Consider the following 265,059-nt stretch of genomic DNA (forward strand, 5'->3'; position numbering starts at 1 on the left):
GCTGAACAAAAGTGAGACGGCGACAGCTCAGGAGCTATGTTCATGACGTCAGCAAGGCGGATGACTCACGAACCATAACAGCTGGACAAGAAATGCCTTCATAATATTGAACAGAACAAAAAAATACCGTTTGACGTGTATACTTATATGATGATGATAATGTTAGCCGTAGTAATGATGAAACAAATTGTTATGTATGCTTACCTTATTATGGATTGGTAGAATTCAGCGCCACTGCTATCACTATCAGGGCGTGCCATCATGTTAAAGACCCTTGTCCAACCTCCCCCATTAAAATCCAATTCACAGTACACCTTTGTGTATGGCAAGGAAGAGAAAAGAAATGAGGTAAGTGAGTGGTGACGACACATTAAGTTTTACTGTAGTTTTTGATCACTCTAAGTAGCATTTTCACACATATGTTACACATTTCTAAGTTTAATGCCGAGAGATCAACAAAAGTGTCTGTAATGGATACCTTTGTCGCTTCTTTGACATTCGGGTCAGGATAAATCCAATATTGACCGCTTTCACGAACGCCACAGGTGTATAGGTCCTTGCACGACTTCCCAGGCTGTGTGATGGTTCCCGGTTTAGTGTCATATATCAACAACCAGTCCTATAATCAGCAGTTAATATAAAAGTTACAAATGATTAGTTTGCCGTCATTTTGTATCCATCAAGGCTGGCAAGCATGGCGCATGCTTCCGTTTTTAGTTTAAAGTGAGTTCATGGATCGGTTTATCACTAAAACTTGCACTTGATAAAAAACCTTGACCACCATGATGTATCCTTAAACATAATTATAATCAAAATACAAATATGTTTACTATAATTATGACTTGCAACAAAAAACGAAACGTTTCATTTTATAGAAGTGCAGCTCATTAACAATATTGAGTGATAAATGATAAAAATTTGTCATATTGTTACTTAAATAACAACAAGCCATCTTATATGCTTATTATTATAAATTGAAAATCAAAAGGGAAAAATATATTTTGCATGCGGGCTTTATTAACGAATGATCAGGATAACCGACGAAATCAATCAAAATCTGATATAACATAGCGCTAGCAAAAGGCCTTTTATTAATATTCAATCGATTAGAAAACAATGCTTTATTTAGTATACTTACTTTGCCGTTGTATAATTGAATCTGACCCTTGGAAAATTGTAAGATGGTGTCAACGTTCGACGTACAGTTATTAGAACTGTCTTGACAGTTGCAACCACATGCCCGGTAGTTTTTGTTAAGAAAATAACGGACTTATTAATGAGAAATAGAGAACCATAATAATGTATTCGCTGTTGGAGAAATGAATACATTTGTATGAAATGTTACTGTATTTATGCTCGATTTTATCGTGTCATATGCAAGGCAAACCTTTTCCACAGTTGATCGTACTATACAAAGTCTAAACCGCGTAGAAACATTATTTAATTTTTGACTTAAAGAGAAAATTCCATCTGTCATGAAGCTAACCGTCTGTACGCGATAAGTATGTATAATGGTATTGGTCTGACTGAAATAAGAAAAGAACTGTCAAATTAACAGCAGTGCTGATTTACAGATATATAGAGAGAATTATTGTACTGTATACAATTGAATAATGTGTAGATTTGTTTAAATGCATGGCTGCTTTCGAATTATCACTAAGGCAATCGATCGGTCGTTGGGAACAAAATCATGGACATGAAATAGGGAAATGTTATCTCTGTTTAACTCACCATTGTAGTTGTTGACAGGCAAAGAGTTGCAAACCACAGCGAAACAAATCGTGCCTCCAGCATGTTCGTTTGCGCAGAGTGTAGTTAGGTTTAACGCAAATGAAAAGTCACACTTCTGTTGTTCCTACAAACCGCTGTGTTTATGGCTCTGGTTGCTTCGCCCACGTGGCTTTCCGTGACTGGCACCGTAGTCAGCATTAGTTGACTATTCCGCTCAAGATAGCGTGAAAGCAAACATATATTTATTAGAGAATGTTTCATACATTACAAGTATAAACTTTATATAGTGTGGTTGTACCTATTTCAGTAAATGAAATGAGTGTTTCGTCTAAAAGGTGTGTTCCAGAAGAGCGAAACTGCAGATTCTGCGACACTGAACTAATAAAAAAATCTGTCCAAAAGGCATGATAAGTGTCCAATACATCCAAATTCTGATTAGAACATTTCCATCCTTATAAGCATAGCGTCATCTTTGAGTAATTGGACACGTTGCTGCATTCGAATTACTGGTAAAATATGTACAAGTTATATTTTATCATAAAAAATACAGTACTTATATGGGTAAAATGTAAGTTCAATAAAAGCCCTAAATTCATACACCAATTCGAATGACCATGTGTGGTTTTGCAACAATTAACATTATCCAAGTCTGAGTTTAGGATTTCGATTAACTTACGTACATTTCACCTGTTTAAGTATGGTCATATTTTCGTACCATGTTTTAAGAGCCAATAGACCATAAACTGTAACTGTTTGACCACGCTCCATGGCTCCCGATTTTGATTATAATTGAATTTCCAAATTTGAAAAAGATAACTGAGTTTTGTAGGCAACACTGGTATTAATATCATGTTCGACAGTCTTGAATATATATTACATCCGGTCATATTGACATATGGACTGATCTTTGATCAGTTTATATCGTCAGCAACACGATTAATCAATACAGTTAAATTGATATGTAAGGCAAAAACTAGGACAGTGTCATTTACAATGTATTAGTTACAGGTCAGATACAATTATGAACTCATCAGATATGTAACTATATGTACTTTGTTTTCAATTGGTTAATATATAACCAATAACAAATGACAACTAATAATCGTACTGTTTAAGTTTTTAAACGAGCATTTAAAAGCTACAAACAGTAAGACCTTTTGAAATACAAAAAAATGAGCAGACGTGAATTAATGAATAGACAACATTGAAAAACAGGGGCGTCGATTTATTGAGCTGTTCAAATATGTCGTCAGCATTCCTCATTTAAACTACTAAGATGAAACTGGACCGTTTTAATGCCCATACTTCAATGACGAATATAATCTCTGTCTTGTCGATACGTTGTGATAAATAAAGATGAAATTAATCAACACTTGTCGAATCGCTGCATACTTTGTCCTCCATCCAGAGTGCGAATAATACCATAGATGTGTGATAAACCTTTTACGCCTATTATTGCTCTTTTTGAAGCTATGGACTTCAAACTTATTGTTTGTTCAGGTATATACTATGAAAAGTGTAAAGTAGTATTTTTCTTGGGAAAATCAACCTTCCTCAACTAAGGTGGAAATTCTTAAGTAGGTAACACGGTTTGATATCAACGACATTGATGACAGCATTCGGTTTATTAAGAAGGCACAGACTAGGATAATTCCCCCCCCCCCCCACCGTTTTGTGAAATCCAAACTTACCGGGACCAGAGATGCCAGTGCGACAATTTAAACCCCGTTGATCATATACTTTGTGGATTTCAGACTTTAAAGGGACAACGTCGGCCATTTTTTATGAATTTTGTTTGATACGAGACACTATTTATATTGTTTGACATGTTGAAAGATACTGAATGAATGGGTGACCATGCGTGTATTCGACCCAGGCTTTAGATAGATACACGAAACCATCGCGAAAATGAATTAATGGTCATGACCATTAATTCATTTTCGTGATGGTTTCGTTTATCGTGTGTAAGACCTTGGTCGAATATATGCATGGTCACCCATTCATTCAGTATCTTTCAACATATCAAACAATATAAATAGTGTCTCGCATCAAACAAAATTCATGCAAAAAATGGGCGACTTTGTCCCTTTACATGTAAAAATCTCTCAATATTGGTTTGGAGAGATTATTTTGTTGTTCGCTGTTAAAGAAGTCTAGTACTTCGTGTTGTATGAGGAGTTAGTTCGAGTTTAGGGTAAACTACCTATGATGCAAATCGACCATAAATTGATTTTGACATTTATATATCGTCTGTCAGTAAAGATGATCTATCTGTCAGTTCCTGGTCATCGCCATTGCATTTTTTCTTCATTGCACGTAACATCTAACGCTTGAATGTGGATTTAAAAGAATATTAGACCCAAAGAAAGAAGAGAGACAGGCAGGATTTTGACCAATAAAAAAATAGACTGACGGAAAGGTATTCTTTATCTGTCTCCATACGTTCTTCTTTCTTGCATATCCGTTGAGTTCTCTATACAAATGATAAGGACACAGACATTCGACCAGTCACACTTTAATCGTGTATGTAGGCGAAAAGGAAGGGAGATACTTCTTCAAATGGTTGATACTTGAGCAGGCAGGTAAACATGAAGACAAACGGATATATAAAAGGACAGTTACACAGGTAGACACGCGGGAATTCAGACAAACTGACAGGCAGAAAAAACATTCAATAAGCGAGCCGTGACGACACGTGACGTGTTCTTGCCAATCGCAAACGGGCATTTTGTGCATCACGTCGCCGACTATACCACCGTTCTCCCAAAACGGTGTACTTGACGTGGTGATTCAAATACTCAAGGACAATTTTATAGCCATTTTTAAAGGAATAAAGTAATTTGATTCGAGGAAATTTTGTTCTTCCTTTGTGTTTCCGGGAAGAAGGCAAAATCAGCATTCAGTTTAGCCACGCCGTTGCTGCTTATACAAGTTTCTTGTCGCTAGTATAGGTTTTGATAATTGAACAAATTGAGCTCTTAGGGTTTCTATCTGTTTAGGGTTTCTATCCGTTTTGAATTCTCAGACTTACGAGAGAAGTACAGGCGACAAATTCAAAATGCCACGGTGGAAAGAAATCTAGGATGTTTATTTTTGTAATCATTCAACTTTCAGCGACATGACCATTATTTACGAAATTCTGAATCAATATATACCCTGGCTTCAATAGATCACTGTTGGTTATACCCGGAGAAAGTACGATATGTGAGACACAATAATCGGACTGGTATCACGATATGATGTCTCCTAAGCTGTTACTGATATTATCGATTATGTACCAATATTGCGGTGGGAGGTTGGGGTGGGGATCAGATATAGTAGAAAAGGAAGGAGAGCCAGGTACAAAGGATGTACTTTAATGACTGACTGATTTACTCAGTTACCTACTGTTTTCTTATCAGCTTATTTACTCGCGCACACACATACTTTCACACTCATTCATTTTGTTCATTCACTTAGTAAATCTCTTGCCTAAAAATGAAACCTATCGTAAATTTTCGATTACTGTAGTATTGCAATACAAATCCTAAGGTTTACAATTAGGGAGCCGTCATTATTTACGGCCTTGGGGCTTAAGGAATCACAGGGGGGGGGGGGTCACTCGAAAAATTAAAAGCTAGAAGTGAGGTTGCTCGAAATGTTGAAAGAAGGAATGGGTTACTCAATATTTGGTGAAAATGAATTGAAACAGTTCTTAGATCGCATCATCTCACACATCACTTTCTCAACATTTTCCCTGCGAAAGGGGAGACCCACTCTCTTGCTCTCCCCATGGCGTGGTCCAACAATTTTACTTAGTAACAATACAAAATGAAAACGCCTCTCAGATTGCACCAGACTGCACTATTGTACACATTAATTTCTCAACTTTTCCATGCGAGAGAGGGGACAACTCCCTCTAATACTTTCCCCCTCAGCCTCCCATATGTTCTCCCCTTATACTTTAAAATTCTGCCCTGTCAATTATCCCAGTGAAAACGTCATTACACCCATACCAAAGTAAACAATGTATATACGGATACTGGTTATAGCATGATCATATCTACATTTTGTTTTGACTTTGATTATCATTTGTTGGTTTCATCTTTTTCAACTGTCATGAGATAACCGATGACAATCTAGCAATGTACAGCAGAATTTGAAAGATCTTCACTATATTGCTGTATTTTATAAATTTTACAAAAACATACATCGATATTTAACTATTCTAAGTGAGGATCAGTAAAAAATTCTGTGTTAGAGAGGGCGTTACTCAAATTCATCATAGTTGGCGGTTAGGGGGTACTCGAAATTTCAAGAGAGTGGGTGTTTCCGATGAAATTCCTCCGACCCCAGGCCGTAAATAATGACGGCTCCCTTAGATCCCAAATATTGTCAGTGAAAGATGATAGGCATTAAGTGTTCCTCCTCCAACCAACCAAAGTGCCTCTTTTAATATAAACTATTCATCAACTAAGAGTTCAAATAGCTGGACACATCTGCCAAAACCACAGCACTTTCAAAGCTCACTCTGTTAATGGTTATTTTTAGGCGAAAAAAAGTGGAGAGACGCCCTCCACGAAAATGTTATATTCGATGTTGAAATTACAAAAAGTGCACCAATCGGTCACACGGCGAATATAGATGTGTTTTGGAGATTATGGAAACTGCTGTCGCACGATTTAGCATAATCCTTTATCTAATGGCCGCAACATACAGAAATTCATCTCTTATTCTTGTGCACGTCGCCTCAAACTAGCCATCTCTGCCCTAATTTTCTCGTTCATATAGGAAAAAGTGCACCAGAATGTACTAGGAGTGGCAGAAAATGGAACATAAGGGAGCGTTCAGTTATTATGGCCGGGGGTGGGCCGGCGAATTCTTCCTGCGCATCAATCACAATAAATGAACCCCCCCTACCCATTGTACCAAAAAATTGATGACCCACCTTTCAAGATGATAAAAATGTCATGACCCCCCCCACATTGCTTGAGTACAGCTGCACACACAAACACCTTGGGGGGGGGGGTATGGAGCGATAAAATCCAAAAAAAGAGCTTAGATTTTTTCAAATGACCTTCCTTACAAACTCACATGATGTTAATGCTCAGATTTCCCCTTCTGACCTGCTATAATTTTGAAATTACCCCTCAAAGGGGTCGGACAGAAATAACAGGTGGATCGCAATACTTTTGCGCAAGCGTGTGTGTACAAATTTTAATATTTGGATTTATTAAAAATCAGCTGTTGATCATGTTGATTTACTATACATGGTAATGTATGAGAAAACTATGTAATCCTTTTTCAATGAAAAAATATATCTATGCATTTATAGATAATTGATAATTTACATAAATGTACTTAAATGAAATAGGGTTGTTATAACTGGCATGTAGACAAAACGTTTGACCTTAGAATTTCACCAAAAAATGTTCATCCACTATACATAGGAGTCAATGATAAAATTGTGAATAATTATTTTTTCCAATGAAAAACTTGGTATACTTGTGCATATACAGACGTTCAATAATTAACATAATTGTACTGAATTAGAATGTGATGGTATAAAGGTGCATCCTATTTCCTATATCCTATATCCTATATCCTATTGCATCCTATATAATCCTATTTCAATGCAAAACTATATCTATGCATTTATAGATATTTGATAATGTACATAAATGTACTTAAATGAAATAGGGTTGTTACAACTGACATGTAGACAAAACGTTTTACCTTAGAATTTCACCAACAATGTTCATCCACTATACATAGGAGTCAATGAAAAAATTGTGAATAATTTTTTTCCAATGAAAAACTTGGTATACTTGTGCATATACAGACGTTCAATAATTAACATAATTCTACTGAATTAGAATGTGATGGTATAAAGGTGCATATTATGTGTACAAGAAATCTGATTATGGAATTTCACTGAAAATGTTCATCCATTATACATGGGAGTCTTGAGGAAAGTATGAATAATTTTTTTAATACAAAATAGTTACACCTGTGTATTTATCTACTCTCGATTATTGATATTAATGTAAGTGAATAGATTAGGGTAAAAGCAAATGGATGTGTTCGCCAGAAATTGGATTTTGGAATTATACCAAAATGTAGATTCACTGTACAGGGGAGTCTATAAGGAAATATGAATAAGTTTTTACAATGCTAAACTAAATTAATTTGCGCTTTATAGGTGTTTGATAATTGATACAAATGTACTTGATTCAAATAGGATATTTAAAAGTTCAGATGTAGACAGCAATTATGATATTGGAATTTCACCTAAAAGTATTATTTAACTTTTCATGGTACTAGTAGTCTCAGTACAGGTAACTGTTAAACAATTTCCCTGACAAAACTTGCTATATCTCTAATATGTAAGTAATAGGAATTGTTCATCGCTCTCAGTGCAGTGAGCTTGATTTACAATAAGACAAGCCTCAGAGTTGTCAAGTCAAGATGTTCATGTGACAGATAATTATACTTTTGTTCAGATTTACAGTTGAATAACTTCAGAGAAGGAAATCATGCAACGAATCATTTTTATCTCCCAGAATATTTCTGAACACTGAAACTGCTCTTCGATGGGACGTATACTTATTGAAATTTAGTGACCCCCCCTTTGAGCTGTAAGAAAAATAGATGACCCCCCTTTGCAGGTTTCAAATTTGAGGTGACCCCCCCTTGATTTTGCCGGCCCACCCCCGGCCATAATAATTAAACGCTCCCTAATGTCTGTCACATTATACTCATGCACTGTATAGTTATTAACAGTGAAGCTATATTCAACATCTTGCTACGTGTTATAATTACTGCTAGATGTAGACATTCCTCACTTGTACAAATTTCATTTCGGTACTCATAGTTTGATGTTGTTAGCTCACAAAACAAAAACTCAAACAAAGTACGACGATAATCAACCATATTGTTTAATTGCAAACGAGACAAAAAGAAATGCAATATTATTTCATTTTGTTGTACAAGTTCATGACTCATTACGAGTGCACATAATCTCCGAACGTGGACGCGTCACTGATTGTTAATTTCTCTCTGACACGTTTTGAGCAAAATTATAACTCGTAAGATATGTCGCCTTGAGAAAGACAGAAGGTAAAGAGAAAATTTAACAGGTCGCTTGTATTTTTCCACTAAATCTTGTATTACTAGGTTTCAGTATTAATATATGGTAACAGATGCACAACTTTAGGTTTCAAATACTTGTTGCTAAGGAACATTTAACAGAACTTTTGTGGCTCACATGTCATTTTTCCTCAATTGTTATCCATGGGCCACTTGATTATTATTCTTGGTGGTATTTTATGAGTCGCTGTTGATACCTCCAGTTCAACTGTCGCTCTTAATTTTGTCTGGCTTTTCGAGGTAAGAGACTAATATGAATCTTTCTATGAATCTTATGAATGTTATAGTACATGTCCGTTGTGACATTGTCATGTCAATGATGTGGTACATTTCATACATCAATGTATCATTTTTGAATGTTACTGTATTCACCGTATATATAGCAGGATATATTCCTCTAAAACCGACGCCTTAGATATGCATATAAAAAATCTCTGCGTGTTCCTCGGTCTTCTGTAATAGTGTTTAGTGACTCGTCTGTCACCCACTTGGACGATGCTCACAAAGTTGTCAGCATTCACCAAGAAAGTCTCTTCTTGCTTGTTTCTTTTCTTGTAGTCATTCTAAGGAGTATGTCAAAGATCAAAATAAAATATTCCTTGATATGGATTTGTATATCCTGTATAATGGTGTTGATGATTCTTCATCTCATCGTACAACAAACGAAATTCGGCATCCCATTTGTACAAGGTGAGAATATCCACCATTGTAACTCCAAAATTGACTGTCCATGACATCAGTGCTTTTACATATTTCATTTCCCCTTTTCCCTTTCACGTATCAACAATAAAGGTTACATCTGGTCATCAATTTCTTCTTCATGCAATCAAATTCCATACTTGCCGATTGTAAGACTACTAAAACTATTTTTCACATCAGACTAGTCCCAACTCATAGTGCTGTAGTTTGGCATCTTGATGTGACTTGTAACTGTTTCATGTTAAGGAAATATATCATGTTATTTTTATTCCACACTTATTCTATTTGAAAAAAAAACCAAAGAAATAAAAATGACAGCGGGCTATGGCACAGCAAACCAATTTCCATAGGAACACATGAACTAACTTGTTCTGATCTGCAACCTTGATCTTCATATCGTGTTGTCGTTTTCGTAATATTGTGCTGGATTTTAGACCATGGAGGTTTCAAATCCTCTGACCTGAGTAATCGTACAGTTTTATGTAGAACGGCACTATGAGGAATGTATTAGCACAGCTGTCTATCCTGGTATATGTAGAATAACTGAGAAATATAATGATAATGTTTATGAGTAAGGTGAGCTGCGGCAGCTGTTATTTTGACCTCTGAAATTGAGTTCAATTTATGGATCAGAGACAATAGAAATTGAAATACATCACTTAAGGTATATTAAGTAGAAAAGATGATAAAAGACACAATACATGGATATAACAAAGACACCATCAAATACCTTCTAGGACATTAAAGCAATGTGTCTCCAGATTTATATTTAGCCATCTAAATTATTATATTAAATGTTGGCAGATACAGAATCGCTTTAGGTTGATAAGGTAACTATATAGAAATTTTATTAACTTCAATGTTAGTAGCCAGACTAAATGTCTCAACAGCAAGGAGGTTATCTCACTTATGGCCAAGACTAAAGAACTGAAACTATTGTCATTCATTTCACAAATCAATATGTTCGTAAGGATGGCCGCTACAGCTAACCCTAATTGCGTTAATTTGATTGGTAGTCTGGTGCAATCTGAAAGTAGCGCGATGCGTGGACGAGAAAAAACCTTTAATGATTCTAAAAAGCCGTTAGACGGGGATACATCGCTGTAAAAAAATTATCGGCTTTTCCCTACACGGGTGTGCGCTGTTGCCTTGGAACATTGCGGTTTCTATGACGATGCACTGCTGTTCACGAGTAACAGATGCTATAAGACATTTCGTTTCAATATAAACCGACATACAAAACAGTAAAACTAGTGTACAGTGCTGAAAAATGCTATTTTGTATTTTATTCCTGCCTGATGGTATCAATGTCAAATTGCTAGAAATCTGCCATAGATACAGTAGCAGTATTTAAGGCATGATCAAAATGTAAACTTCAAGTGCATACTGCCACTAAAAATCGTATTATTTGATTTTAAATGTTTCCAGTACTATGATTTTGTTTTTTTTTTTTTGCTTCATGTTTGGTCAACCATTCTATATTCAATAAACCAACTTTATAGACCAAACATTTAAGGGAACTATTAGCCATAGAATCAAACCTTTCAAAATATGAGGATTATGTAAAGTTAAGTACTCATTTTTCTATTTTTTACAAGTAACCGATGCAGTGATAAAGATTATATACTCTCCCTTACTATTCAATTGGAAGAACTGGTCTGACAGAACGTGTGCACTTATCTCTTTGACACGTTTGACCAAATTGCGAACGTTTGCGCACTTTGCGAGGATAATGAAAGGCGGATAACACTGCATGAAAACCCAATAATTCAGATAAATTCACATTAATGAGTTGCCTGTATTATAGTATAATACACGTGAATTCACATGAATCCACATGAATACAGGCTTGCTGAATACAAAAAATGGATTCTTGACTGTATTCATCTGTATATGCACTCTTTAGCTAAAATACAGGCAATAATCCATGTTAATACAGTAAGTATTATAGGGTTTTTACGCAGTGTAAGTAAAACAGGTTTATATTTCGTACTGTCTCTGACACTACAACTCAAACTGGCCAATCTGAAAACTTGGATATCAGTTCATTACATTCCACCGCTCTTCAAGGATGACGTCAGCTTTCAAACAAAGTAACTACAGATTTCATCGACGGCTTTATATATCTTTCCCCTCTAGGTCAAAAAGTTCAGACTCTCAAAGTCCTACTTTTCATGTCTGTTCTTTGTTTGAATTCATTTTAGAGAATTTGGAGCACGTGGTTTCACCGTCTTTGATTGTTGTACTTGGGCCTCAGCCCAAGTACATTTGTTTTCATTCCGTGGGAAAAAACTCTGTAAGGTATAACCATTTCTGGCTGAGACCAGGAGGGCAAAAATGTCTTGGCTTCATTTTTCTTGGCATAATAAATGGCGTAATGATGCTAACTTAATGGAAGTGCTGCTCTCAGCCAGTCATGAATAAGTGAGATGTGAATATAAATGCTTCTCTATCTGAGTTTTTGCCACAAAATCTTCTGAATATAATCAAAATGTGCATCGAAATGCAACAATTAATGCACCCTCCGTTTCCTAGGCGATGGCACGACCCTTGCTACACCCACTGGACGAGCCAAAGTGGGAGGGGTAATTTCAGTTTGGTTGAACAGGAGGGCTCGAGACCAGAATTTAACATTTAAACTTGAAACATGTTTAATCACTGACAAGATGTGGACTAGTGTTAATCAAGTGAAAGTGTGAAAAGGAAAGGTTTTATATCGCGGACACAATGAAAAACATTACGACTGGAAACTGTACCCCCAGTTGAGAATAGTAATGCCCACAGCCATGGAGAACACTTATCCTTGAGCTGAGAAAACCAGACCATCATTTCGAAATAGAGCTGCAGATTCGAGAAGCTCGTTCAAAATAGCTAGGTACACCCCATAAAGGGGTGGTTTCGAGTTTTGAGGGCAAATTTCGCCTCCTTCATATAGAATCGTACGTTTGTTTTTCCAGAGAACACACCATTTGACACAAAATTTGCATGTAAAGGGTCGCCAGTAAGTACGTGGTCAAATCTGGCATAAGAAACAATATGAAATGTTGGGTAAAGCCAGTCCAAAATAAACTGATTTGAACTTTTGTGTTTTGTAATTTATACCACTGCAGTAACATTACCTTTTTTTGACAACATCACACAATGTAATACGTTTTGAAACTGAATACTCCGACGTATTCTGTGTCTCCTTTGCTAAAAAATACGGTATGCCGATTACCATGTAAGGAGATGATGACGTCAAGACAGATTTGTAGTGCGTTTGGTCCTGGATGGTGCACGAAGTTTTGTCGAGGTAGCTTGTGTATTTATTTCCTAAATGGGAGAGATTAGGGTCGATCTAAACGAAGGCCGAAGAATGTTATGATACTCTAAGCGAGCTGAACTCTAACACGAATGGTTGGATAATTTGGAGGATGTCGAGAACCGGGGTCTAGAATGATCTCGTCTCATTAAGATTATTTGGCGGTCAGTATTGAATTTCAACTGCGTCACAAGTTTGCGAAATGAGTATTCCGTCGAACGGTCAACGAACGATGTTTTAGAAATCTGGAGACATGGCACATCGCATTTTTATTTTAGTATTTTATATTTTACAAAAGATTAAGGAAGCAATGATTTTGTCGAAAATTCTGAAAAAAATATAGGAAGATTTGATCGCGAACACATTTTCACTTGGGGTCAACTAGCCCTGCGTACGATGCTGTGTGTTCCGCTACAGCTAATCGCCCCGCTCACCACAGCCCTGCAAAGACCCGTACGTAGGGTCGGTGATTTCAAATCCATTTTGGGACTTCACGTAAAAAGCCAAATTACTGCCAAAATTCAGCGTTCTTGGGCCCAAGTCGTATCCCAGCCTACCTAAGCTACTCGATCGCTTCCAAAAATGACAGTCTTTTATTCACTTCTCGTAAATAACCGTCGATGTCGGCAACTCTATCTCGCTAGCCCTGAGTACGAATGCTGTGTGTTAGCTGTAGCACATAGCATCGTACGCAGGGCTAGGGGTCAACCGGATGCGCTATTTTGCGGGTTGCGGGTTGCGGGCATGAAAAAATGTGTGTTTTTTGATATCATTTTCGCCCTTCTCACACTTCAGATTAGTTCAACCGCCGATAAAAGCACAATTTTCAAAATCGTTTTCAACGCCGTTTCAAATAATTTTATTGTGGTGAACACGATTATAGTCCTAGGAAACTTTTCAAAGTCACGCTGGATCAAATGCTTGAAGGGGGCATACCGGCATGGAGCGACTATCATACTGCAGGTGCAAGTCATACGTTCATGATATTAGGAGATAAATTATTGAGAGCTGCAGAACACAAAATCATCCAAAATATTCCTATTAGATCGATTCCTGAAAATAAGGCAACGCACCGGCGTGTTTTTCCCACTGAAATTCTCGCGTAAAATGTTAGCAGAATGTCGTTCTCTGAGGTCGCGACCTCGCTTGAACCGAAACGGCAAAGTAAACTAAGTCCTTTGTTGTACGTCTTTTTCTTTTTAAAGATTTCATGAAAAATACACGACATTTACAATACACATCACTTCTACGCTTTTTTAAGTCAAATCTTTCCTTATGCATTGCATTTAACTAGGCATTGTTTAATTTTCTGTATGAGTTGCCCTGGAACCGAATTGTGAATGGATGCATTACAAAGAATTTACTTCCTATGGCCTGATACTAGAAATGTAACAATTTTCATTCCGCGATAAGTGGCGACATTTCCGAGGCGCGATTTTTTTTGTCAGTCTGGTATTACGTATATTTCTCACTCACATCCATGGCAAGAAAGAAAAGTGATTCAGATCCCTAATTATTTGTAATGGCCAGGCAGCTCGGAATAAATAAATTGGTCCTCGGAATCGCCGCTTTTAGTTTAGCAGACATGACGTATTTTCACCCATTTGGTTTGGTCTGTTATAGCATCTTTAGTCCAAAAAATCAAGTTTACAGCATTGATGTTTTCAACAGCCTTCAAATATACAGTATTACGTTAAAATACACCATATAGTAGTGTTTCATTAATTTTAACCATCTTGACCTGATGGTGAAATATGGACTTCGCAGGAAAAGGGATACTGTACGATAGACCTGATCATCATTATTGATAATAGACACATTCTAAAGGTTTTATTTCTTATATACTAAATGCCATATTACATATATTAGAAATCTAGCCATAATTCTAAAACCCGCAGCCCACAGCCCGCAACCCGCACTTTAGCAGGGTCGCAGCCATGTTGCCTCTGCACTCAAAACTAAAAAAATGTCGGATATGAACCTGAAAAATCGATGCAATTTCGTCAAAATTAGGCGAAATTTCAGCCTATAGAAAAATTTCATGTAGGTAAGGTAAATTTACTGAAATTTCATCGACAAATAATCCTGAGCTTGAACGTGACAGCTCGCCTTCTCCGGGAAGTCAAGTATCCAGCTGCCCATACACAGTTGCCCATATGGCCAGGTTTATGAGATTGTTTTCAAGCGAGCGAGCCAATAGAGCTAGAGGTCTGATTTTTGGTATATAGGAATAACTTAGCAATACAATTATTTTGACAAAATGTCACGTGACCTCAATGACCTTTGACCTCAAATAGATATATTTGTCCACAACTCATTAACCACAAGTGCTACACCCTTCATATTTGGTATGATGGGACACCTTATGACACCACATATTGTACCTCATTAATTAATTATGCGCATATCTAATTCTGAGCAAGCCAACAGAGCTGGATGTCCGATTTTGGTATATAGGGATAACTATAGGGTAGAAATCAAAATATGCCCATCTAAATATTAGACATCTACCATCGAGAACAAAAGAAATTTGCTGTAATTTGAATATTTAAGGAGTTTAAGCAATTTCCACTATAAATCCATAAATAAAGAACCCCTGCCTCAAACTCCACAAAAGTTGCTAGACATATTTTGCCGTTGTCATGCCATTGCTTCGTTTAATAACCAGTTAATCAAATGCCTAATTGACAGGAGGAAATTCAAGACCATATTTGAATAGTAGTATATATTGTCCTCAAAATTTCTCTATCACAGCCCAAGAACTCATTGCCTTCAGCAATACTGCCTTGTTTGATTGAAATCAAAAGTTGTGTTCCAATAATGCTATCAGAAGGACTTGTGGCGATGTTTAATTGTGGCTGATATTTCGGCACTGTAGTCTTTATGAAGGATTAAATTAAAAGAACTCTTTATGTATCCGATACATGTTACCCTTGCTTTATTCCATGCAGTACGATGACTGTGTTCGGGCAAACTCTCGCAGGGTAAACATACAAATTCGTTGGTGTGAATTTTGTTGTGGAATCTGTGGCTAATTTGTTTTTAGCATGGGTAAAGGACCAACCAAGACTATTAGATTGCAGTGGAGTATTGACGCAATACCACCTCAGTCAATTTTGTATATGTGTGATCACACATTGTGAGAAAATATCTTCGCTCTGACAAATACTACAAATCACAGAACAAAGTCCCGCGTAACGTTTGGTCGGCATCGGAGCCGCTCAGCTCGAATATTTCAAAACGGCCGCAGTCTTGCTAAATTAGCTCCTTGCTCCGCGCGGCAGGGCTATGTGTTGCCAGTTTTAAGCCTGCCCAACGGTACCACACAAACCCTGCCGGGCAGAGCCAATCAATTGAATTGAATCTCACTGATCTAAATTCCATTAGTTCTCAGAACATTGAACATCGACTCGGAGAAATTCGTTGAAATCAGTCGGCGATTGGTATGTCCAACGTACAATAGATATCGCAGTCATCTGGATCACATCCAAGCAATATAAAGTTGCCTTTCAAAAGCTGCGATCTGTCTTGAAAACTAGCCAAAATTACGACAGATGATACATGTCTTCTTCCATGTTCGTTCAGAATTCGATACTTCGGATTCTGTTCGCGACGCCTTGATTATACAGCGCTCACCATTTTCGGTTCTCCTCCATCCTCGACGTATCACACCCGCCAAAACTTTGGTACAATACCTCCGCGATAGACTCCAATCGCTTAGATCAGATAAATAGTCAGAATTTGGAAAATGATTGTAAAAATAAACAATGTATACACGTGTAATATACACACTTCATACGTGTGTAATATGAACTTGCCATTTAATAATCCCATTAATCACATTCTAAAATAGAGGATTATGTTACTGGCGTATTTACACAAAACTAACTATCAGAAATCGGCACGATAAGTCATCAGGGGTTCACCCAATAGCAAATACGGAGGGGTATATATCCCGGTATTCCATACAAGGGAGATTATTACCATTTTTACCAAATAATTTACTTCACATACAAATGCTAAGGCTAAACTCTTGCAGCGATTTGCTTTGAAAAGGTTACTCTATCAAGAATGATTTGATTTCTGACTCGATCTATTCTGACCCGAATGAGCACAAACACGTGATTACTTAATTTTCGAATTGATCAATGGTTCATTTAGAGGTTATAAACGGCAAGCGAGGGTATTTGGTTGCGGATATAAGACCTCTGGGGTAAAAATTAGCATATTTGGCGGGAAATAATCACCGAGCGAAGCGAGGTGATTATTTCACCCAAATATGCTAATTTTCACCCCAGAGGTCTTATATCCGCAACCAAATACCCGAGCGCACCGTTTATAACCTCATTATAATATGATGAAGTTAAAAACAAGTTGACAATTTCGTTATTTAGGGCCGAAGTTGGAACGAGAGTTCAGGAGCGCCCAGCCTCATACAAACTCTAAAAAAGAACGTTTCAGAACGCGCGCGCGTGCACAGTTGAATTCATAAACTACGGTTACGCAACACATCGCGCATCGATATCGCGATTACATATCGAACTTGAAGAATTTTACTTTAAAAAACGCTCACAAAACTTTAAAAAATTATGGTGTTGTTACACAGACTCCGCTGCTTACAGAAACTCTTCATATTTTGGTTCGTCAAGCTGCACTAGACTAAAATTTAACGATCAAAAACAATCTGAAGCCATAGACTTGTTCGACATTACGGCGCGCTGAGCTCTCAAGTTGGCGTTCGAAATTTGCGCGAGCTCAAAAATGTTACGCGGCGCGCAGGTCTTCTTGTTGAGAATATAAACCCCGCTCCAGCCAATCAGATTGCCGGATTCCAGCCAAGTATATTATAATTTTGCTTATTATGAGTTGCTTACAGGATATCACTGTGATGTACACTTTGCAGCACCGCATAGCCTACCTAAAGTAGCCCTCCTAAGTTTTCCGGGATCTGGCAATACCTGGGCAAGACATTTGCTAGAATTGGTCTCAGGAATCTACACTGGTTCTGCTAGCCACAAGAAATTACTTTACGAAGCGGGTAAGATTTTTTCCTACTTATTTCTACGAGATAATTTTAATGTAAAGGTAATGACTGTAGGAATAGGACGTGAGCTAAATGGACTAAATGGACTAAATGGACGTTGGCCGTTGGACTAAATGGTTTCTCACTTATGATGAAGACATAAAGTTTATAATATACGCAATTATACTTTACAAAATATCAACTAGTTTGACATGTCTAATCCCCCTTTCGTGAAGTCAAGGAAATTCACTCGTACAACCTTACAAAACACCATCGACAAAATCATCTATGGTCAAGAGGGAATGAAGAAATTAAAAAAAAATATGAAAATGAAGCACTCCACTCATTTTGTAGGAATCCTTACATGTGCCTTTCAAACGAACTTTTTCAAGGAAAGGAACATAAGCAGTAGTGTAACATTATGGTTTGTCGCCCATTCATTTTGCACAATGTAGGGTTTCTTGGCCAGATGGACAATGGTGACTCTGGTCGAGTCATTGCCGTGAAAACTCATCGTTACCAGCCAAACATGTCACAGAGATACCATGCCATCATTTTCCTGATAAGGAATCCATATGGAGCAATATCTGCCGAGTATAACAGACAACACTCAGGAAAAACATCTTTTGAACCATGGAGCGAGGAGATGGTCGGTCGTGAAGGTAAGAAACGAAATGAATTTTTAAACACATATTTTTCCGAAACTGTATTCCAAGGGTTATTCTTGTGAATGCCCCTCCAAGTCCTTCATAATTTCAATGCAAAATTATGAAAAATTTTGTTCCACTTTTCCGAGTCGATCGGAAATGACAAAATAGAATGTCATAGGGATTCCTTGTTCTTTCTGTCTATGTCTCTATCTGTTTTTCTTTACCAGAGCAAGGATAATGTTCTCAGTTTAATAGTTGAATTCAACTGCGGTTTCATAAATGCATTAGTCTTTTCAACTTCACAAAAATCTCTCTCTCTCTCTCTCTCTCTCTCTCTCTCTCTCTCTCTCCTCTCTCTCTCTCTCTCTCTCTCTCTCTCTCTCTCTCTCTCTCTCTCAGAGTTTGCTGTTTCAATCCGTACTCTACTCAAAAGCTGGTCAACTTTAGCATTGAAAACATTGAGCAACTATACAGAGCGCCCTCTACTGGTGGTTCACTACGAGGATTTAGTCGATCACACTGCTGAGCAAATGCATACTATACTGCGCTTCCTCAATGTCACTGTCAAAGAAGACAGATTTCTGTGTTTAAAAATGTCTTCGGAAGGTGAATTCCACAGGGACATGCCAACAGATGAAAGAAGACGACAGCATGACATTCTGAAGAGCCTCGGTTTGGATTTCGAGAGAAGAATCAAATATGCATCGAGTTTGCTTATAGCGAGAGGTTTTCCGCCAGTACACCCTTTTTAACTCTGGCGTTAGTATGCATAGTAAAGAATACAAACATCAGAAAACAGTGCTACATTACCTGTTCATGTAGCACGTCATGTTGAATGTTTTTGATAAACCACAAGCAAAAGTATGTAAAATAAATGTGTAAACAGGCTTCAAAATCTTTTCAACATGTCGGCTATTGTAAATTCTGTAACCTCAAACAAAAATACAAATTAACTATGTTCGTTTGAAGGTTAAACATTCAAACGAACATACACACGCGCGTAAGTTCTCTTGCCAACTTATATACCTATTGTACATATTGTTTTAGTACTGCAACATTGTAACAGCGGCACTACGGATCAATAACTTCCCCTACTATGTACTTCAGTGACAATGAGAAAGTGAGTAAACGATATTTTTTGGCCAATCGATTGACAGAGCGTTTCTATCAGTAAAACTACAGATGAATCATTGATCGCGTTATGACATATACATGCAACTTTTTTGCAAAGGGGGACTAAATGTAATAGGGTTTGACTGATCAACACTTGTCAAAGGAACCTATTTACAATTTATATTATCTTATGAGGTGTATTATTCACCATGAAGAGTGTCTGACAAACAAATGATTTTGACCAATACTTAGGATAAATATGGCAGTTTTCCTTGAGTACCTCATTCAATTCCCTTCATCGTTTTCTTATGAGGACATCATGGGAAAGGGATAAATTTAAGAAATGACAATGTATTTTACACGTACAGGATGTAACGCAATGTATTTTACATGCACAGAATGTAACGTGATGTCTTTCTAATAGTCTGTACGTATTATGCCATTCTACAGATCGAAGTTATCGTTGCTGTCTTACTTGGCAGTCGGAATTACTGCTGTGTGTGAACACAGTATGTCTCACATTAGATCTAGCTAGATTAATGGTATCATGATATAGCACTGTGATGGAGTGGTTCCTTCTAGAGATTACTCGTTTTGTCGTTATATTCATGTCTGTATTTCCATCTTGTAGGCTCCAAAAATACTCCGAATGCTAAATACAAACAATGTCACCATATCGTTTTTGTACGATACCCTTAATAATGAATTAGGCGTGTGACTTTTCACCCGAAGAGAATAAAATTGCAAATTTCGTTTATACTGTATTTTGTTTTGAAAATTAGTCCTCAGTATGAGTCCACTTACGTTCAGATATCGGACACCTAACTGATCGTTAAAGTCTTTGTTGATTAAGGAGTAAATTAGTGACTGGTAACACATGGTGACACAAACAAAAAGATATTAAATAACTTTTTTTACCTAGTCCTAAGGCTTGTATTCCAATTTGCATACGGTAACATATGTTTTATATATGATACTATTTTGTTGCAAACAATCATATGATACCTTGCGTCTGACTTTTCGTCACCGGGAAAAGTGTCCCCTTCCTTACTCTTTTCATTCAGCAATTGTTACACGAATGTTAAAGGTCACAATGCAGGGCTCGAAATTAACTTTTTACACTGGTAGTCCACTTGGACTACCATTTTCTGAAGTTGGTAGCCCAGTGACAATGGCTGGTAGTCCATGAATATTTTAGTTTAGGGATACTGTACTCGTCCGAGTATAAGCCTCGGTTCAGCAACACAAAATAGCAGTAAAACTAGGGGCTTCAACTCGAGAAACCCTATTTTAACACTTTCTATCACTTTCAAAATCGGCTTACACATCCAAAGAAATTTTAACTGAGTAAAGAAAAACAGAAAAAAATATTCTCATTATCTTTATGAACTGGCATGCCTTGTTACACCCGAGCCTCTCTATACAGAACGTAATACATTGATACTGATCGACAACCATGGATAAAAGACAGCGAAACTCAGCCAAGCTTAACTCATACAGTGTTTTACGTTACTATTTCAAATCAAACTGATGACACAATCTCTTGATAGAGAAGTGACAGTTTTGTTAAATATCAGCATCAAAACTCCAAAACTTGACAAAAGTACGTCTTGTATGCTGCCGACCAACAGCATAGTGTGAACTGGCATGCAAAGACTACACACGGAAAAGCAACTCCAAACGCTCGGCATCTTGTGAAAACAACAACATAACAATGAAAATTTTAACAGTCACCAGAAAAAACTCTTCACAGATGAAATGATAATTGCTTCAAAAAAAATGAAACTGCATGTTGACTGCATTTAGCTCGTCCCAAAGTGACGGACATCGCACGCCAAGTATTTCATGTCCCAGGCTTTGGTAGTCCGTGTGGGCTACCATTTCATTGACTTTGGTAGCCCCAGGGAAAAGTTGGTAGTCTGTGGACGCGGGACTACCGCTAATTTCGAGCCCTGCAATGAAGTATGCCCTAGTATCGATATCTGTCTGTGGTATGACGATGTTGATGATTCTCTATCTCACGGCAGAACAAAAACAAGACGGCAACACATTTGTGCAAGGTAGGAACAGTAAAATTGTTTGTTATATTCATGTCTGTATTTCCATCTTGTAGGCTCCAAAAATACTCCGAATGCTAAATACAAACAATGTCACCATATCATTTTTGTACGATACCCTTAGTAATGAATTAGGCGTGTGATTTTTCACCCGAAGAGAATAAAATTGCAAATTTCGTTTATACTGTATTTTGTTTTGAAAATTAGTCCTCAGTATGAGTCCACTTACGTTCAGATATCGGACACCTAACTGATCGTTAAAGTCTTTGTAGATTAAGGAGTAAATTAGTGACTGGTAACACATGGTGACACAAACAAAAAGATATTAAATAACTTTTTTACCTAGTCCTAAGGCTTGTATTCCAATTTGCATACGGTAACATATGTTTTATATATGATACTATTTTGTTGCAAACAATCATATGATACCTTGCGTCTGACTTTTCGTCACCGGGAAAAGTGTCTCCTTCCTTACTCTTTTCATTCAGCAATTGTTACACGAATGTTAAAGGTCACAATGAAGTATGCCCTAGTATCGATATCTTTCTGTGGTATGACGATGTTGATGATTCTCTATCTCACGGCAGAACAAAGACAAGGTGGCAACACATTTGTGCAAGGTAGGAACACTAAAATTGTTAGTACAAGCTTTACTTGGGAGAGGGGAGGCTGTGTCTTACATATTGCATGACCAATCGTAAGCAACTATAGAAATTGTTATGTCTTTCGCTTAACAAGCGTATGAATAAAATCATCAAAATAGTTCCTCACATTAGATCTAGCTAGATTAATGGTATCATGATATAGCACTGTGATTGGAGTGGTTTCTTCTAGAGATTGAACAATTATTTTAGCTACAGAGTTGATAGGAGGATCATCCCGATGAGATATGTAGTGGTGAAATAATTGCAATTTTCTGAATAAATAGTCCATTGTTGTGTTTTAGTCGATCGCGTCTCAACCAGTTATAGCTATTTACCCTTGGCATTACAGTAGTGAGATTCAACAGCCGGACTAAAAGTACAAGGTAACAGTCACCAATATTCACGAAAACGACAAAAAATCGATGTCATCTGTCAGATGTCATATTTGCATTAGTTGCTGTTAGAATGTTTGTTTTAACAATCGCTGCTTTGTGGACAGTATTTTCTACAAAGAAAAGAACAGCTTTTGCACAACCGAGAAATAGGTTTGTTTACGAGCTATTTCTGATTGTGTTAATCTCTGTTGTCACACGCGTCGCCTGTTGTAACATGAAGCTGTCGTGTAATTGTGATCAGTGTTAAACAGTCGAAGAACAGTCGACAGCTTAGAACATTCTCTTCTAGCCATAAATCACGTTTGTTCTCAGTGCAGATTTCACTAAAGACGAATAGCATAACATGTTTGACAAGTACAAATCGCACCTGAGAGTATTCGGTATCTCCGATTTGATGCAAACTTTCCCTGAAATATTCTTCTGATAAAATATTTTATACAGTCCCCATGCAGTATCGCTGAGGGAGACCCGTGTTTGCACATCTAGGTTTTTTAATACGCAATCCCGTGTTTTGCATTCATTTTACCTGTACATAAAGTTACCTCGAGAGGGAATCGTCCTCAAATAGCTCTTTCTTCTTCGAGTGTAATCTTCAATCTCGTTCTACACTTGCCACTTCAGCCTTTTTCACATTTAACGTGTAAGAAATATAAGAAGGGGCTGTGAGCTATGGCACGGCAGAGAAGTCTAGAGTTGTAAACAGTGAATGTATTTTCCAATATTGCTGCGTCTCAGATTATATCGTTACGTGTCATCTTTTTTGCATCCTTTCGTGTCTGTCATTCGAGCTTGTGAGCGCCTGAATATATATGATGATAATATAATAATTTAAAATGACAAAAGAGCACACCATCCTATTATTTGTGTGAGTAAACCAGGATGAGAAATTAATATTTTATCACAATGCATTTGCATCCTTTGGTTAATTGAAGCTCTATGTTGTACGACAATATGATGACGGTAAGTTGGAAATCAAATGATGTTTTATATGAGTGACGTCATATGCGGCGGTGTGACACCAGGTTTATGAGAGCTATAAGAGACTAGCGATGATTAAATCGATATATATCGTTAATTGTGTGATAATAAGAAATTATATTAGGGATCCGAAATGACATACAGCTAATGTTATTCAGAAAATATTACAATGTATAGGATATCTATTACACTGTCTAGTTTTATTTATTCCTTTCTTTATTTATTTATTTATTATTTACAAACGAACCAACAGGGCAAGTTCCTTTGAAATAAAATATAATACAAAGTATGTAACTAACATGCACAAAAGACGAACAGGACATTTCACATAAGCAAAATAGCAGAACCATGACAAGCAGACACAAAAACATCAACAAAATAATACAATTATTCAGTAAAAAACATCGTGCATAATGCTTGTCGGAAATCAGTTTAGTTATTAAAAATTTCTAAAGTTTGCATGTTGCAGATGGAGTTAAAATATATCTGAGATCTTGATGAAAAAGAGTGTTTCAAAATATTCGTACATGCTGACGTTGGTCTAAAAAGAACAGCATGACACAATGTAAATACACAATGTAAATAAAGCAGGGACGTTACAATCAATTTGTGCAAGCACATCTGGTACACTATAATAAAAGTGTAGGATTTTAAAAAGAAACACTTTGTCAATAACTTTTCGCCTCTTTCCAAGTGTATAGGAAGGCAAAATTTATAACATAAATTACAATGTGTATCCTTTAGATAAGCATGCGATGAGCGGATGCAAAGATATTTGATAAATTTAATTTGGACTCTAGTCTCCGTATTAAATATGATTAATGGGGCAGATTTTGTGAGCAATATAAGTATCCTTTATAACTCCAAGCATTTTAAAAGCCTTTGAAACCACGTGATTAACATGCATATTCTAGTGAAGTTTACTTGTTAAAAATACATCAAGGTCTTTTACAAAGTTTGTACGATTCAAGAATGTATGCGTACCTCATTTGTAAGGAAATATGTTGACATTTCGTTTAATCGTGAATGAAATAGATGCACCATTTTAAACATTTCAATGACAACCTGCATTTGCTTTTCGACTCAACAACCTGATTGATATCTTGTTGCAGTCTGACGCAATCAGAAATATCAGTAACGGACATAAATTACTGAGAATCGTCGGCATACAAGGATAAATTAGCATGGCTCAGACATTCAGATATATCATTGATGTAAAGTACAAAAACGAGCGGGCCTAAAATACACCCTTGGAGTACACCTGATGTTACATGTCCCCAGGATGACAGATCCCAATGAAAAGCTACCCTTTGTAATCTACAATTTAAATCAGAGGAGAACCAGGTTGATAGAGTACCACCTATGCCATATGACGGAAGTTTATGAATTAAGAAACGATTGTAAATTAAAGAAAACAAATAATTAGCAGAAAATGATAAAAAAGGATAGTGAAAAAGTGTGCCGGACGTTTTCAAGCAAGAAATCGCCAGCTGTTAGGCTATCCTTGACAAATCCCAATCTGAACAATTTGTTCAGCTTACTCAAAGTCGGTCAAAATGTGCCTGTCCTTCCAATTTCTTACATACCACTATAGGCCTGAGAACAAAAACGGTCGATCGGAAGTGCCATCTATCATTCGTGGAGTTGGGACAACGCAATTTTTTTGTGCAAAATACTATCATGAATGTCTGCCGTAAAGTCGTCCCAATGCATAATCATATAAATGCAAGGAAAGGCATCTTCATTGGCTTTAAATAAGGTCCTGTCGATCCAACGAGAAAAACTTGACTGTTTTCACAATGAAATTTTGGACCCGTTTTCTTCATTTTTGATTTGTCATGTAAAGCCATGAGATGCATGAGTCTGAAAAAAGAGATCTTAGGCTGGGACCGATGACCCTGTGTGTTTTTAGAGTGATTGGCTTATTCCTATTTGCACCAATATACTGTTGCCTGGTAACAGATTGGATTTCAGGACATGATGCCATTTCAGGTAACAGCTGCTCTGAGACAAATCTCTTTAACACAGGCTGACATGCAAAAGTAGGAAACCGATGTAAAGTGCTGCAAATAATTTTAGCTTTACACATAATAAAACATGAGTACGCCTTTACCGGATATTTGCAGACTTTGCACACATTTAGAATGCTTGCATGACTGATCTGCTTGGACTCACCTTGAAGTCAGTAAAGCGGTGAACTTTTCACCGACTTGTTTTTGTGAAAATCGTATTCTGCTGATGAAGTAATAGTGGCCAATAGCAGCCAATTTTTAAGTGCAAATATATTGTTTCGCCGTAGTAACACTCCAGCAACTACCAATTATATAATTAAAATATTCCTTTTATCTATTAAATTTCTTTCCGTGGGAAAACTTCACATGACGTCTGGCCTGGAAGTTGGTTCAAGTGTAATGCTGAATGTAAAATACTTACGGTGAATTGTTATTACTTAGAAAAATCACTGAATCAATGGCTGGAATGGTTTGACCTCTGACAAATGATACACGATATCGGGAAGTGCTTATGGTCATATAAGTCACAGTAACCTGGCCGCTATGAACAGAAGTGATGGATATGTTCATCAGCAAACAGTTATACACAACTCTGTCTGACTCGCCCGCTAACCACTAGATGATGTAAAAATTTGAATCGTAAAATTTGATGTGAGTTTTTTTAATGTGCGAATCGTTCAGCTGCACATAAAGAGAGGGCTTGATTTAATCACAATTTTCGCCCAAATAATCCCATTGTATACACTTATAAAAGACAAACCTGAATGAGATACAACGCTCAAAGTAACGCGTGATTATATAACTATCGAATTTATCAATTTCTTTTACTTTGTTACTTATTGTGAGTTGCTTGCAGGATATCACTGTGATGTACACTTTGCAGCACCGCATAGCCTACCTAAAGTAGCCCTTCTAAGTTTTCCGGGGTCTGGCAATACCTGGGCAAGACATTTGCTAGAATTGGTCTCAGGAATCTACACTGGTTCTGCTGGCCACAAGAAATTACTTTTCGAAGCGGGTAAGACTTACTTAAGTGTGCCTGCATGAGATGCTTTTTACATCGTAGTTAATCTGTGTTTGTAGCCGATTAATTATCTCCACACACCAGTTTTTAAATTAGCAAATATTGCAAGTTTTATGTTGGAGAAATATCGTCCATTCATAGTTTTCTCAAAGACTGCTTTGTCCAGTGAATCGATATTTTCTGAGAAATCCAAAAAGCTAATTTTATGTACACACATGCACATTTTACCTCTCAATTCAAGCAAAATGCATCTACACAACTCATCAAAAATATGTAAAAGTACAGATATAGCTTGTTTTGCAGGCGAACATGGTTAATAGTTTGACCAATAGACTTCCTTTATTATAATTTGGTATTTGTGAAAGAAACACTATACTGGCCACATCTTGGATTCTATATAGTTGCACAAAAAGGGTGATCCTTCCCAAAGGCATGCATGATATTTCATGACCCTTAAGAAATGCTTGTGAAAAATACCGACCCTCTAAAAACACCGGCCTTCTCCCCTATAATTTTTGTCAAGTCCCTGAAGTAATACTTCCATGCGCTCCTTAAGTACTATATTTGCATTTTGTTGTAGCACTGTATCAGTATCAGTATCAGTATCATAGTTTATTCGCTAATGTATGTTTTAAAAATAAAAATACACCAGAAATCTCGCTGGTTCGTGCTCTAAAACACGAAGATTACAATTAAAACATTTACAATATAAAAACAGGATCAACAAACACCGATAAGATACAACACTTAATATAAAAAGTTACGAACAGTCATCTTGCTAAAGGGTCCATCCCATTCAGTTGACGGACTGCTGAAGGGTTAAAACTTTTCCTATGACGTTCTGATTTTGCTGCAATAGAGCGGTAACGTTTCCCTGACTGCAAAAGCGAAAACTGACCAAAGGCAGGAAGGAAAGAATCGGATAGTATAGAATTTGTTTTCTTTTGCATCCTAGATCTGTAAAGGTCATTTAACTGAGGCAAATTTACACCAATAATGCGCTCGGCAGAATGTATCACTCTGTTTAATAGGCGACGATCCGCAACAGTTGAACTCCCGCATATGATTTGTCCCTCTGTATTTAGCATTATTATAGCATTATATAGCATATAGCATATAGCATTAGTATAGCACTATGATTTGTCGCTCATTCACTTTGCACAATGTAGGGTTTCTTGGCCAGATGGACAATGGTGACTCTGGTCGAGTCATTGCCGTGAAAACTCATCGTTACCAACCAAACATGTCACAGAGATACCATGCCATCATTTTCCTGATAAGGAACCCATATGGAGCAATATCTGCCGAGTATAACAGACAACACTCAGGAAAAACATCTTTTGAACCATGGAGCGAGGAGACCATCAGTCGTAAAGGTGGGAAACGAGATTAATGTCCAAATATAGACTCTCTTCGAAAATGTATCCCAGTATTGTACAGAAAAAATATACCCTTGGCCTCTAGCACTGTCAAAGAATCAATATGTAAGCAATGAACATTTATGATATTGCTTTTCTTAGTGAATTGGTATTTAAACGATCCGTTGTTCAAATTCTTGTAATTTGTCTGTATAGGGATGTTATTTTAATTGTAGTAGTTGAGACCATCAGACATATACAATAAAATTAAAACTGTGCCTGGAGGATGAACTAAAAATACAGAAAGCTGCTACCTGTCGGTAAAATCTAAAAAAAAATTCAAGATTTTAAAGACTTTTGCAGATTTTTTTAAGGCATCATGTGTTCTTATTTTTTTTTTATTTTGCAAACTAGTTTGAAGATTTTTTTCCCTAACTTTCTGCTCTGAAATTTTTTTTTTCTGTTTTTGATCACCCCCTCCCAAGATCTAATGGTCCGTCCCTATGCGATTACAATGATATAATTTATGTGTGTGATGTAAAGTAAATACCTACACCCGTGGCCACTTTACTGTAACAGTTGATTAAGTCAGTCTGGTGCGAGCAGAAAAAAATGTCTACAGAAAGGTGATAAAACGGTTACCCTACATGTATCAGACGTGATAATGATTTTACTATCGGCACCGCGTGGACACGATTATCCTGAAATTCCGATATAGAACTAAAACAAACCATATCGACTGGCACGCAATTGTTATGTAGGTCATTTCCCCCCCCACACTCATCATGACCTGAGTTCAATTAGTCTAGAACATTCTCAAGGTCACTGCCCTTAATGACCTCACAACCTTGAATTCAATTAGTCATGTTTGGAATGTTCTGGAAAGTTGATTAGTTGTGTAAGGGAGATAATTTTAGAACAGTAATTAGCATGTCAATAAAAGTTCTAGATTGTTCTTACATGCCTTTATAAAAGGGACGTGCACAGCTTCCAGTCAGACTTTTGGGATCGTGTCTCTTGTGTGTTACTAAACTCCAGCAGTAGTCATTCTCAAGACTTTTCAAGACCTTCACTGTCAACGCTGGATTTATACAGTGGACTTTGTGCAGCTTCAAGCCTGCAAGCCAAAGGACTGTTCATTCATCCGACTGACTGTTACAACTCTGAGACTGGAGCTTTGCCCTCCCAGCTGAGATAAGTAGTCTGTACACTTTTAAAGCTTGTACTCTATCCCTGACTTAGCAATTAGTTTTATTTTGTAATAAATTTTGTTTAAACGTTAACTGCTGAGTTCACCCTTTTGTTCGTTTTCTCTGCACGTAACAAATTGGGGGCTTGTCCGGGATACGAACATTTTGAGCCGTTTGACAACATTTTGCCAGCCTTTTTAAAACTACTGTATACTGTGACTCAGCGAAATTTAATCATGGCGGAATTTAAACCAGAGGAAATGGATGACCTTGATCAGGACACATTTGATTCCTCAGAAAAGACGACCTCATAACACTGGCCAATTTCCTTAAAGTAGAAGTCAAAAGATCTATGCGCAAGAGGGAAATACAGTACCGTATTGCCAAACATCTAGTTGATTTAGGCCAATTTGAGGAATCCACCCTGAAAGATTATGAGCCCGAGTCTACCTCTGAACTCAGAAAATTAGAATTAGAAATGCAGACAAATTTGGAGATCAAGAAACTAGAATTACAAATAGAAAAAGAAAAAATACAAATGCAGTTAGAAATGGAAGAAAGACAGAGAGAGAAAGATAGGCAGGAAAGATTAGAAATGAAACGTTTAGAGCTTGGACAGTCAGGAAAATCCTTCCCTTCACACGGTTTGACATCACTAAGCATTTCAGGTTAGTCCCCCCTTTCCAAGAAAAGGATGTTGATAAATATTTCCTTCATTTTGAGAAAATTGCTCAGAGTCTGAATTGGCCTAAGGAGTCCTGGTCTATGCTTTTGCAGAGTGCTTTGGTGGGTAAAGCCAGAGAAATTTACATTCAATTGTCAGTAGAGCAGGCTTCAGATTATGATTCTGTGAAGGAATTAATTCTCAAGGGCTATGAGTTGGTGCCTGAAGCTTACCGTCAGAAATTTAGGGATTGTGAGAAGGTGAAGGATCAAACTTATGTTGAATTTGCTCGAACAAAAGAACAACTGTTTGATCGTTGGTGTTCTTCTGAAAAGGTCAGTCAGAATTATGACAAATTACGACAACTTGTTTTGATTGAGGAATTTAAGAGGTGCATTCGGAGTGACATCAAGACGTTTATCAATGAACAAAAGGCAGATACATTGGAGGTTGCTGCACGTTTGGCCGATGATTACTCATTGACTCACAAATCTTCATTTCTCAGCAAACCATCCCAGTCCTTTTCCTACAGAAACAATGCAGGCAAATTTAACTCCTCCTTTTCATCCAAGAATTTTTCAAAGGAGAGTAGGAAATCAAATGAAAACAGTTCACAAAATTCAAGTAACACTTCCACATCATCAGATCCCAAGTCTCAATCTCCTTCTGACAAACAGTTCGGTACACTTTCTTGTAATTATTGCAAGAAAGACGGCCATTTAATGTCAGATTGTTTCAAATTGAAAAGAAAACGTGAAGGTCAAAGTGGTCAAAGTGGATCTAAGCCCACCGGCTTTATTTCTTCATCAACTCAATTAGAGTCTAATAATGTGTGCAACACATTTTCTGAGGTTAAATCCCTCTTATCCCCAATTAATGAGGTCAAGGTCAATTCTTCTCAAGATAGCATTATGGGTATTTTCGAACCATTTATTCATAATGGTTTTATATCACTTCTAGTGATTTCTCTTCCGCTACCCCTGTCAAAATTTTAAGAGATACCGGGGCTTCCCAGTCTCTTTTGTTGGCAGATACCCTGCCGTTTTCTGAAAAGTCATTTTCAGGTTCTAAAGTTCTTATTAAGGGGGTAGATTGTAATGACTACATTCCTGTTCCTCTCCATAATGTCTATTTGTCTTCGGACTTGTTTCTGGACCTGTGACTTTAGGTATTAGGCCTTTTTTGCCTTTGAAGGGATTCACCTTCTTCTTGGAAACGACCTTGCTGGGGACAAGGTCATTACTAATCCACTTGTGACTGATAATCCTAGTTTAGATCAGGATCCAGAGCCAATTGAACAAGAGATACCCGATTTATTTCCTTCATGTGCCATTACTCGAGCCATGTCAAAGAAAACTTCCGAGAATCAAATACTCTCAAAAATAATGTCACAGATGTTGACTTAAATGACACCTTTCTCAGTCAGGTGTTTGACACGGATCATTCCGTTATCCCTCGTGGATTTGAAACTTCCAGTAAAACTTCTGCTGACCAAAGTCAGACATTTTCTAGATCAAATCTCATTGCAGAACAACACAAAGACCCAGATATTTTGTCTTTGTTTGACAGGGTAGATGATGAAGGTAAAACTTCAGATAGCTCTGTTTCCTATTATACAAAGTCTGGTATTCTCATGCGTAAATGGAGACCTCCAGATGTTTTGGTTGATGACGATTGGGCTATAAAACATCAAATTGTGGTTCCAAAGCCCTACCGTGCTGAAATATTGCGCCTGGCCCATGAAACCCCTGGGCTGGTCACTTAGGAGTCAGGAAAACTTATCATAAAATTCTCAGTCACTTTTATTGGCCTAATCTCAGGCAGGATGTAGCACATTTCTGTAAAACTTGTCACACATGTCAAATGGTAGGAAAGCCAAATCAGACCATTCCAAAGGCCCCTTTACAGCCAATTCCTGCATTTCAAGAACCATTTAGTAGGATACTAATAGACTGTGTTGGGCCCCTACCAAAAACAAGATCAGGAAATGAGTACATGTTGACAATTATGTGTACATCAACTCGGTTCCCCGAAGCCATACCACTGAGAAATATAAAGACAAAGACTATAGTGAAAGCTTTAGTCAAATTTTTCACTTTATTTGGCCTCCCTAAATGTGTCCAGTCCGATCAAGGCTCCAACTTTATGTCTGGTATTTTTCAACAAGTAATGGATCAGCTAGGCATTAAACAGTATAGGTCATCCGCCTATCATCCAGAAAGTCAGGGTGCTCTTGAGCGATTTCATCAAACTTTGAAAAACATGATTAGGACCTACTGTTTTGACACAGAGAAGCAGTGGGATGAAGGAATTCATTTTCTGCTCTTTGCTGTTAGAGAGTCAATTCAAGAGTCTCTTGGTTTTAGCCCATTTGAGCTTGTATTTGGACATACAGTCCGTGGCCCACTTAAGCTCGTTAAAGAGAAATTCCTGTCTGACGACGATGATTGTCTGAATATTTTGCAATATGTGTCAGATTTTCGTACGAAAACTCTCTAAAGCATGTGAATTAGCCAGAGAAAATCTTGAGTCATCTCAGCAGTCAATGAAAATCAAATATGATAAAAGCACTCAAAACGGAAGTTTGAACCAGGTCAAAAAGTTCTTGTTCTACTTCCAATTCCTGGCAAACCACTCCATGCTCGTTACTTTGGGCCATATCTAATCGATAAGAAATTAAGTGATTTAAATTACATCATAATAACACCTGACAGGCGAAAACAAAAACAGCTATGTCACATAAATATGCTTAAGCCATATTTGGATAGGATAATCCTACTAAAACAAAGCCTGTCAGTACAGTCAGTTCTGGCCATTATGAAGATAGTGATACTGAAACTGACTTGAGTGAAAATACTCTAAACTCAAAGCTGGGCTCGGTCAAGCTTCAGAACTCAGAAATCCTGGAGAAGCTGGAGTCTACAAAGTTGGCACACCTCCAGCCAGAACACCAACAACAGCTGAAAGAACCAATCCATGAACATTTGTTCCAAGATGTTCAACGAGGACAAACATCATCTACCACAACGAAGATGTCTGCGACAGTAATCCAGTGGAACAACATCAGACGGACTGAATCCTGCGAAAGCGGAATATCTCCAGGAGGAAGCCAAGTATTTGCCGAACAATGACTTTATCGAACTCAGTAAAAATAACCGGACTTTGCCGTGCATACTTTATGCCAAATTCAGTGCCATTTCAAGTTTTCCAACAACAAATTGCAAGAAGATAGTCATGGGACATCCTGTTTGCTACTTTTCACACAAATTTAACAAATCCCAGAGAAACTACTCTACAATTGAAAAAGAGTGTTTATCTTTGATATTAGCTTTACAGCATTTTGAAGTTTATGTTACTTCTTCAAATCAGCCAATAGTGGTTTATATTGATCACAACCCTCTTGTATTTCTGCAGAAATTTAAAGGCAAAAATCAGAGATTGCTAAGATGGAGTTTAATGTTACAGGAGTTTAATCTTGACATTAGACATATCAAAGGCAGAGACAATTTAATTGCAGACTGTCTCTCTCGTATTTAGAGTTTATTGTTGTTCACTTTCAAGAAATTTATTGTTGTTCACTTCAAGAAACTTTACTTTAGAGTAAAACAAAATTTGAGTACTTAAATCCTTTTCAAGATTACATTTGTAAAAGAAAGATTTTTCTTTGAAAAATTTTCTTTTTTTTGAAGAGGGGGTGTGTTATGTAGGTCATTTCCCCCCCACACTCATCATGACCTGAGTTCAATTAGTCTAGAACATTCTCAAGGTCACTGCCCTTAATGACCTCACAACCTTGAATTCAATTAGTCATGTTTGGAATGTTCTGGAAAGTTGATTAGTTGTGTAAGAGAGATAATTTTAGAACAGTAATTAGCATGTCAATAAAAGTTCTAGATTGTTCTTACATGCCTTTATAAAAGGGACGTGCACAGCTTCCAGTCAGACTTTTGGGATCGTGTCTCTTGTGTGTACTAAACTCCAGCAGTAGTCATTCTCAAGACTTTTCAAGACCTTCACTGTCAACGCTGGATTTATACTGTGGACTTTGTGCAGCTTCAAGCCTGCAAGCCAAAGGACTGTTCATTCATCCGACTGACTGTTACAACTCTGAGACTGGAGCTTTGCCTCCCAGCTGAGATAAGTAGTCTGTACACTTTTAAAGCTTGTACTCTATCCCTGACTTAGCAATTAGTTTTATTTTGTAATAAATTTTGTTTAAACGTTAACTGCTGAGTTCACCCTTTTGTTCGTTTTCTCTGCACGTAACACAATTCATTGGAGAGTTTTGAGAGGGGGATAAAATACTGAAATGTGTAAAACACGATGTGTAGCAGTTATTATATTCATCAAAGGGAAGACATGACACGAAATTACAACAACAGATCATGTTTTACATTCTGCAATATTTTATTCCCCCTTCCAAATCTTTCCGGTATAGCCATATCAGTTTACTAAGTGTATAGGAGCTGCCTGTCCTGCTGAGTTTGGTGGATTCGTTAACAGTCTTCAGACAATGAAAACTAACTCTTTAATTAGACAAGCGCCAGGTCATACAACAAATTGCTCAATCAATTTGGTGTGCCAATTACTCAGACGTCAGCTGTAGCAGAACGTTATCTCAATCCTGACAGCGAGGTGCCGATAGGGACCTTAGATTTATTACGTTAACACCGACCGTCAGAGTTTTTCTTTCATACAAACAGAATCTCAGTTTGCATCAAATAGGCTTAAGGGTGATCGAGCCCCGTCCTGAAATTTTCCTGGAAAATTTGCCCCTGAATTTTTTTTGGGGGAAAGTGCAATTTTTTCGAATACACAGAGATGCTGATAAATCGCTAATATTTCCGGGGCGATTCCCAGCACGCGTGATTAAATTGGTGGTTTACTGTCTCTGTACTTAGACTGACCCTTCGCTGTTGTTAATATCGTTGATATGGTTTATTGCACTTTGGGTTAACTGAATGAAGTGTTACTTTTCCATTGCGCTGAATAAAATGTAGCTCTTTTGCGGTTTAAACGAATAATTAAACATCTTTGTGCGGGAAAATGCAAAAAAGAAGCGCGCGCACTCATGCACTGTGCATTTAGTCAAGTAACACAGTTAGAGTAGTCGCTTTCATTTGAACGCTGTCAGCTGTCGCAATTTGCCAAAAATGTCAGATAGTGAAAGTCCGCAGGAACGACGTCACGTCTAGCAGTCTATTTTGACATTTGTCAGGAAGCAGGCAGGGTAAGTATACCATTTTGTGGCAGGCCAAAAGAAAAAAGTCGTTCAACGTGACGTCAGGTCGCATGAATGCATCGCAGTGACTACGAACGTGTTCGATCTGATCGTTTAAGGTAGTATGCGCCTCGAAAGGAAAGACTTAAACTTTTGCTCAATCATTTCTAAATAACACTTTCAACTATTCTCTTTCCAAATCAACGATAAAAGTTAGGGGTCGCTAAGCAAAGTTTATAACTCGCGAAACAAATCACCCAGAATATGTGTCCTCGAGGCGCGTTCTACCTTAATGAAAGGCAGATCTCTTCTTGGAATAGTTGTTGGCCCTAAAAAGGCCGTTTGGTTTGTGAGCGATCAATATGATCACTGTGAATCAGAGCTTGGAGCCTCTTCTAAGTGTTCCAGTTAGGTACTGGCAAACTGAAACGTTGCTGAATTTTCGAAGCAGGCTTCTACTAATGCAGCAACAGTACCTGAAACATCTTCAAATATGTCCCTAAACTCGGTGTTTAACTGGGGTGGGGGAAGAAATAGCTGAAGAATTCTGGTGTTCCAATAGAGAACCAAGAAATCTGGTAGTAGTTGTTGTCGTGGTTAAAATTGTTGCTTATGTCGATATTAGTCATGTTGTTGTTGACCAATAAAATTCAACGTACATAAATTTTTTATGCTGTTGTTTCAAAAGTAATGTAGATGTCCTAAGAAACAAGGACGCAATCATTATTTGACCAAATGCAACTCTCTCCAAACGTACACTCTCTGCCGATAGGTAGAGAGTGTATGTTGGGAGAGAAATTTGAAATTTACTTGTCACTAACTCCTAATCAGAATTGAAAGGAACATGTTTATAATCATGAAGAAAAGATGACAGATCACAGTCATTAAGGTGTGATTTTGATAACTTTGCCAAAAATATTGAACTCGAAATGTTTTCTTTTTATTTGGTATTATCCCGTGACCACTGTACTGTTGATTGAGGGTGTCCGAGTAACTTGCTGCGTCATCATAGCTGGAAGCAATAGAACGCACGCTCTACGACGCGCGCGTCCACTGTACGGGGACGTGCTCACTGTAAAAATTACACCGTGGTTTTGATGGGAACCTATCTTCATATAACTTATTGCATGAATGCAGACGTTGTTAGCGATGATTGAATGATCTGAATGATCATTATATTATCTTCGAGTTGTAAATTTTAAATGTTTGAATGTTGATATATTTACAAAGTATCCTAACAAAATAATTTAAAAAGGACATATTTCTCATCAAATTGTGATTTTTCAAATTTCACATATGGGAGGGGGTGATGGTAAGCGATGTGGCATTGTAGCATTGTAAATAGGCTGATGCATATTATGTGCAATATCTGAACAATAATTTATGTGAAAATAAACAAAATTGTTGGATTGGAAATCTAAATAATTCTACAAAGTATGAATAAGGCGTGGTCATTACATTTAAGTTTGCAACAGCTTTAACTGTTGTTTTGGAAGGCCTGAGAAGTGATAATTTAAATTCTTATGCACATTTTCAGCGGAAAAAAGAGCTGAAACTTTCATTTATTATTCAATGTGGTTCACATGTAAATAAAACAAGTGCAGCATTTAAAGAAAGGAACTGAAAGAAATATATCGGGTTGGGCAACGCTTACGGGAGATTCATAATTTCTGTCATTCGAATGGGATAAAGTGGGTGTATTTCAAATCCTTCTAGCTGCCAAATTAATCTGGTGACATATTGATTTTTGTCGTAATCTCATCCTCACATATAATTCTTACTATCGGAGAAAAATAACGAAAATTGTTGGTAAAAAATGTAGTGGCTCATACGGCTTTTCAGCGTAAACAAAATTATATTGTTCTCGATAGTAGATGTATAATAATGTTCTCTATTTAAGTGTGAAAATGTCTTAGTCAGAAAAATTGTTTTTAAGAGTGGGGATTTGGATGAATGGTTCTGTCTGTGACTTCTGTCTGTGTCTTGGGGAGCCTTCAGTAATTACAGGAGGTGGATGGGCCGGGGGAATTGGGGAGGGTCACTTTTTAGAAAACTGTCCAAGGGGAGAGTCACTTTTTAAAAACCTAACTTTGGGAAAAGGGAAGCTTTAAACAGAAGATGATTTTAAGACCAAACTTTTGAATGTCCATTTGATATTCCCTCAATATGAAATTGCCGACGAAATACATTGATTCTTTTAAGTACATATACATTATCGACAAGCTTCGAAAGCAAAGAAGATGCAGTTGTATCCTGCATTAAACACTTTAACGTTAAAACGGATGAAAGACAAGAGAGCAAAATTAAACATATCGGATATATGGCAAAGTGTATATCAATTATCAAATGTCTATATGTGCTACACATATATTGTTAGTTTTATGTTTTATATTGGCAAAAAATGATCACAGTTCTCTCAAGACTACCATGTGTAGTGAATTAAGATTTCAGTGAAATTCCAAAATCCAATTTCTTGCACACACATCCATTTGTAACCACCCTAGTCTAATCAAGTACATTAATATGAATAATCAAGCGTACATAAATACACAGATTTATCTATTTTTTATATTAAAAATGTTATTCACAGTTTCCTCATAGAGTACCATATATAGTGAATCAATATTTTCGGTGAAATTCCAAATCCAATTTCTTTCACGCACACACACATTCATTTGTAACCACCCTAGTCTAAGGAAATGCATTAATATCAATAATCAAGCCTACAAAAATACACAGATTTACCGTTTTTGTATTTAAAATAATTATTCATAGTTCCATCATAGACTACTATGTATAGTAAATCAACATTTTCAATGAAATGAAAAAATCCAATTTCTTGTACACATATGTACTTTTACTTCCCACTTCAAGCAAAGCACCCTTATGTACTATCAAACATATATAAATGTACAGAGAGAGCTTGTTGTGTGTGGGAAAATTATCAATAGTTTGCCTGATAGACTCCCATGTATTATGACTTGATAATTTTGGGTGAAGCACTACATCAACCACTTCTTGCCGCCTAATAGTGGCGCAAAATATGGTGACGCTCCCTCAAATGCATGGCCCTTCAAATGTGCTGCTCGATAAATTGCAACCCTCCCTCCAAAACGCCAGCCCCCCCGTAAGTTTTGTACACAACTTACATAATTAAACTACTTGTTATGTAAATTAGCTGATACTGTTTTAGTTATTCCTGGGGAGAATACTTGCAGTCTATTAGGGAGGGTCAAGTTTTAGTTTGCCGGACAAGAGGGAAGGGTCAAATTTTAGACACACTTAGGATATGCAGTCCGGGTCAGCTCCAAAATTGGAGACTCATTATGATAATGTATTCCGGCATTCAGCCAATCATCGACCAGATTACATCATTAATAAAGTACAGGTCACGCTGGGTCACAAATTACCCACCAAGTGTGATCGGCAGTTTTGGGCCGCTTATTAAGCCCCTGTCTTGTGAATTTCGACGAATTTCGACAGTCAACATAATCCACGTGTTCTGCAGAAGGTCATGTCCAACAAGGAGTCCGATTAGTGAACAAATATTCGAAATATTGACGATTCATTTCTACCCCAGTTATCGATTTCGCTCAAGTACCGAGAATCATTTTGTGGATGTTCGTCATCTCTATTAGAAATACTGTTATAAAGGTTATTTGTGTAGGTACGCGTATAACATTTTGCAAGAAAGAAGAGCAATGTCAGAGCTTTAAAACGATACCCGTTTTGTGGTTGTCAAACGCAGACTAAAAATGGTACGCGATTTTGAAAATGTGTTGACAGAGTGGCCACACAACTGTTCCCCATACGGTAGAATTTGTATCGCTGCCATCTCTGATACAAATGGGGTTTCCTAACGATCTGTGTAGGTACACGATTTATATTTCGCAGGACTTCAAGCCAGAGTCTAGGAATCACAGCGATATATGGGGTTTGGTTGTCTTAGCCAGAATAAAACTGGTACGCGATTTTGAAATTGTGTTTTGACAGAGTGGCCACACAACTGTCGACACTATGACAGAATACGGCGCGGGAGTTCGACACAGTATGGCGTACGTAACGAAGGACGCATGTGGAGGTTGCCAGGAAATACAATTTTTACTGATGGCGCGCTGGCCGCTGATTGGCTAATGAGAGGGGGAAAATATTATGGTATAGCGTCTCCAATTTTGGAGCTGACCCGGACTGATATGGGAAGCGTCACAGTTTACTGTACAGGTGCGCACGGAATTCCCCCGGCCCATCCCCCCTGTAATTACTGAAGGCCCCCTTAGGCGTCTGCCTGCCTTATGTTGTGAGTTCGAACCCGATGAAAAACTTACTGTATTCTTTATTTAGCAATTGAATTCAACTAAGACTCAACTCGTGCAGTTAGCCCTTTTTCACTTCACTAAAAAACAAAATATCTCTCTCTCTCTCTCTCTCTCTCTCTCTCTCTCTCTCTCTCTCTCTCTCTCTCTCAGAGTTTGCTGTTTCGATCCGTAATCTACTCGACAGTTGGTCAAACTTAATGTTTAGAACATTGAGTAACTACACAGAGCGCCCTCTACTGGTGGTTCACTACGAGGATTTAGTTGATCACACTGCTGAGAAAATGCATACTCTACTGCGCTTCCTCAATTTCACTGTCAACGAAGACAGATTTCTGTGTTTAAAACTTTCTTTGGAAGGTGGATTCCACAGGGACATGAAAACAGATGAGAGAAGACGACAGCATGACATTTTGAAGAGCCTCGGTTTGGATTTCGAGGGAAGAATCAAATCAGCATCGAGATTGCTCAAGGCAAGAAGTTTTCGACCGGTACGCCCTTTTAAAGTCTAAAGTTAGCTCTCCTCGTAAAGAGTCGTATCCTGAGTTATCTTATTTAAATGCAACGATAAAATGTAGCTGGATAGAAATGAAATTGCACAGAAAGAACTACTTTGGTCCATCATGGCTTCATTGGAATTATTCATCCACAACATGCATTTTTACTTGACCCCTTATTCATGATAGATTACAAGACTGTTACAAGCAAGAGTGGTCTGCATCTTTACATGAACATCCACGATTACGCTCTTATGTTAATTTCAAATCAATGCTTGAGCCTGAATTATATCTATCAAATATTAAAATTTGGAAATTCAAATCTGACTTGGCAAAACTGCGTTGTTCAAGTCACAAATTAGAAATAGAGAAGGGGCGGCATTGTATTCCACCCATTCCATTACACTGTAGAGTGTGTTTATATTGCAAAACTCAAGGTATTAACATAGTCGAAGATGAGTGTCATTTTTTATTATTTTGTCCACTATATGACGGTGATAGGAAAGACTTGATACCACAAAAGTACTGCAATTATCCAACAAAAGAGAAATGTTTTTCATTGTTAATGTGTAAGAATTTACAAATACAATACCAATTATCTGTCTTTGTACACAAGTCCTTTAAAAGGAGAGAACTGTTTGTACAACAAATACAAGAGGTTTAGTTCTTTATGTTCTTTTTCTTCTGTTTCACTGTAAAACACTGTCTCTCTGAGTATACCAAGTACTGTAATGATTTAATATATGCGATGGGCTGAGGCCTTAGCATTTGCAATAAAGATTGATTGATTGATTACTTGACCCTACAATTTGATATCCGATCATTGAAAGTTGCTCCTGTTTTTGTAATCAACGCTTAGATACAATCAGCAACCAGATATGAACTGAATGGCCTCGCGTGCACATTTGTAAAGTACTTCTTGGGGTATTGGCTTTTATGAAGAAGGAAAATGTGTCAATAGATGACAAAATTTGTTCCCGAATTTCTCAAAATTAGAATAGTTGGACGATAAAATGTTTCAAAGTTATAATATGAATATAGAATGTAAAGTACAGCCGTGTGAGGGCGCTCCATATGCCCGGCTTAAAAAACAGAGCGCCCTCACACGACTGTACCTTACAGTCTACATGTATATATTGAACAGTGACACTGATTTTCATTGGCAATGAACAGTCAGAGGTTCTGTTCATAACTATTGAATGTTTGAAGTCGTGTGGTTGTATTGGTAAGAATGAGAGAAATACATTTTTAGTGAGGTCAAAGGTGAGGGGGTAACGCCAAAATTTGGCTGGTTTGGTTTTATACTGGTCTCCGGTGAATAAACAAACAGCAATGCCATAATATGTCATCATTAGAATTATGTGACAGAATCAGACATGATCTATGATGTTGAAATTCGAAATGTAGTACTATCAGTCACATGGTCTGCAAGGAGTGTGTACCGAATTTTGATTAATCATTATACATATTATAGTTGAAATCAAAGATTTCTCCTGGTTATGTGAGCTATTGTTGTGGTAATGAAATCAGAAATCAGCATGCAATATAGTCTACATGCAGTGAAAGCATTAATTTTCTGCTGGGTTTTAATTTTGCTATTTTGATTATCATTGATAAAACCACCTGCAGTAAATTCCAATGAAAATGAAACATAACAATAGCAACTCATGTACAGCTGACTATGGTGCACTTGTCAGGCGATGGTCCATGATTCTTGTTATTGCCTATATTGTCAAGTTCAATGCCTAATTTACGGAAACACGAACTCTGTCTAGTGTATTCGAAGCTCTGCGTACAGGTTGTGCACACGGCCTCTACCATGTGGTGTCCTGTGGACAGTGTGGTACAAGCCGTCGGCCTACCACCGTACCGCCGGGAAATGCGGACCTATTGTACGCAGGAGCTAGCCTACTGCTGCTGATTTAACATCAATGCCAACATGGAAATCTCATGAAAAATTTGTCATTGTTGGTTCTGTAGCTAATACAATCTTGAAAAGCAACTTAAAAGACACAGACTGTCAATACGTCGCCATAATATTATGCTGATCTCAGCGGAACCATGCCGGAATATAAATTCGCTGACACACACACAAGATTGAAAAGTGTCACTCTACATCTCATTCTCAGAGAAAAATGCATTGATCAAATATTATGACGCTTACCTTCGATAATCTAGCTGTTGGTTCGCTATGTCCAGAGTAACCCACACGATTCTTAAAGTCAAACGTCGACACGACGACATCAACAGTCAAAACTCAAGATTAGCGATCAGCGCGGCCGAGTGACTGAATTCAGAAATCACTTTGTGTAAAATGTTTTAGTATAGCGCCCTCAAACATACTTATTTAGCGTCCCATAGACTTCTACAGGCCACAAATTTTCTTTTACTCATAACTTGATAAATTGATAAAGCACAACCACCAAAAACTAATCAGTGCTTGCAAATTTGAAGAACAAATTGTGTGCGAAATGTGATCGGAATCTGCCAAGCCGTTTTGAGATATCGTGCTAACAGACAGACAGACACAGACACAGACACACACAGAGAAACGCCTGAACCATAACCTCGCTGCGCGCATGCGCACGCGAGGTAAAAACGCTCATTTTTTACCAACGTAAAGTTGGCGTCATCCTCATCCTCATCCTCAGCCTCAGGGGTCACGCGAAAAATGAGGATGAGGATGACGCTACAGCGTCAGCTTCACCGGCGTCAGATCCGATTATCCCGAATGCGTATGATGGAATGATAAGTGTAAAAACGACTTTAAAAATGTGCTCCAAGTTTCATATCACTGTAAATGTTAATCAAAACACAGTGGGGTATGTATTTCATAATATTTAGTAACCTCTCCTCTTAATATCCGTTTCTCACGATGTAGTTATAACGCAACATTCTTAGCCCTTAATTTCCTTAAAGTTCAAAGTTTGTATGTTAATACATTGACTTTCAGGCCTCAAGTCATAGTTATACCAGTTAATTGTTTTATATGTCCTCTGAATAATTAGGGCTTTCATATCGCCTCTCATGGTGGCGATTTTAAACACTGCGGACCAAATATACTTTTTTGCACCAATTTTGGAAAATCTTGACGCAAGAGTTGAGAGGATACCAACAAACACATCCACGGATCCATGGACTGAAAATTACGAACATTTCCAAAAAACTGGTCTGTATGAGACATTCTAACGATAAAATATTACTGCGAACCAGTTTTACGATTCAAAAGAAAGTTGAGAAAGAATGGAGTTGTTATTTTCTTAAGTTTTGGGCGAATTTTATCATTTATCCGTCATCGGGTAGCGCAACTTCGGCAATCTTCGGATACGACGCTGAAGCTGACGCTGAGTAGCGTCATTTTCAACGTCAGCTAGAAAGGTCACTGAGGCTGAGGATGAGGATGAGGATGACGCCAACTTTACGTTGGTCATTTTTTTCGTCCCGTTGTCATAACAAGCGCCCGCTATGGACTCAGAACGAGATTCGTGGCTGAGTAATTGTTTGCTACAGCATGTGCTTTAAGGTTCATTCGAATTTTATCTGGACCCGGCATATGTAAAGAATTGACAATGTATTGGAGGTACAATCACAATATCGATATGTGCCAAAAGAATCGAGTTTCCGAATGCCCTTCAAGCTTCGAAGTCGGTAAAATAACAAGAGACCAGCGAAAACTATTTTCACCTCACGACTTCTCATGCGTGAACTGATGTTATTCCAATTTATGTCAGTCTGTCAGTCTGGCTAGCTAGCTGGTTGTCATTTTCGTATCAGGTATCTAATGTTTGATGGGATTAGACTGAAATGATGCTCACAATTGCAGTTTTGCTATGACTAAAACGATCAAGGCAACTTTACCTGGCACGATAATGATTTGGACGTTATCACTCAAGAAAAGGTTGCTACTATGGAAGTCTATAAGAACACCATACTTTTTCATGAAGCTGAATTATCAAAGACGGAGAGGGAAATAAAGGAGTCTTCTACCATAACTGTTTACGTTTCTCATGGCAATTCGCACACGAGTTATTGTGGTACAGACCTCTATCTATAGGCACCATACCTCAAAATTTCTCCTGGGATCAGAATCAAACTTGGTTCATAGGGTTTTTTCTCGGTGGTCAAGACGTGATTGGCTTTTGGTGGACTTAGTATGTACTATAAATGCTAGTTTGTTTACTTTTCTTTGAAAAGTGATACCGTCATCTTTTATAAGTCCTCTTACACAGGAATGACACTTAGGATAGACGTCAATGTCAATGACTGTTCACGCCTATAACATTTCGTATATCATATAATTATCTTTCATCCTAGGATATAAATCTTGATCGAATGTCTAAACAAAAGGTGCTGAATAAATTGAAGATGCAATGGTATAACAACAGTTATACTTATTTATTTAGCATTGCCATATCAGCTTGTGAGTAAATTACATACTTAACAAACTTCCATAATTAGGGTAATAAGACAACAAAGCATTAGTAAAATTTATTCAGAATTTCTGTTCTACGCCAGCTTGTTGGGGTTTTCATATTCAACTGAAAGAATTGATGAGACTTTGTCATGTCTTAAAATAATATCAGAAAAAGACATATAATTTTCATATGAAATTAATTTTTACAATTGAGGGTTAAGAAACTACAGGACCTACCAAAGTTGATGTCTATGGATTACACACATATAATACTACTGAAAGAATCCATTTCGGCTTCTTACCAATATGTATATTTCATGATATTTCAATTGACTCTATACGTTACACTATGATTACTGATACGGGTTCACTTACCCGACAAAGTAAAATTATAAAGCGTTACATTACGGGATGGTACGTGATTCGAAACATTTAATTTATTTCGCAGAACAGAACATTTTCAAAGATAATAAATTTTGACATCTTGTTTGCATGTCGAATACACAGAAACAGGATAAGTAGTTCCCATTCGCTTTGCAATTTCTTGACTATATATATATATATATATATATATTATGAGGTTATTACGAAAATACCGCAAAGGATGCACGAGGAAATTGGCGCAGCGTATCGCCCGACGCGAAGCGGAGGGCGATGCGAGGCGCCAATGTCTCTACATTTCTGATGGGGCATCAAAATGTCGGAGTAGTGACCGTTTTCGTGCAATGTCAACAATTTTTCTTTCGATTTTATCGCGCCAGACGCGCGTCGGACGCGCTTCTGCAAGTTTTGGAGTGTGTGCACTACTACACATACGTACGTACAGAGCGCGCACGAGACTTGTTCTGGCACTCACCAAGGGGTCCCTTGAAACCGTTCTACAGTGAACGCGCAGATACAGCCGCAGGGAATGGGGCGCCTTGAAACCGTGCCGTACGGAACGGGCGCGAGTTCCGTACGGCTTTTTTAGCGCACGCTAAATTCTATTGTTCTCGATGGTAGATGTATAATAAATATATATATATATATATATATATTATATATATATATATATATATATATATATATATATATATATAATGTATACGTCAACACTACTTAGGCCAAAGTAATTAAATTTAAGCAATAACCCCGCCGCAGGAGGGTATACACGAGATTTTGGTACAATGCGCGACATATAGCACGAGCCGATAGGCGAGTGCTATACGGAGCGAATTGTACCAAAATCGAGTGTATACCCGACTGCGAAGGGGGTTATAGGTATTATATTATATCAGCTTGCGTGTATTTGTTGTCTTACTTGGGTATTTTCATCACTCTAAGCCCCAAATGCAGAAAACGGACGTCTGAGGGATCGAACGTCGGAAATTCTGCGCCGAGACCGAGCATTTTTATAAGTTGGGATTCCGTACAGGCACACAGTATCCTACGAGAAATACGCATTACGTCCATATCGACATTGCATTTTATTCGCATGCAACACAGAACGATACTTGTCAAAAAATACCTGCTGCACTCACACAGAAAATGGGTCAAGAGTTCAAATCAAAAGAAAAAAGTAAACAATTTTTTTCGTAAATTTACATAAGAACAATAGTCCTGGCTTTTTTGGCGTACTAAAAATAGATTTGTATGCGCTGCAAATTTCAACAAGCCTAACATACACAGATACATGTGCGTTGCAAATCCAATACAGCCTAACTATACATGTTCGTTGTTGCCTAACTATACATGTGCGTTGCAAATTCAATATGAATAATTGAATTTGCAACGCACATGTATATAGTCTCGCGTGCCAGACTCGAACCTGCATGCGACGCGAGCGGCGAAGCCGCGAGCAGCGGAGTAACCGCAGGTTACGAGGTCTGGCAAGAACCAACTGCTCAGGAATGTGATGACGTCAAAAGTGGGCTGTCTTCCTATGCTAATAAGTATAACTTTGGACCACAGCGTACAGACAGCCATAACGCATTTTCACTGTACTTGTCCACCACGTTTCACATATCTGCGGCTGAAAAAAACACTCAAGCAAAAATCTACGGCGAGAATTTATTTGTAAGGCCATTTACCACCAGCTCATCGGCAGTTGAATGGGGCCCAAAGTCTTAGCTTCGTTTGAACGGAGCAAAATGAAAAAGCAAACTCCATAGAGGATGTCGACGATCAACAAAATGCAATCGCAAGCATTGAAGCAAGGCCAGAGCAATCTTAAAATTAGAGATTGGCAAATTCACGGAAACATCGTCTCCTTCCAGATAATCTGTCATGGCTACCTCCTGCTTCGGTTTCAGGCTGTCCATCACCACTTTCTTCAACGGCATAGATCATTTTTGCAGATTTTTTTTCATCATGGTTACTGGGGATAGCGTAACCGTGATTTCATGAAGCCGTGCTTAATGTACTGTCTGAGGTCAACGTAAGGCAGTTTAAGCTTACTTTGAATGAAACATTTCTAGATGAATGACACAATCATTCAGTCAAATTCAAAAGGCTATTTTTAGACGCTCCACCTACATTCATGAATAAACAATAGATGTACTCTTTCATCATGCCGATTTTCGAAGCATTCTATTGGACAGTATATATAGCACGTCGGTTCTAGCCAGACCTCGTAACCTGCGGTTACTCGCTGCTCGCGGCTTTGCCGCTCGCGCCGCACGCAGGTTTCGAGGTCTGGCATGCAAGACTAACATGTATAGTTAGGCACCAACGCACATGTATAGTTAGGCTGTATTGAATTTGCAACGCACATGTATCTGTGTATAGTTAGGCTGTGTTGAATTTGCGACGCACATGTAGGCCTATAGTTAGGCTGTGTTGAAATTTGCAGCGCATACTTTGTTCTGTTCTGCAAATAGTATCAACAACGACAACAACAATAACAACAACAATAACAACAAATTTACTGAGTCCAAATATATGTTTATTTATCTTCTTATTTAAATATTTAATCATCATCATCGTCATCATCGGAGATTGAATCCCTGTGATCATACCCCAAACGTGCTGCTTCAGAGATGTCTTTCATCATCGATCCCAACTTATTTATATCAAGAGGTGACTTACAGACCCACACTTTATCTGTGTATCAAAATTCGGTCTTTGTCTTTGAAACAAAGGGGACTGTTCCGGTCTTTCTCGAGGGTCTATGGTTTAGATAAATACGTTCAAATGCATTTTTCGAAAATGCTGGTTTAGGGGCCCGTTTTAGCACTGCTATCAGTGCTAAAACAGTATTTTAGCATCGGTGGAATATGAGCTCTCGTCCAATCAGAATGTCGCATGGTAGCATGATATAATATAATCTTTGTTTTGCGTCCCACCCGCTTAGGCTTGCTGCAATCAAATTACATTGTGTTAATTTTCTTGTGTGTGTTTTTCAGCCGCTTAGACGCGTACCTTTTCCCATTTAGAGTGGACGCAAAACAAAGAATTTAATTACTTTGGCCTTATCATCAAACAGCCATGATTATTTACAATTGCAAGACCGGAAGACCTGACGACCATTTTCACAGCTCTAAGTCTACTGATAGCCACATCTTCTATATATTTACGCAAACATTTTTCATGTTGAACACAGTCGGGCATTAAACTCACCGATGACCGACTGTGCTCACTCTCAGCTGTTGCAAATCTCAAATGCAATCATGTGTATATCGCTATGCTTACCCGACCAGTTTCACAAATTCTTTAAAAAAATTGATAATGGGGACGCAACATTAATAAGATTACTGTTGACATATGCCTTACGCTATACTTGTTCGTCTTCTAAGAAAAGTATTATATATTTCGAGATCCGATCGATTTTATCTTGTTTACTCAGTTACCTCATGTAAGCATACCCTCAAATATTTATACATTTATCTTTAGCATAGAAGAGCTTGGAAAGAATAAATGATGTTTTGTTATCTTTGTCGGCAATTTGTGATTGTTTGGGTACTAAGAAGTTGGAAATCAACTCCCATCCCCCGGAAATCAACTCCCCTCCCCCGGAAATCAACTCCCTCCCCGGAAATCACTCCCCTCCCCCGGAAATCAACTCCCCTCCCCGGAAATCAACTCCCCTCCCCCGGAAATCAACTCCCATCCCCGGAAATCAACTCCCTTTTCCATCCCCCGGAAATCAATTCCCATCCCCCGGAAATCAACTCCCCTCCCCCGGAAATCAACTCCCATCCCCCGGAAATCAACTCCCCTCCCCCGGAAATCAACTCCCATCCCCCGGAAATCAACTCCCCTCCCCCGGAAATCAACTCCCATCCCCCGGAAATCAACTCCCATCCCCCGGAAATCAACTCCCATCCCCCGGAAATCAACTCCCATCCCCCGGAAATCAACTCCCATCCCCCGGAAATCAATTCCCATCCCCCGGAAATCAACTCGGAAATCAACTCCCCTCCCCCGGAAATCAACTCCCATCCCCGGAAATCAACTCCCCTCCCCTGGCTGGCTTAAGTGTTCAATTGTGCTTTAACTCAGTAGATTACTTTTCAGTGACTTGATCGGTAATGACATATTATGACATCATTCCACAATAATAAGACTAGCAAACAAGTAATATCAATTTGTCCTCATTCGTCTTTGATTAAATTCAAACATTCAGATGCCGTCTCTCAGGATGCCGCCTCGATTAGGTTTGAGTCGGTACAAGGGGACAAAATATGACAACAGCAGCGACAAAACACCACTCAATCTTACTTACACCATCCTATTCAAACTTACATGATATTCAAACTTTCGTCTTTATATTACTCCTATTTGTATGCCTGAAATAGACTTGGTGTCGAACGCCAGATTACATGTATCTTTAGTTAATGTTTAATATCCTTTTTGTTTGTTAGTAAGTTTGTTTGTTTGCTTTTTGTGTTGTAATTTCTACGTCGGTCGTTGACTAAGCGGGCCTCTGATGATATTAGATATTCTTTTGGGTCCGAAGCTGCAACCGATGAATCTTGTGAAGATCGTGGGATGAACGTCTAGCCTTTTTTTCTACCGTGGATGGATAGATCAGCTTGGGACGCAATCATCCCCAAGGCTACATGAAGGCTTCTTTATCAATGTATTCACTTCTTTGATGAGTTTGTGTGCGATAGAGTTTGTATACTTCTTGAATTCTATAGTGTATGGAAGGATGACTGTCGAAAAATCTTGTAACAACAAAGCTCGGATACAGAACCACTCTTTTTTCAGGGAAAGCCGTTATCGAAGTTTGCAATAAAGATTCAATCTTCCATTAAATCTTTCTTGACTCGTTTATTTTACTGTTTCAGAGCGAAAATTACCCTCAATTGATACGCTGTCGCCAAAATTAATGGTGTATTTTTTACGATATGTACATTACACGCACATCGGAATTCTTCAGCCACGTTGGATATCCACTTTGTATTAATGCTACTGTTACGAATCTGGCATAACAACAGTATCACCAAGACAATGCGATGCGGGTTTATGTGTCAGTACATTGCTAGGCCACCGACGACGAAAGCCGCACAGATACTTTAATAGAAAAGGCAGAGACCATCATCGATAAACACTTCAATGTTTCCATCGCATATAACTCGGATTGAGTAATTAAAACGGTCCCGAGTGCCCTTATAGGCCCTACTAATGTGCAGCGTACTCGGATGGCTTTATCTCATTGGTCGATTGTCACTATTCACAATCAACAGTGTAAATTTCTTCTAAACACACAAACAATATCGAAAATAGTGGACAGTTTTTAATTTCCAAGCATGCCGACAGATTCATACCAGGTCGCTCTTGTAAATCCTTCTCTCTGACTAGTTCAGATCCAAAAAAACGACCCGTTGTATTATTCGTCATGTACCACGGTAGGAACACCACAGATGGTAAGCTGCAAACTGGCTTGTTGAAGTATATGGCGACCGGAGAATATTTTACATTCATTCACTGTTGGTTGGGAGAGCAACAATTAGTGTAAACTAGGCATATAAGTTGTAATAATTCATAGTTTGATTGCGATATTTCAATCCAATTTTGTTAAAGCGTAGCGTACTTTGAACGATTTCTACGACATCATCGCCAACTGACTCAAAATTTACAGTATGCCTGATACCCCCTTTCCTTGTTTTGAATGCTATTTTCTCAAAATGAAATTGAAATATCTGTAAATCCACAACATCGACACCTCTTCATCCAAAATGTTATTTTTATAGCATTACTATTGAACGTTCTAATTTTTCTGACAGTTAACCTTTGACATTAGTCTTCTGGGAGGTGGTATTCAAAATTTCGCTAGTTTCTTTGCTATATGGTAGTTATGATTGTTAGCGTCGATAGTGCGTGTCAACTATAACTTACCAAAAAAGAAGGCAAAACACGTTTTTGCATGAATTATTACCGACTCGTCGATGGAGGGTCGTTGTAAAATAATCAAGCAATCTGAAGAATATACTATTTTCAACTTAACGCAAAGAAACGACACGGAGACAAAGGTTTGGCCGAAATCCACGGGCGATGGTACATTTCAGCGTCGTCACTACCTTTCCCCTGAGGCCTAGGCCACCCGCAGATTTGAGTGGCCTCAGCGGAGGGCAGCATGTTACCAGGGGATGCACGTACTGCCATGGCGTTGGACTCGAGGCGTCATAGCGGCCTAGAAGGCGGTATCGGGTCCCTCACATGATCCAACCGCACATCGGGCAACGTGGTACCAGGCACCCATTACATGCCCATGACAGTACCCCCCCTAATTATGACCAAACCGCAGGTATGAGTGGCTGCGGTGCCGAAGTGCCGCGCGGCCTCCCTCCCCTCCGGGCTGGCGGGACGAGCACGCGCCACTGGGTGAGTCTGGCACTATGGATGTCAAGCAGTGTTCGATCATAGTTCCTAATTAATTACATTTCAAGGGTTTGTATTCATGCTAAAATCCTGTATGCAAGCTTCGGGTCAAGTACATGGGCACAAGTCCAGTATCAGCTTCAGGCTGGGACTCAGGAATTCTCCATCGACGAGCAAGAAGATGGGTCCACAATAGAGTTCCCTGCTGTACCGTTGACATTCGTGTAGACGTTGAATCCTCCCGCTGCCTCATAAGGCACTTCTTACAGGTTGCAAGGTGACAGACATTTGGTCAGGTCCTTTCCAGATATGTATAACAGTTTGATTGTCAGTGTGGAACAGCGTGTGGCAACTGCATTAGTGGTGCCCCAAAATTAAACAATGAACAAGTATGAGCCCCCAGATGAACACGTGATGAGCCCCCAAATTAAGCGTCTATGAGGAGGGTACTTCTCTTTTCATTCAAAACTGGGGCCGTCAATGAGTGTGCTGGGTGATGGCCTTACCAGACAGTGAAGAGTTAATTACCAAGGTTGAGTGGTATTGATGATTATAGGGCTGTGAGTGTTGTGATTAGACTTGAAGTGAATCAGGAATCAATGACATAGGATGTCTACTTTTCTCAACTAAAATGCATCAGAACTTGAAAGTGGGGAAAAGTAAATTCTTCATTATCCTAATAAAATTCTCTTAAGGCCTTAAGACCTGTTCCTGAAATTTCCCTCAGATTGCTTATTGTTCATGCGTCACCCCATAAAAGGAGTTACCATGTTTAATGTTTGATTTATCGACATATACAAAAACAAACGAACGATCATAACTAATTTTAATATAACTCATCTTCGATAAAGAAACAAAGTGTTATTTTTTCCTCTCTGTCTGAAGGTACATGTATGTTTTTTGCGTAAATTGGAAATTCAGATATCGAGAACAATACCAAGGAAGAGCACAAAACGTCTGAAATATATTTAAAAGAAAAGAAAAATTCATGATTGTGTACACACACAGCCCGGGCACAGTCAACCCGTTTAGCCTCTCCGGCCGAACATACATTGATGACATCGCTGAATATGTGAAACGTGGCGGAGAGACAAAGGAACAGTTTCAATTACTATTGTGATTTGTTTTAGATTTTCCTATTTGTGAAAAAAAAAACGTTTTGCATATTAGGCAACGTTGTGTCGATGAGGTTGAAGCGCAACAAATCGAAAAAATGTGCCATGATAAAACACCACATACGCTTTTCGCTTTTCTAGATTGAATTGCGTTACCGGTCATCACTACGTGGTAAGCATATCGCGGCATAAGACTTTGAAAGAGTGACTGCTACAAACTTGCGAATTAATGAAGGATATATCAGCAACATTTTGTACAGTTATAATGGTGATTAGTTACTTTTTGACAATTAGTGATACAGGATGATACCGGGCTACCTAAAATCACAAAATCATCAGATTGGTTATTTGATAAAATGTGCTACAACTTGTCTATATTTCTGCATTAAAATTTGTCATTGAGCAGTAACAACTGGGAACAAATCCGCATGAACAGTCACGAATTAAACTGGTTTTTGTTAATGTTGGTATTCATTTCTGTTGCAAATTTCAATGCAGAGACTGGTTACTATGGTCACAACATACTTCTGAAAAATGAAAAATAACAACAAAATGTGGACATAATACGAACTATATTAAAAGTGGTGATTCAATATTAAGAACAACAGTACAGGGCACAAAGACCCAAAACTCTTTCCCTGTAATAACCAAACGTTTTCTAAAAATTAAGTTATAATTATCCTGACAAAATCGAATTGTATACTTTCCGATTTTTCTCTACTTTTAGTATGTCACTAGGTAGGATGACGTAATGAGCAGACGACCAACACTTCTGTCTAATCCTATAAATAACGAAGTCTAGATTGACGATAGCCAATGCAAGCAAGCCACTGTTCAGTGACTGAAGTCGTCGCTTAGTATACCTTGGTGCTACATCCGGTGCTGCATTCCTAATCAATAATTCTGTACCTTGCCAAAATCTTGTATTTTTATTAAATAGCAGCAACCAGCATGATTTTTAAAGTATCCATGTTACTTCAAATGCATGCCATTATAGCATATTAGGTATTGCCAGAGTTGAGTTAAACCCCTTATCTTACTGTATTTTAGCACCAGGACACATCTGAAATCGGGGACATTTTGAGGTTTTCACACACGTCTGCCAGTGTGTTTTGGTAGCCGGTCAATAGTATCTCAGTATCCTGTAGATGTAAAACTGCTGCCGTTCCTAACAAGTGAGTATCATCTAATTACCCGCAGACCATTTCCCCCTTAACACGTCTCGGATTATTCACTGTTATAGGGCATTGAATAGATTTCACCAAGGTTATATTTAGCTGTCAGGCACTCTGATTAACCTGCTTCCAGTGTTTCCGCATAAAAGAACTGTACCTCAGAATAAGTCCTATTAAAACATGTAAATGGTAAGAAGAGCGACAACTGAAAGCTATTTAAAGGTAGTGTGCACCCCGAAAATAAAAGAAACTTAAACAATTGCTCAAACTTTGAAAAAGCAACTTCCAAACGATCTCTCTCAAAATCGAGAAAAACATGAGGGGTCACCTTGCAAATTCCACTTCGCCTGGTCTTATGTAACATCATAGACCCTCGAAGGTCTCTGGTAATATCACATCATTGAATCTTGTCTGTTGCTGTTGTTGTATTGTGTTGGGACAACGTCGTTTTGTCAAAATTAAGACGTCTACTTTATATAATGACACTTGCAAGATTATCGTCAACTTACGCAGACATAGACTGAAAGATCCGTCGCTCTCTATGCTCCCCCGCTTACAGAGGGGGGGGGGCGTAGAGAGCGCCCGTGAGCGACGGTTCTTTCAGTCTAACGCAGACGCTACCGAAGGATAAATTGTTTAGAGATCAAAAGCTAACTTAAAAGTAGAGATCATGGTACGTTTTTTTACCATGTTGGCCATTAGATGTCAGATTATGTGACAATTCTTCTGTAATCTCGGTCAAGATGTATTGCCGTTACATAGTAGGTTTATGGAGTTGAAAACGACTCAGTTTTAGCAGGGACAATGCTGCTTTTAATCATGGACTGTCTTTGTTGTAGGTTATTGGTAGATTTCTCCTCGTTAACACAGCCGGTACAAAGACGGAACACCAAGGCTTATATTCAGACCCGATGTGTCCAACACTGACCTGGAATTTAAAGTGAACCTGCAAATGTATCAGGAATTGTGTAATCTCGAATTCTAGTGCCACAGGCATCATCAATCGTCCGTCGTCACCCATAGAATTTGCTCTTCTACTCTTCGACGGCTGTTCAGAAAAAAAAAACATATTTAGTTAAAACATTCAGCAAATTCCTACCTGTATTCATTGAACAAAATGAGAAACGTAACACAAAAAAAAGTTCGGGCAAAAATATTATATGTTTCAAATTCGGTATGCAGCGCTTTATGAATGCCCTCTCAAATTTGTCAATTGTGCGAATTTTTTGTTTATATTTTGTTCATTGTCTTTCAAAATTCGCTTTTCTAAAGCAAACATAGTCAGAGTGGACTCATACGATCGTAGAATTACCTCGTTTAGTTTTATTAATCGACAATAAAATTTCTTGGACAAATTTGATGGAGGAACTTTTGTTTTCTCCGCTACTAAGAGACTTTAAGCTTTACAGTTTGATATACTGCTTCTTAGGGTTCACCTTATTAAATCTTATAAATCTTGCATATGCAAATATTTTCACATTTTCCTAAATTTAGGAAATACATATACATCTTTCTCTGGAATTCTTCGTCCACAAGCAATCAAAGTGGAGATTCCTGGAGTTGACTTGCATTATTTATGTAGAAATGATGATGAGATTTCGGTAGACATTTTCTCATTTTCATCAAAACATCTTCATCTAAAATACTACGGAACTGACTTGCAGCTTTGAAAATTTGACACAAATAGTTTTGTCAAAAGTAGCAAATAATTTCCAAATGCATGTTTACTGAAGTGTAATGTCAATTATTATAGTCAATAATTCCTGTCAAATAGTCAACCCAACGCTAATGGTTAAGAGCTAATACCATGCGGGTACCTTTATATTTCAAGAACAACAGCTCACTCAACTTTTTATTGACGAAATCTGGAAATTATCACATTTAATCGAAAGCAAGTTTTTTTTCTCTTCATCTCTATCCATCACGTTTTGTACAGCAAGTCGTAAAATATTTCTCAAAGGGTTTTAAAATATTCCCAATATAACATTACAAAATTATATTGGCTTATTTTGGTATACAAACAATTAAATTTTAAAAATCTATGGCATCGTTATATGTGGCTTAGCTTGCTGCACGGAAGCTGATACCATAAATCCTTCTCTGTGCCCATATTGCCATTTCATGCAATACTGATTAGTTGCGATATCTGTTAGCATCAACTTGTTACTTGAACAACCTTTGATCATTTAAAACTACCCTTCCGAGTTCGTTATTGTCCACAAACGCGACAGTGTTCGCCAGAATTCAAAAGATGCCAATATCAAGCGTATATTCCAATGAGAGAGTAATTATCATTCCAATATTCTGTAATTTATTTGTACCGTCACAGTCTTGTTCAATTGAGACTCAAGAGTTTGTATCGACATGTTCGTGGTATTTTTTTTTTTTGAAACAGCAAAAAATATCCAGATGTGAAAAAGCGTTAAGACAGTTTTTTCATTGACGGTAGCTTTGTGATCTTATTAACTTTACCAGTGAAACGGTCTGCAAAGTGTTACTCCATAGGCCATGCATCTGTCCATGGAGGCTATGCATTTGCACCTACTGTAAATGTATGATTACTTGTCGGCGACAAGAATATCGACTCAAACACCGACTATCGCCATGAGTCCATGAAATACGCTGTCTTTCACGGATGTTTTTTGATTGTTTTTAAGATAGACTTCACCCGAGTTGGAGTGGCCATAACTCAACGTGTAGTCAACAGTGGCGAGACTTTTGTGTCAATGCTTACAAGGACATTCGCGTTCATATTCAAATGACATGCAAGTTTCAAGGCTTCCAGCCTCTGTTTCAAGTAGTATTGAAGATCTTGCAATGTAATCCGACCTCTCAGTGTGTGATGTGTCGTGGCTTTAACTTGATTCACACACCTCAGTGTCTACAGCTGAACAATTGTTTCGTTCTGGAAGGACAAGTATAGAGGCTGAATAAACATAGCAAAGGTGACCATTAATGTAAGTATATGTAACAGATAAGATGGTGTTTACCTGTCAATATAGTCCTTACTCCATTGAATACATCAAGAAATATTAGTCTAAAATATGTTAACAACTTCTCTGCAGGTATTTATGATTAAGTGGCTAAGTAGCTTTAGTAAATGCCATGTATACCAGGATCGCACACTTAATTGAGCTCCGCCTGTCCATTTTGGCAAGAAAGTGGCACTGCTGAATACTGTATATATGTAAACAAGGCCGTTTCTTTTCTTTCAATCACACAAAAAAATACGACAGTCACTCTGTCTTTTCAGTTTTGAAGACTGTGATCTTCCATGGAGCTACCTTTAAATATAAATATACTGTAATTCGAATTTGTACTTTAAAAGTTGTGACAATAGGACAATATTGAAGTAGTCATGCGCATTGAGTTTGTTGTTATGGGGTTCTTTGTATTTTTATCTGCTGTCCTCTAACTCTTTGAACTGATTATAGAGCGCTGCATTTTCTAATGTCATTTCGCAGTGCTTCGGATTAAAATGAGGCGGTTTACTATTTATAAGGGAAATTACTTTTATTTCTCCACGTCACCATCAGACCGCGAGATTGTGACCTACAGATTAGGCGATGAGGTAAGCCGTAATCTTGAAGGACTAACAGCCCTGACTGGTCAAGTAATCAGCGGTTGCAGTACATGTTTTATATAAAGACAGAGGATACCGTTGATAATAAGTGTATGTCCTCATTGGAAATGCCATGGATATCAAACGGAGGAATGAAGTTTATAGATGCCGTGTAACATTTGTAAGTTAAAATGATATTCTAAAATAAAGACCTCTACTTCGACGTCCGAATTCAAATTTACCCTATCGAAGAGCCTCTTATTGAGACCAAAATACTTTGCTTACCATTTAACTGTAGAAAAATCGTGCCTTGGTGATAATGAAAGATCTGACTTGGCATGAGCTTTGCTGAATTGAGTGCAACTAAAATCACCTCATTTATTTGCAGGTTTTGTAGAAGATACCAGGACTAAATCTAATTCTTGCCAGCTTATGGTAACCTCGGATTTATTTCATAGAAATGAAAAAGGTAATATATGTTTTGTGTCCTCGTAACAGACGGTTCGAAATGTTCTATATCACCGATGCATCTTTATATTGTATGCAAAACGGTTTTGATAAATAGTAAATCTGAAAGAAAATCAGGAAATAGACACTTCGGGAATGTGTGATTCCATTTACTTCTTATTAGTTATATCACAACAGTGCATGCACCAGAAGAGACTACACAGTTTGTGTTTCGTGTATTCTATCAGTGTGAGTGTATTCTATCAGTTTTTTTTCAGTCAATTTAATTTATAACATCTTTACCATTTACTTTCATGTTCCTAAATTTTGGAATTTCATTTTTCACACAAACATAACCCTTTCGAGAAGAAAACTAGAGTTAGCCTATAGAAGAATAGTTTGTGTTTTCTTTTTGCTCGATTTGAGTTGTATCAAACTTTGTAGTTTGATATCAAAGTACTGCTTAATGAGGGTTACAATTGAATAAAAAAATAATGTGATTCAAATTTCAGTTTATTATTATTATTATTATTATTATTATTATTATTACACTTTATCTAAAGAGGGTAATCTGATTACAGTAAAGTAATTGTAATTTCCATCAGAGCCCTCATGAAAAGAGAGGCAAAATACACAAACAAATCATCAAATAAACAAAAACATATGGAATAGACGAACAGAATATGTCGAAGACAAAAGAAAAACAGACTAGTCTAAGTCAGAGCCTTCATTATAGTATTTCATGAAAAGATAACCATGTAACGTCGACAAGGCTTCACGGATAGTTGGGGGAATGGAATTCCAGATTTTAGTAGCTCGATATACAAATGATCTTTGACCCATGCCTGTCCTAAACATTGGTGGGTAAAGGTTACCATGACTAGAACTACGAGTATTTAACCGATCCATTTCTAAGACAGGTTGGAATAGATCACTAATACAGCTTGGTGCGAGGCCATTTAAATCTTTGAAAGTCAAAACAGCAGTAAAGTATTCAATGCGTAAATCTATGGGCAACCAGTGCAAACTAACAAAAACCGTTCGAGAAGGGAAAGTTGTGTCAACTCCGAGAATTACCTTACCAGCCCTTTTCTGGAGTTTGTACAATCTTTGGAGATTGGTCTTAGACGTACTAGCCCAAACAATACAACAGTAGTCAATTACAGACAACAACAAAGCGTTATAAACTAGCAAAAGAACACTCCTTTGAGAAAAGGGGCGTAGTCGTCTTATAACACCAATTCTTGCAGACAGTGACAGATCGTAAGGTCTTGAAAGAAGATGCGTAGACTAGACCTAAATAAGTAATGTATTTCACTTTTCCTACGTCTTATATGTTTATAAGGAGCATTGAGATCATACAATCTTTATAATCCCTAACTGGCTTTCAGATCATGTGATATTTGAAATAATCAACAAGGCTACACATTATTTTAACATATATTGAAGTTCAGAATTCCTCCTATTTTATCACAATCGTAACACAACTTCTCATCACCAATCAACGAAAAAAGGTACGCAAAAAACTGTTAAATAAGTACATTTGTGTTTTTGTAACAAAACTCTTCAGAGAGAAATTCTCGCCGGTGAACTGTCAGTGAGTAGTTGCTGATTACAGCTGTCTGTCGTCTGTGGTATTGCGGAAAACGCCCGCGAATACATTGTTCGGTAGAACAAAGCCATTGAGAGCTCAGGGCAAATCATAGTCCTCCTTTTGAAATCTGTGATATTACGAATGAGGACATGTAACTTCTTAACAGTTCTCTAGACTCCCTTTACTGAACACTTTAATAGCAACCTCTTGACCACACATACCTGTTCTTCCTTGACTGGCCTTGGTCGCCAGGTTTTTCTCGGCAGCAGTTACTGGTCGGCCTAGCCATTGTATTCGCCTGACAAACGAACAGCCCACCAATCACGCTATAGTCAGCTTAAGTTTATTACTGCAATTTACTCTGTTTTACACTTAAACGCAAACAGTCTTGGAGCAAATTGATGTTAGTCCACAAACATACCCCGATGACATTGACATAACGATCTCTGCTATTTCCCTTGCAGGTGTGCGGTTTTCGTTGTCGGTGGTCTTGCCATGCGATCCCAAATTTAATACGCATTTTATTATTGATACTGATCTGTTATTGCATCGTCGTCACATTGCTGACGATATACAGCAGACTATCACCCATCAGACGTATTGATGACCGTCGCCTGAGGACATCTTCAAGTCGAACATTTTCTTGTCATTCGAACTGCAACGAAACTAACATTCAAGTAACACCAAAAATAGATATCACCAATGCAACGGTCTTGACCAAACACTCTAAGATTGTTGTAGAAACATCAAAAACATCAAAACCAAATGTGAAAACTGACGGCAGCAAACCTATAAACAAAAATTTACAATCTTCAAAACAGCTGATTAGGAAAACGTCTGAGAAATCGGAAAAGAATCAACAAGTATCGGCTATCGATGTGTATAAAAGCATTAAAGCAGACTGGACATTTAACGCGACGGCAGCTGAAGAATTAAGGTGCGTAATGTTTTTGGTCAACACAATAAAGATTTGAGTTGATATTTAAGCAATTAATCACATCCAGCGACGGTATTCCACAAGATTTTGACCAGTTCACGACATATGTGCACGAACGATAGCGAGTGCATATTTGATGAAACTGGTCAAAACCGAATGGTATACCACGTTGCTTCTTGATATTATATCATTATAATGAAATTGAAATTCTTGCGTGAACGTCAAAAAGGATTCTTCTTAGGTGAGTGCTTGTGTCTACTGCAACCCTGTTTTTTGCAAATATAGCGCGGTTATTTTCATGTCTCAACTAATCATATCGCAGTATTCACCCCAGTGATGTACTGGTATGATGTAATTTGCAATATTGCATAGAAATAAGCTGATATCAGACTATAGATCTAAGGTCATATTTTGTGGTAGACCATAGATTTGTGATAATATTGGCAATACAGTATAGTTTAATCGTGATATTTGGCTGGAGATGAAGGTGATATTCGGCATTAGAATATAGATTAATAGTAATAATCTGCTCAAAGTTGAAAATCATAAAGAAGTTTTCGCTTTTTGCCAAACAGCTTTAAGATTGTGTTCTAATTATGTTTATGTCGGCCACATCACATTTGGTGACCAAAGCTGCCACATTCGGTGAACATTTTCGTCGAGCAATCTAACAATTAATCTGTTTCAAGACTACGCTGTGAGACGTGACTATCGTCCCTTGCCATCCAACAGTCATCATTGTCACATGTGCACACATGCGTAGTGTATCAACACACTGAAACAATATTACACAATTAGGCGACAAATGAATGCAAAGAAATGTATGAACTATCATGGATTGTCTTTGTGTTTGAAGGTGTCTTCTTGAGAAAACATGCAAGACTTCAGAAATGTGTTTCACAAGTCAAGAGTCCGTTAAAATAAACGATAGTTTGAAGTACATGGCTGAAAATGGTTCCATATTGATAACGTCATCAATCCTTAATCGTTTACCCAAGGTAAGTCTATTTATTAATCTTTTGTTACTATAATTATGAAATGACCCAGGCCACAAAGCTAAGACAATCCCACAATTTGTGACAAATGAATAAGATAAGTTTAAGAAACAATGACGGATAAATTTTGCGTGATCGGCATGACCTGTCATAGGAGATTGGTATATTTTCGTCCCAAATTTTAATTTTTGTTTTCTCAGTAGAATAAACTTCAGGTCCTCAACTTCATATGACATTATCTTTCATAAAATGCCTATAACCTGATATACATAATGTAGACCAGTGCAGCAGCAGCAGCAACAACAACAACAACAACGACAAGAACAAGAGCAACAACAAGAACAAGAACAACAACAACAACAACAACAACAACAACAACAACAACAACAACAACAATAATAATAATAATAATAATAATAATAATAATAACAAAAAATAACGATATACAAGAATGAGAGAAGTTGCACACATCTTATCGTCTCTTCACTTCAAGAATTTTTGGACTAAAAAATGTGCCTCGTCCTCAAAATTACGTTTTTATGCTAAACCAACTGAGCTAATGGATCAGTATTAATAGTACAAGTTAGCTGATAATGCCCAAAACAATTACAGTGTAGAGACGATCAGATGCAGTTGTATTATTTTGCTTATCACTTTACACAGTCGGACGGACGGGCATTGCCGTTTTCTTTCAGGAATCCCCGTACACATGGAATATGTTCAAGAAGTGCAGTATTGTTGGCAGTAGTGGGATACTTTTGGGAAGCCAATGTGGAAAAGAGATCGATTCAGCGGATTTTATTGTCAGGTATAGAGCTATTTCTTTTCAATGTATTGAAAGACTTGTCGAGTAAATTTCACGAGAACAGTTTTGTTTATGTCAGATGGTGGCAGTATATCATTGTAGTGTACGTAAAAATGGGATTCCATTTAATTAGTAGGTGAATAAAGCTTGATTGCGTGTATGGATCGGTGTGAGTGAGTCATCACGGGGTGTGTGTGTGTGTGTGTGTGTGTGCGTGTTTGTGTGTGTGTGTGTGTGTTTGTGAGTATGTATGTATGTATGTATGTATGTATGTATGTATGTATGTATGTATGTATGTATGTATGTATGTATGTATGTATGTATGTATGTATGTATGTATGTATGTATGTATGTATGTATGTATGTATCTATCTATCTATCTATCTATCTATCTATCTATCTATCTATCTATCTATCTATCTATCGATGTGTATGCTTTTCCTCATTAAGCAGAGAACTGGTTTCCACTAGGTGGGGAGAGAATTTTTCATGTGAGGAAGGGAAACTAGTAAGCGAAAGGGTGTAGTTTTGAATTTTAGCAAAATACCCTAGGATAAGGTACTACATGGTAGTTATATGTGCATATAGAACAATCCTTTTACTATAATCTCACTTTTGACTGCTTATGTGAAGTTACATGAACAGCGCTATTTCGGCTTGTTTGCATATATACTTGCCCTTAAAACAACTACATATATTGGAGGCATTTTCAACTGATAACTTTCATTGATAGGTTTAACTTGGCCAAAACTCAAAACTTCACGGATGATGTTGGAGGGAAGACAAGTCTCGTCACGTGTAATCCAAGTGTTATACGACAAAAGTAAGTATATCAAACAGACCTTCTGCAAGACAATCGGGCGCGATCGATACCGTATGTTCATACCATATTTGAGATGCGACGACTTTAGAAGTGGAAGGCATGTCCAGCGAACTTTCGAGTAGCTAAAGCCCAAGCAATTCACTGCCAGCGAATTTGGTACCAGGGCACTACCAACCTAATGCCAGACGTGTGCAAGTGGTGATCGGTCGCTCGATTAGCGTAGTTAACGTCGCGGCTCCGGTCGAATGGCTCAATGCGGAAGTCGCACCTGGCGATAAATCTTGAAACTGCACCTAAATCTAAGTTCAACTGAATAAACACGGTATGAGCTACAGAAAAGCGATATAGAAGGCTAAAAATATCAAGTCGTTCGACGAACATCGAAACATTCCCTTTATCACATGAAAAATTCCTTAAATTATCGATCGGCAGCGAACCTGCATTGAAGGGCTAGCGAAGATATCAACTCTCACTCTGAGCTGTAGCCTGAACTCTGCAGTGCGACGCTGTGGATGTAGGCCTATAACGAAAGTCGAAAAATTAAGGCCGCTTTCAAATATAAGGTGGGTGGAGGACTGGAGGAATAGCGATGGAAATTTGTGGAAAATTTGTGGACTTTTTGGATTTATCAGTCTAAACCGCCGGACTTGAGTTTATACAACTCTGGCAGGGTAAATGGTACCAGCTGAAGAGCACAAGATGACAATCATGAGAGAATATGCAAATTGTGAATTCCTGGCTACATTTTACCAAAGTGTGAAAAACTGAGAAAAGTGATGACCTACCGATAAAATATTTTTTTTCAAAAGTACAAGACGTACATGACTTAGATGCTACTTATATAAATGTTTTACAAAATTGACAATAATGGAAGGTTAAAATATCCCATCAAAATGTTTTAATCTCGGACATTTTAGGTGTAATAATGACAAATTTGGTTAAAAAAATAAATGATTCCATTTAGTCACATTTTTTTTTATTTAAATTGGAGTCTTTACTGTTCAAATTTTACTTTTGTGTTATTGTACGATGAGATGAAAAACATTCAGTCAATACGATTGGAACTAATTTGAGATAATTGCATGGTGAAGTCATGTCGCCCTTGCCCATAAATAAACGTTAATGGTAAGCGCGTCACCCGTTATTTCTGTAGTATTTAGATGGCCAACACAGCCAGTGTATACCGTGTATTCATTGACAAATAACGTTCAGTCTTAACTCTAATTATCACAAATATTTAGACAAACGGGCTTTTTTGACTAACTGAATATTATAGAAATAACGGACGACGCGCTGACCATTAACGTTTATTTATGGGCGCGGGCTCGAGGAAAGCCAAAAATTAAAGGGCGAGGCTTGCCGAGCCCATTAATTTGGCTTTCCTCGAGCCCGCGCCCACAAATAATCGTTAATGGTCAGAGCGGAGTCTGTTTTTCCATTATATTATCAGCGAACTCAAGAAAACCGTCAAAATTTCCGAAAATTTCAGAAGCGAACGACAACTAGGCCCCAGAAACTGAGCAATACCTCGCACTGTCACGCGCGCTGTAAAAAGTTGGCAAATCCGGAGATGTTTTCGGAAGAAAAGTATCTCAACTTGACCTACAAAGGCTCCATTTTATTTTGTGATTGATTACGATTTACGTTTGAGCTGTAAAGTTACGATACTTTGAGTTGTTAATCTTATTATTCATATTCACGGGCATATAAACAAACCATTACTGTGTATTTGTGGTCACTCACGTGGTTCAGCTCGACCAATCAAAATGCTACGGGCAGGGCATGGTAATATAATATCTATCTATCTATCTAGAAAATTTGTATAGCGCCTAAAATCCAAAGTTAAACAATGCTCAGTGGCGCTTAGAGTTACAATAAAAATGCTCTCTGGAAGATGTAAGTTTTTAAGCGTCTTTTGAAAATGTTGACATTAGGAGAGGTTTTTATGTCCAGGGGCAAAGAGTTCCAAAGGACAGGAGCTGCTACAGAGAAGGAGCGGCGACCATAGGTAGTCAGATTCCATCTAGGTGTGTGCAGAAGGCATTTATCAGATGAACGAAGAACACGTGATGAGGCACATGGTGTTATTAAATTCCTGAGATATTGTGGAGCTTGTCCATGTAGGGCTTTGTAAGTAATCAGCAAAAGTTTGTATACAATGCGATGATGTACTGGAAGCCAGTGAAGTTGCATAAGTATGGGGGTAATGTGGTCGGATTTCCTGGTCTTTGTAACAATTCTAGCTGCTGTGTTTTGGGCACGTTGTAACCGCTGTAATTGTGTATCGGGCAAGCCATATAGTAGAGCATTGCAGTAGTCAAGCTTTGAAGATATAACGGCGTGGACGAGGGTGGCACAGGAATCTCTGGACAAGTACTTTCTGATACGACCAAATTTTGCGAATGAGGAAGTGAGTAGCACTGCAAGTGGCACATGTTGTTGAAATGTATGGTGTTCATCAAATATTACACCGATGTTCCTCGCAAATGAAATATAATATGTTTTTAAGCATGCTGTAGAGAGACACCAAGAAACTGTATTTGATTCATTGCATAGAAATATTGAAAAAAATTATCAGCAGTTGCAGCTCCTGTCCCGTTACAAGGCCAACTTGTTGCGTTCACGAAAATTTGATGTCATTCCTTTGGATGTTTTCGAGATAAAAGTCATAAAATGCAACAAGTCCCCCTTCGACTACCTCAAGAATTTTCGAATCCCCCTTGAATTCCTCAGCTCCCTAACGATTTTTTGAACGCAGCCTAAACAGAGTTTCCGTATAGTGACGAAAGTTTAAGGTAACTACGTGGGAGATATATGTCACTGCAAACATAAAGAAGTCTGTAAGACATTAACGACAGGAATCGGCATTCACGGGCTGACGCCAGCGGAGACCGGTCGAGGGTAAATGATTGTGATTACTGTGATTGTACGTCGCTATCGCAGTGAAACCTCGATCTCTGTCCGCCGATGGTCGACTTGCTTTGGCGTCGGGACTGCGCAAGACAATGATTGACAACTTTGGATGACCGAATCCGTATGTCTGATCTTTAAATATCGCATTGGGTGTATAAAACTGTCAACTTGATCGGATTGAAAAATGAAAGTGCCCTGTCAATTATTTGCATATCTCCAGGGTGACGAGCCTTTTTAGTGTCTAGCCTTTTCAATGTCTAAATGAAAGTAGTCCAAGGGAAAAAAACAGATCCCGAACATATTTTTGTAACCTGTAACAATAATTAAGATCAATCCAAATTAAACGAAGAGTAAATAGACTGCCTGTGTGATAATAAATGTATAATGCCATGAAATTTCTTTCAGTGTTTGATGTATTGATATTCGTGTTTTTCAGCTCGAAGTTGTACGGCTCCGCGAAATAAATACGTATAGGATGACGTCAATACCATGGAATTATATATAGTTATGTGTAATATTTAAGTTGTACTACCAATAAAATCGCAGTTTCTCGATATCCTCAAGAAGCATATCGAAAATTCTATTCTGCACCTTGTTTGTAGAACTCCAATATTTGTTAAATCCGATGCCATCGTTGATAATCGGATTCTTGATCTGGTTAAACTGCACATGTTAACAATAACACCTAACGTTGTACGTAATGCTATCTGATTGGTCAAGACGTGAAGATAAACAGTATACTATCAACTGCAGTTGAGAAACCTACAAGGTCTTACTTAAGAATACATCCTCTGTTAACGTCTCATTCCTTTACAATATAGAGTCATAATAATGCTACCGTAGCTATAAACGACCTCAAAAACGGGTATACAGGTCACTTTGACCAGGTCCGGTATATATGCACTAGTTATTGCTTATGAAAATGTGTCGCAAACTGGTCAAAATTCATGCTATAACCGTTGCTTGGTTTAGTATATTTCCCAAATACAGTGAATGTACATTAGCCTGATGATAAACAGGATTACAAATATCGGCAGTTTAAAATATTGATTAATTACAAGCCCATTGTTTTTGTTCCTTTTCAGGTATTTTGATATGTCGGAGAAAATGACGGAAAAATTCAGGCAAGATATGGTAACAGAATATGGAAACACAACTCTCTACATACAAGCTTTCCACCGTTTGCGTTGTGTCAACACTTCCTTCCGCTCCCAGGATGCGTTGGAATCTGCGCACATGAACGTGGTTTTCCCTCATCCAAGTCACTGGTCGTTAGCCAGTGAGTTCTGGCATGATCACGGGATAGAGAGTAATATTCTCTCAAGTGGTAAGCTTCATTTTCTGTTATCACATTAACAATTACACTAATTACAACGCTGTATTAAAGTGCAACAGCGCAGATTTTCTGTTCATTGTCACTCATTTTCCATAATCCCAAAAGCAACTCAACACATTCATCAGATGATTTCTTAATATTTCATAAACGTCATCCTTTCAATCTTTCTTTTTGTAAAATCTTCATTCGGATTTATTCTTCATGTTTAGAACCAAATCACTGCCACGGGTCGTACACCTATTGACTTTTCTACAATGTATCACTACATCTGCTATAGAATCGATCATGATGCAATGAACGGCACGTTTTGGATTTGCGGCTGAGATACCAAACATATGTAAACAATCCTGTACGCTTGCAAGCACTGACCGCACACGCGATATTAACCTCGAAATATCGTCTTGTCTTGTAAATGAATGAAAGTCAATGTCATGTACTAATTAAATTTTGTGAAGTCAGCTGCCATGTCTGTGTGATGGATATGTATGTCCATGCATTCACTCAACACGATGGCAGCTGTCTAGCAATACTGTATCGTATCGCAAAACAAACTGATTCGCATACCTTTATGTACACCTTCTGCGTACACCAACGTTCAGTTGAAACAAATCGGCCCACAGGAGTTCTTTTTTGTTGGCCATATCAAATCCCACTGTAAAATAAATCGATGTGCATACGGGAAATATAAGGGTGTATCTTTGTAGAACCTTTGAATGAAGTTGATCCATGCATGTTTTAATTTTAGCTGTAGACATGAAAAACTGACACATGATATCCCCCTGGTAGCCTTATTGGCGTGTATTGTCAAACAAACAGCTGCAGACGTTCATATATGTGTGTATAACATAGACTTGTGCCCTTGCATCAGGTTTGGAACGAATAAGTTTAAGCTGAAGCTGTGGGCATTGAAAAGTTAGAGCCAAATTGTCGCCTGGCTGCCATATAAGAGTGTATTTTCAAAAAAGCTTACATTACGTATGGCATAGACTAGTGTCCTCGGTCTATCTTTGAAAGAAATCGGTCCATTCAGGTTGTAGTTAAAATTCTAGACACAAAATATTGTTTCAAAGAGTTGCCTTGCACCAACAAAGAACTGTATTGTCAAACAAACCCATATACATGTGCATGGCATAAAATGTGTGCGTGTAAAACGTTTGAAACAAATCTGTTCCGGAAAAATCTGGGAAATTAATGTATAATAGGTTCAATTTCCCTGAAAAATTCACCATGTGGGTATTTGGGGTCGAAAAGACCAAATAAGATATCGATTTCACTGCCCCATGTTTCCATGGTAACCATTTTAGGGGTTGAAAATTACAGTTTTTCTAATATCTCATGAAAAGTTACTTTGATTAATATGAAAGTTATTTAGTTGGGGAGTTCGGGTAAGAGAACACAAAAAAACAGACTAATTTTAATGTTTCAAGTTGCCATGGTAACAATTTTGGGATTAGAAATGTGACTTTTTCCCTAATTCCTATTAAATAACTATTGATTGATGTAAAAAATTGATCATAAGGGTTTTTCTGATTAGCACGACAAAAATTCACACGATTTAAAGGTGAGATGTTTCCATGGCAACCATTCAGGAGTAAATATTACCAGTTTTTCAAAGATTCCATCTAAAATCCAGTAATCAACAGAAAGTGTTATGTCAAAGGGATATTTTGGGTTAGAAAGACTAAATATCCAGTGTAAAAATCCAGTAATCAACAGAAATATTATAAAAAACGGTTATTTTTGGTTAGAAAGATATCATATGATATCCAATTTTACTGCCCTGTGATTCCATAGTAACTTATTCATGTTTTAAAATTTCAATTTTTTTCACTGGTACATATTTATTATATGGATTCATAATTAACGACGTATTAATATTCATTTTTAAATCATTTATTTTGATTTCTTTGCCTCATTCCAGGAAGAATAATGAAGACAAATTATTTCTGATTGTTTAACTAAAGTAAAATTATGACCATGTAGTGGTGCATTATTTTTTGTGTGACCTGGCGTGACCCCATAAACTCTATGATTAGCTAGATCTCCCCTTTCCATGGTAGCAACGGCTAAATTTGAACATAGTGCCTGTATACCTTTAAACACTTTTTTAAAACCCAGCAGGCCAAGACAAGGGGGAAATATTACAAGTTAAATGTTTCGTGTTTAATACTGCCCTACTTGTAAAAAAAATTAAACTTACACCAACTCTCTTGCCCCTTTTTCTCACTTGTTCGAAGTCGTAGGAAACACTTATTGCAACAATTTACCCTAATATAAAGAATCGGCTGTCAATTAAACTGCGGTTGCTAACCAACCGGAGGTAAACAGTGAGACTAAACGTGCCCAGAAATATCGTTTTGGCGTGTGCCAACTCACTTATAGAAAACCGCAAAGACTAGTCGTTTTGGCGCGTGCCGGCTAATCGGCTAACAAAAACAGGAAACTGCAAAACCGAATAAAGCCATAAAGAAATGTGTGTCAACCTTGGGCCTATAGCACAATGGAATAGCCAGCATTATTGTAAAAGGTGATAGTCATATCAAACTATTGACATGAGGCAAAAATAATTAATTTTCCAACTTTCAGCTTGGTGAAAAATGCATTTATTAATTCGCCAAAGGCCTGTGGATTCGCTTATTTTGCACAAGTGCTACATGGACGTAGGAAAAAGTTCGGCTAACACCCTAACCTCTCGATTGTTGAATATAACTACGGTCCATGATGAGAGTTCTCGAATCAAAAACTGTAGCCGTGCTCAAATACAAATGTCTTCTCATTTAATTGTCATTGTTATACAAGAGTTAGCATTCCAAAGTCTGTCACCCTGTTTCTTTTATCAAAGTTTGGAGATAGGTGGCATTTCCGTCTGAATGACTGAATGACATGAAACGCAAAATTCCAAAGCATATTATCCGGCAATATGTACAGTAGAAATACTGTAAACGCTCCAGGTAAGTAAGCTTATACTCCACAAAATGGCAACAGGAGGCGTGAACTTTCTGAAAGGATTACCTAAACGTCCTACTGTTACCTTAGAGACTCACATGTGTTGTCCTGAAAATTATTTTCTGCAGTAATTCCAGTTTCTGTCAACTTGCACAACATTTTAAAGCTCAACGACTCGCACGAGACGAAGAAGTTCCAGGCGCACGTTCACGGCGCATATACGTACACTCAATTGCGCATGCTCATATTGTCAGCTGCACACGGCATAGACTCTCCACAGTCGCTAGCGCTGTGCCTTGTTTTGTGTGTGTGCGCCGCGAGCACGCGACTATTTTGTCCACCGAAGAACGTCCCCGGATCATATGTCCCGGGGACATTCACGAGATTTCGCGAGAACTGTATTCGGCGCATGCGGACAGCCATGTTTGATTTATGGCGTGCGTGTATCTGTAAGGTGTGTGCTGTGAATGATCCAGGGACATTTAGGACAACAAATGATCCAGGGACATTTAGCACAACAAATGATCCAGGGACATTTAGCACAACAAATGATCCAGGGACATCTAGCACTACAAGTGATCCAGGGACATTTAGCACTACAAATGATCCAGGGACATTTACCAATACAAATGATCCAGGGACATTTAGCACTACAAATGATCCAGGGACATTTAGCACTACAAATGATCCAGGGACATTTAGCACTACAAATGATCCAGGGACATTTACCACTACAAATGATCCAGGGACATTTACCAATACAAATGATCCTAGGACATTTACCACTTAAAATGATCCAGGGACATTCTTCTGTGAATGATCGTGGGACATTGCAGTAGACATTTACCAATACAAATGATCCAGGGACATTACATTTACCAATACAAATGATCCAGGGACATTTAGCACTACAAATGATCCAGGGACATTTACCAATACAAATGATCCAGGGACATTACATTTACCAATACAAATGATCCTAGGACATTTACCACTTAAAATGATCCAGGGACATTCTTCTGTGAATGATCCAGGGACATTGCGCCGAATACAGTTCTCGCGAAATCTCGTGAATGTCCCCGGGACATATGATCCGGGGACGTTTTTCGGCGGACAAAATAGTCACGTGCGTGTGCGCGCGCGCCCACGCAACGATGGGCCTGTCACGCTACGCTGTGCATGTGAGCTGCCAAACACAGCGACCTTCGGTTTTTGCACTTATATGAATATTGATAAGGGTAGTGACATAAAAAAACGCCTTTCTAACTGGGCGGAGAGAATATATACTAGCTGGTAGACCTATAGTATACGCTGTATGTTTTGATTTTTGATTTTTCATTTTATTTGGCTATGGTACTTGTCTTTTTTCTATTAACGGATTTGTGGTGTTCTATAAAGTATCCAGATCAGGCTGAAATCTGGCCGGTTGCTTGCAAGAACGTCCAGACCCTGGAATCGCGTCGCGATTCGCGTCGCGTCAATACCTGCTGGTATCGCTTAAACTGCTTAGTGTCACTTTTTCGACAAGCATTACCCCTTGGCTTAATGATATCCCCCCTCTCCGTACAGTATGATGCATAATTCGGCGCTGCACGTACGACAATTAGAAGTCACCCCTATTGACAAAATTAATATAAACAACACCTCTTTTTCAGAATTCCCACAGCTTCAATGAACTGTTATTAGATTTCTATATAATACTTATAGCCCCTAAACTTGTAATAATAATTAATATAAGTATTATATAGAAATAATAACGCGAATAATAATAGGTTCAATTTCCGTGAAAATTTCACCATAAGGGTATTTTGGGTCGAAAAGACCAAATATGATATCGATTTCACTGCCCCATGTTTCCATGGTAACCATTTTAGGGGTTGAAAATTTCAGTTTTTCTAATATCCCATGAAAAGTTACTTTAATTGATATGAAAATTATCTAGTGGGGGAGTTCGGGTCAGAGAACACAAAAACCAGACTTATTTAATGTTTCGAGTTGCCATGGTAACTATTTTGGGATTGAAAATGTTACTTTTTCCCTAATTCCTATTAAAGAACGATTGATTGATGTAAAAATTTGATCATAAGGGTTTTTCTGGTTTGCACACCAAAAAATATCACACTCATTTTAATGTGAGATGTTTCCATGGCAACCATTCAGGAGTAAAAATTACCAGTTTTTTAAAGATTTCACCTAAAATCCAGTAATCAACAGAATGTGTAATATCAAAGTGATATTTTGGGTTAGAAAGACCAAATATCCAGTGTAAAAATCCAGTAATCAACAGAAATATTATACCAAAGGGTTATTTTGGGTTAAAAAGACAAAATATGATATCAATTTTTACTGCCTGTGTTTTCCATAGTAACCTATTTGCATTTTAAAATTTCAATTTTTTTCCAAATTCCATTAAAAGTAATCCCAGTTACTATGCAAATGCTCTCCTTAGTGTATTTATCACAGCATGAACTCCATGTTCATTTTTGTTTTATGTTGCCTTGGTAACCATTTTGGAACCACATTTTTTAAAAAAACCATAGACCCTCGAGAGGATCTATGCTAAAACATAATTCACTGTTTTTTATTTATTTAATGGATTTCTAAGTAACAACTAAGAAATTTGTTCTATAATAATAATAATTGTAATTTCTTTGCCTTCATTCTAGGATGAATAGTAAACATAATGTATATTGGGGGCCATTCTGGTCAAAATTATATTTTCCGTTAATTTTAGTGTGTTAGAATTAATTTTATATAGACCAGAAATAATTTTTGAAGTATTTTTTATTTTGTTTAATGCAGTCATCCCAAATAGGCTAAGTGTTATATAGTACAGTACTAACTCATTATGCATCGAATTATGTTTATGCCTTCAAATTAATTTTATGTGCTTAAAATTAATTCTACTAGTATCTCAATTAATTTTATGAACCCAATTCCCCTTATCACCCAGTGTACCATTATTTATCACAGGCAGTTACAGTAGCGCACAGTTTTTTATTTAAAACATTATTCACTGGTGCTTATTTATTTTATATATTATAATGAACAACGTATTAATATTCATGTTATAATAATTTATTTTGATTTCTTTGCCTCATTCCAGGAAGAATAATGAAGACTGATTTAACTAAAGTAAAATTATGACCATGTAGTGGTGCATTATTTTTTGTGTGACCCGGCCTGGCCATAAACTTTATGATTAGCTAGATCTCACCTTTCCATGGTAGCAACGGCTAAATTTGAACATGGTGCCTGTATACCTTTAAACATTTTTTTAAACCCAGCAGGCCAAGACAAGGGGAAATATTACAAGTTAAATGTTTCATGTTTAATACTGCCCAGGGCTCGAAATTAACTTTTTTCCCTGGTAGTCCACTTGGGGCTACCATTTTCTGAAGTTGGTAGCCCAGTGACAGTGGATTGTAGCCCATGCATATTTTAGATCAGGGGTATTTTTTTCGTTAACCAGACAAAAAAAAGGCTATTTTTCAAGATTCTGCCTTTGAAGTGAATTTTCTAGTCTTTTGATGTGTATACTTGCACACCTTTAATACCCAAGGAAACAGGTATAATGGACGACAGTGGGACTCCAAAGTTTTGTGACCCATTAACAACCCGTTCAACCCTAAAGAGTTGTATGCAAATTTTAAAAGTCGCCATGACAACCTGACAACAACATGGCCTTTTCAGCACTAAGACATAGTGTAGCAGGGCTACAAATAGGCCATGTCCCTTCTGTCAGGAGGAGGCATAATTTCTGTGTCATTGTGATTGATACATTATTATCAAAATGCTACGAGAATGCGTTTTTATTGGCCATCGTTTCCTGTGTCTGTCATTCAAGTTAGTATGCCAGTTCAGATATTGAAACTTTTGTTGCAAAGTTCCACTGCACGGCCGGTTGTCTTCGTAATTTCCAGAACAAAGTCATATCATGGCAAATTTCTGTGCCCAGCCTGGTTTGACTGCATTTATCTAGCTCGTCCCAAAGTGACGGACGCATCTTTCAACCTTTCAGCTTGGTGAAAAACGCATTTATTCATTCGCCAAAGGCCTGTGGATTCGCATATTTTTGCACAAGTGCTACATGGACATAGGAAAAAGTTCGACTCACCCTAGCCCTCTCGATTGTTGAATAAAACCACGGTCCATGAGTTCTCGAAAACTGTAGTGTAGCATTCCAAAGTCTGTCACCCTGTTTTTTTCAAAGTTTGGAGAAGGGCGGCATTTCCATCTGAATGATTGAACGACGTGAAACGCAAAATTCTATCGCATATCTTTCGGCAATATGTACAGTACCGTCAGTAGAAATACTGTATACGCTGCAGTGCTGAGTTACGTAAGCTTATAAGCTTATACTCCACAAAATGCTACAGGCGGCGTGAACTTTCTGAAAGGATTTCCTAAACGTCCTTCTTGGTACCTTAGACACTCACATGTGATATCCTGAAAAGTATTCTCTGCAGTAATTCCAGTTTCTGTCAACATCCAACGACACGATAGCGCGAGATCGGAGACGTTCTAATGTCACGCCACGCACTCCCAATAGCGCATGCTCTGGGATTCGCGTCGCGTCTCTGAAGGGCGCGCGCGTGTTCCGACAGAGAAGAACGCGAATCGCAGGGTCTCTGCCAGATTACACTGCCAGGGCGAAAAATGCGAAATGCAGAAAAATGTTTATTCTGCAATGCCAATATGACGCTTACGAAGTAAGTCTGAATAAGTTTTAAATGATACAACAGAATGAATCCATTGTACATTGGTACATTGATACGTTTATGAAAGAATTAGTACAGGATACGTTATGTTAGAGTTGGGGTGGGGGTGGGGAATATTCGTTCGGTGGTCGCAGCATAGCAATTTCACTGCAGAGAGAGAGAGAGAGATTGTTAATTTATATCGGAAATCTTTTTCATAGTCTGACTTTTGATGGAAGAAAACTAAAAACAAAATTAAATTGAACCGATTGAACGTGTATCCGTAAAGTTCGCACAAAAGTTAAAAGTCTAGGCCTGCTGGTATCGCGTAAACTGCTTAGTGTCACTTTTCCGACAAGCATTTAATTACCCCTTGGCTTAATGATATCCCCCTCTCTCCGTACAGTATAATGCATAATTCTGCGCTGCACGTAAAACAATTGGAAGTCACCCCTATTGACAAAATTAAAATATACAACACTTCTTTTTCAGAATTCCTACACAGCTTCAATGAACTGTAATTAGATTTCTATATAATACTTATAGCCCCTAAACTTGTAATAATAATAATAATAACAAGGCAGTATTGCTGAAGGCAATGAGTACTTGGGCCGTGATAGAGTAATTTTGAGGACAATATATACTACTATTCAAATATGATCTTGAATTTCTTCCTGTCAATTAGGCATTTGATTAACTGGTTATTAAACGAAGCAATGGCATGACAACGGCAAAATATGTCTAGCAACTTTTGTGGAGTTTGAGGCAGGGGTTCTTTATTTATAGTGAAAATTGCTTAAACTCCTTAAATATTCAAATTACAGCAAATTTCTTTTGTTCTCGATGGTAGATGTCTAATATTTAGATGGGCATATTTAGATTTCTACCCTATAGTTATCCCTATATACCAAAAATCGGACATCCAACTCTATTGGCTTGCTCAGAATTAGATATGCGCATAATTAATGAGGTACAATATGTGGTGTCATAAAGGTGTCCCATCATACCAAATATGAAGGGTGTAGCACTTGTGGTTACTGAGTTGTGGACAAATATATCTATTTGAGGTCAAAGGTCATTGAGGTCACGTGACATTTTGTCAAAATAATTGTATTGCTAAGTTATTCCTATATACCAAAAATCAGACCTCTAGCTCTATTTGCTCGCTCGCTTGAAACAATCTCATAAACCTGGCCATATGGGCAACTGTGTATGGGCAGCTGGATACTTGACTTCCCGGAGAAGGCGAGCTGTCACGTTCAAGCTCAGGATTATTTGTCGATCAAATTTCAGTAAATTTACCTTACCTAGATGAAATTTTGTCTATAGGCTGAAATTTCGCCGAATTTTGACGAAATTGCATCGATTTTTCAGGTTCATATCCGACATTTTTGAGTTTTGAGTGCAGACAGAAATAAGTTTTGAGGCAACATGGCTGCGACCCCATGTTGACCCCGGTATCTGCTAAAGTGCGGGTTGCGGGCTGCGGGCTGCGGGTTTTTAGAATTATGGCTAGATTTCTAATATATGTAATATGGCATTTAGTATATAAGAAATAAAACCTTTAGAAGGTGTCTATTATCAATAATGATGATCAGGTCTATCGTACAGTATCCCTTTTCCTGCGAAGTCCATATTTCACCATCAGGTCAAGATGGTTAAAATTAATGAAACACTACTATATGGTGTATTTTAACGTAATACTGTATATTTGAAGGCTGTTGAAAACATCAATGCTGTAAACTTGATTTTTTGGACTAAAGATGCTATAACAGACCAAACCAAATGGGTGAAAATACGTCATGTTTCTGAAAAAAATCAAAATCTGCTAAACTAAAAGCGGCGATTCCGAGGACCAATTTATTTATTCCGAGCTGCCTGGCCATTACAAATAATTAGGGATCTGAATCACTTTTCTTTCTTGCCATGGATGTGAGTGAGAAATATACGTAATACCAGACTGACAAAAAAAATCGCGCCTCGGAAATGTCGCCACTTATCGCGGAATGAAAATTGTTACATTTCTAGTATCAGGCCATAGGAAGTAAATTCTCTGTAATGCATCCATTCACAATTCGGTTCCAGGGCAACTCATACAGAAAATTAAACAATGCCTAGTTAAATGCAATGCATAAGGAAAGATTTACTTAAAAAAGCGTAGAAGTGATGTGTATTGTAAATGTCGTGTATTTTTCATGAAATCTTTAAAAAGAAAAAGACGTACAACAAAGGACTTAGTTTACTTTGCCGTTTCGGTTCAAGCGAGGTCGCGACCTCAGAGAACGACATTCTGCTAACATTTTACGCGAGAATTTCAGTGGGAAAAACACGCCGGTGCGTTGCCTTATTTTCAGGAATCGATCTAATAGGAATATTTTTGGATGAGTTTGTGTTCTGCAGCTCTCAATAATTTATCTCCTAATATCATGAACGTATGACTTGCACCTGCAGTATGATAGTCGCTCCATGCCGGTATGCCCCCTTCAAGCATTTGATCCAGCGTGACTTTGAAAAGTTTCCTAGGACTATAATCGTGTTCACCACAATAAAATTATTTGAAACGGCGTTGAAAACGATTTTGAAAATTGTGCTTTTATCGGCGGTTGAACTAATCTGAAGTGTGAGAAGGGCGAAAATGATATCAAAAAACACACATTTTTTCATGCCCGCAACCCGCAACCCGCAAAATAGCGCATCCGGTTGACCCTGCCTAGCCCTGCGTACGATGCTATGTGCTACAGCTAACACGCATCGTACGCAGGGCTAGCGAGAGAGTTGCCGACATCGACGGTTATTTACGAGAAGTGAATAAAAGACTGTCATTTTTGGAAGCGATCGAGTAGCTGAGGTAGGCTGGATACGACTTGGGCCCAAGAACGCTGAATTTCGGCAGTAATTTGGCTTTTTAGTGAAGTCCCAAAATGGATTTGAAGTCACCGACCCTACGTACGGGTCTTTGCAGGGCTGTGGTGAGCGGGGCGATTAGCTGTAGCGGAACACACAGCATCGTACGCAGGGCTAGTTGACCCCAAGTGAAAATGTGTTCGCGATCAAATCTTCCTATATTTTTTTTCAGAATTTTCGACAAAATCATTGCTTCTTAAATCTTTTGTAAAATATAAAATACTAAAATAAAAATGCGATGTGCCATGTCTCCAGATTTCTAAAACACATCGTTCGTTGACCGTTTGACGGAATACTCATTTCGCAAACTTGTGACGCAGTTGAAATTCAATACTGACCGCCAAATAATCTTAATGAGACGAGATCATTCTAGACCCCGGTTCTAGACATCCTCCAAATTATCCAACCATTCGCGTTAGAGTTCAGCTCGCTTAGAGTATCATAACATTCTTCGGCCTTCGTTTAGATCGACCCTAATCTCTCCCATTTAGGAAATAAATACACAAGCTACCTCGACAAAACTTCGTGCACCATCCAGGACCAAACGCACTACAAATCTGTCTTGACGTCATCATCTCCTTACATGGTAATCGGCATACCGTATTTTTTAGCAAAGGAGACACAGAATACGTCGGAGTATTCAGTTTCAAAACGTATTACATTGTGTGATGTTGTCAAAAAAAGGTAATGTTACTGCAGTGGTATGAATTACAAAACACAAAAGTTCAAATCAGTTTATTTTGGACTGGCTTTACCCAACATTTCATATTGTTTCTTATGCCAGATTTGACCACGTACTTACTGGCGACCCTTTACATGCAAATTTTGTGTCAAATGGTGTGTTCTCCTGGAAAAACAAACGTACGATTTCTATATGAAGGAGGCGAAATTGCCCTCAAAACTCGAAACCACCCCTTCATGGGGTGTACCTAGCTATTTTGAACGAGCTTCTCGAATCTGCAGCTCTATTTCGAAATGATGGTCTGGTTTTCTCAGCTCAAGGATAAGTGTTCTCCATCGCTGTGGGCATTACTATTCTCAACTGGGGGTACAGTTTCCAGTCGTAATGTTTTTCATTGTGTCCGGGATTATAAACCTTTCCTTTTCAAACTTTCACTTTGATTAACACTAGTCCACATCTTGTCAGTGATTAAACATGTTTCAAGTTTAAATGTTAAATTCTGGTCTCGAGCCCTCCTGTTCGACCAAACTGAAATTACCCCTCCCACTTTGGCTCGTCCAGTGGGTGTGGCAAGGGTCGTGCCATCGCTTAGGAAACGGAGGGTGCATTAATTGTTGCATTTCGATGCACATTTTGATTATATTCAGAAGATTTTGTGGCAAAAACTCAGATAGAGAAGCATTTATATTCACATCTCACTTATTCATGACTGGCTGAGAGCAGCACTTCCATTAAGTTAGCATCATTACGCCATTTATTATGCCAAGAAAGATGAAGCCAAGACATTTTGCCCTCCCTGGTCTCAGCAAGAAAATGGTTATACCTTACAGAGTTTTTTCCCACGGAATGAAAACAAATGTACTTGGGCTGAGGCCCAAGTACAATAATAATAATAATAATAATAATAATAATAACGTCTTACTTATGGTTCTTATGGACATCACCGATTAAAACTAAAGTTACACCTGAGGTCACATGGGACTTTGTTCTTAACAAAGCTGACGTGGATATGTACGACATACATGGTTGTCTGAGAACGAAGTTTTGAAACAAATTAGTCCTGATATGTTTCAAATTAGTCATGGCTTTGTACACATAAACGTTGAAACAAAGTGACGCTTTACAGTCATAAAATTGGCTTATACCTTCAATCTTGTAAGTGGGCGATGTTCCCCTTCATTGGGTTTGATAAACTTGACAAATAGGCCTACGTGTACAAGAAAAGATTCAAAATAGTATATTTTAATACAACATACATATACATATTCAAATCATTTTTTTTGTCCATCTCTTTTCTATTCTAGGTTTAATGCTTTTGACAAGTTTTCTCTCATTCTGCCAAGAGGTACATCTGTTCGGGTTCTGGCCATTCCAGGAGAGCAAGCATGGGACACCACTTCCATTCCACTACTATGACCCTACGCATATACCGCGAGAGTCACGGGTCCAAGGAAATGTTCATAACATGCCTTCTGAATTTAATTTATTCATAGATTTACATAACAAAGGAATAATTCGACTTCATGTCGATAAATGCTGACATTCCGAGCTCTTTTATTCTTGAGATGTCAGTGAACAGTACATTTTATTGCTCCGTCCACATTGGCAATATTTTATTCAGGTATGGCAATGAAACTGTATACCTTATGAGCAGATTAACGTTGAAAATAGCTGTGTTTTTGTGTAATGTTTTTTTTGTCTTGTTTACGATAAGTATTGATTCCTTATATAAAAAAATACTAAACTTTCAAAGACAATGCACTGTCTAGAAATGCCTTGTTACCTTTTGATAAGTGACTAAAGGACTTTAAATACTTTGATAAGTGGGACACTGGAAGACATGGGAGACGATCTAGGGCATACGTAGAAAATGCAGCTTACAAAACTGAACAAACGTTTTGAAAAGGTGTTGTATTTTCTATGTGTGGATTCCAATGCTTAAAGGGACAAAGTCGGTCATTTTTCATGAATTTTGTTTGATACGAGACGAGATAATACTTGTATTGTTTGGCATGTTGAAAGATACTGAATGAATGGGTGACCGTGCATATATTCAACCCCGGTTTTAGACACGATACATGAAACCATCGCGAAAATGAATTAATGGTCATGACCATTAATTCATTTTCGCCATGGTTTCATTTAATTTGTCAAGAATCGATCGGGGTCGAATATATGCATGGTCACCCATTCAATCAGTATCTTTCAACATTTCAAACAATACAAGTAGTATCTCGTATCAAACAAAATTCATAAAATGGCCGACTTTGTCCCTTTAATATATTTGCATACAATGAACATATGAAAACTCTCTGCTCCACATTTTACAATCCCTGGGCCTGACCAAAGCTTGACAGGATGTATACCTTCTACGATCGTTAGTACAGCACTTTGTAATTGTCCTTGCATAATTGTTCATACAGGTACAGTGAATGAAATGTAAGTACAACAGGCTGAACAGAGGCGGCTGCGTCCTATTGATAATGTTAGGATTTATTTTCACGGAATACTATAAATCATGATTATTTGAGCAACGATAAAGATATTTCAACATTCACAGCGTTTTGCCTTCATCACTGATAACATGCCAATATTTCACTCTTGAGGCAGAATTCACATTCGGCCCGTCGAAAGGTTCAGCATCCTTTTCTGATCGACAGCGCGCGTTTGTCACTTCTAAGCTCATTGAGTCAGTTATTCACTTGTTTAATATTTCCTGAAATCGACAATTTCACTTGTCCCCATCATAGTAGCAATTTTGAATTATCAAATATCACTAAATGTCAAGTGATTTGCTTCTCTAGTACCAAACATTGCAAGGTTAGCCCTGATTTTTATCCTCGGTTTGGTAAGATTGTGGTTGTCAATGAAGGTTTAATTGAGTAAAGGTTGAACCACAATTTGAAGTGATGCTCGCGCTTACTACCTTCTTCTAATCTTCACTCTCGTCAATGCTGTTATGCCGGATTAAAGATAATGATAAACATATATATTTATTTGTGAGTTAGGTCAGGACCAGATTGTCAACACTCCCGCTGTTCAATGTTGCAGCCAATTCTCAGCGACGATAAAATGGAGGTTGGCAACACTCTACACACAGAGTCTTTCGATGCTTTTATCTCCGTTTTGTTTTGTGATGTCGATTACTTTAGATTCCTGTTCTACTACAAGAGCATAGGTACACAGTATTCATCTTTTATTGGGTCTATACCATCGAATACCATACTGCATTGCTTGATGCGTTAATGTTGCAGAAGTCTAGTAATCTGGACGACAAGATCCGAACTTTGATCTCATGAGAAAAACGACGTGCAAAGTACATGTTCAAGATATGCAAAAAATGTGAGGCTCACATGGGATCGGCTGTTTCTTGCATATAATCTTTCAGATTGGAGTTTATATAACACAAGCGGTCAATGGTTTTCAGCTCATTGAGCTCCTGATCTGTCATGGACGACGATTTCAATAAATGACCAAAAAAAAAAAAATATTTATAGTTGACCACTAGATGGTTGTGTCCTCAACTGATTGTAACTTTGGGGTATTTCAAGACCCCAATATCTGTCTTTGTTTTTGTACGTTGTGATTGAACTGTACATACCAGGTGCAAACTCATTTACTGGTTAGCACAATAGTCTCCAGGAAGTATATGGGACACTACATAATGAGGCAGTGAACATTACAAAACGAGGTTAACACAGGGACATGACGCAGCCAACGAGAGTGCCGTGAACCACGGGACCGTGCGTGAACTTAACATTACACGGTAATGAGACCTAAGAGAAATAGTCCTGTGGTGCAATCTGAGATGTTTGAATTTATTTCGCACAAAAAATTGAGTAACCCCGCCCCCTTCTTCCTCTCCACATTTTGAGTGACGCCCCCCTGAAGTTTTCAATTTTTAGTGACCCCCTCCGATCCCCCCTCACATTCCTCCGAATACATGGCGAGACACCGGTGAATCGATAGTGATTTGACCCTGGTCATGTGATCTCAGTCCCCGGTAAACCGGTTTGTTGATGAGTGATTCGTGTTAACGGTGTTTAAGAGCCAAAAATGGGGTTCCTTCATCAGTCGCTCTCTTGTTTTGTATTTTGCATTGTCCCCTCCGCTTGGTTGTGTGATTATTAAGTCATCTTCGTCCTCAAAGAGGAGAAGCCAGATTAGTTATTGAGAGAGTTCGCCACTATTGACGGACTCTATAGTGAGCGATCCGGTGTGTGGTGTGACTGTCATATTATAATTAACATGACCAAGCATCGATGTAAGTTCTCAGGGAAAATGTTATCTTTTGTGGTCATAGAAACAAGGCTCACACATTGTATTTCATTATATTTGTTGTTCCTCAATTTCATTGTCAACTTGTACATCCTTCTAAAATATTTATTTTGAGAGAATAATATATTGGTTTTAACACTAGTTTATTGACTCCTGTCTTGTGTTTTAAATTTTCACAATTTACAGAAGTCAAATAGTCCCCTTTAGATAGTGCCTTTGCCATTGATATTGATATATTGCAACAGAAATCCTAAAATATGATTTCTTGGGTCAGAAAAGGGAGGAAAACATTGAGTGCACTGAGGTGTAAAGTAGACCTATGTAGTGCATGCTTATATCATAAGTGCTGGGAAAAACATAAGAATTGCTTGTGGTAAAAACATTTGTGCCGCCTATGGCGGCGCACCGGCACATGAGAACAAGGTTTCCAAATTTTGCTCATTTCTGGTGCATTGTGACAATTTTTTTTCACTTCTGTCTGTTATGACAATTTTTTTTCTCAGGCTATGACAGGATCAATTTTTTTTCCTTTTATTGCACCTGGTGACAATTTTTTTCCCCTCAAAATCCTCCATACCCCCCCGAAATCACATGGTTCTCCCCTTACCACCGGCCACTCAACGGCCACAAATGAGCCATACCTTGCATGAAAGAACATATCCCAAACTTTCTTTTTAGTGAATAACAAACGTTTCAATTCTATTCTGAGTATATGTAATCGTCGTTTTGAAATTGTATACACCTACTTTTCTGTTTTCTGAAAAATAGCCGTACCTTATCTTGAGGTGCACCGACATGTAAACATCCGGTGTCATTACAATGGTTGCGACCTTGAAAATCAAATGGCTGTGAGTGCGCATGTCCATTCCATTTTGAAATGAACTGAGCTGCTGATTTCTCCTTAGGTCAAAGTTCATGCATATAGAATAGATCGCCATGACCTTGGGTCGTCGGTAACGCTCACGGTACAAAGGAACGGTACGTAATCCTATTTGGAGCCGGTATGACTCCTCTCCTTCTACCTCCATGATGAGGAGAACACTGTATTTTACCAAACCGTCGATCCCGTACTCCCGTTAGCCAGGAATATGGAAACAAATTCCGATCTTTACAGAACTCGAGGTGACCAGGGCTGATGTAGTCGAAACGTTCAGGAGTCTAGGTGACTTGTAGCTGCAGGTAACCTATTAATATAGCTTCACATCCGTGTTAGATAAAAAATCCTTGAGCATTAAGGAGGAAGTACACATGGAATGTATCACTATGATCAGTAACATCTTGAATTTAAATATATCGATTCTTTTAAATGTTTTTCTTGAAGTAGGATAGGGTTGTCTAAATCTTGGTCAATTTTATGGGTTACTACCTTCGTGATTTTTGCAATTGTCTGCATGGAGGATAAAAAGCTTTCACCTCTTCTTATATAACATCACGTCACGGATACTTTTTAAACGATAATCAGTTGCACACCTATTGTTATCTTTTTGTTTGCGCTTGCCTTTCAGGCTATGGCATGCTGGCCACGATCACAAAGCTCTTGACACACCCACTCCACTCACAATATGAGTTCCAGTGTATTCGAAAGATTGTAACCAAATTCATAAAAAACTTTAATATTTGTGAAAATGCTTGCTTTGAATGCCCAGACAGACAAAGCTCAATCAAAGCAAAGACTGAGAAAAATCGACGCACATTTGACCAACTTTTGAATACTCTTTTAAAGCGATTCGGACAACGTCCCCCGGCTGTAAAATTACTTTCACGTACAAAGTATCTGGCTGCGGAATCTGATTTGTTTGTTATTAGGAAGTTGAAGGTATGAACTCTTCGATATGAGTGCTGTTTCGCCTAGTTTCTCACGTTATCGTAGTCTAAACTTTGGTTATATCGGCGGCAAGTCGAAAGTTTGTACTCTAGAACTGTATGCATATGCGTTCGTCTTTATGCAGCGGAAAACCCAGCCTTATATCCACTTAAATGTCAATGTGTCAAACACTGGTGGATGTTTGTCGACTGCCTGCTCTAAAGTCGACATCATGCAAGCATGGAGTTAAAAAAGGACCTACAAGATCAAAGTTGGAGCAGCCATAACGCAACGTAGTTTAGTCAACGCTGATGAGATTGTGTCACTACAGAGTAAAAAAAATCCACGTTCATATTCAAATGACGTGCCACTGCTTCGGCTTCCGGTCTCTGTGCCAAGTAGTGTTGAAGATATTAGAATGTAAGACATCTCAAAGTGATATGTCGTGGTTTCATTCAAACACCTAAGGCTCTTTTATTAATTTTCCCTTTCATGACGGACCAGTAAACAGGCTAAATACAATTCGGAAAATGAGTTTATCAGTGTAACTGTATGTAACTGGACGTCACTACAAGTGAGTCTTTACCTTTCAATGTAGTGCACAACCTCAACAAATGTCGGCCTCGGACTAAAGTCTGTAAGGGCAGGCATCGTTTTCTTTATCAAATAATGGGTTTGTGAGGTATTCAACGGCCATACACCTCATGAAGCTGTCCCTTTGCTAAGAAAGTGATATAAATGCGGAACATTGTTACGTCAACCTGGCCGTTTATTTTCCCCATTCAACCGAAATTCGACAGTAATATGAAAACGATAATCTTCAAAATTAATGTGTATAAATAATTAATTGAAACGTTTATGATTTGCCCATCAAACTTTCAAAAGCATTTCGCACATATTTGTGAACTTTTCAATAATGGACCAAATCATAGTCAAAGCATGATGTACAGTGAAATCTGAGTATAGAAGTCACACAAGGTACCATGAAAAAGTGGCTACTGATGCCTTTCTATAGGGCGTGGGTGTGACATTGCTTTCAGTGTGGTGGTGCATTGAGCGATGAAGTTAGGAACAGATAAAAGCAGCTATAAAATTCAATATAATTTCTTCTGAAAGAGTCATTTTGCCGATATGAAATCAGTTTAAACAGGCCCATTTCTTACTTTCCACTGAAAGCATTTTTGTCCGAGGTCATTCAAAATTAGGTATGCTGACCTTCACACATAGGATTTGTTCCAAATTAGAGCAACTGTTTATAGCCGCAGACCCCATAAGAGAGGTGCCCGTTTTTGATAGGGCTTTAAACATGTAAAATGCCATGTGTAACGCTGCATGGAGATCACTTTATAAAGAGGTGAGCGCTCTTTACTGTTGACCTCCTAGACATGTTTAACTGTATAACCTTGACTAAACCTGCCTTACTGTTGACCTCCTAGACATGTTTAACTGTATAACGTTGACTGAACCTGCCTTCAGCGCTGCACTATTATTCAAATTTGTGCTTTAAAAGGTTGTGACAATAGGACAATATTCAAATAGGCTTTCAAACTGAATTGTTGTCATAGAGTTTTTTGTTCTTTCTTTGACTCCAAGTCAGTCTGGCAAGCGTCCTTAAGTAGTGTCCTCTAAATGTTGAACTATGTAGAGATATGTCTTTTCCAGTGTCATTTCGCAGTGGTGTGGAGCCAAATAAGGCGATTTACTATTTATAAGGGAAAACTTTTTTATTTCTCCACACCACCAATGGACCGAGAGATTGTGATCAACAGGTTATGGGATTAGACAATGTTTAAGAACCAACATATCTGTGTGGTAAAATAATGTTACGTAAAGGGAGAGGATACTGTTGAAAATAAGAATATATCCCCATTGTAAATATCACACATATCAAAAGGGTATATGAAGTTCAAAAATTGGACGTTATACTTGTCATATTGTGAACGACTTGCATATTCTAATGATATGCAAATGTGAAGACCTGTTTCCCAACTTTGGACTCTATATTTTTATTGGAGAGCCTCTTATCGAAGACCAAACAATGATTTGTTTAAAATTTAAGAATAGAAAAATCGTGCCCGGTGATTATGAAAGATTTCAATTGGCAACGAACTTGATTGAATAGAAGAGTTGTGAACGACCTCATTTCTTTGCAGGTTTTGTAGGAGATACCAGAACTAAGTCTATCGCCTGCCAGCTAATTGCAATCACGGATTATAAGGGGCGAGTTTTACTGTTTATTATAGAAATGAAACAGGTATGTTTTCTTCACTGGTAACACACTATTCACAACGGTACATATCATCGATCCATCGTTACGTGGAATGCAGAACGTTTATTGGAAATCAGAAGAAAATACATTTCAAGATATTCTTGTTTCATTTACTGACATTGCTTCTTTTTAGATTTGACACAACAATACATGCATTCCAATTGAGACTGCACAGTAAGAATGTCTCATAAATGTAATGTCGTTTTTTCTATCAATTTAATTGATAACATCTTGAACTTTTGCTTTCTTGTTCTTTAATTTTGGAATTTCATTTTTCACACAAACGTCATCCTTTCGAGAGAAAAGATCAAGACTTATAAAATGATAGATTGTGTTGTTTTGGTTGAATATGAATGGTATTAGACTTTGTAGTTTAGTGTTTGCTGCTTATTACATGCACATGAACGATAGATATCCAAATACATTTTACTGCGTTCATGAGGCTTACGATTGAACAAATAGAATTGGGATTCAAATTTGAAGGACAGATCTTTAGGTCTTGTTATCAGATTATCAAAGCAAAGAGGTAAAGAAACAAGAATGTCAAAGGAAACGTTACATGAAATATCATTGTTGCATCCAAAATGTGCACATTATTATTATTATTATTATTATTATTATTATTATTATTATTATTATACACCTGCGTCTGTAACCTATGGAGTTTCGTCGTACAGTAAGTTTCGGTATCAGAGGACGCGGAGTCCAATAACTTTGACGCGGAGTACAATAACTTCAGGTGTTATTGGACGCTATTTGACCTTTGACCTCAAACACCTTTACGTCAACACGAGAAAAAGAAGAGAATATTTTACATTTTTTACAAAAATATATACTTTTTAACATTTAGTACTTCACAAAGTAAATCGTGGTCAGTCCAAAACCGGTGAATTTGAGTGAAATTATGCCGCTGGCGTAAAATTTCTACCACGCGCACTGCACAGCGAGGGTTGAAATTTTGTTCTGTGCGCTTAGCGGACGCGCTGAACGCGTTCCCAGTTTGCTCGCGATCGCTCACTGCAGTGCGCGTGAAGCATCCCAAAAACGCCTAAATTTTGACTTTTTTCAGGTAAAGTTGGACCAAAAAGGTGTATAATAGTAAAGTTATTCCCAAAATACCGGGATTTATGTCCGAGTACATCGTGCAGCGGAGGTATTGTGCGAGACGTGTAGCGTCGTGGACAATACCGTAGCGTACGATGTAGCCTACGAGGACATAAATCCCGGTATTTTGGGAATAACCTTATATTATTAGTATTAGTATTAGTATTAGTGTTTCTAAATAAATTTTACCTCGGACATTAAAATTCTTTGAAAGGTCAGAAATATTACTTCATAACTGCTTTATGCGATGACAACTGTGAAGTGTTGACACAACGATCTCTGCTTTTTCTCTTGCAGTTGACCGGTTTTCGTACTCTGTTGCACTGCCATGCGCTGCCGAATTTAGGTTGTTTGTTATTGTTCATAGTACTTTGTTGTTATTGCATAGTTTTCACAGTGCTGATGATACATGGAAGACTATCACCCATCAAAAGTATTTATGATCGACGCATCAAGCCAATTTCGAAAAGTAATTATTCTAGTCATTCGGAAAGTAATAAAACTTACATTGGACTACCAAAGGAAATAGATGCCATCAATGCAACGGTCTTGAAAGAAAATTCAAAAAACGTTAAAGGAATGTCAAAATCAAATGTGAAAACTGACAGAAGCAAGCCTAACAACGAAAAATTACAGGCTTCACAGCAGCTGATTAAAAAGACACCAAAGACATCGAAAAAGAAACACTCCGTGACGGCAATCGATGTGTACCAAAGAATAAAAACAGACTGGACATTTAACGCGACGGCAGCTGAAGAATTCAGGTTGCTAATTATTTTTGTCAATAGAACATTTATTTTAGGACTGGTGATATTCTGTAACAGTGCATAGATTTAAACTGATGTTAAAATAGAAATCAAAGCTGATATTCGGTGATATGGCAACAGAGTATAGGTTTAAGACGATATTTGGCAAAAGAACATAAAGATAACAACGTAAATCTATACTCTGATGCAGAATGTCACCTTTGATTTCCATCCGAAATCGCCTACAAAGTTGAAATTCATCAGTTGTTTTTAGATTTTGCCAAATTGCTCTTGAAATAATAATAATTGTAACAAGGATATTAATTTTTAACTCTTAAACAGTGAAGAAGCCAGGAAACAACTGTTCATGTAACATTATGCCATGCACCAATATAAAATGATGTGATCTCGTTTTGGTTGGACGATTGAAAGCTATGGCTTTAGCAGTATCAATTCCACTGTCGTGCGAATGTTTCCCCGATTTCGAATCAACCATCCAGATGTGGCCAAACACGCTAGTATACCTTGTGCTGTTTACTTTTTTTCAAGTGCTTTAATCGGTCACATTAAATTATGAGACCAAATCTGAATAATTTGGTGAATATCTTGTGGCATATTTGTCTCCAGACCATGTTGTGAGACTTTGTCTCTTATCCCTTGCCATCCAATATTGTTCAGTTGTTTTACAGTCATCATATTGTCACATGTACGCACATGCGCAGTGCATCAACATATAAACAATATCAGACATAATAAGACGACAAAAAATGTAATGACATTCATCAACCAACATGTTTTTTCCTTTGTAATTAAAGGCGTCTTCTGGAAAATGAATGCAAGAGTTCAGAAATGTGTCTCACAAGTCAACACTCTCTTAAAATAAATGATAGTTTGAATTACACGGCTGAAGAAAGTTCTATCTTGATGACGTCGTCAATCATGAATCGTTTACCCAAGGTAAGTCTATTTATTAATCCTTTGTTATTATGAGATGACCCGGGCGTCGAAGACAATCGTACATTTTGTGACAAATGAAAGAAATAAGTTGTAGAGACAAAGGTGGATGAATTATTTGTAATCGGCATGGACAGCCATAAGAGATCGGTATTATTGCGTTCAAAGTTTTTAATACACGTTTTCGTTGTAAAATGATATCAAGATTTATGAAATTATTTACTATATTATGCATATTACCTGATATACATAATCCAGATCAGTGTAGCAGCAGCAGCAGAAACAACAGCAACAACAACAACAACAACAACAACAACAACAACAATAACAATAACAATACAAATATATACGACTATTTTTAGTACTACTACTTTTATTAATACTACTACAACAACAACAACAACAACAATAATAAAATAGATAATAATAACACACTGGATACATGCTTGATGCACGATAATATACTGATTTTGTACATTTGCCAAATACATTATGTATAAATATTAGTAGACATAAACAATTGCACAATTACCATGTACTCTCAGTCTGCAAACATCTGCATTACGTACACCCTTGTTCTGCAGTATGTTACGCATATCAACATATGTGTTGCTTGACGATATACAATATATGTACCACTACTGTTGTGTTTCACATATGTATACACGTAAACACACTGAATGTATATCAATAATTATAAGAAGAAGAAGAAGAAATAAGAATACAGTGTGGCGAAATGATAAGCATACTCAACTACTCCCAACTCTCTGCCAATAATAATGACGATATAAATTAATGAAAAAAGTCGCAAAGCTTCATCTGATCGTCTTTACACAGCAAACATTTTTTGATTTGAATAAAATGGCCGATGAAGGATTTGAACTGACGCCCTTTCACTAATCCAGTTTTGACATAAAACGAAGAGAGATAACTGATAAGTACAAGTTTGCTGACAATCCGCAAATGATAACAGTGATGAGACGATCGTATGCAGTTGTTTGATTTTCCTCATTAGTTTACTCCTTCGGACGGACATACGGTACGTGTGTTCTCTTTCAGGAATCCCCGTACAAATGGAATATGTTCAAGAAGTGCAGTATTGTTGGCAGTAGTGGGATACTTTTGGGAAGCCAATGTGGAAAAGAGATCGATTCTGCAGATTTTGTAGTTAGGTATGGTGCTATTTCTTGACGATCAGGTAATGCGGAAGTACCTTTGTAGTGGTCATCAAAATGGGATTTAATTCAATTACTTGCTGCATAAAGCTGAGAATGCTTGTATGTATGTATGTATGTATGTATGTATGTATGTATGTATGTATGTATGTATGTATGTATGTATGTATGTATGTATGCATCTATCTAATAGATAGATGCATACATACATACATACATAGATCTATCTATCTATCTATCTATCTATCTATCTATCTATCTATCTATCTATCTATCTATCTATCTATCTATCTATCTATCTATCTATCTATATATCTATCTATCTATCTATCTATCTATGTGTGTGTTCATGCGTGCCTGCGTGCGTGAATTCGTGTCTGTCTGACCGTCTGACTGCCTGTCTGTTTATCTGTCAGCATGTCTCTAAAAATAACTGCGTATATATCTATATCTATCTATCTATCTATCTATATATATATATATATATATATATATATATATATATATATATATATATATATATATATATATATATATATATATATATATATATATATATATATATATATATATATATATATATATATATTCCCATGGTATTTTTCTCTGTTTGACGTCATCGTATACGAGTGTTTTATCGCGGAGCCGTACAACTTCGAGCCGAAGGCGAGAAGTTGTGCGGCTCCGCGAAAAACACGAGTATACGATGATGTCAAACAGAGAAAAATACCATGGGATTATATATTTATCACATGAACAGTCTTCTTATTTTTCTTTTGACGTGAATGGATCAAAATTATCGTAACAAATTGCATGAATTTCGTCGCGATTTGTGTTTTACTTACGCGGATTACTTTCATTTAAAGAGTAAAGCGGCCCGTCACCCAGGAGATACTTTCATTCATAAATCCCATCAAGCCGACATTTGCTATGTCAAATGGTATCTCCACCAACCAGATATACGGATTCTGTCACGTGAACCTGTCAATCATTGTCTCGCGCTGTATCGATGCCAAGGCAAGTCGGCCATGCCATCGGTACGGTGGACATAACTTTCATCGTGCTAGCGACTTATAGCCATAGTATCCAGAGTTATTCAGAATATTTACAAATAGATTTATAAAGTAAATGTAACGACACGATCGAAACAGTAATTCTCATTCTCGGAGATTCCGTGGCTTTTCAAAATATCACACAAGTTTACGACCGTGGCGAGCGCGAAAGATTCCGTTCGATGACTCACAGAGTGTACCTCATTGCATGTTTATGCCCACAACGCTTCCGTCACCGGTCTCTGCCATGCCGGTGTCAACTCGTTAATCCCGATCTCGGTCGTCAATGTTTTCATCTTAAAGACTTTGATGTTTGCAGTGACATATATCTCACCCGCAGATGCATCCTAATTTTACTTGACGGAAACTCTGTTTTGAGTGTTGTCTGAGTCAACTTTCGAAGTACATCGGATTCCACAGCGCTGCACTGCAGATACAGCTCAACAGCTGATGTCTTCGATAGCGCTACAGCCCCGGGCTACAGCCTTACGCCGCGCTACAGGTTTGATTCCGAGCCAAGAATTTACAGAATATTTTGTATGATGAGAAAATTTATCGTTGTTGACTTTACGCTTGTGCCTGTATGTCGCTTTCCCGAAGATTATACTGTACTCATTTATTCAGTTGAACTTACGTTGAGGAGTAGATTTCAGGTTTATCGCCGCGCCAAACGGGATCGCCAGGTACGACGTCCACATTGAGCCTTACGAGGCGACTCGACTGGATCGGCGGTATCCCCATTCGATTCTCGGGAATAGCTATAGTTTTAGCGACTCGAATTTTCATCGGACATGCCTTCTATGTTTCCATGTGTGGATTTATCGGGTCACCTTTTAGTAAAAATGTCATGAGAGCACGGCATCGATCACACAAATCGGTCTATGTTCATGTCGCGACCCGCATGTATGAACGGTACCGTGCAAGAAAAAAGTTCCGGTTGATGACGTACAACATGGGTAATTCGGATTTCTTATCCGTCCTGTTCTACGTCACACAGGTGGGAATTCGGGCCAGTTCATATTATATATATATATATATATATATATATATATATATATATATATATATATATATAATATATATATATATATATATATATATATATATATATATATATACATGGCATTTTCCTATATATATATATATATATATATATATATATATATATATATATATATATATATATATATATATACATGGCATTTTCCTCTTTTGTTCAAAGGTTTAATTGGGCCAAAACTCTAAACTTTACGGATGATGTCGGATCAAAGACAAGTCTTGTTACGTGTAATCCAGTAATTATAAGACAACAGTAAGTATATATACCAAAGCGTTTGCAAGGCATATTTTTATACTGGCGTTAATTTATTACTTGCAGGAAATGACACAGATGGTTGATGTAAATTGAAAGTTGAAAAGGTTACGGTGGCAGGAAGATTGCTGCAAGGCAATCGGAAACATGTATGGATTATTATACCATACATGCGAGTTTGCCTTGTCTTAATCTGTTATCAATTATGCCTATTCTCGTCTCATTTGTTAGTTCAATCCGTGATTGTGTTTGGAGTCTCAGACATAGAGTACTGCTGTATGTAAAGGGATTGGATATGTTCAGTGTACTGCCTGCTTTGTGTTCTCGATCATAGTCAACAAATATTATAAGATCTTCCTTTACTGAAAGTTTGTGGTCGTCAAAAATGTATGGGTGTTTTGTAGCTTTTAAGATCTCACAATGGTTGCCATGAACACAGAACATCGGATTTTTTGTATAGAGTGATCGTAAATTGAGGTTATCATATCACTGGTCGAAATTATCGTGTTCAGCATAACTTTACACGTATTGCCAATTGTCAAGTTAGGGAACTTTCATAATTCACGGAGAGTGGCGCAACAGAATCAAGGAAACGTACAAAATGTAAAAGCTGACACTAGCCTCCTGGTATTTCTTCTAAAATATAACCACCCCTCAGTTCATCGATTGTAAACTGTCACCCTAGTCAAAGTTATAGATCTGATTAGATTATCATAAAACCATGATAGGCCATTAAGATCTGCTACTAGAATTTAACAGCAAAGCCGCAACTCTGCACGATAGAAACAGTCTGTAACGTTTGGCTACTTTTAACTTTCGAATGGTGTAGTTTCTTGTGTCCGCCTCCTTACAGAATATTTAAGGGGGCGCTACACACAGCACAGCGTATTTAGTTAAAAACCACTTTTTTTGCAAATATTCATTCAAATTTAATTATTTTTTTAACCCAGGGTTTAAATATTGATGGGTTCACCTTTTAGCTTGTCACACAGTCTTATGTTTTGAGATAAAAAGTGTCAATTTATGCAAATGTATGTAATCACCCGATTACCTGGCTTCTCTTTCCTCCCAATATCAAGATTTCCGAAGAATTTAACTCCACTCTGGCTTGGAAATTGTTATAAGCCACTCAAAAGTTGCTTAAACTCTTTTTGGTGCAAGTATTCCACAGCTGAGAAACTTCTAACTGAAAAACTTTTAAAGAATGAAAGCTGACCATGAGCAGAACAACGTCTGGTTTGATGCCTGATAGCACAATCATCAAGTGAATTACTTGTCAAATTACCTAATAACGTATGTTCATTGACGATATTTTAACGAGTGGTCCAAAACTTAACAAATGGCAGGCTTTCAACTCTAATCGAACTTTTTCTCGATACTTTTTCTTATGCCGATAAAATTGCAATATTCCAATTTCTTCCGAAGAACATAGCAAGAACTCCATCCTGCACCTCTTTTGTAGTACTCATTATACATATTGTCACGTAAGTGCAAAGTCGTAACTGGCATTTTAAAAAGAATCACTCTTCCTCGGAAAATGATCTGATATGACTTGATAGATTGACTTTAAAAAGTGAAATCTTTGTGTACAATCATTATTCAAATTATTCAATACTCATTTAATGTTTTGCATTCACATTAAGTTCTGAAATTTGCAGCTATCACCTCACTGAACTGATGGAACGATATATATATATATATATATATATATATATATATATATATATATATATATATATATATATATATAACTCTTTGCTCTTGTTGATAATCGGACTCTTCAACAATAACACGCTAAAGCAATACAGTCTCATTTATTTGTCAAGACGTGAAGATAACCTTCACTTCACTAGTTCCTCGTGTCCTACAGAATTCAGTTCAAAATCACACCTATCGATACTTTTTACTAACTCTTTCATAACATGAGGCACTATATGAGGCACTGGCGAAGGTTAGGGGTACCTCATTCTGTAATGGGTTTTACTTGGTTGATGAGTAAAAAACTAAAATATGCAATGTTAGTAATATTGACAGTTTAAAATATTCACTAATCTATAAACCCGTTGTTTTTTTTCCTTTTTAGGTATTCTAGATTGGCCGAGAATATGACCGAAAAATTCAGGCAAGATATACTAACAGAATACGGAAACACAACTCTCTACATACAAGCTTTTTACCATTTACATTGTACCGAGACTGCCTTCCGTGCTCAGGATGTGTTGGAATCTACGCAAATTAAGGTGGTGTTTCCTCATCCAAGTCACATGTTGTCGGTCAGGAAATTCTGGCAAGATCATGGGATATTGAGTAATCGACTCTCAAGCGGTAGGCTTCATTTTTCTGTAATCACGCCAATGTGGCACAACAGCGCACCCTGTAATCAGCGTCACTGCGTAAATGTTCTGTTTACTGGCATGCACTCTCCATCGAAATATTTCAAAGATGTCTACATCTTTTTAATGTTTCGTGTTTATTTGTTGAAATATACATGTAGATTTATTCTTGAAGCAAATACTTACCTTCTTTTTCACGGGCAAATCATTTAATTGATCATGATGTTGTGAAGGGTACGTTTTCGATTTGAAGTGCCAAACATATGTAAATCATTCTGTACGCTTGCTAGTACTGACATTACTCGTAATACAAATCTCGAAATATCGTCTCGTCTTGAAACGGAATAAAGGTCAACGCCATGTACGGACTAGAATGTATGAAGTATGAGCGCAACAAGTCCTTGCCAAGTTGAGGTGCTTCACCCAAAAAACCGACATGCATATTCAGAAAATAATAGTAAGGCAATGTCCTTGCGCAGATTTTTAAAGATATCGGCTGGGGCTTAGCTCTTTTATGCTCTGATTATGTTAATAGTGCACATAACAAAACAAAATCACCATTCATGAGCGTGTTTAAAGCAATTTTATTCTGAAGGTCTTGGTTTCGGAATGGAAATGAAACAAAGCCTGACACACTGACTTGTGCTCAGCCATAGCCGGGTCACGACTAAATCAAATAGCAGATGTTTGAAGAAGGATTATCTCCTTGTATTACATTAGAAACAAGCTGACCTTGGCACGTCGGAAGCGCAGCTTTATTTATGAAACGTAAAAACATGGTCATCTAAAATTGATAATGTATCGTTTAGCAGAACGAATGTGAACAAAATAGCATTATTAAAACGGCTTAGTAATTAGTACAGCCATATTACATTGTACCACAAAACAAAATCATTCGCTTACTTTGATATACACCTCTATGGTGATGGTACTCAAACTTTGAAAAAAATCGGTCCATGCATGTTATTTTTACTGGCGATATTAGATTGCATCGTAATATAAATTGATTTGAATACGTGCAGTACTTGACTGATAGTTGATCCATGCAAATTTTAATTATGGCTGAAGGCATGAAAAACTGATATAATATGGCCATCTTAAAGCCTTACCGGCGTTTATCATACATGCTATGCCTGTATTGCCATTCTTCTATGTTCAGACGGTACTGATATGAACACATATTTTAACTAGTGAAAATACGAATTATATTTTCACTGTAACCGAACTACTTACAGCGACGCGTACGCGTGACCTTCGCTGGTATGCATGACCTTCATTGTTATATGTACATATAAAACGAATAAGACAAATGACAATCCCAAACGTCATTATGATTATGGTCAAAATTCTGTTGTTTGCAGTCATTTCATGGCATTGAACTTAGGCACAAGTACAGTTGTACCAAAAACATGCAAACAAACGTATTGAAAATTTGTATAATTTGCCGACACCTGTCAATTCACGGCCGGTCCCGTGGCAGTGCACGGTTCAGTGTTTTCGTGTCGTCTACGCTGCTGAAGATTACACCATGGATGTATGATTACACTTAAAGATATCGTGTACAGAGCATCATGATAGAACCGCTTTACGACAAGTTTCCTGTTGATGAGCTAAAAGTATCTAGGCGGTGAATTACATCGTTTACAGCCGTAAATGAGCCACGAAAATCCAACCGCACTGAAAATACTCGCGATAGGCAAGGTTGAAGGTGCACATTATATTCCCGATTTGTATAGATCTGTCAGTGTACAGGTCATGATCGTGTCTGGTGGCACCTATGCGGTGCGGGTTTCAGATACAATGTAGATCTAGGGAAAGTCAAACTTTCGCTTAGGTTTAGTTTAGTTCTATTTAGGCGAGCCAGGAACGAAAATATACGAGCAGACGATGGAAATACCTTTGAAATGTTTTATTCCGTACAGCAACAAAATCACAAACGAGTTACGACACTACGGCTTACAGTGTACTCACTTCATGTTTTCCCTAATCCGCTTACTGAGATGGTAAATTCAGCATATTTGACGTCTGGGGACATGTACAATTCTTCGAGATAAACTGACTGGTACGGGTATTATATCCACTGTATGTGAAACTGACTGGTACGGGTATTATATCCAAGTGTGTGTACACTCAGTGTGATAGTAATCGGACAGGGTAGTGAATTTCGCCCAAAGTCGTTTCGTAAATGACCAGCAATACGAAATCTTATTACCATACCTTTCGAAACTTTATTGTGGTTATCCTCAAACTCAGTTGACACGACGGGAGTGGTATTTCGGGGTCAAAGTTGCCGAAGTTTTGACCCCATGTTGAGGGCTTAGTAATCGGACTGCAATCCCAGAAATCGGACGTCGTGTTTGGAATGTGATTAGGAGCTAAGTATTGATAATTTGAAACTTCAAACCACCGATTTTTAATTTCGATGTGTTTAGAAAACTGTATATAAGAATATTTCATGGTAACGAGTTATGTTTAATCCATGGACGACTCAACTATATTTCGACGTGTATAGCGCTTAGATATCAGACATGGGCTGTCTCTGTGTGTGTTGCTTTCGGCACCTTGTATCGTACGGTGTGGCTAACTTCGCTAAGTTTGTTCAGTGAGTATTACTTATAATTGTTTCCATTGCATATTTTGTTTGTAATAGAATCGCACAGGCATTATTTAATAAAAATAGCGAGTATATTACATCGTATGGAATTATTTACGCGGTAAGTCACTTACTACGTTTACACAATTATGCTAAATATTGTCTGTCCGAAAACTTGTACACTTCTTACGTTCATTAAATGTACTTTTTTTTCTCGAAACAACTGCGCAGTTTTCGTTAAAACTACATGCAATCGTAGCGAACAATGGAAAGAATATTTTCAAAATCATTATTCTCCCCCACATTCAAAATTCAATGCTAAATCAGGACTTTAGTCAAAATTTCAGTTACTTTGACCTGACGGCAGTATGTTGACAGTATCACAGACGCGGGTCAGACGACAATTTGTGACCGCCGCTCGTAGCGAACTCAATAGCTTTTACCAAAAAAACTATCGAAAACGGGACAACAGTGTCACCTGACTTAAGACCTGTAAAACGCTATCGATACGGAGCGAAGTGAGTGTAACTAACAGTATGTCACTAAATGTCCGAAAACTGAGGTCGTCCGAAAACTGTCACACTGAGTGTATTCATAGATGTCGCAGAGCTGCTTGCTCTGTGCTGTCAGCTGTTCATACTCGATAAAGTTTGAGCGTGGCGCGAGTATTTTTGACCCGATTTTCGCGGCCTCATAACTTTCACGCAGGGATGAGGTTATGTATCAAAACACGAAAAACACACCCATTTTAGAAACTCCCGCCTATGTTTTACATCCACCGTCATTTCAAACTAAAGATAATCTTCTTCAAATTGTGAAAACCTGTGTCGACATCGTAATATTTAAATTGTTCGCTTCATAAGTGCTCCATAAACCCTTCTTTGAAGTGGAATGGCCCAATAGCGGAATAATATCAAGAAGTGATACGGTTGTCATCACTCCTTAGCAACCAACTTTTTATGAGTACAGCCTGAAGGAAGCAAGGTCGATTTCAAGTTGTTTCGTCGCTAATTTCGGAGCGTCTGTAGGAAAACAGTCCTAACCAAAGCATGCATGTATGATAAAGGGGTTATTGCACGAAGTTAGGGCGATACCGCGTCGTATTCTCCTGATGTGTCCGTATTTTGACTCGTTCTTGCTGCGCAACTCGTCAAAATAGGACACATCACTCGCATACGACGCGGTATCGCCCAAACTTCGTGTAATAACCCAAAGTATTGTCAAACAAACAGACGTGCATATGTATGTGTCACATTCAATTTGATTTGTACCCTTTCATCACGTTTGGAATAAATTAGTCCGGATAGGTATTTGCAAGAGCTACGGACATTCAAAGGTTGAAACCAAAGAGTTGTCTTGCAGTCTTAAAAGAGTGCATCTTCAAAAATGGTGACTCATATATGTTTGGCATAAATTTGTGTCCTCGCTTTATCTTTGAAAGAAATTGGCCCGTGCATGTCTTAGTTAAGACTCTAGACACAAAATGCTCGTCTTGCAGCAATAAAGAACTTTGTTGTCAAACAAACAGGTGTGCATGACATAAACATGTGTGCACGTACCAAATTTTGAATCAAACCTGTTAGGGAATGTCATAGGTTAGGGAAATGATAATTTGAATCAAAATTACACCTGACGGCCATATGGGGCTTTTTTCTCAAACAAGTTGACATGCATATGTATGACTTTGATTTGTGCCGAGGACGAAGTTTAAAACAAATCGATACTTTCATGTCTTACTCATGGTTTTGAACATATACACATGACAACAAAATGACACATAGAAGCCATAAAGTTGGCCAACGTTTAATCTTAAGTTAACAGATATTCACAGGCGATGTTTCATTTTCATCAGGTCCAATATATTTTACTTATTCATATGTGTATTGGCAAAGTATGTAAAATAAAATAATTTGATACAACACGCAGTTTACATGCTAAAGTCAATGTTTTTTTCCATCTCTTTTTACATTAGGTTTATTGCTTATGACAAGTTTTCTCTCATTCTGCCAAGAGGTACATCTGTTTGGGTTCTGGCCGTTCCAGGAGGACAAACATGGGACACCACTTCCATTCTACTACTATGACCCAACACACATACCTCGAGAGTCAAGGGTGGAAGGAAACGTTCATAACATGCCTTCTGAATTTAATTTATTCAAAGATTTACATAATAAAGGAATAATTCGACTTCATGTCGAGAAATGCTGATATTCCGAGCTCTTTTATTCTTGAGTTGTGAGTGAACAGTGCATTGTCTTCTATTATACTTAGAAGTATTGGGCAGTGTCAAGTTAATAAATAATTTACTTGCATATTTAATGCATATTTAAGTTTTGTAATTAGTCATGCAACTCTGAAATATATGCACCAAATGTGATAAAATCTGCTGCAGATACAGATCCTACAGATATCTGACCGTTTTGTAAAGCATTTAGTAATGTGAAGTTAATTAAGGGTTAATTTACATATTTAACGAACTTTGTAATTAGGTATCTAACTCTTAAATTGCGGCACCAAATTTGGTGAAACCTGCTAGAGATATTGATCTGATAAATATTTAATTGTGCTATGAAACATTGAGCAGTGTCAAGTTATTTAAGGGTTCATTTTAATATTTAATAAACTTTGTATTTAGTGAAATTACTTCAAAATTACGGCATTAAATGTTGCACATGTTGATCTGATAGATAACTCATTGTCCCATGAAGCGTTCAGCAGTGGCAAGTCAATAAACAGCTCAGTTGCATATTAAATAAAGTTTTGTAATTAGTGATTCAACTCTGAGAGTACTGTGCGAAATTAGATTCAACATGCTACATATAATGATATGACAGATATCTGATTGTTCTGTGAAGCGTACTCACTACTATAATGAACCTGTTGTAAAACACGTGAGGACACTGAGTTACATCTGGTTGTCTTATACATTAATGAGCTTCCTCACGCCTTTCTTTACAGTCAGGTCAGAATATATGCTTACGACTCGAAATTATTTCGCGTAATAAACTCTGTATATGATTGTAAACACTTACATAAATATTTTGTATGGATTGTTATTGGCGTAATACGTGCAAACTCGACCTTAATGTTCTTAAATCCATTTTATTTCCTCCACTATACAGAGAAATGTCACTTTGTATAAATATTCTATATATCCTCGTCAGTTAACTACCGTGTCTGAGATCAGAGACTTGGGTATTATCTTAGTTTCTGATCTATCGTTCAAAAGTCAAATTGATGTGATCGATATTGATAAAGAGATCCCGTAATATTAATTTTCTCTCCGAAAGCTTTGACATCCGTGTATGCATCTTTAGTTAGAAGCGGATTAGAGTACTGCTCTTTGGTCTGGTCTCCCCACTGCCAACATTTGAGTAATCATGTGGAGAAAGCTCAAAAAAGAAAAAGTTTTCCAAAATGTCTGTGTTTGACGTTAACTGGGTATTATAATTATTAAAAAGAGCCCTGCATGTATTTTAATCTCCCTTCTCTGCTGCTTTTAGTTTTAGATCTGACTTATTAAAATGTACTATTTTAGGGAAATGTTCTTGTCCTTTCCCTTTTATGTCCATTGCCATTTTATGCACCATTCAGACATCTAAGGGCTCCGTCTTTATTTCAAGTTCCAATAAATTTGCAAAATTTGCTTTTATAGGGCTCTTACCGTATGCAATGACATTTAAACAGCGATCTTTTTACCTAATACTGTTTTTAAGATATTTATGTCAAGATAATTTCATTCTTTAAGTCAACTCATTGTATACATACTGTTTGAAATTACTGGCAAGGCAATACATCAGGACTTTGGCTTACCAACCTTATTACTTCTATGTTCTTTTACTATTTTTATCAAAATAGTATTTTTATCAAAAAACTATTGTTAATGTCTACCGTATACGCGTAAAGTCATCTCTCTCTCTCTCTCTCTCTCTCTCTCTCTCTCTCTCTCTCTCTCTCTCTCTCTCTCTCTCTCTCTCTCTCTCTCTCTCTCTCTCAGAGTTTGCTGTTTCAATCCGTAAGCTACTTAACTGCTGGTCAAACTACTTCTTCGACAGGGATTTTAATGAAAAAAGACTGGTATAGATTAGATTAGATATACTTTATTGTCCATAAAAACATGGAAAATTGTCTTTAAACATCAGGACCGCTATAAAACACCAAATACGGACACCACCATACAAAACAATACAATAGTTACAGGCAAACACAGCACAATATTAAAAGTTCGTACTTAAAATGGTGTTTGCTCTGGTTCTCCGAACGGAATCAAACATATTCATATTGAAAACAGCAACTGCTGACGGTATAAATGACTTCTTAAAAAGATTCTTCCTAGCCCTGGGCACAAGTAGACGGCGTCCCGAAGGCAGATATTGAAACTTGTCATTCAATGGGTGATATTTATCACCAAGAATGGATAAGCCTTTCCTACAAAGAGCATAAGTATACAGTTCTCCAAGATCTTTTAACTTTGTCCCGACAAGTCAACAACATATGTTTACAATTTTCATTAGTCGCATTCTCTCTTTAACAGAAATATGACCAAACCATGTGACAATGTTGTAAGTTAGAATGCTTTCAATACAGCAACGATACACAGAAACAAGGATGTGACTGCTAACATTGAAACTCTTTAGCTTCCTCAGAATAAATATTCATTGGTGAGCTTTCTTATAAATTTTGTCTGTATTCTCTTCAAAACTTAACTTCTGGTCTACTATGGACCTTAGATATGGAAATGATGATACTATTTCAACCTGTTGGTTGTCAATGGTGACAGATTCTACTTTTTCTAGCTTTCTGCCATTATTAAGAACCAACTCTTTCTTTTTTTTGATATTTAAGGTAAGAAAACTGTCTTTGAACCATGAACATGTGACAAAATGAACATGTGACCTTGCGAAATAACCGATTAACTACATGAAAATTAATAATTGCACAAAAATAGGGGGGAATGTAATTCTAATTTTATCCTGTCACACGAATAAAGCAAGGAATAATTATGTTAACAGTCTTCTCAAACTTATATAACGTCTGAACTGCAGTAAACTCGGTGATATGTGTATCCGATTTGAACTCATAAGCCAGGGTACCTGCTCTCTTGCAAAGGCCAACTGCGATAGAGTACGAGGTGGTCTTGAAGAATATATGAGTCAAGGGTAACGAGATACAAATGAACTTGCGCAAGAAGAAGTATTTGTTCGCATACAATCAGCAAAATAAGCCACTTTGCAGTCCTTCTGTCATGGCACGCGCCCGCAACGGCTACGGACGTAGATGGAGCTTCGTTTCTGAATGAGCGTTTGCTAAATTATGGACTTTAAGGTTCATCGATTTGATTTGAAGTGTATATGAACCCAGCATATGAAAACAATAGTATTCGAGATACTATCACAGTATAGATGTACCAAAAGGATCGAGTTTTCCAATGTCATTCATGCTTCGAAGTTTGTAACATTACAGGCAACGAGCGACAACTTGCACAGCTCACGGCTTTTCATGCGTGAATCGATGTTGTTTCAATGCATATCAGCCTGGCTGTCTGGTTGGCTGTTTCATATTAAATGTATACAGTCACCTGTAATCTAAATATGCCCATATATGGTCAAAGGGGCGTTCCTTGGTATTCAAAATGCCATGTGAAGGCTCTGTTTTTAAAAGCGGCCACCCGCTTAAACTATGTGATTGGTTAGATGTTCTATTTCCATGGTAACTGTGGAAAAATTGGAAAAGGTGACAGTACACCTTTAAAGGTATGTCAACAACGGCCAATGTGTGATTGGCCTTACTTGTGGTACACAGTTGAAGTTTTGCCATGGCTAAAACCGATTGAGATATGTTTACCTGCAGCCACCCCATCCATGAAGATAAATTACGAAAGACGGAGAGGGAAGAAGGGAATCATTCTGCAATTGTTGACGTCATTCATGACAATACAGGCACGAATTATTGTGGTACAGACCTCTACTGAAGACACCAAACATGTACCTCATTACTTTCCTTTCGAATCCAAATCCTCCCTTCAGCAACCGCGCTGCACGATTTCGGATTGAAATGTATGCATTGACAAGCCTTAGGAATATCCTGCCAATAAGTGTCTGCGATTTTTTCTCTGAGTCTCCGTTCAAATTATATGGAGCCACTATTACAATTCCTTGAAAAGCACCTTAGTCTAACACCTTTAATAGTGCATAACGAAAAAACAAAGGCATATAAAGAAAATCACAGAACGGATATGAAGGGTATTACCAAGGCTTGTCGATGCACAAATTTCAACCGGAAACCGTGCACGTGTAGCGTGTTTACTAAAGCGAGGTAAAACCGATTTTTGGAAGGTTCAGCAAAACGCTTGTCACATGACTATTATGCAAATAATGACTATGTACTGTGCTACGTCGTATTTCCTAATGTCAGGGCTTTCAGAAAATATATACTTTATTTGGGTTTGGGACTTCTATAATTGAGAAAAAAATAAAAATCTGAAAGCCTATCAGATAAACCTACATACCTATTAGGTATGTAGCTATCTCAATGATCTTTCATATCATGAGATATTCTTAATCAGATGCCTGGAGCTGATAAATCTGGCCAAATAAATTAAAGATATCATGATAAGTCAATAATAAAACCTATTTGGCATTTCCCCTAAGGAGTAAATTACACAAAACTTAAGTGACGAATGCTGATGTCTGTAGGTGACACACACATTATACTGACTGCAAGTTTCATTTCGGCTCCTTCCTAATTTTCATATTTCATGATATTGCAATTGACACTGTACATGAAAAAAAAATAACATAGGGTTTAAGTCCACTACGTATATATCAGCTCTACTTGTTATCGAAACATCCAAAAATCTTTATAATATAGGCAAAAGTGGACGACCATTTTCAGAGCTCTCAGTCTATAGATTGCCACACATGCAATTGCAATTGGTGTTGTATATTAATCTGCGCAAACAGTTTCCATGTTGAACACAGTCGTACATTAAACTCGCCGATGACTGACCGTGCTCACTCTCAGCTGTTGCAAATCTCAAATGCAATCATGTGTATATTGCTATGCTTACCCCACCAGTTTGACAAATTCTTTCAAACAATTGATCATGGATTATTGTTCACATATGCCTTACACTACTTGTTCGTCTTCGCGGTAGCCGAAAATCATTATATCCGATCGATTTCATCCTGTGTATTCACCTACGTAATGTAAGCATACCCTCAAAATATTTATTCATTTGTCTCAAGCATATACACCACGCAAATACCATAGCTTGGCTTTTGTTATCTCTTTCGGCAATAGCGATTTTTAAGTAATAAATAAGGTAAGTGATTCAGAAGCGGGAAATCCAAATACATTGTGAACTCCCCGAATAAATGTCGTATCTTATCAAAAAAGCGCCAAGTCACGGGGCGGCTCTCAGGCTTGGTCTAAGTTTAAATCTAAATTAAATGATCAAGCGTGCTACAAATGACGTGAAACACTGAACTCAGTAAATTACTTTTCAGTGACGAGCTTGTTAATGATTACATAATATGACATCATGCCATAATAATATCTCTAGCAAACAACATTCATCATTCATCTCGAACTGAATTCAAACATTCGGTGTTAATTGCGATGACGTGCTTTTGTTGCCATGGAGGTCCCTTCCACTAGGTTTGTGTCACGCTCATGGTCAGAATAATTACAATCGATATCTTGTGGCTTGTATTACCAATTCTCTCCTAAAAAACGCATTGTTTAAAATTGATCCCTCCACCCTGACAGTAAAATCACTATAAATCGATGGTGTTTTAATGTTTAAACTCGCTGGTCAATCAGAGTCAAATGAAAAACAGTATCTCGAATAAAAAGGAAGATTCCAATATCAACATTTACCAATATGTAATCAAATTATTCCTTTGTTATGCAAATTTATCATTGATGCAAACTCCGATGGCATATTATGAACATCTCCTTGGAACCTCGACGTTGGTGGTGCTTGTTTAGGGCCAAAGTAATGAAACGAAAGTGGATTCCCATCTTTGTCCTTCAAGAAAGGCCAGAATCCGAAGAGATGGACTTCTTTGCAGAATGGGATTACACTAGTACTGAAGAGTAGACCTAGAGTAGAAAAGAAAATGCAGTGAAATCAACGAGAATAATAGCAAACATGCCTTACAAACGTTGCCATGACAGTGTTCTCGTAGAGATGCTGTAACCTGACTCGATTTGTGAAATATGCAAGAATGGTAAAATTATAGAACTATACATTTTTTCTAGAAACAAACGTTATAAGCGTGACCTCCGCATCCATCTCAATGCATCTTAATACTGTCGCCGTGTTCAATTTAGGATAACATGTCTTATCACATGAACTGGTCCGTATCACCACCTGTGTGACGTACACCAGTACAGATAAAACAACTATATTACCCCTGTTGTACGTCATCAACTTTTTTCCTGCACTATTAATACCGTTCGTACTGCATATAGGCGTTGTCGCGACGCTCGCGAGCCCAGACCGATATATGTCGTGATCGATGTCGTGCACTCATGACATTTTTACGAAAAGATGACTGGACAAATCCAGACATGGAAACATAGAACTTAGAAGGCATGTCCAACGAAATTTCGAGTCGCTAAAGCTTTAGCTGTTCCAAACAATCAAATAGGGGCGCCGTCGACCGTTTATGGCTCAGTAACGTCATGGTTCCAGTCAAGTCGTATGGCTGAATGTGGACGTTGTGCCTTGCGATGAACACATAAGCCACACCTCAAGTTAGAGAAGGAAGTTCAACTGGATTATACATGGTAAGCTTAAAAGTGCCGTATGGTTTTCGGGAAAGCGACATGGAAGGCAAAACATCATGACATTCGACGAACTAAGATAAATTTCCTTCATTCGAAATTATCGATCGGAATCGAACTTTGGATGCAGCAAAAACGTACAGCTGTTGCCTGAACTCTGCAGTTCAGCTCTGTGGATGCGGATTGATGAGTTGACACCGGCGGAGACTGGTGACGGCAGCGTTGGGCCCACAAGCATGGCAACGAGGTATATACTCTGTGTATCAGCGAACGGAATCTTTAAAACCCACGGCATCTCTAAGAATGAGAACTACTGTTTCAATCGTGTCGTTGCATTAACTTCATAAAGCTATTTTTAAATATTCTAAACAACTCTGAATATTATGGCCATCCGTCGCTAGCACGGTGAAAGCTATGTCCGCCGATGGCCGACTTGCTTTGGCATCGGTCATTTGCACATCCCCTGAGTAACGGGCCGCTTTACTCATTAAATGACATTAATCCGCGTAAATAAAACACATATCACGACAAAAATAATGCAGTTTGTTACAATAATTTTGATCCATCCACATCAAAAGAAAAATAAGAAGACTGTTCATGTGATAAATATATTATCCCATGTAGTGAGTTTTTCTGTGTTCGACGTCATCGTATTTGAATATTTTTCGAGGAGCCGCACAACTTCCCGCCTTCGGCTCGAAGTTGTACGGCTCCGCGAAAAACACTCGTATACGATGACGTCAAACTGAGAAAAATACACTTCATGGGATTATATATAAATATATGTTAAGAACATGGCAATGTGTTATGAAATAATTGTTTAGTATATCGTCCTTCAGCTCAAATAAATGCAATATGTAAAGAAAAGTTTTGTTTATTCCATAGGCGCAAGTCCAATATCGTTATATGAAGTGAAATTTTAGTGAGACATAGGGATGATATCTGATATTATTACGAATGCGTATATAGTTATCCTTTGACATCGAGCACTGTAATTTCCTGCTAGGTGAATACAACAGTTTCCATTTATAATACTTAGCATTTATAATACATAAACATGATTGGAACTAGTTTGGGAAAATAGGATCTTTGAGTTGTTTTATTTTATAAAAAGTGTCAGTCACGCCATGCAGCTGAATATACAATATTATAAACTACTTACAAAAACAAGTGCATTCCACAAAAAGTAAAATTAGATGAGTATAATTTGGTGATTAAAGCAACATAACTGCAGGGTCCTTTTCTCCCAAATAATTCAAATTATTTTATTTTGCGTACCACTTGTAATGTGCTTGCTAAGTGTCCCGCGACCTTGCCAGAACTTCGTGGCCGACATCATGTGACCTGGATGAGGAAATATTACTTTATTGTGTGTAGAATTTAACACATCCTGGGCGCGAAAGGCGATCTCGGTACAAAATTTATAAGCGAAAGCTGGTATGTAGATAGTTGTGTTTCCATATTCTGTTTTTACATCTTGTCGGAACATTTCAGTCCTATTCTCTGCCAGTCGAGAGTACCTGATGAGGAACAAAAACAAACGGTGACTACTTCGTCCTTTAACATCGTATTGAAAAAATCTACAGTAACCAACATTTATGAATCACAAATACATAAAATTGTTACAGTATTGTCAGGAGTGTTTATTCTAAGCTGTAAAGCACGAGTACATTTCAAGGATCAAGGCCAATAGAGGGAGATTTGCTGCAACTTTGGGTGATATCAATGTCACCTATAATTTACAAACTTAACCTTGTCTAAAGGTACACTATTTTGTTAAAGACATTAGTCAAGGAAAAAAATACATTACGCGCAACGTAAAATGGTTTTGTTCTTTGAAAAGTAAATTACACTCCAAGCGAGAATTCGATTGTCAACAACAATATTGAATGTACACACACATGCGAGCACGTGCTCCCCCCTGAAAAAACACACACATTCGCTCTAAGGATAAGTTGAAACAGGGTTTTTAGATGAGATTTTTGGCGTACAATGTGCATGATTTTACAGGTAAAACAATCGTAAATATAAAGGTAAAAAGCTATAATTAAGTCGCATCTACGTACAACACAGCCATTAAAGTAAGTGTGTAGCTAAACCTGCTTATTTTGTCTGCATGTTCATCTGGAGACAAAATATAGTAATGAACATATTCACACAGTAACTATTACAGCATGCCTTATATTTGAATTGCTTATCAATTCTGTCACTAATGGTTAAGGTGGAGCTGCATGATGCCAACACAGTTTTCTCAAAGCAATAGTTCTCATCAAAGATGACAAGGAAATCTCCTCATCTATATATTTTCAAAAAGGATGAAGTGGGAGTATATTAAGGGTAAAAACCTCCATTTTAGTATTAATGATAAAAATTAATTTAAGTCAAAACTTTTACGCTTTTTTTCCTTAAATGTAATATTAACTTGATTGAAGAGTATATGTAGAAAAAAACGACTATTTTATTTGGCATTATCTATCCTCATTCTAAAATGGCAAGGGTTTAAAGACTGACCCTCGAAAAATTTATTAAAATCATGATAAGCAAATTTAAAATGCCTCTCATTGAAAATGTAAGAACTTCATTGCCAAACAAAATTGTCGTTTAGTTATATAGCATTTAAAGAACATAATGTGAAATTTTCAGAAAATTTGACCCAGCCAGAGTGAGAGTGGAGTTAAATTCTTTTGAAATTTCGAGGGAAAAGAAACCAGGAAATCGGGTGTTTGCATATATTTGCATACGTTAACGCTACTTTATCACGCAACTTTCGACTGCTTGACAAAATACAAGGTGAACCTACCCAATATTTTAATTTTTGGTTGACAGATTAGTCAAAATTGAATAAATATTTGCGAAAATGTGATTTTTGAGTAAAATATGCTGTGTTGGGTGCAGCGCCCCCTTAAATCAGGAAGTGCAGATCCGTGCTGAGCAGGTTTTATATTATTTATTATTTAAAGCAAACAAAATGTTCTGCTGTATAAAGTACTGCAATACCATGGCAATATTTTGAGACCATTTTGCGATGATATAATGTGTGCCAAGTTAGGTCTAGAACACAAGGTTCAGCACGAAATGTATCGCAGTACTACAACTTTATGATGTCAGTCAATACTGCCAATCAGGTCAGAAGTAAAAGGTTGAAAACACTTATGAAAAGTTAAAATTCTCCCCTGAAATAATGGAATAATAATAACCTATACATGCAATGCACAGCACGATATCGATATTCCAGCGTCAAATCATCTTTCGTTGTACTTTAATCGATTGTTCCGTCTGCTCATTTTACACTGACTGTACACAATACATTTGAATGAGTCCATTAGTTAAATTTAGGTTAGCCTATCAATCGATGTGCAGGGATATTCTTACCTTGATACTAAAATACTTGGATTACACGTGATGAGACTTGTCTTCGATCCAACGTCATCCATAAAGTTTATCGTCTTTGCAAAATTAAACCTGCATAAAAAGATATTCTGTTAGTAGAAGTGGAAAAATAAGTGTGAGATTTTCACATTGCTTCAAGCAGATATGCAGATATGCCATTAACATTGCATTTTCTGTCTTAGGTCAATGTCGATAAAAGTAACAAGAATGTTGCATGGACATAAATCATTATGCGTTATTTGAAATGTTTGCAGCGGGCGACCCTCACCTTGTTATTATTTAAAATAGTAATATCTCGCCCACTAGTTTCTACATCATTTCCAAATTGGGAAATTGCCGCTTGCTGTCTTACATTAAACAACATTTTTCAGTGCAATTCCAGAGAAAAAATACTTCCTTCGTTTAATGTAAACAGTTTCAATTTTTTAATAAGCCTTGTTGATTGTCCCCGAAGTTTTCTTTACTCTTGATAACCATGATACGACTTTCGTCGACGGGGATTATGCAATAAGAAAGCTTATAAGCAAAGCCACTTTTGGATTACAGAAATGCATTAACACATTAATGTAAAAGGAAAGAAAGATGACTTAACATGATTTTAAAAGGGAAAAATTTACGATGAAGATAAAATGACGGGTCACAGAAGAAAGTGAAATTCGATGAATTAAGTTGATGATAAGATACCTTGTTTGATACGGTATCATTAAAACTTTACAAAATATTTTTACAATAAGTAATAAGTGCCACTATACCTAACGACAAATTCCGCTGAATCGATCTCATTTCCACATTGGCTTCCCAAAAGTATCCCACTACTGCCAACAATACTGCATTTCTTGAACATATTCCGTTTAAACGGGGATTCCTAAACGAATGCATATAACTCGACATAGTGATTATCATCATCATAATCATCATCATCAGCAACTACAACACCACCACAATAGACTACGACAACAACAACAACAACAACAACAACAACAACAACAACACAACAACAACATCTTCGTCATCATCATCATCATCATCATCATCATCATCATCATCATCATCATAGTCATTATAATGATGGTGACGACGATGATGACGAAGAAGATGATATTACTATAATTATTACCATAGTTATTGTTATCGTTTGGTTGGTGTTGATAATATTGTTTTCCTATGACGTTGTTGTCGTCGTTGTTGCTGCTAGACTGAACGAATACTCCTGAATACATGGTGAAATGATGTGTTGACCAGAAAACATGATTAAAAAAAACAAAACAAGAAACGCTCCCTAGACTTCAGTATGACACGAAAAAAGTAACGTGTCAATATTTCAGTCGACACTGTTCTTTATGGTAGTAAGCGCGTCGAAAGCAAAAGACTTAATTTTTGTTTCATTTAAACTTTCCCTAATAAGACATTCAACCATTTTCTTACCAAGTCAATACCATAAATCAAGGTTCATCGTACAAAGTCTGTAAAAGAGAAACGCTTACCGATATGCGAAATTCCAAATCGCATTGATTCCTGTCAAACAATTTGTAGGCCAATATTTTTGTATAAAACTTAGACGACAAAATTGTCCTCACTCCAAGAGCTTTGAGTGAGCTCAAAAAGCGGGTAAAGAACAGAGAGAGAGAAAAGCCGTTTATAAAGGACTGGAAAAATGAGAGTCTGAATATCTGTGCCAAAAATACTCAAAAGTAAACTTATCTATGATTTTTGACTATTTTCTCATTCGACGCTTATTATAATGTGTTTTTGTCTCCACCGTCTAAGAATAAAGAGTAAGACTTACCTTGGGAAAACGATTATGAATTTCTGGCGTAATATTCAACATGGACTTTCTCTGAGCTTCGTACTCTAAACTGTCGTTTATTTTAACAGAATCTTGGGTTGTGAGAAACATATTTGAATTGTTGCACTCTTTCTCCAAAAGAAGCCTTAAAAAATAAAAAAGTATACATAATGATATCAATATACTCTTTGTACATTTTACAACATTTGTTTGCCTTCTACTTTTGTGCGTGTGTGCACACTAGACCATGCCAGTTTTTATGGAAATGTTAAGAGCTGACAGCATAGGGTTGTAAAGCCAAACCCAAAACTAACTCTATCTTACATATTCTCACTTAAACTTTAGTATGTCAGTCGACAAACGATAACTTGTATCGACAAAAAACTCACTAAAATGTATCTGCTTTAATCACCAATAAATTGAGTCCGGTCTTCTCAAAGACAAGAACGAAACTGAACCGTGCCGGTTATATCAGAGTGTAGGACAAAAATCAGATTGCTTATTCAAAACTCGAGATGTTTAACTCTGTAATTTGAATTTTACTCCTGTTGCTCAAAAATAAATAAATAAATAAATAAATAAATAAATAAATAAATAAATAAATAAATAAATAAATTAATGTGTTTGCGAGGAGATTGATTAATATTGTGCCGTTTATCAGTATTTTTATCTAATACCTTTTTAAAGGCTTGATTTTCGTATCGACATTAAGAGACCATGCATTTTGTATTTCCAAAAAAAATCAATCATTGAATCGTCATTCTATGAAATAAGCATAATTTCGAAGCGAAGTCATTACTATGTAAAACCCAACAATGAATCCTTCAATTTATAGTCTTTATACGGGTCAATGAATGTTTTACTTGATTTAATGTAGTTCAAGGTAGCCTTATCAAACATACATTATTTGAAACTTTAGGTAAAACGAATGCTGCTTTAAGCAAGAATTAATATGTGTTAAATACATTTCGTAAATATACTAAATTTCACAAGAATTTTAATGAAAGCAATTTTGAGAATCTTTGAAAAGGTAATCATTATGACGACTGACTCACTGACACTTCTCATGGCTTTCAAAAGTATGAACAACAAAGAGATGAATTTGAAACAAGCGTATAATTCGTAGTTCCAAGTATGGTGATCTTATCAAACTTAATATTATAGAGGCATTACTTTGATTTTTCATCTTTTCAAGCTTTATTACCAGGTTATTGAGACAAAATAAAAGTTGTTTGTCGAGTAAAGATATAATCTAGGGGAGATCAAGAGAGGATTTAGAAGAAATAGACAATGTGAGGATAATGTATTGGTCTTGAAAGGTGCATCCACGCTGAGAAAAATAAAATTATTAAAAACTAAACAAACTTACGTTACTTTAGCAGACTTTTCGAAAGAATTTGATGGCGATATTGTCTCAGAATTATCTTGTGGCATGTTGGGATAAGGTAACATGAGTTGGGAACAAGCTTACATTTTAATGATATTAAAACATATTACTTTGAATAAAAGGGGTGTTAGAGGATTGTGTACTCAGCTCCGATCTTCTCTCTATTAATATTTACTAATTTACAAATACAAAAGGAATCTCATCTAGGTGTCAGAATCGATGACTAGTTAGTTCCAGGCCATTGTTTGACATATGATGTTATAATGAGTCGAAACAACGACATACAGAGCAACATTCTTCCAAATAATGCGTGAAATTTGCAAAAAAAACCAAACAAATTTAACAAAACGAAAATCAATGTCTAATAAGATGAAATTGAATAATTATGTTAAATCGGAAATTTACTTTATCAATTTTGGAAATTCCTTTTAAGGGTTAAACAAAAATGATGTTTGTCTTGCTGTATTGGAGGGTTAGGCTGGACTGATCTTCACACAAGGCTTGTCAGAACAGGTGTTAAATATCTAAATAGACAATTAACAAAGAATGAATCATAATAGGACCATAGTCACCATCGTTTTCTGTGAACTCAATAAACTACTAAATAAAATCAATGTTGAATTTTGACAAAGTATGTGCATAATAGTTTGATGGATAACTGGCCAGCTTCAGATCCTCCATCACACAATGCATGGTTGAACAGTTTTAAGGCTTTAAGAGAACTCTGGGTTTAGCCTTGTTGCCTGCAGGGAAAAAAATTGAAATCAGTTGCAGGTTGGATGGAAATGCACACCAGCCGTGAGAAAGACCTAACTTACAATTTAATGAACTTAATCTACTAAATTTCACTTATTTTTCGGATGGCGGGGAATTTTATCGGGGAAACATAATTATTAATGCAAACGTGAACTTTTACATGATCATCAATGCAAAAAAGACCTATTCTGTGAAGTTGTTAGCATAGTTCTCATTTTGTTAAAGCCTACTTGATGTTATCCTTTGTTTTTGCTTGTCGTTGTGCTTATCTGACCACTTATTCGAATGCGTAGCCATATCTACAAATTTGTAGAAACGAAGTCAATATAATACATGAAAAAGTAATAGTCGCGTGAACACAGATCATTAGATTGTTGGCATACAAGTCGATATATATTCACACTAAATGTTCATTATCGAAGTACGATGTACATCTGTAAAGGATTTGGCTGTCATCCTTAGTAGCTCCATGGACTTCTCTGAGCATATCGATAATGTAGTTAAGAAAGCAATGCGTAACCTTGGCTTTTTAAAGCGTTATTGTAAAGATTTCAGTGATGTTAAATCTTTAAAGACTCTGTATATCGCCCTGGTACGCGGCCTCAAATACTTTCATGTTATCTGGAATCCGTGGCAGAAGAATCTTGTTGATAAGTTTGAAAGTGTTCAAAAGAAATTCATTAAGTACTTGTGTTTTAAAGTGAATATGCGCTAATTCATTAGGATACACAGAATTATGCAAATTTTTTAATTTGCCTCCTTTATACAATCGTAGGAAGGTTTCTGATCCTAGCTTCCTGTACAAATGTGTTCATTCTGCGGTAAATTGTTCTCATTGAACTCAAATCCCACTGAACGTTCAACGTAGTCTACAGGTAAACCTACCATTTCGGGTACCCTTTTCCAGAATCAATGTTCGTAAACACTCCTTTATGCCACGTGCTTTGAGCACTTATAACAATATTTCAAAATGGCGCTCGAGTATTGACATTTTTGACAGATTTAGCCTTTTTAAAACAAGTTGAATGAATTATTTTATTCATGATTTGTATGTCCTTTGTAACTGCCCTTTGCGTAAATTGTATGTTTGTCTGTATTTTATGTATTTTTTGTATATTTTGAGAAGCCTGTTATTGGGAATTTACGAATAAATCCGATAAATAAATAAATAAATAAATAAATAAATAAATAAATAAATAAATAAATAAATAAATTAATTAATTAATTAATAAGGAATGAAGATTAAATCTCTCATTAAATCTATCTTCGCTCGTTTTTTCTGCTTTCTTCATAGGCGAAAATACCCTAAATAGATAGGTTGTTGACATAATTAATATTGTATGAATACGATATGTACATTACACACACACCTGAATTCTTCAGCTGCCGTCACGTTTGATGTCCAGTATGTATTAATGCTGTTATACGCATTAATTGCCAAAATTGACTGACTGTCATTAGATACTCCAGATGAGCTGAATATCATCTGTTTTGAAGCTTGTAGATTTGTTATGTTCCGTTTGCTGTTTCCATTTTTTTCATTTGATTTCGATGTTTTCATAACAGTCTTAAACGTTTTGTTCCAAATCGTTGCATAAGTTGTATCTATTTCCGGCCTTTTTTGAATGTTTGTTACGTTGCTGTTTGAACAACAATAAAAACTTCGACTTGGAGATGGCTTGAGGCGTATATCACAAATACTTGTGGTGAATGGTGCTCTACTGTATATTGCCACTAATGTTATGATTGTACTATAGCAGCACAATACCACCAAGGCAATACGGGTTCTATATTTCAGTGCATTCCTGAGCCACAGGCGACGAAAGCCGCACAGATACTGCAAGAGAAAGGCGGAGATCAGTTACAATAAAAAAGTCAATGTTTTCATCGCATATAACCGGGACTGAGTAAATGGTATGGTCCCACGTGCCCTTATCAGCATTTTGATGTCAGAAAAATTTCAATTTCAGTTCTCCAGTTTTGTAAATCTTGAATCCACCGAAGCACGAAACTATATTCATTGAATACTAACCAATCAGAGGTTTCTATGGAACCGATTTAGTTTGCAACTACCGTCGATTGTGCGCTCCCACTATAATTTACAAAAAATGACTCAAAACACGTTTACATGAATTATTTCCGAGTCGCTGCTAGGACCACGTGACTAGGTTTTTCAGGATTATTGTAATACAAACAAGCAATTTGAACAGCATGCTATGTTAAAAAATAATGTTTTTTATGTTAATTTTGCTAAAGAAATGATTTGTCTTGAAGTGAATCAGGAATCCATGACAAGTGTTGTCTGTTTTCCGTTCTCCACAAAAATTAATCAGAGCTTGAGAGTGCGGTAACTCAAACTTCATTATTCTAATAAATCCCTGGTAAAACTTGTCGTTAATTCTCCCTCAGATCGCAAGTTGTCCAACGTCACCCTGTACAATGACGATCATGTCTCTGAATGTAATCGACGCATAAAAGTCAACGAACAATCAACACAGATTTCAATGAAGCTCATTTCAAGCACCGAAACATTTTTTTCTCTCTATTCAGGTACATGTATATTTTTGTTTAAAATGAAAATTCATATTTTGAGAACACATCCAATAAAAGAGCACAGAGCGTTTCAAATGTGATGAAAAGAAAATGAAAATTCACGATTAGATACACGCATAGTCATAGTATAACCTGTAAGCTCTCTGGCCGAACACATATATTGACGGTAAAACTGAATGTAAGCAACAAGGTTGACTGACAAATAAAGAATATTAATAACAGTTGCGTTGTGTTTTTTTTACATTTTCCTATATACGGAAAGATAGCGTGTGGTATATTACGCGACATTGCGTCAATGCAATAGAACCGTGACAATTTGCAGAGTGTGATATGACAGAACACGGCATACCTTTTCCATTTTTCTAGATTCAATCACGTTACCAGTTATTAGTCACGGTTAGCACACGGGGCTAAAGGCCTGATACGAATGACTGCTACAAACCTGCAAATTAATGATTGACATGTCAGCAACATTGTGTACAGTGTTAATGGTGAGTAGGCCCTAGTTACGCTTTTATACGTCTTGGTACAAGATGAAAGGGTGATATAACATTTAGTCACTATATAGGTGTACAAGATTTTTCAGGGGAGTTTACTGAACTAATGGAGAATAACGTCCGACGAGATCTGACACTTTTTAAACCAAAGGTTCTATCTCTGTCTGCCTGTTTTTATTTTATTTTATTTATTTTCTCCCTGTCTCTCTCTCTCTTTCTGTCCCTCTACGTGGGGAGAGAGAGAGAGAGAGAGAGAGAGAGAGAGAGAGAGAGAGAGAGAGAGAGAGAGAGAGAGAGAGAGAGAGAGAGAGAGAGAGTGTGTAACAAAATATCATGCTAACGGCGAGTTTAATAACTGTTATTCTAAAGGTGCAAAGTTAACTACGCTTAAGTGAAAAATTTATTGTTTATCATGTGGCCGTTTCAAAATGTAGTTACTTGGAATATGTCAGTTTGGCGCCCTCATGAGACTGTCATGGATATTCCGTGTAAGCTGATACACGAGACAAGATTGACATGATGCCGTAACTACTGCATATTAATATTATAGTATGTGCTTTCCAATATTTTCCTCGCAGAGTGCTTGGATTAGTGGGCCACAGTAACAGGTTTTATTGAGTTTTTCTCAGTCATGATAAGAGAGAGTTTGTGCCTTATGCCACGCTGTTAATTATCAGTTAGCTAAGGGTCCTTTTCTTTGTGTGAGTTGAGTTGGGTTTCAGTGGCGAAGTCCATGGTCGACACCGAAGTGCGTAGACATCGAAAGTGACACCAAAGTCACCTAAATGGATGGACCAGAGATTCTACCCTTCGTGCATGTACAGTTGAAGTGTTATGGCCTTTGCCGACGATAGTTTTCAGAGACTTGGGTAAGAACTGAACATTTCCCGTCCTCTTCAAAAGTTGAGAACTTTGAGAAACTGTCTGGATGACGAGACTCTGTTATACGTCAAGTGTGTTAGATCCAGAACAGTTCACGGGAAAGGAGCACAACGAGTGTACACTGTTACAAATTGAGAGGAGAGACCCAACGATTGCAGGAGGACTGTAAAACAAGTCTGTTGTAAAAGTAGTGATCTGTAGGGTTGATAGAAAGGAAATTGACCATCGTTTGTGCGGATCTGCATCCACGTGTGATCTGGAATGTTCCATGAGTGACGTCATTGCCTCGTGATACAGCAACGTCGAGGGAACGTCGCTGGAACTGAATAACGATCGGTCGCGGTTATCAGAACTGGAAGAAATTTCTCGCGGCTACTGCCAGGACTGTAGAGAATTTCTGTAAGGTCGAGCGCTTTGTGTTTGAATAACTTGAACGGACAGTGCGATTCAATTATTCATTTCATAGAGTTTACAAGTTCTGAGTGTAATTTATACCCTGTATCCTGTGTACTGTAATCAGTCTATCCGTATAGTACCAAGGGGAAATTGATGATTGTTTGATATCATATTTCAGTGTTTATGATTTTCAATATCAGAGAGTAATCACTACCCGGGTGTATTTACACGTGTATTTTTGAGATTGTATCTGTTGATGAGGGTTGGGTTCTCAGTGGTTACGGCGCCCTCTAGTGATGAGATACTTTAAAGTCTGTTGACAGAGTATATATGAGATTGAGCATTTAGTTGAAATTTATTTTTTTTGTTCATTAAATTATTTTGTTACATTCAGTTCTCCTGGTGTGTGTCATGTGTTGCTCCTTAGACTGTAGCCCAGACTGTCTATGCCAACGCTGTGTCTACGATTCAGAGGCCCTTTGAAAGAAATTGTACAGCTATTGATTATCGACTTCCACACACAAAGCCTTGTATACGGGGTTATTGTCCCTTTTAATCCTTTTTATTTAACATAATTTTGATAGCGGTTCAGTTGCAGATGCTTGGTGTCAGGGTATTATTTTTCCAATTTTTAAGAGGGGAGATAAATCCAAACCTAAAAATTACAGAGGAATTACCCTTCTACCCATTGTCAGTAAAATATATACACGTATTCTTTATAGTCGACTCCAGTTTTGGGAAGAAAACATTGCCCCTTTAAGGGAGGAACAAGCTGGTTTCAGGAAAGGCTATAGTACAATAGACAACATTTTTATTTTACACACATTTATTCAAAAGTACAGTAATGTAAAAGGTGGGAGATTTTATTGCGCCTTTATTGACTTCGAAAAGGCCTTTGACAGAGTAAATAGAACGTCCATGTTTTTCAAATAAGGGAAAGCGGGATTTTACGGGGAAAATGTATATTTCTCGTGTGTCAATTTATGAGAAAGTGAAATCGTGTGTACTGGATTAACACAGTTTTTTAATTGCCCATATGGTGTGAGACAAGGCTGTATACTTTCGCCATTTTTATTTTCCCTTTTCGTCGATGACCTGTATAATGAATTCAAGCAAGATTCATGGATAGGCAGTTGCTCGCCTAGCCTGGCACGGTAGAGCTTTCTTATCTACTATTTGCAGACGACTTGGTACTTATTACTTATTGCAGAAACTGCGATTAAATTACAGAGTCTTCTCAATCAGTTACAGATTTATTGTGTAAAATATAAAACAAAAGTTAATCTTGGTCCACTTCGTAAATACGAGCGTTGGTTCTATGAAGGGAAGAGAGTGGATGTTGTCTCATACTTTAAATATTTAGGTATTGTTTTCTCCTGTAGTGGTTTATGGAGCAAAGCCCAAGAGGTTCTAGCTGACCAAGCGTCAAAGCACTGTTTACAGTGAATTCAAAATTCCTTTATCTTAGGGCACGGTCATCGATAACACACGGCTGATTCTACAGTGTTTTCATGGTTTTGATGCGTATCACAGCATCAGAAGTTGCCGCAGCACCCTGTAAAATTTCAACGCTCAGTGCATAGGGGAAAGCACAAAAGTCCGGCTCACTACAGGACGTCACTGTAGTGACGTAGCGATGACCTCTCAACTTATGAAAACAAACAGTAATTCATTGTGTGATATCGATGACCATCGTTCGTCCTCTGGGCATTGCACGTCTTACATAACTGAAATCAAACTTTTACTAGGAAAAAAGGTCAGTCCTGGGATCTGAGTGAGGTTTTTCATGTGGATGTTTAAAAGTTGAGAGGTTACTGCTTAGGTGACTACAGCCTCGACCAACAGTTTTACGCTAGGAAAATGGTAGTCATGTCTGGTAAAGCTAGAAAAAGAAAAAGGGTCATATTTCAGTGAATTTTGAGCGGATTTCTGGGCGTGATGACTCCCTAATAACCAAGCTGTCGATGAGTGTTTGCAATTCGTAATTTGGATGGAAACTTTTCGACATATCGCCGAACAAAGTTGCGACAAGGGCCTATCGGGCATGACATGGACGCTAGTCTATGGAGTTGTCCATTGCTGTGGTGGCGGCGTTAATAACGTAAAAGGAAAACCGGCACGTAAAAGGCAGGAATCCAGTCTGAGAACACCACAGCTATGGACCCACGACTAAGTTCGTATATACGTTATACGCTTGACAGCCGAACGTCGTACTTATTACTATACTAAGTGAGGTTTTACTTATTTTGAAGACGGTCTACATCGATATCTCTACATTTCCAGAATATGCTTGATCCTCTCCGACTCATATTTCTACAGATGCAATTTTTGTCCTGTCGTTAATCATGACACTCAAACTTGAGACAATTTGCGGAGTGATGGCTATAGGGTGTCTGCAAGCCCTACAGTGTGTAAGTGTTTGACTAGATCAAAACATATCAAAAATGTAGTGTATTTTTGTCAGACTGAGACATTGCCAAAACTCACAAAGATGTATCGTGTATTTGTTGTCAGATTTATGTCAATGATGGCCGAATTGGGTGAACGTGTAACAATCAAAGTCCGTAGCACAATCAGTGGGTAAGTTATTTTGAGCATGTCTTCATACACTTGTCTTTTGAGTTGTCAATACATTTATTCATCAGCTGCGCAGTTTATTGGTGTCTAGTTTACAATTTACAACCCTTTGCTATCCTCTATCGTCAAACTATTCAGTTTACTCCACTCCGTCAAAAAACGTCATAAAATAGCTTAGTGTCAGTAGAGTAATTTTTGTAACACAATTACTAGTATTTTCCTAATTTGTTGATACTCCTACTGTTTAGGTATCACTTTTTCCACATTCGCCCCCATATGGATGTGCCACTGGTTGTGCAGAAGGAGGGCCACAACAAGAAAGATTCAAAGGCCATGTCAGTCATCATGCCAACACTAGATTCAATTCCAAGTTACCTTCACGATGCTGTCACCATAGAGGCTGATAAGCGGTACCCCAAACCCGATATAGATGGAAAGCAAGTAGGCCATGTACCAGCCAATCTTTGTAGATTCAAACTTTTGATTTGCTGTTCACAGCTGGAAAAGCGAGGGTGACAGGAACAACTATAGAAAAGTACAACATGGTTACTTGCTATGTAACACCACTTTAGACATCATCAAGGAAAATTCATTATGTTTTCGTTGTTTTACATAAGGAAATGTTATCCCCATTTCAGGTTATTTAAAACATTTATTAATATAAACAAAGGAAAGAGTACAGACAAACGAAAAATACGCGAGTGAAGATAAAAGCAAAGCTATAAAGCTTGAAGAGATTGAAAATTATGGTTAGAAAAACTTGCAGTGCTTCAGCTGATGGACGATCATCGTCGTTGACCACACACCTCTTTACGGCAACAGCTTAGCGTTACCCGTTTTGCGTAGAGCAGCGAAGCGGAAATTATTGCTCAGGTTCGCGAGAATGATGGACGATAGATCAAGCTTGTCTCAGAGACGTGATGTTATATAACACGGCCCAAGGTCGTTCCTCACCACCGAGGCATCGGTAGAGAGTAATTTGAATTTACCTATCGAGGAAACATTTGATCATGGTTTAGACAAACATTCCACTTTGCTAAAATACCGCAATTATACGGTGTCGCTCACATTTGATCAAAATCGGTATATACCAGTATGGGTACCAAAGATCAACAATAAATTGTCGTTTCTATCTGTTCAGTGCAGGAAAATTCTACGTTGATGTTATGACAATGATTGCTGCACAGTACAACCAGAAAAACAACAAGAAATATTTTAACTAGAAAAACAAGAATGACAAAAGTAATTAAGGTCTGAAACTTTAGGTACTGGAGGTCAACTTTAGCAACATGCATAGCAGAAAGGCAGCTAGCCCCCCTTAGTTTGACCATAGACGGTCTTCCTCCCGTCTACTGATGGTCTTCCTCCCCTCTTCTGTCTATGGTTTCAGCAGGTCTGTTAATATGTAACAGTTCATAAACAATGACAGGAAATGAGTCAAGTCAGTGGAGTTAGCCTGACATGCCACCACTCCTGCACATTTGCAGGATTTCCCTTTTTGGTACCTCATTTGCACATTTTTGACACTGATGTGTTCATTTGAACAAATTCACATCTCAACCCCTACATCTACCTGTACACCAAATAATGAGAACGGTAGCTTTGGCGGTATGGGAGCCTTTGTGTGTGACGGACATACATCCGCACATACCCACAAATATACAGACATACAGACATGCAAATCAGATGCAAATGAACTGATTCAGCTTATACGATAACCTCACATTGGTATACCACCAAATGTGAGCTAAAAACCAAAGAGCTCTGTGAGTAAAATTCGAAGGGTAATGTGATGATTTCTTTGGCCGAGCGGTTTTGTCTGTGGCTTCTGCGCTAGGTGATTTGGTACCATGCGTTGTGGGTTCGAGCCCGATTGAAACCATCGAATTGTTTCGGATACAAGGGCGCCATTTCCGAGAAGGGTGGGATATTAGAAAGACTTCGGATTTACTTACATGAAAGACTGTGAAAAAGCAATATTAACGACTTTCACTTATCCTGTAACTTAATAATGTCAGGTGCAGTTTTTAGTTAGCCAATTTCTTCTGTACACAGAACAACTCGGTCTTTATTTCAAAATTCTGGCAACATAGTTTTGATAATCATAATTTTCTGATATCTCACTTGAGTAGTAGAGTAAACGTGGACAACTGGGATGAAGTAAGAATTTTACACCCCATTTTATTCATTTATCTACATGAAGCGAAGGAAAAATTAACCATCCATGTAACTAAAGTATAACCCTGACCTATATATGAACTCACGCATGCGCAACAGGGGTTTGGCGCAGCCTGAACTAAGCGGCCCTGCTGAGCATGTTTATACACGTTCCGAAGGTGGGAAATTCCGTGTGAGTCAACCGGGTCATCAAACTAGCCTATATAAAGGAGCTTTTTTTTTTACACTCGTTGTCAGTCCGGCCGGTCGCGGAGTCTAGCTGATGTTGAACACGAAGTTCCTATCGGTGCGAACTAAATTTCATATCCATTCAATCCATAATGTCTTAAATATCTTTCCAGAGGTGGACTAAATCCTTCTTGTTTTTGAATTTCTAGCGCCTGATGAAATATGTCCTGAATAAGTTCTGACTCCGGAGCCTCCTCGTTCCGAAGGGTTGCGCCTTTTTCTTGTATTTGTGTAAGCAGCTGTTTATATTGAACATAATAATGTTTATATTTCTCTCGTCTCTTTGCTACACCAGTTTTCCCTTGTATCACATCAATAACAACACCTGGTATAGGAGTTAAGGCTAACAGTACCGGAACTGTCGGAATTGCCGCTATTACAGCAGAGCTTACAAGAATTCCTTTAGTAATATTAAGAGCCATATCAATTCGACCCATTAATTTATAACTTCGTCGATATGCAGCACTTGTTCTTTCTATGTAATCAGCCAATTGTTCAACGCTTTCAACAACTGAGATGTGCATTTTTTTTTACTGTATATGTAAGGGGGGATAAAAAATAATTGTAGTAATATAGAAAGACAATATGGCAGAAGGAGAAGATATACCACTCCAGGATTTCGATGAATCATATTTGAATGATGACGATGTTACTGCTGCTGAAACATCTTTTACCGATGATACTTTTGCAAACCCAGATCCATCAGTGGTTAGCCCACAGGTGGATATTTTAATTAAACAGAGAAGAAAAATTACAGAAAATATGGCTGAAGGACTCTTAGACAAATATAGGATTACTAATCCGGATGCACGAACCGAATTGATTTTAAATGCTAAGATTGAAGGTGGTGAACTGTATTATAAAGAAATCAGAGTTACAACAGATAAAGGAAGTAGATTTTTAGAGAAATCCACATTAAAAAAGAAGGCAGGAGGTTCTGAATTCGTAAATAAAGTATACGGATGGAGTGGAGTCGAATATCACTCTAGCGCAGAGCCCGAATTTGTTAGTTCAACATTGTATTCTGAAGATGTGAAAAACAATAAAATACCAGCTGAGAAGATGACGCCAGAAGACATGGGTATATACAAAGATGAACTGACAGAGTTACGGCAAGATGCTTCTGGTAATGCAGATAAAATACAAGCTTTTGAAAATAAAATCGAACAATGGAACAATCTAAACCCTGAATATAAAGCTATTAATGATGAATTAAGGATTGCGAATATGCGTCTTGGCGAGCTTAACAACGAAAAAGTTAAAATAAGGCTATTGAAAAGAGAAGCTGAAAAACAGTTAAAGGAAATTCCTGAAGATCACACCAAGGAAAAGAAAAAGCCAAGAAACTACTAGCTGAACTCATAACAAGAGAAGCTAAAGTTGACAATCGAATTGAATACGAAAATGGCAAGATCAGTGGGGCACGTGAAAGTCTGGCTACGACTAGGTCTCTTCGTGATGTAATTTCCGATCCAGAATTGTCACTCAGGCTGAAGCTGACAGAGTTATTTAAACGAAATGGTATTACAATCGCTGCAATACTGACTGCCCTTGGAATGACAATATCAACAATTGCCCTGGCTGTGACTAAAGGAGGAGGGGGAGCAGGAACTGGCGGGTCTGGTTCAGGTCCACCCAAAGTATATACAAAAGCGAAAGAAATTGTAAAGCAATTTGGCGAATGGTTAAAAACATTGGCCGCAAAAAGTGCTGCTGCAATACCAGGTTTAATCGGTTCCCTCGTCAGTTTTCTATTAAAAACAGCAGGATCGGTTGTCGGATTTGTTGGAGAACAGCTATGGATATTTTTAACTGGTTTAACATTAGTCATTATAAATAAAATTATGTATTAATATGGCATCAACATGTTTGGTGAAAAGAATATTGCAAAGTTTCTTTCTAAAAATAAAGACCTGTTTGGTTTCTCTGTCGAATTGGAATGGTGCAAACTCCGGCGGGTAAATCGTCATATCCTTCGAGCAAATCCAGGTGTCCGACTCAAAGATGATAATCTATATCATAACATATTAGCTTTCGTGAAGGAATGTCAAAAGACTAACTTCTTTAAGCGACTAGAATTCATAGCTGTATTCCAGGATACTGAGGATGACCAAGAGGCTCATCATCTCCAAGAATATTGGGTTCTTCGATTGATTCGCGACACAGGCAATCGATTTATCTTCAGGCAGACGGAAATATTTATGTAAAGATGTGATTTTTTCTTCTAAGTTATTATATACACGAAGTGAAACGTAAGATGTGATTTATTTTCTTTTTTTTCTTCTACTATATACATTACACGAAAAATGGGGTACGATAGAACATTATCACCGACTTTCACCAACCGAATACCGAATGGAACGAAGTCAGAAAGAACTCATCATGTGATTGCTCATAATCCAAGTGAGGCAGATCCAGGCCAGACACTTATCATACGATGTCCGAAGTTAGAAAGCGGAGTACTCTTAGTTCCAGATACTTTCGACCTGGTTTTTGATCTCGAAGTAATGGGAGGTGGAACTACCCGAGTAGTACAAAATGTTGCAAAAAATTGGTGGAGCGTATGAAACTCACATTTGAGGGTCAGACACTTTTCGATTTGAATAAATATAACCTTATTGAATGTTATCGCGATCTCTTCAAACATAAAAAGGAGAGAAACGAACATGACACTGTACGGAATTCAGAACGAAAATCTAAGAAAATTAAGAAGCGGTTCGGCCGATGCAGATGCTGCCGTCGTGGGTGATAATTTACTTTTTGACACATATAAAACAAAATATGCTATTCGTCTCACTCACCCCCTCATAACAGGCCATGGAGTTGCATACCCAAAAGCGTTAGGGAGTCATATTGAATGGGAAATTACGTTGGCACCCGCCCCCCAATTAATTGTCAGTAATAAACTGATTACAACCAATTATAAATTAAAAAACATTCAAATGGAATACGAGACAATTTCTGACCTCAATCTCGCGAGGTCAACTGCTGGTTATTACAACAACGGAAAAAGTTACCTTTACGAGCATATACATTATTTTAGAACAATCCCATTCAAAGAATCGGACACGGTTATCAATGAAAATATAAATGTACCACGACGTAGCATTAGAGGTATCGCTATACTCTTCACTAAAAATCAGAATCAGTCAGAACTGAACAGTGAACTTTTCTTTAACCCCTCCATTGAATCTGTGTCTGTAATGATTGAAGGCATTGCAAATAAAGTGTACGCTCAGAAGATGATACCAAGACAATTTTGGCGAGAGGTGCGACGGTATTTTGCTGAAGATAAGATTGGTGTGAAATTGATATAGATGAGGCCGATTATTTGAAGAATAAATTCTGTCTGTTTATCGATCTGCGTAGTTTTAAAGATATTGAGTTTCATGGAAATGGTTTAAAAGTAATGAACACAAAGGACGGAATTCAACTTGAGATCCTGAAGAAAGATACCGCGTGGGTTGGCGATGACGCTCACAATGATAATATATTTGCCCACATTTATGTTATCAGTGATGCCCAGGTCACTGTTGAAAATAGTAGATTAATGTCTTTACAATTTTAAACCCGTCGTCCGTCCTATCGGCCATGTTTCTGCCAACCATTCGCCCGTGTCTGGATTGTATAGCTGCACACGTTTGATATCATTTGGCGCCATCATGATTTTACTACGCTTTTCACTACGGATTTCTCCAGCCTTTTTCCGTACAAACTGTACAAACTGTGCCCGCTCGGGTTCCTTACCAGTTTCAAACAGATCCTTATAATCTTCAAAGTTCAAATGTTTTCTAACACAAACATCTTTCACCCCTTTATTTTTTTTCGTCTCCGAAGTTGGAGTTCGAAAAGCATACACTTTCGAGCGTATGCCGACAAAATCAAGAATAGGTTCACCATTCAACTCATCTTTAAATTTACCTATCACTTTTTTATTAATCTTCGGAAAGTTGGGTCCACTCATCCCACTAGTATCATATATAGACTTCTCACCATTCTTTTCCACATCTTCCCGAACTATATCATTGAAAGTTACGTCCGGGGAGGGTATTGGTACACTGTAAACAAAACTGTCAGTATCCATGTAGGCTAATCGTATTCCAGGGAACTTGACCCGAAAGTAATTGTAATGCGTCTCATACATAAGCAGCTTAGAAAGTTCCAGTACTGCGGCGCCGATGAAAACTGGTTTTACATATCTATGCTCATCCGTTTTCAGTTCCAGTAGGGCACTGTCGCAGGAATCACCATCCTCTTCGGAAGTTATGAAAGTTATATGTTTCATCTTTGGATTATACTTCTGAATCTTTTTACGTCCACTATCCGTGCCGTTCCAGTCCGAAACAAATTTAAAGTCTCTGTACTTTCGAACATCTTCTATTGTCTTACCGAACATTGCATTATTCATCAGCTTATAGAAATTCTTTTCGAAATCTGTCCTCCCCTTTGCCCTCATTTTAGTGTTAAAGTCAATATATTTCGCGAGACATGGAGCCTCATCGAAAGCAAGCACCCGATAAATCTTTTTCAATCTCATTCCCATCCGAAGATAGAATTCCAGCAACTTGTAGTGTAAGACATAGGACTCTCTATCCATCACACTTGTAATCAGTCGACCGCCCTGCCTCGGAAATTCATAGTGATGCGGTGCTAATGGCAAATCGCTGTGTTCTTCATGTAATTCGGCTGGGTATTCTAAGTCTACTTCTAGAAAACTTGGTGGAAAGGTGGCGCCAGGTCCCCACGCTCCGCCGTCTCGGGCCCCGCATTCCCATTCCTCCCACTCTTCCATCGTCATCCAATGAAGTCCGCCCGTAGGCATTGGTTGACTCATTGCCCAGCCGTAGAGATTGTTTGCATCGAGATATTTTATTTCGGTCACCGGCTTCTCTGGATCGTAATTCCCGCCGGCGGGGCCAGCGTAAGCCGGATGATTTGTCTGTAAATAATGAATATTACACTGGCTGATACCTCCTCGTATTCCCCGTTGTACGAAAGTCATCTGCTCAGCATCTTGAATGAGTTTAAACTTATTACCCGTGTAAAGTAACATAGCATCCCATGTCAAGCCAGGCGCTGACATATAATGGGCCGGATCTAACTTATATGCTTCTAAACATGTGTCGCGAAAATTTTCAAATATATTTGCAAGAAGTAGAACGTCAGTCTCACAATAGAATTCCATATAATCACGAATCGTCTTACATCCAACTTCGTCCCATACTCTTAATGCATGTTCGTAATCAGACTCAGAAATCCCCTCTTCCGTCAATTCGCTATAAAATTCCTCCCTCTCCGGGAGCTCACCCTCTCCCAGTCTGTCAACCGAGTCTAAATATTCGTAGGGGAAGAAACCTTTCGCCCTTTGAATGTCCGGGTACGTAAGTGGTACTGCCGTCCATCCGTGGTCCGGCACAGTTTTTGCCAACTTCGCCAATGACCCCATCATCAGCTGAGCACTGTCCATAAACTTTATAGAAAAGAAACGTCTCTTTATCTCCCTCTTCCCTCCGGCAACAACAATTGAGGCGTGAAAAATAAATGTTTTCGAGAGACCCATAATTCCTCCATTGCTCGTCTTAGCTATAATTTTAGGCTCTGGTCCCCCTCCGGCGTCGATTTCATGTAATTCTTTCAAAATAAAAGAACCATCGTATCCCTTGAGGTTGTGAAAGTAGATAGGAATGGTTCTCGACGGCCGGCATCCTTCGCAATAGAAGGTCGCCTCCTCCTTCACTACTCGGTATCCTGCCGGCTCTCCACATGCAATACAGACTGGATCACATCCGTCGCGCCGGTAATTAGAAGGATCCCTCATCGGTATTATTTTCCAATAATACGATTTCGAATAATACTCGGCCCGTTCTTTCATATCCTTTAGAAAGTCTGTAACACAGGAGAGACCTGTGAATGTTCTTTTACCATAAACAGTGGGTCGGCCCGGGCCTCGTTCCGAAGAGGTCCGCGATCCTCCCCACCCCCGTTCCACCATAACATACGAAAGACAAATTGGAATGTGTCGACCGGTCCCCTTCTCAATAATTGCCTCAGTATCTGCATAGACGACGTAGGGAGAAGGAACCTTCTTCCGATGTCCTTCAAATTGACACACTTCCTTAGGAAATCTGGCTGGGCAGTGTCTGTTCCACAGTATACCTGATGTTTTTCTAATTCTTCTGTTGACTTAAAACCTCTTTTACAAACCGGGCAAATACACTTCCGTCTGCGCTCATTCTTTCGATTAGTACGAGAATTACGAAGGCGATTTTCCGCAGTAATTGGTACGAAGTGAGAACGGCCGCCGTCTTCGCCAACTATCAGTAAGATATTTGCTATTTGATTCCTATCGGCTTCACCTTCCGTTCCGTCAGGGCTCCGCCAGGGGCACTATATAACACATTTATGCCGGACGGATCGGGATCATTCTCGTAGATCTGAAATACTTGAAGTTTGACGCTCGGATTTTGCTGCTCGAAGCGCCTGAATACAGTCAGATCGGCGGGCGTGGGCGTGGAATACCTTCCCAACAGTAGTCAGCCATAAATGGGGCGTACGTATTCCATTTTCTCCTTACCTGACCACCTTCTTTTCACGAAACTCGGGGTCGGCCAACTTTAAACTTGCTACGATGGCGTATTGAAAACAGTTCTCGCTGCCCGAAGGTAGCACCAGATCGCTCACACAATGCTTATTTTTAACCATCTGGGAAGTTGGACTGCGCCACCCCCGGCCAGCCCCGAGTAAAACTTCTACTAGAATTACTTCAAAATTAAGTATCTCCTCGAGAACGAGACCAGAACCCTCAACATTTTCAATTGTATCAAGCATACGATCGTAGCGATCTATTAATTGTTGCCCCACATCCAATCCTGATCCTCTTACATCTTTTGTGTATGTATCTTTTAATTTAACAGGCAATGTACGATTTTGTGTATTACCAGTTTTCGGATCCGATAATTTGACTTCCATTTCAGTATAAACAGAGTACATCTTTCGTTCCGAATGGACCATACCTTCAATATCCACCAGCTCCCCGATATCCTTGACTCGCTTGACTTCAGGAAATTTTTTTTGTAAAACTGCTCCCTTGAATGCTGTATGTAATCGACGGGCCATAATAATCTTTATGATATATACTATCCTAAAAATTTTTAAAATGAAAAAATAATTATTCTATGATAGGTCATCAAAATCCACTATAATATTTTTGGCAGCATTTATTTGTTTATATATCTCGCCTAATCTTTCTAAGTCGACTAGTTCTTCCACATCTTGAATTTCTGGTTTATTAGGCGCAGCACAAAATATTAATCTCTCAACAGTGAAAGAAAGAGCACGCTTACTTAAGCGCGGTTTAAATGCTAAGAATTCTATCTTACTACCTTTTCGGATATTACGAGGTACAATAGCAGGATTTTCTCGGACTGGCAATGGACTCACTGTTTTAAAACCGCAGTCAATTTCTTGAACCATATCAATACATGTAGCGAAATCGTGATTTCTCCCTCTCCCTCTCCCTCTTTTAAACTGAAATTTAAAATACGCCACTGGCTGAGGCCCCTCGCTCCCTCGCTTCTGATACACTTTAGATGGATTGTAAAATCCGCAGGAATTCGTTCCGATAGGATTCTTGGAGTGAGCGGCCAGGCTTGCAGCATAACTTTTAGCAGTGCTTGCATCGAAACTTTCACCTAGGGTACGGAATATTATTAAATCAGTAAACTTTTGAAGACTCGGTTGCCAACGGACACACACCCCATCACATGTAGCTGGATCACCTCCCGAACCATATTTAGGTCCGATGTTGAAAACTACTTCTAGCTCACTGTCTACGTATATGAAAGGATCTACATATTCACCAAATACTAATTTGCCTCCATCATCAATTTTGATGTTTTCTCCGGTTTCAAGTATTTTTATTGCATCTGAAATAGAAAGGATTGTCATTGTCTTATCGTATATATCTTAATAAAAAAAAATTTTAAAAAATTTCTATGATATAGTATCCCCAAAATGTCATACATATTCATAAATGGACCAACTGGAAGTGGTAAGAGTTACGATGCAGTAAATTTGTCTGCGTCTCACGTACCAGAATTTGACACTAGTTTTTCTAGCAACATTGCCGACTTTTATAATGAGCGCCACGTTTCGATTGCCGATTTTCAGAATCAGTTTATAGAACATACTCTTAGTTTACAATGTCGGGCTGGGAGGACCTCTCCTTCGGAACGCTACATTATTTGTGACTCTTCCATAATTCAACATCTAACTTTTTCTAGAATCCGGGGCGTTTCCACGGAGTGGGAAGAAAAAAAGATTGTTTCTAGAGCATTTGACCATTTACCCAGTTTCATTATCATATTCAAAGATATGCCTTGGGATTATTGCAGGCGGAATGTGTTGACTCGAGCCAGGTCGTACGAAATCACCGGTACCGCCTTAAAAGAACTAGAAGAGATTCACAACAAGTTCAAACAGACTTTCTTAGAAATTTGCCACGACTACAGGCTTCCATGTTTGGTAATTAGTCAGCCCCTTACGCCTGAAGTTCTCAAGAATATACTTAATCCAACGATTGATACAGAGACAGTCGGACCAGTAGATTTTCCACAAGCTTTTGACTTTGGAATTGCATGGGGCAGCTCACGCGATAGCGGCAGCCAGGGATTTTTAATAGACGGTTTCGAGGAGGAGGAACTTGAAAAAGCGTACTTCCCACCTGGTCAAGAACAACTAGAACAACGTCGAGTCTCACTCAAGAACCTACACAAACTTCTTAATGCTTGTGAAACAGTGTGTGCTTATAATGCTCCGTTTGACTTACGAGCACTTGATATGATGAAAAGGGTGGACTTTGGAGTTACTTGTCTATGGTTCATGTCAGTTGTGTACATTATACTTCAGCCAGAACTTATTGATAAAGCTGAAAAAGGGGCGCTCGAAAGAACGGACCGTGGCAACATGAGAAGTCGCTTTGAAGATCTTGCAAACTTAATATGTTCAGGAACTGAGGTACCACCTCATCCACATACTGCCGAAAAAGATGCAATAAGTGAACATTACTTACGACAGTACATGATAAATACTTGGCCAGGTGGGTGGAAGCGAGGTGGTAAACTGACACTTTCTTCTTTCAAGAAATTAAGACTTTTTCCATGGTACTTATTGAATAACTTTCGTAAATACTTACGTTAGTACTTGACAAGTACCAGCACAGGAACTTACGTAGTACTTGACAAGTACCAGCACAGGAACTTACGAAGTACTTACGTAGTACTAATAACATTTTCCTCTGGCTCCCAACTATTGAAACTTTCTGGATAGCCGCGCCATTTTATCAGATAATATTTCTTTCCTCTAATTTTTTTCGTCTTCAAAATTCGTTCTACTCTGTACAGCTCATCGGCTCCCCGTTCCGAAAGGGCACTCTGCAGTTCATCGGAGTAGAAAGTGCCGAGTATTTCCTCTCCATTCAGATCTTTTATTTTGTAAACTGGTGGCGTTCCCAAGCCAGCTGCATACACCACTTTTGAAACCACGAAAATCTCCTCTGTCCAATTTGGTAAATATCCTTTCTTAAAAGTGGTCTTATATTTTGTAATTCGAACCCGTTCTCCCGGCTTGAATTCAGGGTCAACTCCCCCGGCTGCCAACTCAGGACCGAATAGTGTATAAAATGCCTGCCAATCGTTGTCCTCTGTTACGTCCCTGGGTTTCATTTTGATACTTCCGTGTACGGTGTTATTGTAATTCTCGAGAAGTTGTGGTAGAATGGGGAGCCAGGAACGTGTCTGTTTATATGTAAAGTATTTCCACATCATCGTCTTGAGGGTCCGATTAAAACGTTCAACGACGCTAGCTTTTTTGTCACTGTAGGTGTGAAACCAATGAATTCCCGACTCCTCCAACCACCCCTGCATTTTTCGGTTCGTAAATTCCCGCCCCTCATCTGTCTGAAGTTTGTCGGGCCTTCTCCCGGATTTCTTAATCACGTCTTGTAGTGCCTGTAACGTATCATCTGCCGTTTTTGACTGTATCGGCCTGGCCCATGCATATTTGCTGAGCACATCGATTACTGTTAGCATGTATCGAATGTTTTTATTCTCTTTTGCGAATGATGAAGGGAATTCCACGAGATCAGCTTCCCACTGAGCGTCTATCGATGTTACGAAAACGCGCCGGCCCCTTCGGAACGCGCCACGAGTACGAGGTACCGGTTTATGTAGATTATAGGTTAGCTGAGTTTTTAACCACTCCTGTACCTCTTTCTTAGTAACGTGGAGTCCACTGGCGCGTGCTGCGTCATACAATTTTTGTACACCTCCAAAACCAGTTTTCGGGTTGTAATATAATTCTCTAAGAGTTCCTTCAGCGGAGCCTTCGGCTTCAGCTTCCATAATTGCTATATTATACGAAAAATTTTATGTCGTACGGATGCCGTAAATGAAATACTAGTTTACTGAATGGCCTACTTTTCAATTGTCTGACCAGGTCCGTGGCCTCCCGTTCTGACACCTCCATTCCATATTCTTTAATAATAGTTTTGTTGTCTGTCTTGCTCGGTGTGTAAAATAGTACTAACATCTGTATGTTTTCCCTAAATGGTTTACTAATACTAGTATATTGTTGAGTCAGAACCCAGACAGATAGTCCGTCGTGTCTTGCGCTGAAACCAAGTTTGACTAAAACGTCACTGCGCTTCTTCATATCTTTGGACGCGGCGCAGTCGTCGAGTACTATTAAAGTGTTTGTACCGGCCCATTCGTTCCGTACGAAGGCTAGTGTATCATCCACAGCATCGAGTCCGACTGGAAACACAACACATTGTCATCGGTGAAAATGAATCTTTTATTATACGTTTATTGTTCATGAATGTTGGACAAATGAAAACTATATATTCGAATTTTCCTAGGTACGGACCGGTGAGGAGATCCATCACATATTCTGTTTTGCCAGAATTTGTCGGCCCAGTTACAATCATGTTGAATGGCACAGTTGCATACATCGGATCTATATACTGTACATAAATGTAATGAATATTGCTAAAGATAACAAACCAATTTTACCATATTCATGAATAGGGTCTGCGCCGGTCACTGCTGCTGCCCGTTCCGAAGCGTTCCGAAGGGCCTTCGGGGACCGAGTCGTGTAATTGTGAGGTGGTGGTGACACTCCGGGCTCGTCCTGCCACTTCACAGGATCCCTCCCCTCCATCTCGTGTACAGCACTTTCTCGAACTTCCGTGTTTATATCACCGTTCACCCCGAAGGACATAGATTCTGTAGCGTATTGCAATTCATTATTATAACCTGAGATCGCCGGGCCCGAAAGAATGACCATTTCAGACGGTAATAGAAGTAAATTTGGCGAGACTGCCATATCAAGTTTGACACCAGTATTCATTATTGTGTCTTGATATCGCCTATAACTAATTACTTTGTCGGTATTACGAATTTCATCTTCGAGGAGAACGCCGAATTCTTTTCTTACTTGCACTGCACTGCCAGTATCGCCCACAATGGTACTGCGAATATTTGCTTGTGCGCCGAGTATGCAATATACGTAGGCTTCAAGGCTTTCATTGAGGCGAGCGAGACCGGCCTTTGTTAATCCCTTGTCTCCCTTCAGAGGAATGAAACTATTATATTGTCCCTCCGATCCATCATTTCGGAAGAAATAGTAGTGTGGTCGGTCTTTGTCGGACAGTACATGTTTTTTCTTTCCAAAAATTGTATGTGTATAGAAAACGCCTCCGTCGGCGGAGAGGAAAAAGTCCCGACCGTTGTATATCGCTTTTGGCTGTCGAACGGGACCACGATTAGTGTAATATTCATAACCATAACCAAGACCTTTATTTTGGCCTTTTCGATAACGAAAGTCGGACTTCGTTGGACTTATATTTCCAAATTCTGTACATAGAAGTTCATATTGAACGAGATTGTATGGATTGTCGCCAGCTTTGAAGGTGGGGGTATCGTCTGGAAGTGCAACGCCCATTTCATGAAGGATCCGACGTATTGTAAAATATACATGAAAACGGCAGAATGATCGTATTTGTGGCGGAAAATCCCCCCCTTCGGAACCGAAGAGATGGGCGAATGATATACCGCAACCAGTAGTGCTGCACCATACGGCGAAATTTAATTGCTGGTCCCAGTATTTCATGTTTGGACCGCCAGCCAGACATTACTTTCTTTAGCTGTTCGATGAGTGATTACGTTATCTTTAAATATATCCCGAGGATGAAAAGTAAATTTATCTGTCGGTGTTACATATATTTCTAAGTCCATGAGAATAGGTTTTACTCCCCGTCCGGTTTGGAAGGGGGGGTATCAGCATGCTGTACTGTCGGTACGCTCGTCTTATTCAATTGAAAAGCAACTGGGAATGCGTCTGTACTCATTATTCGTGTTTCTATATACAGATAGATTTTAATGGAGGAGAATTTTCCCGGAATCCCTGTCGGAACGTTAGGGTTACTAACATTCCAGACTATGTTAATACTTTATTTCGGATTCAGGTTTAAACGAATTTTTTATTTTTTACTAAGAATAGATAACATACTGCAAACAATGGAGAATTTAATAAAGTCATCGGCAGCAGCAAATACGCGTTCCGAAGGGTCTTCGGTGCCTTCAGACGCTCGATCCATAATAGAAACAAAGCGTGAAAAAATACTCTGGGCCATCGCAAGTGGTCAAAGTAAGTTATTTTTTGGTAAGGAGATTTCAATTGCTGACGTAGAAAAATGGGGAGATGAAACGGTGAATAAAGCATTTAAAGTCTATGAAGCGAAATACAGTTCTCTTATAAGTGATACCATCACTCAAAGTTTCATAGATCTAGGAGCCCGCGCAATCAGTCAGGTAATTCCAATCGATGATCGAGATAACTATGCCACTGATCTTAAAAAGGATTTTATTCTAAACAGTGAAATAAAACGATTATCAGGACGGATAGCGTACACGTGGGGGCCCCTGATTGCTCTAATTTCCACCGGTTTAATTACGGGTAAACATTTAAATTTTAAAAAATCGGGTTTAATATAGTACCTGAAATAAATGGATTCAACTTCGCCGACTCAGCAAACGGAAACGACCTCCACACCGCAAACGACGACCTTCCCGACTCCGTCACAGCGCAACATAGAGAAAGTTACAATGCCGCCGAAGCATCCAGGGAGAGTTGCTGCGGGCAAGAAATTAGCGGAATGGAACAGGAAAAACAAGGAGAAGAAACTAAAAGCAATGGAGGGGGGGAGAGGGGGGGAGGGGAGTGATAGTGATGCGGTAGCAGACCTACCGCCTACAATGAAAGAACAGTGTGATAATAATTCACGCTGGTATAATAAATGTTATCTTGTTTTAGGAATTGTGGGAGTTTCATTGACTGCATTAGGGCTATATTGGGGGCGTGCTCGACATACCCCCTGTCCCGTTCGGCCTCCCCAGAAAGCGAAAAAAATAGAGCACGTAGCAGCTCCATCCGGAACAGTTCCGACAGGGGAGGGGGAGGGGGAGGGGGAGGGAGAGAGAGGACCCAGCTCCTCTACATTGTATGAGATGGATTAACTCCCCATATTTTTTATTTTTATTTTTTATTTTATATACTAGTCAGCAATCATGGATATTAAAACAGTTGTAAACACAATGTACGATGGTATTGTAATCGCAGGACTTGCGATGGGATATCTTATGATCTCCAGCAAATTTCTGAAAATAGAGGTTGGCGATCCAAGTCGTCCAAATTTGACTCGATTGGCAAAATTAGGCGGTGCGACTGCTGCCGCGGTTGCGACCAAAGATCTCCTTGAACAGAAAAATATTATTCCTGCAGAACCTTATACTGTGTAATAATAATATTCATCGAACATTTATACTTAGTAATATATACATACAACGTACAACGATGATCATTTGGATTGAAAGCAAAACAGGTGAACCAGTCACTGTTAATTTTTACCCTTGCATTGACACGACACAGTTTACGAAGATAAGACTGCTAGAGTGCGGACTATATAATTCATGGCATAACATAACATCGACGAATAATGTAATAAAATATCAAGAAGGTGACCAACCGAAGAAGACTAAATCAATACGTCCAGGTAACTACAATATCGATACGTTAAACAAAGCAATCGGGTTGAAGCAAAAAATTAATTTTGAAAAACATCTGCCGACAAACCATGTTTATCTAACTTTGGCTAAAGATGTTAAAGTTTATTTCAATGCTACAGGTAGCTTTGCCAACGTCGTTGGCTTTTCAGATAAGCCAGAGGACAACCCAGTTATAAAAAGTACTATGAGTCCGAAGAAAGTGGATTTCTTAACAGTCACTAAATATATAGTTCATTCAGATGTAGTCGATGTTACTGGAAATTATGTTTCATTTGGTTCGGGTGCCTCCGGAGGATACATACAGGGGAAAGTATCGAACTGTTTACAAATACTTCCCATCCGGGATACGAGAGAAATAAGTGAAAAGGTTACTTACGATTTTAAAAACGGAGCAATTTCTATGCCATTGAGAAAAGGGGGAGATTACATGAATTCAATGCGTATCTGGATAACAGATCAGGATGGGAACATGATCGATTTCAATAACTGGCCAATTAGCTTTTGTATTGAATTGCTGTAGTAGTCCCGAAGCGGGGCCGGTGCGTTCCGAAGGGACCCTATCGGAAGATAAACCATCCCACGACCAATCCTCCAGCAATATAGATCATCTCATATTTCTTTTGCTCAGGACTGGGCTGATAATAATCTGAGAATTGCGCTAACGCTTGCGCTGGACTTGACGTAGAGTTGCTTTGCACCGCTTCTGCTTCTTCCAGGATTTCTGCATCTGTATCTCTTAATTCTGCCGCAGCATGTGCGTCCTTTGCCTGATTTTCTCTTTCCCAGTCAGCCTGTAGTAATCTTTTTTCTGACCAGACGTTGCGATCATGTTCAAATTTTCTAATGCTTTATCATGTCGAATTTTCTCTTCAATAAGAGCCTCACCATTCCCAGAAAGCTTTTGACCGATAATATTTCCTCCTGTGAATGCCGTTGCATTTAATACAGCACCGAGAACTGTCATTCCTATAGCTGAAGCCATGACTGTGTATTGTATATTACAAGGTATTATTTTAATTTTCACTGTATATAGGTCCCTACGGAGTATGTCTGATCCAAGTGGCTTCGGTCTAGGTACAATTCGTATGCAAAATCTTGAGCTTGAAGATCTGAGTGATGTTAAAGTTAACAATAATACTAAGATGGCTGCTAATCATAATAAGGATTACGTCCTTCGTTATAAAGACCGCGAAAAATATTTCGTTTTAGCCAATGCCGCGGCGCCACCCCACGAACATGCTGTAGAATTTTCCGAACTTAAAGACATTGATGAAACTGTAATTGACGCCACAAAGGCTTCGAATGATTCTACTCCTTTTGCTCTGACATGGGATTCAGCTAGTCAGAAATTCATGCCTTATAATGTGCCGCGTAACATCTTAGATATATTGGATAGTGAAATTGCAGGAGGTGTTGCTGAACCACCAGGAACTCCGAATGTGATTTATTTTGATAGCAATGTAAACAAATATAAATTGTTAGATTTTCGTAGTTGGCTTACTCCTACGAATCCATACATTGCACTTCTTGGTATACCGATTCACCTTAAAATTAGTCCTCTTAATACAATAATGAAGGCAGATAATACACTAAGAAGGTGGATAAACGAGGGGGAGAATTATTGCTCGTATACAGCTAGCGGAGTTCCAGTTAGATTATTTTGGGACACAACTTTAAAGAAACTGGGTCTGAAAAGTGTCGGTGATGAGGCAGCTGAATTAACTTTACAGACAGTAAATCAACAGATGACTGATAATATGAAAATAATTGAGCATGGTACAGTTCTCATTAGATGTGTAAAGTTAGCTACGGGAGACGAGTTTGACGATTTGGTTGGATTTATGCTATGAAAACAGATAACAGAACAACTTGTGATATTATCATAAGTATTGATAAAGATCGGGGAGGGGAAATGAGTATTGAATGTTTTGTTGGTGGGAATAGAATAGAGAACGACTTAGGAACTACATTTGTACGTAGAGATAAAAGAGTGAACACTTTAGATATCAGTACCATTCATCTGAAACGTCTCATATTATTTGAAGTAATGGTCTTCCGTCACATTTTAAGTTCAGAGGAAATTACTAAAATTTTATCTATCGGGTGAACAAGTTCGCACCGATAGGAACTTCGTGTTCAACATCAGCTAGACTCCGCGACCGGACTGACAACGAGTGTAAAAAAAAAGCTCCTTTATATAGGCTAGTTTGATGACCCGGTTGACTCACACGGAATTTCCCACCTTCGGAACGTGTATAAACATGCTCAGCAGGGCCGTTTAGTTCAGGCTGCGCCAAACCCCTGTTGCGCATGCGTGAGTTCATATATAGGTCAGGGTTATACTTTAGTTACATGGATGGTTAATTTTTCCTTCGCTTCATGTAGATAAATGAATAAAATGGGGTGTAAAATTCTTACTTCATCCCAGTTGTCCACGTTTACTCTACTACTCTCACTGTGAATATGAGAAGATCAACCTCTTTTCCGCGGAGGAGATAGCAATTTTGTAATTTTGTCAACATAGATTTTTGACAGCCAATACACAATATTTTCAAGGAAACTAAGGGAATAAGTTGCATCTGTGTTGTCAAAAAAGGGTATAGATTTATTTTAATGTTCGTAACAAAGGAAATTTGCATGTCTGACATGTGGTATGATGAGATTCTTAGTTGCTGATAACGTTATCTTGAAAAGTGTGCAATTTTTATAACCTCCAAACATCAACTTCTTGATCAATTTACTCTTGAATTTGAAACATCATCAATAATTTTGGAACATACTTTTAACAAATAATCTTGAACTTAGATTGTAAGTTAAAAATCGTTAAGAAACTGATAAAATTGAAAAAGCCTTTAGCAAAAAATGTCTGAGTGAACAAATCAAGGGGAATTGTGGGTAGCCTCACTTACCTACAGGAGACTTACGACAACAAGCTGGTGAAGACTAGCACTTACTGACTTCAACGGAATTAGACTGAGCTCGTGTACACCTCCATTTGACTACTGAGGTATTCGTCGTTTACCAGGACACAGACGTTATGTCCGGGTATACACTAGACAATGACGTCACCCAGTGTCAATAGTATTTATACAGAGGTGTGGCTTGTAGTATACTTTGAATTGGTCTGTATTATTACCCTTCTGAATCAATATTACCCCGTGTTCCTGTTAAGGCTTATGCGCGCTAGTTGCGCAGTGTCTCCGACTGCTCTCGCAATGCAATTTCATGTTTTGCGGAATTTTAGTCTCAGTCATCTCGATCGGTATTAGGGACTGGTTAGTTTTTTTCGGCCGGGGGGGGGGTTTATTTTTTGCCGACGTCAAAAAGTGGCTGACCCCCCCATTCCAACTTTCGGAAACAGGGTGACCCCTCTATTCCAACTTTCGAAATATATATATATATATATATATATATATATATATATATATATATATATATATATATAATTTTTGGGGTATAATTTAAACATTCTGTGTTTCAACGACATTGTTTGTCATGTCAGTTGTAAGATAGGAACTTAAAAGTGTCAATTCTAAAGTTTGAATACAGTATTTTGAACGAGCTGTGAATGTACTCCATCCTTTTTATGCATAAAGCAGATGTCCAGAACTGTTGTAAGAAAAATGTGATTGTGAAATATTAGTGCATGTTGCTTTGTAATACTGAATTCTCATAGAGGGAACAGAAAAGTATCGGGAACTTGTCATGCTTTTCATGTGAACTGCAGATTTCATAATGATTAGTACACTTTGAAAACCAGACTTTGAATTTACAGACATCCAAGATATATCTGTCATATATCTCTGATATATTAATTTACTGCGCATGAAGGGCGCACCGAAAAATATTAAACATCCAGATATGAAGGGCATGCTGAAATATATTGTTCGATATTTTAGAGAAATGCGCCCAAAGGGCGCGCCGGAAAATGTTAAACATACAGGTTTCTCAGATATATATATGCCTGATATATTAGAGTTTTGCACTAGGACGGGGCTCCGAAAAATATATCGTATTATTAAAGTTACGCGCCCGAAGGGCGCACCGAAAAATGCAGCTGAATGATGAAATTTTTGGGTGGCACAGTGCATTTTTCGCAAGTATGAGCCATGTCGGAATTAAAAATCACACTGACTCCCCCCCCCCCCATTGGGCATTTCAAACACATGGTGACCCCCCTATCACCAAAGTCAAAAACGGGGTGACCCCCCTGTGAATCCATCGCCCCCCGGTCCAGGCCGAAGACACTGACCAGTCCCTAAGCGCGGATTTTTCTTCCGCATTTCAGCCGAGGTTAGCGCCCGTTGGCGGCGCAGTTGCCACCAACGTTCCTTTTACATTGTGACTACGTACCTCTATAAATTAGAAAAGACATGTACGAACATGGCTACCCCTGTGAGGCTATCAGGCGTATCTCATGAGGCCTTTAAAGACCAAGATGAAGTTCAAAGTGTCGCGACAGATAATGAAGTGATCCCGAACCCACTGCTAAACGAAGGGCTGGCATGGTTAGGGACGTTTTCTTGATTTCATGGCAGACGACAATTGCAACATTTCACTTACGACCAAGTCAGCGACACGGCAAAGACCCTCGAGACGGTAACTTGCGAATGAGTTGTCGATCTATTCACTGTACTTTCAAAACATGTGCGAGATATGTCATTCATTATTCTTGCCAAATTTACGCGTTGGAGATCATTTCGTAGTTGTTGATTTGCACCTTTCGTAGCATATAATGGCACATTATCTGCTAGATTTCAGTCAAGCAGTTTGTAGTAGTATGGCACAACGAATAACAAAATACAGAAATCGTATCTATATTCGGATGTAGGGTTATAGTATACAGTAAAATAGCAAGGCTGCTGGTCAAATCCATTTCCTAGACCGAAATAATTGATTATAGTTCTCCGTCTATCTTAAAGGCTACATATATACAGTGTTATTAAATCAATAGATGACCTGTAGCTTAAGTCGCAATATAACAAATTAACCGTTTAAACAAGTGTATTGCAAACAAAGAAAAGTTGATGAACTTAATTTGCAGATTTCACAAATATTAATACGATATCAAATTATCCAAAATTAGTTCAAGTAGTGTTACTTTCAAAAAGTTTTAACTTAAAGTTGTTACATTAAATACAATTATTACATTAAATGAATAATCTATTAAAAAAGAAAACTTTTACAACTATGCTCTGTTGCTTTAGTCGATTTTCATAAAATTAGAGTAAACATTTTCTTTCAAATATTTATGGGAAGTATGAATGTCTTTAAATCATGCAAACTATATATTCAAACTGGTTACACAAATTAATTAGTTGTTTCGTTGAACAGCGCTTTTCATTCTATATGTTCTGTTATTGTGATTTTACGACTTATCCGGACACCAAACTTGCTAATTACCCAGCAATGTCGCTGACGACATCGAGACTTCGATCGGTAATTACCAAAGCACTTCGTTGATTCAAGTTGACACTAGAGTGAAGATCGGGTTGCATTCGCTTCGTTGGTGGCAGGGAGCTGATAAGATAATTTTCACGATGGCATGAACTATTTTGTTACAGGGGTTTATGCACCCCTCAACACTTTTGTATTATACATATAGATATTTCAAAAAAATAACGACCGGTAATAATCAGAAAAAAACTAGTGATGTGTGATTTCCGTGGTCTTCTTCGTTTCAGTACAACAAAAATAAATACACACACGTTTGCTCTGCTTTATATGTAACTATTTCAAATGGTTTGTTCGAATTGTCCACTGTGTTCATCGTTCTTTACGCGGCAAATTCAACGGTTTTTCAGCATAGCATTACACGCACCGTCTGCATTTGCCGCTCTCCACACGCTGTCATTCGCGAGAGAGAGCGTGTGTTTGAATCCGTTATTTCCTAGTGCATGGACGGTGACTGCAGCTCTTGGTTCGAAGTTCAGTATGTCTAAGGAAACTGATATAAACGTACGAACGAAGATCGTTGAACTGTCCGCGGACGGAAACAGTATACGTAAAATCTCTAAACTGTTGCATATACCGAAGAGCACAGTGTATGACATCCGGACTCATTTTGAGACAACAGGTTTGGTTCAAGCTTGGAAAGAGGTAGAAGGCGACGGTCTAAAAGACGACCAGACGTTGTTGAATTTGTTGAGTTTCTGAAATGGAACAAACCATCGATTACTTCCTCGGAAATCGAAGACAATTACTTCGGCAAGGATTGTGCAATGACGAAAATCTTCCAGGAGTGTGCACGATAAGCAAAATCCTACGCGATGATCTCAATTACTCTTTCAAGCGGATACAGAACGTTGCCAGAGAACAGCAAACGGAGAGAAATTTGCAGAGAATTTTCGAATATATCGACGCGATGTCTCAACTCAACCCTCAAACCGTACATTTCTTCGACGACGAAACTGGTGTCAAAAAAACAACTGCAAACAGACAATATGGTCACAGTCGAAGGGGACGTCCCGCCGTGGAAGTTCAACGCTACACTTCCGATGTGAATTACACGATCAATCTACTGCACTGTGCGCGTGGAGTAGATCATTTCAATGTTCTCGACGGACCGTCCAACGGACTCGAAATGATTCATTTTTTCGAGGAGGCAATGGAAGTCACCGATGAAGATGGACAGCCTATTTTGATCCCTGGCGACACAGTTGTAATGGACAACTGTGGCTTCCATCACGGCAGATTGGCGGAACCCTATTTGCGCCAACTTTTACAGGAGCGGCAGGTTAATTTGGTATTTCAACCACCGTACTGCCCTGAGTTCAATACTTGTGAGTTGTGCTTTCGGTCCATCAAAGGATATCTGCGTAAACATGACATTTTCGCCGTCGAGTTCACCGAAACTGCCATCATTGAAGCAGTTTCTGAAATCACACCACAGATGTCTCGAAATTTGTTCAGATGTTGCGGATTTCCACTCTTTTGAAACCTGTGCAGACTTGCAGTGTATGTGTAACAAATAGTTAGGGCATATTTAGCCGCGCTATCTCAGGAAGAGACGAGAATGTGAACATGTTCCGTAATGCTCGCGTCACATACTGATACGCTCGACTCGATGTTGTTTCAAAGCTTGTGATGAGAATAAAATTTGTCATTGACATGACAAAGTATTTTAATTGTAATAATTTCGTTTTGGTTGAAATAAAGACAGTGTTACTGCTTCACATTAAAAATGTTCCATATCTCGATCCTAAATTTGCACTCCCCTCCCACCTTGGATGTTACATGTATTTTACGTCCATGTCCATTCACACAGAACCACTCATCACATAGAGTACACTTATAAAGCACTTGATAAAATAGAGAGAAGGAACAACCTTTTAATGAAAAAAAAACCCAGATAAACATTGACTAATACAACAAAAAACTCCGTTACCAGTTTACAGGTAGAGAAACACACTGGATTTACATCCGGATACTTTTGAGAATGTGGATATCTGAACTATGTAAAATGCCTATTGTAGTATTGTATACGACTACAAGTGACTCTTTCGGCAAGAAATTGAAAACGAAACACGCTTAGTAAATACAACATGTAAAAACTCCTCCAACAAACCTCAACAACTTCAATAATAATAGCCTTTTTAAAGAAATGAACCTTGTCTGTCAAAAGCAAATAACTGTCATCGTCTCAGCTCTCGTCCAACAAAAGTTCGACTTCGTTGAACAGTATATTACACATCGCGAACAACCACGTGAGAATGAACTTGATCAACTGAGACGCAGCGCTTGTGTTTGTCTATTTTGGTACCGTAGTTGGTGTCTGATTCTGAAGGAGCAACGCGGCCTCAAACAGTGCGTTATTTGACGTATTTTCATTAGCTCCATCACTGTTGTGAGATACATTCGTTATGGTTGGCGGTGTTTGGGGCTCTGGTTGGGGCGCAATGTTAGTATGCGTCTCCGTCAACCGATCTCGTCCTAATTGTCGTTGATAATCACTTGACGCCACTTTGGACGTATTACCCGTGTTGTCAGTAAACTGACGAACAGCAGTCATCGTTTCGCTGGTGCGACTCTGAAGCTGGTTGTCGCGGGGACGGGACGGCATTGGAAATGAACTCAAAATTTCTGGGGCCCGAGGTGGGGGATTTTCGACAAACTGACTACCCATTACGTTTCCAGTATTTTGATGTCCAGTGACTTGTTGTGGCAAAAATCCCATTCCATAGCCTGGATAAATTCCCTCCCGAAAAGGCATTGGCGATGGTCTTGTGGGCGGGATAACTTGCATGGGCCGATGAAAGTAGTCATATTGAGAGTGAATAGCTGTTGGCGGCGACATGTACCCTACTGGTGTAGGGAAGCCGTACGGATACCATGGTGGAGTGTAGGGATAGAAATTCCGATCGGGTTTCGATTTTCGCCGAGGCACAACTTCCTCTTCATCCGATGAGGACGGCAAATTGACGTCATTTGCACAGGTCTTATCGCTGGGAGGCGGACGGGCGACGGCTTTGCGGGTACTCCTGAGACTTTTTTTGGTGCGCTTGCCCGTGCAGCTTGCTTTCATTTCAACATCAGAAACTGCATTTTCTTCACCACTCTTCACAGGAGATGCTGATGAAAATGAAACATGTAAGCTTAGTTGAGTAATCTGTCAGACAAAATAGTTCTTGACAACCGTGTGAACTGACACATTCAAAAAACAAACATCTTTCCGAGGCGAGGCTGATATATACGTACAAGTAAAAATACACTTTCCGCGGCAGATTTGCCAACTTTTTTGCGTTGCCATCTAAAATGGTTATAAAAAACATGAAAGGTACTTACTCATTAAAATGTTGTAAATTTTAGTGCAAGACTCTTCATCCGAGTTAGTAATAGTGTCGTTTTCTAACTTCATGAGCTTCATCTGTTCTTTGATAACTCTAGAAAATTCTTCCCGATCAGCTTGAATGGTCGAAGGAGCAGGAATGTTCTTCGCTTTGTTGTTATAACCTTGCCTCAAAATACTGATATCACGCTGGAGTGAGACTTTTCCCGACTGGGTTCGGCAACTGTAACGTTCTGGGAAGGCGGCAATCATTCTCGGTGTTAACGTGGTAGTGAACACACTTGTTGATCTGCTTTGAAAGTCGTGAAGTTGTTTTACTTCGTCTTCTTTTAGTGCTATGTCCTTCGTCAGTTGGCTTTCTTTTTCTTTGAGTTTCTTTAATCGGGCCATAAAGTCGTGTTTATGTTTATCCTGCCGGCCACAGAATATATATCCCTTGCATGGCTCGCCGAGAAGGCACCCTTCACTATTCCTGTTGCCGGTGGATTTGTGACCACGGCGATGACATAGGTTACACGTGCTCCTCAGGTTGCGTCCAACTGGTTTAGCTTCAGTTACCGGCCTGTTCATTTCATTTTTCTGAGCGATTACGGCAACTTTTTCATTCTTTAGTGAAGCTAATTCATCGAGAAGTTCATCTTCCTTTTTTTCCTTCCACTTTTTGGGCTGAATTTCTTTCTCGAACTGAGGACCAAGTTCTCTAGCGCGTACACTTCGTCCACTTCCGCTTTCTGTGTGCTCGTCACTTTGATATTCACTGATGCGGGATCGAGCTTCACGTTTGTCCGTTTGCCGACCATGTGACCTGCCGCTGGAGAACAGCCTTCACTTACGAGAAGTTTCAGTCGTAGATAATCCGCGTTTGGGATCGGTACAGCACATCTGTAAGCATCTTGCAAATCGTAATCATTGTCACTTAGTGTGATGACAGTTCCTTCGTCATTCACATACTGTAATTGAAAGGTCGCACCTTGGAGAGATGGTATTTTCTCGGCTATAAACGTCAAAAGATCGGTGTAACTTTTGAAGTTTTCCTCAGTGTATACCTGCCGCGTTCTCCCACGATAAGATATTTGAAACTGATACATGTTTCCAGGAAATATGAAGTGTTGAAGTATGCATGCGATGAGTGTGAGACACACCAAAGTCAGACGTTTACCGCTCAAAATTTGAAGTGAAAGCTCTTTGGAAACTGACCATTCTCAATGTAGGAGGTTTTGGGACAAGTTTGGAAGAAATGCCTTTCTTCGTTTTTTACAAAGTATTTCAGTATCAAAATGAGGACACAAAAACAATTTTATACGGATGCAACTACTTTTATTTTGTTTTTACAATGTCATTACTATTATTTAGTGCATAAAACTATCTCGTAAACATTGCTTTATTCCCAAGTGCTGTGTGGTTCATCAACCCCTGTAACAAAATAGTTTATGCCATCGTGAAAATTATCTTATCAGCAGCTGCATACTCCCTGGCGCCATGAAGCGAATGCAACCCGATCTTCACTCTGGTTCACGTTGAATCAACGAAGTGCTTTGGTAATTACCGAACAAAGTCTCAATGTCGTCAGCGACATTGCTGGGTAATTAGCAAGTTTGGTGTCCGGATAAGTCGTAAAATGACAATAATGTACAATTATTACGAGTTGAAATAAATAACATTAAATAAAATGATGACGGCACCATTTTATAAGTGGTATAGCCACAAACTGGTGACGTCAAAGATGCCAGGTTCGTACTTATGGAAATTAGGTCATCTTTATTTTTTTTTCTTTGCATTGCCGTGTTTGTTATTCTTGTAGCTAAATACTTTGTACTGCACCTGAAATTTACAAAGTATTTAGCTACAAGAATAAAGTATGTCTGCACAGATGAGTCTGCATCATTGTATTAAGATTTTTGTTCAAATATTTTTTTCATCTTATTTGTTGTATTTGCACAGTTAACGCATAAAATTGTCGCTTGTTTAGAATGTTTTATATGTTGAAAACTTTGTGTTTGAGATTTATTATTGACTTATGTTATTTGCTGCCTTTTTAAAAATATGAAAAGGTGTGCGTTCCGTTTTCGACACGATACACTTTGTATAAAAGTGGTTCATCACTCAAGATGATGTAAAAGTTAAACAGCTATTTGAAAAGTGTGCATTTGATTCATGATGATACCAGACAAGGGAACCCTAAAATAAACTTCGCACATACAGAGAGTTGAAAAAAGATTTCTCTCTCGAAAGCTACCTTAAGGTTATAAAAAACCCAGATCACAGATCAGCCCTGTGCAAGTTACGCATTAGTATAAAAAACCCAGATCACAGATCAGCCCTGTGCAAGTTACGCATTAGTGCACACATACTACACATAGAAACAGGTACATATAGAAACCTTGATGTCATAGACAGAGCATGCCCAATTTGCCAAAACAAACAAGTAGAAGATGAGATACATTTTCTCTTTCATTGCAAAGGCTACACAGACATTAGACACGATTTTTTCAGTAAACTAAACATTTGTAAAAACGCATTCAGAGGTACACAAGACCTTATAAGCATCTTTTCAAGGACAGATAAAGCATCACTATGTGAATTGGGAAAATACATACATACATGTTTTAAACTCAGACAAGACAAAATGAAAAAAACAAAGTAAACTATTTATGAACCTGTAATATGTTGACCTCATATATATATATATATATATATATATATATATATATATATATATATATATATATATATATTATATATTATATACATACATACACTCTTTTATTGTTGTTTTTTGCAAAACCTTTATTGTACTTTATGATCAAGATCCCAACTGGGATACGATTTCAATAAAGGCTTACTTTACTTTACGAAATGCAATATTTCATAGCTATTGTAGATGAAAACGTGAGCAACAATTCGTTGGATATGCCCCGAAAATTACATTATAAAAATTCCACCGATCGACGAAGTGAATTAAGTACAGAAGCAAACGAAATTCGCTGCCAATTTAATGATTTAGGATGCATATACTGTCACTACCACGAACTCATTTTTTCGTCTGGTTTGTGCATTCCCAGTGTCACACAACAGCGGCAGTTGCCTCTTGAGCCGTAAACTTAGGCGTGACATTAGTTTTTAGACCGTCCCAAAACATTTGGCACAATATGGTGTTATGTGCAGTGTTGAATCGATGAAGGGGGCTGTTAACTCAAAGGATAAAGGAATGAAATATGTTGAACAAGTGACATCCACGCCTTAGCTTTGATGCCCAAACGCTTCCGCCACATGAAACTCATAAAGATAAGTTGGAAATAAGTTTGAAGATGTGAAGCCCGCCCAAGTTTGGCATGCATCCACATGCCTTCAAAGTTGTTGGTGTAGGCGAAGGTTTGAGGATCCACAAAATGAAGACAATGATTAGCGGTGAAATGAAAGAACTGAGGAGACTTGGACAACGATGTACAAGCCCCCCCTCCCCTTCATCAAAATAATACTGGAACCTGGAGGAACAAATCGATAAAGCATTGACATTACGTCGGTCAACAGAAATTAAAAAGCAAGCACAAATATCGCAACCAATGATTCCAATCACCAAATGTCTGTCACTGTGTCGACTCAAGCTGTATTTGCACTTAAGGAACTTGAATACATTATTGACGATTTTTTACATCCGTGGATTTATAAATTTCCACAATACAGTCGGGCGAAAAATATATTGGGAGGCTTGATCGCAAAGATAAAGGAAACAAATTTCTGGAAAAAATTAAACCAATCGATAACAGAGTTTGAACTAATGTACAGGTGTGACTTTTGGTCTGTAGAAGAAGTAATGCAAATTTAAATGAAACATACAAAGTTTTTTTGGCCGTCATATTAATTATTATCTGCATTTGAATGAACTGAGAATTCTGTTACGTAACAGTGTGCCGTCTTTGGCAAGTGCTATACTGAAAATAGGTCAATATGGCCATTGCCGTCGGGGTCAGTTTGTGCATGACAACATATTTGATGAATAAAACGTGAGAGGGGACATATTGTTCCCGGAACGAGACGGAATTATTGCCGCGATCACATGCACTAACTAACCCTAACCCTCAAATGTCTGTGATGGTCTTCATTTGCTTGATTTTGTATCGGGTGAAGTACAGTGGGAACCAGGAATTGGGGTTAGCTGACCTAATTGTTGGAACTCCGCTCGCTTACGCTCGCTCCGTTTCGACAATCTGCTCAGCTAACCCCAATTCCTGGCCTCCACTTTACTTCACCCGACACAAAAACTAAGCAGTCAGAAATTGTGACAGTGATTGAAGAAAAATGCAAATTTATATTTTATTTTAACCTTATTAGTTAGTGCCGCAATTACGGGGCGTCTGTGTCTTGTGTACGGCGGTTTTGTTGTCATCAGTTTGCGGCTATACCACTTGTAAAATGCTGCCATAGTTGACATTTCCTATTAAATAGGAGATAGGCGATATGAGGGCGCTAACAGCAACACAACGTATTTGATTTGGCTCCGTAAAACTTCACGATTTTGTCAGCCGTTTGAGCAGTTGCAGTCTACAAAGAGTAGTTTCGGATATTTAAAGGTACTGTCCATCTACTGGAAGTGCTATTTTGCTACAATTTCCACGAATATTGGTGTATTTTGAGCAAGAAATAATATCTAGGAAATGCGAGAAATGTAGCATGCGTTCTGCATGTCCCATTATTCACGCCATCCAGCGACCAATTTCTGTGTGATGTGTGTGCAGAATTAAGACAGGTGTGCTCAGCGTCATGAAAGACCTGATTGGGAGACCTCTCTAACAACTATGACGCAATCGCAGGTCACAACAGACGCTCTGCTCGTAAACGATGCTGCTAATTCCTATTTGTCCATTTTGAACGGTTTTTTGCTACAATGGATGTCAATATATTTACTTCTACTTTTTGTAATGATATATCGCATGTATACCATTATGATAACAGAGAAATATTCGAATTTCTGCTTGAGCTTGAGTCACCTGCCCAGTGTCGGAAGGGCAAACTGTTATCAATAAGGCTTCAAATTTATGAACGATTCCAAGACATGTTCCCTGAATATCAGAACTATGAGATGTTTGACAGGAGAAAAGTCGAACTTATAGCTGAAGACATATTTTCATAGGTTACTCGCTTGCAAATAAGAGACTTGATAAACGACTAGCGAAAGCCTTGAAACCCGTCGGTACAGTTATTGAGATGGCTAATGATGAAACTATGATATAAAGTCTAACAGAATCATCAGAACTAACAGAAACTTGTATTTTTCTACGTGACACGGTTACACAATTATCTACTGCTACGTCTACCCTAACAAGTGAGATTACTTTACTTCGCGAGATAGTTGCCAGTCTGGAAGTGAGACTTTCGACACGGTGTCCCTGCTGTTCAAACTAATCATCATAGCAATCTTGAAAACATTGAGGAGAATATGCAGAATTCAACAAATTCACCAGTTGATGAAGTAGTTGCAACAACAGTCCAAGTTACAGGTGATACTACATCATCAGAAAATGTACCAGCTGCTTTGGACGCACACCCTAATTTGCATGTAGCGGAATCTGGCCACAACGCAGTATTCAGAGGTCGTTGGTACAGGTTCACGTAATTTCGCTATTTCAGTGCCCCATGTCATCCTGCCCAATGTCATCGAGCAGCACTGCAATCGTCTTTGTGCGGTTTATATTGGTAAACTGGATATTCAAACTTCTGTTGACGACATTAGAAATCATCTTCCCAGCATTGGAGTGACACTGAGGTCATTAAATTAACACTTAGAATACCAGGCCAGTCTTCCTTTTGTGTATGTGTGGACTCCACAGATGACGAAGATATTGTTTTTTAATGGCAACAACTGGCCCAAAGGCACTCGCATTCGTCACTACAAAGACAGATCACAGAATTCGGCTAACGTTGTTCGAAATAATCGCCCTAAGTCACATGGTCACCGTTATCAATCGAATAATCGCTTCAACACACTAGGTCATCGCCATCAGGATATCATCATTTGATGTTTAATTTGGATAATGCTGCTCAACGATCTTATCTACAACAGCGCTAGCATAACCAGCTTGAGACGTTTGGTGGAGGACGTCTGTGAATAGTTTTTTTTTGTTATTTTCTGACAATGGGAATTTCGATAGATACCAAATGGATTTTAGTGTTTGCTCTTATAACTGTAAGCTTAGGGTTTGAAATCATCTTGTGGTTTTATTGACAACATTTTAATGATAATAATTGCGATCTTTAGTTTGTCAGCGAACACTGGCTCACGACCCAGGAATTGCCAGGTCTCAATATGCAGTTTATTGACAAAAACATATGGTTACATATAAAATCTCGTATTAACCCGGAAGAACTTATGTCCGGCCGTCCTTACGGCGGCATTGGTTTCATTGCAAAAAGAGTTTCGGGTATCTCTTATAAACCAATTGCTGTTGACTCTGATAGAATATCTGGTGTTCAATTGATTGCTAGCGGGCGAATTGTTCTAACAATTTTTGGAGTGTATTAACCTAATTATAATGGTCATTCTGGGCAAATTGATCTTTTGTGTGAAACGTTAGATATTTTACAATCTGCAATTGATAACGTGGATTCGTCGCCTGTAATGGTTGTGGGTGATACGAATGCTTTATTACCCAGTGGCAGTCAGCTCGATAAATACTGGTACCGGAAACACCCATGTACAAAACATATCTACATACTGTATGATTTTTTATGCTATAATGAATTCCAGGTAGTAACTTTAATTTTGCAGAAAATGTTACATACACATATTTTAACAAGATTTCTAAATCTTATATTGACCATGTTTTCTGCTCTGGTATGGCTATTGATCTCATTAAGAACTGTAATACAACGTCTGATTTGTCTTTCATAAGTAAGTGATCATTTTCCGCAATGTAAAACTCTTCATTTCTCTTTTAATTCTGCTTCATATGTTGGTGCTGATGATAACCTTGATAGAACACGTAAATATCCTGCTGTTAACTGGTCGGATGACAGAATATGTTCTGCCTATAGTAATTATGTAACTCAGGAGGCTATGTCATTAAAGACTTGTAATATTGATGATGTTAAGAGAAGAGATGGAGAATGTAAAGTTGTAGATACCATGTGTAATGACGTTGCTGATATCATGCATAATTCATGTCAGATGGTTATTTCTGATAGTCATCAACGTTATAAAGGCCGTTTCAAGAAAAATAAGTGGTGGAATAATGATTGTCTTGTGACAAGTAATAGGTAAAGGTTTTGGTTTAGCATATGGAAATCCTGTGGCAGACCTCGTACTGGACAAATTTATTTATGCTACAAAGCAGCGAAAAAGACATACAGGCATTCATGTAATCGAGCAATGAACAGCAAGATAAATGGCGTTTCTCGTTTTTTCTCGTTTGCTCAACTCACTGTATACTTCACGTAATTTAAGGAAATTTTGGAATTGCATTCGTTAGACAAAACATGATACATCTCAAAATAAGGATGCCAGTATTGATATTAAGCAAATGAGCTATTTATTAACTTGAAACTGCTCGGTGCTTCATTTGACAATTAGATATTTATCAGATCAATATCTGTAGCAGGTTTCACAAATTTGGCGACGTAATTTCAGAGTTATATCACTAGTTACGCAGTTCATTATATATGCAAATGAACCCTTAATTAACTTCACACTACTAAATGCTTCACAACACTGTCAGATATCTGTCGGACCATCATTTGCACGGATTTCATTAAATCTGACTTAAATCCGTTCAGGCGCTTTTGAGTGAGTTATCGAGTAAACAGATAGACACACACACACACACACACACACACACACACACACACACACGGACAGACAGACATCGCTATGACATTAGCTCACGAGTTCACACGTGAGTTAAAAATCCTAAAATTCTCCAGAGTATGAATACCTTACCTGATGCGCATTCTGACGTGAAGGGTAACATAGTCCAACGTTTGTTAGCTTTATTGTCTACTTCTGATCTAGATCTTTGCCTCATAACTCCTATGTCCCAGTTGTCAACACAGGCTATATGTTTATTTAATGGGCAGTTTCATATTTGAAAACTCTTTTCCTAAACAAATCACTCTTCAGACCCTGTATTATGTTGGAAAGATTAAAACATTTTATTTCAACATACTTTATATAAAACATAGGCCATGCTTATCATGTGAAAGAAACATAAAGGAAATATGGTACAAAAATTACAACTATCTTGTATGTTAATAAACACAACGGAGATAATATTTAGTTTCCTTACTCGTGAACTAAAGAAGATATTGGCAATGTCTCATTTGAGAGAATTACTTGTGCAACAATTCAACATTCACTTCACTAAAAAAAAAAAGCGAGCACGAAATATTAGCATTTATCGACATGAAGTCGAATTATTCCCTTGTTATGCAAATTTATGAAGGTATTTAGTTCAGAAGGCATGTTATGGACAATTCCTGCCACCCTTGACGGTTGCGGTATGTGTTTTGGGTCATAGTAGTGAAATGGAAGTGGTGTCCCATGTTTGTCCACCTGGAATGGCCAGAACCCGAACAGATGTACCTCTTGGCAGAACGAGAGAAAACTTGTCATAAGCATTAAACCTGGGAGAGAAGAAAGATGGAGAAATACGTTAACTTGAATATGTATATTCAATTTACACACCTTGCACTTGTGCTTATTTATATAGTATATCAAGCCTGATGAAGGTACAACTACGCCCATAAACTACTTCAAGATTGAAGGTAGGCCAACTATGTCTCATTTTTTATGATTATCCTTACAAAGTCATGATTAAGACACGTCAAAATCGATTCTTTCAAACTTGACACAAGTATATGTCGTACGTATGCACATTAATTTCTTTGGCAAAAATTAATATGGCCGTCAGGAGAAACTTTTGTTTTAATTGATAATGTCCAGCACCATAACTAAAATGTGCCTTGACAGATTTGTTTCAAACTTGGTACAAACACTTACGTTTATGCCATGCAAATGGACGTCGATTTATTTGACAACATAGTTCGAAATTGCTGCAAGGCGAACAATTGAAATAATATTCTACGTTTAGAGTCATAAATAAGACTTGCATGTATCGATTTCTTTTAAAGGCGGTACAAGCGATTGCAATACATAATGTAAATGAATTCGTCTATCAGTGCAGTGCACTGCCATAAGAACATTGATTTCAACTTTTCCACATTTGCAATGCCCAGCTGCAGAGCTTAAAGCTCCATAAGCTGTATCTTTTGGCTATTTATTCAAAACTTTTGTTTTGTGGTTTCCCTATACTTTCTGCATTGAATCCCTAAACTGTAATTTAATGTCAAGAATTTAGCATATCAACACAACCTATATTAGTATAATCTACATTGTTATTGTTGAAAATTGTATTGAAGTCCTGACTAGAATTCATTTGTAAACAATAAACAATGATCACAACACACATACAAGCTGTGTTGACAGAAAGAATACTCGAAATTTCAGCATGACAAACGGATTAGGGTCAGACACGGTTGTTGATATACAGAAGCAGAATACTGAAAAACTTGCCACAAATTATAGCTTATGTCCCTCAAGGACATAGCTGGACGAATTTGTAACAAACTTAGCAAAGAACATAATAACATGTCATAAATACATATGTATGTTGATGTGTTTTACAATACACACAAATAAGGCTGCCAGGTGGCCATTATGTGTAAGGCGTATTTTATGTCTACACCCTTATGTCTACACCCTAAGATAAAACATACCTGGATCAAGATCATTCAAAGTTTGCAGAAAGCATATCAACATCAATTTATATCAAAGCATGATTGATAATGAACACCAAAACAACTTTCTTTTAAAAAAAAATAATGTCCAGAGCCGTAAGGTAGACAAAACATTGTCCGGTTTACTTCAAAGTTCGTGTACGGTCACTAGAACAGGTGTACATATAGATCTTCGAATCAATTTCTTTTGCGATACGATTTGATAACGACTGGACAGCAGCCATTCATCTTGTTGTGTACATGGATATTACTCTCAATTATGTACTACTGTTTGATCTTGCTCATTATGTGATCTTATAAAGCTGCTAGCAGCCAATTTGCACATTAGTTTTAACATCGATTACTATCGCTCAGCCATTCTGAAACCTTTAAAACAGTACTACTTTGGTCACGTGAACATCGAGTTGTTTTGTGACTCATTTCGATATCGCAGTCAGATCGCAGTTTTCTTTCTGTTTATTTTGACAACAGTTGTAATTAAAGGGACATAAGCTGTAACTTGTGGCAGGTTTTTCAGTATTCTGCTTCTGTATAGCAACTACCGTGTCTGACCCTAATCCGTTTGTCATGCAGAAATTTCGAGTATTCTTTTTGTCAATACAGCTTGTATGTGTGTAGTGATCATTGTTTATTGTTTACAAAGGAATTCTAGTCCGGACTTGAATACAATTTTCAGCAATAATTATGTTGATTATAGTCATATAGGTTGTGTTAATATGCTTAATACTTGGCATTAAATTCAATTCAATGCAGAAATTGTAGGAAAACCACTACAAAAGTTTTGAAAAAATAGCCAAAAAGTACAGCTCCTGGAGCTTTAAGACACACCTGGGCAATTTTCTCTACATCTCTTATTCACTCAATTACACATAAGAATGTAGATATTGTTAGGTGATGCTACTTGTCATGGTATGCGTTTTTAGGAATTCACTTCACATGTAATCATCAGTGCACAGTATTGACTTACATTCTGATACCAGACAAGATAATATGGGGCTACAATTGCTATGTTTGGAAAATACAAAATGTACAACGTCATGATCAATTCCAGAGCAAATGTATTAATATATCGTTCAAAAAACAAAATGTGCATATAATTGACCCATGGAAAAAGTGCAGCTATCTGCTTTTAAAAATGAAGAATGTATATGTTTGTAGATTTTACAAAGAGGATCTTTGGAAGGATGTTGTCGTTTTTGAAATATTGTAAATATCATCAAATTATAGTATTGAGTCGTTCTTGGATTCGATTGAAAAGGATGTAAGTGGACAGAACACAGTGGTGCTTCAGTGCCATATCGGTGTTAATGCCATGTCGGTGTTAATGTTGAAAATGAAGCTTACCACTTGAGAGTTGATTACTCTTTATCCCGTGACCACGCCAGAATTTCCTGACTGACAACATGTGACTTGGATGAGGAAACACCACATTAACGTGAGTAGATTCCAACACATCCTGAGCGCGTAAGGCAAGGCCGGTACAAGCTTCACAAACAAAAGCTGGTATGTAGAGAGTTGTGTTTCCATATTCTGTTAATATGTGTTGCCTGAATTTTTCTGTTATATTCTTTGTCGAACTCAAATACCTGAAAAGGAAATAAAAAACTAACATTTTAACCCTTAGAGCGCCAAAGTCAAGTTTTGTAACCTTTATAAAGTACACCCAGTCATTTTTTCAGAAATGTTGCCAAAATTTTGGTGGAAACTGTAGCCAATGAAATTATATGTCCATTTGGTCAATAATGATAACAAAGTACAGGAAAATTCTTGAAAACTGGTAAAATGTTGCAGTAAAATTTTTGGTGGGAAAAAATTACAGCACTCAAAGGGTTAATTGTAACTACCATTTTAAGTAGAAACTTTTAAACTAGTGTTGTGTTCGTTTAAAGCTATTGTGTTGTATTTTATGGTGTAGTCCGTATTTGTTTTTTATTGCAGTCCAGGTGTTCAAAGACAAATTTCAATGTAAATTATAATAATTATATAATTCTTTAAGCCCATAAACTCCTACTACTAGGTTTGATTAGGAGCACGAATCAGGCAGATCATTGAGCACATAGCATTACCCACAGCAGTATGCTATGCTAAAGATTCCGAACACTTTGGCTCATTTAACAGACGTAATGGAAAAAAGAGACAGAGACATAATGTTCATAGATTATGACAGGTCAAAATTCGCCCCTCAAATGTATGGTATAATTATCCATACGGTTACCGACTGCTCAGTAACGATCTTTCTTCCATCAAAACCTTTTAAACTTTCGTTTTACATTAGTCATCTGTTTCATTGTCCTCAAACTTTGTCTTACAGACGATCTGTTTTATATACTTACCTCTTTTCTATAATACTTGGATTACACGTGACTAAACTTGTTTTCGATCCAACATCATCTGTAAATTTTTGAGTGTCGGCCAAATTAAACCTATAAATGAAAGTTACCAGGTGAAAGTACCCACATTGTTGTTTTAAGGACAAGAATATATACAGTTAGACTGAAAAAACGTAGCTCACCGTAACTTCACATGGGCAGTAAAACAACAAAAGTGGGAGGGAGTGTTTTACATGCACATATGCTGCTGTGTAGAGCTTAACATAAGCTTATAACTGAAATTAACCATTCTAGGCTATTTTCAGAAAACAAATACAGAGGACATCGATAATTTTTCCTTTCACTAGTATTAACATACATACATACATACATACATACATACATACATACATACATACACCTAGCCACCATCCATCCAGCCATCCATCCATCCATTGATTCATGTGCATGTAAGCATGCACAGATAGACAGACAGACAGACAGACAGACAGACAGATAGACAGACAGACGAACAGGCACGCATTTTAAGCTCTACGCAACCTGTGGAAGCTGCATTCGCAAGTACCGTTAGGAGGGGCTGGAGAAATTCAGGGGGATTCAGAAATTATTGGGGTAGTAAAGGGGGACGTAAAAGTTTTGCTCTGTGTATAAGGGGACTGAAAATATTTTGGCTCCCATTTATTTTTTACATTTTTCGATTTTAAGGTTTGATAGGTGATTCAAAATGACTGATATTTGTATGTCACCCAGTTCTTCAAATGTTAGTAATAATGTACAAAATCTAGAATTTGTCGCATTTTATGTCTTTTATCTCGAAAAAAAATTTAAAAGTATGAATGCAATCGAATTTTCGTTATAAAAAACAAATTTGTCCCACAACGAGGCAGACACTCCAACCATTGATAACGATTGTTTTAAATATTTGTATACAGGGTACCACATACAATTTCTTGCTGCCTCCTTACAGAATGCTGAATCCCAAATACAGTTTGTCTACAAATGCTGTATATGTAAAAACTATCGATAGTAACTGAATTAGAAACCAGACTTAACTTCATTCATCAATGATAGAAATACACGGTACACATACACAGGCTGCGTTGGTAAGAGAGTAGATTACGAACGTAGTTGTATAAACTGAACAAAGATATTGTCGAAATGATCATAGTTAGCATAGATACTATCCAGCTACTGCCTATACGGGCAGTGTCACTGTAACTCCATACTGGCAGTGATAGCTATATCTCTGACTTTGATGTAGATGAAAAGAGCTTGGTCATATGACGCTCTTGACACAGAAATATACCAGATCATGCCAGAGAGCAGCACATGGAAGACAAGAAGACCTTATAGATATCAGGGATTTTTGAATTCTGGCATATTGGAATGATCAAATATTGAAGAAAACAAATTGGGTTACCATGTTTAATTGTCCACAAATGCACTATGCTAAGTCACTGTTTTTAACAAAAATCAGCAAATCAATACATAAAACCATTCACTTCAAGTTCATGCAGAAGTTCAAGCAGTGAATGAAACATGCATTCTCATAGTACAGTAACAAAAAGGTTAAACTTTGAACAGTAAAGAGTTACATTTTAATGAAAACATGTTTGCCTAATGGAATCATGTATTTTTTTACCAACATTTGACATGCTTACACCTTAATTTTCCCAGATTAAAATGTTTACTTGATGGAATATCCTCCAGTATTGTCAACATTGTTGAACCTTTTTAGTAACATCCAAGTCACATCTGCCTCGTACTCTCGAAAACATATTTTTCGGTAGCTCACTGTGCTTAGGTTTTTTGTCATAATTCGGGAAATTGTAGCCAGGAATTTCCATTTTGCAGTATCTCTCATAATCATCCTTTTGTGTGCTCTTCATTAGGTACCATTGACCTGGCCAGAGTTGGATTGATTCAAGTGGGCTGGGACTGATAAATCCAAAAAAGTACACTGATGCATTTTAAAATGACTCAATTTAAGAAATAGTCATAAAAATATTGCTCTACAAACTGGTAGTGTCGGACGCTTGTGAGCACAAATGCGAAATAGCTTTTTTGTGTGCGTACATCCCTATAAAAGATGCGGCTATATGATAATTTGAGGGGGACTTGAAACAATTTGATCATATAGAGAGGAGACTTAACCATGTTTTAAGGGAATCGAGGGGGATCTAAGATCATTAATCGTGATTCCTTCATGCCCCCTCACTATCATTATTTATGAATGCAGCCTTATGTACGTTCACTTCCAAGATAAAGATCCATTACCTGACATAAAGGAAACTGGTTTAATCTAACTTGCGTGACTAGTGTTTTATACATGGATAATAAACAGCTCCATACCTGACAATGAAATCTGCTGAATCGATCTCTTTTCCACATTGGCTTCCCAAAAGTATCCCACTACTGGCAACAATGCTGCATTTGTTGAACGAATTTAATTTATACGGGGATTTCTGAAAGAAAGCACAGTGGCCCTCTATCAATGTCATTATGATTATTGTAGTGACTGTGTAAACTAATGAGAAAAATCAAGTAATAAAGTAATATTGGCATAGTTGTTTTCATTGCTTTTGACTTTTAAGACCGAGTTACGCTTACTGTTACATTTTTGGAGTGATCAGAAACCTAGTTTCTGTAGTATTTTTGAACTAATATTTCTTGCCTCAAAATGGTCACCATTAAAAAAGACTGCATGAACTTAAGACAATAATAGTTAATTTCAACCCATCGACTCCTATTTTGAAAGTTTTGTTGCATGCTTAGCGAGATAGTTATTGGCATATGACAATGGACAATACTTTAAACCCAATGACGATTGCCATGGAAACAAATGGCTGAGTAGTTGACATTGTTTTTGATGTCTTTTAAACCCAAGATTGATATTTCTAACTACCAAATAGTTGCAATGGAAACAGGCTTCATGAGTATAAGTTCAGTTTTGTTTTTTGCGACCCATTATATTACCATGCCTGTGGCCGACCACAAATATAGAAATAACGGGCGACGCGCTTTGAATAATATCGTAAACATTGTAAATTTTCAGCTAAAACGTAAATTGTAATTTGCACACTGATCATGATCAAACACAAAATAAAATGGGACACATGTGGGCCAAGTTTAGTCACTTTTTTGAAAAAATCTCCTGATTTGCAAAATTTTTACAGCGCGCGGACTACACACTGACAAGTTCTGGGGCCCCGTTGTCGTTTGCGTGGGAAATTTTCGTAAATTTTCACGGTTTTCTTGGGTCCGTTGATAATATAATGGAAATAACAGACTCTGCCCTCGCCATTAACGTTTATTTATGGTCGAGGGCTTGAGAAAAGCCAAAATTAACGGGCTCGGCAATCTTCGCCCATTAATTTGGCTTTCCTCTCGCCTTTGCCCATAAATAAACGTTAATGGTCAGCGCGTCGCCCGTTATTTCTATATTAAACCCCTATTTTGAATTTTTTGTTGCGTTCTAAGACATTTACAAAGGCACTTGACAAAATTTGTTATTTTATACCCAATTGTTACTTTTTAAACACGAGGCATCAAACAGATATCCTACATGTTTCTTTCTACCAAAGTGCTCCCATGCCATAATGTTTGTTGGAAAAAATGTGACCTATTAATAATCGAATTATTGCGATTACATAAATTATAAAATTATTATATTATATTATATTATTATTATTATTATTATTATTATTATTATTACTTTCTTTAGCATTTTTTGCCAATTAAGCAATTTTTGTAGTTTGTTTGTTACTCAAATTGTATGTTGTCTTTGAGGTTTAGTTCATCTCATAAAAACTACGGTTTCCACTTCGACTTACCTTTGGAAAACGATCAAGGATTGTTGATGTCATCAACATTGAATGTTTTACAGCCAGGTAATGCAGAGTATCATTTATTTTAACAGAGTCATGACTTGTGAAACACATTCCTGAAGTATTGCATTTTTGCTCCAAAAGACCCCTTCAAAGAGAAAAACAAAAACATAATGGTTCATGCACTTTATTACGTAGTTTAGCCTAAAATTGTTTTTGCGTATCGATTTACTATGCATGTGTGAAGATATGACGATGAAAAGTGTAAAAAATTCAACAATGTTGTTTGACAAGAGACAATAGCCAAGTCTCAATGCGTGGCCTGGAGACATTTTTAGTTGTTGAATTGCGTGACAAATATGTTAACAGAATGTGGCAGCTTTGGTCTTCGAATGCAATGTGGCCGATCTGAATTAGATGTTCCATTACCCGTGTGCAAATTCATATCCACAATTTAATACATAAAAAGTAATTGCTGGTAAAACACGGAGTTTACTAATTGGAAGACAAAGACAGTTCATATGAAGGCCACTTGTTTATTGTAGGTGCTTTGACCTGCACAATTGTGAATCACAAAATACTGACATGAAGAAATTCACTAATGATATAGACTTCTGCGGTCTGTTATAATTTGTCAAGTCTTAAACTCATATCCGTGGTCATATTCAGGACTTAATCATAACAAACTCTGAATTTGTCATCGATTCCATTTATGTCCATCATTCAACTCTCTCAGATCATAGTCCTGTCTATGCCAAAGTTAAACTACATATACTATTACTTCAGAAACGTCAAGTCCTGTGTTGCCCTATCTCGTCCATTGACACTTATGTTTTTCTTGGCTCCACATCCATCGTATCCGTCTCATCTGCTCGTAATATTGGCATGTTCTTTGATAATAATCACAAATATATATCTCATTTTCCGTCAGCACATACGTACACTTGCAAATCAAGCCATCTCCGCCGCACTGGATCCATACGATGCTACCTCACTAATAAAGCATGTCAAATCTTAATAACATGCATCTTTCACAGCCAAATTAGACTACTTTAATTCACTTCCATGCAGACTCCAGACGACACAATAGGCCCGTTGCAACAAGCTCAAAACGCTGCAGCGTTCCAAAGTTTTGGTGCACCATTTGAAAATGGTCGGTCAGCAAGGTGATAGTTTTGTTGGCACTACCACTCGTCATCTTACAAAAGAAAACTGAAAACGCGTAAGTTCTCCAGAGCATACAGTGTGGTTAAGCCATTGAGCATCATAGAGAAAAACACTGTTTTTGGATTTTTGCGCTACATAAGCTTTGCTGATTGATTGATTGATTTAAGACAATTTTTTAAATATCATTTTAAGACTATGTAAAATAATTCATCATAAAGTAACGCTTTTTTACACAAAAATGCCATTTTAACGTTTAATATGTTGTCTAAAGCTGTTTGCATAACCAAGAGAACTATTGATGTCTTTCAACTTTAAATAAATATTACCTTAAATATATATTTTATCGCTATTAGCGCCTTACATCTGTGTTCTATTGCCAAAACAAATTCCAACCTTAATTCTTCAGCTGCCGTGGCATTAAATGTCCAGTCTTTTTCAATGCTGTTATACACATCTATGGCGGAGACGGATTGTTTCTTTTCCGATGTCTGAGACGTGTTCGTAATCAACTGTTTTGAAGCTTGTAATTTGTTTTCCTCGAATTTTCTGCTGTCGTTTTTCACATCGGTTTTTGATGTTTCTTCAGCTACCGTCGCATTGAATGTCCAGTCTTTTTCAATGTTTTTATAAACATCAATGGCGGAAACTGATTGTTTCTTTTCCGATGTCTGAGACGTGTTCGTAATCAACTGTTTTGAAGCTTGTAATTTGTTTTCCTCGAATTTTCTGCTGTCGTTTTTCACATCGGTTTTTGATGTTTCTTTGAATATCTTGGAGGTTTTGTTCAAGGTCGTTGCATTTGTAATGTCTGTTTCCAGTGTTACCTGAATACTCGTTTTGTTGTAGTAGGAATGACAAGAACAATTCCGAATTGAAGATGTCTCGAGGCGTCGATAATCAGTTATTTTGATTGGTGACAGTCTGCTGTATGTTGTCATCACTGTGATCACTATGCAATAACAACAAAGTATCAACAACATGATGCGTAATATATTTCGCATGACATGGTTTGGTAACAGACAACAAAAGCCCCTCAACTGCAATGGAAAAAAAGATATCGTTATGTCAAACACTTTAAAGTTGTCATCGCATACTTCCTGTCTCTCTTAGCGATATTATGGTTGAGATATTACAATGGAAGGTACTGATCATCTTTCAGGGGTTTTTAATGATATGAAAGACGGCATCTAATGTGATAGTGCCGAAAAGAGAAAAACTGCAAACAAACCAAACAGATACAAGGATTATAAATGATACAGACGACAACACAAATACAATCAAAGAAACTTAACAACCCCTCATTCACTTTAGGTAGAATAGATATTAACGGGATAGCATATTCGGTCTTGATTAGTTTTGTTGATACCTTAATCTATTCATTCTATTTTAACATATAGACAAGAATAGAATTCCATCAGTAGTCTATGAACACTCTCAATAAATGTACTTTCGAGCTCGAATTATGAAGTGACTTCTAGTTATGCTGTTGTCAATACACGATTTCGTTTAATGCAAACAGTGTTAGAAGTAAAATTAATGATTTGAGGAATATTTCTGCACCAATGAACAATAACCCAACCAATTTCAGAAACATTGCTTGGTTTGTTTGTTGTACTAAAAATTGAGGGAAATAGTTATGATGTTACGATCAAGTACACCATATCATTAATATTCGTGACTATAGAATACCATTTTGTATATTTACTAGGACTAGAGAACAATCTTGCCAGTATCAGTTCTAGAAAGTGCCTACATACTGTTTTCGAGGGATAGAAACATTGCAAGATCTCAAACATTGCGACATTACTGTAACTGATTCTCAACAAGGATTCCTGAATTCGATTTTTTTATTGACTGAACCGATATCAAGTGAGCCTATAATGTGAGTATGATTATGAGATCTCTCTCTCAGCCGCAATAAATAATTATGATTTAGCAGTAAGTGGCTGTACCAGAGCCGAACCGTGATGGCAACTGCATAAAGAAACACCTTTTAGTCCAAATTGTTAGCTTAGGATGTAAGGTTTCGTGATGCTTAATACAAAAACTGAATAAGTTGTATACCCTTATGTGTCAGGCATCAATCAAGTGTCCATTTCTGAGAGTAATTAACTAAGTGGGTAGTGTAGTTTATCAATACAAAATAACTGTACCTGTTTCAGTTGTCGAGAAACCAGTGAACAGGAAAGTAAATCCAAGGTCATCCAAGGTCATAAAAAATTGCAGAGTTTTCTAAACATTCTGGTCGAGATACTTGATGAATGAAACTTCTTGCCCAAGCATTTGTTGAGATATCTGAACGTAGATCAGAGGTCATCTAATGTCATCGAAATTTTTTTGGAAAAGGTTGGCCTCATATTGATTATCCACAAATAATCAAAACTCAGGTCCCTATAGTAACTGAGATACCTAAAGTAGGTACAAGGTCGTCCATTGTCATCGACGCACATCATTAGGATATTATGCTGATATTGTTCACATTAGGTCATTATGGTAAGATCAAGATTATCTTTATTGTTACAAGATCGTTTCATCACCGAATTCTTACAAACTGAAAGGCATATATGTTATTTTTTTCAATTGGATGCTTAGCTGATGATCGAAGCTAGCTGCGTGTGCAATGTAATTTGCGATAAGTTATACCACGCCGTTTTCTTACACCTCGATTAAGGCCTCATTCTTTGTTGGTATACGTACGTTGTTCTACAAGTTCTACGGGTAAACAAATGACGTAATCGTGTATATCAAGCCTCACACCCAGCCGATGGCTGACTTCCTTTGGCGTCGGGACAACGCGAGACAATGATTGACAAGTTCACGTGACCGAAACCACATGTCTGATTGGTAAAGATGGCATTCCGTGTATTACAATTTATTTTCAATATTGACTTTCATTTATGAATAAAGGTACCCTGTAAATTATTTTTCCATTTTCCATATTTTCAGGGTGATAAGCAGTTTGACTCATGAAAGAAAAGTAATCCCGTAAAAATGAAGCCCAAATCGCGACAGTATTTTGGAAATCCTTGACAATAATTTTGATCTACACACATCGAACGAAAAAGTCAGAAGACTGTTCCGTGTAAAAAAAAACTCGTATATGATGACGTCAAACAGACAAAATTCCATGAGATTACACATAAATATAGTTCCCCTTTCAATAGCCTTGAAATAAATATTGGGGAAGTGTTCAACTATTAGACATAGCTGAGCCTAAATCTTATACATAGGTGGCTAAATAGCACAAAACATAGATTATATATTGGATAACATATTTCATACTCTATCTATAGTTGAGGTTTCAATATAAACAGCTTTTTAATAAAACGTCCGGAAGTGCTTACTAATGGGACAAGATTTAGCCCAGCGTCCTATGCACGGGTCTACATTGCTCAAAATAGTTTACCTCGATTATTTTTACTCCAGAGCGGACATTTACTGAAATAAATTATTTGAGATTTTAATGTTAAAAACATCTTTATAATTGTTTGAGAAACAACCTATTTAACTATTACATAACTTCACGACACCATCACATGGACTATGTGGTCAAAATGGTATTGTTATTATTTAAGAACTTTATATTCTGTGGTTAGCCTCTACGGACAAGTAAAAATGACTTATATGCTCTCTCTACAGATTACGCGCTGGGGTTGTGGCGTGCTGTTATTTTTGCATTAATTTTGTTTCCTTAAATTACATGAAATTAATATTTCGACAGTGGCAACGACTAGTACTTTAGTAGCGATACACAGTCATCTTCATGCATGATGCTATCGTTCCAAGCTGACACACTCTATTGTTATGACGGATAAGGTCACAGTGGCTCGATTCGTCTTCTCTTTGATTTTTGACGTGCGATAAAAGGATATGTTATGCGAACAAAATCTAATAAAAGCGAGATCTTGTCTTTGACATTACCCGTCTCGGACTATACCTTCGCTGCACTATCTACTCGAACATAAATCCCGGTATCTTGTGTTTGACCTTATACTACCATCGCTTATCGTTTTACATTTGTATTTTCATTATCAATATTTAACAGTTTGTGACGCAAAGCATATCATCAAAACTCTTGGATTACCCTTCAGGGGTTAATTTGTTGAATGTTCCATAAAGTGGCATAATTACATCATCGAAATTATATGCTGAGATATTCAAATTAAAGAGGCACTCCCACTTGGTAACATTTTAAAACACATTTTTTAATGCCAACGGTCGATATTTGACGTGGCGACTCCGCGCGGATCGCGAGATATCGATAAAAACATGTCATTTCCCGAGCGTATTTTCACATCCCGAAGTTTTACGATCGTTTTGCTTATGACCCGAAATCCCCCGAAAGTGTGTTGTTGTGCTGATTGACGATATTCTAAGGAGTCCAAAAACGTTCGAATGACGCAATTAATTTACCTACCTCCTACTGCGATGACTTTATATACATCATTATCAATGCCTTTACCTCTGGTAATTCTTTTTTAAAACTTCTCCTTAGTTTTTGTCGTTTTCATTATTCTCAATCAGTTGTATTAAATGTTTAAACAATACCACATAGATATCAGTTTTTACGTGTAAAATATTAGTTGCCTCTGATGACTACATTTTGTCGTCTGCCACACAGTTACGCGTGGTTCGATACATAGCGGCCGCCGCGTGTGGTATGCGCGCATACCACGCGGCGGCCACTATGCATACTATGTATCAACCGCATCTATCTGTGCTAGTCACCTATGCGAATTCTGGTGGAATCAGCAAACTTTGTTTTTCGTTTTTTTGCCGAGTCAGTAGGACTCGGCTTTCTCCCATGGGACATGACCGTTCACCGACGCGAGTGGTACTGCTGTGGCGTACAGCAGCGTCAGCGTAGACTCGTACTCCATAGCTTTGTTGACAATGGCCCCAGTGCCGAACGTTCTATATTCGGAAGCTGAATTCAAGTGGGCCACCGGAATTCAAACTTCAACTTTTTTGAGGACATGTTTTTATCGATATCTCGCGATCCGCGCGCAGTCGCCATGTCAAATATCGACCGTTGGCATTAAAAAATGTGTTTTAAAAATGTTACCAAGTGGGAGTGCCTCTTTAACATTCGCCCATTTTATGAAAAGTTAAACTTTTCTTTGTTTTTTTATTCACACCTGATTCACTGTATCTGATATCTCTTCGTGGCTCTGCAATTGTACGCTATGACATTATTTTGTGACACACTGTTTCCTTGATTGGTATATCAGAAGTTGTAACACGACCACGGTAAAAATTGTTTAAGAACCCTGAACTGCGAAATATGATGAAATAATGTGTAGCTTTGTTGATCATGCAAACCATGGTGTGGTTTGAAAGCGAGTGTGGAATAATAAGGGTTGTAAGATAAACCTATCAGATGAAGGAAAAGGGTGATACAAATACAATATCTTTTGATATTTTATATCTGCAAGAAATATTAAACTAAGAAGTCTGGTATTAGTCAAAGGAAGCGAAGAAAACACAATTTTCTTTTACAACTCTCATCTTTTCTCGAAGGGGTTGTGTTTGACTTTGGGGAATATAAATTACAATTGTTAAGAACGAGAAATACAATGGAAAAGATAAATATAATTTAGAATTAAATTGATAGCAAGAAAATATAGAATACAAGACATATTTAAACTGTGTGGTCTCTTAAAGTGCCTGAACTGTTGTGATAAAATTAAAAAACAGAAGCAACATCAGGAAATGGAACAAGAAACTATTGAAATGTATATTTCCTGATTTTCTTTAAAATTTCCTATTCCTAAACCACGTTTTTCATTCCACGGAAAAATGCATCGATGATATAGAACGTTGTGAATAGTCTGTAACGAGTGCAAAAAAAACATACCTTTTCCATTTTCTATGATTAACAGTTTAAATTGCCCCTTAATCCGTGGTTAGCATAAGCTGGCAGGAGATAGACTTAGTCCTGGTATCTTCTACGAAACCTGCAAATAAATGACGTCATTTCAGTCCTAGTCAATTTAGTAAAGTTCATTGCCAAATGATGTATTTCATAATCATCGAGGCACGATTTTTAGACTTAGTCCTGGAATGTTGTACAAAACCTGCAAATGAGTAAGGTCATTTCAATTCTATTCAATTCACTTAAGTTCATGGCTAAGCAGCGTCTTGTATAATCACCAAGGCACGATTTTTTGAATTTTTAGCCATGTTTTGTTTTGACTCGATAAGAGGCTCTCTTACACGCCTCATTGGAATTCTAAAAGGCCTGAGTATGATTCCTCGCTTTTTCACATAATCTGAATATAGAACTCGTTCACAGCATTACAAATGTAACATTGCACTACAAACGTCATTCCTGCCTTTGATATATGTGATATTTCCAGAGATGGAAACTCTCTCCTTTTAATAATTCAGAAGATTTTCGATCGGATTTGAACTCATAACATACGGCAACCAGTCACCTAGCGATGAGATCACAGTCAAAACAACTCAGCCACTTCTCCACTTATAAAGTTATAAAAAGAGTGGTTCAATAACTGAGCTAAGTTGTAGCAATTTTTCTGACTGTGACCCCTCCACACGCTGAACAGTTCATGAAGCCCTCACACTTATTTACACGGTATCACACATCGCACAAAAAAACTTTATCAGAGTAATTATCATTATTATTTATTAAAGTTTATTTCAGACAATGTGTCCATATCAGCATTACAAAACAAAGGGAAAATTAAACTGAAATAATCAAAAAAATACAGAAAGAAGAAACAGAGAAATGAGAAACACTTGCGAAAGAAAGACTTAAATTGTGTAAAACTGCTTCCTCCAGAAACGGAAAAAATCTTACTGCGGCAATTCCAGTCTGAAGTACATATGACAGAAGTCATTGCGTTTGAAAAATCTATCAATTTTGCATTTACAGTTGTAAATACTTTGTCGGATAACTTCGCCGAGAGACATAATATTATAGAAATAACGGGCGACGCGCTGACCATTAGCATTTATTTATGTGCAAGGGCGAGAGGAAACCAAAAGATAAGCCTTGCCCGTAAATTTTGGCTTTCCTTGAGCCCGCGCCCATAAGTCAACGTTAATTGTCAGGGCGGAGTCTGTTATTTCCATTATATTATCAACGAACCCAAGAAAACCGTCAAAATTTGCGAAAATTTCCTAAGCGAACGACACCTGGGCCCCAGAATTGAGCAATACGCGACGCACTGTCACGCGCGCTGTAAAAATTTGGCAAAACCGGAGATGTTTTCGGAAAAAAGTATCTCAACTCGGCCCACAAGTGCTTCATTTTATTTTGTGATTGATTATGATTTACGTTTTTAGCTGTAAAATTACGATACTTTGAGTTGTTAATCTTATTATTCATATTCACGGGCATGTAAACAAACCATTACTGTATATTTGTGGTCAGTCACGTGGTTTAGCTCGACCAATCAAAATGCGACGCGCAGGGCATGGTAATATAATGTTAGACACAAACATATTTGTAGCCACCGTCCCTCCAGAGGGACGGTGTTGTAGCACTGCTAAGCAGAAAACAACACTTTCTTGACATCGGTAGAGTGTTTACATTGTCTCAATAGCATATTGGCTCTAACACAGAAAGTACGTCTTTGTCTTTCAATATCAACATCATCAGCCTTATCACTAGTAATAACATGCCCCAAGCGATTGTGCCGAATAACAAATTTTACCCTGCTACCGTTGAGCATTACACAAGGTGTACGAGAGACGATAATCTTTCTTCCATTAAAAACCATACATTCCGATTTTTTGGATTTATAAATTATGTCATTTTCTTTACCGTAATCTTCACATACATAAAGAAGATACTGTAAACCCTTCACACTTGGACTGAGAAGTGTCATATCATCTGCATAGCTTAAGTTATTTGCTATGACACCACAGATATTACACCCAATGCTAGTGTCACAAAGCTTCTGAATTAGATCATCAATGTAAATGTTAAAAAGGTAAGGAGAGAGCACCCCTCCTTGCCTTACACCATTACTTACAGAGAACCAATCAGACATTGAATTTCCCCCATCGCACACAAAACAAGTGGTTTCTATACCACGGAACTTCCTGCCAATGAGCTTCTGCATCACGCGGTTCGAATGCTTTCGATGCATCGAGGAAACAAACGAACATCGGACCCCCTTTGCTGGTATAATAATCAACTATTTCTTTGAAGGCGAATAAACTGAGATCAGTAGAATGGTTACGTTTGAAACCAAATTGAAGATAATGAGAAATCATATGCTACTGACATCTCTTAAGAACAATATGCTCCAGCACCTTTGAAAAAATAGTAGCCAATGCTATGGGACGGTAGTTTGAGACGTCACTGGCCAGCTTTATTTTATCCATGATGATAGGAACCAAAATAACATCAGTGAGACGAGAAGGCAAATAACCATGGGAAAGCATTGCGTTAAAACAATGTGCAAGCAGCGGAAGGATATTTGTGTGAGAAAACTTCAGATACTCTGCTGTAACTGTTGTCAGCTCCGCCTGATTTCTCTTCGGGTAACTGACGGAAGGCTTCAAGAATTTCGTCCGTTGCAACGAAATGGTCAATGGAGAAAGTAACATTGTTCAGCTTAAAACACGATTTGTAACCGCTGATCACCCGACTACACAACAGCTGTTGACCATTTTCTACTCACTGACCAGTCAGTCACCGTCTCGCGATTTATTGGTGGCGTGGAGAAATTTATATAATTTGGCTTTATAATGGAAAACTACCCCTGTGACATTAGAAAACTACCCCTGTGGCATTAGAAAATGCATCGATGTCTAAACAGTTTAAAGAACTAGAGGATATCCCGTAGGACACTTTTCAGACTGAATTTGCATGCATTAGTATTTTAAAATTGTCCAATTGTAACAACCCTTTCAAAGACAAATTAGAATAACAGTCTATTTAAACGGGCAGTACTTAATCTCTAGTTCTTGAATTAGTAGCCGTTGACTTTGACTGTTTATGTGATCTTTTTCCTTCATTATACTTTGTAAACTGTGCACAGTTAATCAATTTCCTTAGAGATAAAGTTGAAAAAGAACCTGCCCCTTTCAAGACAGATTTCATCAATATAGTAATAACATCAATTTTATGTTGGTAGATGGGTCAATTGATGGGTTCACAAATACACAAATATGTGCGCATAATTTTGCGAGTTTTGATGGGAAAACTATAAACATCATAATTTATACATTTAATTGGAAGATCATAGTCCTAAAAACTAAAACGACTAGCGCAGCCGTCGAAATATGGTGGTTTCAGTCGGATTAGAACTCACAACTCACGGCACCCAGTCGCCTAGCGTAGAAGCCACAGACAAACCTGCTCGGCCAAATCCCCAATCTCAAAAAAGATTGGTTCAATAACCGAACTAAGTTGTTACATTTTTCTGACCCCTCCACACGCTTTAGAGTACGGAATCGCTCACGCTCGTACGCTCACTGTCACACAAACTTTATCGACGCGAAGCAATGAATACAACGCTTCAACTAGGCGAAAGAAAGGAAATGGCCTTGTAGATGGAACACGGTTACACAATACCCCTTTTAGCTCTCGACAAAGAGGCAGCTTAAAGAGGCTATACGACGATTTAACATCACGTTCCCGCGTAAAAGCTCTTTTCACAGTAACATACAATTACACTGATATTAATTTTTGCGATGTTTATTCAGCCTCTATTCTGTTCTGTTCGGAACGGGGCATTTTTTCAAATATTGACCCGAGGGTTGCAATTTAATCCACGACACATCACATTCAGAGTTCCTATTTCAAGATTATCAATACTACTTGGCACAGACGCTGGACTCCGTCCCATTGGCGTGTTATTCAATGAATATAACCCTCACAGCTATGACACAAAAGTCTAGCCAATGTGGACAATACTTCGTGGCGGTACGGCTACTCCAGCTTGGATGAATTCGACACGCAGTAAAGCGGTCGAAAGCTTTCTGTAAAAAACAGTATTTCAGTATATTTGGAGAGATTTAAAGTGAACAATTTTGCTTTTCAATTGGATGTGGTAACTTCAGAAATTACAGGGGGGTGGGGATTTAGGGGAAGGTCAGTTTTTAGAAAACAGTCCAAGGGGAGGGTTACTTTTTATAAACCTATCTTGGGGGGAGGTTGACTTTTGACAGAAGCTGATTTTATGGCCAAAACTTTGATTGTCCGTGTGATATTTCCTGAAAAGGAAATCACCAGCAAGTTTCACAAGCAAAGAAGATGCAATGGTATCCTACATTAAACACCTTGAACAGTTAAAACTGATAAAAGACAAGAGACAAAAACATATACAACAGGTGAAAAAGTGTATATCAATTATCAAATGTACATAAATGCAAAGATATTGTCAGTTTTATATTGGAAAAAAGTGTGCATAGTTCTCTCATAGACTACCATATTAACCAATTGTTATGTAAATTAGCTGATACTGTTTCAGTTATTCCTGGGGTAATACCACAGTGGTGAGGGGGGGGGGTCAGGTTTTAGAATGTCGGACAAGTGGGAGGGTCACATTTTAGACAGGAGGATAGGGGGAGGGTCACATTTTACGGTACAGGTGTGCACGAAACCCTCCCCCCCGGCCCACCTCCCTGTAATTACTGAAGGCTCCCTTAGGATATGCCGTATAACAATTGTATGTTGCAAATTTTTTAATGAAACACTATCATAAACAGTGCACTTATGGCTGTTATATACACAGTAGAGTCCGCTGAGTCTCCCTGGCAGTCTGCATTTGTTGACATCGTAGGACAACTTATTCGACTTAGACTATTACATACTTTATGGTGTAATTGGTAGCTGTGGTTCGCGTTACACTGTTGGCTAGCTATTCGGGTAATAAAAATACTTTCTAAATTGAGGACTTGCAAACAATATAAGGCGTATATTATCGTCTAGCGGTAATATCAGTCGACCACAAAGTAAATAAGCTTTGCGAAAGTTGAACAATTGTCTATAAGGAAGTCAGACGTACAAAACGTCAGACGTAGTCAAAACAGCGTAACCAGGTCAGCACAAACAAACTTTGCAAATGATGCGTCCTTGAAAATTAACATGCCGGATGTGGTATGTTGCTTTGACTACGCGTCACCTTTTTCCAGACAATATTTCACCTTTCGCAGAGTTGATTTCTTTATTATAGACTGATATTACCTCTTAGCTGATAGATACACCAGGCATTGTTGGCAACTTGTCAATTTAGAAAGTACTACTTCCCATATTGCCATCATTTTAAGGCAGACCACTGCATTTTAGATTTCCTATTTCTGCGAAGTTTGGTATTCTACAAAACCATGCATCTATAACATAGCATGCATGACCTAGATCGAATCCAAGAGTGTGTTTCGACAGAAAAACGCATAAACATTTTTCTATCCCTGCTTAGTAAAACTTGAAGGGGACTTACTATGAATGTCTTCCACAAAACCAGCGAAAGAATGAAATTTATTTCATTTCACTTCACGTCACGTCATTCTATTGCTAACAAGCGATTTCGAAGAATGATCATAGCTACAAGCCCATTGACTATCACGTGGGTAGCGTATGGACTCACCCACTCGCACACTAGAGGCCTGTCCGAAACGTAAAGGAACTATATTTAGCCACAGCCCCTCCATCACATGGGGGGGGGGGGGGGCTGTGATTCAGCAAAAAAGAGGAGCCTCCATTTTTGCATATTAAGTGAATATGAAGGTTATCAAAACAACAAAGTGAAAGTAGAAGCGATATACAAAAGGCGAGACAAAGTAGGCTAGACTTGGTTATGTAATGTCCGCTCCACAGAAGAGAAATTCAGATGAAAAACAGTCAAGAAAAGTAAACGTGAAAGGCAATCTGTTTCATTGATTCATCGTGATATTCTTTTTATCAGACATAGTTGCTGTCATCGAAAGTCACTTAATCAAGAAATTTAGGCTGCACTCAATGCATTTGAAGCAATTCTTGCATAACATCACACCTATACGTGGAGTCAACTCAATTATTAAAATTTTCTTCAAAACGAACTTTGTCCGCTGAAACTTATGGTTTTTAAAGACCCCCGACATGTGAATACAAATTATCAACCATTAAATTCCATAGAAGCTTGTATTGGCGCAAACAAGCTACACGAAAATACCACATTTATACGATCTGTGTTCTTCGTCACTGTTTGTAATTTTGATAGGGATGTTAATGAATTCTGAAGACAAAACTTGCATTTATGGACAATAACATTCGCCATAGTAATGCATATTGAAGTCAATCGGTAGAGCCTTTCTTGATAATATTGACGTACAAAGGGCATTAAAGACAACAGTTTTCAGCCATTTTAAATATTTAGCTTCACTCTCGCTACATGCAGATAAAGAAGGAAGCAACGACACCCAATTTTGATATAAATTGTTGATATATTTACTGTTCCACTTCCCGCGCAAAAATAATAGGAGTAATAGCGAAATTTTTTGTATTGTTATGTAAGATTGCGAATTCTTAATGTCCTCAATAAACAGGTTTGCAAAAATATAAAAATGGATATTAAGAGAAATAAATTATCTACAAATGAGGTTAAGAAAATTGTTTTGGTATTATAATTAGTTGTTGCTCATCAAGATTGATGTAGTTAGATAACTAGTAATACACAGACTATTGAGATTTAAAATTCGAAAAAATTACCTTCGACCTCAGTGAAATCGACTAGTGTAATTGTATGTCATGTAAATGATCCGAGCCTTAGAAAATGGGCTTAATGCTCTATTGATATTTAAAAGAGATTTATCACTGGTTAAGACGTGAAGGTATCCGCTTGCCACAAACACACACAATTGGTGACCTCACTCACTGAAAACAGTATTTATAGAGAGATATCATTTACTTACCAACCGTATTGGATCTTCACTTCCTCCTACGACTGAGTCGAAGTGTGGATCCTCTTGCAGCTCTTCGTTCGGTAGGCAGCTCTAATTTCCTTCCACTCAATGACGCGCCCTCAGCGGTCTTCCGTATACCCGGAACAAGCCGGGTTTAATCTCGATACTATGATTCCGGCTCAGAATATAGTGCTGTGATTACTCTGCCCTCTTGTGCTCATACGTCGGCATAAAATTAAAATTGTTTCAGTAAACTCGACAGTGCAAATAATTGATATTACAAGGCGCCATGTTGCTGCATTGTAACGTGCAATAATGAATGACCTTACAAGATCCTTGTATAAATTTCACTATTTTAGTTTCGCGTTTATAAATGACTTTAAAAGGTTTAGAATCGGCGAGTTAGACATATGGCACAAGCCCACTAATTCACTTCCGGGTTCGTTACGAAGATAGTTCGGAAAAAAAATAGTGCAGACCTTGAAGTTTTGATATCTGTATGGATGCTTGTTTAGTTTGAACTTCAACGTCAAGAATTTTTGTAAAGATATTTTTCTGCCTGAATCAAAATGCAGACTGTTGTGAATAATGGCTGAAGCATTTGGGGGTAATATGAGGAGTTCTAGGGCTAATAGAAATCATAACAATAAGCCTGAATTTTGTCAAAAAGACCACTGAGGGCGCTATTTTCATCGCTATCTCAAAATTTCCGTGGACACGAAAAATTAATCAGTAGTCAAGCTGACATTGACCTAACACCTGTTAAGAGGATTCGTGCCGCTGAATGTTTTAAAATAGGAAAATTGAGCTCAGCGCTTCTGTGGTGGCCTATGGGAAATACATTAGTGGTCTTGTGCCATATAGAACATAGCAAAAATTATAAGTAATCTATTTCTTATTGTGATCTGCAGCTCTCTTATTTTGAATTTCCGGTCAAATTGATTTATAAGTCACCATTACTTCAAACATGTACGGACATAGAAGGAGTTGAGGACAATAAATTATACCATTTAAAGCAATTATCTAACTGAACGTATGATTCGAAAGTAAAAGTCGTCTTTTCGCAGAAAACGCAATATCAACGAACCTTGCAATCTGTCTTGCAGCTAATGAATAATCACTAAATCATAGGTAAGCGTTGTTGGACCTTGTAGCTTTGTAACGACAGTCTGAGAAATACACATCGTCGAGACAACGTGAGGCGTTTGATCGATATAATCTGTCATATCTAGTTGAAACCAGTATCTTCAACTACTATCGATGAATCAAAAAGGGGATTTACACTGGACGTATAATTAACACTTTCTGCGATATTGATTTCCCAATGTCCTGGCAGTGTGTGAAAATTGTAGTTGTTCTCCGTTCGATGCGAAATGTCCTGACACTCTCTTTACCACCGATGTGTAATTGCCAGGCAGAGAAGAGAACTCAAACCAGTGCTATTGTTGGCGTTTTCCACGCAAGCAAATCAGGAAATCAATCAGTGACGCTGAGTACGGTCATTGACCCCATTCGTCTTTTAAAGATCTTACAAATTTAACGATTCAGTTGTATGATTTCGAAGCGTTATGATCCTATTTTCGTATGTAAATTTACTGACGTCATGATACTTTTTTTTTCGACAACGTCTACTAAAGAAGTCAAAAGTCAGCCGTTTTGACGCGTAATATCACAAATAGAAACTTCAAAGGTGTAAAACTTCCAATTTCCTGGAGAACAAAGCATGATGTCTTGAAGCATTCAAGCAGCGATATTGGAGATAATTGTCAGACGATATTACATTTTGCAGCCGAAATATATTGGCCTTTCTTTTGAAGAAGCATTATGTATGAATTAACTGTTTGAGTCCACATTGTCGAATGAATGGAACGCCACGATTTTTTCAGTATCTCCATGACTGTAACAACGGTACTATTGGTAGCAGTCTCAATTGAAACGGCCCTTTGAAACAACGGCAATCATCAATCTCTTTGTTATTGATGATAAAGCCTAATCTGTCTGTCTGTACCTCTTCCTTTGTGTGTGTCCGTGTGTTTCTGTGTTTGTCTGTGTGTGTGTCAGTCTGTCTGTCCGACTGTCGAAATTGGTGCTAAGCGTCGATTTTCGCTGTGTATTTTGCGGCGTGCCAAAAATTGACAGTGACGCAACAGCATATCGAAACAGGGTGATATTCCGGTAAACGCATACTACAGATACAACGAGTGGCTTACGTCATCAACTTCATTATCACATTATTCATAAAACTCCTCAAAAACGTTTAAGTTTCTAGAGTGAAAACGAAAGAAAGTCAGCTCACTGTGATATTCTATCATGAATTGAAGTTAAATAAAATTTTGTTCTTGAGAAACGGTCGTCTACAAGTGAGCTTTTGGACGTTTATAGTTGGTATTTTTCCTTGTGTTCGATTATATATATGGATGTATATATATATATATATATATATATATATATATATATAATATATATAAAATATATATATATATATATATATATATATATATATATATATATATATATATATATATATATATATATATATAGGCGGATAAGATCAGAAAGGAAATCACGAAGATATTTCGTGACATTGGCCTGAAAATCACGATCGAGACAAACCAGAAGATTACAAACTTCTTGGATGTGACATTTAATCTGAACGACGGCAAGTTCTACCCGTATCGTAAACCGAACGACCAAACAATGTATGTCCATAAGCAGTCTAATCACCCGCCAACCATTATTAATCACATACCTGACGCAATAAGCAAACGCATCTCAACAATATCTAGTGATAAGGGCATCTTTGATAAATATAAAGGGCGATACAATACAGCGCTAAAGGCAAGCGGCTACACCGAACAAATTGAATTCACCAAGACCAACCAATCAGCGAGGAGAAGCAATAACAGGAAGCGTCATATCACGTGGTTCAACCCCCCTTTCAGCAAGAACGTGGAAACAAACATCGGCAGGAAATTTCTCCAACTTGTCGATAAATATTTTCCAAAGGGGTCTAAACTTCACAAGATCTTCAACAGAAACACAATTAAAGTGAGTTATAGCTGTATGAGGAATATGGCAAGTATAATCAAATCGCACAATAAGAGGGTAATCTCCGGAGAACAGCGTAAGGACCAACCAGCTGATTGCAATTGCAGGGTTAAGTCAGCATGCCCCTTGAAGGGTAACTGTCAAGTCAAAGGCGTGGTGTACAAGGCCAACGTATCAACGGAGGGCAACGGAGAGAGGGTTTACATCGGCCTCACTGATAACACCTTCAAGACGCGCTACACTAATCACATGAAGTCTTTCCGCAACGAGAGATACAAAAACGACACCGAGTTATCAAAATATGTATGGAACTTAAGAAATAAGGGACAAGACTTTGACATTTCATGGTCAATCATTGATAAAGCATTGAGCTACTCTAACATGAACAAGCGATGTAATCTTTGCATATCAGAAAAGCTGCATATTATCAATGCTGACAAATCTACACTGTTAAACAAACGCTAAGAGTTGGTTTCAAAATGTCGCCACCAAAACAAATATTATTTATCGAATTTTAACACTACCTACAAATAGAATGGTTCGTCCCAATCATATATGTAAGAGTGTCGAGCTAGTAATCCTTTCACTCTATCTGAGGATTGCAAGATGCATGAAACTTAAGTAATAGATTTCATTACTTTGTACTTGAAGTAATCTATTTTATATATATATATATATATATATATATATATATATATATATATATATATATATATATATATATATAGATTACATTTATATTTTTTTACTTACTGAATTTGTTTATTCATTTATTCATTCATTTATCGATCACTCCCTCATTCGGTAACATACATTCTTTATGATTGGATGTCCATAAAACTTTACCCTACAACCCACTATATTTATTTAATCATTGATTTATTCATACATTAATAAATTTTATCATTCATTTCTATTAACTTCTTACAAAATATGCTGAGGCACCCTGGGGCAGTGGTTAGGGTACCGGACTCACTATCAGAGGATGCTGAGTTGGAGACTCCAGCCCAGTGTTGTGCCCTTGAGCAAGGCACTCATCGTAGCCCTATTGGGTACCTCATCCAGTGGGTACCTCATCCAGTGGGTACCTCATCCAGTGGGTACCTTATCCTACTGTACTTTCCCTCGCTTTGCTCGGAAAAGTACTGTCGCGGGATAAACTTAAAGCTATCTATTTCCGGTCCCGGTCTTACGGACCACGTCAGGACACTGACTCTATACGGCTTCCAACAGCGTTCCGATGAACACATAAATTGAACTGTCCCTGTTTCAACATGTTAGGAAAGTGCTGGCGTTCGTAAAATTGGGAAGTGTTCATTATAAAGTAGGTTTCTGTGGACACGGCTTTTCAGAGTTTCCCTCCTTTCTTCTGTTTCAAAATTGACCTTGCCGTTGTGTTCGTTGTTGACTTTGTCAAAGTTAATCCAGTGATAATCTGGTGACAGCGTCCACAGATTAGTAACTTACTCTCGCCTGCTTAAGCGCATTAGCAATCAAACGCATAACATAAGACAGTTATAAAAATTCGCATAAGATAGTCCAAGGAAAGTACATGACACAGTGAAGGACAAAGAGAAAGCTTTGCAAAACCAGTGCTAATGTAATACCACGACACCAAAAGTTTGGTAGTATAGATCTTTATTAGCCATAAATTTCATAGTCAACCGTTGAAATAAAATAAACAATAGTAACAAGAAAAGTGTGCCGAAACCAAGACATCCCTACCACCCGCCCCCGCCCCTGGGGACGGATTTTCGACTGCCCAGGTAGTATCGTATGTAAGGATGTACGATCGGAAAAAGTAAAAGTAATGTCAATTTTTTCAAATGGAGTTTTTTGAATACCTAGTACTACATATGAAAGTAGTCCAAAACTGGGAAAGAGATGGGGTCACCACGCTTGATTTTTTACAAAATGACATTAAAAATTCACAGTTTTTCACAAAATCACTAAAAATCAATAAAAGAGGTCATCGTTTTCATATTTATATCATGATTTCATTTTTCACGTTTACACTGTAAAAGAACAAACAAATTATTAATTTAAGCTGATTTGAAGATTTTACTTACATTAAATTGAGTTAAAAAGTCACGATATTTATTTTTTAACCAAATTGCAACAAATATGCCCCAAATTTTAGGAATGGGAGAGGGTAATTTATTGATTATTGATAGTTTCTACTAAAGTCAATTTTCTCAAACTTTGCTAAATTATAGCTCTTTTTGTGAATTTTTCATGAGGGAAAATGCCAAGACGTTTTGACCGGTTAAGAAGGGCTTGACTACGCAGTTTCTGCGTAGTCAAGCTTCATTACGTATTCATGGTGACCCCTGGCCAGCTGTCAATAACTTTGGGGGCTTTTGTCTTTTGGCCTGCTTTGCATATGCGTCGTTGGACACGACCTGCCAATCACCCAGGTAGTCAATTAAACTATTAATTGACTGTTTACCGACCCAATTAACACTATCCAACAGTATCAGTCATATTTTAATCGCGTGGCCCGGATGGGCACAACGTAGGAACGCGTGTATTTCTATGTGTACGTTTCACTTGTGGTGTTGTTTGTACCATCGTGCGTTTGAAGTCCTTGTTTCACCTACAGTATTACCTTCAAGGTGACAAGCTTACTATTAATGTTCAGTATCATTGCACCGAGTTCTGCCCAACGGTGAAAACCACCTGTTTTGCCTACTAATTACTGCCCGTCGCTGCCCGTCCTGAATGTAGCCTATCTATAGCTACAGTAATCACATAAATCATTTATCAGTTTTGATATATACTCCTAAATTGTAAGTTTGATCAAAATCGAGACCACATTCAAGGGCTATGCAGACTGTCCATGTACGCACACACAGTGACAAGAAGGCGGCAAACACCTACTCACCAAGCACATCGAATCGGCAAAAAGAAGCATAAAAAAGCTAGGCTCATCGCCAAAACAAACGCGCCAAGCGCTAACAAAAACCCATACCAAGCGGCCCTTTTCAGGGCCACCAAATACTCCAAAAAAGAACAACCAAAAAATACGATAAAATGACATAGAACACACAAACACTTAAAAGAAATAACAAAAATCGTACACATAACAAACAACTGAAACACAACATTAAATACAAAATAAACAATCACAGTAACGTAACAGAAAACATGGCCGTGGAAATAAATCAGCTATTTCCAAAGAAAAGCCGACAACAACATGAAATTCAACAACAACCTATCATCGCTCAAACTATGAAACTCCGAAAAATAGTACTAGGCAAAAGCCTTAAAATTCATTCGGACACCAACAAAACCAAACAGAATAAAACCACCTCAGGATTTCAACAAATAAAGTCGTATAATGTGACTACGCTACATCGTGAGACACAAACAATCGCAACACCAATTCAAAGAAAAGTCAAATTGGACTCCACGAACAACAAAAAAACAAAAACTTGAAAGCTATCTAAAGCTTCTAAACTCGCACTTCTAGAGATACCCTTTCAAACAAGGAAACAAAACATGTCGCGTGCCAAAAGAATCGCGATAAACCAGCTTGCAAACAATGGACAAATTTTGGGAAAATAACCCGTCGACAAGGGTCGGTTTTTCGTTATTGTCAACACAAACGATTACGTACTCGAATGCTAAAGGCAATTACGTAACACTCAGTATTATACACAACAAGCCAGAACAAACAGTAAACAAAGTAAACGAACTATTAATTAAAATGTACGAGAACAAGCACATCAACCAGGATACTTGTAAGTATCTTGATCCAATAAACATAAAATCCGTACCCCGCAGTGGTACTTATTGCCTAAAAATTCACAAACCTCCGCAAAAATCTAAAAGACACACCAGTCAAAACAAAATTTACCGAAGTAAAGAAATATAGAACAAACAAACCGAACCACCAAACGGACTCACAACGTGACCAAAATTAATATACTTGCCTCGCTAATCGGAAAGCAAGACCACTAAAATGCATTAAAATAAATTTTCACAAACACAAACTAAGGAAAGAATCTACACTGCGACTGATGAGAAACCACACTCGGGTTTCGAAACGCAAGCGTCAAAGGGCGACTCTATCAACTTTTGTAACAACATAGGTCCGGCTGCGTCTCGCCATAAGCTTTCCCCACACAAACAAAACATTACTGTACACACTAATCCAAACTTCTCTACAAATATCCAAAGCGAAACAAACATTTCATTAACACAAACAATCGGATAAGAATGTAGGAACACATTTTCGAAACGAATCAAACACAAACTCGACACAAAAACATTTAGGATATTTAGGTGGGGAGCCTGTTTCACATTTTTTACATCTCGCTATACTGTCTATGATTCTAAAAATAAAGTCATCTGCCACTTTTTCTGTATACGCGGTTTGGCAAAACTCATCTCTTCAATAGAAAGTCGGGCGATTTCATGGTTCTTTGGGGCACTTAAGTGTACGTCGAGCTTAAGGAATGTAGTTATATTCGCGATGTTTTATTCGAAAATTATATATTTCTTCAAGGGCAAATGCACATAATTTATGCTGTTGGAAATACTGGCCGCTCATAAACAAGACAATAAACTCAATATATGTGCATCTTTACTTTTATTGTCAAAGTACCACCGACACCCACAAAAAACCAAATGGTTCAGTCCAGGTATTTGCAACTCTGCCATCCGAGTGGTCAACAGGAAATCAACCATAGGTGTCTTTTGGCACGCGTATACGCCAGTCACCTAGGCGACGGTAATCTGCACCACTTATCACCACCGGGAAGGTACTCCTCCCCATATACCACTGGTGATCCCACCCTCAAGGCACTGCGTCATTCGACCAAGCATTGTTATTGTAATTTCTTGCATAAAATTAACACCGAGGTCAACCGGTCAAAATGTCTTGGCATTTTCTGGCATGTTCAAAACCACATTTTGTTTAGTAGGTCACCAAGCTCGATTTTTCACAGTTTTGCAAAATGTAACTAGGATTTATAGCTTCTGGCGATAAACGATGCTCTCCCGGATTTGCCGCACGAGGGTGCTCTTCAAATGCTGCTGACCTGCAGTGGCCTTGTCCAGGCCTGGTCACGATTCAAGCCAACCTGTAAACTTTAATGAGAGGGAAATGACAGAACAAAGCAAAGAACAATCTTTTTTTATTGCCGTGACGCTTATTGGTCGGGATTACGTTGACTTCGCTGCAGGCCAAGTTGTCACACACTACGTGGAGACAGGAGCCAAGGACGTGAATCGTTTCCCCAATACACGGAGGCATTCTGTTAGTCGCTATTCGGGCTAGTACCACGCTAACAACTACCTTAAGCACCACGTCGATGATTGGTCAATAAGAACAATAGACAACATAACAACCAATAATATCCTAATTAACAGCTATCTTTTGGAACAATTATATCATAATTATATCATATAATATCAGCAATTATATCATATTGTATAGGATATTATTGGTTCTGTTGTTTATTGTTCTTTATTGACCAATCATCGACGTTGTTCTTAGCGTGGTACTAGCCCGAATAGCGACTAACAGAATACCTCATACACGATGACAATCGTAAGGCAAGCCCACAACTGACACAAGTATCTGGATTTCCGGCTAGTACACTCAAATCGACAATGCAACCACAGGGTGTTGTCTACATGTCCGTCCCCAGGGGTGGGTAGGTGTTTCGTTGTATCGCTAATAAAGATATATTCTACCAACCTTTGGTGTTTCGGTCTTAACTTAGCACTGCCCTTGACAATCTTGCGTATACGTTACATGCTGCGTCTATTATCTGATGAGTTTGAGTGCCTAATTAGCCAAAGTAATCAAGGGTAAATTACTAATCTGTGGACGCTCTCACCAGATTATCCCTTGCTGGTGCGTTCGTTATTGACTTTGTCAAATTTAATCGGGTGATAATCTGGTGAGAGCGTCCACAGATTAGTAATTTACCCTTGACTACTTTGGCTAATTAGGCACTCAAACTCATCAGATAATAGACGCAGCACGTTGATAAAACGTATACGCAAGATTGTCAAGGTAAGTGCAAAGGTTGGGAGAGTATATCTTTATTAGCGATACAACGAAACACCTACCCACCCCTGGGGACGGACATGTAGACAACACCCTGTGATGCAACGGCCATTCTTCCATTCTCCGTTAGGTCTACTAGCGACACTATTATTGGGGTTATAATACTCGTCTTTCACATTGTCCACTACCTCCTCTTGTATAGCGAATCAGACGTCACACTTCTGACTTACGCTGTAGGCCTACAGGCTATTCTCGACCGCGGGTCATCCGGGTACTTGCGGTTTTTTACGTCATTTTTGCGTCACAGCGCCGTGAAGGGGTTCTGATTTTTCAACCACCAAAACAATATTCAAAGTTTCAATATACATAAATGACATAACTTTTAGTTCTACTTTTTTCCACACAATTTCTGTATCATTCGCTCTTCTGTATCGTCTGATCTCTCATTCACCTCGCTCGTATGCGTTTCACCTACTGACGTCACTCCGCGGTCGAGAATGGTCATGTTTCATTTTTTTTATCATGTGCTTCTGTCTTCGCAGAATTCTCGTACCTTCCAGCGTGTTTTGAGGGCACGCTGAACATTTTCTCGTCGCGATTTTTCTCCGCGAGATAGAAATTTTCCCTTTATACCTGCAGACGACATTTTGTACAGCGCAAAGACGTTCGGAACGTCACTATGCGCGCGTGGTTACTATAGATACATTTCTGCGCGGAAATCTGCCCAGTACGCTAATATTTTTCCGATCTTACATCCTTAATCGTTCTTATATGGCAAAGAAGCAATTAGTATTCTGCTTGATTAGATTGTGTGTTCTTTGAAGATTTTGAGGGTACACAGAATAAATATTGCGGAATTTATTAATCACGCCAGGAAGCCGACTAACACTTCTTATCCAATTCTATTAATAAGGGAGCCGTCATTATTTACGGCCTGGGGGGGGGTCGGAGGAATTGCTTTCGAAACTCCAAAATTTCGAGTAACCCCCCTGCCAACCATGACGTGTTTGAGTAACCCCCCTCTCTGCTACAGAAAATTTGAGTGACCCCCCCCTCCCCCCAAAAAAATTTGGAAAGTTAAATATCTATACAGTAAAATGGATTGCTGCTGCGACAGGCCCTGTACAGACCCTGATTAAACCCTGTGGTATAGGTCTTTGTCGGAAGGAGGTTCCAATTGCTGTGGCAGGGGCTGATGTACAGGTCTGTATCCAGTGGTCTTGTGACATGCAGTTATTCTGTAGGATTTTTTTAAAGAGGGGGAAGATGTTGTGCGAAAGCACCACAAGAGACCGCATAAGCGGTCGCGGGGGAGGTCAGGAGGGGGGTGTCCCCCTCCTGCCATTGGAGCTTTTGAAAAATAGAGGTTAAAATGGTGTTATTTGGTGGCACTTGGGGAGTATTTTTTTCGTATAAAAAACTCAAAGGAAAATAAATCTGAGACAGTATTCCAAAACTTATATTTCAGTTCACTGATTTCAACTATATTTTTTGAAACCGAAAAAATAGCGACAGACATACATTTATTCACATTTATTATTTATTATTATTTTCCTGCAATAAAAGATGGGTTTGTTGTCAAGGCATTCAACTGGTTTTAAACTTTATAGCATCAGAATAAGCTTGCTTTACACATTTTCCCCTATCGGTAACCTATACAATGTAGAATATAGAAAGCAGACGTTTCTCATTAATGATCAGGCAAGTATATCAATCTTTAATCAGGAAATACTGAAAAATGTACTCAGTACTAGCCTCTAACATAAGGCTTGCCACGTCGAATAGCTGATCATTCTCGTCTGAAGATCACAATAACGTGAAACACATAGTGTAATGAGATTTTAGTTTCTACTTGAAACCACCTGTATTATGATATATATATATATATATATATATATATATATATATATATATATATATATATATATATATATATATTATGTGTGTGTGTGTGTGTGTACACAAATACCGGGTATGAATATACATATCTTTACTATTATTGTTGTATTAATTCGTAACTCCACTAAATGCTTCAACACATGTCAACAAAATTGAGTAGCCCCCCTTTCTTGTTCTCCACTTTTGAGCAACCCCCCTTTTAGCTTTCGATTTTTGAGTGACCCCCCCCCTCAGATTCCTCCGACCCCCCAAGGCCATAAATAATGACGGCTCCCTAAGAAAGTCTATATTTACAATAGCCTAAGGGAGCAGGCCACTGTTCAGTGGCTTGCGTCCTTGCTGGGTATACACCTTCAGCCACTTGTAGACCTCGCAGTATATAATTCTGTACCGCAGCAATTAGCAGGACTTCAAAAATGTCCATGTGACTTCAAAGGAATCCATTATAGGATAGGTATTGTTAGGATTGAGTTGGACCCCTATCTTTCTGCAATTTACCAACGGAACGCATTGTGGTCCGGGAGATTTTGAAGTGAAAGTACGTGTCCATGTCTTGGTAGCCGCGAATAGTTCCTTAGTAGCCAGTAGATGCAATCCTGCTACCATACAGAACAAGTAAGTCTCTTATAAATTTCTGTTGACTATTTCGCCTGTTGAACACGTCTCAAATCATTCACTGTAGGACGTTGAATACACATTTCACCAACTGTGATTTCACTGAGGTTGAATGTAGCTGTCTGGCGCTGTGATTTACACGCTTTCCAGGTTTTGTATCGTATGTAAGAGAACTGCACCTCGGAATGTATTCCAAATGAAAATCAAATCCTTTATCGTCACAACACTTGGCCGGTTAAAGCACAATTTACTCTACTTTATACGGCCATTTTTTGGCCTTTAGCTCCATGATCTCTGCCATTGCCTTTTACTGAGAGTATGTCTTATGTAACATTGTATAATTCAATGACACTCGGCGGGGTATTGTTATATTACCATTATACATCTACAATCTACCTAAAACGACGTAGGGAACGCCCGTTCCGTAACACTTAGTTTCAAGATACCCACAGCACAAGCCGTTAAACTCCCTTGATCAGTCCAACTTGCGCGCGCTCACAAGAACGGTTTCAAGGTACCCACACTATATGTAAACAGTGATGTCTGCCCCCATGAAAATGAAAACAAAACGTCGCGTCGATAGATCGACACACACGAGAACAATACTCAGAATTTTTCTCAAAAGTATTATTTCATGGCAATGTTTATTCCTGTGACGTAACCGCGCGAGCTCGAGGTCCTTCAGTCGGTCGATCAGATTTGCAGCACACAACAAGTTCATATAAACGTTTCCCGACCACAAATCCTGTTTTCGAGCTTAATTTGCTGTATTTCTGCCAGTGATTCAAAAGCATGGACGGTGATAGTTACTCTGACGATGGCAAGTACGACTGGGATTCACTGCAGTGGCTGAGTTACAAAAACGGGGCGCATTTTACTACAACGACAATGCGAGCGATGTACCCCAAACACTTCATCAACTTGAAGTACGGGAACCAGTTGCCGGTACAACCGCTATAACAGTAAATACCAACCACAGCCTAAACCAGCAATCAGAAACAGCAATCCTGTCATTGCCTCAACATCAAGTTCAACAAACATTTACTCCATCCGATTCAATCGCAGATAACGATATGCAGGAAATATTCCGCTTGGCCAAAGATATCGCTAGTAGTGACAGTGCATCCAAAGAAAACCACGTTGACGAAGATATCCGTAAATTTGTTGACGGACAGAAAAACGAGAACACAAAGAAAAGGACAAAATATGAAGTAAATATCTTCCGACGTTTTCTGCAGCAGAACAACGAGTTCAGAGAAATCAGCACTATCCCACCATCTCAGTTAGACTCATATCAAAGAGAGCAAAAGTTAACTTAAAGTCCGGTTTCGAGTACGTTTTCCGCTGTTGGCCATCGGACATCAGACGATGTGACAAGTTGTATCTGACAGTTATGTAAAGTAGATTGGTGGCATTACGAACGAATTCGTGTATGCAGCGCAGTGGGTAATGCTGCTTTTAAATGTGTTGGTAGAGTTTACTTTATTTATAGTTCAAGTCGGTAAATTTGCCTAGCCTTTAATTGTAATCTAAAATTAAAGTTTAGCTTTATCTGCCGTATGTCAATAGTTTGTCCCCATAAGATTGCATACATACACGTCATTCGTCATTCATGCCTTGGTTCCAACGGTTGAAGGTTAAACCATGGAGGTAGTAGAGAACTACCTCCATGGTTAAACATAGCCGGTACTTGGATGGAACACCCAGGCTTATATCAACGTTGAGAGTCGATGGGTCTACCACTTGCTGTTATTTTTCGATTGTTTTTAATGAAGACGTCATCCAAGTTTTGGATCGGCCATAACGCAACGCAGCACCGGTATAGTCAACATTGGTCAATGCTGAGAAGGACATCCACGTTCATATTCAAATGACATGCAAGGTCGACGACTTCCAACCTCTGTGCCAAGTAGTATTGAAGATTTTGAAATGTAAGACATCCCAAAGTGGTAGGTCGTGGTTTTATTAACACACCTCAAGGGTCCATATAGTTGAACAGTTGTTCCCTTCTTGACAGACCAGTGTAGGACGAATAAACTTTGCAAATGTAACGTAACTGTTCAATTGCGTGTTCACCTGTGAATTTACTGTTTAATCACTTCACAAGCTTAAGATATTTCGGTCTAAAGTCTGTTAACTCAGGCATCATGTTCGTTAATAATGGGTAAGTTCCACGGCCATACACCTCATATTATAGGGACATAAGCTGTAACTTTTGGCAAGTTTTTCAGTATGCTGCTTCTGTATATCAACTACCGTGTCTGACCCTAATCCGTTTGTCATGCTGAAATTTGGAGTGTATCTTTTTGTCGACACAGCTTTTATGTGTGTAGTGATCATTGTTTATTGTTTACAAATGAATTCTAGTCCAGACTTGAATACAATATTATCAACGATAACAATGGAAATTTTACTCATATAGTAGGATGTGTTGATGTGCTTAATACTTAGCATTAAATTACAGTTTAGGGATTCAATGCAGAAAGTGTAGGGAAACCGGTGAAACCACAGAACAAGAGATCTGAACAAATAAACAAAAGATACAGCTTATGGAGCTTTAAGCTGTCCCATTGACGAGAAAGAGGTGTTGCATAATAGTGTTACGTCAACAAGGCGCACTGTTATTCTTCCAATCACACCAACAAATCCGATTTGTCTTCTCAGTGTTGAAGAGTAATGATCTTCCATTGAATGTATAAATTATAATGTTCATAATTTGCCCAACAAACCTTTCAAAACGTTGCGCACATATTTGTGAACCCCTCAATGGACCATTCCACGGACATAAAATTGATATAGCAGTCAAACCTGAGTATAGAGGTCACTCAAGGGACTATGACGTAATGGCCCCATTTTGAGGTGGCCTAGAGGGTAGATTTAGCATTACATTCAGTGTGACGATGTGATAATTGAACGACATGCAAAACAGTCAAAAAGTTCAATATCACAGGTCTCTTGCAAATCATGATACATGAATTAAAATTATAAAGAATCATTTGACGCCATGAAATCAGTTTAATTAGACCCATTTCTTGCTTTCAATTCAAATCATTTTTTGGTCATTCAAAGTCAGGTATGCTGACCTTTAAACACAGCTTTTGTTCCAAATTGGAGTAATGCCATGAGGCCACTGACCACATAAAAGCGGTGGCTTTTCTGAAGCGCGGACGTAAAAATAGATGTCTAAGGAGAGAGCCTCTGACACGTTAAGTGTCACGAAGGCACTATAACGTGACCACTATATATTGAGGTGGCCGCTCTGTAATGGTGATCACTAATACAGGTTTGTCTGTGTAATTATTTTGACCAGATCTGCCTTCAAATATACTTCTATTGGTATATGTATTTTGAGGGGTTGTGATATTAGGACAATATTCATATAGGCTTGCAAATACAGTTTGTTGTGATAGACTATTCCTATATCGTTGACGCAGTCTGAACAGTGTCTTTTCTGATGTCCTTAATATTTCAACTCTTTAGAGAGTGTTGCATTTTCTTGTGACTTTTCGCAGTGGTATCATGGAGCCAATGAAGCTAGCTGTTACTATATATTAGGGCAAATTATTTTTCTCCTCGACAACAATACATCTCGAAATCGTGACCTACAGATTAGGCAATGTTTAAAGACTAACAGCTCTGACTGGTCAAGTAATGCAGTTAATGTTTTATGTAGAGGCAGAGGATACTGTTGATAATAAGTACATGTCCCCATTGGAAATATTACATAATTCAAACGGAGGAATGAAGTTTGTAGATGCGACGTTACATTTTCTATCGTGTGAATGGGTTGCACATGCAAATGATATGCAAATACTCTGACCTCTAGAATTCTAGTGAACCCTGACGGAAAGCCTCTATTGAAGGACAAATAATGCTTTGCCTGAAATTTAAGAATAGAAAATATATCGTGCCGTGATGATTTTGAACGATCTCGCTTGGCAATGAACTTTACTGAATTAAATAGGACTGAAATGACCTTACTCATTTTCAGGTTTTGGACAACATTCCAGGATTAAGTCTAAAAATCGTGCCTTGATGATTATGAAATACATCACCTGGCAATGAACTTTACTGACTTGAATACAACTGAAATTTCGTCATTTATTTGCAGGTTTCGTAGAAGATACCAGGACTAAGTCTATCTCCTGCCAGCTTATGCTAACCACGCATTAAGGGGAAAGTTTTACTGTTAAGCACAGAAATGAAAAAGGTATGTTTTGATCGGTCGTAACACACTGATAAAAACGGTCTGTGTAAAAATGAGTCTTTACGTGGAATCAAAAACGTGTTTAAAAAGGGGAAATCTTTAATTTTTAGGAATAGGAAGTCTTTAATTTTGGAATTTAATTTTCGAGACAAACATCACTTATGCTGGATTTAAGTGGTATTAAGCTTGTAGTTTAACATCTGTTGCGTATTAAAATGCAGATGAAAAATATCCGAAAAAATCGCTCTGCGCAATGGTAGAATGCGGCACGGGAGTCTCCAAATTTTACAATTCTTTTCTGGTCTACCACTTCTTTCGGCTCATTTTAAAGACTTTAGGGATGGACCATTAGACCTTGGGAGGGGGGGTGGTCACAATGAAATTGTGAAAATTTTTTTTTACTATTGTAATTTCTGAATTTTTTTTTCCAATGGAGATTAGCTGTGCAATTTTTTTTTTCAGAGTAAATTTTCAGATTTATAATTTTTTTTTAGTTCGTCGCTGTCTGAAGATAAAGAGGGCAAAGATGTGGTGCCAAGCACCACAAGCGGCCACGCAAGCGGTCACGGGGGGGGGGGGAGGTCAGGAGAGGGGTGTCCCCCTGCTGCTGTTGTAGCTTTTGAAAAATAGAGATTACAATGGTGTTATCTGGTCGCACTTGGGGAGTATTTTTGAAGGGGGAGGTCAGGAGGGGGTGTCCCCCTGCTACCGTTGGAGCTTTTGAAAAATAGAGATTAAAATGGTGTTATTTGATGGCACTTGGGGAGTATTTTTGCGGGGGGTGGTAGGGGGGGGGTGTCCCCCTCCTGCCGTTGGAGCTTTTGAAAAATAGAGATTAAAATGGTGTTATTTGGTGGCACTTGGGGAGTATTTTTGCGGGGGGAGGTCAGGAGGGGGTGTCCCCCTCCTGCTGTTGGAGCTTTTGAAAAATAGAGATAAAAATGGTGTTATTTGGTGGCACTTTGGGAGCATTTTTTTCGGATTACACATCTTCCTCTGAAACATGGTCTTCTTGCTCCGTAGTAGCTTCCTATAGTTTTGAAAATTGACTATTTTGGTTTCCTGGCTTCCCTTTCTACTGCGTGGTGAAATGGCTACATGCACCCCACCAAACATCATGCATATCTCATGATTTACAATTGATTTTGACAAGCTGAGAAGCTAAAATAAGCTAAATAATATAGTTAAATTTGCATATTTGTGTTTTTAGAGCAATTGTTGCCCTTTTTTGATCAAAACATCTATTTCTCTGTAGCAGCATGTCCAAATTGATTGGATGTGTACAGATGTGTTGAAATTTCAATATTTGTATTTTAGGGCAATTTATGCCATTCATGGTCAAAAAATCTGTATTCTCTGAAAGGGCTTGTCCAATTTCTTTGAAATTTGCTACACAAAAACGATTATTCATGCAGATTTATTCAGTATTTGCTATCGAGAAACTTTCAAAGTTCAACCCTTTTGTGTGTTTTTGTGTTGGATTGTTGGATAGATGGCATTCTACGTAGTGTATTGTTGAATGTTAAATATGTGTTGCTGTTGTTTTTTGAGGCTGTTTTTTGAGAAAAAAGAATTGAAAATGCCTTTTTAAAAGCAAAATAATACATAATGACTTGATATGTTGTTTTATCATTATTGACGTGTTTCTACTTGTTCACCCATTCTTGCATTCATCATTGCAATAAAATGCTGTGAAAAAAATGAAACTGATGTGGCCTGCATCTGTTTACCTTGATCTTAAAAGGCAAATACAACTTTCTGTCTTGACAACCATACCATAGTTTCAATGTTTTACCTAGTGTACTGCTTGGTTTGTACGCAGGAAACAAGTAGAAAACAGGTTCTATAATTTCATAATTTTCAAGTGATCAGAATACAAAAGTCCTGAAAGATAAGATAATCACAACTTCCAGTATAAGGGAATCAGTAACAGTCACTCTAATGTATAAATTAAAATTAAAAATGTGCCGGAGGATGTACTAAAAAATACAGAAAGTTGCTTTCTGTCGGTAAAATCTAAAAAAATTCAAAATTTTAAAGACTTTTGCAGATTTTTTTTTTACGCCTTTGTCTTCTTATTTATTTTTTTTTTATTTTGCAAACTAGTTTGAAGATTTTTTTTTCCTAACTTTCTGCTCTGAAATTTTTTTTTCTGTTTTTGACCACCCCCCCTCCCAAGATCTAATGGTCCGTCCCTTAAAGCTCTTGGTGGAAGAAACATTTTCATCGTCTTAATATTCAAAAATCAAAAAAATATTTTTATCATAGAGTTAACACAGGAACGGCGGTCATTTTTAATTTCTAATATTAGTACATTTTGAGTATTTTTTTCTGTAGTACCATCTTTGCGCGGTGACCCCCAGTTTTTATTCTTGATTTTGAAAGAAAGTGGTTGAATGATTGCCAGTAATTTTCTCTAATATACAGACCACTGAGACAAGATGTGTAGTGGTCTTTAAACAATAAATTATTATTAAATTATTATTATGATTCTTGAGGAGAGTATAAGCGCAAGTTAAGTTTAGTGGGATTCGATTTCAAAGACAAATCATCAGCTCTTGAGAGAAGGTAGTTAGAATTAACCTGTAAATGTATTTCACTTTTTCTACATTTGATACGTTAGAGGTCAGCTTAGAGTTCATACACTCTTTAAATTCCTACTCACTTTGAAACCACGTAATGTTTGGTACAGTCCACAAGGCTTCGCATTATTTTAGCATATTTTACAGTTCAGAATTCCACACGAATTTTATTACGATCGTAATACTCCTTCTCATTTCCCCATCAATGATACAGTATGTGCAAAAAAGTTTCGTTGCGTACAATTGTGTTTTTGTAACATCTCTTCGGAGAAATTGAACACTCACTGATGCAGCCTGCAGGCTGTGGCATCGTTTTTGCGGAAGACGGCCGTAAACACGTTGTTGTGCAAACAATTTATATAGAGCGCAGGAAAGTCCTTCAGTCCTTCTTTTGAAATCTGTGATATTTCAATGAGAACATATATTTTCTTGTCGGTTCGCCTGACTCCCTTTACTGAACACTTTCATAGCAACCTCTAATCGCTTGACAACCCATAACTACCTGTCCTAGACTGGCCCTGGTCACTTGGATTTTCTCGGCTGCGGTTACTGTTTGGCTTTTCCATCGCGTTTATACCAAGATCTACGCAACAGCCTACCTTGTACCTCTAGCGCGACAGAGTGCTGAAGTTTATTCCTTCAAGTTGGTCTGATTATTCATATGCCTTCATTTACTAATATCACAGAATTGAATAGGAAGACTGAGAGAGTATGCCACATACTTTACGTGTCATGAATGTCCTTTTGTGTCCTCGTGGATTTAAGAGTTGTGCGACATAGCTAAAAGAGAACGTTTTGGACTTCCGGAAATATCACTGTTTTACCAGGTTTTTCTGTTCAGTTTATGATGATGATGATGATGATGATGATGATGTTGATGATGATTACTTTTATTATTCTAAATATACTGTCACGTGAGTACTTAGATGTCCTCGTTCACTATGATGAAAGACCCCCGGAAACAGGGTCGGACCTTCCGCCGTACTATCTCGGACGTGAAAATGCCCGGAAAGGACGAAACATGACCCCGTAACTGCTGTATGCGATTACAACTGTGAATTGTTTAACAAAACGATCTCTATTTTTCACTTGCAGTTATGCGTCAGTCGTCTGTGGTCTGGCCATGCGATGCCAAATAGTTTATTATGCATTTTATTGGTTATACTGTGCTTTTATTGCATAGCGGTAACAGAGCTGATGTTATACCGTAGACTATCAACAATCAGAAGTATTGATGAGCGACATCTCAAGACATCTTCAAAACGGAATTTCTTTTGTCATTCGCACTGCAACGAAACTAGCATTCAAGTAACACCAAAAATAGATAGCACCAATGTGACAGACTTGAACAAAAGCTCTAAGACTATTATAGAAACAATTGTATCAAATGTGAAAACTGTCGTTAGCAAACAGAAGAAACAAAGGGCAATCAATGTGTACAAAAGTATCAAAGCAGACTGGACATTCAACGCGACGGCAGCTGAAGAATTCAGGTACCTTATTTTTTGCAATAGAATATAGATTTAAGATGATATTTTAGCAATAATGTATAGATTTCGAAGTGATGATGGGCAAGAGATAGAAGGTGATATTTGGTGATAAAGCATAGATGTAAGGTGATATTTTGCGATGGAAAAAAGATTTATGGCATGTATGGTAATAGAGCATAAATTTAATCTTGTATTTTCCAATAGAGTATAGGTTGAAGGCTATGTTCGGCTGGGAATCTAAGGTGCCATTCGGCTCAAAGGCATACATTAGTGGTAATATTTAAATTTAAGTCCAAAATCGTCAAATAGTTTTTAGACTTCATACGAAATCACATTTATAGGAAAAAGGAGAATCAAGATGTCCGAAAACTTTTATTTTTATCATTATTTGTTTATGGTAATACCTTTTATCAACTTATTCAAATATAGTTGTTTAACTTGTAAACTGTTCAACTCGAAGTCGAACTTTCCTCAAAAGACCGTCTTCTCCTTGAAAACTTGAAGGTTTCCACAAAGTGTGCTACTTATGACCACTGCCATTGTGGTGTTGTGGACCAGGAACCACTTTGATGTTTTATATTGATTTATTTTTCTGACGAACGTAGGACTTTGTATATATGACTTTGAATTCGAATTCGAGATCAATAAACGTGATGCCATGCTCTAAAAAACTCTGATATTGTTTAGGTTGGACGGTAGACGACAAGTACTATACCGATATCAACTGCAGAGTTTGAAAATGTATCTCAGATTTGGAATCAACCATACGGTTGTGGTCATATACGCTAGTATAATTTTGTTCAACTTTTGTTCAGATAGGCCACATCACATTTTGAAACAACACCTGCCACATTGGATAAACATTTTTGTCGCGCAATCCAACAGTTAATCTCCAAATCGAGACTTGCCATGATCCAATATTGTTCAGTAATTTTACAGACACCCTTTTCACATGTACACACGCCTAGTACATCAACACAGAAATACAAAAGTCCACACAATAACAAGGCTAACAACCGTAATAAAATTCATTAACCAAAATGTTTTTATCTTTGTATTTGAAGGCGTCTTCTGGAGAATAAATGCAAAACTTCAGAAATGTGTCTCACAAGTCAAGATTCTGTTAAAATTAATGATACTTTGAAATACACGGCTGATAATGATTCGATTTTGATGACGTCATCAATCCTTGATCGTTTTCCCAAGGTAAGTCCAAGTAGAGACCCTTACCCAGGTCATAAAGACAATCATACAATTTGTGACAAGTGAAATAGATAACGTCAAGAAAAAATGACGGATGAAGTTTGTGTAATTGGCATGGATTACCATAGGAGATAGGTGTATTTTGTGCCAAGTTTTTTAATACCACGATCGGATCGATTGGACTAGATATTTTCATGAAGTATTACTCCACTTGTATTTGACGCCTCGCCAAATTTTCTCTAAACCTCACAACAAACTCTGTAGTAGAACGATAAAGAAGAATGGTCGTCAGGCAGAGATGTTTTCCTGGAATACACGAATTCCGCATGTTTCTAAGAATAAATGTAGCAAAATCATCAGCATCGCACACCTAAACCACGCAAAACGCGTACGTCATTGTGCGTAGTCAGACATACCCGTCATCATTACGTGTAATTAAATCTTTGTTATCTTAATATCTCTACCTGTGATAGAAAATTGTATAAGTAACTGCGCAAGATATGACCATTGATTTTACGGACTTAAATCTTTCCACGGCAAGTTGCATACGAAAATTGCTAATAACCAACTATTTGACTCAAAAACCGTCATATAGGATCATTATATACTAGTGTGTAATAATAATAATAATAATAATATGAGGTTATTACGAAAATACCGCATCACATTGTCAGAGTAGTGACCGTTTTCGTGCAATCTCAGCAATGTTTCTTCCGATTTTATCATACATGCTATGCCTGTATTGCCATTCTCCTATTGTTTAGACGGTACTAGTATGAACCCGTATTTTAACTAGTGAAAATACGAATTATATTTTCACTGTAACCGAACTACTTCCAGCTACGCGTACGCGTGACCTTCGCTGGGGTGTTCACATACTTGTAAAACTGCTGAGCGAATAGACTTGTGACACTCCGAAACGTCATTGTGAACGTGATTATGGTCAAAATTTTGTTGTTTGCAGTCAGTTCATGGGCATTGCACTTAGGTACAAGTACAGTTGTACAAAAAACATACAAACGAACGCATTGAAAATGTGTGTTTTGCCGACCCAACACCTGTCATCGTTCACGTCCAGTCCCATACGGTGGTATTTTCATGTCGTTTACTCTGCGCTGCCGAAGATTACGATCTCGGTTGACAGAACCGCTATATGAAAAGTTTCACGTTGACGAGTTTCAGTATCTGAGTGGTGAATTACATCGTTTACTGCCATAAAAGAGCCACAAAAATCCAACCGCACTGAAAATACTCGCGACAGACGATGTGCATATATTATATTCCCGATTTTTACAGGTCTGTCAGTGAGATTCACAGGTCATGATTGTGCCCGGTGGCACCGGTGTGGGTTTCGGAGACAATGTAAGATACAAGGGAAAGTAAAACGTTTACGTTGTCGTGAAAGAAAATTAGTTCTTTTTAGGCAAGCCAGTAAGGAAAATATACGAGCAGACGATGAAAATACCTTTGAAATGTTTTATTCGTACAGCAACAAAATCACGAACGAGTTAAGACGCTACGGCTTACAGTGTACTCACTTCACGTTTTCCCTAATCCGCTCACAAATTCCTTTCTAAGATGGTAAATTCGGCATATTTGACGACTGAGGACATGTTTAATTCTTGGAGATAAACTGACTGGTACGGCTATTATATCCACTGTGCATTCATAGATGTCGCAGAGCTGCTAGCTGCTGATCAGCTGCTCGATCGAGTTTGAAATCGAAGGTTGGCGCGGCGCGGGTATTTTGACCCGATTTTGGCTAGCCTCATAACTTTCGCGAAGGGATGAGTGTATGTTTCAAAACACGAAAACACACTCATTTTACACACTCCGGTCTATTTTTTACTACCACCGCCATTTCAAGGTAAAGATAAGTCTTCTCCAAAGTGTGAAAACCTGTGTCGACATCTTAATGTTTAAATTGTTCGCTTTAAAAGTGTGCCACAAACCCTCCTTTGAATGTGGCCCAACAGCGGAATAATATCAAGAAGTGATACGGTTGTCATCACTCCTTAGCGACCAACTTTTTATTACAGCGATGAGCAAGCAAGGTCGATTTCAATGGATTTCGTCGCTGATTTCGGAACGTCCGTAGGAAAAAAATCATAACCAAAGCATGCATGTATGATAAAGGGGTTATTACACGAAGTTTGAGCGATACCGCGTCGTATTCGCGTGATGTGTCCGCATTTTGACTCGTTGCTGCGCAACTCGTCAAAATACGGACACATCACTCGAAAACGACGCGGTATCGCCCAAACTTCGTGTAATAACCCCTAATAGGCCAAACCCGGAATTCGAATCGACCACGGTACAAACAAAGCCATGTGCGCAAACGCGCTTAGACGTACGTGTATTTCCATACGCGTTAGTACACATGTGGGCTTGTTTGTACCGGCATCACGTGATTATTTGGGCGTACTGAGTCTGTAGAACGCATCGCGTCCTTTTTATTCCGGAGTAGAACCATTATCGCGCCAGTGTGGAACGCTATCTCGGACGCGCGTCTGCAAGTTTTGGAGTGTGTGGTACAGAGCGCGAGCGAGCCTTGTTCTGGCACTCTTCCAATGCAATGGGTCCCTTGAAACCGTTTTACAGTGAACGCGCAGATACAGCCGCAGGAAATGAGGCGCCTTGAAACCGTACGTGTTACAGAACGGGCGTTCCGTACGGCTTTTTTACAGCACGCAAAATTCTATTGTTCTCGATGGTAGATGCCATAATATGACAGAACCCCATGAGCTCGCACAGCATTTTGAGGGATACTGAAGTTATTTTAACGAGTGATGCGGCATATCCTGCGGCAGTACTTTTCACGAGCGAAGCGAGTGAAAAATACAGCAGGATATGCCGCATCACGAGTTATTATCACTGTTATTATTACATATGTTCCTCTTATTTAGCAAAATGCATCGCGAAGTGCACTAATATTACATAAGAAAATCCCAGTGATTCGCCGCCATTACGTTTCTGTATGAGGTCTCTGATTGGCTTGGCTAATACACGTCTATTCATATGTAAATTTATGAGGTCATCATCTTCGCTCGAGCTCATTCACTCGCCCACTGAAAACAAAACGCTGAAGCAGTACACGTAGATCACAAATCCTAACTTTTATTTCACAAAAAAACGGAGAAAACTTGTCATTAAATTACCTTTGTTAAAGTTAAACAAACAGAGAACACAACACATCATATTTTGCTATATTTTGAAATTCGGGGATCGTTTCAGTCCGAATCGTCAGAATAAATCACACACGATCTACGGCGTTTACTTACAATACTCGGAGAGATACTGGAGCCGGTCGACTTGGGACTTCCATCCATGCCAGCAACGTTAAAGTGGAAATGAAAAGTTCCACCATGTATTTGGGTATTGGCAAACATACCATGCAGTTGAGGAACGTGATTCAGCGTATTCAAGTTGTTGCTTGTCATTACGGAAGGGGTTGATTGCTCTGGAACGACGGCGGTTGTTGACGGTAATAACATCGCAGGAGTATGAGAATAGCGATCGACGGCTGCAGTACTGCTGCTACTCGGTCGCGGGTCGTAGCTTTCCTGTACACCGGTTAGAATATTGCTCATCTGATGTTGTTGGCATTGGTTAGGTACACCATACCTATTGAGACTTGACACGTTTTTATGTCCGCTAAGTTGTGCCGCGGTGTTTGGAGGAACCCCGGCCCGGAACCCCGGCATCGAGGAGTCGCTGAACACAAGCTTTCCGAGCGCTGTGATTACTGAGCTTACCGGTGAGTCCGGCCACTTTCGACATCGTCTTCATGAGCGTGTTTAGCATGCTGATTCCCATACGCTGATTACGGAACCATATGCCTCTGTTGATGGTACATGGATTGGAACGTATTCAATGCCTAGATAGAATGGCGAAGTGGCGCGGCAGATTTCATTTTATCGGGTCTTCGCGAAGCGTAGGTCTTGTACGCGATAACGGGACATGTATCTGGAGAAGCCGGGGTAGCGTACGCTTTTAGGGCAAAACTTCGCGTATTGCCTTGTTCCCCTCGGCGAGTCTTGGTGAGCCTTTCGTTGTAGATGATATATTCCCCGTTTTCATCATGCCCCAGGGAAACGTCACCCCATTCCATCTGATGGTGTTCATTACTGGCGCGAAGACCGAATAGTTTTGTGTTTTTCAGCCAGAGGGTGTTAAGTAACGACGATGCGGAGTGAACTCCGAGCTGACCGGCTTTCAGCAAAGTGTTCTCGTGTTCAGATGTTATCGCCTCGGACTTGTTTTGCAAGTTCCCCTTTCCTGCTGCCTTGAGCTGTTTGCGTTTCGCTGCCAAAGCACGACGACTTGATGCGAACGCTTCGTCGGGGATAATGCTAGCACCGTAGTCATTATCACGCAAGCACCTTTCGATTGATTTTTGGTAGCTGGATATAGAGTCCGGCTCGTAGTCGTCGCCGTTCTTCTTCCTGATGCCGAGACAAAATTTCGCGAGGAGGGGATCAAGATCGGACGGTGCTCTGTCGTCATTGCTGTTTTCCATTCTTCAAACACGGCGACCTCGCTTCGTTTTCAAAACGGTATTCTTGTTTTTGTGGTCGCCCACAAAAGCAGCTACTTCTTCCGCGGAGAAACTTACGAACCTCGGTTTCTCGCTAGCCGAAGTTGAAGTTGAAGGGCGTTCGACTTCTGGCTCCATCGCTGAGTTGCTGTTTTCGACTTCAAAGGCCTGCATTGTCGTTTTGTTCACACTTTCCTCATCGTCTGGGTAATAAAATTCACTTTCTAAGTGTTCGACGTACATACAATTCACCCAGTCGTAATATTTCTCCTCTAGCTGTTCCATGAAGGACTAAGTTTGCAGACGACAATATTTACAAATAGAAAGTAGTTCCCCAAAGATGTTGTTTATTAAATTTGCATATCGATGATATTATTTGCATATCGCCTAATAAAAAATACCAGTTTGTCACGCGCGGTATTAATTTGGCAAATTATGATTTTGATCACTTTGTGACCAAATATTGCAATGAATTTGGTGTCAGACGTATCCCTTTTCCGTTATATGTGTACAGTGTGGAAATAAAATGTTAGAAATTACGTTTTTCAAAAGAAAGACACAGGGATTACTTTAATTTTTGCTAATTTGCATATCAGCTTGTAAAAATACAGGTTATATTTTTTCACGTGCAACTTGGAATACGGCAATACATATGTAATAATAATAATAATAATAGCAATACAAAAGAATAAGAAAAGTCACACTACTACATCTGATCATCTCGACACTTCAAATATTTTTGTGATTTGGCAAAATGTCCCCTAAAGATTAGATTCCTCATCCCCCAAATTCAGTTTTGATGCTCAAGCAACTGTGCTCGCGGATCAGCACAATTTGGCTAAAATATTCCAAAAATAACGATCACGTGTGAATGTGTGATTTTCCTCATTAGTTTATACATTTAGGCAGACAGGTATATTATGAAATGAATATAACCTAATACACATAATGCAGATCAGTGCTGCAGCAGCAACATCAGTTAAATACGACAGAATGGGAACAGAATGAATCAAGTCGCACAACTAAATCTGCACTTACATTAATTACAATAACAGAGAATCAGGAACGCTGATGAACACTTGGCCTATAGTCAACTATATGCACGCTGGTGCCTATTGTGTCAACTGTATCAACAACAACAACCGGAAACCTTTCAGCTGATATACTGTGAGCAGTTTTTGGAAACAATTATCTCGCCAATCTAGAACAACAATGGAAAATGAAACTGACGTCAGATCACCCTGCCCTGAAAATATTTTGCGTGATTAAAAAAATGTCTCCTAAAAAGATTTGAGTCAATATCCCCGGATTTCAGTTTGGATGACCAACTGTGCTGACGAACCAGTATGAGTTGGCTGACAATCACCTTACGGTGTAAATGTTAGTGTGTGATTCTCCTTATCAGTTTACAAAATCGGACAGACATACTCTGCGTTTTCTCTCAGGAATCTCCGTACAAATGGAATTCGTTCAAGAAGTGCAGTATTGTTGGCAGTAGTGGGATACTTTTGAGAAGCAAATGTGGGAAAGAGATTGATTCAGCAGATTTCATCATCCGGTAAGGAGCTATTTCTTTTCAATGTATATAAAGTTATATATATATATATATATATATATATATATATATATATATATATATATATATATACAATGATGCAGACTCATCTGTGCAGACATACTATACTCTTGTAGCTAAATACTTTGTGTAGTATATATATATATATATATATATATATATATATATATATATATATATATATATATATATATATATATATCTTCTCAGAGGGGTAAATTGCTCGATGCAGGGATGCAGAGCAATATTGTAATATATATATATATATATATATATATATATATATATATATATATATATATATATATATTATATTATATATATGTAACTTTATATATATATGTAACGCAAATTAAGTCCAAAGTAATAATATGAGGTTATTCCCAAAATACCGGGACATAAACAATTTCCTATAGCCGTATAACTTTCTATAGGGGGAGGTTAATGAGCAATGATGTCATTTTTTGAAAAGCGCCGCTATCGGCTCATGCGGACAGGTTCTGCTTGTCTTGGAATCACGCTCGATTCTGAATCAACAACTGGCTGAAAACATTCTGCACATGCGCAAATCCCAAGACAGAAAGACAACCTTGTAAACAGTGAAAACCCGGTGGAATTCTGTCATTTCTTTCGTAAGTTACATATTTTTGAAAATCGCTCTCAAAACTTTGTGATTTTCCGAAGTTTTCTGGGCATTTTTTCTGTCCTTTTTAGAGGACCTGGAGAAGATGAATGAGATTTTTCATGTGGAAACCGCTAATTTCCCCAGTGACCTGAATACATCAGCTAACATTTCCACCCACAACCAAGTCGGGAACGCAACTGTAGTTATCCGACTGCTGCAGTCTTTCTGTGGAGGCTTTCCATTTGTTCTCTATTGCCTTTATCAATGAGACAACGCGAAATGTTTTGCCGTCGCTAGCCATTGTTTACGTATTTATTTTGAAATTCGCTGGATGAGCTCCAAATTTACCCAGCAGCCTCCGCGAAAAGTTATACGGCCAAAGGGCTCTATGGGGAAAGTTGTTTGTGCGGGATTTATGTCCGAGACACGTAGCGTCGAGGATAATATCGAAGCCTACGATGTACGAGGACATAAATCCCGGTATTTTGTGAATAACCTTATTATATACCTTTTTAGTCCAACCTTACCTGAAAAAAGTCGAAATTTAGGCGTTTTTTGGATGCTTCTCGCGCACTTCACTGAGCGATCGTGAGCGGACTAGGAACGCGTTCAGAGCGTCCGCTATGCGCACAGAACGAAATTTCAACCCTCGCTGCGCATTGCACGTTGTAGACATTTTACGTCAGCAGCATAATTTTACTCAAATTCACCGGTTTTGGACTGACCATGTTTTACTTAGTAAAGTACTGAATGTTAAGAAGTGTATTTTTGTAAAAAATGTAAAATACTCTCTTCTTTTTCCTCGTGTGACGTAAAGGTGTTTTGGGGTCAAAGGTGAAATAGCGTCCAATATTAAACACCTAAAGTTATTGTACTCTGCGTCAAAGTTATTGGACTCCACGTCTTCTGATACCGAAACTTACCGTACGACGAAACACAATAGGTTACAGGCGTAGATGTATAATAATATTTGTTACTGAAATTCCATGCATCTTGCAATCTTTAGACAGAACCTCCTACATTAGGCCATCGACATGTAATTAAAGCAACCCCAAACATCCACATCCGGCCCCTTAACTGCCCAGAATGCATCATTTGCTACCCCTTATAGTGCAGACCTGCTGGCGTTGTTTTAACCATGTCTAACCTCCTTTCGATGCTGCAACTTACACATTTCTCTCTCTCTCTCTCTCTCTCTCTCTCTCTCTCTCTCTCTCTCTCTCTCTGTGCTTGTAGAACATCCCATACTACTATCTATTACTATTTCTCTTTTTACTGCTGATAGTCCAGGTTCCATAGCCACCACATGGCATATGTGCTTGTCCTAAAAATAACTGTTTTCTCCGCTGCATATAACTGCACAAATGGCATATAATTTAGGCTTGTTTTCTCTGGTAATTTTCGTTTATAGGTTTAACTTGGCCAAAACTCAAAACTTTACGGATGACGTCGGATCGAAGACAAGTCTCATCACGTGTAATCCAACCGTTATAGAAACAAAGTAAGTTACTATATCGAACAGACCGTTTGCGTGTCAATCTGGTTCTACACATCCTTTATATTGTTTTTAATACCGGCGTAAAGTAATACCTGGAGGAAATGACGTAAATTAATACCTGCAGGAAATGACGTAAATTAATACCTGCAGGAAATGACGTGAATTAATACCTGCAGGAAATGACGTGAATTAATACCTGCAGGAAATGACGTAAATTAATACCTGCAGGAAATGACGTGAATTAATACCTGCAGGAAATGACGTGAATTAATACCTGCAGGAAATGACACAGATTATTGACGTAAAATGAACCTTCAAAAGGTTTGAATGGCAGGAAGATTACTACCAAGCAGCAGTCGCTAGCGTGTATGAATCATCATAACATATATTTGCAGGGCGAATTTCATTTTGACTTATTCTAATCCGCAGCCATCTATGTCGTATCTCTTTCTGCATCTTATTTCAATCAGTGGTAGTGTTCGAAACCTTAGACACAGCCTACTACTGTTTGTGGTGCGATGCGATCAATGATTTATCTACGTTGAGTCTTGATCAAGCTGAACAAACATTATTAGATCTTTCTTTACAGAAATTTTGTGATCGGCGAAAGATGTGGTGATGTGGCTTTGAAGATTAGCAGTGTTTGCCATGAACACAGACTATCGCATTTGTTTGTTTTTATTGAAACGATCGTAAATTGAGGTTACCATATTATTGGTCGAAAGTATCGTGCATGGCATGGTTTTACCACTGCTGACAAATTGTTATGTAAGGGAGCTTGATAATTTACGGAGAGGGGGCGCGAAAGAATAAGAGAAACGTAAAAAATATAAAAGTTGACCCTCTTCTGGATTATACAGTTCATAATTTGTGAAATGTGAGCCAAGTCAAAATTATTGATCTAATTAGATTAATAAACTGTTATTAAGCCATAATGTACCATCCACTAGAATTTTAATAGCACAACCACAACTCTGCATGATTGAAACTTCCTGTATTATAACGTTTGGCTATTATTCACTTAGAATTTGGCGCTGCCTAGATTTTTATGTCGCCTTTCCCCACACCATTCTAAAATATTCAGTTTATTTATGATAAACATCGCATTTCTATATGGCACCACTATTGTTATTATAAAAATATTAATGGACAGTAACAATGTTACTTGCACACATATTACCCTTCCCTATAAAAAAATCTATGGAATTCTATACAATTTTACCACTTATACACAATCTATAAATATTTATAGAAATTTTGTAGAAGTTTATAAAGTTTTTACTGCATTTCTGTTCAACTATATAGAATATCAACAGTAATAGAATTTAGTTGAACTCTAAGGAGAAATTGTCTAAGGGTTTGTTGGAAAGCTAAACACTTTGCATTTTATCCTTCTGTTGGGAGTTGGACAATAAACTGAAGCTAGTACAGGCAACAAAAACTACTAGCTTCAAGTTACACACAGTGGTGAGTTAAGCTGTATAATATGCTTGTCATCTGTCCAAATGGGTTTGGTGAAGCACAATGGTGTGTCTGTCATTCAGTGTAGTGTTCACAGTAGCGTTATTTCTATGTTGTGCATTGTCGACCAGATGCCATCACGTCAAATCGTGAGCTTAGCTGACTTGCTGAACGCCTTCCCAGTCTGCTTGCGATCTCGCGAGGGCATCCTCAAAACGCTATTTATTCTTTCTTCGGTATGATATCAAGAACAAGCTTCAAACTTCGATATTGTCATCGACGCTACGAGTCTTGGACAATAGCTGCGCTTCACGATGCACTCCAACATAAATTTATCGGTATTTTAAGAATTATCAAAATTATCACAGTTTGTCGTCTTTGAACAGATAATACCGTGATGGTAGAGTGCTTATAGGCAGCCTCCATAATGTCTTGCCATAGCCAGAGGAGCCTGATTTCGTTGCAGATGCTCTGTACATGTTTACTGACCAGAACAAGGTTTGGACCTTTGCTGACTAGAACTCCTTGATTTTCTTTTGGAAAATTTGTAACTGTTGCAACTTTGCTGTCACTATAGTTCTGCATATCTAAATTTTAACCTCGTCGGACTTAAAAATGAAAGTATTCTGAAAATAATTTGCATGTTTAAACTTGACCTGGACTGAAAGATCTCAGGAAATAAAACACAAATCTATAGATTTTTTTTTTGCAGTCTGTAACAATAATTAATATTGATGCATCCACATCGAACGAAAAGTAAAAAAATGTTCATGTAAAAAATATATAATCTCATAGAATATTTCTCTGTTTTAGATAATTGTATACACGTGGTTTTCACTTAGCCGCACAACTTCCCGCCTTCCTCTGGAAGTTGTATGGTTCTGCTAGTTGTCTGTAACATTTAATTTGTATGGTTCTGCTAACTGTCTGTCTGTAACAGTGCTGCCTTTAGAATGTTTTAATATCTCTCAGGTCTGAGAAAATATAAAAGGTATTGATGTACATGGGGAAGAAATTAAATATACTTCATTTGCAGATGTTCTTACTTGTTTTATACAAGATGTAAATTCTGTAAGAAATCTGTTTAAACTGTTGGACAGATTTACAAGTGTTTCCAGTCTAGTGATCTAATGAGATCAATAACCAGAGCATTATGGTCATGCTTACACTGTAGGATTCAGTCGTGTGCGGGCGCTCCGACGCACTGCACACGACTGAATCTTTCAGTCCAGTTCAAGTTTAAATGAATACAAATTCTGGTAAAATTTCTTAATTTCCTGATTTATTTTATCTAGTCCCCTAATTTCAATTCACTCCTCCCTGGTAAGTTTATTTATTTGGCTTGTACTACTATTATATTTTTCTCATTAAAGAAAATACTTGGTATTTTCCGTCGTTTTCAATCCATTTACACCTTTACCTAATGATTAATTCCTCTATTTTTTGTCAAACACATTTTGAAGATCATTTTAAACCCTTTCAATTTCAGAAATAATTTATTCACTAGGGGCATCACTCAGTTTCTTTTCCAAATGACCAGTTTCTGTTCTAAATCATTTATAATATTCTTGTGCTTCTTTGCTTTCATTTTACCATACTCTATTGACTTCTGTTTAATTTTATATTTCAGCCAGTCCCACTTGACTCAGGGATCCTCAATACACATACTTTCCTGAACCAATGACTTAAAATTATCCTCAATCAAGTCACTATAATCATTATCCTTCAAAAAGCTATTATTTAGCTTCCAATAAGACGGGCCTCATTGTTTCCTCCCAACCCATTTCAAGGGTGATAGCAGAATGATCTGATAGAAAGCAAGGCATTATGCCTGTATTATGGATGTCTAACTTTAAATTATCACTGATTATAAAGCAGTCCAATCTACTCTGTATTAAATCTGGTCTATGCCTTAATTGGGTAAAGCACAATGTTATGGTCTCCACCCCAAATAATGTTAGCATTTTGGTCTTGAGCTAAATCCTTCAGATTTACAAATAAATCTTTCAAAAATGACGTATGAGATTTTTCATCATTTGATGCATATGAATTCACAATACAATTTTTTGTGTGAAATGTCAATATCATTAATAATAAATCGTCCCCAGGATCACTTACCACTTTGTTTACATTAAAATCTATGCCATTAAATTCTATCGTTTTTTTTTTGTAATGTCCAAGACCTCTATCCATCACACAGTGTTCATATTATATACCATGTTCATATTACATACCATGATTTTTCACTTATTATGTTTACAATACGCTCGTGCAACCTCTTATTTTTGTAACCAATTTTGAAATATATACAAGAAGAAAAGAACAAATGACAAAAAACCAACGGAACAAAAACAAAAAAAACGTAGAAACAAAGGGAAGAAAAATTCCTCTCACAGTAGGAAGGCAAAGAAAACAGATGCAATACCTGCAGCAAAAGAAATAAAGTGGGAAGAGGCAGAAAATGGAAAGTCTCTCCCAGCTGTGGTCTATCAATCTCTTTTGCTTTTAAAAATACTGATGTGAATATGCACTGGCAAACCATAACATTTAAGTTTTATGGTTCTGTTGCAAGTCTGTTATATTGAAATTGTATTGTTATGCTAACTGTCTGTAACATTTAAGTTGAATGGTTCTTCTAGCAATCTGTGACATTTAAGTTGTATGGTTCTGCTAACAATCTGTAACATTTAAGTTGTATGGTTCTGCTAACAATCTGTAACATTTAAGTTGTATGGTTCTGCTAACAATCTGTAACATTTAAGTTGTATGGTTCTGCTAACAATCTGTAACATTTAAGTTGTATGGTTCTGCTTGCTCTCTGTAACATTTTAGTTGTTCTGCCGTTAAAATGGCAGTTTCTCGATTTCTTTGCAAACTCAATTCTATACCTCGTTTGTAAAACGCATATAATTGTTAAACTTTATTCCATTGTTGATAATACGATTTATGAGCCGGCTAAATGTTCTTTTCAACAATAACACGTTACGTTGTACGCAATGCAATCTCATTGGTCAAGATGTGAAGATAAACTGTATTATAACACGCCATATGCTCATTCCGTGTCGCAATTGGCCAGAATACGTCACGTGATGAGAAAATAGATACGTCTTGTCCCCACCAGATCGACAAAAGTGACGTCAGAGGGTAATTTTTTTGAAAAGCTGTTTCCCTAGGGAAATAGTTCTGACCAAATTTTGAAAGGTGCCCAGTCACGTGACCGTAGTGTCGTCTGCAGCTTTGCAAAAATGGCAGGTGACTAGAACTTGATGTGCGTCCGGGATAGGTGACGACACATTCTCTAAAACAGATTTTCCAACATTTTGCAACATTCCAACAGCTCAGAAACTTGAACAGCTCATCGATGGAAAAGATTAAAGTGCAACTAAGGATTTCGCTAGGTATGCTTAGAATATTGTTGAAAGCAAGTGGTACCACGTACAACTGAATCCACTGTGGAAACATCGCCCGGTAAACTTGTCACAATGGATTGTTGCGGTACAAAATATCAAAACACATTAAAAACTATATAGCAATACAACATGAGCATGTGGTGTGTTATAAAACACCTATAGCCTGAGCTGGTCTTTATTCGGGCTATAGCGCCCGTCTATTAACCCTCGTGGCCGTGTGTTACCAGAAACACATGGCTATACCCCTCGGCGTACGGCCTCGGGGAATAGCGATGTGTTTCTGGTAACACACGGCCCCTCGGGGTAATAGACGGATGCTATAGCCCTCATGACCAGGCAATAGGTGTTTACTATATTCGAGTTGTAACAAAGTTGGGACACCAATAACCTTTCACTGATTCCTGTTACTGTCTCACGCCATAATGTCATAATATGTCACTGTAGCAATAATTCACCTCACCAACGAGTATATCATTCCACCAGGTCCATTTGACCTGGCCAGGTATACATGCACTCGTTATTGCCATGAAAATATGTCTCGAATTGGTCAAAATTTCATGGTATTCCCGTTGTTTGGTTTTGTATATTTTCAAAATACAGTAACTGTGAATATACTTTAGCCTGATGATACATAGGATTACTAATTGGCAGTTCTTAAAGGTATGGCAATCGATCCCAGGGCCTAGGAGTGGCACATGTAAAACAGTGTGTATCTTTGCGTCAGAGGCGGAATAAACTATTGAGTGTATCTATTTATCCGGGAAATCTTAATCCTGACAGCTATGTGTGTACGCAATATATAGCATAGAGCAAGTCGACGTTAGAGACACACAAAAAAAACACGAGGAGCAAACAGGTAGAGGTTTTAACACAATCAATGTACCCGGTACTTCACCAATGTCTGTATCTCCGCGCTTTGAACATAGCTCGTAACAAGGAACAGTGGAAAGCACGTGGGACGTGTAGACCTATAACAGCCACTCATGTAGTTTGTGCACAGTGAAGATTTTGCAGATCAACAACTTTGACGGAAAATGAACCGACTTTTCCTACCGTAATTTTTACCTCCTTCGATTCAGCACAAAATGTTCGTATGGACTATTGATACGGGATTACAGTCGTTACGTGGTGGCAAATCCTAGTCGTATTGACGACTATACTACGTAAACAGTCACTAAATAAACTTTGCACGCATTAACGAGCACTGAACATTTTTACCGTTTTTAATCTAAAGCTGTCCGTATACGCGTATGACGGTTGCTAAAACAAAACAAGGAATCTGGCGTACATTATTACCGAATTACTTTGTCCAAAAAATTTGAGTTAAAACACCCAAATGCCGAATGATGATCATACAGAACTTTGCAGGTTTCTGGACTAAACGACCCCAAACCGACCGGACCTCAGTCAACTGTGCCGGGCCTGACATCTACTCTATCAGCGTCAACTCAACCTTTCATTCTTGACAACTTTTCCCCACAAACTGGGAATATACTAAATTTACCTAAAAAAAAATTCAACTGTGTATCGTATGGAAAATATTTTACCGGGGCCACGGGGCAAATCATAAAACCAACAAACTCCGACAGAAACAATGGAATGATCATTAGTGTGCAAGGTCACTGTGTTATATGTCACGGTAAAAATTTCTGGCTTTGAAATTTCTAGACGGTACAAAAGACGGGGCAGAATAAGAAAAGATTACGACCAATGTGTAACTGCCGATGCCACAGCTGACTCTATAACTTTCAGGGGCGTAAATTGGTACAGAACGTAATGTTGATATCAAGGTAGTTCTGCGTCCATTGATAAACACCCAATATACCACGGCTGTTGATTTGAGCTGCTGCCTTCGATCGAAAATTTTCAACACAAAGACATAATATCAATAATTTTGCGAGATTATAAGAGCCCGCTGTCTTCTCGCCTAATAGCTGCGATCAAGATTATTATGATAGAAGCAATTGACTGCCGAACACCTTGATCTTCTTATACACAATGCGTAAAAATGGGTTATTCCTGTTGAGAAATACGACAGCAAATATCGCAATGTGAATTTCTTACTATCTTCCTCGCAATGATTTTTGCACCCGAGTCTATTTTATCACGGCCACTGGACCATTTCTGACGATTTTTACTAACAATTAATTACCATACATGTAATTATTGTTGCTAGTTTCTGTAAATTTTGCCGACTATTCGTTAGTAGTTGTCAAATTTCTTGATATCGATATCGGGAAAGTAAAGTCAGTTACAGACAATCGAGGAAGTACAGAAGAGTATATTAATCAGCGAATTAAATGAATCCTAGGTTACTATGAAAGTGGAAAAAGGTAATGTTGCGCCCTGGTCCGGAAAGGAAAGTTGATAAAGATTTCAAAGACAGATAATATTAGAGCAATTTCGTCATGAAACAAGCTCAGAAAAACGTATAGGGAAGAACAACATCACGGCGAACTTCAGACCTTTCATGTTTCAGTCTGAACGGTCACCATTTGATGCTATAATCTATGGCAAGTGTCTCTTTTTGGACAACTCCAACAGAGATGAATGGATCGCGATTTAGTTTCATTGCCCCTACCTGACCGTCGGGAAATAATGCAGCTCATGGGCACCTGTACAATGGTCGCATGAACGTATCCAGTGGCCGGCCACTGCATTAGCCTTTGACCGTCCTTGCCAGCAAACAACGGTTTTGGACGTCACGACAGCAATTTTTCGCCGTCTGTGAGCGGTTGAGTGATTTGGGTAGGCCATGGAGCTACTACTTTGGTAGCTCCATGTGTAGGCATAGATCTGAATCGAGTTGATTTCGGCTGAAAGTAGTTAGAAAAGTTGTTCTTCGTGCTCGATCCAAAATGAGTCCGCATGTCGCGGGTTTTGTCCATGTAACCGTTTGTCAAGTATTTTGCTCAGTATATAGTAAGAATCGTTTATTCATTGTTGACGTCGTAATCGATCCGATGTACACAACAAATGTTTGATCATTTGCACCTTTGCGCGTCCCCTCGTGATTGGCAGCTGTTTGAACGCTTTCATCTATTGTTTTTTGGACGCTTCAAACACAGCATCGAAGCAGTTTTGGCATCAAAAAGCAACTTAAAATAGAAAAAATGAGAGAATTTCGACGACAAGGTGATTCCACAAGTATTCACAAAACGTAATATGTTGGAACAGTGCTTTAATTTACACCATGGTGCTTGAAAGATCCAGATTTTCGGGAGCATTCGTTGACGCTGCAACCATGTGCCACTCATGTTGGATTATGAATGCCCAGGGAGATAGGGGGTATTTATAGGCTCCCCCTGCCTTTATTGGAAATGATTTAACACGATCAGAACTAATTTGATACAATTGGATCTTCCTAGTTTTCCAAATTTCTCAAAAGCGTTGGGTGTCCCATATATAGCTGATTGTTGCAATATTAAAATTACTCATAAGAACAAGTGTGTAACTAAAATCGAAAAACAGATTAGCTTTCATTTGCAGATTAAACCATAGGGGATAGCCTATGTGTCCGTCCCCAGGGGTGGGTAGGTGTTTTGTTGTATTGCTAATAAAGGTTTATTCTACCAAACTTTGGTGTTTTGGTCTTGCACTGCCCTTGACAATCTTGCGTAAAAGTTTTATCAGCATGCTGTCAGTTATACCTTGCTGGTGCGCTCGTTGTTGACTTTGTCAAACTTAATCCGGTGATAATCTGGTGACAGCGTCCACAGATTAGTAATTTACCCTTGCTTACTTTGGCAAATTAGGCACTCAAACTCATCAGATAATAGACTAAATTACCACCTTGCTTGCTTTGGCGATTTAGGCAATCAAACTGGTCAGATAATAGATGCAGCATGCCGATAAAACGTTTACGCAAGATGGTCAAGGGCAGTGCAAGATCAAAACACCAAAGTTTGGTAGAATAAACCTTTATTAGCAATACAACAAAACACCTACCCACCCCTTGGGACAGACACATAGGCTATCCCCTATGATTAAACCGACATTACTTCACCATCCAATTATCCCAAATTAGTCCAATCGTGTAATCTATAAACCCGTGGTTTTTTCTCCTTTTCAGGTATTATAGATTGGCAGAAAATATGACCGAAAAGTTCAGGCAAGATATAGTAACAGAATATGGAAATACAACTCTCTTCACACAAGCTTTCAACCAATTACATTGTACCCCGACTGCCTTCCGTGCTCAGGATGTGTTGCAATCTGCACATGTTAATGTGGTGTTTCCTCATCCAAGTTACAGGTCGTTGATAACGGAGTTCTGGAATGATTATGGTATAAAGAGTACTTTTCCCTCAAGTGGTAAGCTTCATTTTTTGTTATCATATCAACAATTTCACTAAAGCAATGCTGTATTCAAGTGCAACAGCGCAGATTTTCTGTTCATTGTCACGCATTTTCCATCAATTCCAAGAATAACTCAAATAGTTATCAGATGATTTCTTAATATTTCATGAGCGTCACTATCCTTTCGATGTTTCTTTTTGTAAAATCTCCATTCGGATTTATTCTTCATTTTTAGAACCAAATGACTGGTTTCTTTGCCATGGGTCAATCATGTACAGTCTCCAATGCACTATTAAATTTTCTAGAGAATCAATCAGTGATGTACTTAACGGCACACTTTGGATTTGAGACGCCAATAATTCTGCACGCTTGCTAGCACTGACACTACTCGCAATACAAGCCCCGGAATATCGCCTTGTCTTGTAAGGGAATGAAAGTCAACATCATGTACGGATTAGAATGTGTGATATCACGGTGCACTTTACTCACCAAACCCTACCAAACTAAATAGCATCATCAAAGATTATCAATATGCATATTTATGACATTGCAAGGAAATGCACTTGCACCAATTTTGAAAAAAAAATCAGGCCAGGCTTAACTATTTTAATAGTCGCGCCAGCGGCTTACTGACTACGCATGCGCATATTCATAATATACTATGCGAGAAACCGGAAGTGTACCCCTCTTTCATGGGCGCCGCCATGTTGTTTTTTTGAGTACTCGTAAATAAACAAATACGAAACAAATTACTATTATATAACATGCCATTTATAAAATATACCTCTTTTATTAGCCAGTAAATGTTATTATGCACCTTGTCGCTGATACAAAATATCGTTAATATAGATAAAGGGAGAAAACTGTCGTGCATATGAACGGGGGCATACGCAAAGAATGCTGGGATTGAATTTTAGATAGCGCCCCCTGTGTCAATAATTAGATTCAAAAATTGCAAGTTTTTAGACGGAACGCTATATAGTCTTCAGCTTGCAAGTGGAAGGTGGCAGTGCGGTTACCATTGCAATGATAATGATTGCATAATATGTCCCTTGTTTAACGCAATAGGCTGTTATCATTGTAAAAATTGCCAATTTTTGTCCAAAATTTTTACACGTTACAGAAAATCTATACCTGCACTGCTGCAGGGTTTGACGTCGTGTACGTACGTGAACTGCTTTCATCAGAGGGAAACTGGGCATAGTTGTCATATAAACGTTTATGAAGTAACAATTAATTACATTTTATCATGAATCAATACAAATAACATTGCCAATCTTAACCCCTGGCGCGACACCAAGGGCTGAGCCCTATATAAATATTATTCTGGTTATGTAATCAATCTTATATACTAACGCGAAATCAACATAGATATGCATGTTGAAAATAATTTGGTTCTGACATGTCTTGGTGGTGGATACGGATGTTAAATGCAAACAAAATGACTGCTGTGCAGTATATAAAGTTAGGGCATAACTAAATTAATTAGCATATGTGTGACGAAGAATTATTTCCAGGGATGTATTAAATTGAAAGAAAGTGGCCCTTGGCACGTCTAAATTATAGTTTTAGTTATAAAAACCTAACACAAAATGGCCATATAACGGCGATGTTGGATCATATTGTAAAACAAACCGATGTGTTAGGGAATACCATAGGAATTTTAGGTTTTCGAATGGCTTAGTGATAGTAAGGATATGAACACGTTCGTAATAGTCGCGCCAGCGGCTTACTGACTACGCATGCGCTTATTCATAATATACTATGCGAGTAACCGGAAGTGTACCCTTCTTCACGTGACCCTTCTTTCATGGGCGCCGCCATGGTTTTTTTTTTTTTTAGTACTCGTAAATAAACAAAAACGAAACAAATTACTATTATATAACATTCATTTTATAAAATATACCTCTTTTAGTAGACAGTAAATGTTATTATGCACCTTGTCGCTGTTACAAAAATATCGTTAATATAGATAAAGGGAGGAAAAACTGTCGTGCATATGAACGGGGCATACGCACAGAATGCTGGGATTGAATTATAGAAGAGCGCCCCCTGTGTAAATAATTAGATTCAGAAATTGCCAGTTTTTAGACGGAACGCTATAGTTTTCAGCTTGCAAGTGGAAGTTGGGCAGTACGGTCACCATTGCAATGATAATGATTGCATAATACGTCCCTTGTTTAACGCAATAGGCTGTTATCATTGTAAAAATTGCCAATTTTTGTCCAAAATTTTTACACACTACAGAAAATCTAACCTGCCAGTGCCCTGCTGCAGGGTTTTGACGTCGTGTACGTACGTGAACTGCCTTTCATCAGAGGAAACTGGGCATAGTGTCATAAAACGTTTATGAAGTAACAATTACAGTTCATCATGAATCAATACAAATAACATTGCCAATCTTAACCCTGGCGCGACACCAAGGGCTGAGCCCTATATAATATTAAAGTTACTACTAGTAGCCTTAAAAGATCATATAACGACCAAAATCAAACAGTGAATTTATTACGGAGAGTAATTTCCGTGTAGAGTATTTCAATCTTAGCAAATATTCATGTACAATGTTTGACCTTCATCGGGTTCAATAGACCAAAATATACTTATAAGCAAAGTATGTTCTATGGAATCATTTGATACAAAGCACATGATTGCATTTTGCATTTTGCATTTTGAATTTTGCATTTTGCATTGGAAGAACTCTCTCGGCCATCGCACATGATACATATTCAAGTCAATGTTTTTATCCTTTTTTCTTTCCCAGGTTTAACGATCATGACAAGTTTTCTCTCTTTCTGCCAAGAGGTACATATGTTCGGGTTCTGGCCGTTCCAGGTGAACAAACATCAGAAACCACTTCCATTTCACTACTATGAGCCAAAACACATACCGCGACCGTCAAGGCTCGAAGGAAGAGTTCATAACATGCCTTCCGAATTTAATTTATTCAAAGATTTGCATAATAAAGGAATAATTCGACTTCATGTCGATAAATGCTGATATTTCCAACTTTTTCATTTTTTAGTTGTCAGTGAATAGTGCATTGTATTGTTGCAGAAGTAGAGTCACTCCATCAAGACTGCAAATATCATATTTTTAACTTTAATGTGCACATAATGGATAACGTTTCATCGCCTTACTCGAGCAGCTGTATTTTTGTATAATATTTCCGTTATTTGTCTTCCATAAGATAAGTATTTCTTCGTTTTATATCTAAAGTATGTCAAAATAAAAAAGTATGTTAAACTTTCAAACACAATTCACCTTGAATCGATGGCGAGCATACATTTTTACAAGTTAATCGTTCAGGATAATTCAATTTGATGAACTCGTTACGAGCTTTATATCACACGCCCTGATGAGATTTGCTTTGCTAGTAGTCATGACGTATTCATATTTAATTTATTTAATTCTATATTCTGTGGACTCCAGTACAATATGGTGACTGCCCTTACATACACTGAAAATTTGAAAAAGCCTTTTTGCTCCAAATGTTACGATCTCCGACAAAAGCTTGCAAGAATCGGTCTTTCACTTGAGTGCACCTCGACAAATTAGGTAGCACAGCACTTTGTAATTGGCCGTGTTCAATTGTTCATGTAATAATGTAATAAACGTGTAATAATGTGTAATAAAGATACAAGACACATGTCTAGTGCGCTATTGAAAATGCTAGGAATTATTTTTTGCTGGTATTATAAATCGTGATTTTATGGGCAACGATAAACATATTTAGACATGGCGTTTTGCATCCATCACTAAGTGGGAATACGTTACTCCTCGGTGCAGATTACGAATCATGGACAGATGTCGGATGCTCAAAAGTTTTACGATCCTTTTCTGATCTACCACGCATGTGTACTCATTTTAAAGTTCTTGGAGAAAGAAAATTTTTCAACGCTTTTAATTTTTCTGAAACCAAACTTTTCATTTTTGCCTTAGAATTAACGGAATTATAATCATGGAAGTTTTGAATTTCAAATATCAGTAAATGTCAAGCAATTTTTCCGTAGTACCAAACTATGACCCCTAATTTTTCTTCTTCACTTGGTAAAAACACCTTTCTCTCGTCTTCACTCCCGTCATTAAAAGTATTTTGTCAGTATAAAGGTAACGATCATTAGATATATTTATGTATGAGTTTGGTCAGGACGAGGTTATCAACACCACCGCTGCTCACAGTGGAAGTCAATTCTTAGCGACGATAACATGGAGGTTGGTAACACTCTACATATAGTCTGTTGTATTTGTAACTTTCGATGTTTTTACACCTTTGTTGTTGTTGTTGTTGTTGTTGTTGATTGTTTGACATGTTCAAAGATACTGAATAAATGGGTGACCATGCATATATTCGACCCAAGTTTTAGACACGACACATGTAACCATGGCGAAAATGAATTAATGGTCATGACCATTAATTCATTTTCGCCATGGTTTCATTTAATTTGTCTAAAACCGAGGTCGAATATATGCATGGTCACCCATTTATTCAGTACCTTTCAACATGTCAAACAATATAAGTAGTATCTTGCATTAAACAAGATTCATGAAAAATGGTCGACTTTGTCCCTTTAAGTCGAAGGGCAAAGGAAATAAGTATCGAGCCGCCGAGTCACTGACAGTCGATGACATTAAACTTATGCGAGAAAAGAAAATACTAGGTAACTACAATCCAGAATCTGTCTTATACAATGTGAGGTGGAATAACACCAAGCTCCTTGGTTTTGGAGCCTGTGACGAAAACAGAAAATTGTGTTGGGGTGACATACTTCTGAAAACAACTACAGTGGGTCGCAAGTACCTGGAATTTTCCGAACGTGACAACGAAACCAGGAGCGGTCAATATGGTAACGTTCGTAAGTAAGCTTATGCACCGAAAATGTTCGCTGTTGAAGACAAGAGTATCTGTCCCGTTGAAACCTATAATATATATAGACCATCGGCCAGATGACATGTGCGAATTGCATTCTCCGTTCTACCTGGCCATAAATTATAACCCAACCACCCAGATATGGTACAAACGACAACCGATTGGCAAAAGCAAACTGGAGAGTATCGTGAAAACCATCACAGAACGAGCCGGAATAAAGGGACGCAAAACGAATCACAGTGCACGAAAGACAGCAATCTAGAATCTCAGTGAGCATGGTATTCCTCTGACCAAAATAACGCAGCTTTCTGGTCACAGAAAAGTCTAGTCTATCAATTCGTACGCCGTTAACTTTTTAAATCAACAGGAAGTGATGTCAGATATTTTGACCGGCGCCGAAAACCCCAGAAATCGACTGATGCCAATGCCGCAACGACCGTCTCCTGCTGCCTTCGAGCCTCTGTCGATGTCCACCAACAACATGATAAGGAGCGTCGACGATGACCCAAGACAGAGTACCATGACAGCTGCAGCAGCAGGGCTGTTTTCTGGAACAACCTTGACAGGTTGCAAGTTTAATATCATCATCAACGTTGCCGGAGCATCTAGCAGCAGTCAACGAGTCGAGCTAAGGAAGCGAATAGCGTTTGTGATTTCCGAGTCAGACAGCAGCGACGCTACTTCTCCTGATTACAGACGCATCAATTCAGAAGAACTTTGTGTTGTTCTCTCAAAGCTACGATAGCTCGCAGGATTTTCAGTGAACTTGAATGTTCTATTAATTGCATTTTGTATTTATTGCATTTTGCATTGCATGGATGATGATAGTATGCATAAATTTCCCAAATTACCTTGTCATTGAAGTGCTTTTGAGGATCCGGACATTCGTAGCATCGAGTTTTTAATTCGAGCCGCACACCGTTGTAAATTACATTTAAACGAGTTACTTTTTATTTGTAAAATATAAAAAATACAATTGATAATTTCCTGAAACAAAGTATTCAAAAGTTCATACAAATTTTGGAAAGCAGTGTTCCTTGAATGATGTTCAAACACCGACGACATTTTTTGAAATACAATATACTGGCGATTGATATATGTTCTCGGTAACAACGTGACAGAGTAATGGTGCCGTTCCGCTTCACTCGCACGTCATTGTTATTGTTATTTTGATCGATGAATTTTCACTGACATTGATGTTATGGTATAAATCAAATAAATACCGTGCGTTAAACGATACCTGGCCTTTCGTTGTTCCGCTTGATTCGCACAGAATACCCCCAACGAGAGTTGTTATTATCCATAAGAGCAGCCTCAGTGTGCTCCAAGTAATTGTAAACTATGGCGTGGCCATGAACAGCTGAGCGCGGTCAAGTCAGCTGTGACCCACCGTGACCGCATAACATGAGCCCAGGAATTTTTTTCTTATAGATCCTATCGTTTTTCCTCGTGCGGGATATCATATTTGAAAGGTTTACTTATGGAAAACTGGGTCTATGCATGTGATAAATATATAATTTTCCCGTAATAATCTCTCTCGTGTGCCTGCGTCGCAGACTCATGATTCCCCGTGTAGCGGTCGTATCCCCCTCGCCTTCGGCTCGGAGGGTTATTGCCGCTACACGGGGAATCACTCGTCCGCGACGCAGCCACACTCGTTCGGAATACGGGGGATTGAATATAATTACCACAAAAGTCTAAGCTTGTGTATATTTTCTTCCAACTATTACGTGAAAATCATTTACTCATTTCGCATCCCTTGTATTGTGAACATCAATACCTTACACAGATGCTCACTTGTGCAGTTACATTATGGTCTATTATTTACCCGGGTCAAGGACTATACTTGGTCTAGTGAAGATAGAACTATTTTACGTGACCCAATCAGATTGTAGACTTTTTGAATTAGATTTTCTGTTGTTATTTTTTGTCATCTGATGAAATAAATATACAATGCAATGCAATACTAAAAAAATCTATTACTTACTGTTTCATGTCAAAAATAGCCATTCAGTAAGCAAACAGACCTTCAGAGAAAAGTTGAGTATTGTAGCGGTCATATTGTATTTTCGCTAACGAGAACGACAGTGTACTTTCATTACCCATTGCCTAGACCAAAAGTAGGGCAAATACGTACAAAACCTGCATAAAAAAATCATGTTTAGCCGAATATATTAACAAGAAATACTTCCAAAGCAATTAACGATTGAGGTTGATAGTACTCTTGCCACAGATCACTTTGTTATTGCTGATGCTTTTAACTGTTATTTCTCTAAGATTTCCAGAAAGATGAATGTTTCAGCAGACTGCAATCCTGATTTTTCTTCCTTGTCTGGGTTTTTCAACGATAAACTCAAAGGTTCAGTCTTTAAGATTCCACATCTTTCTGTTGATTTTGTCAAAAAAGCTTTACTTAGTTCGAGGTCGACAGGGACTGATGATGTCCATGCAAAGTTGCTGTAATCTCCGAGTCTCTTACGAACAGTACTTAATGGTATCGACAACGCAGTTTTTCCAGACTTCTTTAAAATGCACGCGTTGTCCCTATTTATAAAGGCAATCATTATGGTAGTTTAACAGAAATGTCCAATTACTGACCTATTTCTTTTTTACCAGCTATTTCTAAAGTAATTGAAAGTCATGTTCACAGTACTTTGTATAAATTTTTGTCTGATAAAGGTGTCCTTCACGATACTCAATCTGGTTTTCGAAAGAATCACTCTTTTCAAACTGTATCGATACGTATTTATGATGAGTGACTTGAAAATATTGACGGTGGTCGGCTTTCAGGTGTTTTGTTTTGGGACCTCTCTAAAGCATTCAATCTTGTTAATCACGATGTACTACTTAGGATATTGTCTCTTTATGGATTGCATGCAAATGAGTTAAAATGGTTTGAATCTTTCCTCTCAGATCGTTCTCAAGTTGTTTGTCACATGAGTAAGATATCTGACGTTGAAAAAGTTACTGTTGGTGTGCCTCAGGGATCAATTTTAGGTCCACTGCTTTTTACCATTTTCATTAATGATTTGCCACTGACTTTGTGTGAGTTCTAACCTAGACATGTATGCCGACGACCGGACTCTCCTTACATCTGGCATTTCAGTTGCCGATTGTTAATCAGTCGCTCCAAAACGACGCCACTTCAGTGAACGATTGGGTAATTAACAATGGCATGGTCATTAATGAAGGCAAATCGAAAGCCATGTGGTTGGATCTCGCCAAAAAATTAAAATGTGCAGATACAATGGGTGATAGACTTGATATTGCCATTAATGAGTGTAATATCTCTTGTGTTTCATTTGAGAAGATTTTAGGTGTTACATTGGACAATGTTCTTACTTGGGACAAACATATTGACGATTTATGTCTCACTCTGAGTAAGAGAATCGGTTTACTTCGAAGATTATTCAAATTCATTCCATGTCATCTTAGAAAAGTTCTGTATTATGGTTTAATTCAGTCAGCTATTGATTACTGTTGTGTAGTTTGGGGGAATACAATTGTAAAAAATATCGAGAAAGTGTATAAGTTACAGAAAAGAGCACTGAGAGTTCTTCTCAATGTTGATTTTAATACCTCAACCGATTCACTCTTTGAAGCAGCCAATGTTTTTTCCGTTAAACAACGCATCTTTTATTTTACGTGTGTTTAGCCTATAAATGTCCTCTGAATACTGCACTAACATATCTCTCTGAGAAATTTGTACCATTAAATGATGTTCATGGTTACCAAACACGCTCTGCTTCAATGTGTAAATTGCTACTCCCTCAATTCAGTACACAAACAGGCCGTGTTTTGCCGACTCCCTTGAGTTTAATACCTTAACCGATTCACTCTTGGAAGCAGCTAATTTTTTTTCCGTTTAGCAAACGCGTCTTTTATTTTACGTGTGTTTAGCCTATAAATGTCTTCTGAATACTGCACTAACATATCTCTCTGAGAAATTTGTACCATTAAATGATGTTCATGGTTACCAAACACGCTCTGCTTCAACGTGTAAATTGCTACTCCCTCAATTCAGTACACAAACAGGCCGTGTTTTGCCGACTCCCCTCCCCCATTGTTAGGTCTACACAATATTTCCTTAACAAGAATTTTATTCTGTGAATAATATGATACAAGTTACATGGAAGTATTAACTCACTTTAGGGTGTAACTAAGACACAATCAAAACCATAAAGTGGTCTGTGGTGTGACCATCTAATACCCAATATTACGTGCCTGTTTCCCCCCGGATTCGTCGCACATCAGATGCAAAAATGGTTTGAAGGTTCAACACTTTCCTTTTGGCCTTATTTATCATTAATAGCGCATATCTCTAACAGTATATCTTCGGAGCGGTTACGTACGAATGAATTAAACATAACTTTTTCTTAGGAGAATTACTTTCCGATAATTTTGTCAAAAATAAACTGGAAAAATGATTATGAAATATTCTTCCTTGATATCATACAGCTATTCATTATTTCTCGAATGCCGTAAAAGGGTAATTCCAGTTCACAGCAAATCATGTAACCAGAAAGTACAAAGCCGGTAATGTAATTTACTTCGCGTAATGGATAAAATTATTGATTCAGCCTCTGTAGATGGTTTTGTCACACATTTGTCCCACGTGTCAACAAAGATTATATTTAAAAATTGTCCGTTTTTTTTTATAAATACAATTTTGTATAAAAATTACATCTTTCTTCTCCTTTAATGAGCACAAAAGACATAAAGTTTTGTTGTCTTATTTTTGAACTAAATAAGATATTGGCAAATTCTCGATTGATAAAGTTACTTCTCCATTTATGCAACTCACTGTTACAAGAATAAAAAGGCTCGAAATATCAGCATTTATCGACATGAAGTCGAATTATTCCTTTGTTATGCAAATTTATGTAGGTATTTAATTCAGAAGGCATGTTGTGAACAATTCCTTGCACTTTTGGCCCCAGCGGTATGTATCTTGGGTCATAATAGTGGAATGGAAGTGGTGTCCCATGTTTGTCCTCCTGGAACGGCCAGAACCCGAACAGATGTACCTCTTGGCAGAATGAGAGAAAACTCGTCACAAGTTTTAGACCTGGGATAGAAGAAAAGGACGAAAAACATTGACTTGAATATATATAATGTGTGATGTATTAAATGAATCTATTTTACACGCTTTAATTATGATCATATTTGTCAAGTGTATCGATCCTGATGAAGTTCAAACATGGACCACGGATATCTTTTTAGATTGAAAGTAGGCAAACTTAATGGCTGCTAGGTGTCAATTTTCTTTCAATATTACATCTTCAAAACCATCATTAAGGCATGTCAGGACCGATTATTTGAAACATGTTCTGGGGCACAAGTCTATGTCACACGTTTTTTAAATTTCTTTGACAAAAACATGGCCGTCAGGCGTAACTTTTGTTTCAATTGATAATGTCCATAACCATAACGAAAACATTCCCTGACAGATTGTTTCAAACTTGATACAAGGTCTCACGTTTACGCTATCCACATGCATGTCGGTTTGTTTGACAAGAAAGATTTATATTGCTACAAGACGACCATTTGACACAATAGTTCATGCCTGGAGTACTAACTTAGACATCCATGGACCGATTTCTTTCGAAGGTAGCCCAAGGACAAAATTATTTGCCATATATAAAATTTTGTTTTATGTTAATAATATATTCAAGTCAATTAATTATGTTATGTGTTTGTATGTGAATTTGTCTGTTATTATACTGCAGTGTTGTTCCTACGTAATTTGAATCCATTTTTTCAATGCAAAGCTGAAGAGCATTTGCCAGGTAAAACCTGCGTTTGTTTCAACGTTCGTGTACGGTCACTAGAGCAGGTGTACATAAAGTTATGAGAATCAATTTGTTTTGCGATACGATGCAATATGGCGGCACAGCAGCCATCGTGTTGTCTACACCAATATAACTCACTGGAATGCATAATTATGTTTATTGATTTCGGTCATAATATGATCTTACAAGGTTGCCATTATCGCTTTTACATCAATGAAATCACTGAGCCATTCTAAAACTAAAGAAGTCCTATTTTGATCACGTGAACATAGATGTTTTTGTGATACGTTCCAATATCGCCGGCAGATGGCCATTTTATTTTTACTTTTTTATGACAGTCACTAGAGTATAGTTCAGACATGGCTAGTCCGCATACTTTCTATTAAATACTAGGAAATAATTCTCCAATACTAGGAAATAATTCTCCGTCACTCAACTGCTAATCGGTTTCGTTATGACCAGCCTTTAAATGGCTGCTATTTTGCCTACATTTGCTTAACATCAATTGGCATGTCGAAACCATATTAGAACAAAATTGTTTTAATAGGCACCTTTATGTTGATTTTATGTTGTTACCATGGATTGTTTACATAACAAGTGCATTAATAGCAAAGCCTAGACCAATTTCTTTCAAATTGGTGCAAGGACGTTGTCTCAATATTATTTTATACACATATATGTCGATTGTCTTTTGTGGTGCAACTCAGCATAGACAGGTTTGTCTTGGGATAAGATGCGCTGTGATTTCACATAATATCATCAGCACTGACTTTTATTCTGTCACAAGACAGGACGATATTTCAGAGCTAGTATTGCGATGACAGATTTATCAATTATCTCAAATACAACAGGTGCCATTCAAAAAGACATGATCGATCTATAGCAAACGCAGTTATGCACCGTAAAGAAATCAAAAGGTGTATATGATTGGCCCGTGGCTAAGAAGCTAGTTAGTTATCTGTTTGTAGATTTTACAAAGAGAAACATCGAAACGATGTAGACGTTTTTGAAATATTGACAAATCGTGTTATGATAGTGCCGAGTTGATTACGTATTGGAAAGAAAATGCGCGCCAATGAAGAGAAAATCTGCACAGTTACACCTGAATACAGCGTTGTTGGTCTGATTACAGAAAGGTAAGCTTACCACTTGTGAGTTTATTACCCTCTATACCATGTCCATGCCAGAACTCCGTGGCTAACAACAGGTAACTTGGATGAGGAAACACCACATTAATATGCGTAGATTCCAACACATCCTGAGCGCGGAAGGCGGTCGGGGTACAATGTAATTGGTTAAAAGCTTCTGTGAAGAGAGTTGTATTTCCATATTCTGTTATCATATCTTGCTTGAATTTGTCGGTCATGTTATTTCTCAATCCCAAATACCTGCAAAGGAACAAAAACAATGGGCTCGTAATAAATCAATATTTTAAACTGCCAATATTTGTAATCCTGTGCATCATCAGGCTATTTTATTTTTATCTATTTATTTATTTTGCAAAAAATGATACATAAAATACCACAAAGTGAACAAAATTGTGCATGGGTTACACAGAAAAGTCTAAAGACTTATTTCCACTGTGGTCCATATTGTCAAAGGACTAACAAAACAATGAAAAAAAATCCGAAGTGAGAAATCCGACAACATATAGTAAACCAAGCATTTCCAAAAGATAAATAAAACTGACTAAAACCCTCTGAAAATTGCACCAAATATTAAATGAAATCTCTCCCGATACGATCGACATAAGAATCTTGCAAATGTCGTTTTAACTTTTTTTTTTTAAATTAAATTTTAATTTTAAATTTAATTTAACTGCGAAGCTGAGTACTGAAAACTTGTTTGAAATAATTTAGCTCCTCCTTGGATAAAAATTGAGTTATTGCCAGAACGTGTATTATGATTGTGTACATTTTGTCCGGTAATAAAATTTGATGCTAGGAAGGATGGAGCTTGACCCCTTATTATTTTATGCATGAGATTCAGTTTCAGATACGACACTCTTTGCTCTACACGAAGCCACCTGAGTTTTTCAAAGTGAGCTGGCCCAATATGTTCCCTGGGGTGCATATCTAGAACAAACCTTATTATTTTATTTTGTGTTGTTTAATTGTAGTCTATGTTTACTGACAACATTCAACCCTTGATAACAGTAGGCACACTAATCAGATCAATCATATTGACCGGGGTAATATAATAGAAGGGTCATACTTTCGAAGCAATACTTTGAGCTGGGGTAAATTTTACATTCCATATGATTCTCAAAGCCGTTGGCCCTCTTTTCCTGAAAATTATGACGGTTCCCTGAGTTGGCCATTTGTCTGTAATATGGTAAAGTATTGCTGTGGACCATACTTAGACCAGTGATACGGTAACCTGAATTTACGATGGTTTAATAAAAACGAACAAACAATATGATCTATATTCATGGTCGCCATTGAGAGTTCTTCAAAACCACAACATCCATCGCGTAGTTTCAGTTAAGTGAAATCTAATAATATTTGTCTTCAGTTTTATGTGCAGCACAATGCAGGCAGATTATTGCACACTACGCACTACATACTGCTGTATGCTGTGAAGGCACCGAACACTGTCACAGATAGAATCAATGTTCACATGTAAAGACAAGTCAAACATTCGACAGTGAAATGTATGGTGTGATATCCATACATGTTACTGGCTGCTTGGTAGCAATCTTCCTGCCATCCAAATCTTTTCAACTTTTGTTTTACAACAATCATCTCTGTCATTTCCCGCAAGCATATATCCTTTACGTCAGTATTAACCCTTTGAGCGCTGTAATATTTTCCCCATCAAAATATTAGTTCAACATTTTAACCGACTTTTATGAATTTGTCTGTATTTTTTTGATAATTTTTGACCAAATGGACATCACATTTCATTGGCTACAGTTTGTAATCAAAATTTTAACACAAATCTGAAAAACATTTTTAATTGGAGTGTATTTTCTTAAGGTGAGAAAAATCGACTATTGTCTTGCAGACGGTATGTTCGATATACTTACTGTCCTTCTATAATTTTTGGATTACACGTAATGAGACTTGTCTTCAATCCAACGTCATCCTTAAAGTTTAACGTTCTGGCCAAATTAAACCTATCAATGAAAGTGATCAGTGGAAAATGTCTACAATATGTATGAAGTTGTTTTAAGGGAAAACACATATGCATATGGGCCGAAAACGTGCTGATCACGCAAGGCCATTTAAAGAATATTCTTTGTTTGCCGTCCTTGGATTTTTTAAAATCCTATCAGTCAGCCAGGGAAAAAACAAACACAGACGAAAAACACAAGTGTTTTAACATCAGCTCAATTATTTTTAGTTGGTTTCTGTTGGAACAGTAATATTTTTATTTGTAAGAGTGTGTTTGTTTTCTTAATGTTCTCTGAAAACCTACCAGCATGCGGACGGCAAACAAAGAATTTTATTTAAAGCGCCTAACTTCAAATCAGCAGTCAAAATGATATAGTAAGAGGAATGGTTTACATGCACTACTGTCGTGTTGTATTTTACAATGTAAATCTGAAATATGCCATCCTAGGGTATTTCGAAAACACAAAGACCACAAGGACAGTGATAAGTTTGTGTAAGTTTCATTTTGCTAATATTCAACGCTCTACCAGGCTTTCTGCCACGAGCTTTCTCATTCTTCCATATAGTCCAGTCATTTTATGCCAAAAAAGGGGGTAACCCACCACAAATTGCAACAGAATTTATTTTTTCACCATTCATATCAGAAAAACCCACAGAAAAACATATCAAAAGTCTTCCAAAATCCAAGGAGTGGAAAACCGCCTAATTTGCATAAATCCAAAATGGCCGCCCCGGTATTATAGGTTCAACGCTTTTGGCCACTTACTGCCCAATATTGGTCCGATTTTAATAATTTTTTTTTATTTCCATATACCTTATACATTCCCTTCATATTTTAGACATTTTTACAATAATTCCATCGTTATTATTTACAAAACAGGAACATGAGTCCGAATTTTACTGTAAAACAATAGTATTCTCACACACTATGTCTTGTAATCAATACTTGTTTTATTTTATACGATACAAATGTCTGTAATGTGAAATAAATAAATAAATAAATAGATAAATAGATAGATAAATAGACAGATACATAAATAAATAAGTAAATAATAATAAAAATAAGAAAGAGAGACAAGAAAGACAAAATTATTCATCAGTTGTTGGTCGTCTTTGCTAGTAAAGGGAAAGCAACTCCACTTCATATTTGGGTTGTTTGCGTTCTGGGTGTGATATTGTGTATAAAATAAGTATATATCATGTTTGGCTGCTTTGTGTAAAATGTTGCTCAGCCATGGCGAGACGTACCCATAATCTACGTGTCCTATGTCCGCATTGGAGCGGAGAGATTGCTGTGACAGTACGATACTTTGGCGCTACGTTTCGAAAACAGAGTTTTCTCGGGTACACACTTGGAGATAGGTTCGGATTAGAGAGAGACAGAATGGCCGGAGAGAGCTTTCTATTGTGTCTTAGTATGACCAAGTTCAAAGGTAAAAAAAGGAAACACATAAACAAGAATCATAGAATGACAAAAATAACGAAAAGTCACAATTGAACAAAATTGAGCACTGCATCAAACAACTCAGATTCATTAAGAACCTATCAACACACAAACTCACCAACATTGAAATCAACGTACTTAGCAAAGGCTTAAAATTCATTCCCACAACAAATCGTCCTAACAGAATCCACCTGTTAGGGGACATAAAATATACATTCCGAAAATGAGACTCCGATATATCATGAGACACAGACTGGATCCCACATACAACCGAGAACACAAAACTAGAAAATTATTTAGAAGCAACAAAATTGGCTATTGTTAACACACCTATTCGAAACACAAAAAAACAACATGACACGTGCAGAACAAATAGTGTTCAAAACGCTATCAAAAAACAAGAAGATAACCATCAAACCGTTTGATAAAGGACGGGGGACAGCAATTTTAAACACTGATGATTACATAAGATAATGTCAACTTAACGATCAACAATACTACACAAAATTGGCAACAGATGACACAAAAATACAATAGAAGACATACCGGTACACAATCTCATAACAGAAATGTACAATGAAAAACACATTGACCATCAACATATGAATATTTGAATCCAGTCAATAGAAAAATAAGAACGCCACTTTGGTACCTTCTACCGAAAATACACAAAGTGCCGCCACCAGGAGCTATGTTCGTAGTACGGCCAATCATAAGTGGATGCTCCAGTCCAACATTTCACATATCAGAATTCATTGACCATTTTCTCAAACAAATCGTCAAGAAAGAACCAACATACATCAAAGACAACAGACTTTATACGGAAAATTGAGACAATCAAAGTTCCGGCCAAAGCGACTCTAGTAACACTGGATGTAATTTCCATGTACACGGATACACCACATGATGAGGTAATTGAATCAATCGGCAGAGCATTAAATCAGGAAAGATCATCAAACAGTTACATAATCAAGCAACCACCAACGAAACACATGATAGCTCTGCTAGAAGTAATCTTAAAAAAACCCAACACATTCGAATTCAACGATGAATTCTACTGGTAAATATGGGGATGCTCGATGGGGTCCCCGTCTTCTCCAGAAATAGCAGATATTACATTTCATGAGACAGAAACGAGAATAATACAGAAACACAAACAACAAATATCGACCTGGCTGAGGTTCAGGGACGATGTTTTTCTGATTTTCATCAGAACACAACACAAACTCAATGAATTCATATCAAACATCAACAAAATGCATCCTACTTTCAATTTTTCGTTTGAAAGCTCCTCTCAAGAAATCACATATTTAGACCTATCTACAAAGGTCGTCGATACAACAAAGAGAATATTCTCGACATCAACACACACACAAAGCCAACAGATACATTTCAATTCTTACAAAGAATCTTATGCCATCCGGCAGCAACATTCAAAGGTCTGATCAAAGGTGAATCATTACTGATACATCAGAACATGTAAGAACGAAATCGATTTTACACAAAAAGTCACACAATTTAGTGAAAAATTACAAGACCGACAATACAAATAAATGAAATAGAAAGCATTATCAGAGAGACAGATCATAAAAGCAGAAAAAGACTGCTTGAACAACAAAAAGAAAGAAATAACGCCACCAACAATACCAACATATAGCCCGTTCATAGAAACGACAAAAATCAAGCAAGCCCTGACAGAAAACTGGAGTGAACTTGAAAAAGACGAAACACTAAAAAAACTGTTCCAAAACCAACCTATAATCGCATATATTTATTAGAAGGAACAGAAATATAGGTGACACACTTATAAGCGCCAGACTTCACAAAAACTACAATAGCTCAAACTCAGGGTCACACGAACCTACACAAACACAACGAGATCAAACTGTAGACATTCTAGCTTCCCTACTTGTGAACAACAAACGTAAGTGGAACAACATATTAGCAAATTAAAAAATCTAACAATCAATCAATTGTGCTCACCAATCAAAATGAATTTAAGTGGCTGATGAAGAAAACTCTGTTTTCGAAACGTAGCGCCAAAGGATCGTAGTGTCACAGCAATCTCTCCGCGCCAGTGCGGATTAACACAAGACACGTAGATTACGGGTACGTCTCGCCATGGCTAAGCAACATTTTACATAAACAACCAAACATGATATACACTTATATTATACACAATATCATTCACAAAACGCAAACAACCCAAATATGAACGATGTGTGGAGTTGCTTTCCCTTTACTACCAATACTATTTAATTCCCATGTGATCTGTACACCTTCCAGGAGACTTTAAAGCCCCTCTCTCTTTGCTCGGCTCTCCCGCGCTGGCACACTTTGTCAATTCAGGCGCGGCTGTTTATCTACAATTTGGGTAAAATAAACAGCATTTGGGAAACTGGTAATTTTACAATTACCAGCTAGTATTGAACCTCATGTTGAGTTTCACAACTATGGTGACAACCAGTGTACCCTGGTAACACAATATCAACACACTAGATATAACTAGACTTCAAACCAGGTTGACTGTGTTTGATATGAATAAACTGCCAACTTTTTATAGGACGAATGTTCTAAAAAATGCGTAAGTTCAGCCGGTGGCTTTTAATGTGAAATAGGGAATAGGTTATTGGCAAATTAACAGCCAAAAACAAAATGGATACATATTCTGTATTAGTTATACTGAGATTGCTTTCAATATATTTCACACCATATATGTTAGCATCTTGCAAAATTAGACCAGTATTGATTGGAAGGTGAAGTGTGTTTGTGTACCATTGTTTTACCCTGAAATTCAGACTTGTGTGCCTATTTTATTAATAACTACAATTGGAAATGCCCTAAAAATGTTGGAAATTAGAAGAGAATGTACAATTTATAAGAAAATAAAAAAATATTGTCCAAATCGGACTGATATCGCGCAATATGTGGTCATAAGTGTTGATTCCATAATACCGGGGCGGCCATTTTGGATTTATGCAAATTAGGCATTGTTCCACTCCTTGTGTATTTATCTATTTACTTATTTAGTTATTTATTTATTTATTTATTTAACATTACAGACATTTGCACCTTATAAAATCATGAAACAAGTATTGATTAGAAGACATAGTGTGTGAGAATACCATTGTTTTACAATTATGTTCCTGTTTTGTAAATAAAAACAATTGAATTTTGTAAACATGTCTAAAATATGATGAAAATGTACAAGGTACATGGAAATAAAAAAAATTACCAAAATCGGACCAATATTGGGCAGTAAGTGGCCAAAAGCATTGAACCTATAATACCGGGGCGGCCATTTTGGATTTATGCAAATTAGGCACTTTTCCACTCCTTGGATTTTGGAAGACTTTTGATATGTTTTTCTATAGGTTTTTCTGAGGTGAGTAGTGAAAAATAAATTCTGTTGCAATTTGTGGTGGGTCATTTCATATTTTGACTGGACTAATAGGAAAGTTCTCTCTTCAGTGGTTACCAGTTTACTGCTTATCTGATGAGGAATTTCATACATACATACATACATACATACATACATACATACATACATACATACATACATACTCATATACATACATACATACATACATACATACATACATACATACATACATACATACATACATACATACATTTTAGCTCACGTGTTCACACACATGAGTCAATGTCGTAGCGATGTCTCTCTCATGTGTGTCTGTCTGTCTGTGTACACCAAAGCTCAAAAATGGCTTAACGGATTCAAGTCAGATTTCGTACACAGATACTGTATGCTAATTGCAAGAACTGATTACATTTTGATTTGTGCTGCTTTCATAATAATGACGGTATGTATGAACTATCATTTTTTTCATATAATAGTTTCCTATGGAGATAGTAGTGACAATGTAGACATATATCAAGAAATGCTACACAAAATTTCATGGAACTTTTCACATATGACAATCTCAGAATATTTTGATGATACTCTGTGTGTCTTGTCAATTATCTGCTAATTTTCATATTTAATGAACTTTTGTAATTAGTTATATAAGGTATTGATCTGATAGATATCTAAGTGTACTGAGAAGCATTGGGCGTGTCAATCGAATAAATGGCTCATTTGTATATTTAATGTAGTTTTGTAATTAGTCATGTAACTCCAAAATAACTTCACCAAATTTGATGAAATCTGCTGCAGATACTGATCCGGCAGATATCTGACTGAGTTTTAAAGCATTTAGTAGTGTGAAGTTAATGAAGGGTTCATTTGTATATTTAATGAACTTTGTAAGTAGTGGCAACACTCAGATGGTAATCTGCCAGATATCTAATTGTCCCATGAAGAATTGAGCAGTTTCAAGTTAATAAACAGCTTATTTGCATATTAAATGAAGTTTTGTAATTAGTGATTTAACTCCAAGAGTACTGTTGCAAAGTTGCTGAAACCTGCTACATATATACTGAACCTTTTGTAAACCTCGTGAGCACATTCAGTTCACTTGTGGTTAGCTCTTTGCACCTAGTTAGGGGTGGCCCATTTGATTTCGGGGGCTGGAGGAAACGGGTATAGCGACAGCTTTTTTACCCACCTTGGCAGCAATTTTTGTAGGTTTTTTACAAAATACAAAATCATTCAATTACAATCTTGTAAAGTCAAGCCGTTTTTAACATTTAATTATGTGAAAATATCCATTCTTCACACATGCACATCACTGAACATATATCCAACTGATGCAACCTTTCCAATGCTACTTTCTCATGTACATCACATGACTTGTAACAAATTCTTAGACAACACTTTTTTAATTGGAAACGAGTTCACAGTTAATATCTAGCAGGTAGACATCAGTGGACTGTAAAAAAGTGTTTTACAGAGCTTTAAATGCTTTGCTCATTTTTCCTTATTTAAAAGTAGACATTTTCAGCAAAAACATTTGTAAAATTGTTTGATTAGAACACAGTCAATTGTTCATTTATTTTTTGATACTTTTACAAAGAATGTATTTAAATATAGTAAAATGTATTGTTTATTTTGATCATATCAGGAAGTTTTAAATCTTATCCTTTAAATTTCCAGTCATTGTTTATAGAACACCACCAAACCAATGTCGACAATGCGACTGAAGAATTGAGTAAAAAACAATTGAGTAAAAAAATTGAGTAAATAACATTGAATATAAGAATTATAATATATTTACTGTGACATGAATGACAGATTAATATTCTTTTCTTCACCATGAAATATCAAATCAGATGGCATACAATATGACATTGCCATTCCTAGTAAAATTTGAGACAAAGTGTTAAACTTCCAAAGACATACATCTATTAATAAAGTGTTTCCGCTTTGTGAGATTTATTTGTTTAATCTCTTTTGTAGACTTGACAAACATTCTCTCACGTTTATTTAAACACTAGCAGCATTGCATTTATAACACAGTGCAGTCGGGGAGTGCAGCAACAGAATACAAGTACACATACATGTACGGTCACTCTATATGCACAGTCACTCCACACAGAGTGACTGTGATTCATAGTACTGAGGTTTCTGCTTCTATAGATACGCGTTGAAAATGCCGCCGTAGGAGGCAGCTCCAGAGACCACAGCTGGTCTACCACCTAAGGGTGCATCACAACCAATTCTTTTGCAGCCTTCCTAGAAGCAAGTTTTTCCTTCCCTCCTGCAGAGACATTTTCCGTCTTTAGCCGCAACATTGTTTTTCGAAAATCCTCCAGCCCCCCCCCCCCGAAATCAAATGGGCCACTCCGAATTACATGAAATCCCATTTTGAGGTACACTTCACAAGATTTGTACCATTGCCTGACATAAACTGCTTTCATCGAACTTGCTTGACCAGCTTTTAGATACATGAAAAAGAAATAACTTTCTACCTGACGATAAAATCTGCAGAATCGATCGCTTTTCCACATTGGCTTCCCAAAAGTATCCCACTACTGCCAACAATACTGCATTTCTTGAACGAATTCCATTTGTAAGGAGATTCCTGAAAGAAAACGCAGAGTACCCTTCCGTCGTAAACTAAATGGGGCAGTTAACTTCATCTGATCGTCTCTACAATGAAGAATATAATTGAAGATCCAAAAAACTTTGCAGTGTATGGACGATGAGATGTAGTTGTGAGACGTTTCCCATTCTATTGATGATGACGTTGTTGTTGTTGCTGCTGCTGCACTGATATCATTATCTATATCAGGTTATGTGCATTTTATGATAGATGAGTTCATGTAAAGTTTTGGCCCTGCTGTTCATTTTCCGAAGAAAACATGCATTATACAAATCCAAAGTGCATGCCGATTAGACAAAATTCATCCGTCATTGTTTTTCAACTCATCCATTTCATTTGTGCGATTGTCTTTGTCACCTTTGTAAGGGGCGCTACATGGACTAACCTTGGGCAAACGGTTAAGGATTGATGGCGTCATCAACACCGAGCCATTCGAAGACGTGTACTGCAAACTATCATTGATCTTAACAGAATCGTGACTCGTGAGACACATTTCTGAAGTCCTGCATCCTTTCTCCAGAAGATGCCTTCAAATAGAAAGATAAAAACATGAGTGTTGATGCATTTCATTACATTTATTTGTCGTCTTATTATGTGTAATATTGTTCTTATGTCGATTTACTCTGCATGTAAAATTACTCAACAATATTGGATGGCAAGGGGTGATAGCCAAGCCTCACAACGTAGTCTTGAAACGCAACAGATTAATTGTTGGATTATGCGACAGAAATGTTCTTCGAATGTCCATCTTTGGTCACATTATGTGATGTGGTCTATCAAAACAAATTAGAACAAAATTAAACAGCATTGGGTATATTAGTGTATATGACCACAACCGGACGGTTGATTCCAAATTCGAGACACATGCGCAGTGGGATTGATACTGCTAAGTACTTGTTTTCTAGGATCCAACAAAAACAAGATCACACAATATTTGGTTATCGCAAGACATCATATTCGTGTGATCGCTTACTCGAATTCAATGTCATATCTGCAAATGTTTGGCAATAAATCAATATAATACATAAGAAGTGGTCTCCTCGTCCAACACATAGTTTACAGTTAAAAAGCAATATTTCAAAATGTCATGCGTCTATACCCTTTTTACGACAAACATTATTTCAAAAGCTGTTTGACAAAACTCGAAGAACCATTGATGATTTGCAACGAAGGTCACTATAAATCTATGCTCATATGTCGAATATCATCTTAGTTCTGGAGCCAAATATCACGTTAAATCTATGTTATTGCCAAATACCACCAAAAATATATATTATGATGCCAAGTATTACCCTAACGCTATATTATTGCCAACTAACACCTTAAATCTATGTTGCATTGCCAAAATATGGTCACCTGAATTCTTCAGCTGCCGTCGCGTTAAATGACCAGTCTGTTTTGATTCTTTTGTACACATCGATTACCGTCTCGGATTGTTTCTTATTCGATGTCCCAGACGTGTTTGTAATCAGCTGTTTTGAAGCTTGAATTGTATTGTTAAGTTTGATGCCGTCAGTTTTCACATTTGGTTTTGACGTTTCTATAACAACCTTAGAGTTTTTGGTAAAGACCGTTGCATTGGTGATGTACATTTCCGGCGCTGTTTGAATGTAAGTTTTGTTGCTGGTCGAATGACGAGAAAGATTCAGATTTGAAGATGACTTGAGGCGTCGATCATCAATACTTCTGATGGGTGACATTCTGCTGTATATTGTCAGGTATGTGACGACGATGCAATAAAAACACAGTGTCAATAATAAAGTGCGTAATAAATTTAACATCGCATGGAAAGACCACAGGCAACAGAAGTCGTACAACTGTAAGGGAAAAAAAAGCAGAGATCGTTATATTAAACACTTCACAGTCGTCATAGCATAAAGCATTTCCTTGTCTTAGAACGAAAGGTTCCGATCGTGTTTACGGGGGTCTTCCATCATCTAAGTACATTAATGTAAATGTTTATTAAGAATTATGTCATACCAGTATATTGATAGTGCAAATACAGCGATCTGATTGGTCAAGACGCGAAAAGAACCGTAGTTATTGGCAATATACCATGGCTGGCATAGGCGCGAGCTCTCAGCTTGAGCAAAAATCGGTTTATGACGTTCCACGCCAGAATTTCAATAAACTGTTATGATATAATAGCAATAAATCACACCCAGCGACGGTATACCACGAAATTTTGACCAGTTCACGACATATATGCATGAGCGATAGCGAGGGGAATAACATCCGTATTTTCTAAAAGATCCTTCAATTCATCAGATAAAGAAAAATCATAATCAGCCCCAGGTTTAAGAGATAACAAATTACTAAAATAGTCAAACCACTCATCTAGGCCAATGGTGATAAAGGGACAGAGGTGGATTATGACATATTAAATGGACCTATTTCAGGTCATGAGATCTTAAAAGCAATTCGTCATCTTAAAAATGGCAAGTCTTCTGGATTTGATGAACTATTAGGAGAATTTTTCAAAGTTTCTGAAACTTACTTGTTGCCATGTTTAATTGTTCTCTTTAACAAAATGTTTGATTCTGGACTGTTCCCAGACGATTGGACCAAAGCAATAATTGTCCCTCTACATAAAAAAGGCCAAATAAATGTTGCAGGAAATTATAGAGGCATTTCATTGTTAAGTGTATTCAGTAAAATTTTTATCTTTGTTCTCAACAATCGTTTGACCTTCTGGGCTGAAACTCTTGGTGAAATTGATGAAACACAAGCTGGCTTTAGGCGTGGTTATTCTACCGTTAAATATTTTTATTCTCCAAAGTATTGTCCAAAAATATCTGACACTTAACCGTGGCAATTTTTTTTTTCGTCGATTTCGCCAAGGCGTTCGACAAAGTAGAAAGACAGAGATTATGGTATGTTTTGCTATAAGGGGGAATAGGTGGTAAAATGTTTAATATGATTCATGCTATGTATAAAAATGTAAAAGCATGCGTGAGATCCCAGAGTTGACTCACTGATGTTTTTGACTGTCCAATAGGAGTTCGTCAAGGGTGCATGTTAAGCCCCTTTTTGTTTTCTTTTTTTTATAAATGAGTTGCTAAATGAGCTCCACAGAAATGAGTTACGTGGTGTACAACTTACTCCAGATTTAGTAGAAATCTTCTGCCTTTTATTTGCAGATGACGTCACACTTTTTTCTTATACGATTATTGGATGACAACGCCTTCTGAACCCTTTAAGCTCATATTGTGACTCGTGAATTTAGATTAAAAAAATATAGTTTTCAAATCTGGCGCTCATCTGTCCAAATCAGAAAAGTTGTACTTTAACGGAAAGCCTGTTGAAGTAGTTTCTTATTACAAATATCTTTGTATTTTACTCTCATGTCGATTGCAATGGTCCATAGCAACTAAAACTATTGCTCAGCAGGCAAACAAAATCATTTTTAAATATTGTTAAAACAACAAACAAGATGGGTATGTTCCCTTATGATGTTTATTTTAAAGTGTTTGATACTATGATTCTACCTATATTAACCTACGCGTCTGAGATTTGGGGTTATAAGAAATATGACTGTTTTAGTCTTTAGAAAGAGTACAGTAATTTGCTTGTCGTGTATTTTGGGAGTCTCTAGCAAAGCTCCAAATGTCACTGTGTTTCGAGAATGTGGGAGATATTCATACATTATAGTCGCTCCAGCGGCTTACTGACTACGCATGCGCTTATTCATAATATACCATGCGAGTAACCGGAAGTGTACCCTTGTTTCTCAGTTGGGCGCCGCCATGTTTTTTTTTTGAGTACTCGTAAATAAACAAATACGAAACAAATTACTATGATATAACATGCCTTTTATAAAATATACCTCTTTTATTAGCCAGTAAATGTTATTATACACCTTGTCGCTGATACAAAGTATCGTTGATATAGATAAACGGGAGAAAACTGTCGTGCACATGAACGGGGGCATACGCAAAGAATGCTGGGATTGAATTATAGAAGAGCGCCCCCTGTGTCAATAATTAGATTCAAAAATTGCAAGTTTTTAGACGGAACGCTATAGTTTTCAGCTTGCAAGTGGAAGTGGGCAGTGCGGTTACCATTGCAATGATAATGATTGCATAATACGTCCCTGTTTATCGCAATAGGCTGTTATCATTGTAAAAATTGCCAATTTTTGTCCAAAATTTTTACACGCCACAGAAAATCTATACCTGCCCTGCTGCAGCCTGTGCAGGGTTTGACGTCGTGTGTACGTGAACTGTCTTTCATCAGAGGGAAACTGGCATAGTTTGGCATAAAAACGTTTTATGAAGTAACAATTACAGTTTATCATGAAATCAATACAAATAACATTGCCCATCTTAACCCCTGGCGCGACACCAAGGGCTGAGCCCTATATTATACTGCTAAACGTTGTGTAAAATATTGAGCAAAGCTTGTAAATATGCCAAAGTACAGATATCCAAGGAAATGCTATGACATGTTGTAATATTGAAATGTCTGCAACAAGAAAAATACGAACATGGGTGCATGAGGTGAAGGAACTTCTGGTGGTATGTAACCTTCAAAATGTATGGGAACCTTCAAATTGTGAAAAATATTAAGAGTTTTACTGAAACATTTGTTACAAATTTTAAACAAGTTTTGTTTGCAAGTCGGTATGGTGAAACCTGTTCTTTGGATAAGTTAATATCATATCGTACTTTTAAGCTCTCTTTAGAGCCTGAGAAATATATTTTTGCTGTTAAAATTCCCATCCATATGCAAATGCTTGCACGGTTTCGCTGCTCTTCACATAACTAACGTATAGAAAGTGATAGACAACGTGGGATTGAAAGAGATCAACGATTGTGCACTTTCTGTGATTCAAACGAAGTAGAGGACGAATATCATTTCCTGTTAGTTTGCTCTCTTTTCCAGAATTTGCGGAGAAAGTATTTACGAATGTATTATTTTGAATCGCCATCATCAGAAAAGTTCATTGAATTACTTTCCCAACAAAGTGATCAAATTTTACAAAGTTTAGCTGCTTTTATATTTCATGCTATGAAATTACGTAACGAGTTAAATGATTTGAATAGTTTAATTTATATACTTTGATTAATTTATTATACTTTGTGACACAGATACCATTTTTGAAATGTACAGTCCTTTATTTTTATTGTTGTATTATGGGCTAAAGGGCTTGGAATACAGAATAAACCAACCAATAAGTAAAAATAAATTTTAAAAAATGTTCAAGGTTTTTGGAATTATGTTGCACAAACAATTAATAGATTTTATAAAATAAGTTTGAAGCTATTGTGGAAACAAATGATTTATTGATATTACCTGGAATAAAAGAATCCAGACGATTTGAATATTATAATAATCTGATTGCAGTTTTTGCAGTATACAGAGAGAGATTGGTCATCTGCGAAAAGAATATCCAGAGATAACTTATTGAAGAATCGATATTTCATAATTATTCAAAGAAAAGTAAAGTCATTTCAAAATTTATCAGTGACTGGAAATGATATTGTTATATTCCTATTTATAATATGAAAACATGACTGAAATTCTGGTGTACAAACAGTATCAGTGTTGAATTTACAGGGCCTGTTATAGGGTCTGAAAATTTGTCAGATTTCAGGGGTGTATATTTTGAGAAAAATGGGCTAATTTTGATGACAGAAATGAATGCAGGTATAATTGTGTGTACATTAAACAAATTATTGACCCTGTTACAGGTCTGTATTCACATTACTGTGTACGGTCCTGTAAATACAATGCTGAGGCAGCAGGTATTTTAGACCTTGTCACAGGTCGGTGTCCACAACACTATAGAAAATCCTCTACCAAAATCCCTGGCCACAGACCTGTACATCAGCTCCTGTCAAAGCAATGGGACGTCTTAGCTTACACAGACCTGTACCACAAGGTTGCGTTAGGGTCTGTCACAGAGGCATGTTTTGCTGTGGACATCAGCTTCCATGCAGTGACTGAGGATAACCGGGTGACTTCAGAACTAGAACTCCAAACTAATTTAAACATTGATAGACAAAGAAGAAATAAAGGTCACCAAATACAAAGGGAGTTATTGTGAGACCTTGTTTGTTATGTAAGATGGTGAATTTCAAATGGCGTCTTTCATTACGCCATTACTCCTTTTATTTTTGCACGGAAAGACAAGTAGTAGTCATGGACCTTAAAAGAACTTTGAAATGAATTCACAACATAGTATCAAATTTTGGTGGCTGCAAACAGCTTTGCAACAATATATAAAGGGATATTAGTTGGCCGTGGCTATTGACAGGCGCCTGTCAATAGTCAAAAGTTGGCTATTGACACGTTTTACATGTATAATGTCGTCACCACTAAAATAGCCATTTCTCAGCACGGCCACAGAGCCATGTTAAAGGCGATCAGCTGTCATTGTCGTGGCCATCGAAAATCACCATGAATGCCGTGACAGTTGCGATGTGAACTAGATTTTTTGATCGAAACGTTAACTTTGTGAAGTGTTAGCATTCATTTTGAAATTTTTACATGGCAAAATAATGTGTTCTTCATTTAAGTGGAAAAAGAACAGTTTATTTCGCTTAAATTACCTTAGTGAAATGTGGCGTCATTACAATCGAGTGGTGTATTTTCAATGTCATGTAAATGATACGAGCCTTGCATAATGGACTAAATGGTCTATTGATATTTTAATAGAAACTTACCACAGGTTAGAGAGGGTGTGGATACTATCCGAATTCACTAAGACACAGACGTAGTGACCTCACCTACTGAAAACGGCATTTAGAGAGAGATATGGCTTGCTTGCAGACCGTACTGGATCTACCTTATCAATCCATGCGGGAGTGGTCGAAGTAAGTGCTGTATTACCCCTATTTTAACACTCAACCTCTTTGTAACAAAATTTAATTTTCAAAAAAACTTTGCCATATATGTTGAAATATTAATAAAATATGCATATTTGTATGTTTGAGGGCAATTTTCTTTTTTTTTCCTTGTCAAAACTCATTTTTCCGAAACTGCTTTTGTTACAAATTGGGTTGATTGTTACAAATAGGGGTGACATGTATCACCCCTATTTGTAACAATCAACCCTATTTGTAACAAAATTTAATTTTCAAAAAAACTTTGCCATATATGTTGAAATATTAATGAAATATGCATATTTGTATGTTTGAGGGCAATTTTCTTTTTTTTCCTTGTCAAAACTCATTTTTCCGAAACTGCTTTTGTTACAAATTGGGTTGATTGTTACAAATAGGGGTGACATATGTCAACCCTATTTGTAACAATCAACCCTATTTGTAACAAAACCTAAATTTCAAAGAAACTTGGCCGTATTTGATGAAATCTTGATGAAATATACATATAAGTATGTTCGGGGGCAATTTTCTTTGTTTTCCTTGTTGAAACTCATTTGTCCGAAAATGCTCGTGAGATTAAATTTCGTTGTGCAGGTTCCTAGGGATAAGAGCCCTACTCGTAAGATATAATCAAGTCGTGCAGATACATGCCAAAGGTTTGTTTCGGGGCAATTTTCACCATTTTCGGTCAAAAATGTTAAAAATCTTGTTTTCTGACCGAAATCATACTAAACCTATATGGGGTTAACTTTTGTTACAAATTGGTTGATTGTTACAAATAGGGTTGACGTGTCAACCCTATTTGTAACAATCAACCCTATTTGTAACAAATTTAACCAACTTGAAACAAAACCTAATTTTCTACAAAACTTGGCCGTATTTGATGAAATCTTGGATGAAATGTACATATAAGTATGTTTTGGGGCAATTTTTATTTTTTCCTTGTCGAAACTCATTTTTTCCGAAAATGCTCGTTAGATTAACTTTGTTGTGCAGGTTGCCTAGTATAAGAGGCCTGATTCGTAAGATATAATCAAGTTGTGCAGATAGGTTTGTTTCGGGGCAATTTTCCCCAATTTCGGTCAAAAATGTTAAAATCCTGTTTTCTGACAGAAATCATACTAAACCTATATGGGTTAACTTTTGTTACAAATTTGGTTGATTGTTACAAATAGGGTTGACGTGTCAACCCTATTTGTAACAATCAACCCTATTTGTAACAAAGTTTAACCAATTTGTAACAAAACCATATTTTCAAAGAAACTTGGCCGTATTTGATGAAATCTTGATGAAATATACATATTTATATGTTTGGGGCAATTTTTATTTTTTTTCCATGTCGAAACTCATTTTTTCCGAAAATGCTCGTTAGATTAAATGTTGTTGTGCAGGTTCCTAGGGATAAGAGACCTACTCGTAAGATATAATCAAGTTGTGCAGATATATGCCAGAAGTTTGTTTCGGGCAATTTTCACCAATTTCGGTCAAAAATGTTAAAAATCTTGTTTTCTGACCGAAATCATACTAAACCTATATGGGGTTAACTTTTGTTACAAATTGGGTTGATTGTTACAAATAGGGTGACGTGTCACCCTATTTGTAACAATCAACCCTATTTGTAACAATCAACCCTATTTGTAACAAAATTTACCAACTTGAAACAAAACCTAATTTTCATAAAAACTTGGCCGTATTTGATGAAATCTTGATGAAATATACATATTAGTATGTTTTGGGGCAATTTTTATTTTTTCCTTGTCGAAACTCATTTTTTTCCGAAAATGCTCGTTAGATTAACTTTCGTTGTGCAGGTTGCCTAGTATAAGAGGCCTACTCGTAACATATTATCGAGTTGTGCAGATACATGCCAAAGGTTTTTTCGGGCAATTTTCCCCAATTTCGGTCGAAAATGTTAAAAATCTTGTTTTCTGACCAAAATCATACTAAACCTATATGGGGTTAACTTTTGTTACAAATTGGGTTGATTGTTACAAATAGGGTTGACGTGTCAACCCTATTTGTAACAATCAACCCTATTTGTAACAAAATTTAACCAACTTGAAACAAAACCTAATTTTCTACAAAACTTGGCCGTATTTGATGAAATCTTGATGAAATGTACATATTAGTATGTTTTGGGGCAATTTTTATTTTTTCCTTGTCGAAACTCATTTTTTCCGAAAATGCTCGTTAGATTAACTTTCGTTGTGCAGGTTGCCTAGTATAAGAGGCCTATTCGTAAGATATAATCAAGTTGTGCAGATAGGTTTGTTTCGGGGCAATTTTCACCAATTTCGGTCAAAAATGTTAAAAATCTTGTTTTCTGACCGAAATCATACTAAACCTATATTGGGTTAACTTTTGTTACAAATTGGGTTGATTGTTACAAATAGGGTTGACGTGTCAACCCTATTTGTAACAATCAACCCTATTTGTAACAAAGTCTAACCAATTTGTAACAAGACCATATTTTCAAAGAAACTTGGCCGTATTTGATGAAATCTTGATGAAATATACATATTTATATGTTTGGGGCAATTTGTATTTTTTTCCATGTCGAAACTCATTTTTTTCCGAAAATGCTCGTTAGATTAATGTTGTTGTGCAGGTTCCTAGGATAAGAGAGCCTACTCGTAAGATATAATCAAGTTGTGCAGATATATGCAAAGTTTGTTTCTGGGCCAATTTTCACCAATTTCGGTCAAAAATGTTAAAAATCTTGTTTTCTGACCGAAATCTTACTAAACCTATATGGGGTTAAAGTTTGTTACAAATTGGGTTGATTGTTACAAATAGGGTTGACGTGTCAACCCTATTTGTAACAATCAACCCTATTTGTAACAATCAACCTATTTGTAACAAAGTTAACCAATTTGTGACAAAAGCTAATTTTCAAAAAAACTCGGCCATATTTGATGAAATCTTGATGAAATATACATATTAGTATTTTCGGGGGCAATTTTCTTTGTTTTTTCCATGTCGAAACTCATTTAACTACTCATTAGATAAAATTTTCGGCTCGCAGGTTTTTAGGGATAAAGGCCTCCATCTAACAGGTAATCATGTTTTTCAGATACATGCCAAAATTTGGTGGGCGGCATCAGTCACTAATTTTGGTCAAAATGCAAAACAAATCTTCTTTAATGACAGAAGTCATACTAAGCCTATTTATATCAAAGTTAACGCTATTTGTAATTCGTAAAACCAAAAAAAAAATTTTGCTCTTCCAATAACATGGTTTCAAAACAGGGCAGGTAGGTCGGTGGTTTTTTTCCCCTATATTTTCTTTTAAATATGCACTTTTCAGGGGTCCAGGGCGATCTAATACTTACCACAACATTTCCAGAAAAAGCGTATCATACATATTAAAGGACTAATACATAAAAGACGTCGACGTCCCAAGCAAAAATCAAATATCAGGTGACGAACACGTGATTTTACGGGGGGTTTTCTGTCTTTTTGTTACTTCCGTGTTTACGTTGCGCTAAAAAGTTTTGGGTCGCAGGCAAAAAAATAGGGTAGGTCGGGTTATCGGAACACGACAACTTTTTTCTTTTGCCTATCCTATCCATCTGCAGGCCACCGAGACTTTGGTCGGCCTCTGTAAAGGATGCTTCATAGTAACTTAAATCATCATCAAACTTTAAATTTTAAAAACTTTCAATCACGTCGGCCTTGAGTTCGATATTTTCCTCCTTCAGTCGTATTTTTCTCAATATTACCTCAATAATAATGCCGTACAGCAATGGCAATGCCGTAAAATCGATAATTTTATCAAGCTTCAGCAGCCGAAAACCACATGGAATTAAGGCAGAAAGGACCCATCATGTAGTTACTCATAATCCAAGCCAGGCACAGATAGGTGAGACACTACACATATGGTGTCCAAAGCTAGATAGTGGAGTCGTTTATGTTCCAGATACCTTCGATCTGGTATTTGACCTTATAGTATCGGTCACCCAAATAACCGAGTAGTTTAGAATATCACAAAATATAATCAAGTGCATTGTTTTAGAATTCGAGGGACAGATACTTCTGGAAGTGAGTAATCATAATTTTATTGAATGTTATCGTGATCCCTATGAACTTAAAAAGTAGAGATGAAACGTGATTCTGAAGAGTATTCAGAACGAAAATCTCCGAATCTAAAAGTGGTGCGGCCGATGCAGATAATAACATCGTTTATGATAGTCTACCTCTTGAGGTTTATGATACGAAATATGCCATGCACTTGACTCATCCCTTCATCAAAGGTCATAGGGTTACTTATCCATCAGCGCTCGGCAGCAACATCGAGTGGGAAATTACCCTTGTGTCTCTGTCTCCCAGTTAATTGTCAGTGAAAATCTCCCTACAGCAGGTTATACAAACTGACGAATATTCAATTTGGATATTAAAATGGTGGTAGACTTCATGACACTACTGACACTGGAAATGCATTCAACATTTAAATTTACAGTTGAGAAATACCTAAAAAAAAACATATTCCGACGTTGAAATATTTCAGGGCTCAAAGCAAAACTAAGAAATCATTCTTGATATTAAAACAAATGCAAAACCAACCAGACCGTTCCAATGCCTGCTCAGAGGATCACCAAAAACAACCTTTAAGGGACCCATCAAAGGCGAAATTCTTAGATACTCGCCTACATGCAATACCCAATCGATTTCAAGAAAAAAGTAGAATCTTCACAAGCAAATTGATAGACACAATATGCAACGGCAACATAAACCAAACAGAATCCATACTCAAAAAGTAAATAGAAAAACAAACAATCAAACATTCACAACATAAAGTGACTTGATCTTCACAACAACATTCAGGCTCAACACATATCAAAACACAGGATAAAAAAGAAAGCCCGTCAAAATATTTGGAAGAACTTGATAAGTGGGAAGCAATTAAAACCCTTTTGCCGAAACAACCAACAAGAGCCTACAATAAAAACAAGTGTATAAATTAAAGCAGCGGCATTGAGGGTTCAATGAATCCAAACAAATGCCAAGGCCGTATCTGTGATGAATTATCTGAAAATTAGGTAAAACGTCACCACAAGGAACCTTCATACAAATGTCAAAGCAATTGGACGAGTAGATTCTAAGAAGAAGATTTTTGACCTGCTTTTTTAGCAAAAATGGCGAAATTGCCAAAAAAGAGTCGTGCATAGATCAGCACAATTCAATACTTCTTGAAAGAATTATCTCCAGAAACCTGTATACCAAATTTCAAAACAAACCACCTCGCAATTTTAGAAAACATATTTTTTTCAAAAACGACATATTTCCCCAAAATATAGACCTAAATACGCATATTTCATCAAGATTTCATCAAATACGGCCAAGTTTTTTGAAAATTAGGTTTTGTTACAAAATTATTAAATTTTGTTACAAATAGGGTTGTTTCTTACAAATAGGGTTGATTGTTACAAATAGGGTTGCACGTCAACCCTATTTGTAACAATCAACCCAATTTGTAACAAAAGTTAACCCAATATAGGTTTAGTATGATTTCGGTCAGAAAACAAGATTTTTAACATTTTCGACCGAAATTGGGGAAAATTGCCCGAAAAAACCTTTGGCATGTATCTGCACAACTCGACTATATGTTACGAGTAGGCCTCTTATACTAGGCAACCTGCACAACGAAAGTTAATCTAACGAGCATTTTCGGAAAAAATAAGTTTCGACAAGGAAAAAATAAAAATTGCCCCAAAACATACTAATATGTATATTTCATCAAGATTTCATCAAATACGGCCAAGTTTTTTAGAAAATTAGGTTTTGTTTCAAGTTGGTTAAATTTTGTTACAAATAGGGTTGATTGTTACAAATAGGGTTGATTGTTACAAATAGGGTTGACACGTCAACCCTATTTGTAACAATCAACCCAATTTGTAACAAAGTTAACCCAATATAGGTTTAGTATGATTTCTGTCAGAAAACAAGATTTTTAACATTTTTGACCGAAAATGGTGGAAAATTGGCCCGAAATAACTTCTGCAATATCTGCACAACTTGATTATATCTTACGAATAGGCCTCTTATACTAGGCAACCTGCCACAACGAAAGTTAATCTAACGAGCATTTTCGGAAAAAATGAGTTTCGACAAGGGAAAAATAAAAATTGCCCCAAAACATACTAATATGTACATTTCATCACATTTCATCAAATACGGCCAAGTTTTGTAGAAAATTAGGTTTTGTTTCAAGTTGGTTAAATTTTGTTACAAATAGGGTTGATTGTTACAAATAGGGTTGACACGTCAACCCTATTTGTAACAATCAACCCAATTTGTAACAAACTTTAACCCCATATAGGTTTAGTATGATTTCGGTCAGAAAACAAGATTTTTAACATTTTTGACCGAAAATGGTGAAAATTGCCCCGAAACAAACCTTTGGCATGTATCTGCACGACTTGATTATATCTTACGAGTAGGGCTCTTATCCCTAGGAACCTGCACAACGAAATTTAATCTCACGAGCATTTTCGTACAAATGAGTTTCAACAAGGAAAACAAAGAAAATTGCCCCGAACATACTTATATGTATATTTCATCAAGATTTCATCAAATACGGCCAAGTTTCTTTGAAATTTAGGTTTTGTTACAAATAGGGTTGATTGTTACAAATAGGGTTGACATATGTCACCCCTATTTGTAACAATCAACCCAATTTGTAACAAAAGCAGTTTCGGAAAAATGAGTTTTGACAAGGAAAAAAAGAAAATTGCCCTCAAACATACAAATATGCATATTTCATTAATATTTCAACATATATGGCAAAGTTTTTTTGAAAATTAAATTTTGTTACAAATAGGTTGATTGTTACAAATAGGGGTAATACAAGGCCTTGAACCATTGTTCGGTTGGCAGTAGCCTGGTCCCCTGTCCCGTTTCTACCGCTGGCGTCGCTGCTAACGAAAATACAGCCAGTTATGTGCTAGTATTTCAGTTAGTATTTTGACTGTATATTATTGAGCACAGTTTGTCCACATAGGATGCTTCGTTCCGGAAACTATGGAGGTGAAATTATTGCATGGGCATACGAAATTTCATTCAAAGGTAGCTCCGAGTTAGAAATAAATTCAACGCTAACACTGGACTCTTACTATTGACCAATGATAGCTATGCCTACAATAGCCCATACCTGACCCTAATTTCGTTAGCAGTGTAGCCAGCAGTAGAAATGGGACGGGGACGCCCTCAACTGTCTTCCAGACTCATAGAGCAAGCAAGACAAACTCAATGGATGGCTATTCTAATCCCGGCATAGATTCTGTTGCTACAGTCACTACCCTCTTGTGGTCATAACTCGGCATAAAATTGTTTCAGTTACTTTTTTAGTTTCGCATTTAAAAACGACTTTAAAAAGTTGAAGGTTTGCGAGTTGGACATATAAAACACAACATGTTACTAAAAGCAACTAGTTTATTTGTTAATGTGATCTGCGGCTCTTTTATTTTGAGTTTCCAAGCCAAATGGACTTATAAGTCGGCTTAGAAACGTTACATTAGGCCAAAAAATTGATTTGTTTCTGGTCAGCGCGCGCATCACTTCAAAGTGTGCGCGTCAACTCTTTTTTTCCTGTTTTTCATTTGCCCCTATGGAAAAAAGGGGAAAATGTACCAAATTCCACCAAAAATTTAAAAAAAAATTGAAAAAAAAAATCGCGTCACCGCATCATTTTTGCCACATATTAATGACCAGAAACAAACCTATTTTTTTTGGCCTACGTTGAGGTTTAAACTTTTCGTTTGCACGTTTTTGTAAGATGAATTTACAAAATGACGCCTGTTATAAGTTTTGGCTGGGAGTCTAATTAAGCGAGATTTACTCATTTTGATTAAAAACCCATCCGAACTAAAACATACCTAATGTACAACCTAGATCGTCGCCTAACATCCCCGATGTCCCACATGTCAACAAAGATTATATTTAAAAATTGTCCGTTTTTTTATAAATACAATTTGTATAAAAATTACATCTTTCTTCTCCTTTAATGAGCACAAAAGGCATAAAGTTTTGTTGTCTTATTTTTGAATAAATAAGATATTGGCAAATTCTCGATTGATAAAGTTACTTCTCCATTTATGCAACTCACTGTTACAAGAATAAAAAGGCTCGAAATATCAGCATTTATCGACATGAAGTCGAATTATTCCTTTGTTATGCAAATTTATGTAGGTATTTAATTCAGAAGGCATGTTGTGAACAATTCCTTGCACTTTTGACTCCAGCGGTATGTGTCTTGGATCATAATAGTGGAATGGAAGTGGTGTCCCATGTTTGTCCTCCTGGAACGGCCAGAACCCAAACAGATGTACCTCTTGGCAGAATGAGAGAAAACTCGTCACAAGTTTTAGACCTGGGATAGAAGAAAAGGACGAAAAACATTGACTTGAATATATATAATGTGTGATGTATTAAATGAATCTATTTTACACGCTTTAATTATGAGCATATTTGTCAAGTGTATCGATCCTGATGAAGTTCAAACATGGACCACGGATATCTTTTAAGATTGAAAGTAGGCAAACTTAATGGCTGCTAGGTGTCAATTTTCTTTCAATATTACATGTTCAAAACCATCATTAAGGCATGGTGGCCGTGCCTTCTCTCACGCTGGCCCTAAACTATGGAATGCACTACCACTTGACATCAGAGAATCTACAAACCTAGAAACTTTCAAAAGAAAGCTGAAAACTCACATGTTCACCAGAGCATACAGTGTGGCTTAACCATTGAGCGTCACAGAGCAAAACTTCTGTTTTGGATTTGGCGCTATATAAACTCTTGCTGATTGATTGATTGATTGATTGATGTCCGGACCGATTATTTGAAACATGTTCTAAGGCACAAGTCTATGTCATACGTTTTTTAAATTTCTTTGACAAAAACCTCCCACATGGCCGTCAGGCGTAACTTCTGTTTCAATTGATAATGTCCATAACCATAACGAAAACATTCCCTGACAGAATTGTTTCAAACTTGATACAAGGTATCACGTTTACGCCATCCACATGCATGTTGGTTTGTTTGACAAGAAAGATTTATATTGCTACAAGACGACCATTTTACACAATAGTTCATGCCTAGAGTCGTAACTTAGACATCCATGGACCGATTTCTTTCGAAGGTAGCCCAAGGACAAAATTCTTTGCCACATACGTATGTGAATTTCATCAAATATGGTCATCAAAACAGTGTTCTGTATTCTTACTTATTTATGTCCAGAGCCGTTGGTAAAACATACCTGCGCCGGTTTGTTTCAACGTTCGTGTACGGTCACTAGAGCAGGTGTACATAAAGTTATGAGAATCAATTTGTTTTGCGATACGATGCAATATGGAGGGACAGTAGCAATCGTGTTGTGTACACCAATATAACTCTCTGTAATGCATATGCTTATTGACTTTGGTCATAATATGATCTTACAAGGTTGCTAGCAGCCATTTTGCCATTATCTTTTTTACATCCATTACATCACTGAGCCATTCTAAAACCAAAGAAGTCCTATTTTGATCACGTGAACATAAATGTTTTTTTGTGATACGTTCCAATATCGCCGGCAGATGGCCATTTTATTTTACTTTTTTATGACAGTCACCAGAGTTATAATTCAGACATGGCTAGTCCGCATACTTTCATCTAAATACTAGGAAATAATTCTTCGTCACACAACTGCTATTTGGTTTCGTTATAACCTGCCTGCTTGTCGATTGTCTTTGGTGATGCAACTCAGCATAGTCAGGTTTGTCTTGGGATAAGATGCACTGTGATTTCACATAATCTCATCAGCACTGACTTTTATTCTGTCACAAGACAGGACGATATTTCAGGGCTAGTATTGCAATGACAGATTTATCAATTATCTCAAATACAACAGGGGCCGTTCAAAAAGACATGATCGATTCTATAGCAAATATAGTTATGCATCGTAAAGAAATCTAAAGGTGAACATGATTGGCCCGTGGCAAAGAAGTTATTTAGTTATCTGTTTGTAGATTTTACAAAGAAAAACATCGAAACGATGTAGACGTTTTTGAAATATTGACAAATCGTGTTATGATAGTGCCGAGTTGATTACGGATTGGAAGGAAAATGCACGCCAGTAGTGAACAGAAAATATGCACAGTTACACCTGAATATACAGCGTTGTTGGTCTGATTACAGAAAGTTAAGCTTACCACTTGAGAGTTTAGTAACCTCTATACCATGACCACGCCAGAACTCCTTGGCTAACAACATGTAGCTTGGATGAGGAAACACCACATTAATATGCGTAGATTCCAACACATCCTGAGCACGAAAGGCAGTCTTGGTACAATGTAATCGGTAGAAAGCTTTTATGTAGAGAGTTGTGTTTCCATATTCTTTTATCATATCTTGCTTGAATTTGTCGGTCATGTTCTTTCTCAATCCCAAATACCTAAAAAAACATAAAAACACGGGTTTATAAATTACCAATATTTGAAACTGCCAATATGAGTAATCTTGTGCATCATCAGGCTAATGTAGATTCACTGTGTTTGGCAAAATATACTAAACCAAGCGACGGGTATACCATGAAATTTTCACCATTTTACGACATATTTTCATGGCAATAACGAGTGCATATATGTCGGACGTGGTTAAAACCGAATGGTATACCTGTTTGTGATGTCATTTATAGCTGCATGTAACATTATTATGACACTATATTGTAATTCTGAAATTATAGACGATAACAGAGGATTGATTCTGTAGGTGAGACCTTGTGGGTGTCCTACCTGCGATATAACTCGAATATAGTACTGTTTTTCATCACGTCTTGAACAATTAGATTATATTGTGCAGTGCGTAAGGTTTTATTGTTGACAAATACATTTTAGTCAGCGCAAGATTCCAATAATCAACAGTGCTATCGGGTTTAATAAATATTTGAGTTCTATAAAACAAGTTGCAGAGTGGAATTTTCGATATGTTTTAGGTGAATTGCATGTCTAAGGGATAATTCAGTTATTATAGTGGAAGGGAGACACTTTCAGCTGATGGGGATGGGGTTACTTGATTTTCAAAAACTTCCTTCCTGTGAAAAACAAAACAAAACAAAAAACAAACAAACATTCCAGGGACACATTTAGTACTGTATGTTTATTGTATCTACAATATTAACAGCTTTCTATCAAAATATTTGTAAGTTATACGATTGGAACTAATTTGGGACAATTGGATCTTTATATTTTTGAAATTTCTCAAAAGTGCTAGGTGCCCTATAGCTGAATGTTGCAATATTACAAAGTACTCATAAAACCAAGTGTGTAGCTCAAAAAGAAAAGCAGATGAGCCTACTAAATCGACATTACTTCACCATCCAATTATCCCAAATTAGTTCCAATCTTGTTAAGTGCTTACTTATGGGAAATGGCTTACCCTAGTGCCCTATACACGTGGGAACATTTCACAAAATAGTTGATGGCCGACTCAAATTATTTTACTCATGGTAGTCATTTGCTTATTGTGGTTTCTACATAAACAATCTGATAAATGTTTGGGAACCAACAAGCTGTGTGACCGTGACATAACGCCACTACCTCGCTATCATGAGAAGCTAACTCATTGGATCAAGCAGCACAGTCTGAAAGGTCACAGCGGTTCAGTTCCTTAGCTCATTGCTTTTCGATGTATAATAAGATCAGCAATACGAAAAAATCTGATAAAAGCGAGTATCAAACGGAGATTTTTAGGGTTCTATAATTCTATGATCAAATACTGTGAAGACTCAGAAAATTGACATGATAAATTATTATTATTATTATTATTATTATTATTATGTTTATTTCAGACTTTTATGGTCCATAGAAAAGAAAAAGAAAGATTACAAACTCACAAAGAATTTTAATTGATGCCTCTGGTCTTAGACTCCGTATAGTCTATGGTCATCATACAAAAAACTAATGTCTCATACATTACATGTATACAGCTGTCTTCTCCACAACTGAAGCGACTTACTCTGAAAGTACCGATCTGACCTTCACAAGCTTGCTCATAGATTGTTCCATCCTGCATGTAAACTTATAATACTCCGTCTAATAATTTCACCAAGTGACGTTATGCCATTGGATGTATACAGACCGGAAGCACTACTAAAAGGTGGAACTCCAAGAAGTCGTCTCCAGATATTATTGAACATCACTTTCAACCGATTAATACCTTTAAGTTTAAAATTCAGCCATAGATGACAGCAGTAAATGTTTCCGCAATATGCAGAAAACAACACTTTCTTGATATCCGATATTACAGGACTTACACTAACTCAGCAAAATATTGGCTCGAACACAAAGCGCCAGCTCTGCCTCTCAATGTCGTCATCATCAGTCATGTCACTGCTTATAATGCGACCGAAATGAACATGTCTATTTACAAACTTTAACGAGACACCATTAAATGATACAGTGGGGATCTTAACCATCTTAAATTTCTTTCCGCTGAAAACCATACACTTGGTCTTGTCTGAATTTTATATAATATCATGATCATTGCCATACCCTTCACAAATATTAATAAATAAACAGCAAGATTCGCCAGTCGCTGTAATCAACCTATCGGACTTTAAAATTAGAAAATAATTCTCTGTTGTTTGAATTTTCATAATATATTATATCCTGTTAAAATATGTTCTACTGGTAACATTATTCAATGACCATTTGACTCATGAGTATTGTTTCATTATTACTCCATGTTTCATGTAAGGGAGCCTTCATTCTTACTGGGTGGGCCCGGTGGAAATCGATGGTTGAGTTTTTCAAGACAGTTACTGAGGGCGTCCAATTTTACACTGGACAGTTTGAGACTGTTATGTTTCAAAAAGAATACCTCAATGTAAGTAGTTGGTAAAACTCAGAAGAATCCATCAGAAAGTTATGACAGTGATATTGAAAAAAGAACTATTTGAAATGAGATACAGTCGACAATACACAACATGGACATAACGCTACTATATGCACCACACTGAATGACAGACACAGCCATTGTGCTATACCATAAACCCAGTTGGAAGGTGACAAGCATATTATACAGTTTAATGCACCACTATGTCTAACTTGAAGCTAGGTTTTCTGTTTTGTTTTGTTTTCTTTTTTTATCATTTTGCTCTATGTATCAGCTTCAGTTTATTTGGTGTAATGCCAAGTATTCAGATTCCAAATAAACCCTTACGAAATTCCTTTGTTGAGTTCTATTGAAATTCTATAGAGCCCTGCTATGCTATAGCAGTTCAATTAAATGATGTCAAAATTTAATAAAGTTTTACAGAATTTCTAAAAATATTTAACCCTTTGAGCGCCAAAGTCAATTTTTGTCGCCGTTATAAAATACACTCCTGTCAACTTTTTTCATATTTTTGCCAAATTTTGATAAAAAACTGTACCCACCAAAACATGATGTCCATTTGGTCCAAAATTATCAGAAAAATTACAGAAAAATTCTTAATAATTGGTAAATGTCGCACTAAAATTTTGGTGGGAAAAATTTACAGCAATAAGAGGGTTAAAGAATGTATATTACATAGAAAATATTTGAAGTTCTATATTTTTTTTTTCGTAGAGGAGGGTAATATATGTGTAAGAGTAGGATTATTGCTGCTCAAATAAAGTCCGGACTTGGATTTATTTGTAAACAGTAACAATGGTCGTAACACATATGGATGCTATGTTTATCATCAATATACTGAATATGTTAGGTTTCTGTGGATGGAGGACAAGAACAAGCAGCTGCACAGATCAAAGTGTGAAAAAATTAGCCAAAAGTTACAAAGAGTTCCTTTGTGCAGAGTACTGGTTGCGCTGTTTAATATCAGTGACACATAATGATGGTGCATTATGGCTAGATTATAATATCTAATCAATCCAATGCTGTTCAAATAAAGTCCGGACTTGGATTTATTTGTAAACAGTAACAATGGTCGTAACACATATGGATGCTATGTTTATCATCAATATACTGAATATGTTAGGTTTCTGTGGATGGAGGACAAGAACAAGCAGCTGCACAGATCAAAGTGTGAAAAAATTAGCCAAAAGTTAAAAAGAGTTCCTTTGTGCAGAGTACTGGTTGCGCTGTTTAATATCAGTGACACATAATGATGGTGCATTATGGCTAGATTATAATATCTAATCAATCCAATCAGATCAATCATGTTGATCGGGGAAATAAAATAAAAGGGTCACACTTTCGAAGCAATACTTTGAGATGGGGTCAACTTTTACATTTCAAATGTTTCTCAAATCCGTCGCCCCTCTTTTGCTGAAAATTATGGCGGTTCCCTAATTTGACCATTTGTCTGTAATATGGCAAAGTATTGCTGTGGACCATACTTAGACCAGTGATACGGTAAAGTATTGCTGTGGACCATACTTAGACCAGTGATACGGTAAAGTATTGCTGTGGACCATACTTAGAGTGATACGGTAAAGTATTGCTGTATCAGATCAATCATGTTGATCGGGGAAATAAAATAGAAGGGTCACACTTTCGAAGCAATACTTTGAGATGGGGTCAACTTTTACATTTCAAATGTTTGTGAACACACCACCGCTAAGTTGAGGAAAGACAGGAGGGTTTATTGCAAAAGGAGAATGTAAACGCCAACAAAGTAAAGAAAAAGCACAAGATGAAACGGCAAATATAAAGCAGTAAAGGGCATAGAACTAGTGCCCTCGCAGATCTCAAACTAAATACTATCAAAACTTACAATACAAAACAGTCAAAATAGAAGTAGCAAACTAACCTACAATAAAATATGAGCAAAATATATGGGAGAGGCCCCTTCAGTCAAGCAACCGAGCAACGGTCATTGGTGACCTTGGGGTCAAGGTCTGAATGACCTTGATGATGAATCCATCCTGAGAGGCCGCAATGTGGGAAAGGAGTGGAATTCCCGAGAAATGGGGGTCAGGATGGAATCCAAAGCCCGGACACCTGAAAGAAAGGGAAAAAGAGAGGAGGAGACGGGGATGGTGGTGGGATAGGCTGAGCTGGTATGGCATGAACCCAGCGGCTGAATGAATGAATGAATGAATGAATGAGAGCGATGAGACAAAGGCTTGATATGTAGTGTCGTGTGCAAACGTGGCTGATTGGCTGGGAAGGAGGATTGATAACAGTCATGGGTAGAAGAGCCGATTGGCTAAGGGGATGACAGTGAAGATGTAAGGAAGGCAGATAGCTAGGTGTAATCACAAAACACATCTGTGATAAAACACAGATTCCACTTTGTGAACACACCACCGCTAAGTTGAGGAAGACAGGAGGGTTTATTGCAAAAGGAGAATGTAAACGCCAAAAAGTAAAGAATAAAGCACAAGATGAAACGGCAAATATAAAGCAGTAAAGGGCATAGAACTAGTGCCCTCACAGATCTCAAACTAAATACTATCAAAACTTACAATACAAAACAGTCAAAATAGAAGTAGCAAACTAACCTACAATAAAATATGAGCAAAATATATGGGAGAGGGCCCCTTCAGTCAAGCAACCGAGAAACGGTCATTGGTGACCTTGGGGTCAAGGTCTGAATGACCTTGATGATGAATCCATCCTGAGAGGCCGCAATGTGGGAAAGGAGTGGAATTCCCGAGAAATGGGGGTCAGGATGGAATCCAAAGCCCAAACGAAGGAAGTATGACTGAAGTGACCCCCAAAAGGAGGGAAGAAATTGAGAAAGATGTTAGTAAAGGGTTCTCGCACCCAGGGAACACCGCGGTGGTGATACGGCCTGGGGGAGGGGGTCCTGGGGGACAGGTAAACTGTACGAGCCAGGTGGAAACATGATGAAACGGAGATGAGGTTCTCGCACCCAAGGGATCACCGCGGTGGTGATACGGCTTGGGGGGAGGGGGTCCCGGGGGACAGGTAAACTGTGCGAGCCCGGGGGAAACATGGAACGAAGACAAGGTTCTCGCGCCCAAGGGATCACCGTGGTGATGATACGGCTTGGGGGAGGGGGTCCTGGGGGACAGGTAAACTGTACGAGCCCAGGTGGAAACGTGGATTGAACAAGACAAGGTTCTCGCACCCAAGGGATCACCGCGGTGGTGATACGGCTTGGGGGGAGGGGGTCCCGGGGGACAGGTAAACTGTGCGAGCCCGGGTGGAAACATGGAACGAAGACAAGGTTCTCGCGCCCAAGGGATCACTGCGGTGGTGATACGGCTTGGGGGGAGGGGGTCCCGGGGGACAGGTAAACTGTGCGAGCCCGGGTGGAAACATGGAACGAAGACAAGGTTCTCGCGCCCAAGGGATCACCGTGGTGATGATACGGCTTGGGGGAGGGGGTCCTGGGGGACAGGTAAACTGTGCGAGCCCAGGTGGAAACAACGTACATGTAGGAACGTTAGGTGACAGAACACAGACGTGAAACACGACGAGACATGTAACGTGTGAGTCATAATGCAATGGAATGAGGCTGACTTGCAATGATGAATAGGCAGCCGTTAAAAAGTGTTTGAGTGTGCACCCAGTGAGTCCAGATGGCAAAACGCAGACATGGAACACAACAAGACGTGTAAACGTGTGAGTCTGTTGATGCGGTGAAATAAGGCAGACTTGAAGTGACGACAAGACCACAGTAGATAAGTGTTTGAGTGTTCACACAGTAAGGAGGCTAGCCGTTGAAAGGCGTGACGCAAATTTCTGATGTTCTGATGTACATGTAAGTCGGTAGCAGATGCTAGACCGTCTACCTAAAAGGTGGTCCGGGATTTCCATGTAGAGCAGCATTCAACGGATCAGGCAAAGTGGAACGTCGCTGAAAAGTCAAGTGTGACGCAGGGAAATTTCTGATGTTCTTATGTACAAGTAAAGTCGGTAGCAGTTGCTAGACTGTCTACCTAAAGGTGGTCTGCTAGCCGTTGAAAAATGTGACGCAGGGAAAGTTTCTGATGTTCTTATCTTATGACGCAGGAAAGTTTCTGATGTTCTTATGTACATGTAAGTCGGTGGCAGTTGCTAGACCATCTACCTAAAAGGTGGTCTGGGATTTCCCTGTAGAGCAGTGAACGGATCAGGCAAAGCGGAACGTCGCTGTTAACTGGAAAATGTCCGAGCATGCGAAGCAAAGCCTCTACAATGGCATGTTGCTGGTCGAACGAAGTGTGAAGTCCATGACAGCGTTAAATGCCAGTTCTTTCGAAATGAGGAAACTGATGTGGGAAAAAAGTGGCAATTATGAGACATTACTAAAACTGTAATACTGCTAAATGGCAAAGGATGAAGTATGTAGTCCTTTGCTTTGAAAGTGAAAGTGTTCTGAAAGAAAGCCTGTTACTCCAGTCACACTGATGTACGGTGGCCCCTACACGCCACGGAACTCTATTACTTTTGAATATAAACTCTAATTTTTCTTGACATATCTTTAATATTTGTGAGAGATTTTATTCCTCCACCGCAAACTTTTAATTTTGTACGGGCAACTTTATCTTAACATTATCTTAACTTTAACTTCTCGAAAGTAGCTTTAGTTTTAACAATAAAGAAAATATGTTTCTCAAAAGTATTTTTTATTTTGTAAAACAAACGTAAATTTTTTTCAAGATACAAACTCCCCTACACGTCATGGAAATTTATTACTTTTGAACATAAACTCATATTTCTTGGCAATATATTTAATATTTGTAAGAAATTTTATTTCTCCACTGCAAACTTTTATTTCTGAACGCAGAAACTTTATTTTTGGGGTAAACTGTTTTAAAACTTTTAACAAAAACACTTTAACTTTTAAAAAAAACATTAACTTTGAACAAAATATTTGTTTCTCAAAACGTTTTTTATTCGAAAAGAGTAAAAATTGTTCACAGCAAGAGTTGAAGATATTTGCTGAGCGCGAACAGAGTTACTTAAATGACATAACCTTATGTCCTTAGAGCAGAAAACTTAAATTCTTAAAGAAAAGTTTTATTTTTCAAGAGTAAAATTAATTTCTTTATGGAAAAAAGATTTTCTCAGAGCAGCAAATTGAAATATAGTGAATAAATTTTCTTTCTCAATGGAGAGAAATTATTTTCTGAAGACAACAAAACTAATTCCTTCAAGATATATTTTCCACATATGAGTGTGGTTTAAGAATTTGGTAAAACTGAACTGAGAGAGAACGAAAAAGGGATGAAAAAGTCAAACTTACTTTTCTTCAGAGCGAAATTTATTTCTGAGAGGAGAAATATTTCATGTGAGGGCGCAATTGCCTATAATGCATAGCAAACTCTTCTAGCGAGAGTAAACATATTTTTGGGAAGAGTAAAACATTTTTCCGACGAGCAAAACTATTTTAACAGCGCGGAAGTTAAAGTATCCCACCATGCAACACCCAAGTTTGATGACCCAGAGTCTCCGAGTTGGTAGCCGGTATCAGACAGTTCGTGTTCATGTCGGCTACATGGACGATCTGCTCTCCGAGACAACCATGACTGACTTCATCGGCGATACGGGCACGCCTGTCCGGCCCTGCTGTGTGTTGGGGCCGTATAACGCCGGGAACTCACAACATCGTACACAGGGCTACGGGCACGCGGGGTCAGTTGCTGCGGATCCATAGCCCTACCATTCCCTGTGCTGGTTATGTTAACCAGCACAGGGAGTGGTAGGGCTACGGATCCGCAGCAAGCGGGTCAGTTGCCACTTGTCTGAGTCCCCGAAGAACGGTTTTATGTTTGAGTGATTCGTCCTGACGGCAGACGGTGTGCGACGGACCGCATTGGGTTCTTCATTAGCTCTGCATGACATAGCCCTGCGAACAGGTCTGTGTGTTCCCGGCGTTATTATACGTTATTAGAGAGGTTTAGTTACACGTAATTACGTGTAACTAAACCTCTCTACTATACGCCGGGAACACACAGACCTGTACGCAGGGCTATGCATGGCAGGGCTGTGTGTTACCGGCGTTATACAGTCTCCCACCACATAACACCGGTAACACACAGCACACACAGCCAATGTGTGTGATATTCATCTTTTCTAAGAGGAGAAGCCAGATTCGTAATTTATAGAAACTGAAACTGAACCGAGCCCGCCAGATTTGACCACAGTCGCGGACTGGTTTTGACTTTCACGTACGTGTGGTTTGCGGGGTCAAAAACGTGAAAGTCTACCAGCCCGTAAAGGCATATCCCGTCCGAAAACACCACAGCTGTGGACCCACAACTATTGTTTTGAACCACGCTCGACTGTGGTCAAATCTGGCGGGCCAGGTTCAGTTTCAGTCGAAGACTCTATCAATTACGAATCTGGCTTATAGAAAAGATGACTATCACACAACATAACATTTCACAACACAGCAACTGATGAAGGAATAGCTCTGGATGGCAGGGCTGTGTGTTACCGGCGTTATGTGGTGGAAGGCTGTATAACGCCGGTAACACACAGCCCATGCACAGCTAATGAAGGAATCCAATGCGGTCCATCCCGTCGCACAACGAATCACTCAAACACAAAACCGTTCTTCAGGGACTCAGACAAGTGGCAACTGTTGAACTGACTCGTTTGCGTGCCCGTGCCCATAGCCCTGCGTACGATGCTGTGTGTTCCCGGCGTTATACGGCCCCAACACACAGCATCGTACGCAGGCAGGGTGGGGCCAGGCTAGCTGCAGTACAGCTATACAGTACGGCAAACCGTCCGACCCAAATACCTAGGTAAAACCTCGAGGTACTGTACTGCAGCTGGGCCGGGCTAGCGTGCCTGTATCGCCGATGAAGTCAGTCATGGTTGTCTCGGAGACTCTGGGTCATCAAACTTGGGTGTTGCATGGTGGATACTTTAACTTCCGCCGCCGTTAAAATAAAGTTTTGCTCGTCGGAAAAATGTTTTACTCTTCCCAAAAATATGTTTACTCTCTCTAGAAAGAGTTTGCTATGTATTATAGGTAATTGCGCCCTCACATGAAATATTTCTCCTCTCAGAAATAAATTTCGCTCTGAAGAAAAGTAAGTTTGACTTTTTCATCCTTCCTTTTTCGTTCTTTCTCAGTTCAGTTTTACCAAATTCTTAAACCACACTCATATGTTGAAAATATATCTCGAAAGAATTAGTTTTGTTGTCGTCAGAAAATAATTTCTCGCCATTGAGAAAAAGTTTTATTCTCTGTATTTCAATTTGCTGCTCTGAGAAATCTTTTTTCCATAAAGAAATTATTTTACTCTTGAAAAACAAAACTTTTCTTTAAGAATTTAAGTTTTCTGCTCTAAGGACATAAGGTTATGTCATTTAAGTAACTCAGTTCGCGCTCAGCAAAAATCTTAAACTCCTGCTGTGAACAATTTTTACTTCTTTTCGAATAAAAAACGCTTTTGAGAAACAAATATTTGTTCAAAGTTAATGTATTTTTTAAAAGTTAAAGTTTTTTTGTTAAAAGTTTTTAAAAAACAGTTTACCCCAAAAATAAAGTTTCTGCGTTCAGAAATAAAAGTTTGCTGTGAAGAAATAAATTTCTTACAAATATTAAATATATTGTCAAGAAATATGAGTTTATGTTCAAAAGTAATAAATTTCCATGACGTGTAGGGGAGTTTGTCATCTTGAAAAATTTTTACTTTTGTTTTACAAAATAAAAATACTTTTGAGAAACATATTTTGTTTATGGTTAAAACTAAAACTACTTTCGAGAAGTTAAAGTTAAGATAATGTTAAGATAAAGTTGCCCATACAAAATTAAAAGTTTGCGTTGGAGAAACAAAATCTCTTACAAATATTAAAGATATTGTCAAGAAAAATTAGAGTTTATATTCAAAAGTAATAGAGTTCCGTGGCGTGTAAGGGCCACCGTACTGATGTGAACTGTACAATCCACAAAGTCAAAGTGCTGATGTGATGCTGTAATGCCGTTTGTGGTAAGGTATCCATGGGTCTAGCAAATGTTTTTTGTTTTCGTATGTTTTCGCTGGGATGTTTGTGAGATCGCCGACAAGTGCAGCTGCAGGGTTCGGCTTCCAGGGTGTGACACAGTAGTTTGAAACGGTGCATCTAAAATGAAAGGAAAAGAAACGTGAAAAACATCGCTACGCTGTATGAAGAGCAAATTGCGTGGGCCGCATGTAAGGCCAGACTGCAGACTGCGCAATACATGCAAAGCTGGGAAAACGCTGTGCAGGATGGCCAAGTCGACATGCTAAAAAAAAAGGGGGGGGGGAACGATAATGCATGCAAACCGAAGAGAGCCAGGTAACATGAGCTGCAAACAGGTAAATAAACGAGCGACGAGTAGGCGAATGCTAGCAAAACTGAACTACTAATAAGTTCATGCAGTAATTTCAACGTAAAAGGTAAGTCATGGCCTTATGGTAGCATAAGACAAAAAACGAAGGCGGCAAGATTCATTGCCAAGTCACCCCAGCAGACAGAACATGCCAACGAGATGGCAAACATCAGTCTGAAAGGCGATATAGAATGGCCGGTCGTTCTCGATCTCCAGCTGTAGTTTGTTGGTTCTTTCTTGTGGCACCGCAGCGTAATCCAAGGTAGAAGTAAGGAGAGATCATCAGGTGACATCCAGCAGCTGCGCTTGGTGACACATTAACTGACAGGTGAAACTGGTCTGTAAAATCCAATAGGTAGCTGGGAGCAGGTTACGTCCGATTGGTGAGACGACTGTTAAGTAGGCCACCGATAGGATGCTTTACAGCGAGTTAGCCTTCAGCTTCCGCATATGTATGCTCTGAATTTATTTGCTAGTCAGACTTGATTGTCCGCAAACGCAGGAGTGTCATGTTGATACGCATCTAACTCTTCGCTTAACAGTCTGAAAGTTCATCAGGTAGGGCTAGCCTTGAGCTGCCGCATATTTACATGCTCGGAGAAAATGCAGTCATTGTTGGTTGACCGCGTAAACAGAGTCTTGACTCAATTGAGTCTTGAATTGAAACTGTACCTTGTTTCGCTTTCAGTCAAACAGGAAATGCTAGTCAAACAGGAAGTGAGGCCGTGTGTAGATCGTTGGAAGGACTCTTTCGTATGCTTGAAATCATGCAGATGTTACTTAAAAGTCGCCTGTGATCTTTGTTCGACATAAAGTTGAGTGACGCTGCGGCAACTTGACAATGTGGTATACACTCTGGCCGTCGTTACGTTCGCTTCTTGACGGCGTCTGGCTGTTGTGTACTGTTGATTCGCAGTCATCTGAATAATGCTTATGAAATTCTTGCGGATGCGGAGCTGGCGCTGGATTGGTACGATGGGTCGGATTGAGCGGTCGGACGTGACAGAAAAACCAGGCCCAACATAGGCCAGGAATAACATCGCCATGGGCGGTATATGGCCAAGCAAAGTCAGTCTATGGTTACTCGTAGTCAGCCTGCAACTTGTCCAACGTACAGACGAGCTAGAAATGTCGGAAATAGGCAGAGTAATAAAAGAGTCCGATGCCTTATGGTTGAACTCGAAGATGTGCCAAAGTCCCACGTCTTTGGTCAGTAGTCGGCCTGCAGCTTGTTC

General features: G+C 37.8%; 11 protein-coding genes and 1 long non-coding RNA gene across 26 annotated transcripts in view; 7 read left to right on the forward strand and 5 right to left on the reverse strand.

The window, feature by feature from the left end:
- The first annotated feature begins 9,410 nt into the window (after positions 1 to 9,410).
- Positions 9,411 to 20,409, forward strand: LOC139125467 (sialate:O-sulfotransferase 2-like). The gene is made up of 4 exons (XM_070691543.1): positions 9,411 to 9,549; positions 17,736 to 17,897; positions 18,338 to 18,544; positions 18,932 to 20,409. Exons 1-4 carry the CDS (start codon positions 9,432 to 9,434, stop codon positions 19,282 to 19,284), a joined length of 840 nt encoding a protein of 279 aa, XP_070547644.1. The 5' UTR covers positions 9,411 to 9,431; the 3' UTR covers positions 19,285 to 20,409.
- A 1,722-nt stretch (positions 20,410 to 22,131) lies between these two features.
- On the forward strand, positions 22,132 to 40,167 carry LOC139125471 (uncharacterized). Its single transcript, XR_011550234.1, has 4 exons — positions 22,132 to 22,322; positions 26,588 to 26,749; positions 27,925 to 28,131; positions 39,655 to 40,167. It is a non-coding gene; the product is annotated as an uncharacterized lncRNA (long non-coding RNA).
- An 8,142-nt stretch (positions 40,168 to 48,309) lies between these two features.
- On the forward strand, positions 48,310 to 48,867 carry LOC139125407 (uncharacterized). The gene has a single exon (XM_070691493.1). The coding sequence runs from the start codon at positions 48,310 to 48,312 to the stop codon at positions 48,865 to 48,867; it is 558 nt and encodes a 185-aa protein (XP_070547594.1).
- Positions 48,868 to 56,412: 7,545 nt separating this feature from the next.
- Positions 56,413 to 80,050, forward strand: LOC139125336 (alpha-2,8-sialyltransferase 8E-like). Its single transcript, XM_070691428.1, has 8 exons — positions 56,413 to 56,463; positions 57,457 to 57,537; positions 59,574 to 60,046; positions 60,903 to 61,044; positions 61,737 to 61,849; positions 62,580 to 62,669; positions 66,668 to 66,909; positions 79,455 to 80,050. Exons 2-8 carry the CDS (start codon positions 57,529 to 57,531, stop codon positions 79,688 to 79,690), a joined length of 1,305 nt encoding a protein of 434 aa, XP_070547529.1. The 5' UTR covers positions 56,413 to 56,463; positions 57,457 to 57,528; the 3' UTR covers positions 79,691 to 80,050.
- A 3,264-nt stretch (positions 80,051 to 83,314) lies between these two features.
- Positions 83,315 to 99,980, forward strand: LOC139125337 (alpha-2,8-sialyltransferase 8E-like). 2 transcript variants are annotated; one of them, XM_070691431.1, is made up of 8 exons: positions 83,315 to 83,406; positions 86,386 to 86,486; positions 87,903 to 88,369; positions 89,167 to 89,308; positions 90,365 to 90,477; positions 92,755 to 92,844; positions 94,928 to 95,169; positions 99,743 to 99,980. In XM_070691431.1, exons 2-8 carry the CDS (start codon positions 86,478 to 86,480, stop codon positions 99,976 to 99,978), a joined length of 1,299 nt encoding a protein of 432 aa, XP_070547532.1. In that variant the 5' UTR covers positions 83,315 to 83,406; positions 86,386 to 86,477; the 3' UTR covers positions 99,979 to 99,980. The 2 variants fall into 2 exon arrangements, with proteins under 2 accessions (XP_070547532.1, XP_070547531.1); XM_070691430.1 differs by having other exon boundaries at positions 83,368 to 83,607.
- A 1,870-nt stretch (positions 99,981 to 101,850) lies between these two features.
- LOC139125368 (alpha-2,8-sialyltransferase 8E-like) lies at positions 101,851 to 140,361 on the reverse strand. Its single transcript, XM_070691458.1, has 7 exons — positions 140,226 to 140,361; positions 115,253 to 115,719; positions 111,740 to 111,884; positions 110,706 to 110,818; positions 109,936 to 110,025; positions 107,842 to 108,083; positions 101,851 to 105,876 (listed from the first exon to the last, which is right to left on the reverse strand). The coding sequence occupies exons 2-7, from the start codon at positions 115,441 to 115,443 to the stop codon at positions 105,662 to 105,664; spliced, it is 996 nt and encodes a 331-aa protein (XP_070547559.1). The 5' UTR covers positions 115,444 to 115,719; positions 140,226 to 140,361; the 3' UTR covers positions 101,851 to 105,661.
- Positions 140,362 to 143,473: 3,112 nt separating this feature from the next.
- Positions 143,474 to 144,253, forward strand: LOC139125408 (uncharacterized). Its single transcript, XM_070691494.1, has one exon. It carries the CDS (start codon positions 143,474 to 143,476, stop codon positions 144,251 to 144,253), a length of 780 nt encoding a protein of 259 aa, XP_070547595.1.
- An 813-nt stretch (positions 144,254 to 145,066) lies between these two features.
- Positions 145,067 to 154,048, reverse strand: LOC139125409 (uncharacterized). The gene is made up of 3 exons (XM_070691495.1): positions 154,038 to 154,048; positions 146,101 to 146,909; positions 145,067 to 145,887 (listed from the first exon to the last, which is right to left on the reverse strand). Exons 1-3 carry the CDS (start codon positions 154,046 to 154,048, stop codon positions 145,067 to 145,069), a joined length of 1,641 nt encoding a protein of 546 aa, XP_070547596.1.
- A 238-nt stretch (positions 154,049 to 154,286) lies between these two features.
- Positions 154,287 to 176,784, reverse strand: LOC139125340 (alpha-N-acetylneuraminide alpha-2,8-sialyltransferase-like). Of its 2 annotated transcripts, XM_070691435.1 has the most exons (8): positions 176,085 to 176,782; positions 169,075 to 169,174; positions 163,611 to 164,254; positions 162,057 to 162,198; positions 160,576 to 160,688; positions 158,227 to 158,316; positions 157,238 to 157,479; positions 154,287 to 154,720 (listed from the first exon to the last, which is right to left on the reverse strand). In XM_070691435.1, exons 2-8 carry the CDS (start codon positions 169,081 to 169,083, stop codon positions 154,485 to 154,487), a joined length of 1,476 nt encoding a protein of 491 aa, XP_070547536.1. In that variant the 5' UTR covers positions 169,084 to 169,174; positions 176,085 to 176,782; the 3' UTR covers positions 154,287 to 154,484. The 2 variants fall into 2 exon arrangements, with proteins under 2 accessions (XP_070547536.1, XP_070547537.1); XM_070691436.1 differs by lacking the exon at positions 158,227 to 158,316 and having other exon boundaries at positions 176,085 to 176,784.
- A 10,564-nt stretch (positions 176,785 to 187,348) lies between these two features.
- On the forward strand, positions 187,349 to 218,214 carry LOC139125532 (alpha-2,8-sialyltransferase 8E-like). 7 transcript variants are annotated; one of them, XM_070691595.1, is made up of 9 exons: positions 187,349 to 187,659; positions 189,435 to 189,608; positions 191,771 to 191,869; positions 195,544 to 195,941; positions 197,003 to 197,144; positions 203,124 to 203,236; positions 205,291 to 205,380; positions 214,321 to 214,562; positions 217,309 to 218,214. In XM_070691595.1, the coding sequence occupies exons 3-9, from the start codon at positions 191,861 to 191,863 to the stop codon at positions 217,542 to 217,544; spliced, it is 1,230 nt and encodes a 409-aa protein (XP_070547696.1). In that variant the 5' UTR covers positions 187,349 to 187,659; positions 189,435 to 189,608; positions 191,771 to 191,860; the 3' UTR covers positions 217,545 to 218,214. The 7 variants fall into 7 exon arrangements, with proteins under 7 accessions (XP_070547696.1, XP_070547699.1, XP_070547697.1 ...); XM_070691598.1 differs by having other exon boundaries at positions 195,632 to 195,941; XM_070691596.1 differs by having other exon boundaries at positions 189,435 to 189,590.
- A 5,114-nt stretch (positions 218,215 to 223,328) lies between these two features.
- Positions 223,329 to 242,607, reverse strand: LOC139125626 (alpha-2,8-sialyltransferase 8E-like). Of its 7 annotated transcripts, XM_070691719.1 has the most exons (9): positions 242,440 to 242,607; positions 241,594 to 241,755; positions 241,067 to 241,148; positions 237,128 to 237,588; positions 236,157 to 236,298; positions 235,638 to 235,750; positions 228,235 to 228,324; positions 226,353 to 226,594; positions 223,335 to 224,482 (listed from the first exon to the last, which is right to left on the reverse strand). In XM_070691719.1, the coding sequence occupies exons 4-9, from the start codon at positions 237,550 to 237,552 to the stop codon at positions 224,247 to 224,249; spliced, it is 1,248 nt and encodes a 415-aa protein (XP_070547820.1). In that variant the 5' UTR covers positions 237,553 to 237,588; positions 241,067 to 241,148; positions 241,594 to 241,755; positions 242,440 to 242,607; the 3' UTR covers positions 223,335 to 224,246. The 7 variants fall into 7 exon arrangements, with proteins under 7 accessions (XP_070547824.1, XP_070547825.1, XP_070547820.1 ...); XM_070691722.1 differs by lacking the exon at positions 241,594 to 241,755; XM_070691718.1 differs by lacking the exon at positions 242,440 to 242,607 and having other exon boundaries at positions 241,594 to 242,248.
- Positions 242,608 to 249,410: 6,803 nt separating this feature from the next.
- LOC139125493 (alpha-2,8-sialyltransferase 8E-like) overlaps positions 249,411 to 265,059 on the reverse strand; it is a 51,851-nt gene continuing 36,202 nt past the window's right edge. The window contains exons 5-6 of the mRNA XM_070691558.1: positions 252,789 to 253,030; positions 249,411 to 250,966 (exon numbers count right to left, since the gene is read on the reverse strand). Coding sequence (XP_070547659.1) covers positions 250,731 to 250,966; positions 252,789 to 253,030 — 478 coding nt within the window. The 3' untranslated portion in view covers positions 249,411 to 250,730. The remainder of the gene's footprint in view (positions 250,967 to 252,788; positions 253,031 to 265,059) is intronic.

This window comes from Ptychodera flava (genome assembly GCF_041260155.1).
Source record: "Ptychodera flava strain L36383 chromosome 3 unlocalized genomic scaffold, AS_Pfla_20210202 Scaffold_25__1_contigs__length_14229661_pilon, whole genome shotgun sequence".
Classification (NCBI taxonomy): domain Eukaryota; kingdom Metazoa; phylum Hemichordata; class Enteropneusta; family Ptychoderidae; genus Ptychodera; species Ptychodera flava.

Coding starts and splice junctions, on each gene's coding strand:
- LOC139125408 (XM_070691494.1), top strand. CDS start 143,474: ATGGAACAAACCATCGATTACTTCCTCGGAAATCGAAGACAATTACTT.
- LOC139125336 (XM_070691428.1), top strand. Junction 60,047..60,902: donor ACGGCAGCTGAAGAATTAAG/GTGCGTAATGTT, acceptor TTGTGTTTGAAG/GTGTCTTCTTGAGAAAACAT. Junction 61,850..62,579: donor TCAGCGGATTTTATTGTCAG/GTATAGAGCTAT, acceptor TTTCATTGATAG/GTTTAACTTGGCCAAAACTC.
- LOC139125467 (XM_070691543.1), top strand. CDS start 9,432: ATGTCAAAGATCAAAATAAAATATTCCTTGATATGGATTTGTATATCC. Junction 9,550..17,735: donor CGGCATCCCATTTGTACAAG/GTGAGAATATCC, acceptor AGTTGCTTACAG/GATATCACTGTGATGTACAC. Junction 17,898..18,337: donor GAAATTACTTTACGAAGCGG/GTAAGATTTTTT, acceptor TGCACAATGTAG/GGTTTCTTGGCCAGATGGAC.
- LOC139125340 (XM_070691435.1), bottom strand. Junction 162,199..163,610: donor ACGGCAGCTGAAGAATTAAG/GTTGGAATTTGT, acceptor TTCTCTTTGAAG/GGGTCTTTTGGAGCAAAAAT. Junction 160,689..162,056: donor TCCTTGATCGTTTTCCAAAG/GTAAGTCGAAGT, acceptor GCTTTCTTTCAG/AAATCCCCGTATAAATTAAA.
- LOC139125337 (XM_070691431.1), top strand. Junction 88,370..89,166: donor ACGGCAGCTGAAGAATTCAG/GTTGCTAATTAT, acceptor TTGTAATTAAAG/GCGTCTTCTGGAAAATGAAT. Junction 90,478..92,754: donor TCTGCAGATTTTGTAGTTAG/GTATGGTGCTAT, acceptor TTTTGTTCAAAG/GTTTAATTGGGCCAAAACTC.
- LOC139125409 (XM_070691495.1), bottom strand. Junction 145,888..146,100: donor AATTTACAACATTTTAATGA/GTAAGTACCTTT, acceptor CATTTTCATCAG/CATCTCCTGTGAAGAGTGGT.
- LOC139125407 (XM_070691493.1), top strand. CDS start 48,310: ATGTTTTGTTATCTTTGTCGGCAATTTGTGATTGTTTGGGTACTAAGA.
- LOC139125368 (XM_070691458.1), bottom strand. CDS start 115,443: ATGAAAACATCGAAATCAAATGAAAAAAATGGAAACAGCAAACGGAAC. Junction 108,084..109,935: donor CCAAGTATTTTAGTATCAAG/GTAAGAATATCC, acceptor GTTCCTCATCAG/GTACTCTCGACTGGCAGAGA. Junction 105,877..107,841: donor TAGCAAGCACATTACAAGTG/GTACGCAAAATA, acceptor TTTCTACTCTAG/GTCTACTCTTCAGTACTAGT.
- LOC139125626 (XM_070691721.1), bottom strand. CDS start 237,552: ATGTTAAATTTATTACGCACTTTATTATTGACACTGTGTTTTTATTGC. Junction 228,325..235,637: donor TCTGCAGATTTTATCGTCAG/GTAGAAAGTTAT, acceptor TTTCATTGATAG/GTTTAATTTGGCCAGAACGT. Junction 224,483..226,352: donor GGGTAATAAACTCACAAGTG/GTAAGCTTACCT, acceptor CTTCTATCCCAG/GTCTAAAACTTGTGACGAGT.
- LOC139125532 (XM_070691595.1), top strand. Junction 203,237..205,290: donor TCAGCAGATTTCATCATCCG/GTAAGGAGCTAT, acceptor TTTCGTTTATAG/GTTTAACTTGGCCAAAACTC. Junction 214,563..217,308: donor GAGTACTTTTCCCTCAAGTG/GTAAGCTTCATT, acceptor TTTCTTTCCCAG/GTTTAACGATCATGACAAGT.